The sequence below is a fragment of the Cyanistes caeruleus genome, chromosome 1 (genome assembly GCF_971803275.1).
Source record: "Cyanistes caeruleus chromosome 1, bCyaCae1.hap1.1, whole genome shotgun sequence".
In the NCBI taxonomy this organism is placed as follows: Eukaryota; Metazoa; Chordata; class Aves; order Passeriformes; family Paridae; genus Cyanistes; species Cyanistes caeruleus.
In genome coordinates, this window is record NC_141701.1 from 49,065,127 (window position 1) to 49,287,776 (window position 222,650).

The 222,650-nt window shown below is 39.5% G+C and overlaps 5 protein-coding genes across 20 annotated transcripts; 3 read left to right on the plus strand and 2 right to left on the minus strand.

Annotated features, from left to right (window-relative positions):
• The first annotated feature begins 17,050 nt into the window (after nt 1-17,050).
• On the plus strand, nt 17,051-54,092 carry EMILIN2 (elastin microfibril interfacer 2). The gene is made up of 8 exons (XM_086891212.1): nt 17,051-17,316; nt 17,398-17,520; nt 31,039-31,214; nt 33,768-35,687; nt 41,267-41,599; nt 42,147-42,185; nt 48,374-48,511; nt 48,978-54,092. The coding sequence occupies exons 1-8, from the start codon at nt 17,189-17,191 to the stop codon at nt 49,313-49,315; spliced, it is 3,195 nt and encodes a 1,064-aa protein (XP_086747338.1). The 5' UTR covers nt 17,051-17,188; the 3' UTR covers nt 49,316-54,092.
• A 2,977-nt stretch (nt 54,093-57,069) lies between these two features.
• LPIN2 (lipin 2) lies at nt 57,070-100,482 on the minus strand. Of its 6 annotated transcripts, none has more exons than XM_023919932.2 (21): nt 91,419-91,672; nt 89,376-89,419; nt 86,305-86,505; nt 83,857-83,952; nt 80,265-80,563; nt 76,201-76,308; nt 72,222-72,345; nt 71,259-71,580; nt 70,917-71,016; nt 69,924-70,111; nt 68,973-69,066; nt 68,556-68,625; nt 68,367-68,456; nt 67,559-67,641; nt 66,310-66,454; nt 65,445-65,593; nt 64,892-64,978; nt 63,430-63,582; nt 62,303-62,417; nt 61,511-61,614; nt 57,070-61,200 (listed from the first exon to the last, which is right to left on the minus strand). In XM_023919932.2, exons 3-21 carry the CDS (start codon nt 86,494-86,496, stop codon nt 61,056-61,058), a joined length of 2,664 nt encoding a protein of 887 aa, XP_023775700.1. In that variant the 5' UTR covers nt 86,497-86,505; nt 89,376-89,419; nt 91,419-91,672; the 3' UTR covers nt 57,070-61,055. The 6 variants fall into 6 exon arrangements, with proteins under 6 accessions (XP_023775700.1, XP_023775701.1, XP_086747356.1 ...); XM_023919933.2 differs by lacking the exons at nt 89,376-89,419; nt 91,419-91,672 and adding exons at nt 86,959-87,055; nt 88,171-88,244; XM_086891230.1 differs by lacking the exons at nt 89,376-89,419; nt 91,419-91,672 and adding an exon at nt 100,246-100,482.
• A 594-nt stretch (nt 100,483-101,076) lies between these two features.
• On the minus strand, nt 101,077-180,847 carry MYOM1 (myomesin 1). 8 transcript variants are annotated; one of them, XM_086891302.1, is made up of 41 exons: nt 180,690-180,847; nt 176,693-177,181; nt 168,572-168,709; nt 164,242-164,452; nt 162,042-162,199; nt 158,282-158,374; nt 157,301-157,389; nt 157,096-157,155; nt 155,573-155,737; nt 154,830-154,991; nt 151,713-151,854; nt 149,506-149,705; nt 147,800-147,856; nt 147,304-147,428; nt 145,519-145,702; nt 144,315-144,489; nt 141,940-142,061; nt 140,699-141,025; nt 138,924-139,120; nt 138,034-138,160; nt 137,130-137,314; nt 136,274-136,388; nt 131,620-131,776; nt 130,591-130,697; nt 130,423-130,467; nt 126,727-126,863; nt 125,737-125,881; nt 125,061-125,120; nt 124,742-124,809; nt 124,074-124,187; nt 123,419-123,506; nt 122,679-122,717; nt 122,480-122,585; nt 120,501-120,664; nt 118,923-118,959; nt 118,585-118,607; nt 116,993-117,048; nt 112,099-112,314; nt 109,107-109,230; nt 103,135-103,231; nt 101,077-101,154 (listed from the first exon to the last, which is right to left on the minus strand). In XM_086891302.1, the coding sequence occupies exons 2-40, from the start codon at nt 177,118-177,120 to the stop codon at nt 103,182-103,184; spliced, it is 5,196 nt and encodes a 1,731-aa protein (XP_086747428.1). In that variant the 5' UTR covers nt 177,121-177,181; nt 180,690-180,847; the 3' UTR covers nt 101,077-101,154; nt 103,135-103,181. The 8 variants fall into 8 exon arrangements, with proteins under 8 accessions (XP_086747428.1, XP_023775690.2, XP_023775695.2 ...); XM_023919922.2 differs by lacking the exon at nt 101,077-101,154 and having other exon boundaries at nt 103,088-103,231; XM_023919927.2 differs by lacking the exons at nt 101,077-101,154; nt 103,135-103,231 and adding an exon at nt 107,296-107,921 and having other exon boundaries at nt 141,008-141,025.
• Nucleotides 180,848-198,246: 17,399 nt separating this feature from the next.
• On the plus strand, nt 198,247-208,465 carry LOC111923992 (myosin regulatory light chain 2, smooth muscle minor isoform). Of its 4 annotated transcripts, XM_086891590.1 has the most exons (5): nt 199,974-200,349; nt 201,242-201,277; nt 205,232-205,429; nt 205,624-205,785; nt 206,881-208,465. In XM_086891590.1, exons 3-5 carry the CDS (start codon nt 205,246-205,248, stop codon nt 207,051-207,053), a joined length of 519 nt encoding a protein of 172 aa, XP_086747716.1. In that variant the 5' UTR covers nt 199,974-200,349; nt 201,242-201,277; nt 205,232-205,245; the 3' UTR covers nt 207,054-208,465. The 4 variants fall into 4 exon arrangements, with proteins under 4 accessions (XP_086747698.1, XP_086747716.1, XP_086747707.1 ...); XM_086891572.1 differs by lacking the exon at nt 201,242-201,277 and having other exon boundaries at nt 198,247-200,349; XM_086891581.1 differs by lacking the exons at nt 199,974-200,349; nt 201,242-201,277 and adding an exon at nt 203,612-203,797.
• Nucleotides 208,466-216,589: 8,124 nt separating this feature from the next.
• Nucleotides 216,590-222,396, plus strand: MYL12B (myosin light chain 12B). Its single transcript, XM_086891605.1, has 4 exons — nt 216,590-217,040; nt 217,305-217,503; nt 217,698-217,859; nt 221,582-222,396. The coding sequence occupies exons 2-4, from the start codon at nt 217,320-217,322 to the stop codon at nt 221,752-221,754; spliced, it is 519 nt and encodes a 172-aa protein (XP_086747731.1). The 5' UTR covers nt 216,590-217,040; nt 217,305-217,319; the 3' UTR covers nt 221,755-222,396.
• Nucleotides 222,397-222,650: the final 254 nt, after the last annotated feature.

Genomic DNA, 222,650 nt, shown 5'->3' on the forward strand with positions numbered 1-222,650 from the left:
TTTAAACTTAAAAAGACATGGTAGCCTTCTGCTAGAAGTTTTAAAATGCAGATCACTGGTGCACATCTCTTTAACAGTTCTAATAAAATTAAATTTCTCCAAGTTAAGGAGAAATAAAGCAGTGCAACTTGTGCTTGAAAGTTTTCCAGAGCTTCTTGTTTTAAAGATGGGTTAAACATGAAATAGTCCTACTCTTAAAGAAAATTAATATATATTTAAGTATAACATGTTAAACACCAGCAAGAAACTATGCTAGTCCTACCTCAGCCCTTTTTCCTGTTCTTTCTCTCTAAATTTAGACACCAAGACTTGAATCAGGCAGCCATCAAGGGTTTGCTGTGTAATAGTTTGTCCCACCAAACCAAATTACTTGATAGTACTTCTTTTAAATGCATTTATTTTAATTCTGATATCTGGCTAACGTCAGCCTCCACCCTCTGGATAACCTTGAATCTTACTGGATTAAATATATATTTGAGCAGAAATGTTTCCTTTTGGAATTCATCTCTTGCCTTTGGTAGTCAGTGTAGGCACTACTAGCATCATGTGATGTATCTCCCTGGTGGAAGAGGCAAACAGAAAATTAAGGATGGTTTCCAATGTTGTGCAATAGCTATCAGAGATTTCAGGAAGTTTCACCAGGGAGCTTTCAGGATTTTCCAGCAGAGTGATGGCAAGTTATTACAGTGCAAGTTACTGCTTTGCAAAGCTGTTGAGGGCAGCTGATTTGGTCATGACAACAAATTGGAGCTCTGAAGGTAAGTGTCAATTTTTTTCCTTTATCCACTCTTTACTCTCTAACAGAGCAGGGACCTCAGCCATGCTGGGCAGTATGTGTTGTCCTCACTGATTTAGTGAGGGGCTGGTGGAAATCCAAGCAGAAAACTGGGGGAAGGTGGTTGTGGTTTTGGTCCGGGCCTTCTTTTTGACTAGCACTCAGGGATGCACAGACTGCCTGTCAGGTGAGTGGGAATGGATACCCCATGGAACCCAGTGAGGTGGGTTGGATGACAAGTCCTTTCTGCTAAACCACACTTGCAGTGTTACAGCCCCGCCATCAGTATCGTGGCCCTGACTCTACATCTCTGCAATCCCAGCATCACCGGTACTTCTCTAGCCATGTATCTCATCTGGGACTTCCTTGGCCTCCTCCAGGGCCAAAGCCCCTTGTCAGCCAGAGCTGCAGTTCAGGGAAAGAGAAGTGAGAGAGAAGGAGGAAAGGATGATGCCATGGGGAGCAAAAGGGAGGCAGGAAACCACTGCAGGATACTGCTGTGTTATTGCTACAGCAGTAGCCTGGATGAAAAACACACGCGTTCCAAATATCCATTGAGACATTGTGAGACTGTTGCAGCGTAATTACTGGAAGTTTTCTGCTGAAGCCTCCAGAGTAGGTGCATATTTAAGTTAGCTTTATATTGCTATCCTGAACTCCATTTCTTCTAAGCCTTTGAAGAGATATGCAGTCACAATTGGTGAATGGTTCATACTTCAGTTGGTCACAATGGGAAAAGAGAGAGGTGAGTTGCTTGCTTTTTAACAGCAAGGGTCTCAGCTGTTCTGTTGGATGATGATCGTACATTGCTGGGGTTGCAGTAGTGTCATTTTGTGGATATTTAGTAAAGCATTATTAAGGAACTGTCATTAAAACATTATCTGCCTTTATGCACCAACATTTTCTCCCAATAAATTCTACTCCCAAATTGTTCAGTTTAGGTTTTGTTTTTTTAATATTTAGGAAACAAAGCCCATTAAAGTTGCATTTCATGATCACACAGCAAGGATAGGCAACCATCACAGCAAATGATCTGCAGCAAATTCCTTTTCATTTGCCAGAATGCAGTACACCGTAGGAGAAGCCCAAATCACTTTTAATATTTTCTTTTTTAAAAGTCAATTTGCTTATTATCTAGGAACTAGAACATATCTTACTGATGGTAGCAGTACCAGTATCAGTAAAAAGCAGCTGTTTCTCCTTTCTGCCTGGGACTGGACAGTGTGTATCCAGGGATTTTGGCATTCCTGCCACACCAGATCATCTCCCCACAGGAACACGCATCATTTCAGGTTCGTAAACAATATGGACATGTGTATGTGCATGCACACTCCAAGTTATATATGTACCTGTGTACATATAGTTCCTCTAGTCTGTATTTCCATAGACAAGCTCTTCCACACCCACTGTGACTGGGAAAATTCTGAGAGCTACTGTGTTGACTGGATATGCTTTAGCTGCTCCTATCCCCTATCTCTGCCTCTGTGGCATGTCTTCTCCACTGTGAAATGGTTCTAAGAGCAGAGCAGCCCTAGATTTAGCAAAGAATACTGCCTTTAAAAAGGTGTGCATGTAAATTAATTGAATTCAATTTCATTTTAAGCCAGCCTATATATAAAACTAAGGAAAAATTTCAGTTATTAGAGGCAAAAAAAAATGAAATAGCACTTTCAATTTGTAAGTACATAAATTGCACAAATTTTACAATATATGTTAATGGATTCTTAAAACTCTCACTAGCTTTGATAGGACTCAGAATTTATGAGGGCTTTCAAAAAATCCCCACTCATTATTTTGAGGAGTGGGCATTAGTAGTTAAATAATATAGTTGCTCTTTATGACTACACTATTTAGGCCTTGTTTCAAAAAACTGAAAATATTTTATACAATAGCAGAACTATGTGTTTCACAATCTTACCTATTAACAAATTATGAAAGATTTTTTTTTTCATCTTACAACACAGCCCAAGAATCTTTGCCTAAATCATATAGTATTCACTCTTCTTAGAAAATGAGTGTTACTTTCTAGTTACTCAAAAGATATTTAGTGGGCTCTCATTTCTTATTATTCATTCCCTCTTTATCCTTCATCCTGTAACTGTGGTAAATCAATTAAACCATATCATTTCAGTCAAGGCTAATTTCAATAACAGAAAAATTACTTTGTTTTCCCCCAGTGTAGTTAAGAGCCATATTTGAAAAATACAGCTTACTGCAGCAACTTCTGATTCATCATATTTCAACAACAAAAAAAAATGTAGATTAAAAAGTTACTGAGTAAAAACTGAGCTATTGAATTGAAAGTTGCTGCTGCTTTGTTAAATGGAAAATGGGAAAGATCCCAAAAAATGAAAAGTTAACTTTCCCCAGTAAACTGCTAGTGAAAACAAATGTTTCATATTAAGTACAGCTCCTGCTTTTAGCATGTTCTTCTAAACAAAATATAGTAGAAAAATGAAACGGCAATGTCATAAGTAGCTAATGGGAGATAAAGTAAGTTATAAAGTAAGAAAAGGGAAAGATGGACTGTCATGTTTCTGCCCTGTCTTACTTCCAAGAGCCTGTATTTGTAACTAAGGGTCTCGTAGCATGTGCATGCTCCTGTGTGGAGGTATGCTATTAACCTAAACTGATTCTGAAGATACAGATCAAAGGTTCAGCTCAAACTGGAAGAGCTGGTTGAGCAAGAGGAAGATTCATGACAGCCTGAGGAATGCAGTGAAAATAATTCTTCTGAAACAATGGAGGAGGCCATTCTACAAGTTGCTCAAGAGTTTCTTTTCTTTAGCTGAGTGCCAGGGCAATTCTAGGACAGAGACTGTCCTATGAAAAGTAAGAAGGGATGGTTATAAGTCCTCTTAATACTAAGGACCTCTGGCAGAAGCAGTCATGAGAGTAGATGCATCCCAGAGCTAACTCAGCAGTGATGGGAAGTCAAAGCAGAACTGCTGAGGTGGAAGCACACTGAGGGCTGGGTCACACATGAGAGGCCTCACATGCTGAAATTGAGCCTGCTTCTGTTGCCAGTGGTAATTTTGGCAAATAAATAGCTTACAGAGAGCTGCCTTCAGCATAACAACTTTATTTTGCATCATTCTTACCTGAACTGACCTGAGGCATACAACACAGCTGGTGGAGTCAAACTGCTGCAGCAGCACAGTAAAAATGGGACCAATGAGATCAGCTAGTGAGTTATGGTGTGTTGCAATGTGGTGTTACATAGACATGTGCAAGCTTGCAACTAATCATGTCCTTCACTGGCATTTTAACCACTGTTTCAAAGTTTGTAAGTACATTCTAAGTGGAGAGCCTTTGGATGCCAAAGGCAGTTTGTTGCCATGCAGAGCTTGAAAGGAAAAAGTCCTTCTGAAAGTGGGCGGTTAGACCAAGACTGACTTATCCAGTTGGTCCCTGGGTGATTATATCTACCTTCAGAACTGAGCCCCTTTAGGAGTCCATGTCAGAGCATCTGAACTGCACAAGATCTGATCATTCTTGTCCTCCTTTCTCTGGAAACAAACATTGGGAGGTCAGCCACAGTGCTGACAGAGCATTGTACACCGCTCAAATCCAAAACGGTCTTTACTTCTTCCTCTTAACCATTCCTGGAATAAGCTTGTGATGCTCCTAGAGTCACTCTACCCTACTACTCTTTGATAACCTCCTGCCAAGATAAACAAGATTCAAAGATAATCAAGAGTCCCCAGAAAAGTCCAAATGGAGGAGTGTGGGGCAGGGAAGGGGGAAGTGTGGAAGCAATAAGAGCACAAGGAATCGGACATCTTTTGCTTTGAAATTTGGGTCTGAAGTTTCACATCTTCCAAAAGGACACCTGATAGTTTCCTTGGCCTCTGTTTTTGGATGCTTCCAAGACTGAAGCAGCTTGGGATTAGACATGAACGAGCCATGGAGGCTACTGGTGCATGACTTGAGAGCCCCCAAAAGACTCAGAAGTGTGGTAAGAGTTCCCTACAGTTGGATGCTGATGACACAGGGAAGATGAGCAGAAAAATGGAAACTTAAAATAGAATACCAGGTAAGTATGCAAGGAGTAGCAGGAGTGCTGACCCATCTATCAGGAGAGATGGACACATCTATCAACATAAGAGGGAGAGATTTATGGCAGATTTATGAATGGTCTCACCAGAGTGACTCCTAAAGCCTATTTGTTTTCACACTGATAGGTAGGCATGGATTCAGGATTCTGGTGAATATGCATTACAAAACATCTTAGCAGTGGACTTGAAACTTATGCCAAATACCCTGTTCCAAGAGATTTTATGGGTCACTTTTTCTCACCATTGTGATCAGGTAACTTCCCTGGGTTGGTGAAAGGTCACAAAAACAAAATAAACTTTTTAAAAAAGGTTTGGTGGTAAAAGAAACTTTTTCTTGTGGGAAAGAAAGCACTCTGAATGTTTTAGATTTTGTATCATCCTTGTGAGGTATTCTGTGGTTCCCAGAGCCCTCTAATTCCCAATTACTCAACCACCCACCAAATCACAGCATGGGAACATGTGTTCTAGGCTATGTAGGCCTGAGTCATTTTTTATGTTAATATTTCTAAAGTATTAATGTTTTCTAGAAAAATAAGGGGGCTTGGATATACACAGATATACTTCATAAGTTTTACATATAAAATGCCAAAACTCTGGAGAATAGTTGCTCCTTGTGTACACTGATTCTTAAATGCCATAAATGCATTTTAAATGTTTTTGTTGATTTTTTTTCCCTGAACTGCTCTAGTTTCTCTTATCTTAGAATTGTAACATATACCACTTCTGGTGTTAAGAAAGATTGGAAACATTATTTTAACCAAATGTGTTGAAGTGCAAATAACACGTGAACTTTTGAACTCTCCTGCATTCTCAGAGGATCTGGAGGGGTCTCTGCCAGGCTTGGAGAAAGAGCTGAACATGGATGCTTTTGTTTGAATTTTGGCAAATAGAATTATCTGGAATTAGCATTGTTTATTCAGATTCCAGCTTATCACTTCAAATTAGACTTCTCTTTAATAAGAGTTAGTAATTTTCTCTTATGAAGGTTTCCTGTATGTAAGAAGGTAACAGTGACCCTGTGTCAAATGCATGATAGCATTATCAAAATAGAGGAATTTGGGGTCAAAGAGTTTGCTGGTTAGCTCTGTTGCCAAGACTGACTGTTCCAGATCCTTATAAAGACATGCTGACACATCTGTGTGATGTGTCAAGGACCTGATGATATGGAACTTTTTCCATAACACCACTTCAAATGTGAGCCTTTCCTTTGCTGAAAAACTCTACTGCGTGTGCAGAGATTGTATGCAAAAAATAATGTCAAATATGCCACCTTGGGGGGGGGGGGGGATGGTGTGGTGGAAAGGAGAGGGGACAAGAACTGGAAAGGAATTCAGGCTCTTTTTCCTGAGTTGGAGAAGCACAAAGCATTCAGTGTTCTCCATAAAAATGTAAATTTTTGCACTACATTTACAATACAGTTAGAACTACGGGAATCAGAAAGTATAATAATTGTTATCTGATTCTCTTGTTCTCAGTTTTCAGATGTTTCAAAATCAGCTTTTAAGTCTGCTCTGTCTTTGTAATGTATTTGCCACAGTTTTTATGGACACTAACTGTATATCTGCCTCCGGTCTTTCCAGCTCTTCTGATTCCTGGGAAAGAGGGAAATTTTTGAGAACATTCCTCAGGTTTTAGGCAATGCCAGTTATTGCTCTTGGAATACTTAGACAAAGTGACTACACAGAGACATACAGAAGTAGTCAAATCCTGTTCAAATTTTCACTTAGGTGAAAAATAAATAATGCCATCTCAGAATCCATAACATATAGAACTTTCATCTGTATTATTTCCCATCAGCTTACCTTTTCAAAAACAACTGTCTTCTCTATATATTACATATGTTTAGTAAAGATTAAGAAAGATTTGTGAGTAGTAAATGTAGGCTTCTTCTCGAAAGAAAAACAGACTCTCTAGTATGAAAAAAAGAGCTATCAGATTATCTTTGCTAAAGGATCTGAAACTCTTTGAAGATGAAATGCTGGATGTCACTTCATAAGATTTTTTTTTCCTTCCTAACATTCAGGTTAAGTCAGCTGGTATAAATTTCTCTAGGATGTAAAATGAAGATGATTAAATCGGATTCATTGCTGTAGGCAGAGAAGCAGTAGACTTCTGTGTGAGCTGCTGGCTATTTCATACTGCTGGAAATGAAGCCACTGGATTTCCACCTTCCTAACACAACATTGTGGCTCTTTCAGTATCCATTTGTGTACATGATGGTGATGGCAAGTAAATTTGATCTGCTTATGACTGACTGTTAGAGCAGTAAAATCTAACTGCTTTGGATGGTATAACTCTCATTTAATAACCCACACTGAAAGTTAAGTTTTGATAACCAAATGCTTTCCCCCTTTGTTTAATATACCAGAAAATGATCCAAGGTTCCAATAATGACTAGAGAGCAGCTGCATATGGGTCTTATCTTTTTTAACAGTCTGATCCTCTACTACACTGGATGAAAGTCTTACTCATAGGCAGAAGCCATCATTCATTTAAATGTGTATGATTCTGGCTGCTTGAAACATCTGTGTTTGTAGCAGCAGTGGGAACCAGCAGAGGTTCCCACTTCAAAAGGCCCAAGCCAACCTTGTCCTTAACAGCAGTGAGGTTTTGCTTTTGCTGTCACAGTATAAAATGTTTTGTAACCACTTTTTGCCAATTGAAAAACAGGATCAGACCCTAGAGACAGTCTGTAGAAAAGGATTGTCTTGTTCCCACCCCTGGATGTGTGTCCAGCCTATGTTGCAATGTTTGGCTGTGGATTTCTGCTTTTTTTTCCCTTTTTTTTTTTTTTTTTTTTTTTTGTTTACCATCTGAGAACAAAAGAGTATATCCATGCAAAGGATCTAGGCTTGACTTTTAAGCTAGCTCCTCACATTTAATCACTAAAGCATGGAAAAAAATTATCAACACTTACATGTTTCAGAAGAGTTTTGCAAGTCACCAAGAAATGAGTCAGGCATGAAGTGCTGTCTGTAGGTTCAGGGGGTGACTGAAATACAAATACCCAGTTACCACAGACAGAACTGAGGGGAAAGAGGGAGTCTCACACCAGTAACTCAGTCCAGATACATGACCCTTACCAGAGAAAGCTTGCATGGAAAATGAAATAAAGTAACTGTAAAGCAAGGTTGATGAAAAAGTGAGGAACTCTGATTCCATAACTGGATAAAGAATCTAAAAAATAAAGAAAGTAATTTTTGCCTTCTGATATGCCACATAGCAAATAGTGCTTTAAGGTAATCAGTGCTACCAATTCCAGAAGACTGCTGAAAATCAGAAGCAGTTGGACAAAGACAGTGAATTACTGCAAAGCTCTAACAATAAAAAAAAATAAATCAGGAGACTGGCTTAAAAGTCAGATTTGAAAAAGATACCATTATATGTGCTTTCCTTTCTGTTTCTGAGTCTGTAGGATGTGTTTGAGTCATATTTTCAAATTGCTCTCTGCAAAGGAATGCCAGAACTAACTTTCTCTTGCAATACAATCTGAAGTGCTCAAATCACTCTGGAATTCCAGGAACTGGAACTTAAATGAAAAAGCAAAATGTAGATACTGCAATACTAAAAAAAATGTAAGGACAAATGAAGCAGAGTAGGTAGAGAAATTATTTTTTCTGCCTCAGTTTTTAAAGAGAACACTGATGTAACAAAATATATCCCGTAATCTAACAATGATAAGTCATTCCTTCTCCATCGAGATTTCACTGTTGTAACTTGTAAAGTCCATTGAACTGAGCAGACCTCTCCAGGAATAAAGGTCTTGGGAGCATTCCCATTTTTTCAAGGGAAAAAGGACAACTCATGCATGAGGCAGTGAAGTTTTGGCTGTCTCAGGATACACTCAGTGAAGTGGCTCTTTGTGAGTTTTCTAAATCTCTCCAGTTATGCACAGCTGATATTTCTAGGCATTTGGCTTAATGTTTCTGCTCTGGGTATGGATGTCTTCTCTGTGAAGGAGAACTGTCCTCATAATTTGTGTTAATCCTCAACAGTACACTATTTGCAGTGAAATTATAGAATAATTTGCTGTAGCTTCCCTGATCTCCAATTAGGAAATGTCCTACTGTGCTTCAGGCAATTTATTTTCCCCTAACACAGTTTAAAAATATGTCACAGTCACAGCTTCTGTGATATTATTTCTCTATCAATGACAAACTTCAGGGAACAGTAGGAATGAACTGGTGAGATTTACTAATTGAATGTTTGCCTTGAAGTGGCCTGTTGCTGGTAACGCTGGAAAACTGTTCAAACTGAATGTGTAGACTGACAAGAAGCAAGGCAGCTTCTTAATGATTGTCCTATTTCTCCAAAATCAAAACTAAAAGGAGCAAAATAGTAGCCAATGTATTTCTAAACAACAATGACAAATATAAGCTCTTCATTTCTTTCAGAAAGAGAAACACAAAGCAAAAGAAAAGGCCAAAAACCCCCTTGCTCCTTTTCTGCTTTCTTCCCACTCCCTCCCCCTCCATCCTAACCTCAGTTTACTGTGGGTACTGTTATTACTGGAATACAGGGATTTTCATGTGTCACAGTTTAACCACTTCCCATATTAAAATAGGCTATCTCAGCACATGCATAATAACCTGTATCTACAGAACTTTTTCTGGCTTTAACACTGTTGGTGTAACTGGAGTGGCAAAATTCCCTGTAGAGATGAGGCCTCAGCACAAAGCTTGAGACTGTAACACTGAAGACAAAGGAGCTGATTTTGTTCATGTTCTCTAGCATCACTGACAGGTATCTATAAAACAACAGGATTCCTTCCTTAGTAATTTCTCATCCCTGAGCAGTAATGACTCCACTATGTTCTTCTGTAAATGGCTAAAGGGAAGAAAGAGAAAAGCCCAACACCAACAGGAGCAGAGAGTATCAACAATTCCTGACAGTTCATCCTAAAGTTTAGATTTAATTTTAACTCATAAAAAAATATTTTAAATAACATTCTACAAACCTGAAATTCTGTGCTTGTTAAAGCCAATGCTGTAAATAATGCCAGATGCCCTGAACTGAGTCCATGACTGAGTTCATTCTTGAACATATGTTCCTATATAAATTCTTCATATCTTATGTTCAAAACCATGAGTTCATTTTACCACTACTGCATACAGACTTGTCCAGTGGAAGCATTACTGTCATTTGATCCACCAGTTCTGAGTCCCCCACACAGGGAGCACACCAGCAATGTTCATCTTTTAACTTCTCCCTCAGCCATCATCCCTGTAGCCACTGCTCTTCCAAGACAATATAAAACCACACCCTCTTTTGGCAACAGATACTTCCTTTTAGCAATAAAAGACAAATGAAAGAGGATACAAGTCCATGGTTGATCAAGAACACTCGTCTGTACAGCCTGCAGCAGGAAGGATGCTGAAGTGTAAGATGTGTCTAAAAGAATCAGAGGAAATGGTGTCACCATCCTCACTAGGAGGTTTTGATCTCAGGTGGGAAAAAGGAAATTCAAGACTAATCTGGACTCATTTCATAGACAACTTAAGGATACTGCTGAAACCTCTGAGATGTTCTAAATCCTAAATATTTACCAATTTACATGAACACTCAGTTAACTGAAGGATATTATGACACAGAATGGAAATATTACAGTGAGTGAATTTAAATACATATTTAAATACTCCTCACTGTGTACCAATTGTAACTAATTACATGGCTACTGCTCATTTGGAGGCAGGTATTTAAACCTACCCAGTTTCTCCCAGTACTGGAAAGAAAAAATTAACAAGACTGTGGAAAACATTTCTGTACTTTCCTGTACTCCAAGGACTTTGCTGCCCAAGTAATAGAATTACTTTAAACCACATCTGAAAACAGAATATTTGATGGTTTTAAATAAACTATTGATTCTTGCCTGAGATTTTCCAGATGAGGTGACAGAATGAGGCAGAAAATGCACAGGGATGGTATCCAGTGATATTATCCAGACTGAAACTAATCTTGGGTGCTTAATTCCTAGAGATGAGGGCTGTTGATTCCCATAGACATTGGTGGGAGTGAAGTACTTAGAGTATGTTGCCCTATTTAGATTTCTTAACTGATCAGACCAGAGCACTGCTATCACCAGTTTATTTATTTGCAGCCTTGAGAAATCCAACACACATGGTTTGCAGTCTGATTAATACACAGTTGGACACACAATTAGGATACAATGCAAAACATTTATCAAGAATAATTTCTTGGAAAATCTGTAGAATAAACAAAGGTAATTATTAAGCAAATTTTTGGAATGTAAAATAGATAAGAATCAGAAGAAATGTAGAGAAGGTTTCCTTCATTTTTTTCATTGGGAAATAATTAAGCAAGGAGTTATTTTTTCCAAGGAAGCAAGATTGATGTTGTGAATCACAGTATTAGGTCTTACCGACAAATAATTTCCGCCTCTTGTTTTCAGGAAGACCTTCTTATTTTAATTTTAAGTGCACTGGCTGCATTTTTAATCAACTCCTTTAGATAAACCAACATCTATTATGCCTAAAATGAGATTATATTGTCTGCATTGAAACTTGCCCCTGTTGTAGTTAGACTCACATAACTTTCTTGCTTGGTTCAAACTCCAGGAACTTCAGTAAGAGACTGAATGGATTAACTGATGAACAAGGAATTCAAGCTTCAGAATCATGTGAATTTCTACCAAGAGCAATGTAAGTGTTTAAAAATCTGCTGACAACTTTGTCCCAAACACTGCAAAGCCATGTGCCACTCCCTTGCTCTCCATTCCAGCTCGTCTTTTAAAGTATCATGAAAGATGAAATCTGTCACTTTCAATCAGAAAGCAGCATGTTGAGAAGGGCAGTGCATGCTGTGAAACTCTGGAAGCTGCTCTGTATTGCACAGTAATTAATGCCCTCAGTTTTATTCTTTATTCTGAAAAGTTGCACTACCATCAAAAGTGAAATATCAAAATAAGTATGACAACTCTTCATTTAATAAGAGGCAAGATTCAAATAAACTCTACAGTGGTAGTAAACAGTGCATAGTTTAAGGCTCAGCCTTTTAAATACATTTCAGCAATTTGCCTGCAGGTTTTTGAAAGGCCTGTGCACAGGTAGCAAGTGTGGTTTTGTACAAACCAGCTTTGTCCTACTGTATGTGCTGGTTAGAGAAGCAGTAGCTGTGGAAAGAAAAAAAGATCATTGTTCATCATCTCCCTTGAAGTCACATGTCAATTTCACCAAATCAAAGATAAGCTGGCACAAGAGTCTCTTCCCCCTAACTCTACCCTCCCACCAAGCAGGTTTCTCCCATCTGCCAAGAAATGCCAATCTCCTCTGATTTTATTCCAGTACTCGTTAACTTCTTCACCCCTTACACATGTGTCAGCAAGCCTCTGGCTCTTCATTGAAATATCTTGTGGAGCAATGAAATGTTTTCTTCTGTTTGTTATCCCATACTGGATGTCCAGAATTGCTGTGCTCAGAAAACCATGGTAACAGTGCATGATATGTCAGTCGGTCCTCTCATGTTATATAATAAGTAATATAACACAGCACTTATCTTTTGTATGGGAGGAGTGTAGACCTTAATCCCACTCTTTAGGTGTCACAACCATTCATTATAAAGTAGATTGGCTGTTCCACAAGTGTGGCTTACTTGGTAAACCAAACTCCAGTACTCAGATCATTCTTCCAGGTGAATAATGTAGCTTGATCTCTTCTGTCCCACACTGAGGCCTTGAACTGATGCGATGCTGTGCTGAGAGCTGCTCTCAGGGAATAGCCTTTGTTTCTTCTGTTCTCCAGCCAAAACCATAGCTGTGGCAATAAAGAGCATCAGTTTCAACACAAAACATCAAATTCAACACTTGATGCATGCTGTAATCAGGCAATGTTTAGGCTCTTTGCAATACGCCGATTTGTTTTTTCTGTTTCAATAAATAAAATTAGCACAAATGTTTTTCCCCAAAAAGGAAATAACACTAGGGAAGAAAGGCTGGGGTTTCCAGGTTGCCCACCCTGAAACATCCCAAACAGCACAGTGCCAGTGCCTAGATATGCCACTTCAGTAATGAGATGTGGCCGAGCACTGGTTGGACCACATGAGCTATTTCTCTGCGTGCTCCAGAGCTCCCACAATGGTCTCTGCTACAGATCTTTTGTTGTGGAATGAACAAAATCCTTGTGGTTCTGTAACTGTTATGGCTCTCCAAAGTAGCTCTCCAGTTAAGAGAAAACCAAAATACTCTGCTCTCCCTTCTCTCATTTATTCGTTGATTTATCCCTGACTAGTGCTGCTTGGATTTTAACCTAAGATAAGTGTTTATAAAGAGTAATTTTATTAACATCTGTTATTTACTTTTCATTCAGTCATTAATTTTCATTAAACATTCATAGCTAAATATATGTCTGGTAGACTTTAGTGAGATGATTACACATACAAATTTAAAAATTGAAACCAGTTGCTTCTTATGATAGGGAACAATTTTTTTAAAGAAATTGCAAACAAAGCTTATGCTCTGATCTGAGAGTGGAAAAGCTGCAAAACACCCATCCTATGTTCAAGTTAGAATTTTTATGTTCATGTTAAGATTACTATGTAATGACATATAGGCCAAGTGAATGGGACAGGGCTGTACCATGTCTCTGCAAAACAGTATTCAAACCCCTCTTTCCCCATAGAGTACTTGAACTGGTATATCCAGGTCAGCATGTGTCATACACCTCCATCCAAGCTTTCCTCTTTTAGCCTGGAGTTTCTTATGGCTTCCTTTCAAATTTTCTTTGTTCCTAATACCAGTTTCCTCTTTTCAGAGGGACACTGTGACCTGCTTTGACTCATGGACCAAGTTAACACAGCATCAAAGGTAAACCCAGACTACTCACAGCTGTAGGCTGGCTCCTCACGTCTGATGGCTGGTGAGAAGTACCTGGAAGACCTTCTGCACCACAGACAATATTCTTTTTTATTAAATAGAAGCATCAAGGCAGTACCAACAGCTCTCTGAAAACCATTCGCCTCAGGTTATTTTGGCAATGTTTTGAGGCAGTGAACCTGAAGAAAAGGGACTCAGAATTCACAAAGCAATTTGTTGTTAAAATCTACAGGAAACAAAAGCTGATGGATAGGGAGAACATTTCCACCCCATGTACCGCACCACTACAGACACATTTCTCTCTTGAAGTTCTGCAGTAAATACTCTGGAAATGTTTTTGGAAATTATTCTGCCCACTTGCTCTGTGCACTTTTCTCTCTCTGCCCTTGCACATGGCCCTTGTTGTTTCCCCATCATTATCCTGTTATGAAGTATGAAAGTACGGTTGATCTTGGTACTAGAAGCACAGCCAGACTGCTTAGTAAAGAAACAAGAACTTTAAAACATTTCAAAGGATTTATGGACTCACGCTGCTGAGCTCTGTCTCCCAAGGATGTGTGTACTGAGCTCACCAGTCACTGAAGCTCTGCTCAGTGCACTCACAGACTGCATGCTCCATTTGTAGGGAGGGGCAGAGGGATGCTTTCCATGTACTGTAAGAATCATCTGTCTTGGGATTACTGTGAATTTTAGAGATGAGAGGACATAGCACAGGAATACAAAATGTGAACATTTCTGTCTCCTTGAGAACACTATTAACCCTCATACTTACACTGTGAAATAAAACTAGTTACACCCACAGAAAAAATGCGGCCATGCGCAGAGCTTGGACCACATCTTCAGCATGCACCTGAGCTGAAGATTCTCCAGGCAAAGCCCAGTTTCTGTCCTGGTTACTGTTGAATCAGCTGATATCACACTGATGGGCCCAGTGTGAATATCAGAGGAGCTGAGGTCAGCTCCATGCACCCACCCAAGTTCATCCCTTCCTATTCAGCTCAAGATTTCTAGCACAAGTCATCCTCTGCTGATGCTCCTTACTGAGCCATCATGCAGCCACACTAAAGCTTCACTCTCTGCAGCAGCACTTGTGTTCAAGAGATGTATTCAAACACTGTATTCACAGAGCTCTAGTTTCAGGGAGAAGATGGGACTGGTCCTGCAGGATTTTATTTTTCATCGTTATAGTTTATTTTAAATTAAACAATCTCCAAAATACACTGTGCTTTGCAGTGGAAGAAATCTTACATAGCCTTTTAAAGAAATGGTAGCAAATGCTGTCAAAGCCTTGTTTCATAATATTTACAAAGTAGTTGATCCAGACAGTAAAGGGATAACTATATATCAGAAATCAGGAGAGATTTTCTTGCATAGATCTTGAACGAACAAACATTGACAGAGTCCTGAAGTTGTAGGAATCTCCTGACTTATTATCTGTCATATCCATGGGGTACGCAGGGGCTCTAACAATTCCCCTTCTAAAAGTGTCCCCATGTTGTGTTTGGTCAGGCAATTGACTCTGGGGTTCACAGGTAAACTGGGTGCCCTCATGGCAAATCAGGTAACATCTGCTTTGTCTTCCTGCACCAAAATATAAACTCAGTGTTTAGCATATGGAAATATACTGTTGCTTCATGCTCATTTTGTTTAAATCACTCTATTAATTTTTGTACTATGCAGTCATTCTCAAGACAGGCATGACCTCAGTCTTTCATTATTTAATGACTTTCCCTTTGTGGGATAATGTACAGCTCTTCCATGTTGCTCATCACTTTTGGAAAAGGACCAATTTCATGAGTTCCTTGGCTGAGTGAGGAGGAGGGAAAGAAAGAATAAGCCTTCCTCATTGCTTTTTAGGGACTGAACTCTAGTCTTGCTCTCTAGAGGCTTGGGAAACTCCAGATAATTTCTGCCAGCGCAAATAATGAAACCTGAATTACATGCTTCTGGGAATGCAATGGGGCACAGGAAATTGTTTAACTCTTGAGAAGATTAAAGCATCATTTCTTAAGACAGTGAAGTGTTATCCCCTTCAAAGCATCTACAGAGCATTGGAAGGGTTTCAAGTGAAATGGGACAGATTGAAGCAACATCTCATCTTTTTCCATTGCTACTTATCACCAGTGAAATGTTCCTATGCATCTGTAATGGCACACGTTTCTCTAGGGGACAGGAAGCTTTAGTGTCTATTTCCAATGAAACAGTTTCTAAAAACCAGTCTGAATGCATCATTTTGACCTCAGCATTTAAAGCTTATTTCCCTGCAGACTCGGAGGAAGAGTGAAGCTGTTGGTTGAGACTCGCAGTGAGACTGGCAGATGAAATTTGCCTGTTTTAGCAGGTCGGGGCAAACGATGAGGTCAGCAGGCTGCTGCCTAGAGCAGAAGGAAAAGCCCTGCCCTGCTGCTGGCTCTGCCTGCATGTGAGAAGAAGGAAAGCCTGAGCAGGGCAGCTGCTGCTGGCCATGGAAGGCCTCGGAGCGCGTGAGCAGGGCTGGGGCTGGTCAGGCTCAGCAGGAGCAGCCTGCGCTGTTCCCAAATCTCCCACCCAAAGTATTCTCCACCCAAACATCGCTCCCTCACTTCCCCTCCTTCCCACTGGTGGCAGCAGCCTGCCCTGGCCCAGACTCGATGCTTTGTTCAGTGTCGCTTCAACCCCAAAATCCAACTCACAAAAGAGCTGGAGCTGAGGAGGATAAAGGACCACATCTCTGTGGTCCTGCCTCGGTGGGATGGCCTCACATGGGCAGGCCACTCAGTCAAGGTGCTTGAGTTGGATTTTAACAGCCAGGTGAAGCTGAATGCCCATTTCTTTCTCTGCCCAGTGAACATCTCTCCTTACAAATAAAGGCTTATTGTACATCCCTCGCTGAAAGAGCCGCCAGCACCCTTCCCATGACAGTGGGAGAAATGAGCCGTCATGGGGCCACAAAGGGAACACCGACCGCCTCATGGCACTGGTGTCGGCAGGACCACAGGGCTGCCACACAGCAGCAGAGCAGCCTCAGCTTTCCCCGCAGACACCGGGACATCACCACGTCGGCAGCGGCCCCACCTGAAGAACGCAGTGCCCCCTTCCCCGCGGTTCTGCCCTCTGCCCCAGCGACCCGGGTCCCTGGCAGCGAGGGGCTCTTCCCCAGCGGCCCGGCCCTCTCCTCCCATCAGCTTTCCAGGGGGGAAAAACTGGTTCGGGGGCTGTGGCAGGCCAGCTGGGGCAGGGGCCGGGGAGCGGGGGCTGCCCCGAGGGGGCCCCGTGGGGCCGGGGGCTGGCGCGGCGCTCCTGCCGGGCCGGGGGGCTGGAGCGGGGCGGGGGCCGGGGCCGGGACCGGCCGGGCGGGTGGAGGGGAGAGGCGGCTCGGCCGGAGGGGGGTGCCGAGCCGCCGTGGAGGGCGGAAACGGGGTGGGGGATTTGCGTCAGTGAGGGAGCTGAGAGCGGGCGGGCGGACGGACGGAGGGACAGACGGACGGAGGGAGCCTGCGGAGAGGCACCGGCCCGCTGCGCTAGCCCGCCGCCGCTGCCCGTCGCCCCATGGAGCTGTGCCCGGGGCCCTCGCCACCCTCGGGGTGGGCGCTGCCGCTGCTCCTCGCCCTGGGCGCCGCCGGGCTCAGCCACGGCACCCCGCACCTGCCGTACTCCCGGCCGGGCTCCCGCAGCAAGTGAGTACCGCCCGCCGCGCCGCGGGACCGGCCGGGCCGGCAGGGCTGCGGAGCCTCACCGACACTGTCCTTCTCCCCCAGGAACTGGTGCGCCTACATCGTGAACAAGAACGTGAGCTGCTCGGTGCTGGACGGGACGGAGAGCTACGTCCAGGCCCAGTACAAGTGCGCCTGGAACCAGTTCCCCTGCGAGCCCACCCTGGTGTAAGTAGCGCAGGGGAGGGCTCAGCAGGGAGAGCGCTTGGGCAGCCATCGCCGAGCCCAGGCGGGGAAGCGGCCGCGGCGCCCGGGTGGTTCCCGGCACCCCGAAAGGCGCAGGGCCGGGGCAGGGGGGTGCGGAGCTCCCCTGGTCCCCAGCCCGCCCCGGACAAAGCGCTCGCTCATTGCGGACATCAGGCTGCCGCGGCTAATTGGAGCCAGATTGAGTCGCTGCTCCGCGCCTCTGAGAGGGAGCTGCGCTGGCACACACACCTCGTCGGCTTGGAGAGGCGTGCAGGCGGGCGCAGAGCACGCGGGCCGCTCTGCATGGGCGCCGGCAGCAGGACCGCGCCTATGCGCTGCTGGGAGCGCACCTGGGCCGGAGCTCAGACCGGTTTTGTCAGTGCTCCTGTTGCTGGATCGGCGCGAAAAGGGAGAGCCAGGAGCGTGTGCCAGCACCTTTACGGTCTGTGTATCCCTGTCTGTTATCCGTCAAGTGCCAGTGCAGATTTTACAGGGGGTAATGTAAAGTTGCTTGTTTGATTTTGATCTTCGTGCGTGTGACCGCGTGGTAATCTGTGGTGTGGCCACCTGCGGCAAGGTGTGCTGCGGCAGGTACAGCTGGCATCAGGGAACAGATGTATCTTGCTCACCTGCTGGCTAATCGTAGGCAAATCTTTCCTCATTTTTCCACTTGTCAAGCAGTAGTATTTACACATTGCTGTTTGAAAGCTCTAGGCAATGCGCACTCTGTGAAACTGTTTCAGCATCCCCAGAAAGCCTCTGGAAAGACACTCGCAGATTTTTGTAGGCTCAGACTTGGGGTGAGGTGACGATGAAGTGTATTTTACAATAAAGCTACAGTAACTAACTTTTATTTTGACATGAAACAGTGATGATGAGACAGACACTACTAGATCTTGGGCATTACTGAAATGGAACTTTAGATGCTGATGACGCTGCCACCCTGGGGCTCGTGACAATAGGTGTTGGGTGTTCGGCATTCAAATGTGCTGCTTTCTGTTTGTTTGGGTTGTCATTTTCGTTAAAAACCTATTTTTTCTCTATATAAACACTAGAATTTGAGGGGAAAAAACAAAGACAGCAGACAGCTGAGTAACACCATCTTGTGTAACTTCCCTTGTTTCTCTTTGGCGTCTTGAACTGGCCATTTTGGACTTCTGACTGAGTTTATGGATGTGTAATGGGGTGTGCCCTCTATCCTGAGAAGTCTCTGTAGTGGAGCTATAGAGGAGGGGTTGAAACTGAGCTCTTTAAACACATAAATCACCAAGCATTAAGATAAGGAATTTCAGAGGCAATAAATTAGGACTTTCGTGGACTATCTGCTAGTAGATAGTGAAGAAAGTGTAAAGGCATTGCTTCTAGCTCAGGAAATTCCTGCCCTGAGAGTGTGAGATTGTTGGCAGGAGAAACAGGGGGAAGCCCATCTTGAGCAGGGGGCTGGACTGCACGACCTTCTGAAGTCCCATCCCTTCCAGATTTCTCTGTGGTTCTCTGAAATGGCATTGTCTGTCCTTGTGCTTCTAAACATCTGGAGTTGGCTGCTGTCAGAGAGAGAATATGAGAGAATCTCACCAGCTGTGTCCAGTCTCACGGGGTTCTTTTGTTCTTTTGAGAATGGAATTAGATGCTTATCATAAGACTTTGTTTCCTCTGTTTGACTTTCTTTGGTGAACATCACTCTTGTTTTCTTTATTACTGTAATGGCAACTGCAAAAGAATTCCTTGTTCTTAACCTAAAATATTCTATACTCTTACCATTCTTACCTGTCACAGCACCAGCTGATTAACACCAAGAGAAGCTGGAACATCAAAATCTTGAAATTTTATTGTGTTCAAAAGTGTTTATAGATTGTCATTTTATTTTTGTGTTTGTTGCATATACAGTCTCTTGGTGGCAGAGTAAGAAAGGTGTTAATCCAAAAAGTTTGAAATACATGCCTCAAATCCTGCAAACCCCTAACTTGATTCATATGAAAAATATTGTTTAATTCAGAAGGAGTAGAGGTCTGAATAACAGAATGTGTTTATATATGTTTGCTAGCTAATGTTCAAAAAAATAGGACAGGAAAGAGCTATAAAACAACAAAGAAATGACTGTGAGGACTTTGTGGAAATTATTCTCTTTTTTCCTCCTTTATACACTTGAACAGAGAACTTAAAATGAACTAAATAGCAGATATTCATGGGAATAAAGTACAGTCCCTGTGTAGTCTCCTCTTGATACCCATGGTTTATCTGAGAGCTCATTCAGCTGCAGACAGTGGGGACAGTGAGATCCAAACCAAACAAAGAGTTCCTTAACTGTATCATGGATGTGTATGTTTTATTAGTACTTAAGTACTATTAGGTCTGTTTTTTAATCAGTCAGTGGATTTACTGTTGGTTTATATTAGTTTAAGACTAGATTTAAAGAGCCCTTCTAGTGTTTAGGTACAGTCTAGGTTATGCATTACAATTACTTAGATTGCAGTGTATAGGGGAGTGTTTCACTGCCTTAAACTTGCAGTGTACTCCTGAATTCCATGTGTTCTTTACAGACAAGAGAGTGTGTGTTGCAGAAATGGATTATAGTCAGCCCTGATTTGCCTTTTAATTATCTGTTTAATTATGAAATATCTTTTTTTTAGAAATAGAAAGATTAAGCCTAAAATCATATGCATGCATAAACACTTTCCATCTACCCTTTAAGCCCGTTAAAATGTAATTTGTCTGAAGACAAAAACCCAAAAGCCCCCTGTTGGAATTACTGCACTTTCATGATTGTTAACTGTAAATTCACTTTGGCTGCTGGTTGTCTTTCCTGAAAGGTTAAGTTGAAATTCAGGAAATTATTACACTTCATTGTTTAACTGTTTTATAGGTACTTGGGCTTGATAGTGCATTTCCTTGCTGAGAAGTTGGTGAATACTTTGGCTGATTAAGGTGTCAGGGATGAATGAGATGAAGTGTGGCTGCTTAGGAGATAGGAGGGGAGAGAGTAGAAAGAAAGAACAGAAATGCCCTTTGAAGTATGTTCCCTTTGAAGTGTGGGGGGCTCCTGATTTATTTTTCTTAAAACTGTGACCAGCAAAGAAAGGAGAAACTTTGTTATTAATGGGTCATTGGGCTGAATGGTACAAAAATATTAGTGTGTTTATACTCACTAAAAAGAACTTGAATGTTTTGAAATTTAATATTACTTCAGAAATAACTGACCCCTCACCGCTTATTTTGTCATGAATTTCCATTCCTAGCTTTCTTATGAATGGTTTGGTAACTTAATTAGCAATAATAGCCATTTGTAACTAGTAGCATTATCCATTTCTAAAAGAAAAAATATATTGCCTTTCTGATTAGGTCCTACACATTCCTTTGGGCTGTGGCTTGGTTGGGACATCCTCTGGTCACTACAGCTGGTTCAGGGTAGGATGTTGTTGTAGCAGCTGTTTGTTTTACCTCTCGTGTAGAGTGTGTGGGTACACCTGGCTATACCAGAGGTGCACCAGTTCATGGCCCAGCGCTTTTGGGAAAAGCTACTTTCACTAGTAAGGTTTTGATTTTAAAGTCTGAAGTGAACTGAAGTGGCTGAATGTTTTCTGGGTTTCTGTCTTTGCTATAGAGCTGCAAAGAGGACTTCCCACTATGAGGTAGTAAATTGAGTAGAAAATAATTTAGCTTGGTAAAAACCTCTGGAGGAGCTGCAATCCCCTCATAGCCCCCAGTTAACAGCAGAACCAGCTTCAAACTTAGATAAGGTTGCTCAGGGACTTGAAGAATGGATGTTTTATCTGATCTTCTAATTCATGTACCAGCCCCCATTAATTATGCTTGTGTGAGTAAAGGTATTTGTGTGCTCAGGTCAGGTCATCTCTCTTTAGCTTTTGAGGAGTGAATTTCATGATTTAATGTAAGCTTCTCATTTTAAAACTAATGATACGTGTATATGAAGCAAGCCCATTATTTCATTTAGAAAAATTACCAAGAAAATGATGAATGAATCAATAGCTAAGTTCAAGCCTCTCCAAATCTCTCATTGAGCAATATTTTCCAACTTTTTGTCATTTAATATTTTCAAATGATCATAAATAAGCCCAGTGCCAAACTAATCATGATTTTATTCATGGCCCAGAAGAAGATTCAGAGCACAAGATTGATAGGACCTTAGAGAATGTTTCTAAGAGATTTCTGCATTCATAAACATCAGAAGAGATTACTACTTGTCATTAAAACACTGCTTTTAATAAGCAGTATTCTGCATTTATTAACATTATATTACTGGGTAAAAGTGGAAATTTTATAGCTGAAAACCCTCACATGAGACATCCAGTTCAAGCTGAATGGCTTCATCCATCTGGCAACCCCAGAACGACCTGGGTGGAGCACATCAGCCCCAGTCTAGGAAACCCCCATGTAGCTTTCAACCTTCTAACAATGTCATCTTCTCTGAGACTGTTCTGTTGCTAGAAATCAAGCCTGCAGATCAGTGTCAGAGTGCTCAGCACCAGGCAGGATCAAACCTCAGATATGCAAGTCAGCACAGATCGAGCCTGTGTTTGCCGCTGGCCTCCAGCAATACATATCTCATAAGAAAAACTTTCAGGATGAACAAAAACTTGAAGGGAAAGCGAGAGCTGTTTCATGTTTCCCCTCCAAGTATCTATAAAGGTCTTCAGGACTTTCTTTCCAATTTTGTGTATTTTGTATGGAGCAGAATTTCTTTGTACAGGCTCCAGCTAGCTGACTACATAGGGAGGTTAGCCTAGGGGCTTGTGCATTGAAAACAGTAAGGAAACTTAAAAAACTTCAGTCTCCTGGAGTGCTTGTTTGAAAATCTTTGAGATCCTGCTGGGTGTGGTAAGTTTTCCTGGCTGTCTCCCCAAGCCTGAAATTGTGCATCTCTGTCTTCATGCGCTGAATGCAGCAGAGTCTTTCTTCTCTGTGAACTGGACAGGGAATTTTCATTTCACACATCATTTGAGTTTGTTGCAATAATCTAAAAAAAAAAAAAAAAAGAAAAAAACCCTCACACTGCTCCTCACTTCACATTCATGTAAATACTTAAAGTTTCATGCTTTTTTGGTTTGAGAAATATGTGACCTGAAGGTCTGGGGCCTCTTCTGTTAAGCACCAAAGAGTTGCCAAAGCCATAATTTTTTATTTTCAGGGAGCTGCTGACCCATTTAGGTGTATTTCATCATAAATCACCCAAATAGTCAAGGGACATTTTGTACCATTAGGCACTGAGCAATGCCAGTTTAACACATTGGGGATATGATGACTCCCATCTGACTTCATTTTTGCGTTCGTGTCTCATCTTTCCTTTCCAGTTCACTTTTCACTTGGTGTCTTGAAAAGTAACAGCTCTCAAAACAGTGCTCCATTTGATTGGGGCTCTCAAAAAGTTGGGGTCCCACTTAATCCCACAGGTTAGCTCTTCTCTTTCTGAAAGTATTGGTTATTTGTTTAATCTGGGTATATTTTCAAATAATATCTCTGCAACAGCTCTTTCTAGAGCATTCTAGAAAACAGTTTATTTCATGGGCAGAGAAGCAGAAGTGATACTATTTGAGCTCAGTTTTTCAGGCAGCTTTATCAGCAGCAGTGCTCTGCATCCTTGCTTCATCTTTCCACTTGTGTAAGGTGAGAGACTAGGTCCCTGCTGCTGGGAGAGGCAGGTGGTGATGTTGTAAACATATAACCTGTGGCAAAGTTGCTCCTGTTCCATCACTGAGTACATCACGCTGCCACTCTACAAAACCTTCCTGAAATCCTTTTGAAGGGACTGTGTTTCCAGGGTTCTCCTATCCCATTCTATTTAAGTGGGATCTTAGTAGCTTACTGTTGGTCTGTTACCATGTGTTTGACTGGCATTTCAACATTGTAAATCCCAAGACTGAAACTCTGCTTGGAGCTTTTCCAAAGGCTGCCTGTGGCTCTGAGTTATTTAGCTGCATCCTATGTCCATGTTTTGCTGCTCATAAGAAGAAGATGCCTACCTAGTGGTAATTTATGAACATTAAGAGTATTAACATGTTAAACTTCTGGGCATTTCCTACTGGACTTTAGTGGTCAGTTTTTTGAAAATAAAATCCTTGGCAGACTAGAGAGAGTTAGATGGGTAGGTATTTGTGTACATGTGTGTGAAGATATATATACAAGAAGAGGGCATCACTAGTATGAGACGTGAGGTCATATTTCAGAGTGTGCAGTCCCTTGGTTCTTTCTTCCCACAAAGAAACATTTCTCTCCCAAGAGAGAAAATTGCAGTTTGAGTCTCATCTTTTTTTGATAGAAGAATCCCAGCCAAGTGGCATAAAATCCATTATATAAGTAATGAACAATGGCACTTTTGGAGACTTTGAAATGAAACCATGTGGTGTTGACTGAGAATAGTTGAATGTTTTTGTCTTCTACCAGTTCCTGTAATCTTCTGTACTTCTTACTGAAGAAAACACGAACTCTGCAATAAAATTCAGATTCAGATGCATTGAAGTAGTGTCCAGTATTGAAGACAACAAAGTACCAGAGACCAGGCTGTAGTGAGCTGACTGGGGCATCATGGTTCTCCGCTTCTTCCCTGGTACCACTAGATGAGATGAAGGTTTTATTTAGGGATAGACAAAAACAAGTTTTTCTTTCCTTGTATGAAGAAGTAATACAATCACCTGTGCCAGGTCTCTGCCCATTTAGCAATTTCTTCCAGCTGGAAGGCCATCTTCTCCCATCATGCTTTCCAGGTAACGTGAAGAGACCAAGTAAAAATAACCAATGGAAAAAAGTACTGAGTCTCCAAATGCTCGTTCCTATTTTATGAAACATTCAGTAAAATTACAGTGCTTTCATAGTCAGCTACTAAAGCACTCTTTGCAGTGACCTGGATGGGTGGTTTCTTGGGTGCATACACAGCAGGCAATTGTGTTCCTGTGGATGCAGAGTGCTTTGACTCATTCCCTTGCTTTACTTCAGTTTCTTCCCTGTTAATCCTCTCAGCCAGTGGCAGTTTTTTGTTCAGGATTTAGCTCAGAATAGATCTGGTACAAATGTTGGCCATGCTATACATGAGTGCAAACTTCATTAAGAACTCCCCTCTGTGCCTGTGCAAGCCTGGAGAAGCTGAGTCTCCTTGGTCATATGCACTACTGATGCTTGTCATAACTTAATATTTTCCACAGGAGTGCCTCAATACTTTGTTTCTCCCAGCACAAAAAGAACTGAAACACTCTCTTCTTGCTTTTCATTATATATATATTTTGTTTTGATTATTGTGTTATCCAAAAGTCTTTGAGGAACTTCACTCTAGATGACTGTGAGTGGGCCAGGCACTGGACTAGTGTCTAAGGCATTTTTCTCAAGAAAATCTAATTGCCCAAGCCCCAGTGCTTGTAAAGACACTTACTGACCTACTTCATATAAATTTGGGGAAGAAAAAATTCCAGGTAAAGGAGGAACAGCAATGTAAAAATAAGACTTGCTTAAGTCTATCTGTAAGAAGCAGCTTAGTGTCTCTAATGCCAGATAGAAATGGAAGATTATTTTGGGGTGCGATAGGATTCTTTTAAAATAGACTTTTGCTGCATTGATTACTTGGGATTTATTCTGGTCTAGGTGGCTTGCTTTCACTAGCACCTAGACTTCTGTAGGCTCATCTCTTCCTGTCAAAACATCTTTTCACTGCTTGCTATAAATGCCTTAGTATAAATTCTTAATAAAGACACATTTTTCTCAGCTTAAGCTCATCTGTGGGCTGGAGTACAAGCTAACTCCTGGTGCTGCTGCATAGTGGCAAGGTAATAGAAGAAAAAAGCAAGGGTGGGATTTTATTCACCCTGACCTAAATTGTCTGCCCTGTATGCAGAGGGATGAATCTGAGCATGGGAGCTTAGATGTGCAGTGATGGTGACACAGATGCAAGTCAGCAGTGTCCAGCACACTCTGTAGGTTATAGGATGTAAATAATGACTTTAGAGTGAGATGCAGCCCTGTTTTGACTCTGCTGGCGGTGTGCACTAATCCTGTTAGCCTTCATGGAAATACAGGCAGCTAAAACCTACACACAAGTCACCTGAAATCAAGGCATGCTGGAACTCACCATGACAGACAACTGCTAAAATCTCCAAGATTTCAGTTGAACTAGGATTTCTGCCACCATTTGTAGGGCATACAATTAGGCCTGCATGCTTGGGGAGCAGAAAACAGAGGATCAACTGGGTCTAGTTCAGTGTTTGTGTAGTATGAGCAACCAATAAGGTATATTTTCAGCAGAAGTATTTTCAGCCTACAAAATAAAAAACGTTTGGTCAAAATATGATTGCATTTAATTGCATCTTCTAGGCAGTGTTTTTGGGTGGTGTCTATATGCCTGTGCTCCCCTTGCAATGTATTGGAGATTTGGATGACTGGGACTATGTTAACTATAGTATAACTGTATAAATATAACTGCCAGACGATGCAATTTACAAAGAATGTGTCTACATGCAATAAAAATGTTAAATAGTGTAGATTTGATATCTTCTGTTTTACAGAGACAGAAATTTGCAGGCTTCTGAAGTAATGGGACTTGTTCCAATCACTACAGAATTTTGGACCAACCTTGAAGCTTTGTGCTCAGAGTAAACATTTTATACTCTGCTTATGTAGAAACATGCTGATTCTGTGGTCCCTTCCTCGCCGTGAGGATGTGGTGGCACTTATCTCATTGCATTTCCCAAAAGATTGAATGTTAATATCCAGTTACAGAGCTAAGCCATATGTTTTCCCACCAATTTCATCCAAATGTTTCTGATTTGTTTTATCGCTATTAGGTGACATTCCAAATATCAGTGTTAACTGTTTCCTTCTGTGGTTTAGCACCATGAGAATATTATAGCTCGTTCCCTGGTCAAAATGTTCAGCATTTGCAGCAAGCATGAATTTTTAATTGTTTTTCCTGTGGAAGTACTTCTCTCGCAAAGAAGAAGAATATTTGAGTTCTATTGTTACCCTGTATGACTTCAGCTGTGAAACACTCAAGATATTAAAAGTGAAGGCTTGTATTAGTGCTCTGGGTATGTTTTCTCATTTGATCACCATGTTATGGTGAAGGTAGTAGGCGTGGTTAGTTACAAGCCTGTTGTGGAAAAACTCCTAAAAACCAGCTGTTCCTATGTTCCCTCTTGCAATGAAAGATTACAGACAGTTGATATTAACCTTTATTCATGCTTTATAAAAGAATGATTTCAGCATTTAGCTCGGTTCATCAAGAGATTATGACCATCATCTTGGACTTGAAGTTCACAGAAGAATGGAGTGACTAGGCACAGTAAATGCTGGTGTGTTATATACAACTTCTAACCACATAAGAAATTACTATTTTTAAAAATAATTTTGAAGTATGCTTGTCAAAATAATTGTGTTTATTAACACTTATTTGGATAGCAAAAGTCCAAGTCAGCCAGAGGAAGAATTGGTGTTTCACTGCTTCAAAATTGCATTGCAGCATATACAGGTAGGAGCCTCGATTTTTAAGAGACCTGGGAAACTTTTGTGGACCCTTTTGACAAAATTGCCTCACTAGATAACTCTGTAAAGATTCACACCTGCCAGATAAACAGTATGAAACTTGATGTTCCATTTGAACCATGTATCTTTATCCAGCTTCATAAAGAAGGAACATTTTGTCTCTCTGGCTACCCTGAGTGTATTCTGTGTGTTTTGTATGTTTGTGATTGCATGTTTTAAGTTTGCTGTGACTCTGAGCGAGTAATTTAATTCAGAATACTGCACATTTAAATAAAGACATGTATAACTTGTATAGTTTGGTAATTCACAGTCCTATGTCTTTCACATACATAGAATCACAAATTATTCTCAGGATGCAATCCCCAGCAGAAATTTATGGTTTGTTTTGTTAGAACTGTAACCAGCAACATAATTGTGTTCAGTGCTGTTAGATTGCTATTTCCTAGCAAAATCCTGGAAGCCTCCAGCTCCTCCACTGAAGTTCAACAAGTGGGCAAAATTCTGACTTTCAAAAGCATCTTGTATGATTGAGAATCTCCCTGGGGCTGGGTGCATGACTCATTTGTCAGTGCAGCTGGATGGTGCTGTCACAGTGGCACCGTTCCTCGCATGGGCAACTGGTACAGCAGTTGTGCTCAAAGAATGCCATTGGTAGAGAAGCTGTAGCAATGAAGCTGTGATTTTAAAGAAATTTTTATGTGACTGATTCAAATTAGAGAAGTGCTAGTGTAAGTTCCTGTTTCCCAGCCTTACATGACTAGCCTTCCTGGAGAAAATGGGAGTAGCTGCATGATTCATTCAGCTGGACTGGCAGCATAGAAAAGTAGTTCTTGGTAAGTAAATCCCAGCTGAATTTTTCAGCCATCCGTGAGTATAGCTGTCACCACAGTTCGAAGTGTGAATATGAAAGCTGTTCTAGAGCCAGATTTTGAAATGTTCTAATTCTGGCTTATTTTACAAATAGGAGAATTGTGATTTAGGATTCAGGTTAATCTGTATTTGATGTACCATATCTGAAAACAAAGCAGTTCAAATTTGTGTTGTTTCAAACTTGAAAGAATTTTTAAGAAGTAGACCGCTTTTCAAATATTTTTTTAAATTAAATTGTATTTAAGCATTTTATGCCTATTAGGTCAGGAAACTGTCAAACAGTGAGAATGTCAAACATGCTTGATTTTTATTTTTAAGATGGAGTTTGGAAAATTTTTAAATTTTTGACATTGGAAAAATATTAAGGTTGATAGCTTTTTTTTTTTTGTTTCTGTTCTTCTTTTGTCTTTGGTTGTGTCTTATGAACTGTTGAAGTCATCTGGAAGTGTCTGTGTTGATGAATACGACTACAGACAAGGTGTTCAAAGAGAAAATTGTCAGAAATATGATGGAAAATCCTCGTTTGAGGATTTGAACAAAGAAACACACAATTTGCATATAAGTAGTTCTTACTCATTTTATAAAATTAGTTTCAGCTATATTCTTAAAACTGTTGGGAAAGAAGAGAGATTTGGCATTTGAAAATAACTGAAATACTGTATTTTTCAGGAAAGGGTTTGGCCCTGAAAGTAAAAAGAGGAACACACACAAAGTTAGGAGCAGTTAAGTGTTTTATGGAAATCATACAGAAGTATGTACAACCATTTCCGGCATGGGAAAACTGATCTGGAAGTTCAAAGTTTGCACTGCAGTAATGTGGTGATAGTGAGAGAGGTTCTAGTGACTCTCAAAACCACTTCAAAACACTAAAGCATCTAGCTAATCCTGTTGCTCCTGACTCTGGCAGCTAGCTGGAAGGAAAGGATTCAAACCCAGATTATCTACACAAGATGTGGTTTAATACTTTAGATAAGGGAGAAAGAAAAGGAAGTTCCTGGGTGGCCGGGATATTGTTCTTCCCAGCGGTGCCCTTCACATTGCACTCCTCTATTTAATTTTTAAAGCACTTGACCATGGGGATTTCTGTACTTTGTAAACAGGATTCAGCAGATGTTTAAGTGAAAACTATAGAAGACATGATGAGCTGGAGTGCAGTCTACAGCTGTTTCATATATGGTGTTCAGAAGGTATAAAAGAATTGGAAACCCTCTCTGAGTTTACGTGATTCAAGTCAGAGTCTGAAAAGCTGACAGCCACAGCAAACCACTGCAGTTAGGAGCAGCTCACAGACAGAGATACAGCACAGCCTGACCCTGCCTTCCCATGCAGATCCACAGAAGAACAGAATCCAGAGAGGCTTATTAATATAAACTACTCTTGGCCCAGAAATAGTTGGAAAAACTATGATTGTCTCTAGTGAAAGTAGGTTTTTCCCCTTAAATGAGAAGTCGTAGACCAAGTAATAATGCAAAACAACACTGAGTATTTCCCAAGTGCACAAATTAGACTATATTGTGGCAGAATTGGAAAAGATACATTTGGAAGATAAGCAAATTCATAATTAGTAGTTAATATTTTAAACCCACCACTGCAAGTTTGTTGACCAGTTTACCAAAAAAGTGGCTGTCAGATGGAGGACCTTATATTAAAATTATGTATCTGAAATGTGCTGAATAAAATTGTTAAGGTTCTTTCAGCAGCTATTTGCACGTATGGCAGGAGAAGCTTTGAAAGATAACAGTAAGCTAACTCCCGCTCTGTGGCTTTCAGTAGGAAATGTTTCAGAGTTGGTAAGATTTACTTCTTTCCATTTGGTAGCTGATAACTGATTTTTTATTTTTTTTGACCAGTGAGGAATTTTGCATGTTAGTAGTAGACTATATTCAGTGAAATAGATGCCTTTTGTGTGATAGCTTGGCTGCTTCTGGTGCTGTTGTGTACTGTGTTCTCTCTGTCCCAGGATACACTCCCGGTGAGCCCAGCCAGGCTACAGAGCTCCTGTAGATTCCTTTGCTGCTGTCCTGCATTTGTTCTGCTGGTATTGCTGTTTAGGGACATCTCAGCAGGGAAATGAGCCTGAAATTGTTCTAATCTGAAATAATCTTAAGGAAAAAAAATTTGAAAAAGCCTTAGGGAAATTAGTAGAAGATGCTGGTTTAACTGAGAGAAAGGAATTAATGTGAGAAATTGGGATGACTTTTTTGTTTCTGTGTGTTCCAGGAATACAATTCTGTAGAGCTCAGGTATCAAATCTCTGTTTTACTCATTTTCCTCATCTCTCAATCCAAAATGAACTGTACCTTAAATTGATTTAGTTTTTATCCAGTAGTGTAGGCTCTGCTCTGGTGGGATACCACAGTGTCTGACCACAGCTGAACATGTGGGACGTGTTTGAAGGGGAGCTATGGAAGAAGTCTATGGTTAAACAAAATTGCACAACCAGAATCAGTTTGTCATTTATTAACTTCTGAGTGATTAATCAGAGAAGTTCAAGGTTGTATGTACATAATGTGTGCATAGGTTTTTCTGCCAGACCCTCTTCAACCTAACTGATGAAGCAGGAAAGAGCTGATTTCTTCATTGGTTGTAGTGTTTCATCTAATTCCTTCTTTCATGTCCTTGTCTGACTCACACTTCCAGCATTTTGTCCTTCTCTGGAATATCCCTCCCGGCTTTGACTGTGCCATACATATGGGTTCTGAGGAATGCTTTAAATGGAGGCTGTGGAAAGACAAGTGGGACAAAATAGGCAGAAGCATTTTTTGATGTTCAGAAGAGCCCTGGGGGGAGGGTTGCAAAGAAAAGTTAGAGGAAAAAGATTGTGAATTTACAGAGTAAGACACTGGTGGTCCCTGTTAGTCTCAGTGGTGTCTGATGAGTTGTACCTTCACTTGCCACAACATTTTATCTCTCTGCTCACAGATGAAAGCCCCTATTCCACAGCTCCCTGTCAAGATTCTGTTGAGTGGTGGCAGCTTTCAAACCTAGACAGGAATTTTTTTTCGTTTGATGTTTAAAGCAGAAAATTAATAGTAGCTGCAAGTATTTGATTTTAATTATAAAAACCCCCAAAACCTATTTTAATTTTAACTTTAATCTGAATAGCAACTTAGGTTATGGAATTGTTTAAAATGCTTTCTGTTTTGGCAGATACCGAACGAGTTTCAGACCTCGGTACACGGTTGCATATAAGACAGTGACAGAGCTGGAATGGAGATGTTGTCCTGGCTACAAAGGGGAGGACTGCAGGGAAGGACCTGCAGAAAAGCCAAACACTGCTCGTCGTCCCACAACACCAGCCAAAGCTGTCATGAAGAAAGGCACAGGTAACTTCCTGTTGGAATTTTGGTGTGCACCATCATGTCTGGTTCCTTGTTTTGTCTTCTAAAGATAAAAATCATTATGGTTTCTATTGAACTCAGCTGCTGGCAGGTACAAAATGTAATATCTCTCTCTTTGTCTCTTTTGGGCTGAATTCTCTGTGGATACAACTTTTCTCTAGTCTCTCAGCTTCTTTTGGGCTGAATTCTTCTGGGATCCTCCCTCATGGGGAGTCCCACTTATCTCAGTTTTTATGATTCGAAGAAAACTCCTGGGCTCGTTAGAATCTTGTTTCTCGTGTTTATTGAAGGATCTTTACAAAACTTGACAGGTCTCCCCAGGCTGGTTACAAGGTTAATCTTTGCAATTTGGTACATTTCTTTCTTCTGATGGTACAAACAAGGCCTTGTGGCACACTTCGTGTCTGATGCACAAAATGGCCCCGAACTACGCAGTTCTTTTATCTTTATACCTATTTTTACCCAATTAACAATAGACACATATATTATTTTTCTTAATGACCCAATGACCCATCACTTCTGTGATGCACTGTGGCATTTTCTATCCAATCACTTACTATTACCCAAAAACCTCTAGGAAAAGAACATGAAGAAGAAAGAAGAAGGGACAAGGGACAACACTCTAAATCTTCCATCTTGTCTCTTGTTCTCTAAACTAACTTTTTCGCCCAGTGATTTAAAAAACTTTCTAATCTATACACTTGCACTTTTAGCTTTTTCTATCTATCTTTAACATTTGTTTTCATGTATCACCATGAAAACATGTTCATGAATTTCATACCATGTGAAATTCAATGTTTTTCTAGATCTCACAACTAAGTATCAGAAACAAGGGCACACACTCTGTATTCCAGACTCCAACACAAAAGACATGTGAAAAACTCTGTGTGGTGGGAAAATAATAGCCAGGTAGTAGCAGTCCTGATACAGAGAATTTCCTGAAGAAGAACAGAGGAATGGGCTGTAGAGCATTGGCTGTAAATGCCAGCTGTCTACTCATGGTTTCAGAAAATCTTTGGGTAAAGACTGTGGATTTTGTAAGAATTTGCAGGGTGTTTTTTTGGTGATTTTTAAAATGTTCAGGAATAAAAGAACATTACTAAAAAAAAACAAAAACAACAAAAAAACCCCAACAAACCCCAGATACTAACTTTAATGATATTATAAGGTTTCCTAGCAGTTTCACAATGTTTTGTTTGAGATTATGAAGATTTTACAGATTCATGTTAGACTACGTGCCTTAATAATAGGGAGTAAGGGAATGAGTACAGATAGGCCTCAACTTCTGAAAAAATATCTTAAAGAATGAATGATGTTTGTTTGTGTAAGATACTGTACTCTGAAAGGGCAAGAAGGAATGCTGTTACTGCCATATTATGCCTTTTCTCCATTAAGAAAAAAATGATAAACAGATGTTTCCTTCAGAAGGACTTTTCCAACATAATTGGAGATTAGTGTCACATATAGCACTTAGTCAGATTTCCACATGTGTTTTCTGTGTGGTGGAACATATTGAATGACTGAATAGATGGTTTCAAGCTAGTCCCATAGGTTATATACCTGCTTTATAAACAAGCTTTTTAAGTATTTTGTCAGCTGATCTAAAATATTAATTCCAAAAGATGATAACAAAACATGGTGATACCTGTGTCCTTCTCCTCTCTACTAGACAAAATTAAAAATTACTTTTGACTTTTCCTGCAGTTTATCCTTTCTTCACCTCTGATAATATTTGCTTTCTGGGTTTTGTTCTGATTTTCTGAAATTGTTACATGTTTTGTGTGAAACTGAACACCCAGATTTGTACATGGCTTTTGTACATGAGGTCCTACAAATGACAGGATTCAGATTTTATTCAGTTGATTTACGATAGGCAAAAAGTGGATTGCAGATAAAAGTCTTTCCAATTTTCATTCAGTGAGGGTAAATTATTTTACTCTAACTGTTTTGAATGTGTAAATTTTATGTTTTTATACATGTTTTTATTGCCTATTTTAATATATGCCAAATAATTAGGTATTTGTGAAGCAAGTGTTATAACTGGAGTATCTTGCAGAACCTCATGTCATAATATGGGATGCATATTTGGACCCCAATTCAGTAAAACATGAAAGCACAAACTCACTTCAGGCACATAAATGAACTGCCACTGAAGTTTTCAGTGGGAATTCAGGGTCAAATTGTTGTTAAAGGAGATGCAGTGGTTCTAAGGTGATTGTGCTGTGATGTGTATGGGTCTGTATTGGTCTGTTGTGTATGCTGTAGCTTAGATCATTACTGAACAGGAGAGGTGATTGCCAGTTTCTTTATGGCCACTGCATCTTGTCAGGAATTGGTCACTGTCCTAAAACTTTTAGTCTGAGGGTTTTGATAACGTATTAATTGTAAGTGACTGAAAATAAGAACAGAAAAGGCTACAAGCATTGTTCAGTTTAAGTCATTATTTCATTTCAAAGAAAAGTGAAGTTAGCTGTAGCTGGTTAAAACAGATACCACTGGGAGTATTTACATCCACATTTTGTTATTTCTGGGAAACAGATGCAGAACCAACAGAAGCACCGGAGCCTCCACCATATGAGAAGAGAATGCAGTTTCTTGAGGACGAATTGTTCAGACTCACACGGTCTGTGATTGAACTTCAGTCCTCTGTGGCAGGTGTGAATGAAAACCTGAAGCTGACTGTACAGGAAGATGCTAGCAAGATGTTGGTCACGTGGCTGAACAACCTTTACGACCGCCCGGAGCCTGACAGTGCAGTTGGTGCTGAAACAGACACTATTCAGCTGCCAGGACTCCTCAGCAATAAAGATCAAAAAGACCCTTTTATTGATTTTGAAATGGAAGATATAAAAGCTGAGCTAGCTGAGGTCAAAGAAGCCTTGAAGATGAGGAATGATGAGCTGGAGGAACTGAATGGAAAAGTAAAAGGCTATGAAGGACAGTTAAAGCAACTGCAGGAGGCAGCACGAGGACCTACAATAACAATGCCCCGTGACAATATATATCAGGACTATATAGACTCAAAATTTGAGTCCCTCAGGCAAGAAATAATGGAAGGATTTGAAAAGAAAATGGAAGATCTGAAGAAGTCCTGTGAATATCAGCAGCAGTATGATGACAGTGAAAATAACTGTGTAGGGATAATGGATGTTATAAGAGGAAAAGAGAATGACTTGAGGAAAGAAATAAATACTCTCCGCACTCAGATTCCATCAAACGACTCCAGTTGTTGCAAGAAGGGTGAGGGAAATTACTTTGACCAACAGATGAAAGATTTAGATACGAAGATTGACAGAATTGTGGAAGCACAGAGGATCTTGAATGTCAGAATAGATAACGAAATCATTCGATTGTCGACTCCAGATCTAGAAGACGTGTTTGGTGAGAGGCTGGAGGAGCTAGATGCAAGGATGAATATTACAGAACGAAATGCTGAAGAACATTGTTTTTATGTTGAGGAGACTCTCCGCAGTGCTATCGCTGCTGAGGTGGATGAACTGAGAGACTTATTCGACCAAAAGCTGCGGGCACTGGAGGTGCGGCTAGGCGGGACTATTTTGGAGATTGCCAACACCACGGACCCGGATGGAATGTTTGTTAATCCTGGGCCTGTCTTGCCCAGCGATGCAGGATTTGCAAATGAGCAGATTACGGCAGAGATGAATTTTGTGAAGGACAAACTGCTGTCGCTTGAACAGCTCTGTGGGCAGAAATGTCAGTCTGCACCGCGAGGTACGGAGGACATTCAGAAACAGCTAGAAAGCTGCAACGACAGGTACAATCACTTGCTTTTGAAAGCAGAGAATAATTCTGGTCTCCTGCAGTCTCTAAATAGCTCTCTTAATGAGAAACTCAACTTAATTAAGGGTAACCAACGTGACATCCAGAGAATGCAGAGAGACATACGTGTATTCCGATACAATCTAAATGCCGTTGATAAAGATATGAAAAATCTTCAAGACGGCCTGAGTAGCTGCAGGGAGCAGCTTCTGGGTGTCAATTCCACGTGCAGAAAAACGCAACGAGGTGTCTTCCGAAAAATTGATCAAATGCAGAGGACATTTGCAAATCAAACTGCTCATTCCAGTGAGAATTGTTGTGGTGAAATGAAAGAGAGACTAGAACAATTGAATGACCATATCCTGAATGATCTTAGCAAGTGCAAAGAAAAGACCCAAGATGTCCAGGAGGGTGTTTCAGATGTTGAGAGCAGAGTCTCACATGTTGAAAAAGTCTGTGGCAAGTTGGACTCTGTTTCAGATAGCTTGCAGAATATAAAAGAAGGTCTGAATAAGCACGTGAGCAGCTTATGGAACTGCATCCGTGAAATGAATGGAACTATAGCATCTCATTCCACTGATATTTCTGGCCTCAAAAACTCTGTCCAACAGTTTCATAGTCAGGTTTCCAAAATCACCACAGACATTGAAGGCGTGCTGAAATCTCAGCCTGACACAAGTAAGTTTTTTGCTTATTTGTTTTTTTACTTTTTGTTTATCTGTGTGTTTCTTCAACTGGCTTTCCTTTCTGAACTCTTAGAAAAGAACTAAACAAGGGAGGAAAAACTTAATATTACACAATTCCTGCTTTGTTTTTGCAGTGACTCTAATTTTGGCTCTTTGCTCCAGAACACCACAGAGTACTTTGAGTGCTTTTAAAAGTATCCTCCAAAAAAATAAAAAAGAAGCCTTGCATGTTTTTCGTGTTTACTTTGAGCTAGAATAGAGTGGGAAAAGTAGTGTTTTTTGAATAGTGATTTTAAAGTGAATTTTAAGTAATGATTGTCTGTATCATTCCAGGTCGTTTGATTTGATTTTTTGTTTTATTTTGTTGTTGGAGATTATTCTGTATTCCTCAGGGAAAACTGAGAAGCAAATAGAGAAAACTGAAGTCAAATGAATTCAAATTTATGATAAGAAAGATTTCCTCTAAACTGTGATCTTAGCATGAGTTAATGATTATAATTCAGCACCAGCTCTTTGATACAGAAGTTTCACAAATGAGATCTGGCATATCTTGGCAGGGCAATATAAGACTTCTGCTTCATAGCTCTCCCAGAAGCTTGCATTCCCACAAGATCATTGGCACTACTTGGCACATTCATGTGGCAGTGTTTTAACACCTCAGCCTGTTCTGTTAATAGTCCAACATGTTGGTGCAAATCTACCTCCACTTTGTATAAAGTTTGCATTAGAGCAGCTGAGAAGCTGGGGCACATTCCCTTTGGCTCAGAATGCTGGGAAGTGGTAACCTCAGCATGTTGGTGAGCCTTGCCCTGAACGTTTAGAGGCCTTGCCAAGTGCCACTCAGTTCTCTCTGCAGTTCTTGCTCCAAGTTTCAGCAATGGGTTGTTTTTCTGAGAGCTGAAGTTTACAGAAGGAAGCTGAGTTCCTGTTTTCCTGTTTCTGTTAGCATGACAAAAACTCACAGGAATTGGAGACTGTTTTGAAACTTCAGTCTTCAGCTGGTTGATGCTTCTGGTTTTAATTCTGTGCATGTGTGAGATAAATAAGAGGCCAATTTCTCTGAACTGGCCTAAAATTAGAAGAGGTGCTGAGGGAAGAGCCTGTGCACTGTTGCAGCTAATGGTGGTTGGGAGATCAGATGTGAGACCCTTGAGTGATCTTTCTTGAATGGACAAGCTGTGCCCCATGAAGGGCAGAATATCCATCTCACACCAAGGCAGAGACTTCAACACATCTATTACAGGTTTTTATTTTGTTCAGTTGTTTAAAACCAAATGTTTTTAATTTTTTTTTTATTTTTTTTTTTTAAAAGCAGTACTTGACATAAAACTCCTCAGGTGAGAAGCTTTTGTGTGAGATAAAAAAAAAATGTTTCTCTTAACTTTAAAGGAGAAAATGGAGTGAAGAGGGACTGTAAATTTCAGATAATTCTTTTGCTGCAATTTTGACTTAAATTCAACAGGGTTAGGACCTTTATCCCTCGATCTTGCAGAAGCATCCCAGTCTCCATTAAAATGGAACGTGATGTATCTGTGTCATCCTGTTTCTCATCCGTCTTGACCCAGATGAACTAGCACTAGGGACCAATATTGGAGGAAGGTCCAAGATACACACAAGCAGTAATCTCACTTCGGATATTTGAAGCAGGTGTTCAAGTGACCTCATGGGTTACATTTATCAGCCCCCATTACAATGTATTAAAGCATTGAAAAGCCTCTGCACACCTGGGTTTCCAAAAACTTTCAGGGCAGACCCCTCCATCCACCACTGATGTGAAACGCCTGTGGAAGGACGCTGCTGCTGTGTCTGGGGTGCAGGCGCTCTGAGCATCCCTTGCTGCTCTGGGGTGCCTCTGGCCTCTGAAGGATTCGTGAAGCACACACTACAGCCCCCAAATGTTTCCAATTACAGTAACACTGTCTGGCACAGCAGCCTAAGTGAGTTTTGATGGCAGGAGTTGCAGAGAGATTTTGGCAGAAGAGCCTTTTTTGGAAGTGATTTTGGGAACCCTGCTACGTGAGTTGGGGTATGTCTTTAACTATTTTTACATCTGTGATCTGCAGCATTGTCTCCCGTACCAATGTTATTTGACAGGAAGACCTGGACTTGGATCAGTAGAGAGTTTCTTATGCACAGTCTGCCAGCATATTGTAGCATTCAAATGATGTCATTTGACTTCAGAGGGGCCGAAACAGAAACAAGTTGTTACTAATGAAGTTGTTGAGGGCAGTAAGGCAAGGATGCATTGCAAGAAATAAAATGTATAATCTTACCAAGCAGTGTAAGCCCAGCAAATTCAAATGACCCTCATCTTAAAAATATGGCTGTATTTTCTTCCATATTTTTTATTCAGGGGTTTCAAAAGTCTCAGTCCAATCTAACAAGCCAACTTAGCAAATGACTGTGCATCAGATATGAACCCAGAGACCAGAAATGTATTTAATTTGTTGTAATTTCTGGGGAAGGTAGTAAAATGTCCTGCAGTACACAAGGCAGTGGTGACAGCAGGAAGTGGTCTGTTCTAAGCATTTAGGGAACCATGCATGATGTGCTCTCCAAGGTAAAATGATCCAGCATCTTTCCATCTGCATGAAATGCTGCCTTCCCTCAGTTCCATCTCTCGTAGTGTAAGATGTTCTCATTGCACTCTTCCTCTCTGCGAGTATGTTTGCTTTTCACATGGCATGAAACTGAAAGCCATGTTAAAGCTGGAGGTCTCTTTTAATGTACTGCCCTTCTGTATATATATCCACAAAGTTTTCCAGGAGTCAAAAGTGTGGTTTTGCAGCCAGATACTGTGCTGGGAGTGCAATTTGCTTTGGTTACGGTTATTTGACCTGACCTGCAATTCCTATGGTAGTTGTCTGTGTAGCAGGGTTTTGAAACCAACAGCAAAATGTTGTCTGATGAAGTTGTGGCCTAAGAAACCAAATGTGTGCTCTGCATTGCGGTATGGGTAAAATGCAACATAAAATTTTTAATGCTGTAGTGTGAATAGTCATATAGTCAATTCCTCTGGGCTCCCTGTGAGCTTGTGCACAATGCTGCTTTCTAACATAATTGTAAAATCCCCTTGGTGTCTATAACAGAACTCAAGTGAGGTCTTTTTGGCTTCTTGTGAGACCAGTCACAGGTTTCTTTACTCTCTACTTAGCTTTAAGCATTTTGTTTCTGTGTGTTTTGGGGGCTGAGGAGAGCACGAGAAGATGCTGGTATATGATGTGGTGACCACATTGTCACTCACAACAGTGATGACAAGCAGAGCAGCAAGGATGCTGCTGCTGAGGAGTGTTACTGCTCCTAGCTGTGTAATGATCTCAGCTCTATTCTCTGCCTTCCCAGCTAGGTGGGAAGATTGTGTTCATGGCCTGCTCAGCAAAGTTAAAGCAGATCTCTACTCACACATATCTGATTACTTCCACTTGAAGTTGAGCTTCAGGCGAGTGATTCTAGATTTAGTATTATGGATATGGGTCAGTTCTGAATATTGCAGTATTGATGTTGCATGCAAGGAAGCAGTTCACTCAGGATATGGGATTTCAGCAGTTGATAGCTGTTTAAAGGTCTAGAAAAGCAAGCAGAGAAATGCATTCATTTTCATTTATGCTTAGCATAATTGACTCAATAAATGACAAGTACATGCATCCCAAGGTAAAGTACTTTGTTAATTTGTTTTTTCAGTGAGGTTAATCTGAAGATTTTAGTTGAAGGTCTGAATCAATGCCTTTGTGGAAAGAAGTTGTCTTACAAAGTCAGTAATTCTGTTAAAAAATTCACAGATACATCGTATTCCATTTTGTTACTTTCAGGGGTTTTTTGAAAATTTTTATAAGATTTTTTTAATTTTAAGGTTTTTATGAAAATAGTTTAAGTCTGTATAAAGCAAACATTTCACTGTTTAGGCCTCTGCCTTTTGGACAAAGTTACTGAGTGAGCTTCAGCTCAGCTTTGTGATAGGTCACTTTGTATGAGTTTCAATTGTCCTGGTGGTTAAAAGTCAGCCAGCAAGGCTCAGGGAGGATTTTTTCCTAGCAGCCATATCTAGCAAACGAATGCAGGTGGTGTGACATATGACTTCAGACAGCATCCCAGTATTCCTGAAGGCTTATGTGGGCTTTTTAAGGCTTTTACGAGACTGAAAACAAGAAATGCACCAGGGTAAAGTGCAGGTGTTGAGTAGTCACAAATCAGTACGTAGGTTGCTGGTGATGCTGTCTGGACCTCAGCCATGTGTTAAGGACAATAGCTGCACAACCTTGTTGTAAGCTTTTCCCCAAAGGTGCAGAGTAAGAGGGTCCCCAGACCCACAGCAGAGCCAGGGGAGGCCTCACACCATATCTGCCTCTTGGCACAGCCAGATGGCTTAGCCCTAGCCACTGGTGAATTTGCTAGGCTGAATTTGGACTGTACTGAATTGAAGTGCTTCATTGTGAGAATGACCACTCAGAGAGGTGGTCTCCGCTGGGGACCTTGGCAAGCATCTCTGGTGTGTGACAAGCTATATCAGATAAATTTGCAACAGGATGTGTGCCCATTTCCACAGAAACTCACGTACATCCCTGCACCTAAAGACATGTTTTGTTCTCAAAATGCAACCAAAGTAACCTATGCTGAACCTATGTTGAATTAACATGAAATGCTGCTGATTCTGTGTAAAAGCTGTCATTGCATCTGCTAAAATCTACACACTTGTAAATTTCTGCTCTTAGTGTAAACGTAATTCAGCTTTACCCTTGGGACGACATTGCATCCTTAAGTGTCATCTAGGACTTCATTTTTATGAATAAACCAGAATTCCTATAAAAGGCTTAGAACTTGACCAATACACAAATGGAACCATGTCAGCGCTGCTCAACCCTGATGTCATAATGGTTGGCTGCCCCAATGGAGAAGTTTTTTAATGGTATCTCTTCTATTTAAACAATAAAGAATTTAGTGGTAGATTATATCCTTGAGTTCTGCCTTCATCAGAAAATATTAGTAATGGATACTTTAGTACTTGGTACATTTAAGTCTGCTCTTTTTTAAAGAAAGGGAAGAAACCTCTGAAGTCGTGTACATTTACTGATTTTTTTTCTGTGGATTATTTTCTTTGTGATCGTGCTAAAGGGACAGCCTTGTGCTAAGAGTTGTGTGAGTGCAGAGTCGAAAGCAAGTGCAGTGGGTGTGGGGGGTTGAGGAGAACTGAATTGAAAGAGGGGAGAGAGATGGCACACTCTGGAATGAAGATACCAGTGGGAATAAGTGTGATACTCAGCCTGCTTGGTGCAGAAAGGCCAAGCTGGTGTAGCAATTGAATGAATGTTCATGGGTTATTTGATTGCTGCTTGTCCTGTCTCCAGGCTGACTTCATTCCTTTCCCTGTGTCACACAGGCTGTAAAGAGTGGAGTCTGTAGTACTTCAGGAGTGGAACAGTGTTTAGCCAGTGCAGTCTTGGGTCTGAGGGAACAGGTGGCCTCCAACAGAGTCCTGTTTTATTTTGAAGTATTTATTGTGCAAAACTATGCGATCTTGTGTTCTATTTTAGGCAAATAATTTTGTGTTTTTCTTCCTCTTTCATCATGCCAAAGGGGGACCAGGAGTACCACAGCAGCCGTTGCCACCGAGGCCACCCGTGCAGCCCCAGCCTGGCATATCCCTGCTGCCCTCGAGGCCCAGGACACAACCCCCACGACAGAGGGTCCCCCTCCTGCCACCACAGCTGAGACCTCCTCCGCGCCCAGCTCTGCCAGGCTCAGCAGTTGTGCCACTTCTGCCTGGAACAACCGGCATCATCTTGGAGACTGGGGAGGCAGGGCCTCCTGGCACAGTTTTGATGTCTGGGAGAGGGCGTCTTAGGAGTGTGGATGGCCAGGCTGGCCAGAGTACCATGCCCATTGCTGAAGGGTATGCTGGAGCACCAGGTGAGAGAACCAACTCCTGACTGAGTGCAATGGACATGTCAGGCATTGCTGGAGAGGTGACGCTGAGATCTGCTGTGCTTTACCAGCCCCTTTTTGTCCTTTCATGGGCACTGAGGCTGTTGGGAATGGGTTTACAGCAGATTTGTGAATGGGCCTCTGCAGCCTCCAGCTGGCTGCAGAAGTAGGGGAAGCACATTCAGTGCCAGTTTTGCTGCCTTTCCAAGGATGCAGAAAGCATGAGGTCAGCAGAGATGATGTAAAATCCTTGGTAACCACAGCAGTCTTTGCCACTAGGGAAACTTTTTTTTTTTTTTTTTTCCATTATGCTTGCAGTGGATTTAGTACATTTGAGTAATAACTTGGTTCTCTTTGCCATGACCACCCCAGTTTAACAATAGTTGAGCATTTCATAGGAGACACTGTTTAACAGCTGTTTTGGTAGGTTGCTGTTCAGAAACCAGAGGTGCTTTTTTAAGGACTGCAGTGATAATTGGTCATAATGTACTCTGCTGTGTACTGAGTCACACATATTACTTTTCCTTTGTAGGATATCCAAAGTCATCTCATTCTACCACGGATTCACAAGGTAAGGCAGTTTTTTCCTAGAAATTTTTCACATGGGTTTCTAACATTTATTTCAGTCCCTGGAAGGTCATGGTTGAGAGATAAGAAAGTGTTAATTTTTATTATTTTAGTATTAATTTATTATTAATATTTTAGTATTTAGAATTGTTTAGCATTGAGGAAAATCTGACTTATTTTTGCTGTACCTAAGCATTAAAACATACATAATCTGTATCTTTTGAAAATATGGAGGTGGGGAGAGGAGTTAGGTTTCAAAAAATCATTTTGGTTTCTTGCTACTTACTTCCCTGTGGTTTTTTTAAATACAGAGAGTTTGTATTTTCTAGCTAATGTCAGTAGGGACCTTTCTGTTTGCCTTCTTAATGAGTAAATAAATAGATATTTATGATGTTTTTATTATTTCTTTAATAAAACATGTATAATGCCAAGACTAAGATCTTGAATAACTGCTGTGTCCTAGTGTAGTGCATGAAGTAGTTCTCTTCTTGGGAGAGTTTCTGGCTTTGTCATAGTCACCAGGGCTTGAGTTCCTGACTTCAGTGAAAGCAGAAGTGCTACCACTGACAGCTAATTATTAAAATGATTCAAAATGAAGTTTTCTTGGTTTGCTGGGGTGCTTTTTTTAATAACTGTTAATATCACAATTTATTTATGAATTTGTATGATGAACAGGTATAAAATGTATGTGGGACATGCAGGTTGGCCTGGATATGTATGTTGATAGGGTGCTGCCAGCCCTGCAGCCTCATACTCAGGATATTATCAAACCATGGGGAATGTTATCCTTGATCAAAGTATTTCCACATCCTCCTCAAAAAAAGCTATTTCATCTAAATTTGTTTGAGGAAATATGGGAGATAGATGGAAGTAAAATATTAGGGCTTTATGGAATCCAAAAACCTACCGCCCCAGGACTTAGTTTGATGGCCATAGCAAAATCACAAGTACATTTCATGAAGAATGGTCTGGGGACTGACAAAAAAAGAATTGCAAAGAGTTCATGCTCTCATTGTGATATTTATACCTGCTAATTAAAATTCCATCATAGCCTTAAAGCAATCCTTTTGCATTTTGAGGGTTGTGGTAGTAAGAACAGGCAGCAATAGATGAGGTTTCTGGAAGAGGATAAGAAGTAAAGAAACATTCATTTATCTTGATGCCAGCAAAGCCAATATAGGTGTCTAGATTTCTGTGATAAATGGATTTCCTGGGGGTTTTTCTTCCCATTGCAATTTATAGATGGTAGTATTTAAATAAGTTTATGCTAAAACTGTGTGAAACAGTAGGTGGATGTTAGAAGTGTTGAAAAGGCAGGGTGAGGCAGGAGTGTGCCCATCTGCTGCTTGGTGGAACACGCTGGTGGAATAGTTACCAGCCTGAGATCCACAGGGAGCTAGGCTTGACCAAGGAGTTAATTTTCCTGATTCATGTCACTGGGATACCTATCTAAATACAAGATATTCCTGCTGATCTGTCCTTAAAATTCCCACAGTGTGCCTTACAGACTTCAATGGCAGATAGTCAGAAAACAGAGAGATAAAGGTGGTACCAAAAGCTGTTAAGACATCTGTGGAGTTGGAGCCTTTACATCCACTGTCCCTAATCTGGACTGGCTGGATTGATGGGCTGAGGACAACTGTATGAGTTTCAACATGACCAAGTACCAGGTCCTGCACTTTGGCCTCAATAAGCTCCTGCAGTGCTACAGGCTTGGGGCAGAGTGGCTAAAAAGCTTCACAGAGGAAAAGGACCTTGGGGTGCTGGTCAACAGTGGCTGAATATGAGCCAGGGTGTGCCCAGGTGGCCAAGAAGGCAAATGGCATCCCACCCTCTATCACGAATAGTGTGGCCAGCAGGAGTAGGGAAGCAATTTTTCCCCTGTATTTGCCATTGGTGAGGCCACACCTCAGTGCTGTGTCCAGTTCTGGGCCCCTCAGTTCAGGAAGGACACTGAGGGGCTGGAGCATGTCCAGAGAAGGGCAGCAACGAGGCTGGTGAAGGGTCTGGAGGACATGTCCCACGAGGAGCGGCTGAGGGAGCTGGGGGTGTTTAGCCTGGAGAAAAGGAGGCTCAGGGGTGACTTTTTTGCTCTCTACAAACACCTGAAAGGAGGCTGTAGGCAGTTGGGGGTCGGCCTCTTCTCCCGGGCAACAAGCAACAGGACCAGAGGACATAGTCTTAAACTGTCCCGGGGGAGATTAGGCTGGATATGAGGAAGAGTTTATTCACAGAAAGGGTGATTAGGCTGCCCAGGGAGGTGGTAGAGTCACAGTCTCTGGAAGTGTTTAAGGAATGACTCTTCGTGGGACTGAGTGCATTGGCCCAGTTGACACAGTGGTGTTTGCTCCTAGGATGGACTCGATGATCTCAGATGTCTTTTCCAGTCAAACTGAATCTGTGATTCTGTGATTTGAATTGTCAGTGTCTGAAGAAGAGAGAACATTCTGGGACAGAATTCAGCAGTTAACAGTGCTGTGGAAATTAACAGCTGGGGAAGAGAAGATTTTTTTTGGCTTATTGGAGGAAGAACTTGCTGTATAAATAAGGCATCAAGGAATCCTTACTGTCTAATTAGTTCAGGACAACCATTTATGATGTCTTTAGCAGTCTTCACCCAGTACATTTTGTGATGCTCAAATTCAAATCTGAAAGATGACCAGACCTTCTTGTACTATAATTCCTAATATAAGAAGCTTGTACTATTAAAATGGCCTTCTGAGTACTCTTTCATTTCTGTTTCTGAATAGCTTCTGTTACATAAAAGCACTGCTCAGGAGGAAGTTGAGGGCTTGAATTCTGTCTCCTGGGACTGAAGTAGCCCACTTTCATGCTTTTCTTGAATGCTGAGGCACGATTTGCATATTTTCAGTACCAGAGAATTTCTTGGTTTTTTTTCAGATTCCTTAGCTATGTATAAGGAGCAGTAGGTAAGTGCTGGAGCAACTTTCTTGCTGCAGTGTGAAAGGATGGTGTTGTAAGAGCAGACAGATGTTACTAGCAGACTCAGGAGGAAATTATGTGTGTCTTCATAACACACTGAGATATCATCCACATCAGAATCACTGTGACGTAGCAGAGCAGCTTCATTGAGCACTGGCTCATGGAAGTCACATCAGTGATCACATAGTGCTGCATAGGCAGGAGGAATGTTTCTGAAAATGAGATGTTAAGGTCAAATTGGAGAGTTTAAAAAAAAAAATAGGCAGGGAGGTGATAAATTACTTGTATTTTTGTCCTGTTTCTCTAACTGAAATTACACACTTTTCCTTTATTTAGATTTAGGGGTATTGACCATTCGTGAGAGAAAATCTCACAAATCCTCCTTAATCCTGCTGAAAAATGAATTACATCCTTACAGTCTCTTTCCTGTGTCAGTTCTTGAAGAATCCTCATTCCAGTTGCTGAGCAGTTGTCAGCAGCACAATCACACTTACTTTTTTTCTCCTTTCATCTTAATAGCAAATGTCTAGGCTGTGTGCTCTTTTGTTTTGCTTAATGATTTTATTTTTTTTTAATTTTATTTTCTTCTGGCCCTTGAGCTCTGTGGGAGGCATGAACTCTGCTTGGAAGTCTAAAGAGAGGTGGAGAACCAGAAACACAGCTAGCAGATGAGTTGAAGTAGATGTAGCCTAACAAGGGCCACCCATGCGTCTTCTGTGGTTTTTGACTCTCCAGAATGCATTACAGTAGCTTAGATTGCCAAGAACAGACTTACCTGCTCCTGCTTGCATGTATGTGCAATATCTCAAGTGAAACCTTCTTGAATGCATCTGAAGCCAAAAGAGCGTTTTCCTCCCCTAAAAGGGGGAGTTAAACTGTCAGAAGTTGAATCTTTTGTGAAACTTTTTGCCTGCCTAGCATTTTCTTCATCAGAGCTGTGCCTGTGGTTCACAACTTTTAAATGCTTTAAATTTTTTTTCTGATGTTTATACTTCAACAATACTGACTGCTTAAATGAAAGTAGCATCCAAGCCTCGACTTCTTTTGAGAAGCTGAACTTCAATCTTTGCATGAGGAAAAGCATTTGCAAGAGAGGACATGTAAGAGAGGGTGGTGCAGCTCTCTGTGAAGTTCTGCAAAAGCACTGCTGTTGGTAGGAATTGTGAAAACTTCAAACAGGCACAACTCCAGCTGGAAGAGGGGAAGAGAGCAAAGACACACTGCATCTTTACTGTGTCTCCTTACACTGACCCCTGAACTGATTTGCAGGGTATTTAGTCAGGTTTAAGATTTCTCCTTTGAACAGATACCTATGGTGTGCTAAACTGCCCTGCAGATCTGAAGAAATTTCATCAGCATAGCAACAAGTAACTATTTCTAGTAACTATCCTAGCAATTAGTGAAGGAAAATCTTGAAGGAAGCCCTGGAGAGCCAGGGTAGGAGTGACTCCCTTACTCAGATGACATTAACCTAAACAGGACTGTAGCTGCTCCAAAGCTGGCAGTGTTTCTGGGCAGGCAACAGGTAGTTTGTTCCATTTGTGCAGTGTAACTGCAGGGGATAGAAACCTTCTGAGTGAGCCAAAAATCTGAGGTGTGTTTTCAGTTAATTTCAGTCAGAGAGTATCTTTCTGTAGTGTTGTGTTAAGGTGGTGGAGCTTTACAGAAGCTGTTTAAGTAGACTTCCTGCAATTAATTTTGGTCCTTTCAAATAACCTCATCTTAGCTTGCAGGAGCACCTGCAAGCACACTAGCAGGTAGGAGTAATGAAAAAGGGCTTCTGTCTATCTTCTGAGCTTGAGACAAAATGCTGAATAAGAAGATTTCTAAAGATAGTGAGGCAGCTGGTTACCAGCCCCTGGGGGAAATCAACATAGTTATCTGCCAGTTCTGAAGTTGCAGGCATGTCTTCCCCTTTGCCTTCTCCTTCCCACCCCCCCAGGGCTGAGTTATTCAGGAAAACAGTGGATAGCAGAACATTTGTATATCCACATTTTAGACTGTTATGTGTCTTTTTAAACTTCAAATTTTAAGCAATATCATCTGAATTAGACTGGATTTTAGGAAAAGTGTTTTTACCCAGAGGGTGATCAGGCACTGCAGTGGGCTCCCCAGGGAAGCGGTCACAGCATCAGCCTGACGGAGTTCAAGAAGTGTTTGGTCAGTGCTGGACTTAGAAGGGACCCACAAGGACCATTTAATTCAGGATTTGATGAATTTAGCATTTGTTGCTGATGGGCATCTCTGAAAGGGAGAGGCCAAACATTAATTTTAAGGAAGGCAGAAGGAGCAGGGTGAAACAGCAGCTGTGGACATCTTTAGCTACTTGCCCAGACAAAGCAGCAGGAATTGACTACTTCTAGGAGTGTGTACTGCCTTAAGGAAAATGTTTGAAGGGAAGGTAACTGGAATGGGACTAATACGTGGCTGAGCACTGAACACTTGCTATTAAATCAGTCTGTTAAAAGTAAAAATTCATCTTAATTGTCCAAATTATATTTCATCCAACTCAATATAACAGCAGTGTTCTTCTAGTAGCCAGATAGCCACTATAAAATACCCAAGTATTAGTTTAGGTATCTTTAAAATACCTGTCTGTTTGATCTGCTGAGAAAAGAAGAAAAAATTGCAAAGTGAAAGGTCCTCCAAAACAGCAGGAGTGCTGGAGAGAGACAAAAGGTTATCTTTGCATTACTATGGAAGTGTTATACATTCTTATAGCCATTTACACTATGCCTAGGCAGAGAGAAAGTGGGAGATCTAAGCTGTGCACAGCTTCTCAGCATGACAAGGAAAGCTGGCACAAGCTATAGTCTTCAGCATTCCTATGGCCATTGTGAGAGTGATGGAGAGTGGAGATGTTGAAAGGCAGCCTCTGTCCTGAAGAAGGCAGGAAGCATTGTTGAATTCAAAGGTGGTAGGACTTCCACTGCCAGCATTTACAAGCTGTGTACTGTTTCCTTAGAAGACAAAAGAAAAGAAAAGAAAAGAAAGAAGAAAAAGAAAAAAACCAAACCAAAAAAATCTGTGGCCAAGGCAGGAACTTTATGGTGCTCAGTAAATTCTATGGTGAGACGCCTGGGACATGGGCCAGCAATATGTACTCTGCTAATTCTGGCATCCTGCAATTGGCAGGATTAGTCCAAGTGGAGTATGTGCAGGGGCAGAGACAGTGGATTATAAAGCATCACAGGGAAAAGGCTGTGTTAACATCCCAATGTGACTGACTCATGTTGTTACCCATTTCAGGACCTGCCACTGCTGCTGTGCCCTCTCTGGTGTCATTTTCTGCTGGGCTCACACAGAAGCCTTTCTCCAGTGATGTCGGTGTGGTTCACTTCAACAAAGTGCTTGTGAACGATGGGGACTATTATAACCCCAACACAGGTAACAGCCAAAGAATGCAGCCACAGACATGCTGGACAGGCAGGAGCATGGGTTATCAGTGTTCCATGTTACCAGCTCAACTCTACTGGTTGTGCTCCTCAGCCCACCTGAGGCCAGGTAGCAGAGGTGTGGTTCCTTACTAATCCACTTCATCATGGCTGGGTGAAGTCACGGTGAAGATTTTCCTCCACTCACCTGGAGGGAGGGAGAGGGAGAGGGAGAGTGGGTTCTCATAGCACCTCCCCAAGGGGAGCTGGGGGCTGCCTCCTTCTCAAGCACTGAGGTGTTAGGTGTGCCTGTGTCTTCATGACTTCAATCAGTTGGACGCCTGCCCAGTCTGACCTTGTTGCAGTTGTATGAAGCTGTGGGTGACCCATGTGGTGACCACATTTGTCACTGTGCTTATTGCAGTCAGGTGTCCCATTTTGAGTGGCTGTGGTCAGCCCAGTCTGCCTCTCTTCCGCAGGCATTTTCACATCGCCGTACGAAGGGCGCTACCTGATCACCGCCGTGCTGGCCCCGGAGAGGGATGAGTACGTAGAAGCCGTGCTGTCCGTCTCCAACGCGAGCGTGGCTCAGCTCCACACTGCTGGGTACAGAAGGGAACTGCTGGAGTATCACAAACCCTACTCAGGGAAACAGACCTGTGGTGGTCCTGGGACGTTCCACCTTGTTCTTCACCTCAAAGCAGGAGATGAAGTAAACGTTGTTGTGACAGGAGGCAAACTGGCCTACACAGACTCTGATGAAATGTACTCCACGTTTAGTGGAGTTCTCCTTTATCCTTCCATTTCTCATGTTTAGGTTTGCCTTGAACAGGGGAGAAGGGTAAGATATTCAGAAGAAATTAAGTGTAATAAAATTCAAAGCTTTAATATATTCAGTTTATATATTTGATTTCAGTGATGGGTTTATAGTCTATATGGAAACATTTTCCTTGTCCCTTGTTTCCAGAGGTAGCTACAAAAGGCACTTTTCTGTAGCTAAAGGAGCTCCTTCCCAAGCCCTTGTTTACCTGTACAAGCAGAGCAACTGTTTAAACAGCAAGTATGTTCTCAATAGATACTTCTCCACTGTGCTATTCCCTATTCAATTGCCTTTGCAATTTTTTCCCTAGTTTTTCAAATTGTGCTTAGTGTATCAAAGTTTACATCTTCGCTCAAGTTTACAGTTGTGGTCAGCTGTTTTCATGTTTTCAGTAAAGCAGAGCCAAGAAAGTGAAATTGTAGTGGATATGGTTGATGATGTTTTATTCCTTGTATTATTTAATAATGTGCATTAGCATAATCAGTTTGTTCAGTGCAATTGCAAACCATGTTTGTGCAAAGCAAAATGATATTCAGCTGCATCCGTTTTCTTTTTTGCCTTTAAGGGCCAAACACAGTGCTAGGAGACAAGGTGAGTGACTCAGTCAGGTGGAAACAGCAGCACGGGGAGAAACTTGTCTCGGTGTTCCACTGGGCAGATGTAAATGCAAGGTGCTGTTGCTACTGCTGAAAATTTAGAACAGTTACTGTCTATTTATGGAGTAAAAAAGATGATTCGTTGTTCATGATGCTCATGAGATTAATGCTTGCTGCTGGAAATTTGTAAGACGGGTCAGAAAAATCAGAATCAGCTTTGCTTAGCTAGAAAAATGGTGATTTTGAAAAGTTTAAGAAATTTTACAGGGTATGTTTCTGGCAGTCCAGCAGTACTTGCATTAGAAGGGAAGTTTTTGTGTTTGGTGAATTGTAGAAGACATATCAGAGAAAAAATGGTTGATGAAAGAAAATAGTGTTATTAATCAATATTGTCAAATGCACAAACCAGCCCTCTGTCAGAGTCGTGACAACCTCCTGCATTGGTACTTTTGAGTGAGGTTTGTCTTAACACTCAGCATCTGTTCATACAGATAAAGCACCTTTCTTAGCTTAAACAGATAAACACATTAGATGCAGCAGTATTTTATTTTGCACACTGGCCGCCTCTCAGTGGAGGTAATAAAAATGATGCTTTGGCTCTTAGGAGTTAGCATTTTGACCACTTTTGTGGCTGAAAAGAAATCCAGCCACATTTAACTGAGAGCAGGACTGTATATTCATTTTTCACATGTACATACATTTGTCACCTGTACATTTTTTATATCAACTAATAGTTTTAGTAATCTGTTCATACTGCATAGAGTTGTATTTATCACAGTGGTCTGTGTAGTGTGTTTTCCTTATTACAGATGCAGAACAGCTGTTTGTAGCCTCAGAATAAACAACTTTTTTAGGTGAGGGAAGAACTCCCTGCACTGTAAAGCAGCACATTGTATTTTGCTGCAGCCCTTCCCATCTGAGGAGATCAGATGAAGACTTGTGCTTTTGTTACTTAGTTTTGGAACAGATACTCCCTAATAACTGTGTTTCCAGGCAATAAGATGGGGCCTCCCCACAACAAACTATCACATCCTGGAAGCTGATCTGCCTTGAGAAAACAAGGCAAAACACTTTTCTGTCCACAGAGGGCCTCTGAGTCAGTCCTAGTGCAGTTAAGGTTGCACTGGGGGAGTTGTGAGCACAGGAAGGAAACTCTGAGTGGAGTTTTAAAGCACCTGATTTGGGAAGATCTCTTGGCACCTGATTTCCAGAAATGACGGTGTTAGAGATAAGCAGAAGCTAGGGCTGGCTGTGTTCGTAGGAGGAAGGCTGTTTCTGACAGAGCAGCTGTTAGTCAGTAGCCAAAGACGTACAGTGAACTTGCCCTTCACAGCCTGATCGAAGGAGCCGCCTCCGACTCATTTCCCCGCACGCGTTTCTGGACCTGTGCGTTATCACGCAGTCAGCAACCGCACGCTTGTTCAAGGGGGGCTGAGCTTGCTTTTGTCCTTTCTGTCCCATTCCTTTCTAGGTCTCAGAATTGTAGGGACAGACAGGAAGGGTTGTTTTATGTGTTTCCAAAAACCAAGCATATCGTACGCTTCTTTTTCATTTTAAAAGCATAATTTCTTGTTATGTACAAAAGCCAGAGAAGCACTTTTCCTTTCAGGATATTTTTCACTCTCCTCAAGAAAGCTGTGTTCTCTAAGAAGCTGGCTCCAGACTATGTGTGACTCAAGATTATTGTTGCCTGTTCTAAAAATGACTCATGGAAACAAACAAAATGAGCTGAGTGCTTAGGGAGACCTAGCTGGCAAACGCAACATTTTTGTTCCACCTACCTCCAACTGAGAAATTTTTAAGAGTCAGCAGTGCAAGTTTAGTGCTAAGAGTTGTAAAAGTTGTATTAATCATTTAGTTATTACCTAATTGCTCCAGGAGATTTCTAAATCCAACCCACAAATCTTCACAAGTGCAGTTCTGCTGATGGGACAGGGCCATCTTCCACCAGAAAGTTTCCCTTTAGACCCAGAATCTGCTGCTGCCTGTGCTGGGACGGTTTAAGCCCTCATAATGTAGCATAACTGGTATCTGTACACTGCTGTAGACCTAAACTGTGTCACAGCAGGGTGCAATCCCAGCACCTTGAGGACACCTTTAGACATTTCAGGGACAGCTTCCCATTCATCTCCAGCTGTGTGAGTGGGTAAAGCTATGACTTTTTACAAGGAACCCGTGTCTAAGATTCGTGCCTTTGTTGAGGGGGACTTGACCCTTAATTGGCACTTCCTTGGTAACTGCTGTAATCAGGGTAGGTGGCTCGGTTCCTCCTAATGAGGTTATTTTCCTGGAGCTTACAGGAGTATTCATCCACCTGGGAAGACCACAGGGATGTAGCCCATCAATAGGGCAAATGAGGAAGGAACCTGAGTTTGTCTCTGCTCCAGTCAGTGCTTGGATTAAATATTAATAATGCAACAGCTGGAAGAGACTCAGGCACAAATGCATTCATATGCCTGACAAGGGTTGGCTCCACACAGAGCATCCCAGCCTCAAGAGTCCTGCTCCGGAGTACCCTGAGCCTGCTGACAGAGCTTTTACATCTTTGGTGAGAATCAGCAGCAGCACACAAAAACCTGCACTGAAAGGAGCATTTCTCACTGTGGGTTTATGATTTGACTGACACATCCAGGAGAATCAATAAGCTCAAACAGGAAGCATCTGTTAACTGAGAAAGTTAAAAAAAACCCAGTAGGTGAGAGCTCTAAGACAGGGCTGGTGCCTGTTTCACAGATCACATTGCTACCTTTTAGACCTACTTTGTAGGTAGTTTAGTAATGCAGTATATGAGAATTGCAAGACTCTTACATGATACAGAATCTGTTGGGCCAAGTGCTGTAATTTGACATCAAAACAGAAAGAAACACAGACCCTACCAGGTGAAGCTGTGCAGGCAGATGTGTGTCTAAGAGTCCCTCAGGCAGGCACAAGGCTCTGTGGTTCTTCATGGACTGTAAATATCCAAACTAGATGAGTCCCCAGGGCAGCATCACTTGTGAGACAGGTGAGTTCCCAGAGGCAAGGCTTTAGCAGCAGAACAGCTGAAGCCAAGCCAACATGCTGACAGCCAGAGAGACTTGGCTCTGGCCAAACATGGCAAGTGTATCCTAAAGCCCCAGTGTGACATATAAATCAGTCATATCCCCAGGAAAGACTGCAGCAAAGCAGGAATAGAGATTTCCACTGCAAAAAGTGTAAAAAAACTCAACCTCATTATTTTAATTTGCTACTAAGACCTCTGGAGATAGACATTTTTCTACTGTCCACTTTGAGAACACTCAGAGCAGTAAGGACTTCCTGTGGTATTCTATCACATTTCCTTTCAGCACCTTTCTGCAGTGTCACTGAGACTTTGGTTTGGTGAAGTCAGCTGGCCCAACAAGGAAAATTACAAATAGTCAAGCAAGTTGTAGGTAGAAAGCATAAGAAAGCAACTCGAAACAATATGCCCATCACCACCCCATGAAGCTTTAAAATGCGCTGGGAACGCAAGGTAAAGGGTTCCCCACCTGCAATTGGGAGATTCAAATTAGGATTGAATTCTTTCCTGAGAATACAGCATGCATTTGGAAGTGATTGTTTGCTGATTAGCTAAGTCCTTGTATTACAGCTCAGTAGTGGTTATGGGTATTTCACTGAAACTAGAAGAAATTAATTTACGGTCTCAGCTTGGAGATGGGAGGAATATGCACTCCACTGAGACTTGCTCAGCAGGTAGAGGTTGGCTGCTGTTTGCTTCTGGGTAATAGCACAGAGTTCAAATAATCCAGCTACCAGGAATACCTGGGGGCAGTCTCCTGTCATCACAAGACAGACTTGTGCTCCAGCCAACACAACCTTTTTGCAATGTACCCTGCAGACTTGGGGTGCAGAACAGCAGCTCTGCCAATTTTTTGTATATGGGAGACTTCAAACAACACCTTGTAACATGTTACTGCATAAGCAGGTTTTGGCATTTATTTCAGTATCTTGATTGTGAAATAAGGATCATTACTAGCATTTCTCAGTAAAAAGAACAGTGCATTTCGAAGTATGCTTTAGGTGTGCATGTCTATACATATATTCATGCATATATAAAAATAATCTCAAAGGGGGAGAGAAATATCCAGGAACATGAAAAAACTGTGTGATAGAAAACAACTGCAGATATGTCCAAATAAAGCCTACCTCTTGTGTAATGCCTCAATGCTCTTTTGCTTTCCAGGGAATACAGCAGCACTCTATGCCAAAATGTTTGCTCTCTTCTCCACAGCCTTTGGAACTGCACTTTCTGGCTTCCTAGTTAAGCTTGCATGTGTATTTGAAATGACTGTTCAGTGTCAAGCACTGTTACATAGGCTTTGTAGTACACACAAGTTCTGCCAACGGCGCTCTTGCCCATCTTAGTTGCTCAGTCACTGCCCTGATTCCTGGCAAAGCTAGTGCAATTGCAAGGGACCTACAACAATCACCTATTCCAAATGCCTGGCTAATTCAGGGCTGGACAAAAGCTGAAGCATGTTGTCAACGGCACTGTCCAAATGCCTCTTCAACACCGACAGGCTTGGGCATCCTGAGATGGCCCCTCCACTCCCCCAGCAGGAGGCAGGGGCAGAGCCCACAGGGTCATCCCTGGCATCTGCAGGGCTGAGCCTGCCACTGCTGCGAGCGAGCCTGTGCCTGCTCCACAAGCAGACAGCAAGGGCTGTCCATGCCCAGGAGTGCAGAGCAGCTGCACAGACCTCTCCAGGGCTGCATTCCCCTCCACCCATCCTGCTGGCATGGGCTATGATTCCCAGGGACTCGGAGAGTGGGCAGCCAGCCATTCCCATGGCCCTGCCAGGACACCCTTCTTTGTGGGGTATCACAGCAGCCTGAAGTTCAAGACCATGGGGAATCCAGGGTGGCTTCCAGGGCAAAAGAAGTGTCCAATGCCACATGGGGAATGCACTTGGCTGCCTTACACACAAGAGATTCCATAAACACTGTGGTTCGGGGATTTTGGGGGTTGTTAGTTGTTTGGATTTTTTGTTTGTTTGTTATTTTTTACCAACCACTGATCTTTTTGCATTTGTCCTGGTTTTGGCTGGGACAGGGTTAAGTTTTGCAGCAGTGGTGAGTAGTTGGATGTGAATTGTACATTCTGCTGTTCCTACTGCTGTTGTTACTGTTCCTTATTTCATTGCTGTTTCTAGTAAATTGTTCTTATCTCAACCTGTGATCTTTAGCTCTGTGCTCCTCCTGCTCTCATTTCCAGCCCTCCATAGCGGGGAAGAGAGGGAGCAGGAGGAGGGGTGAGAAAGCTTGGTGATCTGGGGTATTTCAGTGGGAATATCACTCTTAAACCACAACAACATTGCACAGCAGAGCTGCCCAGAGATCCTATACATCTAGATCTCTCTGCAAGGCCTTGTGAGAGTGAATAGCACCTCCCAGTTTGGCACTGTCAGCAAACTTGCAAAATGGTGCCTTCAGCTCCTGCATCCAGACCACTGATAAATATATTGAACAGAACTGGCCCTCGAACTGAGCCTTGAGGAACACCCCTGGTCACCCACCAGGTGGAAGCAGCCCCTTTCACCACAACCCTTTGAGCCATGCCCTTCAGCCAGTTCTAGGCTGAGCTGCTCAGGCTGTTGCTTGTCACTAGAGCATGTACACAGCAAGTACCATCAGAGGTGGGGAACGCAAGATTAGAGACCAGCAAGGTAGGAAAGATGAATTAAAAAGGGAGGGCAGGGAAGGGCTGGCTAAAAGACATGACCAGGAAGAACACAAAGTGCACCAGCGCTCGAGTGGGACAGAAGCACCAGTGAGGGTTTGATTAATTGAAGGCAAGGAGGAAAAGCAGCAAGGGACTGCTTAGGAAATCCATTGAACAGGAGTGGCCACTCCTGCCAGGCACAAGACCCTGACCAACCCTTGCTGTGCCCAACAGGGAAACCTCTGAAGCTCTGAGTGCACACAGAACATGGGATGTCTGCCCAGAACCCTGCTGAGCCAACTCCCTGCTGAGCTCACCACTGGTAGTAGAGCTCAGCTGGCAACAAGAGGGAATGCACACATACTTCCCACCACAACAGTGCAGGGCTGCAGGTCCTCAGTGCACCAACTGCATAACTCCAGGCACAATGTCCTGCACAGAGAAAGTGCAGGAATCACTGGAAATGGTGATTCTGTTCTTTACACATTGAAACCAGTTACTCCAAGACAGAAAAATTCATCCACCAAGAAAAAGACCACCCTAGTAGGAATGCATTAGGGTAAGATTGACACAGGAGAAACAATGCCAGCTCAGAAAAGTTTTTCCAACAGTTTCAAATATTTGGCAGACATAAGACACACAATCCTTCTGTTGCTTGCACTGGCAGAGTCACTCACTGCCACACCAAGGTTGCAGTGGGACCCAGGTGTGAAAGATGGGCAGTGAGCAGACTGTGGTGTGAGGAATGAGTGCAGTGTGTCAGCAGAGTCATGGGGGAAACCTGGCAGGAACACAGGAGGTGATAAAATGCCAGCAGCACCAATGACACCACAGAAGGACCAAAAGGCACAGCATCACTGACCTTTTCATGCAGACACATCACAATGTGATCGAACAGCTGGGTTTTCTATGTAGGCTGCCAGTTGGTTGCATTTACCAAGAGCAGCAAGAGACCAGGAAAATCAATTTGTACTGAAAGCCTGAGGCTGCTTTTCCAAGACGGCCCCACAATATCTGCTTCAAACTATTTAACAACTGCCATGAAGACAATACTCTTTGCCTTGAAAGGGAAAAGTTAGCTTTGATGGAAATAGGATAAAACTCCAAATTAGGGCAGATTTACAAGAGCTCAAACTACAGTTACAACATTTTCTTCAAGGCAGCTTGTACATTCCCAAGTCGTGCCTCTGTTACCTGATATTTTATATTACCAAGTGCATATTTGCTTTTTATTACAGCTGTAACCCAGTATTGGTAGTGGCACAGAAGTTAAGCTTGATAACAGCAATTTTTTATCAGCTGTATAAATATTCTGAAAAACAGTAAATCAAGCATGAAAGAAAGCAAATGTACTGTAGTCCTGTGAAAATCAACTTGAATTCTATGTTAAACATAAATAAAATTTTAATAACCCCACATCTAGTAATTCAGCAGTACAACAAAGGAATTACCAAACACAAAGTAAAGAGAAATTTCATTTTAAGTCTGTTTTTATTGTGATAACATTGTTCCGAACACCAATAAACATTGCACTGAAGTGTGGGTTGCTGTACCCAAGACAGTCCAGTCTTAACAAAAACCACTGTATTGGTATGATTACAGATTTGACATTTTAAACACACTACCTTATTAGTGATTGGGTTGCTTAACAATCAAGTATTCCACATCTTCAAGATAAAAATGAAACAAATGACTGAAGAGTTTTCCCACCCTCAAAATAAACCAACATTTTAACTTTCATCTGGAAGCAATTAACACTGTAAAAAAGTCCCAAACAATTCCTTTCTATTTAGTAAATTTTAACTCTGGAAACTAAAATTTCCTCAGGTGAAAGTGACACTTTAAAGGCATCTCAAATTCTCTGTGATGTTTCATTAGGAATTTGCATTACAGTCATTTAAACAACTCATTCACATGACAGTTTTTCTAGAAGACTTGCATGAAATATTAACATTAAATCTCATCTCTTTTGCATTTACCATAAACAGATTCAGAGTTTGCTTCAGAAATTCCATAATGAGTTGAGACAAGTGTTAAAACTTTTCCAGTTGAAAAGAAAAAAAAGGGTTTTGGAAGGCATATACTGATAACAGAAAGTTAAGAAGACATGAGCTAGGATTGCACATGCACTTGTACACTGTTGGGAATGAAAAGCCCAATCTTTTGAAGTTACAAACATGCTTGGTACAGTAAATAAAAAAAACCTTAAATCCAGAAATGCATACCCTTTAAACTGCTGATCTTTAAGTCATTATAGAAATGGGTAATGTCCAAGTCACTAACAAGTTTTGAACTGCAATGTTCCTTATTTACTCCCAGACAGGTGTCATTGACTCAGCCTTTGCGGGGTTTCAACGCTAAGAGGATCTGCATCTTCAACAACACAGTCTTAACAGGGGTGTGCGTGTGCCCCTAGCCAGGCACACTTAGAAGTTCCTCTTTCACAGAAAGAAAGACGTAGCTTGCGCTAATTTTACATCAGTACAGCACAACTTGTTCTCAAACATTAGTTTCAGGCCACTTCACTAAGGTAACGAAGGACAGGCTAATGCATAATTCTTATTTACCCCCCTCCACAATAATATTGTGGCACAAGCCCACAGTTTGATAGCAACGAGATGTCTGCTCTAGAGTCAGTAAAGTGCCCAGCAGCCCCAAGAACACAGGTATGCAACAACAGGCCCCATATTCTGTCCCTAAATGGGGTTAACAAACAACCTGAAAAGCTTCAAATACAAGCCAGAGCTAGAAAAACCAAACCCCCTGCCCTACTCATATCAGAAAGACTCAACATTTACATTTTATCAAAAAACAAATACCAAACTGTAGCTGTTGCAGAGAAAAAAACCCAATTTTTTTTAATTAAGCAACCTTTTGGACACTCCTACAATGTAAAGTGATATGTTAGCAGAATGAGGAGCTCTCAACTCACACAACCCCCATTTTCATACCAGCTGTAAGTACATGTATTTAGAGATATACCTGATACTATTTTTCCATGCTTCTCTTTTACTCAAGTCCCCACCTTGAAATCCACAGCTTATCTTTATGACAGTCTGAAAAGTTGAAGGGAATTGAAGAAAAAAAAAAAAAAGGCGAAGAAAGAGAATTAACCAAAAAAGACACAGCCAAACCATGGTAAGAATCTGTCCCACTGGGGAACTCATCATGGTTTCATGAGGTGCTTTTAGTTTTAGAAAAGCTGTGTAATACCAGGGCTACCAAGAGTAGACTTAAGCATGGTAAAGCAAATTTTGACATCCACAAAAAGACTGTTTTAGGAAAGGTTGCTGCACTCCCTTTATGCAAAATAGAATCTTTAGATAGAATATTTAATTTTGTAATTAAAATACTTTATTACGTTGGATTCTTATTAATTTTAAAGTATTTAAGTGACTTAAAAGCTCAAATCACATTGATATTCAAAGCACTTGGTGATCATGAAAATTTTAGATTCTAATGAAATCTATTTCATGGGATAAAAGGTAAGGTAAGGGAATAAAAATCATGGAATTATGTTTGCAAGCTTTTGACATTGAAAAAAATACAAGAAAAAAGCAGTAAAATATCCTTTGAGTTGGATCCTGTGAAATCCACTTAAACACTGAGTAGACTGGTGACCAAGAACCACAGAAATTATTGTTCTCACAGTCCAAAAGTGAGAATGCCTTTCAATTCACTGACATGCATGACACACCGTGACAGGTAAGTATCTTTTTTTATCTCACTCTCCTCCTCCTGCTCTGAAAGAGATTCCAGGTGATTTTGCTTGCCTCCACTCTTTATCCAGTGTTTTATAAATATAAGAATACACTAGAATTTTATAATGGGGGAAAAAAAGTAATTTCATTTATACAGTGATTTAAAAATGCTGCTCCCCGAGCAGTTCACCACTTGTCCAGAGTTAGCTGGCTTTACATCAGAACTGTGGGTTAAGAAGCCTGACAATGGAGAAAAAAATACTCCTGGAGGGGCGTAAAAATCCTCTAAATGTAAGCTTTTGCAGGTAGTAAAACTGAGTGATCTGCTGTTTACATGATGTTTAAATGACTGTAGTCCTTAAGCCCTTTGGGCTGGTGGAATGATACATTCTCACCACAGTTTTGTCCAAAAGAAGTTAAATGCACTAATTCAACTTAAAAAGCAGCCACCTTTGCCTTCAAGTACTTTTGGAAAAAGAACAATTAGCTGCTTTTATAGCTGATAAACACCAGAACTGGAATGTAATTTGTTCACAGGCTCTGACCAGGAACTTCAGGAATGACCAACATGATGTTTTCGAGTAACCCAGAACTTTTTTAAAAAAAAAAAGAAAAAAAAGAAAAAAAAAAAAAAAAAAAGAGAAAAGAAAAAAGGTTTTATTCTGCTCTGTAGCATTTAACCATTGTCACAGCTGGAATCTTACTACTGAGTTGCATTTTCTTCCAGCTACTGAAAACCTGCAATACAGAACTCTGGAAAGACCTGCAGTAGACAATTAAAAAATTAAATACATAATTTTTTTTTTAGTATTACAATTCCCTGAATATAATCTATACATACATTTTACTGGCCTACACAGCATACACACACATACACATTATCTCTGTGCTGAAAAAGGAAATAAAAATGCCAGTTCCCCAACTCTTACAGAAATGTTCCAAGATTTTTCTTGATGAAAATTTAACATGACACAGCACAGCCTGAAAACAACAAAAGCCATACGAGTGTCTGAAGACAACTTTCATTTTAATACGCTCGTGAAATAGTTTAAACATTGTGTGTAAAAAAAAAAAATAATAAGCAGAGTTAGTTTGAGCGCCATTTGTACAAGCCCAGTCTTGTACATACAACAAAAGGCATATTTACATTTAAAGAGGAATTTTATGTCTTCAGAATCTGTCAGGCTAGTAAGGTCTGTACATTTTCTGTATTCTAGCTGATAAAGCGCACAGTGGTCTTAGGCTCTGGCTCCTTTCAAAAATGGCCTAAATGCCCATCTGAACATTAAACCATCTTTTTCATAAATAGGTCTGACATTCTATTTGGCAGTTTCCATACACTTTTTGGCTTCATTTTAGAAAATATGCTTAAGACAACTTAAAAAGAATAATCTGTGTTTACAATAAAGTCTGTATTGATGAAAATGCAAAGTCATATTTCACCTCAGCATTTAGCTGCCCTGAAGCACTTGGGTACCACGACCATCAATGACAGGCCAATCTCAAGTGCCTTAGAACAGGTATGTAGTAACAAGCAATAAACAAACAAACACAAAAATCCACACACCCTCTCCCACAAAAAATAGACAGCAGCTTTGCATTTTCTTTCTTTTAAACCAATGAAATTAAAGTGATTTCTTTAGTAAGACTTACGGTACCAATACATAAATTAGCCTCCTCATTAAGAAAGGTCTTCACATTTAAATTGAAGTTGAGTAGCTCAATATGAAATTCCATCTCCTGGTGAGAAGTGCTTTTCAGGCCAGGTCATCCATGTTAAGGTCAGGAAGAGGCTCTCTCCAGTAGCAAAAAGAGCTGAATTCTGGGCATGGAAATGCAGAACTCTGTTCTTTATTTATCAGTGGGAACACATATTCCACAAGCTCACTTAGTCTGTAATACCTGCATTAAAGAAGAAGGACCATTATTTAACAGTCTAGTTGCTGTTCAGCTGTAGCCAAAAGCAGCTTTAGAAGCCTAGACCAGAAAGTTCTAGTCAAATAAGGCCCCACTACCACAGAAGGTATTTTAAACTTTGTTTTGCCAATTTTAATTTCAAAAAGTTTCAGTCAAGTATCAAAAGCTCTAAGTCCCTGACAAATAAGATTTTGCACATGTCTTATGTAAAAGGAGATCACAGTCATAAATGCAATTATTTTATAATCCCATTTCTAAACACTTTCTTTAGCTAAAGTAACAAAAATGATCTTACGAAGATTTGTTTCCCTTAGTCTGTTCTTGGATCAGTTCACCCTTTGGATTCACAGTAAATATTCTGCAGTCTGGAACTCCCACTTGCATGTAGGCATATACATCCTGCAAAAGCACCAACACAAGCACATGCTTCAACATTTCCTTACTGAATGTGTTAACAAGTAACTCATCAAAGGAATGAAGAAAGCTGATCCAAAAAATCTACAGTAAAACTGCCCCTTAAAAAAGTCCCCAAACACCAGTATAAAACCCCCTACCCCCAAAACATACACACGCACACTAAAGTAAAGTATTTCCCCTGCCCCCAAATGCTTAATTTCTATGTCCAAGCCTAGGACCACAAACATGCACAAAGCCTACACCACACAACACCACTCCCAGTGACAATTTTGTTCTTACAATACCCCTCTTTCACTCAATTACAGAAGCACTGAGCTGCAGAGAAAATACAGGAACTGTACAACCAGAAAAGGGATTCAAGACTGTAAAGCACTGAATTAATGCCCTTAGGTCACAAAGCAGTCAAAAATACTTTAAAATAATTTGGAGAGGTGGCACATATTTAATCAAATTCTGAGAATACTAATGCATCTTTGCAACCTTTCTCATATAAGCAGTTGTAGCAACTTTTATTTAAGGCATCTGCGTGTGGCTTTTCCTGATCAAACCCATAAAAGCAGCACTGTCCCATTTCCATATTCAAATTTTCATAAACACAGAAAGAAAAGCCTGCTTGTTTTGCTTCTCAAGTACATGTGTTTTAACCCTTCAGTTAGAAAGGGGCACTTACATTTGGCCTGTTTCCAAAAGCAGCATAGAAAGGCTGTTTACTGGGAGCAAACAAATTCTTGATATCATTCAAACATTCGATTTTGAACTTTTCAGGCTTCTTTTCTATGACTTCCCTAAAATAAAATTTCAACAGTCAAATTCTAAATTATGATTTGCTAGAAGGTATCCTCCTTTCCCCATTTATCTGGTATTTATATTCTCACTGCTTCCTGTTGCTAGCACCGGTAGTTATATAGACAGTGCTAAGAACAATACAAGAAACAATCAAACATTCCCTCTTTTCCAACACCTACAGTAAAAAAAACAGGTGAATACTGTGCATAGGCTAAGTATAAATGGGAATGGAATTCCCAGCTGTGAATGGAGCTGTAAAGCGTTTTTTTGCAGCTGATTATCTGAATCAGCAGATCTAGTCAAGTACATGTAAGTGTACTTGCTACAACTCCTGTCTCTGACAAAAGTGTGTAAGGCCCAAGACAATAATGGAAGTTGCTGTCATTGCTGTCTGTGACAAAATAAAAAACAAATAAACAAAAAACCCAACAAAACTCACTCCACAACAAACCAACCGATCCCAAACACTTGTCCATTTTTAGCTCCTCTCATCAAAAACAGGTAGACTATGGCTGCTCCAAAAGACCAACTGAGCTGAACCACATCTAAACTCCATACTTTTTTTTCAAGTAGCTGTATATTGAGCAATCCCAATGCAACAAGATCATTTCACATAACAGTCTATACTCCCCAGATTCTTTTTCTTTTCTCTCTACCTTGTGTACTGCAAACCTTGGAGATATGCTTGAAAAAGATAAAAATCTACTGATATAAACAGAACCTAAGAGTCATCAGTCATGGACTAGGATGAATGAAGAGAATGGAAAATGAGCTCCTCTTGGACTGATACGTTGTGTTTGTAGCCACTTCTAACATGCCCACAAGAATAGAAGTATACAAGTAGAATTCAGATAAAACAGTTTTTAAATTATTACTAGAGGGATATCAAATCTCAGTAGCAAATATATTCCAGAGTGGAATGTTTTGCTACAGCTGTAACACCAAATATTTTTCATCTACTCTTTCTCTGAAATGGGGAGGGAACAGATACGTGAAATCCTACATGCTTACCTATGAAAGGCAGAAAATAAACTGCTGGGGGACAACATGAGAGGGCCCCTGGGGAGAATTGTTCCTTTGTCATTCACCCAGTGCAGGTATCCTCTGGTGATATCTGCCATCCCAATGGCACGGGCAGAACAGTACAGGAACTTGTAGCCATTTCTAGAAAATAAATTACCAACTTAGTTCATATTCCTGCTGAAGTTTTTTTGCAAAGGTAAGTACACAATTACAGCAAAGTCCAGAGGCACCAGTTTAGGTACTGAATTGCTGCAGAGCTCTGCACATACACAAGGAAAAGACTTTTCTATTGTTAAAAGAATCTGCAAGGCATGTAGTAGTTTAAATATAGGACTTAATCAAAACTGAGAAACAGGAAGTACAAACAGAATAGGGATGGTAAAACTCAAGAGGCCACAATTAGATGGACTAGATTCTGTTTAAGTAAGTGCCACATTGGTTTTATTCAGCTTCTTTCAGCCCAGCTGTAGGATGACACCAATTATTTAAATTATCTGCATCACAAAATAATGGGTGCCAGATCTCCTGTCTTTTTCAGGTTGCTGGCAGAATTCAAAGTGCAGAGTAAACGATGGATAACAACAAGCATTCATTAAGCGCCTAAATTCCTCCTGCAGACATTGTATGTTCATCTGCTACACAGATTTGTATACAGTAACTGCATACACAAAAGGCTTGAGTGTTTATGTGCATTTTCAAAGACTTGATTCAATTTGGCAAATAATTCCAAAACTGCTCTTGTGTTATGCACTGAATAAACCAAAAAACACATCCCAAGCCACCCAAACAAAACCAAACAAAACCGTAACATTCATGTTAGCTCCCATGAATCACAAGGGGCCACATGGAGGCCAACAATAGATTCTATTTATGGAAAGAAAGACTGCTAAAATACAAAGATAAAAGTTGATTAATTTAATTCTTAAGTTAGCAAGTATTACTTCTGGCATCACTGTGCTTTTGAAAAAGGTTGTCCCATAACAAAATCAAACCTATGGAGACACCTGGCTTTGGTACAAACCCATTAAACCAGAAAACACTTGTGCACTGTAAGGACACTATTTTGTTTTAAATTTATGCCTTATGATATTTCTGAAAGGCTTAGTGACCAACCTGAGTTGGTGGAAAACAGACATGCATGTTTGAGAAATGGTTTCTGTTATGGTTCTGTCTTGTATTCATGAAAATATTACACACAGTTTTTAAAAGCTAAAATGCAGAACAAAGTCTGAGAAGGGGGGCAGTAAAAGTGGTGGTTTGCATTATTATCAAAGTATATATCTGCAGAAAGAACTCTGTTTCATTTCCATATGACAAAAGTTGCCCACCTCCCAGCATTTCAACTAGTACACTTTAATAAATTGCATAATTTTTAACAACTATCCAATTGCCTATACATAAACTCCCATATCCCAGAAAATCTCAATTGTTTCCTAGATTGCATACTCACTCGTTTATGGAATGATAGAGTTTTGCAATGCCCTGATGAGTCCAGTCCTTGCCAAACTGAGGGAGGATATGTCCCAAAGCATCAGACCTAGAAGGACAATCAGATTTACCCGACATGTGGTATATGAGTTTTGTTAAAGACAACCACTAATGAACATACAATTAAGAAAGAACATTTACAGAAATATTTCTGCAGAAGGTCCTAACTATTTAAAAAGAGAATTAATAAATAGTCCAGACAGAGCAGTTGGTGAGGTCATATAATACAAGCCAGCTTCCAAGTTAACCTGTGGCTGCTAAACCTAGAGAAGTCTAATACAGGGAACAACCACATGGTAAATGTTATCATCTTGGTATTATTCTTTTAAAATACATTTTCTGGTTTACTTTAAAGGTAAGTATAAATTAAAACCAAATCAACCTTTTTAATGAACATCCTCTAATAGTTGTCTTAAATAATGTTTCTTTACCTTGTTATGAAACGCAGGACAGGATCAATAAAGATTAAAAAAACCCCAAAAAAACAGAGAAAGAAAAACCCCTAAGATACTTACTTGGTTATTGTTCCATCAATGTCTGATATTATGATTTTATCATTCCAGTTCCAGAGGTATATTGTTCCTGCACAACGGCAAGTCCCTTGATACTGAGTTGTGATACTAAATACAACATCATTAGGGCCGTCTCTGAGCTTCAACTTTGCCTGTAGAATAAAAATAATTGAAACTGTAAGTTTCAATTCCCTCTAAAATTTTTATGATTCTAGAATCATAAACGTGCTGCACAAAATGGCTCATACACTCTTCCTTGTCTATTTTGATTAACCCATCAAAAAGTGAACCATGGTTTAACACTGGCACAATGGTTTTGCTGTCCAAGTCTGTTGCAGCCTGGGTACGTGTGTATGTCCACAGTTCTTGTACTGCCTACAGCAACTGATATTTCACTCTCTGCCATTTTAATTCTTACTACTATAGCAGACTTGCAGCACTATCAAACTGAACTCCCAGTTTGCCATAGGATACAACAGTATTTTCTACATGGATGCTTACCTAAAAATCCTTCCCTGATGAAAATCATATATTTAGAACTAACTTGTAAATTAGACCATGGTGAATAAACTGCACACCAATTTAAATGCATGCTATTACAAAGATGTGCAGATCTCAGGATATCCCAACTGCAGAAGCAAACAACGCTACTTTTCTGGCAACATCTTTATATAGAAGTTTGGTTATGGAACTTCATAAAAAATTACTATTTTTTAATCCAAACAGATTCTTAAAAAAACACAACAGAAAAAAAAAAATATCAGAAATTCCCTGCAGCTGCCTACCCTTGCACAGGAATTTCTTTTTAAAAATTTTTTTTTTTAAGGATTGTGAAGCATCCTATACACAAGACAAGCACGTCACTTACTATTTGGTCCGAAGACAGTCTAAGTGACTTCTTGTAAGATGTAACATTCCCATGGGGTGGATGCTCTGCTGGGGCAGAATCCATTTTCAGGGATTCCTTTAACTCCTGGGATGCTTCATCACTAGAAGAATCATCCTCTGGAGGCCTAACACGACATCAACCAGAATAAATGTAAGCTACATAAAATCCTTCTTTAACAGAGTAAGATGCTTATGCCAGAGTAATTTCTGCTTATGCTGAGGATTTGCTGCTGCCTGATAGCACCGATTAAGGAAGTCCACGGTCTAGTGAAAGCCCAGACAAAGCCAGTACATGCCAGTAAGCAAGTAAGACTGGGAATGCCAGTACTAGTAGAGCTCTAAACATGACTATTCCCAGCTGGCTCCACACACAATGGGTTTAGTAAAGACACAGGGTCAGGCGGTCACTAATACTGCGTTGATGAATTAGTTAAACTACAGATGAAAAAGGACACTGAATGGGTGGCAGTGCTTTGTTTTTTAAAAAAGCTGCCTCAACTGCTATGGCATTTAAACTGTGGGTGTTAGTGGAGTAGCTCACCTTTTAAGGTTATTCACAGACTTATTTTCCTGCTCATTAGAGATTTCAAGATTAAAAGCAGCATTTAGTTTCTCTGAAGTATTAAATCACAATATATTTAGTTCTTTAAATCTTTAAGACACCAATATTTACAAGTACTTTTGCAAAATCATGCAAGAATATGCATAATAAATACCCTAGAATGGGACAGTTTTGTGCTAAGCACTGACAGGCATCTACCACAACTTGGGCAACATGTGCACTGTGATTAATACTATTTTATTGTTCCAATTATTTAATGTTACAAAAAAATCCACATGGTTTAAATTATTAATACAATATTAGGCCTTCACAAAAGAAAAAAAGTATTACAAAGTGTATCAGAAACAATATCACTGTATTTACAGAGTAGTGCCCTACTGGTAAAGGTTACCATGTATATATTTTTTTCTGTCAGTTCTGTTATGATTTAAGAAATAAACACAATAGCATTTAGGAAATAATTGTAGTGTATCTGTAGTTCCTGCAGTGTTTGCTGCCACATTATCTTGCTGAATTGTTTGCTATACTCATCTGGTTCCTCTTCAATAGCTTACAGGAAAATGTTTCTTCCCACAGTACATTACTACTGAATTCTTTATTCGAAAAAAGGAAAAAAAAAAAGGAAAAAAGGCACTATTCACAGATAAGTCTTCAGACAGGAACACACCTACTATTAACTTGCTCTTTTATAGTTGCTGGCAGTTCATTTGCTCTTTGTGTCTCAGTTTTTCCCTCTTTTGCCTCTGGTATCTAAAACAACATGATAATAAAGAACATATTGACATTTTAAGCATTTTAAACCAATCCAAATAAAAACAGTTACCAAAACAGTCCATAAACTATATTAAGTCTCAGAATCACCCATTCTACATAATATTTTCTAGAAGTTATTTAACAAAATGATGTTCATGAAGAAATTATCTATTAAAGCTTTTTATCATTTCAGGAAAAAAAATTCTGTGTGCCAGGAATTGAGATTTGCTACTTTAACATGATGAATTTATTATCATCAAAGGAGCTGTCAAGCTTGAAGCTTATAAATAGCTTTTTGGTGGGGAAGGCACCAAACTCAAAATTTAGAAAGCTTAATTTAGTCTAAAATGGGGTGTCTCAGCTTAACAATTATGCAGCACAGCACCTACTTATTTATTTGTGTGTACATTCCTAAAACAGACTGCAGTGACTGAAGAGTAGCTCTGATAACTGCTTATGGCTTAGAAGAAAGGAGGTTAAGAATAATGTGCTACAGGTGGATACAATAAATTTTGTTGAAGCAACTAACACCAGACAAGGATGGAGTATTTGGGGCTAAATTAACAGATGCAGCTAACAGCTACTGCAACATCAGCTGGCCATCATTGACACTGAGCTATATGACCTTGTGTTTTGAGGTACTTCTGACAAATAACAATTTTTTCATCTTTTAACAGCTAAGAGGGAGGGAAAAAAAAAAAATCACAATAGGTCTCAGTCACCTGCTTAGTCATGCTTTCTTTCTTGCGCCAGAACCACCACCTTCCAGACTTCTTTGGCATCTTTTCTTTGACCCAAGACTCAACAGTAGCCTGAAAAATCAGATATGTTTTTACTTAGTATAGAAAAAGAGATAATCAGGTGTTACTACAGACAAAATTTTCAAATAAAGTATGCATTTATCTATTTACCTTAGGCAAACTCTTCTGAAACACCTGCAAACTCAGAATCATTGGAGCAGCCAATGCCCAGTTATAATACCTGTTTTAAAACACATTATTGGTAAGTTATTACAAAATTTGTCTACTGATCAATAAATATCAGCATGAAAAACTTGCCTTTGTGTTGATGAAAATATGCATTTGCTGCCAACCACTAACACTAACATTTTCTGCAAGCAGAGTCATTTTAATATATATAATTCAACATCAGAGGCAATTACAGAAAAAAAAAAATCTCACTTAAGCTAAAGCTAAATTTAATGCAAATCTTTGGTTAAAACAGATTCACACACAAACTGCAGTGGAAGCTGAGAAACGTGTTCACTTCAGAGACCAGATCTGAAATGGGATTTTCTATGACCTAATTACATGACATAGAGAACTTACCTGTTATAAATCCGTATTACCAAATTTGGATTGTCTATGAGTCCAGGGTTTTCAGCAAATTCATGATAAGTAATAATATGTTCCATGAATTTTTCTGCAATAGAAAGAGATTTTAATTAGGAAGTAGTAATATAAAATCCCAAGATGTCTGATGAGTGTATCTAGGAAAACCCTTTCTGTCATTTCAGAGTCTGCTGATCTTGCAGCATCATTGAAGATGTGCTAATTGAGGCCTACCTGTCAAGGGTCCTGTGACTGCCTCCTCCCTACAGAAAAAGCCTTGCACTACTTCAACATCACAGTAAAGAGCATTAAGAAATTAGAAGAGGAAGGACAGATAAGGAGGAACTAGTTCAGTTCAAAAGCTGGAAAAAAGAAATCCATACCTGTCAAGGCAAGTTTTCTTCAAAAATTATGATGGTGGGTTAGGGGCCTACAAACTACGCTAGAAGAAGAGGCAGAAGGGTGATGTCAGCTCTTCAGGTTTGAAAAACTACTACTATCACTAACTAGCATTTTCACAATTATTATCTATACATGTTTGCAGAAATCCATGATCTAGTGTAAGACCCCTGCAATCAAAGCATCCTTTTTTCCCATCAAATGCAGTATTACTAAGATGTTACCACAAGAACAGTCCTGAGTCTTTATATAAGACTAAGCAAGGACTGGCAACCAGAAATTGATGTAGTTGGTTTGATAAATAATATATAGTACAAAAAAGGAGACAGAAAGCTTCTCAATATGATCAATATGAAGTTCAATTCAGCTATCTCTGCTTGGCAAAGACTTGACAATTTTAGAAAAATGAAAGATTTTCTATCCCCTTTTCTCAGTGGGAACACAGTAATAAGGCGAGGTTTTTTAAGGAGGAAATTAGAGCATCCAAACTACTTCATTTGTTTAGGTACCTGAACTCTATTCCTCTTTATGCTTTAGTCTTTCACATACCTTTAGAAATCTCTCCATTTTCATTGAGACCTCCACAAAGTGAAAGTGTAACATCAGGCAAGTCCATAGCAGAATCAGACATGCACTCTGTACCACTATCAGCAGCAGCACTTCCCACTGACTGAGGCGACTGGGAACCAGAAAGGGTATCTGACTCTGTCCACTGCCTGAAGCCAGGATCAGAATCACTAAAAGAAAGTGAAAAGTACTTTACTTGCAAAAAAATAAACACATCTTAGGTTACAGAACACACTATATGATTACTCCCCCCCAAAAAATTTTGCTTTTGCATTTTTACAACAGCATTTCACAACCTAAATTTAAAACCAACCTAACAAAAAACCCAAACACACCCACACCAACCCTTCATAATATTGGCAGACTGTTTCCAGTTCTCCTAACATTCCCCTAAATTGGACAATAATTACATTACTTGCCTAAACTGGATTTAAATGAAGAAAACATCCTCTACATTCTACTTCTGCAGAATAATACTGTGCCTGAGGACATGCTTTACCAGAAAGTTGTAAATTAAGAAAAAGGAAAAAAAGGGCACTGCTTTTAGTGTTTTTAGAACACTGTCTGTTGCAAAAGGTCCAATAGAAAAGAAAAATGCCATTAAAAAAAAAAAAAAATCACACTGCCATTTAAGGCTAGAGCCACTAGCTTGATCCACTGAAAAGCTTACAATAAGGCTGAACAAGAGTACTGGTACAAAAGCTGCTTAAATTTACTCCCATCTATGTCTGCAGAGCATACAGGTTCCACAAAGAGGAAAACTCTCAGTAGTCACCTCCCATGTGATCTTTCAATGTGTTTCTTGTCAAAGTAGAATTTTCACAATGAAGTAAGTACTGAATACTCCACAAAAGCCTAAAAACTTTTAGTCCAATTCTTTTTATCAGAATGACCACATAAATAACACATGCAATGACTCAAGTAATACAACTGCAGAATTACCCCAGATTTTACAGCATTTTACTTCAAAATTACCTTTTGGGAAAGTAGAGTGCTGCAACTTCAGGTTCCAAAGCCTTTAGGTCATCCAAGTAAATATCATCAGGGCCTTGATGATGACTTCGCTTGTGCACCCCTGTTAATTTTAACAATTAAGATTACTACAATGAAGTGACCCAGACATGTTAAACACAAACAAAATCATGGAAGATTCAGACTTATTTGCATGATTTTTAAGCTCCAGAGCTTCATTATAATTTTAGTCATATAAAATTTTCAATAGGAAAAAATGAAAAACGCACATTTATATTTTTTCCACTATGACCTCAAGTTTGGTAGATCACATTGAGGGCAAGAATCAAGAGCTTTATTACAAACCTTTCTTTTTTGAAGGAGAGTCAGTTTTTGCTGTTGGTTTTGCTTCTGGCAAAGGATCCATCAATATTCTGGAATGATGATCACCATCCAATGGCAATGGAACTTGTGGTTCTACAATTGCAGAAGCGAGAGAGTCTTTAACATCCATCTGCTTAAGGAGAGGATGAGTTCTTGGCTCAGGTTTCAGTACTGTACAGACAGAATCTTTCACATCATCATCGTCTTCAACTTCATCAGAGCTGAGGATGACCCTAAAATGAGTCTTCTCTGATGGAGTAATGGTAGCTGTTCTGCAATGTTCCAGCTTTTCTTTCTTACTTATCTGAAAAACAAAAGTCTAGTCAATCCTTTCACATCACCAGTTTGTTTTACTCTGTTCTAAGCATTAAATTTGTACTCACAGTACCAGTTCTCATCACACAAGGAAAACTGAAAATAACTTAAGCAAGTATAGTAGCATCATAAAACACATTAGCAACATAAAACATATTAGCAAAGTACCCCGCAAAAGAATTTTCATAGGAGCTTATTTACAAGTTCAGCAAAGAAACAGGTACAGAGGAAGTGCTGCCTTGACCAAACCACATAAAGTTAAAAACCTAAGTGTGGATTTATCAGGGCCTCTGTTAGATAACAAATTTACTCTTATCAAGGCTACAGTTCCTCTGGAATGAAACAGAACTTACTCTACAATAAAGAAAATTAATTTCTCAAGTTGTTTCCTTCACGTTCTAACTAAAAATTCAAAACTTTCAGACTTTCACTGCTAGGTTTTCTGAGATTACTCTTCTGAGCAGCTTTTGAACTCAACAAAGCTGATTCTCTCTGCCTGCCACAAGGGGCTGCTACTTCCCCACTTCAGCTGTATCTGAACAATAGCAGCAGATTTCCAATCCTCTCCTAGGACAGTCTTAAATATCCCAAAACTTCAGTTACAAAGTTAGAGACAATAAAGACATTTACCTTGGTTGACTCTGGGAATCCTCCCCACGTCCATTCCATGTGAGATTCAGATCTGAGCAAGCTCTCAGCAGGCTTAACTTCTAGCTCTGAATCACTTTTAGGGCAGACTTGCTCAGAGAAAGGGCTACCAAATCAATAAGAATAAAAAAAAAGAAAAAGAAAAAAGAAAGCCAGTGTTTAAAATGCATTAATGCATTTGTTGTGCAGCTACTGTTGGTAGAGTTTTCAACAGCTTAACAGAGCTCCAATTATTTGGCAACATGGCAAGAAGCCCAGCAGGGTTTTCAAACGGTGAGAAATTAGGTTAAAACGAAAATCACATTAAAGACACTGAAGGACTTACACAGTGATCACACTAAACAGATTTCTCCACTGCATTTACAGTGTAGAAATAACTTTCTCCTCAGCCCATGTTCCATTTTTCAAACAAGACAAGAACAAAACAAAAAAGTTTATCAAAAAGACAGAAAATATTTTTTAACTCCTTATCTCTGTAAAAATATAGCATTTCTGCTTGCTATGTAGAGACTTGAGTAACACAAGTCTTGCAAACATAACTCACAAGTGCACAAAACAACATCAATTCCCAGTGCAGGGAAAAAGCCATTCAGAAGATAACTTAGGAGAGGGAAAGGAGATTACTTGAAAACTTCCTTCAGATGTGTTTGTACTACATGACCTTTAAAATCCATCCTATTTTTCCTACAGTGGTTATTATCCATAAATCAGAAACAGAGTTCTGAAATTAACTTCAGTTAAGATTACTTTTAAGCCAGAAGAATGTCCTACAAAATGTTAGAAAGAAGTGCTTTCAAAATAATTTTGCACGTAAGATCTTAAGAGATGAAACACAAGGTTTTGTTTACCTTTCCTTCAGTAGGGCAATTATATTGCATATTATAGAAATGCTGCCCTTTTTACACTTTGACATTCATTACATATTTGGGTTTATATAAACAAACCTCAGTATTTGAATTTAAACTGTAGGGATCAGAACTGGACCCAGTCCTCCATATGTGGCCTGACTAGTACTAAGAGAGGGATAATCACATCTCTCTCTCTCTCTGTCACTAATTCCCAGTTTGCCTTTGTTGCTGCAGCCATGCTCTGCTGCCTCAAGTCCAGCTTGCTGTCCACTAGGTCAGCAAGGCTGCTCCCAACCACACAGATCCCAGTCTGTACTGGGCTCTTTGGCTGTGTCCATCCCAGTACATGACTGCACACTTGTCTTTGCACTTGTTATTTGTGACCAGTCCAGGTGCTAGACAAACTCTTTGAGGCTCTCTCTATCCCATGAAAGGCTGGGCCACATGAACTTTTGAGGTCACTTCCAATTTGGCTTGTTCAATGATTCAAACACAAAATTTTAAAGTAGCTCCCTACAGGTATTTAATTTATGGATTTTTATTTTAATACAAAATTCCTGCAAGGATTAGTTACCTAATTCAGTACCATACATCCAACTTTCTGAAGGTTTGAGGAACTCAGGTTTTGTAGTATCATACAGGACTAAACTGTGATCACAATTCAAACTGCCAAAGTAGACATTACACAGATCACAGTCCAGACAGTAAGAATCCCTCACACTGCTCTGAGAGGATACCTCAAAAATCCAAGATATCAGGACCTTTAAACATCTCTATAATGGTGAGTTGTCATCACAGTTGACTTCCAGCCTTCATCACCCATGGACACAAAAAGAAAACTGGTATTTTACCCCGTAGTTCTCCATTAACAATGGCAATACATTTTCTGTATTTTTAGAAGGGCTTGTTTAAAGTGACACACTGATGAAAATAAACTTACACCTTTGTTTTCAGGAAGAATATTAACTAACTTTCCCTACATGTCAAATAATTTATTCTGCCTACACCACAAGTCAACTGGAAGCCATACACAATATTAACCTGTATCTAAGTCTAATTCTTAATATTCAGCAGTTCCTGCAAAATATCAAATATTTCAAGGCTTTGGGACCATAAGTCTGTCCTACTTCCCCCAAGGTATGTTTTTCACTGTCACTCTCAGGCAGAAGTGTTTAGCCAAAAGGCCCATGCTTATAACAGAGACCTAGTCATGCCAACATTGCCTGTTAAAACAGGAAGGAAACTGACGGCATCAGGTATCAAATAGTTAATGGTTATGCTTTCCCTCTTATAATACTGGGTAGGACATACTGAAGTGTCCTCATGGACAGGACTTGTGCTATTTTCTTCCTTGAGCTCCCTGCAAGGGTTCTGAAGAGCAAGACTACCAACTGAACTGCAAGTTATTCAGATCTCCAAAAAGGAGGTTATTAAAACCTCCCATTTCTCTTCCTCTGTATGACAGCTACATGATAAAATCTTTATTTGATGGCTTAGGAGAACTAATTTAAAGCAAAATTTCTCCTACCTAGACGGTTTGTGTCAGAGAATCCCTGACCCAAAGTCCTCCCCAAAGGCAAAAAGGAAAATTGCCAATTTATCTGTTGAACTGCAATCTGGACTGGGTAGTTTTTGTTAAAAAAACAACCCCAGAACAGTGAAAAGCCTACATACCTCACAAGGCACAAACAAGTTATTACAGCAGACTTGCTCCATAACACATAAATGAGAAGAGATGCAGATATAACCTGTTAGTCTATGCTAACTCAGAGTTTTATAAACTGAAAATGAGTATCAGCCTCCATGCTACAGTCATCTAGGTGATAAAATCCATACAGCAATGTGTCAGGCCTTAGGGTCAAACACTGTGACTGCTTTTCAGTCACAAACCACAAACCTTTGGGGAACATTTGAAGACTAGATCTCATTAAGTGTAATTGAGGATGTGGTTGTGAGCCCAAAACATAAAAAGGAATGATAATGGGATTTCCTGTCCAACTGCTTCTGTTCATTAACAAGCCACGCACTGGGGAAATTAGCAGGCACCAAGCATGGTGTGGTACATTCTGACTCCACTGAGGCCACAGCCCTGCAAACACCTGAAGCAGAAGAGATCATACACAGTTCAAAAAATACTAGCTGAAGGTTGAACTGTTCCATTCTGCACCACCTATTGATGCAGAAGAATAGGTAACTGTGCACTGAGAAGGTACAAGCAACAATGGCCATCACGGAAGGCTGACCAGTAATCCTCACTGACCTTGTTGAATGCACCTGCTATGAGGCAGGTTCCTCCATCAAACTGAAAAACAGTGGAACTAAACACTTGCCAAAGAGTTCAGATGGATCAAGATATTACCTGACATATGAGACATATATGCCCTCTCCTGTATGTCCAAGGTTCAGGTAAAGTACAAAATTTACCTCAAATTTACCACATACGCACAAAATGATTTCTTATGCATATAGGGATTGAGTTTAGAGTGGTGAAATCCAAGTGTGAGCCTTGAAAAATCTACAAACTGAATGCAAGAAGAACAGCATGAACACAGAAGCCAAAGAATGTACTTGAATGTACGAACAGAAATGCCCTGGTCACTGAAAACTGACTGACAAGCTGTATTATGCCATTTTTGAGAATCCAGTCAACTGATGATGATCTTGGTATCTCTGGACAACAAAAGGTATCAGAACTCCAGAATCCCCCATTCTGAAGTGATTTGTGATTCAACTTTAGGAACTAGCTTTACCTGGGGCAATTTGGATTACTTCACACAGTAAAATGTACCTTAACATACTCATTACTTTTGCGTTCTGGCAGATCAAGTAGTGCTTACGCTAGGGTGAATCATAGGGAACATACACAGGGTTTTTCACACCCTTCTCAGCTTGAGAGAATCTTATTAACTCTATTTCCTCTCTTTAACAGTGAAATAATATATTTTGTAAAGTTCCCAGAGTTTCAAAATAGTTTCAAGTGTTGCATTTGACATCACAGAAGCTGGGCAAGTTTGATAGTTTTACAGATCAGCAGGAAAATGAATAAAAAGGCATAGTAATTTTTTTTTATAATTACTCATCATTATACAAGATGATATTACAAAGTGACTTACTTCTCTAGAGGGGACCAGTCTCCATCAGATAAGGGGTAATGGTCCTTCGAATGATAAATCAAAGATTCTTTTTGTTCTTCACCCTTTGGTGATGAATTTGAGGATCCTCTGTGGAGACACATGAAATTAAGACAGCTATAAGAAATTTGTGTTACTAATCCAGTAAAAGAAACTACAGAGATGTTATTAAAAAAAAATCTAAGAGTAAAAGTAAGGCATGTATAGCTTAAAGGATTTGTTGTTTGCAAGACATCTTTATGTAACTTTAATAAAAGTATTTAAAAACTATTATTAATACTTGAAAATACTGCAAAATTAAAAACCTACTACTGGAAGTTAGTACTGAAGAAATCACAATAGTATAAATGTTACTACTCTACATGAGTAACAGTGATTTTACTCTACACAGGCAGACAATATTAACAAAACACATGAACATGTATTTTTACATAGTAAACTTTACTATGTGAATTTTACAGTCACTGGAAAAGTTCAACTAGTAAGGTTAGTTTTGACAATGTACATTTGACAAATTAAAACAGTAAGAAACTGGGGTAGGTACTGGCATCACAATTTACCCAAGAGCTTAACAGATTACCATCAACTACAAAAAGAAGATAAAAAAATGCACTTTTCTAAACAGTGGGATTTGTTTTGGACTGGGAAGTCTACTCAATATCTACATCAAAGACCCAAATCCAACATACAGTAAGACCCACTAAAGAGGCATAGACCCCACCTTACACAGAAGTTCCCTTGAAATATTACCATCGTAAAGTACTTCAGGTCTTTTTACAGCTTTCTGAATTTAACTGAATAAACACCTATGCTCAGGATACAACTAACTTGTCTGAGGTTAGATCAAGGGCATCATGGCTATACAGCAGATAAGAATACAAGGAAGACATGTCTGGAATTTGAGTGCAAAATGCAATAGAAATTATTTTAAGCCATTATTATGAAAGAAGAAACAATTTTTATTCCAGTACACAGTTGCACTAGATTTGTTTTGGAATGCTAATGCTCATTTCTCTTATGGATGGAGGAAAGAAAAGATTTTGCTATTATCAAATGTGTAAATATTTAGAATTTGCATGCCTAGTCAATTAGACACTAAGCAGTTACAGTGATCTACCTCATTTGCAAGTCTTTCATTTGGAAGACAGTCTAGGTTATGGTAAATGCTGAACTCTAAAAATGTCTTTTTAGCTCTACTTATTCTCCAGTATCTTAGGAAACCTGATGATGCTGAATGACTTAAAATGAGAACTGCAGAGACTGTACATCCTTTGTATTCATAAACTAAGTGTGACAAAAATATGTTCCACACTATTGTTGTCAGCAGTACTAAGTATCACCAAAAGAGGGAAAAAAGTATGATTGTACAACTAAGTAAACACAAAAAATATATTAAAGAGGTCCTCAGTATCTTTACTTCAGTGGGGAAGGAGGCAAGATGACATATGGGTGGTACTGAACAGATTTTATTCACTGGAAATTAGCAACTAAAAGGGTTCATATAAAGGATGCAAAAAACCACATTTGACTGATAAGTGGATAACACTAAACATCTAAATTCAGTCGAAGATTATTGAAAATACAAGGGGAAAATCAGCATGCATCAGCTTGTAACTTCAAGTTGCACTGTCAACTCTAAGCTATTTATTTTGCAATGTTTACAAACAGTACTGTCACTTCTCACTGTTGTCCACTTTACCTACAGTCTAAATAAATATATAAGATTTCAGAGACAGAGAATCACTTCAACCCTTTAACACTCTTAACACTGGAGAAATAATGCCCTCTATTTCTGAGTTGTACACACTGTAATCTCAGTCTTTCTGTTATTATCTTACATAAGTCTAGCACTACTAATATATCTATATCATAGATATGGAAATGACAAAGGACATATTTTGAAAAAAGCTGATAAACACTTGGTAATAGATTTTTCCCAAGAAACATGAAACATCTTGTTTTCTGCTGTATAAAAAAACCAAAGAGATAAGACATTACATACTGGCACCTGTGACTGAATTTTTGACCTTCCTGTTAAAACATCAGCCCCCCTTTTCCTTTCCTAGTTTCACTTTGAAATCTGAATCTATGCCTAAGAACAGTTAAGTTTCTAATTTCTTATCTTTCTTCTTCCTTTTCAGAGCCTTGCATTTATAGCCAAAAATAACAACCAAAAAAACAACCAACCAAAACACCACAATCTCAAATCTACTGATTCCACCTCACATCCCCAGAGGGTTTGAAAAGAAAACTTATGAACATTTTTTCACAACCGTATCTTTAGCTGCAAACCGCATGCCTATTTGCAAGGCATTTTATTTCCTGTCCTGGTAGCCCACTGAAATGAGTGTATATAAACTTGACTAACTGACATAGAGCCACAAACCTAATGTATCTGGGTCTTCCCCATTACAGTGTTTCTTGGTTTCAATCCTGCATTTACTTGCTGTTCACAAGAAAACACCATTCTTTTACAAAATCATCTTTTCACTTTATTACACCCCGTCTGATACTGTATTTCTACTGCTGTTTCTGCTTATGCACATTAAAAAAAAGTTTAGAAATAAGATGCCTTGTGAAACTTTCATTCTAAAGGGTAGAAAAAATAAAACCAAGAGTAAATTTGATGAAATCTCCATGGTCTGATTTAACTATGACTAAGCATTCAACATTCTAATCCTACACACCATTTTTTTGTACACCTCTAGTCAAAATAAGATTATTGCTAGAATAACAATCTGAATCCTAAATACTGGATGAAAGCAGCCATTGTTAACATGACATTCCTAAATACTTCATACATTGGTAATGATATGTTAGATAAAGAATAAACAATTATTGTGCTATATTTTCTCTCCTCCTGTACTTGACAGTTATTTTTATTCTGGACGGTTTTACTATGACCAAAGTTTATTGTTGCCTTAACTGCATGCTAAAGACTGAGCAAAGGTCTTCCTTTTTTTTGAACTGAAAAAAAGATAAAAATTTCAAACCAAACCAAATGCCAAGACTTAAACAGAGCAGTGAATACCTAAATGACAATTCAATAAATAGGATACTAATAAAATAAGGCAAATTAACTAAGAAAGCCACAGACACTCTAAAAAGCACTTTGAAATCCAGATTTTGTTTTCTGTGTTTTACTGGTCAAAGGTATGAGAACAGATTCATGTTTTTTGTTGCACTAACGTTTTTGTCTGGTACTTACTAAATTTGAGACTCCTTTTAAGATCCATACTGAAGGAGATCTTTCAGTTATATTTTATTCTCTTACACCAAAACCTTCTTGCAATTCCCAGGCCTGATCTTGAACTTTTTCCGCCAGTATTACATTTAACAACAACACTGTCCAGTGAAGCACTCAGCTTTCTTTGAAAACCAAGTCCCAATGAGTAGGCTTTTCCTGGATTTGAAGCATTTATATGCTTGATAACTTTCATCTATAATCTTTCCTGTTATCCTATAGACCTCTTCAGCTTATTAGTACATGCTACCACTTTAGCACAAGTTTCACTTTACTAAAGAATTTATCCACTTCGTAACACAGGATTGACTTTTTTGCCTTTCTTTTTCCCCCCTCCTCTTTACACACGTACAAATACTCTTTACTAACATGAAGGCACATTCATTTATATACTTTTCAGTTGCCAAAAGTAAACTTCAGGTTACAGAGAAGCCAAATTCAGATGTGGTGTGCTACAGGCATTCCACACTGCATTCTAGAGGCTACCAAACACAGCAAAAGATCACTCTGCCTCATCAGAGAAATTAGACTGAAACTTTCTCAGTCACACAGTAGATCATAGCAACACTTCTTCACCATAATGGGCTTAACTGCATTCATGCTCATAAAAAAATGGGCCCAGCTTCAAGGCAAATCTGTGAAGATTTAGAAGATACCTGCTTGGAGTTTTGTTTGTTTGCTTGAGGAAAGGCCTAGGCAGAGCCTACCAAAACCTGTGCAATACTTTCATGGAGGAAATGAACAAGTCGCCTTTTAAATGTTTAGTGATAACAATGAAAACAGCAACAATCTAAGACCTTACCTTAGGGGCTGTACACTTTTCTCATCATCTGAGCTTATTTCCATTTCAAAAATCTCTTCAGTCCCAGCAGAAGAGATCTGATCTTCCTTCCTACTATCTTGTTTGTATTTCTTTCTTCTTCTTTTTTTCTTTTTCACAGAACCTGGGGTGAATACAGTCTCTGTTTCTCCAGAGTGTGGAACTTCTGTGTTTGCACATGTCCTCTCATTTTCACCTGATTTCAAATGATTGTCAGTGTCTTTAAAAAACTGATCTTCAGTGGGTATTGGAGATGTTGCCAAATAAGCAGGAACCTTTTCCTAGAGGGAAAAAATAAAAAAAAGAGAAGTAGTTAATATTTTCCTCTCTGTTTTGTGCACACAGGGTAGCTGTCAGCTACAGATTAACCCTTGTACCTATATTTAGACACCTAACCATGCAGATGCCCAATGGTATGGAGCTGATATATCAAGAAAGGAACCAAGTTCATCAAGAGTGATTACAAGAAATTCAGAAAAATGCATGTTAGTATTCTTACAGTTTTCAGACACAAACAATTGATTTTAACAGCAAAGCAAATACCCAGTCAGTGGAATGTTTTTGAAGTTATCTGCCCTGATCATGCCTGTTCCATGCTTATTAAATGTGCTAATAAAAAAAGGCCAATTAAATCCACTGCTGTTTATTTTGAAACAGGTTCATGGGAAGGTACAGGTTGAAAGGGACATCTGGACACCATCTGGTCCAATCTTGTGTTGAAAGCAGGGCCTCAGGTTAGGTTATGCAGGGGCTTGTCAAGCCAAAGGTTGAGCTGAGTATTTCTGGTCAGGGAGTCTAACACTTCTCCAGGCAACCTGTTCCTGTGTTACATTGCTTTTTTATGGAAAGATTTTCCTTGCATCTAGCTGATATTTTCCCCATGCCGTTTGCCCCATCTTATGACTAGACAGCCTTGTGAAGTGTCTCTGTCTGTTCTGTAACTACCTAGTAGCTACTGCAAGACTGTGGTTAGATTCCCCTGAAATCTTCTCTAGGCTTAATAGAACAAGTTCCAGTAACTGTTTTTTCTGTTTGAATTTCTCCAGGCCTCCACCAGGCTCTCTCCAATTTTCCATGTCTCTCCTGAATGGGAAGGCCAGATTTGATCTAACATACACCAGGCTGAGCAGGACAACCCCACATCCCTTCACCTGCTGGTTGTGCTACTGCTGATGCTACCTGGGATGCGCTTGCCTTCACTGCAGCTAGGGCACGCTGCTGGCCAGGTGATGCAGAGCTGCACTTCATCCAGTCAGATGCCAGCCTGCCCTTCCAACGCTTATGTGAGACTGCATGTGCATCTTGGTTAAACCTTGGCGTGAATCTTGTTGGTCCAGTCTCCCAGCCTGCAAAGCCGGCTCTCTGTGGTGGCTCTTCTTCTGACCTGTCTACCTCTCCTCTCAGTTCAGTGTTACCCACAAAATTGGTGAAGATGCCTTCAGTCATGACATACATAATGTCAGACATTATTTATGTAAAGTATCTTCCAAAAAGAAAAAGCCAATTATAATTTACTCACCTTGAAACCAACATACAAACAACCAACCCTCAAATAATTACAACCCACTGGCCTTTGAAGGAAAAGCTTTAGCTATGGACTGAGGTTTATTTACATTGCACCAAGAAAATACACTGACACCTAGTCTGAAAGAAACACACTGTGAAGGGACAAACACATGGTGGAAAAAAAGCACAAGACAATAGAATTTGCATAGTGTAGAGAAAGTTATGGAGCTCAATTTCATGGTAGCAAATAGAAGTAATTACAAGATGTTTGTTATTTTACTGGACTCTTGTGCAGAAAGTTAGCCAGAAACATGGATGAGACACAGGCAAAGCACTGATACTACTTTTGATGTGCTCCAAGTCTTATTTGCTACTTAATATTAAATTCAAATTTTCATTGTGTTAAGAGTTAGAGAACAAATTTTGTTCCACTGGCTGTAGAGTGGAGAACAGAAACAGAAAGGAGAACAAAATACAGCCTTATACAACATTGATGATACACAGATTTTGCATTGTGAAAAACGTTGAAAACAAACGCTAGCACCTGAACTGAAGTTAATATTCTGCACAATTAATGATAAGAAACCAAGAATAATAAAATAAATAAATAAAAACATTCAGTAAAAGTGAAAACTGGCTGAAAAAGATGTGAAAAATGCCAACACTAATCCCTTAAAGGACCTTTCTGAATCCCCCCAAAAGGAAAAATTAAAAAAAAAGAAATCAATAAGAGATTTAGGATTGATCCCTTAAGCATAGCTTCAAGAGGCAAAGATGTTGATCAGTTGCAGGGAAAAAAATGCCTACAAACAGTAAAATCCCCAGTTTTGCTTTGTAGCAAACTTCATCTATATATTCAGCATGAATTACCAGCTCTCAAGAACACATTATACTCAGATAAGGCACTCTTGTTATAAATCAAAATGTATTATGCAAGTGCAATAGCTCTCTTTAAACACTGTACTTGGGACAAAGGCACTGGTTATCACCATTGCTTTCCAAAAGTCATGAGACTGATCAGTTCCCATCAACATCTGACACAGCCTAGATCTGTAAAAAATTGCTTCCAGTTTTCATTTTAGTCATGGTGTATGCTGACAAAGAACCCAACCTTCCTTTTGCTTAGGTGTTATGGGTCCCTACCCCAAGTTTATTTGAGGTCTTAATGCTTATATTTTCCTTCCACTTTAAACTGTATTTAAATCAATATTCAATTTCAATATGAGAGCTTCCTCTGATCCCCCAGAATAAACAAGTAGCACCCTAAACTAAAAACTGGATCAATCTAATTTTTGAAAGACTGATTCCTAATAACAAGAAATTAGCACTTTATCTTTTACTTCTCTGCGACAAATTTTTTTCTTCTCTTTTCTGACTAGTTTTCACTAAATCTTTTGGAACCTTGTATTTAGAACTTTTTTCCTTTAGACTTGCTGAAAAGTGCCAGCAGACTCAAAAGCAATCAAAAGCAATGCTCAGGACTGACCAATACCATGATTACACAGCTCCCATATCCTAAGGAAATCAGAGTAAAAATGAACCATTATTCCCGTTTTCCAGAGGCTCATTAGCTTCCAGCTGCAAAAGAATCTTGGGAAATAAATTCTCAAGTCAAAGAAGTTACTGCTACCTGGTGAAAGTTTCATAAATAAAATTGTGAATGACTGGGCTAAAATTTGTAAGGCAAATTAGAAATATGTCCAAAAAATAGACTATCCTTATTAGTAGAGGCACAAGCTGTAATAACTTAAAGCAGAAATTATTGTAAGGCACTGCAATCAGTATAACGGCAGTCAACAAGAATGAGTTAATTAAACAAAAATACTTAAGCACATCTTCCAAATAATGCTCTAATTAATGAAAATAATTAGTTACTTTATTATTATTGGCAGCAAAATGGTACAAAGCATCAAGCATCTTGGCAGTATATGAAAGAGACATTAAGATTGAGTTACAGAAAATTTCGCTTTCACAGAAGTGAGGATATTGACAACACTGTATGTAGCACTTTTAACCCATGACTGTGTTATTACTACATTGTAGCCATCAAGAAGCACAAAGTCCTTACATTTTCCTCCTCGGTTTCTTGCACAAAGAAAGCCTCTCCATTGTCGCCCAATTTCATATGAAGATCAACAGCATCACCATTAATTTCTATGTCAATCTGTGGAAGGAGACAATTTATTGTAAATAATTCATCACCGGGAAAGTGCTGACCTCATGGTCTACTTAGCTCTGAGAGTAAACTTTGTTTCACTGCATAATGGTGTCCCTTTCTCCTTTCTCTTTCTGACACGAGTCTGTCATAATGGTCTTTAGTTTGTTCACCTGCAAAATACATTGTGGTCCTGGCAGAGGAGCATAATACCCACAAGAAAAATAAGAAAAACATAAACTTTATATAAAGACTGAATCTTGCTCAAGCAGCTATTGATATTTCTTTATTTCATAGAAGAATGACTGAGACTGTTCAGATGTTTAAATCTCAATCTGAATTGGGGCCTGGTACGAATCTGAATCCTGAACACCAGAAGTTCCACCTGGAAGCCTCCTGGAGGCAGGCTTTGTCTGAAAGTGGTAAGAGACTTACTACAATTATTTCTGCAACTCAAGTTAGCATTTCAGATTTTCCTGCTCATGAGTTTATGGGGGTATGAAAAAGGACCACAACCCTTCTGCAGCTATAGTGTTTTTGTCAGAGAATAATGTTTTTATCGTGCTAAAAATAGGAAACATAAATTAGGTAAATAACCAAACATGCATGGGGACTATACCCAAATCCTTAAGATAACCACTTTTCTTCTTCCCCACAATAACTGATTTTGATCTGAAAATCATATATTTCACCGTTTTTAATTTTTAAAATATTTTGTTGTACTCAGCAACATGAGTTTAAAAAACCTCACCTTTTCTTTTTTCTCCTTTAGACATACAAACATCTCTAAGTTTAGTACCTATAGTACTAAGTTTAGTATCTATAGTAGCTGTGGTTAGAAACCACACTGGTTTCTGGAGACTTTAGTATATATTTGAAGTTGAAGCATAGATACACATACTTTGTGTTTCCACGCATCTTGGGACTATAAATTGATCTTGGCCTCATAATGCGCCAGAGAAAGATGCATCCTCAATGCAGTAACAAACACTCAACTGACTATTGAGAGAACTGTGTGAACAGTAACTCCCAGGATGGAGGAAACAAGGAGCAGCAGTCATCTACACAAGCAAAAGCTGAGAATTACACTGACAGTCTAGTACAGCAGGTACCAAGAGTAGATGTTTCTACTATTCAACAACCTCTTAGAGGCACCCAGAAGCTGAAAACCTCTCATATTTTTCAGCTATTCAGAAGTGTATGAAGACATCCAACAAACTCGAATTTCAGACCATTCCTGTAGTAAGTGCTTGCCTAGATGTCAGAAAAAGTACAGCTATACCACCTCTTTTGTATGCTGTTGAAAACTGTAATGTAATCTGTTAAAAAGCTGTTATGGTAAATAAATTCTTTGCCATCAGCAAGCCTGATAACATAAAAACTAACAAGCTACTCACCTGTGTTAATATAACAAACATTTAACTTTAATGCATGTAACTCTTAGTATTGACCTTTAACAAAAAATGCCCCAAGTGCTCTTTCAGTTTCACTTTACTCTCCTTTTACAATCAAAATATAAAGACGGGGGTAGCTTCCTGCAATAATAATTTACTCCTTTAAAAAGCAGACTATAATCCTGAGGGTGTATGTCCTGTTTAAATCAATTCATCTTTTGGTAGCACACCCACATGCAATACAGGGTATTCCTTACTGACAGTAAAGTCCTCCTACAACAGCTTCATTTTCAAACCAACCCCATCCAGCCAGCTCACTCTCTTGGCATGCTTAACAAAGGCTATGGGAAGGGGATGGAAGGACAATCTGCTTGGGTAGCACCATCATCCCAGAATGGCTGGACAGGAAATTGTAACAGGTTCTCTTTCAAACATGCCCACACAGGAATGAAGCCTCAGTCTCAGTTTTCACTTGCTTGTGGATGTTAATAACTGCATTTTCTACTGCAAATCAGCCTTGAACACAGCTAACAAGGAGCAATATTTAAAATAGGTCAGCAACACTTAACATATGCTCTGTTTGTCCTTCAGACATTCCAAAAAGAATTGCTTACATCAGGGATCAGTTAAAAAGCATTAAGCATTTTTTCCCAGCATACTTGGATAAGTAAATAAATAGCCCCATGTAAACATTTTGAAACTGTGAAGTCTATATATTGGTTATTTGTCCTTCTGAATAGGCCCAGAGCTGTCACAGTTTTTCTTTCATAGCATTTTTGCAGAGTCCTTAGATTACCACAAGAAGTTCTGTTTTGCATCCTGTACAGCATTTATGTGCAAATGTTCTGCACCAAACCAGTCTGCTAACGGGGAATGTGGGGAGCTGGGGAAGAAAGGAAGGAAGAGGGGAAAAAAAAGGAATGCACCTGTACTCAAAACTTGGATCTGACCCACTTTCTGAACTTACCACTTTTTCTTTAGAGCGCAGTACACCAAGCTTCCCAAATCGGACATGGAAAGGAGAACATTGGTATGTCCCATCCTGCTGCCGGACCACAATGACATCGATGCATCCCGAAAGGGTTGCCTGATTAATGCCTTTGTACAGCTCCTTCACAGTAACCAGGACTTGTCCTGCAAGTTGCCCCACGTAGTTCATAGTCTGAGACTAAAGGAGAGAAAGAAAGACAAAAAAAAAAAAAGTAAGTAAATTTAAGTAAGTAAAAATGACAGGTTTTTTGAAATGATTTTTTATAAAACATTTAAATAGATGTGCAATGTCATTTATGAATTACTCTATTGTAACAAGCTTTACACAAATGTTTCCAAGAATCAACAGAACTTTGAGGCAATCTTTATATTAATAAAAGTCTCCAGAGTTATAAAACCTACTCCTAATGCTTTATCAACTTGAATCTATGATTAATTAAATACTTCAAAGAAAATTTTGAAGCATGTCATTTTTAGACCTCAAAGCTTAGAGTTAAGTGATGCTTAATAACTCAGATAAGCCAAAATGAAAAACTAATTCTCCGGAGGACTGCCTGTTTAATACAACTGATCCTATATTGAAAATGAAGATAACTGTACATAAGGATGCAAAGAAAAAAAAAAATCTTACAAGTCAGGAAAAGGTATGTAGAACATACTGCACATAACTCTTCCTTTACAGCTCTTTATTTCAAAAATGGCTGAGTCATCTTAGAGAAATTATCAAACTATGTAGTGGGAGAAAAGAGATACATTAAGAAGATTATGCTATAGTCAAACAGGATAAAGACCATAGAATCACTTATTGAAAATTCTGCCTAATTCATTAAAAATACTTAAGTAAATGAATGAATTCTGAATGACTGCAAGTTTTTCAGATGAAGAACACAATTTGAACTATGACTGCCAATAAGAAAGTCCAAAGATTTCTCAGAACACCTGAGCTTTAACAGAAAGAGGAGCAAAAACTGTGAAAACGTTATGACAGAAACCTAAGTGCAACCCTTCTACATTCTACCATCTCCTGCCTCCCACCCAGAAGTCTGCTACAAGCTCATTTCAAAACATCCAAGTAACTGCAGCCTCTGAAGTTAAGGATATTTAGGAGAACAAAGAACCACTGCCAACAAGCAAAACCCACAACACTGAACACATAAAATAGCCTAAATTATGAAAAAAAAATACATATATTTTGGGATATTATTTATTATTTCTAAAAAAAAAATCTACAATGATTTTTTTTTTTCCTATTTGCATTTCTATTTTTATCACTCATTGAACAAGGTTTAGGATTTTTCTTAGTATCTCTAAACAAAACTGTACTGCATTACAACAGTTCTTCCTACTGATACTGCTTTATTGTCTACATAATTTATCAGTTATTTCTCTTTTGAGCCTCCAAAGTCTTCCTTACAGTAACACAGGGTATCTCATACTCACCCAAAAGCAACCACTTTTGTGGCATCTATACACTGATATAACTGTAAACAGGCAAGTAATCTAAAACTACTTTTACACTTAACAGCAGCTATGGAAACATTTTTCTCCATCTCAGGCTTCTCATACATTACCGAATCACATTCATATTTTTTCTAAATAACTCCTTCCTCTTCACAAGACTTACAAAGGAAGGTGGAGGGTTTACAATACAGATTTAAAACTGTCTTGAAATTATCCACAGAATTACTATACTAGGTAATGTGCTAGAGAATTTTTTTCCTGTAGCCTGTTGATGAAAACAAAAAGAATAGACTGTCACTGAGTGAGTAATGAGATTAGGAGGATGGACTCCCTATCAACATTAGTCATTAATTCAATTTGATCTGTAAGTAGCTTCACATACAACTATAAAACTGATTGCTTGATAGTGAAGTAATAGCTCACTAAGAGGGAAGGTCCCACTTCAACCATTCCTCCTCTGAACCCTCGTAATGAGCTGGTTTAGCTCCCTGACACAGCTGGCAAAAGTCTATCATTTTTTGTTGCTGTTTGTTTCAGTGGGTTGTTAGTAAGCTAGATTAGCTCATTAAGAAGAACATGACAAACACCTGAGTCATGAGGTGCTGAGCAGCACCAGAGAGCTAGGGGGAAAAAAAAATTAAAAAGAGACAGGGAACTGAACATCAAGGAACTGTAACTCAAGACAGAGAGGTTAAAGTATCCGCTTTCCTATTGAAGCAATTGGTCTTCACCTAGCATGACAGTCATGTTTAAACTCAATCTCTTAAAAAAAAAAAATCTTTAATGCATAATCATTATCATTCATGGTTCTGACTTGGCCACTTCCAAGAACTGTCTATGGTATCAGCTTAGAAAGAAAAGTTGGTTTTGTGTCAGAAGGAGACTGCATTTGTTAAAATAAACGTTTGACACAATCAGGAATAAAAGTCTTTAATAGGCTCTCCATTCCATATATTTCTCAGGACTTGAGAAGCAGGCAGTAATAAGAAATTCTCTGTGACTTAAGCAATGACTTCTTAAAAGATAAAAATTTCACACCTTCTGCTAAAAACTGAGTTCAGATGATAAATAATATGTGAGTTTTTCCTCACATACATGCTGACTTGACCATAGAATTTCACCACACAACCCACACAAGACCAAAGCATTCACCCATTTTTTATATATTCTTGCTTTTCTGTAGCAAGAATATCCTGTAGCAATGTTATCTCTTCTATGGGTATCGGTTTCATTTTTGTAGGTCACAGCACAAACACTTTTATGAACATACATACTCTGAATAACCTCTTAAATTTGAAAGTTCATAGCTCGTTCACTCTTACATGTGGAAAAGTTATACTCCTGAGTATGAAAGACATTGCTTACAAGGAAAGTAGCTTTTTATGATCCAAGTCTTCAAGCAAACGTTTTGTACATTGCAAATAAACCAAACTAGATAAAGGTAATAAACTAATGCACATTATTACTTACCAGGCTACAGTTCAGCTTTTAACATAATGGTTCACTTTGCAAGATAAACATATTATATAAGAAAGTTCAAACTGTAGCAAGAAAATGATCAAGCAGAAATGAACTGTCACTACATACCTGAGAAACATGTCATTTTATCTCAAATGTCAGTAGAAGCCCAGCTGGGAGATTTTAAAATTCAGGGATTAGGACTTGGTTTGAGATTTCCTTGTATTTGTTTGTATTCCTTAAATGTTATTACATATTGTTGGAAAACTTGTGGTGAACAGTACAGAATCAGAAAACAGCGAGAAAGGAACAGTGTAAAATGTTATTGTGCTAATTTTTGCAAATGCAAGAGAAATATCCTGATCACGGCATAACCAGTAAGTCAAAGTAATTCCTCGATAATACTCTTTACTTCATGCTTAGTAAACATTTCTTAAATGTCATTGCCTTGAAAGCAGAGAGCAATGTGCCTTCCTAACCTCCTATAAGAACCTAAAAATCATGCTAATTGCCAGTTTTGAAATTCAGGACAAAAGCCTGATGGAAAAGACAAACTAAGAAAGGCAAGGCAGTAATACGTCACAATACTGTTTAGCTTTTAAGTTTTATTTCTTTTGATATCCAGAATCTGTACATTGCCTGATGCAGTGTAATTTCAGAACTCTGCACAAAAACTAAGGTTAATGCAGCTCAGTACTACTTACTCTTCTCAGACAGCAAATTAAAAGGCTATGAATATCTGAGGTATCAAAGCAGAAACATTCTTTGTGACTTCTGAGGCTCCAGAGAGACTGATTTTTGAATATTCATGCAATACTACCTAGTTTGCAAAAATTCTTACAGCTGAATATATTAATACCACTAAACTAAATGCAACTGTAATTGGAATGGGGGAAAGAATTTCCATGTCATACCATAAAAATATTCTTCTTCTAGCAAGAAGCCATTGCACTGCCAAAAGCAGAAACTGAAACTGCTTTGGTTTTTTAACTTTCTTTTTCTGAGAGAGCACAAAAGTAAATACAAAATAAGAAAAAATATCTACTTCAGAATTTCAATACTAAAATGCTGTGCCTCCACTTATAAAATACTCAAATCAATGCAACTAAAATTAACCCTGAATATGCTGTTTGACTTTCTCATGTCACAGCAATGGCTCTCAGAAATAATAATTGAACAGTACTCCACCTCAGAATATCTGATACACTTGATACGACAGACAAGGCAAATTTTCGAAACTCATTACCAGGAAATGCTTACATTAGCATAACCTGAGCAGGAGGTTTTGTGGGTAGGAATTCTATCTCTTTACCATTAACAAAGATGTTATTTTAGCTGCCACTAGATCAACATATTTTCTTTAACATTTTTTTTTCAGTCTTATTCAGTAATATCCATATAGAGGTGCAAGATATAATCAAAAGTCTGTCCACTATAGGTGTTTTCTGTGCATATGGAGAACTGCTTTACTAATGGTAAACTGCATTTTTTTGGTTCTTAAAGCCAACAACACCTTTTATGAAGTGCACCCATATGAACACGCCTACTACAAACAAGTGCCTAGTTCAACAAGAAAAGAGTGCAAATTACTCCAAGGCAAGGTATCTGATTGCTCCAGAGAGCTACAACTTTAGAGGGCATGAATTTTAACTATCACTGCAAAAAAAAAAAGTTACTTAGAAGCAGATCTTAGCTCCCCAATGCAAAGCAAAGATGTTTTATTTCTTTCAAGAGATTTGGTAGAACAAAATAAAAAATATGCAGAGCAGTGGTTTACCTCAATCTATTTTATTTTGCCTATATTATAAATTTATGAGGCAGAAGCTTTCCTTAAGCAGAGAAAATCCTTAGCAAGTGTTTTACTAGTTCCTATTATGTACCCTGAAAATACTGGGGGGAAAAAATGACCCTGACAAACAAGACCACTGTAGCATCAGATCTACTGAACAAAAATGTCTTTGTTTCTAAGTAAAGATTTTAATTGGAGTTTAGGATTGCTCCTAGTATTGCACAGAGCAGTTATGGAACAAAAACGGGAAACAAAGTAAGTCTGCTGAATGCCTAATTAAAGTCTTCCACATACCATTAAATATAGGCAGTCAATTTTTATATATTTTAACAGCACTATAGGAAATTATTACATATATTTAGCAATAAATCTGTTAAACTCACCAAGATTCCAGCAGGAACCTTTTCATGGGCAGCAACCTCACTTCTATTTGAGTCATCTTCAAGAACATCCTTTTCTGAGTTATGCATCTCAGAAAACAGAAAACTAACTTTCCACAACACAGGTAAATGCAAAAATTACAGCCATAACAAAACGTTGTAGCAGCATTTCTTCTCTTCTCATAGAAGCAAAAGAACTATGTAAACCTTCTGGTCTCTTAGAGGAAACTGCTTGGTATACATTCCCACGCAGAATTACTGGTGAAAAGGAAGTGCTTCTTTAAGAAAGCTCACACAGAAACTCCCTCACCAATAGGCTTTGGTTGAAATGTCCCAGCCCCCTTGCGCTCTGGGAGATAAGTAACAACATGGGCTGACTTTGCCATATGTTTGCACTGATAGGTGATGATCTTGGTTTGCATCATGTCACGTGACTACAGCTGAAGCTCCCATGAAAACAGGGATTTAGTTAATGATTCTCAGGCAAAGTCTACATTAGCTCACTTGGAGACTTTTCATCTGCTGTTGCAACTCCACCACTGGCAGCAGCACTCAAAGTCCTGGTTCAGCCCAAGTCAAGACTGCCTGCTGACACTCCATGTGCTGCTGTTTCTGCTGATGGCGTCACTGGGGCAGCCAGTCATGTTTGATACAGCAAATTTCACAACATTTCAGGGTCTGGTATTTGTGGACTTCTCTCCCTCCTTTTTGAAATTACATAATAATAGTGAAGAGTCAACTGACCTGGTGTCAAGTTTATACTAAACCATACAAAACCAATGCACACCAAGATGAACATTTGAGTTTTCCTGGGAAATTTTCTTGCTTTCTTCAAACAGTATTGTAAAGCAGCAGAATTTGAGTGTGTGGACAAAACATACAAACTTTTTAAGTAACTAGTTCCATGACTCAGAATTAGAATTGATTTTTCATCTGAGGAATTCTGAAATGTCATTACATATCCAAGTAAAATAACGGATACGTGAAATAATTTGAGGAAGAGAAGTAGTGTAAGGAACCAATTCTGTCCCAGAATGAGAGAGACATTCTCTGAGTACCATCAATATTCCCTCAACACAGAAAAATTCTCACTACCCTAAACCCACGCACCTCCTTCCCACCCTCATGGGGTTATTGTGTGTCTACTAAGAAGACTGGAGGATTGCTTCTTCAATTACAAGCTTAAAATAAAATTTATCCAAGACCCTACTACTATTCCTCCTCTAAGTTTTGTAAATTCACGTAAAAGACTTTGATGCAAGGACAGGGAACAACATTATAGGATGCAGCCAAATAGCTTGTAGGTTTCCAAATTAATTAATGAACTACACTCAAGTCCAAAACTGTACCACTGTCAATGACAAAATCCTAAATTGAATGTTGGGATTGCTATGTGTGCAGTATGGTTGTAATAAACTGCTACTATCTCTGAGTCCTTTTCTATACATTGTTTAAGTTCATATTTCATCCAGCTGTTACTGGAAAAATGAATGGGTTTTTCAGCAAACATGACAAGAATTTTTATAGAATATTAAGAATTACTAGACACACTCAATTTCTCCTTCCTGTTCATCATTCCTTCATCCTGTTCCATTAAAATACAGCATAAAACATAGTTACGAGCAAAATGGAAACAAAAGTTATAAACTAGTGCTTCTTTCCAAACACTATTGACTTCATTTCATGTTGGCCTTTTTTTCTATGATACCTGTACTATTTCAGTATCATTCAGTATTTCAGATGGACATTATTTTCTTCAAAGCTTATAAAAGTGTTTAAGACAACAGCTTTCCTGGAACACAGATAAAATTGTGTCACTGCAGGTAAGGTAAGATTTAGGCAGGTAACAAGCTTTGCACATTTTGTTAGCACTCTTATTTCTCAGTATTAATAAGGTAACTAAAATAAGGTAACTTACTCAGTTCCTGCTGAGTAAGTTTAAGCACTATGTTATGTACTTATATGTTGCACAGGAAAATTAGCTTTCATTTTGAAAAGCAAATACATCAAATTTGGAAGTCGTAGAAGCAATGTTTTCCATGCAACCTTAATGAAGCTCTTTGGTGTAGGTACGTTTTCCTGTGGTGTAGCCTCAGAAAGCACTTAGGAGTTTTTTCACTAGACTCATACAGGTTAATAATGCTGACAAAGATCATTCACTATTCTATGTTCTTTCTTTGATCTGCTCTTTGTAGGTCTACACATTTTATCCTGTTGCTCATTAGTCAAAATCGCTTATGGGAAGTAAGATTCCATTTTTAAAACTTAATTTTCTGCAGCAATCGCCATAACACATTCAGCTGCATTTCATTTAGTTTTACACCATCTCAGAGATGCAATTTTTTTTACTTATGCAATGAAAAACTCAGGCCAGATTAGGAACTAAACATGCAAAGGGGTTTAGCACATTTAGAACTCAATTTTTCAGACTTTCCATCTTTCTTTTCCCTCTTTGTGCATTGCCTTAACAAGCTACATTTGCAGTTGCAAATCAGATTTCTTTTTAATGACCATCTGGGATATGTAAAAGTCTGTCTGCCTGTGAAAATGACATTTATGTGATTACTGGATTGTACTGGATAGGAATTGTAAAACAAATGCCACCAGAAAACAGCTACAGGACATTTCCCCAACTTCCATCAGTTCATACCATTCTGAGCTCTGGAAAGAAGGAAGCACAAATCCTATAGACATAGCTTCTATCAGCACACTATCCCAATTCACTCAGAGACCACAGTAAGCCAAGACAAATGAATGGACCAAATCTTTCTCTTATTAAGATACCCTAATAAGATACGGCAAGTACAGGACCACCTTTGTTCATGTTCCAATTGTCTCCTTCACCCCACCTTGTCACACATAATTTTACTTACTATCAACCAAGAATGAAACACCACAGTTCTCAATGTCAGGATGGTCCATGACAACTCAGTCTCACACGGGAAAAGGTCCTTTCTCCACAAGGCTCGACTCCAAAAGTTCCAAAATTCCAACACTTCTCTATTTTCACACACTATTACACTTTGCTTATTAAACACAAAAAAAGTGGAGGAGTTGTCAGTTCTCCTACACAGATTACAAAAGTCAGACTGGGGCTGAAAACACTCTTCTGTGCCCAAGTTCTTGGTCCAGCCCTGCTCTGAAGCATCTGCTTACTGAGACTGGAAATAAAGCTTTGCTCATTCCAGATTGTGCAAAAAACAAATTCAGCACATCTCTGATACTTTTAAGTGCAAAAGTCTATCCATTCTCTATATGAAAGTTTAAACCTAATTCAAAGGTTATTAACTTTGTAAAACAAAATAAACTTTGACAAGACAAACAAAAAATATACTGAATGAAGATTATCTGCCTCAGATGCCTCTTGTAAGGGGCACACAAATTTTTCTAAAAGAAAAGTTTTCCCTCTAGCAGAGTGGAAAAATACCATCAAGAGCCCCTTCTTATTAAAAAAAAATAATATACTTGCTAAGATTTTCCATACAAAAGCTGAAGGTACCAAAAATATAACATGGAATTAAATTTTCCATTTTAGCAAATTACATGCAACTAAAAAAGAAATTCTGTTTAACAATGTTGAAAAAACACTATTATGCAGCCCTACCTGCTTTTACCTGCAATTCCCAGCTGTCCAAAAGGAAAAAAAAAAAGCAAAAAAAAAAAGCTCTATCACAAGTAATAACAGCAGGTACAAGAAGTCAAGAAGTTAATAGATGTTAGAGAAACACTAGTGATATAAAAGTAATGTATTGTTCACTAAACTGGTGGTTAAAAAATAAAATCAATTTAGTTTTGCACCTATGATGCAACATGGTAAATTTGATGCCTTCAAGATCTCTTCTCAAGTGGAATCAAGAGTCATTCAAATCAAAACAATTTGCAGTGCAACTTAGCTACTTTAAAAAATAGTAAGAAAGGAAATCCAGTTTATTTGGAGTTAGCGCTTTTGTAATTGTGTCAACAGTTTTATCTGTATGATCTGCTATAAATCATCTGATTTCAGTATTACAGCATCTGTCCTTGTATTAATTTGAGCATTTTCTTTTCTTTTTATTTTTAAAGTTTTCTTTTTTTCTGTTTACAAAGGAACATCAGTGAGGACAAAGAATACTTTAAGAGTTCATAAATGGAGTTTTACTGGAAAAACGATCACTTCAATCAAAAACTTAGGTTACACCTACACAAAATATTCTTATGTACTTAGAGACCTTAACTTCTTTCAAGGGACTGGTAAAACTAACTGGCTAATCCAAGAGTGCAGCCCTCTACACGGGCATATGCCACACTCAACATATTTCCAGCAACACAGATTCTAGTAAGGCCACATCATCCTTGGCTGAACTTATTTCCAGAAACGTAACGCAGAAACCAATGTTTCTGAAGAGAAATTCTATCAATCTCATTTTTGGATGAGATGAGAGAAAGCGGATGAAGCTTTTCCTCTGTGTTTCTAGAAAGCACTAAGCATTTCCTTAATAAGCAATCCAGCAATCCCTTATCTTTGTTTTCTCCTTGTAACAGTGTTTCTCTCCAGGTGCTGATCTGCCGCAATTGTATTTAAATTTTCTTGCAACCTCCCAGGGTTTACAAGTCAAAGCAAAAAAAAAAAAAAAAAAAAACAAAAAAACCAAGGTCATGTGTGCATGCATAAAATCTATCTATGTCTAATCTGTTAGTGGTAAATAATTTGGTTACATTTAGAATGGATATACAAATACAAGATTTGCGACTAGTACAAATGTTCAGGTTGACAAGAACAGAAGTAATACTTATTCTGAGAAACACATTTATAGAATACTCAGAGAGCTCTAAATATTCCATATATAAAAAGATGCTTTCTTTTCCACTTGATAAGATTCTCCATATTGTTGAACTCATGAACATATACCAAAACAAAACAGTATCCCTAAATTCAATCTGCATATAAGGCTTAGCTATATTACTAACAAGTTGGGTAAAAATGCTAGTCTTATAAGATTCCCATACAGAGAAATTTATATGAGATGTTGGTAGGAAAAAAACAAATACAGCTGAGCAAAGTGGCATATGCTTACTCTTCCAGCAAAGCCAATGCACTGCATTATTGAGCTGTAATGACCACAGAGGTCACACCTGGCTGAGGGATCTGCTCGCCCCTAGCACACAGCCTGTCAGCACTGTCTATACAGGACACAACAGACCTGTGAAGTGGCCTCACAAATTTCTTGTCCGTGTTAACAGGCACATTTTTTCCTTGAGGAAATGAATGGCTTTAAGTCATCACTAAGTATTTTTCTTCCTTAAATCACTGTAGTTCTGTTCACATCACAAATTAAATTCTATTTAGCCAAGGGAGAGTCAATTATATCTAATGGAATCACAACTACAGTTCACTATCCAAAGCACTTATTTGAAAGAATTTTGAAAAGAATCCTTTACACGTTTCCTCTAAAAAGCTTTTCATAACCATCAATTCAGAAGTGTATTTCCTGAGGAGACAGTTACGCAGTCTAAAAAAAGACAAGTAAACCTAGAGACACAGCCTAAGACCAGCTTAGCTGGCTTCAGCCACATACACCAACAGAAATATGTCACCTAGTACAGTGCAGACTCTTCTATTATTACTTTGCGTATTTACATTTCTGGTATTGAACTTCAACACTTTGGATAAAGAAATGGGCTGATTCATCAGCTAAAAATCTCATCTGTTCTCTCAGTGCATACAGAAGCAATGAGGAAGTGTCCCTTAGTCTTGAGAAAATGAGTGACTCAGTGAAGTGACAGAAGTGACAACTTCTGACAACAAATGTCAAATTACATTAGTACAAAGGTGAAATAAACTGATTAAAATATCTAGCTAGGAAGGAAAAGCTAGCATCCTTCCTTTGATAATTCCCTTGAAATATAAATATAAGCAAAAAAATCTCAAAAAAGTGTGCTTAAGCTTTGTCCTCGAGCAGAAAGATAATGTGACTTGACTGAGCATGACAGTTTCATATTAAATCAGTCTGCCTGCCCAAACTGAAATGCAACCACTAATTTAACAACCAAGACGAGAGAGCAGCTAGGGAGATTAAATTCATTTCTACATGTCACACTCTTTACAAAAGCAGCAACATTCTTCACTATGTTTAAAATAGATAATTCTATTTATAAATTTTTAAAAATCGTTCTGCTTACCTACAGTAACAGTAAGATATATCCAGAGATGACATCTTTGTATTACTGTAGAACCTTGAACTGTAACAAGATCATAAAGAATGTTCTCCAGATACAAAAATCACTGGGATACAGTACGTTACTATGCTATGTTCTCAGAATGTGCCCAGTATGGGGTGAATACATCTAATATATACACTTTAGACTTGTATTTGATCACGAAAATGTCACACACTGCTGTGTATAAGCCTGAAAGCTTTTTCACTGTGGATATCTGTAACATACAGAACTGTAACACACCAGAAAGTGTCCTTTCATCCCTTTTCAGACAGTTACATAAAACTTACTGCTAAATCATGATCTAACCAATGATTGAAAATTACTTCATATATAATCCAAAGCTATTTTTTAAAAAAATCCAATTTGTTGGAAATTCCAACTTGAGTACAGATCTTATGTTCACAGAGAGACCGTGAGAAACTGTTTTCCTGTTTGCTGTGATCTTGCACTTAAGATGCAAGACTGGAAAACAAGAAAATCATGATCTAGACTATTAACCCAGTGACCATTTTCCAGGAAGAGAAGCAACGACTGCAACTAATTTAACTTCTGGCTTTGACAAAGGTTCCCAAAGTGGCTTTGAATGAAATCCTTTCACCTCTATCCTATCTAGGTTGCAAATTCTCTGAGGCAGAGACCAAGTCATAAAGCATGCAATGCAAAAAAGGGCTGCTAGGGGCCTCAAGGTACATAAGGAGGTGTCAAGTGCCCGAAGTGCAGTTTGGATTTCCCCTTAACTGATCAAGACTTTACACCAGTGGAAGGAAACACTAGAGGAAAAGACATAAAATCCACTGCACTGCAAACATGAAGCCTTTTATGTGGAGGCCTTCCAAATAAACAAAGAATTACACTTACTTTTGCAACAACCCAAAATATTAAGTACCAAGAAGAAGATGAAGCATTAAGTACCAAGAATAAGTTCAAACACCATCTCTATTACGGGCCACTAAAAAATTCAAACTTTCTGATACGCTTACCTGAAAAGTTATGATACATGCTTAAAAATCAACACTGTAATTGCTGATGAGGGCCATTCACGACTATCCTAGTTATTCCTATTGCAACCAAGAATAATACCACATACTACAGCATTTCAGTCAAAGTTCCTGAGATCACCTAGAAACCTTTTAACTTTAGCATATTAGTTTAATAGTGTATTATATAACAGCAATTTATTTTTATGGAGCACCTCACTTTATACCACTCAAGCAAAGAGATCTTCCTTGATTTTTATAAGGGACGGCAAAACTCTTCACATTCCTGTATGCTCTGGAATACAAAGGAACAACTGCAGGGGCTAGGAGAGAAGGCACAACTTTTGGCCCTGTCTGGAGCTAGCTGCCGAGTATGTATACAAAAAAAAACCCTGGTTATGTATCCTAAAGTGATAGACATTCCCACACTTTAAAAAAAAAAAAAAAGAAGGCTTTTCGTGACTTAAGACTTTTCACTACAACTAATAAATACCTGTACATTCTTAAAATGTAAGCAACACTACAATCTTTTTTCTATTTTGCAAACATTAAGTGCTCAATACGCAGAAATTGTCCCATGAAATGCTTGTGAAGTACAAAAAAAACCCCAACCAACCAAAGAAAACCAGAATAGACCCCAAGGAGTTGTATTTCAGTGATGCTTGTGGGTTCCTTACAATCTGGGACATTCTATGACTGTAAGGATGAAATTTTATAAGGCTGTCTGTCATTTTCTCTTGACAGTATCCTGAATAATACCACATACCAATATGTGGTATGCTAACAAATATTTTCTTGTAACAACAATGGAATTTTGTTTGGGGGGGGGGGGGGAGGTAACCAGATGATGGGCACGTACGAAGTGCAGCCACAACACAGGTATACTTATGACATCATTTTTATGGATGGAAATGCACAGGTTTAGACAGAATACTACCCTGCTGTATCGAAAATCATTGATGCCTCCTACATATACTCAGTAACCACTTCAGGAGAAGAAAAACGTAGCTCAAGCACATTAAACCAGACACACACGACCCCAGAGAGAAGCACACAAAAAAACGCGGGCAGTGTAGTTCCACTTCTGACTCCCCACACCGGAGGGACAAACACGGGAGGCAGAGGCGGAGCGCCCCGCCGGAGCGAGAGTTCCCTGCCCGAGTTGGAGGGGAAGGCTTTGCTGGGCAGCGCGGCGGGGCGAGGCACGGCACGTATCCCGGGGTGCCACAGCGGCACCGCCAAGCGCGCCGGCAACACCGGCGCTCCCGCCACCCCCGTGTCGCGCCACCCCCGCCGCCGCTCTGCCCAGCCGCACACCGGGCAGCCGGGGCACGGCAGGCGATGCTTCCCCCCGGCTCCGCCGGCCCGCGCTGCGGGGAGCTGCGGGCAGCGTCCGGAGCGCTGGCAGTGCCGGCCGGCCGGCCCCGCTTCGCAGCGGCGGTTCCGGGGAGGTTCTCATGGTTCTCTGCGGGGAGCGAGCCCGGGCTGGCAGCCGGGGCAGGGCCTGCGCCGCCCTCCCTTCCTCCCGCTCTCCCTCCTTCCCTCCCTGCCCGGTGGCCGCCCGGGCTCGCCCCGCGCCGCCGCTTGTCCCCCGCACGCAGGCAGGGAAACCTCGCGCCGAGCCCACCGGGCGACAGCGGCCCCTTCCCGCTTACCTCGAGCGAGGCCCCGGCGGGAGCCGGCGCCAGCCGAGGAGGGACGGACGGCGGCTGGATGGATGGATAGAGGGAGGGAGGGAGGGAGGGAGGGACGGACGGGAGCGGGAGCCGGGGGAGCCGCGCCCGGGCGGCTGCGAACTGCGCCAAGCGGCGGCCGTTGGTGCAGCGCGTGCACGCCCGCGCGCGCTCCCGCTGGCGGCGGGGGCGCGCCTGGCCCGGGGCGCCACGTGACCTTGGAGCGGCGCCGGGAGGAGGGGGAAGGAGGTGCGCGTGCGCGCGGCGGCGGCGCGGGAGCGGCGGGCGCGGCCCCGGCTGCACGTACCGCATCCCGGAGCCTCCCGCCGGGAACCCGGCCGGCCCCTCGGGAGCGGGGAGCGGGGATCGGCAGCGGAGCCCTCTCGGGAGCGGCTGTGTATAGCCGGGGCTCCGGATTAGCGCCTCGTGGATTAGCACCGCGCTGCCTTCACGGTGTTCGCCACTTCGTACATCTGTCACTGCATCCTCCTTCTGAAAGTTACCGGCCCACACACACAGGAGGAGGGAAAATGTTTTTTATTTATGCACATCTGTGTACATACATACAAATATACAGACAGACAGACATGCATGTATACATACATATAAGTATTATGCAGTAGTCTTTCTATAGCTGTATGCCACAGTCTCAAAATGCTCCAGAGGAGGTTTTAGATGGACATCTGGGCGATTTTTTACATGGGAAGGGTGGTTAGACATTGGAATGGGACGCCCAGGGAGGTGGTGGAGTCACCACCCCTGGAGGTGCTTAAAGAAAGACTGGACAGTGGCACTCGGTGCCATCCATGGTCTGGTTGACATGATGATGTTGGCCGTAGGTTGTATTCGATGGTCTCAGAGGTCTTTTCCAACATAATTAATCCAGTGATTCTGTTATAAATATATATATTTTGTAATGAAAGTGCAGAATTGCAAAATCAGAACATGTCCAGCAGGCTGTGTATGCATTTCAGGACAGCAGCTTCATTTGCCAATGCTTTCATGATTCACACCACTGTTTGCTGAAGTTGGTTTGGTGGTGTGTTATTATTTACCTGAGTCACACTATTGCCCAGAGGCCCCAAATGATACTGTGACATAATAGGTACTAAACCACTGTAATATTTTCATTTCAAACAGCTTGCACCATAAAAAAGGGTAAAGAAGAGGAGAAGCAGCATAATTGGAAATACAATTTGGGTTTCACAAGTGGGAATTAAGTCTTTATCGCTACTCATATTGCTTCTTTATTATATTATATTTCATTTGCCTACCAACTACTTTTTCATCCACCAATTGTTGACAAAAGTTTTGTTAAAAGCTGGCTTTGCCCCACTTGGTGTTAGAGCCATTTTTAGGTTTTCACATAGGTTTCATGTAGTTGCCGCATAATGAGAAATCAAGCTGGTTGTCAGAGTATTCAGGGAAACTGACAAAAAGACATGCTAGCATGCAAAGTAATATATAGACAAAATTTATTGTGATAGTCCATGTATCTCTTAAAAGACGCCTGACAATCTTTTTTTACCAGTTCTACAAAGAGATAAGGTCTGTTTATTCATCTGTACCTCCTGGGACAAGCTGCCTAAAAGATTATAGCCAGTGAGTTTGCTTATTTGCAGATAATATATTTAAATCCCTTTGAGCATACAACTAAAACAAATCTATCCCTGCATAACATGCATGCTGGGTTTTCAAGGAAAGTGTTTCATGGAAGAAGGCACAAACACAGAATTACATGGATGGGGGTGACTATATTATGGGTATGTAAAAAGGAAGGTCAGATTTCACGCCTGCCCATTTTGATGATATTATTGTCATGTCAGGAATTCTGAGTCAACTGGAACACTTTCCGGGACTCCGGATACGTGGAAGCAACAAAGAGTAATGGAGCAATTTGCCACCCGTCAGCTCAACCATTTTTCAGCTGCAGCAGTTTTCTGAAGAGGCCTCCTGTTTGAGTATAGCATTGCAATAATAATTACCTAGCCACATTAGCATAACATCTGTCACAAACACACAGTCTGCAGATCATTTCCCTGCTTTGCCGAGTTCCTTATTTGGCATCTTAGTCTCACAGTCTGTGAGGGTAACCTATTCAGCAATTGCTCTAACAGAGTATTTTCATTTGTGTTTCTGTGATCTTATCTTTGCTGGTTGGAACAAGAAGTTATTTTTTTAGTGGAGGGGATTCTCTTTTTCAACACCAGACAGCCCTGTTCACAGGGAGATAAGAGGTAGGGGCTAAATCTGTCATGTGTTCTCAAATATTGACATTAAGCTAAATCCTATTATAAAAATAAGCCAGAAAAATCTTTACTTGAAAAGGGGTAACAAATGGGTAGATCATACTTTGCTGTTTCAAACCTGGAAGAGGTGTTTCTGAGTAAAGAGCATTTATTTGAAAACACAGTGTCTTCCCTTTAGGAAACATTTACCATTCCAAAATTATCACCTCTACGCAATCAGGACTACTGAAGCAAACATCCCTCATTATTCTCCTTTTGTATTCTTTCCTCTTTTGCACTTACACATTGAAGATTACAATCAAGCTGTAAAATGGCTTGCATTTTCCACAGCTCTGTCTATCAAGTGGGATTGGTTTCTGTTGTGAGTGTGTAGAGTGGTGTAGACAGGAGCTCTCTACATCCATGCACCATTTGTGGTCCTTGTTGAACCACAACTCACTGTTGGTTAATCCAGGGCCTTCAGGGCACAGCTAACCTGCGACCTCATTTATGTTCATTTTGCCTTTTCACCACAAATGTCACTGTTGTTTCCCCCACCAGGGAGAGGGGAGGGTGTGATGAGAGCAGCTGCTTACTGGTGTGGTTATTTTGGAGGAGAGGAAGTAATTTGAAAGTATGTTACCCAGTGCCATATGTAAATCAGTGTCTCTCTGGCTCTTCAGCTGAGGATCATGTCTGGAAGCAGCAGTGTGTGAAAGAGGCAGCCTGCTTCAGGCTACCTGCACATAAGGCAGAAAAAGAGCTGACATTAGTGATGAGATACTGTTTTGTCATTTTGTCTGTTTGTACACGTACAACACTCAGAAAGAAACCACTCTATGCAGCAGTCATGTATTCTATACCCACCATCACCCCTGCTCATACCACAGCAGACAGGATTGTATCTTAAACCTGTGAGACTCCTTACCTCTGCCTCTTAGTCATGACCTGCACATGTCTCTCAGAAGCGTTTTCCATAACATGTCTCAGATCAGAATGACTTTATGACTGGATGTTATGATTTAATTAAGTTTAGTTTATGTTTATATTTTTATTTCCATTTAAGAGAAAAAAAAAAAAAAAAAAAAGGAAAGAAGTTAATAGCAAGGATGATTCAGGGCTGTAAGGAACTATACCTTGATCCACCAAAATTTTTAAGCATACCAATAGTCCCAAAAATTGATGGACTTGTGTATAAACTTAATATATTTTGCTAAGCCAGCACACTCAGATCAAGTCTCTTATGAGTAATATTTCTTCATTCCTTGTCAACCATTAGCAGGTGTTTCACAAACGATTTTCTGATAGTAGATATGATAGGATTTCAGGCCTCTGTTAAGAAGCTCCTTATCCTTGCCTAAAGCACAGCCTAATTAAGCAGGAGGTTTTATTCTGGTTCTGGTAGGGCAAGTGATGAAATGGTAAATGGAAATAACTGTTTCAAATTGGATGGTAGAAGATGCAAGATTGGGAAAGAAGGAAGAAAAGGTGTTTCATTTGGAAGTTTGCAGAAGAAAATTACAGGAAAGAGCTCTCACATAATGAAATGGAAAGTGAGACAAGGGCAAAAGTCAGGAGAAGATTGCACCCAAATCTGGGGCCTTCCTTCCTCTCCATCAGCCCCTTATTGTCTCTCTCACAGTACCTTTATTTCTAGAAGCCCTTGTGAAACGGAGTTTTTTCTAACATTTTTCTCTTTACAGCTTTTGTGGCTCTTTGCCCTGGACAGCATTTTGCTTCAATTCTTAAAATTTAACGTCCTTTTAGCAAAGACAAAAACACACAAACAAACAAACAAAAAACTGTGGGGAACTGTGTTGCAGGTATCTGTCCCGTAGAAGTGCAGATTAAATGGGATGTCATTTATGTATTTGCCTTATAGTTGTTGTTCAAGGGCAAAGAGCAGAAGTACATTCTATGCTAGTTTAAGGATGATTTCAGTTTGCAACTAGCTGCTTCAAAGATTACGGCTTAATGTATTACCAAATTATGTCTGTCAGTCTCCGAGCACAGACAGATCTTCCTCAATAACTGGCTAACAAATCCAGAAGAATTCAAGGACAGCTGGAATCACGGTGTGTCTACTGCAGTGGAAGTCAAAGCCTATTTTTCTCATCCTTTCTCATCTTCAAAAATCATCCTTTGTGGTTTTAGAAGGTGACTGGATAATATAGTTTATTGCAACACTTTTCCTTGTCGTTAAATACAGTTCTTATAACACGAGAACATGAATTTCTGTAAGAGTTATAAATTTAAAGAGTAATATGTGCTGAAAGGGAACATGTAGGTGAGAAATAAGAAAGTAAAGAGAAGTGCACTTCAGATAAATATTGCATCCAGTGACTGAGTTTAAATGTAGTCAAATGATTCTGTATGTTTGATAGGAGATTGTGTTGCTACAGAAATAATTTGCATTCTATCATTATGTAATGCACAGAGACTGAAACAATTTTTCATACTTATAATGGAGAATAGAGTATAAATAATACATTTAAAATGCAAGGAAGAAATTATTCAACCACACTAACATAATGAGCTTTAGTATACTCAACAATTTTGTTAATATTGATTTTGAACATTTTGTTATATATTTGTGAACCACTACAGCTTAAATAATTAAAATAAAAAAAAGAGGGTAATCTTTCATATGTTTACCTCATTACTGTGCATAACTACACTGTTCTTCTGGATAGCAGATGTATTCCTGTGGAGCAATACTGATTTGACTCCATTTCCAGCTTTATGAGAAACCATCCAAATTTAAAAAAATAAAATCCCCAAACTCTAGTGCATTTTAGTTTAAAATTTTAAAGCTATTTCCAGTAGGTTTTAATTGAAATATCAGAAAAACAGTGATTTTTCTTGCAGCAAAAAGCTGAGACCTGATTCTGCTACAATGACACAAAAGAGAGATCTGCTATTGGCTTCACGGTGAGAAAAATGGGCTTCGTAATCTGAGATTTGGGACATTTTTAGAACATTCTTCCGAGATCCAGCTTGATTTCTATTAAAGCTAATGAAAAGACCCCTGCGGCATTTTGCAGGAATTGGATCAGGCTCTCAGTGGTACAGTCTGTTCTATATATAACTTACTCACTGCCGTTGGTGTTTGTGGCAGACAGGCTCCCAAGCCGAAGGAGCTGTGAGAGGTGATGGATCTTTACAGATGTAAGGCAGCTTGAAATAATTGCCACAGCAAGGGAGAGTTGTGTGAAACAACCTGCAGCTTTGTACTGCTTTTGAAGGGCCACTCTCTGTAACTCTGACAGAGTGATAGAATTGCACATCTCTAGATATTTATCATTTTCTGTAATAATTGCATGAGAAATGACTTGTATTTGTGTGTCCTGCCATGGAAATGCTCCTTACTGTGTTTCTCTGGTGGACCTATGCTTATGTCCTTCACTGCTGGGCTGTAATACATAGATTTAGAGAAAAATGTGAAGAACTGAGCCAATCTCGATGTCGAACAGTACCTAAGTGTAGCTGCATGATTTTAGTTGTAGTTCAGTCTGCATTTAAGTTTCTCCCAACACCATTTTGTGTAGAAGTCAGTATTTTGATTTCTACAATTTTTTCTCTGTTGCATCCTACATCCCTCTGTCACTCGCTATGGACCATCCAAGTTATTTAAACCCTTTACGTTGTTTACAGAAACATTATTACTCTACCTGCCTACATATAAGTGTTCTATCCAGTATTTCATCCAGCCACAAAATTTCTGTTGGTTTTAAAAAGAGTTGAATAGAATCCTATTGGAATTCTACTAGAAGGAAATTAATTTCTTCTCATCCGGGATATCAGCATCTTGACTTATATGCATGTATATGCCATTGAGACTCTTTGGGGTTTTTTGCTAAAAGTTCTATAAGGATGGATTAGAAACTTTCTTGTGTTTTCAGTATTTCTACACTAGTCATAGCTCTAGCACCTAGAAATACCAGTGGAATTCAGTGACCTTTCATCAATAACCCATCTGGAAAAAGACAATACAATATGGTTGAGCCTTCTTAGAGTTGAAAACAATATAAATATTTTCCTAGTAATAAAAGTATTTTCATTTCCTACCTGGTCACTTTAAGCTTGCATAGCAACAAAATAAATTATGACCTTTATTTTTATTGGTTTGTTTTTCAGCATGAACTCTGCTTCTTCCATGGTATCTAAGCATTTGCAAATGAGTCATATTTTCCTATATCCTCAGTACATAAACATGCGAATGAACACAGTAGTGAATGTGAATGAGCACAGCAATGATTTAATGCAGAGATTCTTGCCTTGAATGTATTCCTTACTTACATGACCAGGAAGCTACACTCTCTTATAAGAAACCAGTGGATATGATGACAGTGAGTGGAAGAAGGGATAGTCTTGGGCTGAACCACTGAGGAAGAAGAGCAGGGAGTTTATCAGAAAGCTGAGTGCTGTGGCAAAAATTGTGGAGGAAAATGAGCATGTGGGGCAGCTGATACTTCATGGGTTAATGCTATTATCCACAGTAACTCATGAAGGATTTAAGGGAATTAATGAAGTGGAGAGGACGGGAAAGTAGTCATGTGAGCTTTGGTGATAAGAAATGGCCAGATGTGGTCCTGATCCACCTGATGAAACAGGTTTGCATGAAAGAAACTTGGATCAAAAGAAAACTACTACTTATGCCCCCCCCGCACCCACAGGAGATGGTTCTGTTTCTGGAGATCTTCTACTGTGGCCAAACTGGTCATGGGAAAAGTAGAGCCCACATGGCATGAAGAGGACTGTATATATCATTTCCTTGAAAAAGTAAGCAGCATCTGCCTCAAGCTGTGGTGGCTTATAAATATTGATTATTTAATAATCAAGATATAAATATTGATTAACACAGCCAACATTCTTTTACACCATAGTAAGTATGTCAGTTCTGGACAGTATTTGCTTCAATAAACTGTACCTCTAATGGACATTTTTTAGTAATTAAAATCACATTGACAGTACATTTATGATTATTCAGATACTTAGAAATTCTTGCAGTGCAGTCATCTGGTACTAAGACGTAAATGCCCATCTACTATGCATTTAAATTTAAAGTTAGGAAATACTACAAACTACAAAAAAAACTCTATTAATAAACTGTATTAAAATATTGTGGTTAAGATACCACTCATGAAATCTCAGGCTGAACTTATTATCCTGTTCATGACAGGATCACATTCTTCATTGAAGTTCAGTGGGTTTTACCCAAGGCTGCTTTTTCTGGTGGTTTCTTTCCCTGCCTATCCAAGCTTTCTGTGGGTTGAGGAACCTTTTCTGCTACTCCTGCCTTTCCAGCAGTCTTCTTTGCTGCTCGCTGGTTGCTTTTTGTATCCTTTTCTGTTTCCACAGGGGGCATTTCATTTGGATCAGGTATCTCTTCTGTAGCAGTAATTTCTTCTATGTGTGGCTTAATAAAATCTGATTTAGGAGAAGTAATAAAATTTCTGAGTAATCCTAAGTAACAATATTTACTGTGCTCAGCAACATTTCTTTCACATTGGTTATGACCTTATCATGTTCTTTTCCTCTTTCCCTACCCATATAAAGACATGCAGTATCACACATAACATTACTACTTCTTATGGAACCAAAACCAAGGCCAAGTATTTATGGTCGCTAATTAAAATGATTAAGAGGTAGGTACTGGAAAACATTTACAGAAATAATTTTTTCCCACTTAAGTCACCTAATTTACAGGATTGCTCAGAAAAGTCTACCATACCAGTAAGGCAAGAGAGGAAGGAAATGCTGTAAAATATTTGTTCTTGCCTTAGGAACAAAAAGGAATAGAAGTATAAAATGTTCTGTCAGAAATTATGTAACATGTATACACCCTGTATACAAAGAAAAAATACTTGGGCAAAAATATGTAAAACAGGTGTTCTGATATTGTCAGAATTTAAGACTGATTTATAACTAAAATGCTCTGTATGAGAGATGTAATTGTGAAGAATAAATCATTGTCCTAATAGCAATTCTATAGTAAGAGTCTAAAAAAAACAGTGAAACAATATACAAGTGATATATGAGAATGCTGAATCACCAGAGAGCTTTTAATTTTCTACCCTTCCTCTAAATGAGACAAAAAATGGTCACTTATAACTCCAACTTTACCATTCAATATGGACATAAAACTAGGAGAGAATAATTGATTAATCTCAATTAGTGGCTAAACAGTCAAGGTTTTCTAAAAGACTTAGGCATTTAGGGCCCCTGAGCAAGGCCTTATTTTTTGTGAAATATCAAACATCTAGCTGCTGAAATAAGCCTCAGTTTGGAAAATAACACCCATCTGTGTGTGTATACATGCTTAGAAAGGCTTTCCTCTGCACTCAGAAATTTAGAAGTATTTATTATGACTTAAAAAACTTCTGTCAGCCAGTTTAGGCAAGGTGACAACTTCCAGTGGAAGAAGAAAAGGTGGTTTAAAAATATTTAAGTCTCTTTCACTTAGATCTAACCTGGTAATTCATACTCTGCATCTGTTGTTGATTAAGAGCGTATGATTGATTGGGAGCTATGAAATATTGATTGGCACGGACAACTCCATAATAATTTAACAAATTTTTCATTGGAAGACTCCAACAGTGAAAGCACTCTTACCTTTCTTTCCCACTTCCTTCTGTTTGTTTGCTGTCGTTGCTTTTTTCTTTTTAGATACAGTTTTATTATTTTGACTGTGTCCTTGGGCTGTGTCAGTCTGCCCTGACACAGGCATCACAATCACCTGAAGCAAAGCAAGAACAAAACATGCACAAGCAAGACATGTGGATGCATCACAAATTCAGCCTGATATCACTATAACTGCATCCCTGGAAGTAACACCTTTTGAAGCAACTTAATACTCTACCTTTCAGGGACTCACACATCTGCCAAATCAAAGCAAAGTAGAATCCAGCCTGTTACCTGGGAGGTGACCCACTTGTATTCCCTGGCTGTTCTGCCAAAATGAGGGAGGCAGGAGGACAGATTTTTGAAAATAAAGTGGTAGAAAAAAAACTTAAAACATGGTTAAAAATAATACTGAGTAATAAGCATCCGTTATTGCAAAGAGCTGGTCATATTCTTGTTTGCACTCTGGAGGATGGAAGAGCAGTGGCTCTGTTATTTGTATGTTGTATGTCATGGGACAAAGATGGAGCGACCTGCATATCATTCTCGGATTGGCTTCATGTTATAAAATAATTTTGCATTAGTTCTTTTAAATTGGGAAGTTTGCTCTGTCTCAAATTACAGATCTTCTCATGATTATATTTTGAAATTTAAGCCTTATTACTTTTTGAAATTAAGCCTTATTACTTTTTCTGTTTTACTCAGCTGCTGTGACTAGATAATCTGAAAATTACCATTTTTTTGGTAACAGATATTGATTCATTAAAGGATATAGTTACACACACCTTAAAAATGTAATAATGTTACCAATTTTGATGCTTGAGTGTTAATTTTAGGAGATAAGGCTATGTGAACACATACACTGTTTATGTGAAACACCAAAACCACATTGTTTTTGCATAATTTCATGTTAAAAATCCCTGTGATGTGAAATCTGTTCTGGAAGAAAAAGAAACTTATACCAGATAAACTTGACGTGTTCCTTGAAACTAGTGATACTATTAATGCAAGCACATGCACTAAAGTCAGGCACATGCTAACGTTTCAGTAGTTCATAAAACTGATCTAAATATGGATTATTTTTACAAGATTACGATAATAATCATTGTCTCTTTATAGAAATTGATTTTTAAAAAAATAAATTGCTAAAATTGGCATTTTCATCATTGGTAACTGTGTTGAATCTATTTTTACTTGAACCATTAAGAATTCCTTTGAGCTTCCACTTCTCCTTTAACATTAGCTGACATAAAACTCACATGGCAAGGGTTTAAGTGAGTGTGAACTGTACAATATTCAGTAGTGGCATCCTCACAGAAATGCCAGTACTGCACCAAAGTGAGTGCTTGGGACTGCAGCACTATTTCTGCAGTCACAGTAGCTAGAAAAGACAAGAGAGAGTACATGAAAGGTGCACAGAGATCATGCTTAGACTGAAAATATATTTCTTAGTTCTTCAGATTTTGATGTGAACAATTGTGCTTTTGTTTGACTAGTAATGAAAACATTTATTGGCATGGGACATTGCTCTCCTAAATAGCAATTGGGCTGACTACTGCTTCTACTCCTATCCTATACATATAGTATCACATGTATATATCATATATATGTCCAGCAGGTTCTGTTGCTTTTCCTCAGCTGATATAATCAGTGGCATTGGAAAATAGCAGACATGGAGTTTTTAATCTATGTTAAGTGCATTCAAAGGTCTGGACAAATGTTTTTTTCTCATTTTTGTGTAACAGAAAAAAAAATAAAAAAAAAAAAAACAGAAAAAAAACCACCACCAAAAAAACCCCAGCTTTTTTTTTTTTTTTTTGCAGTGAAGATTTTTTTTTGTAGCTTTAAAAGATCTTTATAAAATATATTATTTCTGAATCTCCAGTGTTAAACTTCAATGAAATTAACTGACTTTTCTATCTAACAAAATACTTAGGTATCGCCCTTAAATCACAATTCATGCCCAGGTGCATTGAAAAGCATAGGACCACTCCTGTGACAGAAATTGCAGAAAATACCTTGTTGACTTAAGATGTGAAGCATGCAGGTCTGGACAGAGAGGTGTGAAGAGATGCCATTGTGGTTTTGTTGCAAACAGCAAAGTGAAGATTACCAGGGATCTAAAGGGAAGCTGGAGGTAATTACAGTGATGAAAGCATTAAGACACTAAGATACTGTGCACAACTACACGAGCTGTGACTAATAAAACAAGACGCAGTGAAACAAGCTTGTGATGGAAGGAAAGAAGTGAATTCAGTTTATTTGTGAACACAGAGCAGAGTTCATACACTTTTACAGACACACACACAAACATATTATTATCCTGGCCTCCTAAGCCTTATTTTCATTTATGTTACAGTACTGTTACCCTGTTTGGGAAGATTAAACAATATTTAGGGCTGTAAATGACACTCATATTAAGGCCTCACTAAATTAACACAGCAATACAACAGGGCCTTAACACAGACAAAACCAGCAATCATTTATCCATGATCTAGCACATTCAATTTATGCTGCTATACCAAAGCTAGAACAAATCCTAACTACTGCTCAAATACGCCCTGATCATTTTTGATCTTTCCATCTACCTCATTAGTTGCTTCCACTAAAACAATTCTTGACCTTCAAGATGCTCCAGGAAGAGGGTCAAATGGTACGCATGTGTTTACAGACAGCATGCATTTGGCCTTGCTTAAAATGCTACAATTAGTTTCTGTGAAGTTAGCAGTAAGAAAACATTTAGGAAAGGCACGGTTTTCCCTGGCATAAATAAGTGTATTAGAAGCAAATGTGAAGTGAATGGAAAAATCCAAGGCTGCCTGCTAAAGCAGAAAGCCATTTACACACATAGATTATATCAGCCTAACGTCCAAAATCTCTCCTGTACTTCTGTCTTCTAGACTTAAATTCACACTTTCATTTTATCCTACTGCTTTTTCTCTTGCTCAGACTCTCTCTCTTCCTCAGGTATGTACACACTTACAGTGACATCGCTGGTCTCTGTACCGTACTTGTTCTTCACCACAATGCTGTATTTCCCAGAGTCTTGTGTCGACACAGTAGAAATGGAAAAGCTGACATTTTTTCCAGATTCAAACTTCAGGATGCAATTGGCATCTGATACAAATGACTTTTCATTCTTCAGCCATGAGACCTCGGGGGTGGGATCCCCCCAGACAGTGCAAGAAAGATTAAGTGCCTATAGAAAAAGTACAAAGGAATTATGAGTCAGTAAATATTTGTTGTGTTTTTTGATGCCTGACTCTCCAAATATTCTGACTTCCCATTTAGCTTCCTGCTTTTAGTAAAGGGATGCATACCATCATCAGTAATCAATAATTTATTTCACTCTTCTCTATCATAAAGGAAAAGATGGAACTCAGTTAATTCAAAAATGCCATTAAAACCTTTCAATATTTTATAGACCTTCTTCTCTACTCTCATAATCCTTGGTAGAGGTTTCTCCATGCATATTTTTTAATACAAAATTAGATTTTATCTGCATTTGTGTGTTAGACCTGAAATGAGATTTTAATGAACTGTCAGATGGTTTTGTTCACATTAAGCTCACTATATATATAAAGAAAATGTGCCTGCTTTTTCAAATAACTAAGAGCAAAGTGGCCCTAGAATATTTTGTTTAATTTGGGATCCTTTTAAACTATGCCCTGACAGCTCTTCTAACACTTGAAGTGTTTTATGCACTTCTGTAAAACTATTTTTAACTGAAATCAATACAGGCTTAACTCGTTCTTTGGTGTTCATGTAAGTATTTCCCTTTGATGTTAGTACTGTTCCAAAGGACTGAATACAGTCCCATCAGCCTGTAGGAAGTATCTTCACTGTTAGAGAATCATATTGTTAGGTCATTGGCAGTTTCTTCTACCTTCAGCAGGCTGGTGAGTCTCTTGGGCACACTTTGCACAGGCCTTCTTTTTTTTCTTGTCAGCTAAGAAATTAATTTTTGGGAGATATTGACACATGCAAATGATTGCCTGTCACAGTGCTATGGCAGTCTTCTCAAAAAGAGATATTTGCAAAAATAAGTATCACACAGAGAGTGAAATGTGAAAAAAGTTCACATGACAATTCAGTGGTACATAGTCCTTTCTCTGGAACTTTATTTAGGAAGGGATTTATTTATGTGAAGTATTAGATAGTACACTGGTCTTAATTTAAAATGCCATTTAAATAAGAGTCTAACTGGACTGGAAATTGAAGGACTTTTACTGCAAAGAAAATGATCTTCAGTGCTTCATTAGGAATGGATTAAGTGATAAATAAAAAGTAGACAAGATTTCACTTGACTGGAATCAAGTATCTCTTCCAGCCTTCCCTCCAACTCACTGCTTCTTATCCAGTAATGTGATAGTAGAAGATGGGACAGAACAGAGATATCTGAAAGGCTGTTGAAATGAGTGGACAGAAAAACTGATGCCTCTATAAAAGTGAAAGGTGTTGCTATCTCTGAGAACAAAATAAAAATCCCCAAGTGCCCAAACTAAGGACCAAAATGAGAGCAAAAGGGAAGGGAAAGTCTTTCCTCTATCAGCAATATGTAATTCTTGGCACTGAAGGAGGGCAGATTCCAAGTGAGAGGTGGTTATGGCATAGTGGAAGTGGCCTCTATCTGATTTCCTGCAGCACCTACAGCTGGTGACCATGTGGAGCTCTTGAGTCCCTTCTCTCACAGCCTGCAGGTGTGAATGTGGTTTTGATAGACATATGAATCTGTCTTTTTGAAAAACAAGTGGAAAACGAGAGGTTTTATGTTTCCCCCTCTTCCTTGTTACTCTGAATACCAACATGCCCTCAGCCTTAGCTGGGCAATGCATATGGACCCCTTCAGGTGCTCAGTATTTCATTATTGTCTTCTGATTCTCAAGCAAGCAAGAGCTCAGCACCAAGTAGCTCCCGCTGTGACTCCAGCACAGCGCTAATAAGCTGATGCCCATGTCCACACAGCTCCATTAGTGGCATCATTCAAAGCTGGGGTGTTTGAAGTGGTGTCATACTCCTTAATTCAAAGAGATTCAAGCAGCAGTGATGATTCTTTTCTTCTTCTAAATCATTCCTTAAAATAGCTACATTTTCCTTAACCTTGCATCACTAGCTCCTGTTTGGTATGAGTGATTCTCTTGATGTTCCCAGCTCTTTTTATTTATTTTCCATCTACTAATGTGTAGAGATGTGTCTTATAATTCACTCACTGTAGATGGAGAGATCTTCAGTTTTCTGGAAGGTAATTCCATAGCCAAGCAGAAATTATTGTTCACTGTGACTGCACTTATATGTCTTGGATTTCTGTTCTTTGGGTAAGAGATTGTCTTTGCTCATGTATAAATTTATTACTCATTGAAACCCTTGATTATAATACTGTGTTCAACCTGATATCATTATGGCAAAAGAAGTGTGCCCTATACTCCTGAGCCCAGGGCATTGAGTCATGTCCACTTGAAGCAACCAGCAGGTGCAAGTCCAGACCCTTTGTGCCTCTCGCTACCTCTTCTGCCTTTTACTGCAGATTATCATGAGTAGGGTAGTACATGTGGCAGAGAGAAGTGTGTCATTGTATTTCAATTGCCATTCTTCTTTTATATTAGCACACAGTCACAGTCATGGGTGGTTTGGTGAGTGGACTGAAACCTTCAAGGAAATCTACTCTGTTCTTCCAGCCTATCTGTGAGGATCTATACCCCTGGCAGAAGGGTAGAATAGTGAGTTGGTGGGAAGAAGGATGTTACATATTGCTTCTGTATCTGAAAGTGCCTCACAGAATTCTAAGCCTCTTCACCCATTTATAGGCCTTCATTAAAACAGGCACTTAGGTTAAGTTGTCTGGCTGGACACAAAACTTATGCTAGCATTCTCTGTCAGGTCAGATTCCTCCTTAATGTGAACTGACACTTAGCCTTTTCCAATTATACCACACTGCTGAGGAGCATTTATGTCTATCAGTGGAAGCCTCTTAGGCCATCTGGAATGCAATTTGATTAACACTCAGTAAACACTGGTTCATTCGTTCTCACCCATACCCTTCAGCTCACATGTAGAAAGCTAACAAATAGCATCACAGTCACAATGTGAAGTTTAAATTTGAGATATGCATATCTAAGTTCAATCTCGGAATACCAATCAGTTCATATTAGTCTGTGGTTATGGTGGTACTAGAATTCACAATCAAAGCTTGCCAGACCTCTGCTACCTCATTTGCTGTTTTACAAAATCCTCAGTGATTGTGCAGTTTGCATGATTACACAACAGAGAATTGCATTCTCCTCTCTCCAGCATATATGCAAACACCAGACAGATGAGCCAACACCACCCAGACCAGCTCTGTTTTTCCTGATCACTCTCTGTCCTACTCAAAACAGTCCTCTACTGAATCAAGAAATGTAAGGTCAAGGATATTTGTCTCGAGTTCTGGGAGTATTTCAGCCATGTATTCAAACGTTACTAATGTCCTTGCTGTCAAGGACAACATGTGTCTGGGTAAGACTTTGCAACTCATTTTTTACAAACTCATTTTATAAACACTACTTTTTTTTGCTTCAGTGAACTCATACACAAGTTCATATCAACTGTCCTTTGGCTGAAAGCTTAAAACTGGTAATCGTTTACAGCCCAAGTTTACACCCTGCCAAAGCATTATGAGAATCACGCCTCCAAGCACTGATTAGCTTTCTGAATCTGCTAATTCATTCTGTTCCTTTGTATCTTCTGTCTACAGTTACAATGCTCACACGAGTGCTTCTTACTTGACAGCATTTCTCAAACTGCTAAATCTGTTAAAGAATTTTATTTTGTAATGTCAACATACTTGATTTTCCCAGAACTTCTGCACTCTACTATCTTGTTGGCTGTATCTCACGCTGTTAAGCGTTTCAGAATAAGATTTTAGATTCTTAACACTTCTGCTGAGCTTATAATCAAATTCTTTTAACCCAGCTGACCTACTGACTGATAAAGCCAGAAATACCAGGAAGCTGCCTTACTGCAGTTGTCACATTACAGGTTTTCAGTGACATTCACATGCCCTATTTCACTGTTTGCACACACTGTGGAGAGGAACTGGCTTGTGGCAGAGCAGCAGGAAGTGAAGAGCAGGCACTTCTTTGTCTCAGTCCTATTAAACTATGTCTCAGTCCTATTAAAAACCAAGTTGTAGAAACAGTGTGCTGGGAAAAGGTTGTGAGATTGAGAACTCACTTTCTGGGTCACCTGTTCTGCGCTCAAGCATCCTCTGCGAGTGCCTTACCATCATCTTTCAGCTAAACTCTCCTAATATAATCCAGTATAGCACCAGTGACTTATTTTGACTTTCTTCTCCTTTCCCTGATGAAATAGAGAATTTTTTATCCTATTGGCTGGATGAGAATTGAGTTATTGAGTTACACCATTTAAAAGCCAGCCTCTACAGGTGTGATTACCATGCCACATTGCAGAGAAGTTAACTGCAGAAGGCATAGAATGACTGGCTCCCAGGTGAAAAAAAGAGTAAACTTTCCTGATGCCCTGTTACAAAAAAATAAAAAAAAAATAAAAAAAAAATCTAACTGTGAAACCTGTGCATCAATTTTTAAAGAGCTGGTTATATAAAGAGTTTTAGTCCCAACTCACATTGTCATCTCACTTTTATCTAATTCTTAAGAAAAGACACTGCCCTGAATACATAAACCCATCTGTGCAAGTCCATTGAATTATGTGCAGAAGGCAGGGGATGAATAAATAATGTAGCAGATTTTAAAGATGGCATCTTAAAAAAAAAAAAAAAAAAAGGTGAACGTGTTCCCATCATTGAAAGGCATTCAGGCTGTTGGGATTCAGTTAATTCACTGTATTAATTCAATTAATTCACTTCAGTTAATTTACTATACCTTGCCCTCCTGGATGGTGACAACATCGGGCAAACCTCCAAGTACCCGTGCACGATCTGGAAATAAAGAAGGGTAATTTTCTTTAGTGTCTCAAAATCAACTATGTGCCGGATTCTGTTTCTCTTCTAGTGCTTTCCTTTTGTCTTATTTATGTACAACTTGTCTTTGTGCTAGCAGAGAGCTATCCAGCATTTTTAGCACACCATTTGGACTTCCAAAAATGTTGAATTCACAGCAAAAGATGTGTTAATATTTGGTGTCAATCACTTACAGAGAGGAATTAAAGTACACATGCAGTGTCCTGCAGACTTTGATATTAATTCAGTTTTAATTCTGAGTGCATGAAAAATACATTTTTGGGACCTGGTGCTCAAAATTTTTACTGTAGTAAACTAAAAACGTTGTGTGTTCAAAGGGAAATGAATGACACCTTGAGAAGTGCTGGAAATTGTTCTTTAATCTAGATTCAAAGACAGACTTCAGTCTCAGTAGCAACAGTGAAGTTCCACCACTTGTCTGTGTCTAAGTGAGACTGATAGCTGATTGATCTGGTTTTAAACTCGAGAGTCCCATAGAAATCTTAGACAAATACAAATAAGCCAATCACAGGCAGGCTTTAGTACACTTATTCTGGAATGTGGATTTTGTTCGTTACATGTCTGGGTGGAGCCTGTCAGGGGAAGGAAATGACTGTACAGAATGTTCCCCTCAAGTGTGTTCTGTAAAAGATGTGCTCTGGAGCACAGAGATAACAGCCTTAGGAGACCAGGAAAGGAGCTGTGTTATGACAGTTAACATGCCTTATGGATAGTCCAGGGTCAGAAATTAAAGGTCAGCACAATCACTGACCCCTTTGCCCTGTCTCAGTCGGGACTTTTGGGGGTTACTGTTCAGATCCAAGCCCTGCTCTATCTCTCTACTCATTTTTCTCAAATAAATTTTAAAATGCCAGTTCTGCCCTCATTCTTATACAGGTCTGAAAGTCATTTGCAGTGGAACAATTCCTTTTTTCATGACTTCTTCTGTAAGTAGGGAGGATAATGAGTTTAATAATTCAAGTTGAAGTCTAATAACTTACTCCTTAAGTAGTTAATACATACTTCTGTTTTAGTTGCTCTGTTGGAATTGACATACAGGCAAAAATGTGAGAAGATTCTAAGCAATTGAAAATTGAAATTGTTGCTTTCTTACCAGTTTCTGTAAGTTATACAGAGCTATTTGACATTTTGGAGCGCTCAAAACTAGCCAAATTATTCTCTCCATTTTTGAAAACAAAGAGACTTTTGTGCAGAGAACATGCATGAGAGATCCCAGCAACAAAGTTAGCTTTTAGAGAAGGCTAACTGATACTGAGAACAGAAGCTTAGATGAGAAAAATCAACCTAACCCATAAGTATGATTAGTTGCAAAGTGCACCAATGTTAAATCAACAAAGTGTCACTTATTTCTCCTTGGTGTAAGGACAAACTTATTTTAGGATGAGCACGTGCATATACACATGCCCTCTCTTTCTCAACACACAACCTTCCTGGAGAGGAAGAAAAGCTTCATAAACAGTTTATTGCAACCATTGTCAAAGAAGGCCTACTTACTTTTCTCTGCAATTGCAGCTTGCCTGGAGTTGAAAGAAAAAAGGGGAAAGTCCAGTTTCAGTTAAGGTTTACTCAGAGTGATTGAAAAATAGATTATCTTTCTAACTGCCTTTAATCCATTAAGGAAAATCCCTCTCATTGCTTGGCAATACAGCTTTTTCTTGGCTACCTGACTGTTATATAAGAGTTACACCAAAGAAATCACATGCAAAACTCCTACGGGCTTCTGAATGACTAGGACTTGTTTCATAAGATAAAGTTATCTCCAGCACAAAACAAACAAATACTGTTATTATTTTATGGCTGCCATTACTGTATTTAGATGGCATAATACTTACTTTAGTCTCTGGAACTCAGCAAAGGCTTCATCAAACGCTTTGTAAAGAGGAAAAAAGTAGGTTTAGAGATAAATAATCACACAAGTTTAAATTTCAAATAAATAAATTGATTTAAAATGTAGATTTAATCAATTTAAAATGTAAAACTTAAAATGCATGGATGTGTGCTGTACAAAGTCTAAAATGCTGAATGGTTCAACTAATAAAGGCCATCTGGTATATGACAGCTATTATATATACATATGAATGCATAAACACACTTTTTTTTCTAGAAGTCAGGCTTTAAGACAGAGGGCAAGAAAGTGATAGGCTGAAGTAATTTCACAAAAGAGAGGAAGATATGCACAATACATTATGACATTATGACAGTGACCTTCCAAACTTTTTATATTATACATCCCTATCTAATATCATTTTGAGAATGCGCTCCCTTTATGTATATTTATTTATAGATTACGTAGATGTACACAAGTGAAGTTCTCGTATATTCTTCCTGCCATCCCAGTGAAGCACACTGAGTCATCTTGCACACACCCATTTCAGAGACCACTGGTTTATGAAATACAAGAGGTATGATTTTCCAAGGATTTTTCACATCTGCTTGAAGCATCACACTGATAGCCATACAAATTGTTGGCTCCTTTGTAAATTCAGACTCAGCTGCCATCATGGGGGAGGTCAACCTCTCCTGCTTTAAAGGAAAGAAGAAATGTCCTTTCCTAGAAAGTGGAGATAGAGTACAGAAGGAGCAGCGTGGAGGTGATTAAAATGTTATCACCCTTACACAGAGCTTGCAAGCAAAAAGTGAAGCTTTAGGGATGGGAACAGCTGGGAATGGAAAGAGTAGTTTGGAAAGAATTAATCTGTTCTCTAGGATCTGAGAGTTCTCTCAGAGTAAAAGCTTCCAACCAACAGTCAATCCAAATTGTTCCCCTAACTGTCCTTCCCCATGCTGAGAGGTCTTGGCATCTCTGAAGGATAAGGAGCTTTATTACACCCATCAAAGAAATATGGTAGGAAAGTATCAGAACAAACTCGTCCCTCACTTCCTCCTTCAAATATTCCTTGGAAGAGAGACACACTGAAGGCATTCAGTGCTACAATTCATATTTAAAACTGCCAATCATGTCAGCAACACAAGGGGTTTTGTAAAATAGCTCAGAAACTGGGCTGGCATCTCAGTATGCAGACTGTAAGTGGGTATTTGGAGTAGGAAAAAGTGGTTTGTATTTTATTATTTGAGAGCACAGGTTGGGGAAAACAAATGGCATGGGTTGGGGACAACAGATCCCAGAACCACAGAGTAAGCTGAGTTGGAAAGAGCCCACAAGGATTATCAAGTCCAGCTCCTGATCCTGCACTGCACCGTCCCCAAGAGTTACATTGTGTGCCTGAGAGTGTTGTCCAAAAATGCTTAACTCTGTCAGGCCTGGTTGACACAGTACCTACTAAAAATGCCAGACTGGTGGGGGCAGACACAGACCCCAAAGGGTGACACGTCTGTAGCAAGGTCCTGCTGTAGATGCTACCACAGCATACTGCCCACATAGCAGTGATGTTAGCAGAGGAATGGCCTACCTTGTCCAGAAAGATCCACCGTCTTTTTGTGCGTTGTGCTGCCATCAAAGAGTTCCATTATGTATCTGCCTTTGTCCTGTGGCGTTGGCTCATTTATCTGCAACCAGATCTGCTCCCCAGTGACACCAGTCCTCATTCGGTCTGTGAACTTAATCTGAGTGTCACTGAAAAGTACAAAACAGCATTACCTTTTCATTTTACTGCAGTATAATGAGGATTTGCTCATGTTGAGTCACAGAGCACATCTGGAGTTACTGCTTCTAAATGATTTCCAAGATGCTATGGTATGCCATCATATTCTGAAACCTCTGAAGTCAAATCCTTGCTAGAGTTGTGAGCCAGCTGGGCAGAATTGGTGTGACAGGTTTCCCTGTTCAAGGTCCAGCTATCCTCAGAGCTTGCAGAAAAATTATGCATCTCAGTCTATGACCTGAGCCATAGAAAAGCTGTACAAGTCCAAAAGCCATATCTCTAAAGGGTAGCCCAGGCATCCACAAATGTTGCTGTTCTCTTTTTAGCATAGGTTTATTGCTGCTTGGGCAAACCAAAAGTATACAGGGCTGTACCTATAAAAAAACCCACTTTTGTCAGAAATGGTGTTTGCCCAGCTGGAATGATTTGTGACGCTCTGCTGTGTTTGGAATTTAAACACAATTCGACATAAGCATATCTTCTTCCATTAGAAAAACAGAAAACAAAACAAAAAACCCAAAAACTCAACACCTCCCTCCCCCATCCCCCAAAATCAATTTCTTAGCTTCCTGGCTAAGCAGCTAATTTCCCTGGATGAGTCAAATAAGCTACTCATTTCCTTGTTATCTTTAAACTGATAACTTTGAATGCACTGGAGGGAAAAAAGTAATTTTTTTTCCTCGATTAATTTGACATGCTTCAAGATGAAACAAGTTTCTAAAAATGAAATGGACAAAAGAGAGAAAGAGAGAGGGAGGGAAAAAAAACCTCCTTGAATACTTTATACTCTCTTGCACTTACTTGAAATACTTAGGACTTTTGTTGCTACCAGGTCAAAATGGGTGTCAAGAAACAAGAAGGCCTCAAATCACTTTCATTTCTCTGGCAAGGTGCTGGTTAACACCAGTGTCAATAATTACAGCAAGCCTGGTACAGCACATCCTGGATCTTCTGTGCCTCATTTACATGAGTTTTATTGAGAGATCAGTAATTCAGATTCCCTCATACAGACTAACTACTATCATGTCCACAGGAAGTGAAACAGCAAAAACAGGAATAATGGTTTTGAAATTATCTAAGTTGTTTACTTCTCTTGTTTACTTCTCTGGGTTTTCCAGTGCAAGCTGTTAGTGCTGGCTGAGAACTCAAAGCTGTCTCATAGATTTGGATGTGCAACTCCCATTAATTTTATGGGGAGCTGGGCATTCAAATTCTTTTTTAAAATCTCAGTTCTTCTGTCTGTCTTGGTTAGGTTTGTAGCACTTGCAGCAACTGTTGTCTGGATTTTACTGCTCCTGGCACATGCTGGAATTTGCCTCCTAAAAATGAAGCCATGCATTAAGAGGATATGTCTGCTTGTTCCAGTTCCAGTGAATTGTGGTTTCTAGACAAGCAGACCTCCAGGGCAGGTATCTCTGAACCCATGGCGCTGGCCTCTTTTGAAGCCTGACGGTCTCTCCAGTTATGTTTGCATCATACCTTAAAACTGAGTCAGGGAAAGATGCAGCTCCCACTGGGGAGGTGGGAAGTGCTCTGAAGCAGCACAATCCTGCTGGCATCCTGTGACATGGGACTGTCTTTCATGAGAGAAGCAACAGGAGGGCCTGGAACCACCCCACTTGTCTCTCTTACTGATTCCCCATGAGTGTAATTGACTGACACAAACTCATATGAAATAAGGACTCATGAGAGAGGAGAGGAAACCTGGCCCTCATCTCTCTCTCATATCCAGGTTCTTTCTGAATCTATGAAACCAAAACTGCACTGCAAAGGTCTTGTGTACTTACTTGTGCACCCAGCCTACTCTCAAATCTTCCACATAATAAGTAACATAGGAGTACAGTCTGATACCCTCAGCTGTGCTCTGGATTTTCAGGTCTGTTGCAGATAAAGCTGAAAGAAGAGCACATGGTTTTATGCAGCCATACAGCCATTCATTGAGTGCCACAATGAGTCATTCATTCGAAAAAAGAATTAAGTGCTTACCAATCCTTCTGCATACTTCATTCATCAGATCTGCAAAAGCTGTGGAAATAAAATCCAGAGACTAAGACTCTGTGTCTGCAGTTCAAACACAGTCAACAGTAGGACAAGTACTGTCTCTGAAGTATTCTCCCCAGAAACTCTGAAAAACCAGTCTTTGAAAAATCTACCTTTTCAAGCATATTAGAAATCTGAGTAATTCAGAAATGTGGCCTGATATTTTACAGTTTCAAGGTTTTATTTAAGTGCAGTCTTGATGAATGCTGCTGCAGCTGAACAAGATGATGTTATTTTTGTTTTTGTAAATGACACTATTCAGCTGGAATGCTAACCTATCTATATACATTCTAATGGATAGGAGTGAAATGTTAAGAATATAGTAATCACAGTATGTGAAAAGGCCTCTGAATAATTGGCAAAATATAATAAAAATATTTTAAAATTATCTAGTTCTGTAATTTTTTTCTATACTTGTAGGCTTTTTGATGGTCTCCCCAGGAAATCTGTTATCATTATGCTTAGCATTAATCACTCTATGCTCCCAAAATTATACAGAATACAGATGCAATGAGCTGTATTTAAATGTAATTTGAACAGAAAAATCTTAGGTTTTTTAATCAGATGATTTTGTATGCATGAGGAAGAAAGCCACAGGAAGACAACATGTGCAGATGCCGGTATTACTCTGAACCCACTTCAGTCAGGGTATTTGCTGGTGTGGCTGACCACAGCCAGACTCTTACCTGTGTCCTTGAGCTTTAGCTCACTGGAGTCCTTTCCTCTGTCGTCCTTCAGTATGACTTCATAAGTGCCAGCATCTTTCTTAGAAAACTGCAATGTTATAACAATAAAACCAGTTTTCAGAACAGGTATTGTAGAAAAATCTAGATTTTACTTGTGAGCCCAGCTGATATCCCGTTCCTGTCCCCAGGCAGGTACCCAATGGCTGGGGCTGCCCCCGTGCCCCCCAGCTGCCCTTGTTCTGGCTGGGTTGGTGGAATGGGCTTTGGTGGGAGGTCCTGGTATGCCAGGACCATGTCCTACCCCAAATCTGCTGCAAAGCTGGGTATGAGCAAGACCCCTCTGGTGACTCTGAAAGCCTGAGTGACAAGCACTTTCCAAATGCTATTCAGAATGGAAATGTGGTCTCAATCTGTTGCTAAATTGACATGTAAAGGAAGTGAAAAGCATATTATCTCTTCTGTCATCATTTCCTGAAAATCTGAACAAGCAGTTACAGACAGACATTTGCTTTAGTGAAAACACAGACGCCTTGTGAGCTTTTCCATTTTTAAAACCCACTTCCTTTTTCAATTGTTCTGCTGGAGTACAAGATCAGATCATATAATTTATCTGAGCACTAGTTTCAGCTGAGGGCTAATGAAGACAGTCACTCACCTCTGATATAAGCAGAGTACACACGCCATCCTTGAAGTCATGTTCTTCATCTACCATTATCTCCCTGTCATCTTTGTACCACACAATGTGTGTTTCCTTCTTAATATTAGCCACCTAAAATGGATGAAAACCACATGGCAATTATTCACTTCATCTGAGCAGGAGAGCTCAGTGTTGTAATTTGAGTTAGCTTGTTCCATGGGTTAGCGTGCTCAGGTCTCTCACAGAAGAACAGCAAGCTTTACAAACTGATTGCAGTGAGTTACTGCAGGCCTCCATTTTAAAAGGAGGAAGGCAAGAGGGAAAACAACAGGGATGCAGAGAGAGAGGAAAGTTGAACCTGCTCAGAGAATTTCTACATGCATAAATGGGCCAAAAATGAGTAAACCCCTGGATTTACAAAGACTTGTCATTCTGTTTCAGGTGCTTTTCTGAGTGGGCGGCTGATACACCAGAAGAAAGAAGTTCAAGCTGTTTTCCAACACACTTTGTTACATGCAGTGAGCTGTCACCTCAGCAGGATTAAGCCTCAGAGGCTCTGTCACTATCCAACATGCAGCTGGGAGTATGAAAGCAAAGGTCTTCAGTCCCTTCCCATCCTCACCATCTAGGTAGTGGTAGGCCAATGTACTCTGAACATTTTACTCGGGGTTTTCCTTGCCCCTTACCTTACATTTCAACATGACATTACACTCATCGGTAACTTCCCATCCCAGTTTATCCACAAAATGAGGACCTGTTTGAAATTACAGGTATATTTTTAAAAGTCAAGTCAATGGTATTCATGATGCAAAATGAAAGTCAGATGTGTTTTACTTGACAAGAATACTGTTATATTTTAATGTGGCTTTATTTTTCCTATTTCTGCTTCAGAAGTAACCACATAACACAATAAGCCCCATGCACTTCAAATTAATATAGATAAATATAAAAAAGCTCTTAACAGACTAACACATATGTGATTCTTATAAGAATTCATATTATCACCTTGTTTCCTGTGCCACTCTTTTTTCTGGAAATCTGCTTCATCCCGTAGCTTCTTGAATACTAGCAATGAAAACCAGTAAGAAATACAAGGTCAAAACTTCATGTACCATTTGTACGATGCTAAATGTCACTGCAAGAGTTTGGTCTAACTCTGTCCCTTGGATGTCAGTGAGAATCTGGCCATTGGATCAGGTTTTCACTTAACATTGCAGAGTGTCAGAAACTCATTATGGCTAACTCAACTTTCCTGGCTGCTTGCAGTCATCAGGAATTTAATGTGTCCTGTCTGATGATGTGCAGTCCCCAGCCATACAGCTCCTGGCTGGAAGGCAAATGAGAGGCAGCAGAGTCAGCAGCTGCTTGAGCTCTAACAGGTGCAGCTACTTGTTCCCAGCTGAATGGACTTTTTATATGGGAAATTTTCATTCCACCCACAGGAAAGCAAACCATGACATGCTGCAGTATTTTACATTTCTGTAACAATTCCCCTTCCTCCCATCACTTTAAGAGTTTCAGTTCACACATATGCCCTGTCCTGTAGGAGACAGGCAAAACTCTGACATAAAAACCCTGGAACTTCTATTGGTGTCAAAAACACCAGTGAAAAGCGAAGATGACAACTGACATAGCCTTGATATAATTTTTCCAGCCCACTGCATAAAACAGATTAGCCTACCATCACCAATGAGGACAAGACTAGATTGATTGGTTGCTTTTCCATCCTGCAGCTGGAACGTGTAAGTTCCTTCATCCTTTTCCTCAAGTTTATCCATAATCATTTCAACAAGGCCTGTATTCCGGTCCACCTTCATTTTGTATTTCTTCAGGAGTGGAAAGTAAAGCAACAATTAATACATGTCAGAGACAGAAAATATTTGTGAAGTGTTTTAATCTTCACTTTAAGAGAAATTATGTTTTCTTTATTAGGATTCCCACTTACTCTGGTTCCCCTTTGTTCATATCCCTATCCTATTCTAGATTCACTAGCCCTAGCTCCAGCTCCAAATGTAGAAACAAATAGATCAATCTGTTTATTTACTGATGCTGTACAAGCACGTGACATGCCTGTTGCACAGTGAGTACTATGTTCCTTTTCATTAGAAAGGTTTAGATTTGCATCTCTTCAGAATAATGCTTTCTTTGAGGGTGATTATATTTTACAAAGTTGTGTCTAGAGTTCTCACCTCTGCCTTCTATCTGCTATCAGTGTTCCAACAAAGTCATACCATGTCTTACCCTCATGTCATTGGGGGTAAGAAATTCTGCAGCTGGAAACAACCATTTGGGAATTTTTCTGTGATTTAAGAAATTCCTTCAAACCACAAAGAGAGGTGAGAACAAGGGTATTCTAGGGCTATAGGTGAAGGAGGTAGGAGGAGTCTGGGAAATTGCAGTGATTCCTTGAAGACCACAGTTAGTAGAACACATGGTATTCACAAAAGTGGCAGGAAGGCATATAACTTCACTTTATGAAATGCATCTAGAATTCATCTGGAGCTCAGAACAATGGATAAAATCTTTCTAATCATGCTTTCCATGACATATGCTATTCCTCATGAAAATGCATCAGAGTGGAACACTACTTGGAAGTATACTGAAGATAGAGACACTAATCCTCATTGATACTCATGAAAATGCAAACACATGTAAGCAGTAAAAGCCTTACCTCTCCATTGAAAATCTCCTTATCATTAAATACAAAGTTGGCCTTTGCATTGCCAGACAGTTTTTCAGCTTGCAGCCAGAATCTCACTTCTCCTTTTTCCAAGATTTCCACTGCCAGCTCAGAGATAAGTGGGACAGCTACAAAGAAGAAAGAAAGGAGTAATGCAAATATTTTGCCTGTGCCCAAACAACTATTGTCTGCTACAACCAGAAAGCCACTTAATCCTTCCATACTCAAATACAATATGCAAGGTAACTAGTTCATATCAGCTCTTCATATAGACAGAATGCTTCTCCACCCACATATACATAGAGTGACAGATGAGATTTAGTCTTTTGATCCTTCAATCACAAGGCCTGTCACAACTAAAAGTGTTCAAGATTTGAGCTATGCTCCATTCTAAAACAAGGCTATTTCAAATGCAAACTGCAAGTATCTGTGCAGCATTACATGAGTCTGTAGGGTGCAGACCCATGTTTAATGAGTTGTCTGATAATATTACTGTATGACAGTGAACTGACTCAGAGGGGAAAAAGACAAAACAAAACACAAAAAAACTCCAAGCACAAAGACAGATCAGAAAGTCAGCTGCTGAGTTGTAGGTTGGGAGATTTTTGGAAACACTCTGATCCTCTGCTGAGTGGAACCTCCATCTCCAGAATTCACCAAATATCCAAACACATCCTCAGTCTCCCCAGTACATTTTGTTTTCCTATAAATAACCTAAACTCCAACATAGAAACCAATTCAGTGTTTCAACGGGGAAAAAAAAAAAGCAAAAATTGTGCACTATACCATAGGTAACTCTTTTTTAGCTAGTTAGTTCCTGATGTAACAGCATTCAGCTTGCTTTCACTTTAAGACACCATAGTCAGTAACACTAATCATGAGTAGCTAGACTCTGATATTGGGGCAGATTGCTCATCTCATTGACTTTGTCATGTTATCTGTCTTAGCGGATGTGCAGTAAAAATCATACTCTCAGGATTACGTGTGCTGCGGTGTGTGAGCTCTCCCTCAGGCTCTACTTTCTCAGCAGTGTAAAGTCTGCATTGCTAGGGTGGAACAGCTGAGGATAGTGCACAAACACGTTGCAAAACAGATGATGATATAGGCTGGTGGAAGTGTAAAGACACACCTCCCAGGGCAGGATGGTTTCTTTAGCTAGGTGTAGGCAGGCTCAGCTGCACCAGGAGACCAAAGCAGTGTCTGATTTCTTTCATCCTGCTGTTTGCACTGTTCTAAATGACAGGGGTGCCTTCTGGAGCACAGCTGCCATCCCACACCACTGCCAAACAGATTTAGGGAATGAGGTCCCCTCAGCTCTTCCTTTGCCATAGTCACTCCTTCTCCCTCCCACACCCCACACCCACATCTGTGCTTTTAGTGCCCGAATGGCACAGCGTCTGCCTCTGATGAAAACAAAGCTCCTTGGAGGTGAGGCAACAGTCACAGGGACAAAGAGAGTTATGGAAAAAGCACATGCTTAACCAGAGCGGGAAAAGCCTGGAGCCTGGAAGAGCAGCATTGCCATGGAGTGGGGCAAGGACAGCCCCATGGAAGTGTGTCCCTGCTGTGCGAATGGTCTGTGTGAGCCTTCCTCACCCAGCACATCACTTCGTGTGTAAGAAACTGAAGGAATCTCAGGGCTTGCATAATTTCTTAAAACAAAGCAACTGAAATGCTACAGGAAGCAAGTGGGAGTGTGAATAGACATCAGGCTGCACTGCTTTTGTCTCACTGTCATCACTACAGCAATTTTAAACCCCCACTTGGCTTGCCTGTTATTAACTAAGAATATCTTAGTCTAACATGGAAGGGAGAAAAGTATCTCAGCAGCTGTTAAATAAATGGCTGTAAGGATGCAAAAGGATTCTTTTTTGGAGAAAAGTCTGATCACTTCTCAGCCTAAAGGAACTGAACGAATTTGCCTTACAGTCTGCCATGAGCAAATGTCCTATTTAAAATATTTCCATAAGCATTGATAGCTATTTTAGGCACTTTCCAGTGGTTTTACATCCTATTCGTATAGCATCACAAATTACTGGCAGCACTTGACAGGCAGTCCTTGGGCAGTTGCTAAATTGAGGAATTGGAAGAGTTTCTTTTTACCTCATACCGACACACTGTCGTCCCCATACATAGCTGTGCTCTGCAAGGTTGTTATCCAAGCAATCCATTTCCCAGTGGAGTTACTGGCTGCATGTGTTTCTAAGCAGAAGTTCCATTAATTGCTGCTCAGAAGTACAGACAGCTGAATCTCAGCCCCTAGTTATAATATATATTTTTCTTGAAGTGTAAACAAGGGCCCAGAGTGGCCAAAGCATATAAGACAGTTTCCTCCTTAAGGATACTTTCTGCAGTGATCTCCCTTTTCTGCCTGTGCCTCCTGGAAGCTCATGTACAACTACGTAATTGCTGTTACCTAATACAGTGGAAAAAAGATGCTATGATCTGTGTCCTGAGGAGCTTATTTTGTGATGTTGGTAGTGAACAAATAGCATGGAAGAGTCCTCAGGAGGAAAGGGTCAGGGCAAGTTAGGTCATGCGACAGCAGCAAGGTTTTTTGATGACCGACTCTTAGTGTGAAAATATAATTAGGAGAAGATAATTGGGAGGAGCAGGAGTAAACAAGGGTTTGTTTGGGCTGTCATTAAACTTTCAAAAGCTGATACAGTATGTTGAGAAGAGTAGAGCTGATGAGAAAAAGACAAAGAAGGAAATGAGAGAGATGATGTAGGCAAAAGGACAGGCAATATCTGTAGCCAAGGGCTGGCTGGGTTGAGAAGTGTGATGTGGGCTGACTTGGAAGAGGTACCACCAGTGCATGCACTAAGCTGAAGATTTTAAAAGGCAGGCAAAATTTTCAGTGCTTGGAATGAAAAAGAAGAGAATATAGTAGGAGAAGATGAGACCAGGTTTAGGTCTCATCTTGTTGTGTGCATTAACATTCATTATGTATTCCAATATTATTTCCCCCCTATTTATTCAAGTAATATTCCAATAAAAATAACCAAATTGTGCTTCTACCAGGGTATCATAAATGTCTGTGGAGTTAACAAAAATACCATCCCAAGAGTAGAAAGCATGTTCAAATTTTGTCAAATGTTCCAGGAAAGAAGGAGAGAATGAATTTCAGCAGGAAAATTCTGTACATATGGATCATTACAGCTGAATTTACTACACTTGCTAAATTTGTTAACCTTAAATTTAACTTATGTTAACTTCTGTTGGAGTAAAATTGGAGAATCTTTCAAATTCTGGTTTTCAAATCAGGTCAAGCATGCTGAGTAAGTATTGAAACCTCTTCTGCAGAATAAGAAAAGCCAATATGTTATTTATTTTCCAGCTGTTATACAGACATACTGGTCTATATATAAACCAGTAGCCTGCAATAGTTTGGGAAGAACATCAGTAATATACAAATGCACTGAAAGAGGGAAGGTAAAAAAAGAATCTTAATTTTTATCAATCCAAACCCACTTTCACTTGAAATTACTATAGTGACCTCCTTACCTCCACAAAGCAGGAGCTTTGTGACCATAGATTTATAGAATGGTTTGGGTTGGAAGGGACCTTCAAAGTCATCTAGTCCCAAGCCCCCTGCTAGGAGCAGGGACATCTTCAACTAAATCAGGCTTGTGATAGCCCACTGCATGCAAAGCTCTCCCCTGTAGACAGGATTGATTCACTTACTTGGGAATTGGCGTTCGTGGCTCAGAGCAAGCAGGCGTTTCATTTCTGCAAAAGACATAAAAGAAGTAATCTGAGGTGTGTGTGTGCCTTTTGGATCTGAGAGACACAGCAGCAGGGAAAAACAGATGTGAAAGCAAACTGGGAAAGCTTAGTAGGCATTGCGTCTACCTTCCTCATTAATTGTGTAGCTTGATGAAACTCCATCAGTGTCTGTAACAATACAGGAGTAAATTCCCAAATCATCTTCTCCAAGATCCTTAAAGGAAAGTTTTGACCTATAAAGGGGAAAAAAAGTGTTGTGATGAAAAGGTGAAATCCACCTGAAACAAACCCCTCCTTTCTGTCTATAATACCAGATATAAATAGCTTTTTGTTAGCTTTTTCTCTGACTGAACAGACAAATGTTCAGCTCTGGCAACGATAAATCAGAGTAAGTCCTACCATGTGTGGTAGAAATGGTGATGACACCAAAAGAAAAAAGGTGTTTTGTCAAGTCTTTGACGACCCTGGAAGGATACTGTAGGTAAAGGCCGCCTCAGTTTCCATATGGCAGCACCATGACTGTGGTGGGCCACTGTTTCTTTCAGTATGGTTTCTGTCACTAGGAGAGCACATAGGCCCCTCATGGGCTGAACCTGTGCATTCACTTTGTCTTCCCCTGGGAAAAGCCTGGAGAAACAGAGTAGGCTTGGAGAGGTTATATAAGTTACTAAATCAGGCCATGGTGATGCCATCACAAGCAGGCCTTGCTTACTGCAGCAGTTCCAAAGACTACAGCTGCATTACAGGGCAAATGTATTTTGCAAGGAGAAAGATAATTTTATTATTTGGAGATTTAAAAGAATAGGAATAGGAATAGGAATAGGAATAGGAATAGGAATAGGGATAGGAATACTGCTACTACTGCTACTACTACGGCTTGGCTGACAGGTTATAAGGTGACAGGGCACAGATTTTCTCTCCCTGTGCCTAAACATGACTAAAGTGCCTACAGAAGAGGTCTGACTCATTCTGGGCGAGCTACAATCTCCAAATGGTCTGGGTATGGATTTACTAGAGAACAGCATTCTCAGGAAGTAACCATCAAGTAACAGAGGCAGTTTTAGCTCTTCCTGAGGTCATATATTAAGAGGAGGGATTTCTGTGACAGTCTAAATCTCTCAAACATGAGACTATTTCTACCCCTGAGGGTCTTACTTTCCGCCTTTGGTATCGATGTTCAGTCGAGGGTCATCCTCAATTGGTTCATAATTCTTGGACCAAATAAATTTCGAGTCTGGAGACATCTGATCACATTCAAAGTTCAAGGAAATTACTCCATTGTCATCTACATCAACCACCACTTCCTTGGTTCCTTAAAGAGCAGAAAAAGACAATTCCAGTTTCTCAGAGAAGTCAGCAAACAAATTTCTATAGATATCATTCAGAGAGTGGATTAAACAGATCCTTGCCATTTTCTCATCTGGAACATAAATTGCTGCACTCATTCTTGGTCTTTGATTCACAAAAACAGTTCTTTTTCTAATCCACAGGTTAAACACATCATAAATCAACTAATTTATTTGCTTGAATCTAAGCATCTAAGCATACACAAGAGTTGCAGTATTTGCTATGAAAAAGCCTGAAGCGGGGAAAAAAAGTAAAATTCTAAATCCACTAAATGTCTGAGCCATCAAATATTTTCCATGGTAAGGGGTCATTAGAGCTTTCATTATACAGCATGGATTTCCTATTCTCTGAAAAGGTAAGTGCTATACAGGGAATAATATGCAAATGTGAGCATTTGAGGAGGTGAAGAAGAGGAAGCAGTCGAGTTGCCCCAGCAGCACACATTTGTGTCTGAGGCACATTTTTGGTGACACTGGCTTTGCTCAGGGAGGTTGGTTTAATTGCTGTGCTTGGCATCCAGCCCTGCTGCCGTCTGCACCATTAATCCTGGGCCCACAAAGGGAGTGAATATTTGCAATTAGCTGCTTATGTCACCCACCCAGTCTTGCCAGTACCTTCAGTCGTTGAGCTGGATAGGGTGACCCAGTTTGTCCCTTAAAAGGCCTTGGGGGTGAATTTTGGGTCAGCAACCTGAAGGCACCTCTATTCTGCTGCTTCACACCCCAGTGGAGCTGAGGGAATTTCATCCGGGATTTGGGCAACCCAGTGAGCTTGTCATCTGTGGCATTAATGTTCATTTCAACAACTTGTCTGAGAATGTCAGGGAGAGCATGTGCACTGAGAGGTGCTGGAGAACATCCAGCCTTCTTTTCTGAACAGCTCTGAGCTGGATCTCACATCTGAATAGGGCACTCATGTCCTATTACTTGAGCTAAGACAATTCTGGGCTGCCCAGAATACTAATGACACACTTTCACCACAAAGTATTGTATTTCAAGGACAGGAGCCTTATTCCTGACACTGAGATGAAATGCTTTATTTTCAGCATAATTCTTAGTGACCCTCAAGCATAGTAGGAGATTTCTGTGTTTCGTCATCCTAATACTATACATGTCTTTTCCAGCACTGTGAGCAGCTCCTGTCATGACAATCTGTGTATGCACAGCTTTCTTAGTCTTCACACTTTGCCATAAGCATTTAATGAAAGATGAGATTAATATTCCCATTTTGGTACTGTTATGTACCAGCCCTTGCAGTAGTGAAGCACATTAAGTACCAATGTGTGATAAATGAAATCTGAGACCTGCAAATATTTTACTAGGCAATAGTATATTTGCAATTTTGTGGTTATAATTTAATTTATTATATGCAAAATTCATCACTTGAAATTTCATTAGTGTTTAGTTTCCTCTAGGTCATTAGACCATGAATCTTTTGATGGCACTTTATATGACATGGAAAGAATTACAGCCGTTAGGTTAATTTGAAAAAGAGAATCTTTTACATTTGTTTTAAAGCATTCTCATTATGGTAACAATGTATAGCATTTATTTCCAGAACTGATGATGGAATTTACCTCTAATATTTATATAAGTGAAAAAAAAATTATCTAAATTACTGACCACATTTGAAGACCTCACTCCACATATCCTGCCAAGTGGAGCCAAAGAAGCTGCCATAGTACTAGCAGTCTTAGTTTCCCTCTAGATAGCTTGGTGGTTTCAACATATCATGCAGAGCTTCTCTTAGAGTCATAGTAAGAAATAAAATACTTAGATGTCATATCACATCTCCATTTATCTGAGAATTTTATTGCATTGAAAGGAAAGAAACAACAGAACGTAAAGCAGGCATCTTCCGCACACTAGAGGTAATGGCATTATTTTGAATACAGCCAATCAGGAAAGTTGAATGGCACAGAGTTTCCTCAATTTCTGAGGTTCAGGCCTTTCTGAGGTGGCTGATGCAAGTTCATAATCTAATTTTTCTTTGTATCAAGATAAACAAGGACTAAAGGCAGCAATGCAGAAGAGTTGCAGTCTGCTCTTAGATTTCTCTCATTTCCTGCAAGATCCACATACACTGAAGTGCTTTTGTCAAAAGCCAAAGTAACAGATCAAAACTAGCCTGGATTAGTATTTGTTTTCATGGTTGGGATTTTTCATTTAATTTTAGAACATAACTGTACAAATTAAACGTGGTTTTCAAAGAAAAGAAAGCAGATGCAAAGTATTGAATCATTATAGTTACACATTCCTTTGGATAAAGACACCTGGCACCCTTTGTATGAAAGCAGGTATTTTCATTCATGGTATTATTTGGTTACATTCTTTGGTTACAAGTCTTAGTTTTCTTGTGATTTTACACATTTGCCAAACGTAGCATTCCAGCAGGAACTGTCTAGAGAGACCTTACAATATTTTTTCCAAGACATAGAGGCATGATTCATTGGGCAGCACCAAAATATTTTTGGTAATTTTTTAAAAGTGGTGTGATTGTTCTTGACATTTTTGTGGTGAGAGTGAGAAAGGTGGAAGCCTGCTCAAGAGGCTGTTTTATGAAATAATTGCTTTTAATAAGTTTTTGTCTTTTTTTAATACCTTTAAGAAGCTTAGTTTGATGGATTTTGTATCAGCAGATCTCAGCTCAAAATATGGGTCAAGTAGATTTGTACACATAAGTAATTTCCAGTATCCCTGAGTGCTCGCTGGGATAAATCCTCACTTTCTGGTGATCCCTCAGACGTCATACCTATGAAGCCTCCTTTAACGGTGAGGTCTGTAAACCAAATATTCTGCTGAAGTTCACCTTGTTTGAGTGAACACTGAAAACACTGTACAATTTTTTAGGTGATGTTGGTCATCTTCACAAGTTTATTTTTTTTTTTTTTCGTTTGTGGTAACATGGTCAATTCTTTATTTAGGACACTTGAGTGTTATCATCACAATGTTTTATCAGAAGTATGATGTACAGATATTAACCCTCAATGAAAACAAATTATCAAAGCCAAATTTAGTATTAATAGTAGCTTAATTCTCTTTTTAGAAGTGGCTGCTGTGTACAGCTGTTTTCAAGAATTTTCAGAAAATGTTTTCAGGAAATAAATTTTTAAGGTTTGCCTTACTCCACTTGCAGGTAGTAGAAATAGCCCAGGTGCTTCAGCAGCTTATAGATCTGAAATTATGTTTCCTATATTTTTCAAAGATCCTGTTTCAAACCCTTCTTATTCACACAATTATCCTCATTTTTTTTTGTCCCTGTATCTCAGTCTCACATGCTTTCAACTGACCATCTACTCCTTGCAGTCCCTTTTTCCCATCCCAGCTCAATAGCAGTCACCCCAGTCTCCCTACTCTGAGTTTTCCAGTTCTTTTACACCCCTAGCTTCAGACCTCCTTTTTCAGGCTTTCTTGACTTACAGCCTTACTGATGAGGTCTAACTCAATACTTGTTAGGATTTTTGTTGTCCTGATCATAAGGATTGGGCATATATGAGAGCTGAGCAGGAGGATGTAAAAATTAACCTGGGGTCAGCAGCTGGGAAAGGATCCCAGGGAAATGAGGTCTGCAGGTGTACAAAGGAAACTGTCAGAGGAGAAGGGGGTGTATGATGGATCCAGGTTGAGTTCTACCCCTGTACCTTCTTACATCATACTAACCTTATACTAGATTTGTCTAAAATATCTGTGATTTCATTTTTGCACCTTGTAGGACCCTGTACTTCTGAAATACTCAATAGACAAGTAAGTCACAAGTCCATGCTTGTCTTTTCTATTAGGGGCTTGGTGACAAAAAGGTGTTGTCTCTGACCAGTCACCTATTTTATTTGTATAGCTAAATAAATTCCAGGGGCTTTGTGAGGTTCCAAAATTCCAGGTATGGAGATGCTACCTCTGCACTCATTCCTGTGTTTCTTGCTGGTCTTACACATGCACTGGAGCCAGCCTTCAAGGATGACTCCAACAAAGAGTTGCACTTGAATTCCTACTAAAAGTGGTCTCCAAAATTACTTCACTGTGCTTTTAAAGCCTTTCTTTTAAAGAACAAGAGAAAAAATGTAGTTTCTTTTATTCTTTCCTGAGGCACATTACATAAGAAAAGGAGAATGATAAAGCATAAACTGGTTTAATACAGGAAAGACAAAATTTACATCTGTAATATTATTTCATTGAGCTGATCTTGCTCAGTCCTCTACTTATGCACCTACCTGTAGAGACATGCAAATCTTACAACTTTATTGTATTTTTATATTCCTGAACCTACAGTTGCGATAAAACCTGTTCTGACCTTAAAATATGCCAGACAATGAACTTAAGATATGGCCCTCAGCTCATATCTTGTTTCATAAAAAAGCTTGACTTGAGAAGGATCAGATTCTTGGCATGTAGCCTGCAGGTAAACACATTGCACAAAGAGGAACCTGTGTAAATATGATGACAAAGAGGAAGTCTTTCTAGCGAACCTGGTCGTGTTTCAGCTATGACAGCATCTGTGACATCTGACGGTTTCCCAACGCCAGCCTGGTTTGTTGCCCGCACACGAAACACGTAGCTCACACCTTGTGTCAGGCCACCAATCTGCAAGAACCAAATATATATAGTGGTGTGTTGCAAAAAACTGATTTTAATTTCACACCTATTAGGATCAGTCTGGGTATTTGACAATTCTGTTTCCTTTCCTGTTTTGTTTCTTTTCCAGTTCTCCTTTTTCTTATTCAATTACAGAGTGACGTGACTAATCTGTGTGACTTGCTCCTTCCTTGTGTGCATGGTTAATGTTCAGGCAGCATCATGGCTGTCATTGATTTTTTAGCAAAAGGAACACTGGTTTTGGAACAGGATGTTTTTAACCTTCAGAGGTACATCGACCTCTGAAACATCATAGTCTTTTACTGCAGATAAGTGCTGGCTTTAAAAAATTAAATTATCAGGGTAATAAGTACCAGCCACACCTACTTAGAAACAAGAGGGAACTTAATAGTACAGATTTAATTGGAGTGACTTGAAGAATTATACTGACATTATGTCACCTGGGGATATTCTATAAAACATATATGAAAGGATCACACTTTAAAATTACTTTTCTTTCAACTATTCTGAAAAGCATAAAAATAGCAAGCCTACTTCAGACTTGTCTCTAGAACTGATACTGCTGATGACTTATTCAGAAGTCATTCCACAAAATTATGTATCATATGGTCTACTGAGAATTCCTTTAAGTGGAGCCATGATCAGCGCAGGATGATGCTGTCCAAACTGAGGTTTATATATCCCCAAGGTTATGCTGCTATGCCAGTATTCGAGTCTTCAGCTATTTACCTTCAAGAATTTCTTTTGAAGTGGCTTCTCATTGACACTCCTCCAGTGCTCCTCCTTTGCTTCAGTTTCCTTCATATCAACGTAATAACCAACTATGGGACTACGACCAGAATAAACTGGTTCCTTCCACAGTAAAACCAGAGAGTCCTTCCTAACTTCTGTGCATTTGACATCATGGGGTGGCCCTGAAATGTAAAAGTTGGAGTTGCGGTACCAAAATAAATCCCAAAGAGACCAATGCATAAGACTCCAGAACCAAAACCAGACAGAACCTAGAATGGTACTCAGAATTTATATAACATTTAGCTCCTCTGTATCATACTTTGACCCAATGTACATACAATCCATCCCAATTAAAAAGACTAACCCAAAACACAATCTAATTGGTTGAGATTGGTATATTGATCAAATATTCATAAGCTTACAAAATGGACAAATAATCCCCAAACTCAGGGAAATAAGTTAATAATTAAGCTAATGTACTGCTTCAAGGACTGGTCTAAAGTCCACTGAAGTCAGTGGAGGTTGTTTTCATTCATTTCAATGAATGTTAAAAGGTCAGGGATCTGGCCTTGTACATTTAGACAACGGTTACAAGACCCCATTCTTCTCTGCCTTGTATCCTAGACAGGTATCAATGTCTAGTACTTGAACTAGCAAGCAAAGTGCCAAACACAGTAGAGGAACAACGGAGGAGAGATAAAGAAAACTAAAGAAGCTGCTTGTAAAATGCTGCTACTTAAATAGGGATTATGTAAGGCATCACTGTAATGGTACTAAATCAAAGTGCTGATGATTCAAGCCTGGCTGTGAACTTCAGTGTCCCTTTGACTCCCCTGCAAAATGCTTGCATTAGATAATCAGTCCCAGAGCACCCCTGGGCTGTGTCACACCAGGATCCTACCAGGCACAGCAATGGTCCACTCTTCACATTTGAAGGGCTTGCTGGGTTTGGAGGGTGTCCCAACCCCCGCCAGGTTAGCAGCAGCCACCTGGAACTGGTACACCATGTTTTCCTTCAGGTCTTGGATCTGCAGGATCAATAAGATGGTACTTATTAACTTCAGATTAGGACTTCAGAAGAAAGTCACAATGACAATTGTTGAAAACATGAGCATGCTTTTAAGTGTGACTGAAGATGGAAGCATTATTAACATCTTAACATGACAATTATCTTGGCTTTTCCTCTGACCAGTGATGGAGCACACATGAGTGATCTCAGCACACTCAAATTGCAACCCTCTTTTCCTATTGATACACTTTGGTAGCCAGGGAGGAAACAGGGTATTACTCAACAATCATCTTAGTCTGTCTCGTGGCATGGAGCAAGTTCACTTAAGCCAAGAGTTGTCCTCACAGCGGGGTGAAACTCAGTCCTGGCATTGCTTTTTCATTTCTAAAGCAGCTCAATGAGGTTGTAGGTAGCACTGTCTCTAAACTGGGTCAAGAACTGATCACAAAAAGCAGCTGGCACAGAGCTGGTTTCAGCACCAGCAAGCACTGGGATATGTCCATCAAACCAGTAGGAGCTACATTTATTGTGAGGGCCTAACTTACAAGATATCAGATGATCTCAGTGAATTTGCAGATGACAGTTGATGCCAGATGAACAAATAAGCGTACAAACAATTTTGCAGAGAAGTTTAACAGGGCTTAATAAACTTACCATCATGGAATTAAAACCCTCTGAATATCTATCTGTACACTGAATCATAATTCATCCCAACCCATCTTTGAGATTTGATTTGAAAATACTGGCAGCTCCCCCAGCAATAACTGGAGTTAATCTCTTACCCTGTATGCCCTCTCAGTAACAGCCTTAATGTTGGCCTCCTTCCATTTCCCAGGAACTCCATCAACCACTTCCCTATAGTTCACGTAGTAGCCGGTAATTTCAGTTCCACCAATGGCTTCAGGTTGTTTCCATCCCAGGACCATGGAGTCACGAACACTCTCGAGCACCACGATGTCGTAAGGTGGAGATGGAGCAGCTGTTCCAATGTGAATAACACGTAAGTAGGAGGCAATATTTCAGGCTTGCTTTCACTTACCGTATGCAAGTGGCTCCTATCCCGTGTTTCCTAATTAGGACAGCATTTATGTGCTCAAGGGACGTTTCTGGAACTGGACTAAGAAATGCAGAATAAATGCTTCCACAAACCAAATGCAAAGTCCAAACTGCATAGGAATTAGTTTTCAGGATTCCCTGTTGTTGTAAAGAAGGCTGATACATAGCAAAAGAATGTGTTGCAATTGCAGCTCTGATGCAAGTGATCAGGACTCACTTTACTCTGTGAAAAAATGAGAAACTAAAACTGACATTGCAGGAAAAGCAAAAAAATTAGAGATGCAATGATTGTTTTCTTTTGCAGAAAGCAAACCCCATTTTGCAATACAATATTCATTGTCCTTTCCTTTTTTTAAGAGAAATAGTCTCACATTCTTTCGTCCCAAGAATTGCCTTTATCTTTTCCTTTTTTTCTTTTAAATTTATACATTGTGCAAATTTTATCATTGCACCCATCATGTGATCTTACCTTAATGGAAGGCAGAGTGATCATAGGCACTGCAGTATGACCAGAAATGGAACATGTCTGTTACTGGAACTTACATTAAAAAACACGTGGCATAATCTTCCTTCTTAGATTGTTTCTTTTAAATAATACAGAAATCATTCACTTCATACCAACCCACTTTCTTATATTTCTTCTGTATCTAGTAAGAAAATGCTTGCCCACATCCAATATGTAACATACCAGTGGAAAGCCTTACTTGTGCCCTGAAGTCATACTTTGGATGGAAATCCCACATCATATATGTTTCCTTTTGTGTGTAATGTTTTATATTTGTGTCAGCTAGGCCCAGGTGCCCCTAATTTGTTTTCTGTTCAACATTTTGTGTCTCACTTCAGAGGCCTAGGGAGGAGTTTAGTTCCCTGGCCGGGTACCAGGACTTAAATGAAATTCAAGCCCCGCATATCTTGGGCAAAATGGATGCTCAGGCACTGAAATTTTAAACATGATTTTGTGCATGTGCCTGTAACTTGTTAGGTTTTCCTCCATACATATCACTATTAGTCAGGGGTAGAACAAAACATTCATTAGCACAGCGTGTCAGCAGATAAGACGGAGGTTAGGCTAAAATCCACAAAGGATCTTCAAATTACCTAACAGAACACAAATTTTCATGCTTACCATCATAATCAGATTTTGTTTCCTTCCTATATATATAACCCAGAGAACTAGGTAATCAGATTCCTCACAAAGTACATAAGTGATTTAGAAATCTTATACCACTTTGGATACATTAATATGCAGTCAAACAAGCCATTAAATTACTAACCATATTGATATGTTTCACTTTCATTAACCACTAAGTTTGTAAAGTGACCTCCAGTACCATTACATGCATAATGATCTTAATGCAGAGTTGAGCACATAATTAAAGGCTTTGATAGAAGACGCATCACTGTAGAGCACGCTCACTTGTGACACAGTTGAACAGAAGTTACAGCAGTCTGAAGTGGACCTACCAAAGCTGAAAAATCTATTTATTTCATTAATTCTCACCTGTATCTTTCTTCTTTGTAACTTTTTCCACTGTCAAAAGATCCCCGGGTCGGGACTTACTTGCCTGCTTAGCAGCAACTTTTTGTGGTGCAGATGTGACAGCGTCCTTAACCATTTCTCTCGTGTTACTGTCTCCTGTACTCTCCAGCTTGCCACAGCTACTGGGCAGTGTCTCTCTATTAAATTTAGCATTGCATTTTAGCAAAGCATCTGTGTCAAAGATAGGCTGGGAAGCCCCATGCATGCCTTCCCAGCTGGTAGTGCAGTCTGTTAGTCCAGAAGCTTTACCACTCAGTTCAGGACACACACCATGAAGCAATCCTCCCCCTATAATTGCCAGAAAACAGCAAAGACATTTGGATTTAGAACACATTCTTTTTTCTTCATTTAGGCAAAAAAGTGAAGAAATGCATGCAGTGAACAATACAACCGACATATGACAAGTCACTGTGTTTACAAAATGTTAAGCCTGAATTAAAAAAAAATTGAAATGCATAGAATACCTCTCAGCCTGATCACAAATGTTTTTTTTTAATAATGTCTAGTATTCAGAGCAGAAAAAATATATAAAGTTAATAGTATTCTTACTTTTCTACAACTATTTTAGTATTAGATCTTCCAGGTCACATTTCTGATGCTATCAAGATGATCTCACAAAATTGCCCTAAGCCACATGTCTGCTCTAAGGTTGAGAGGTATGCAGCTTCAATACAAATGAGAGTGAGGGTGTTGCAGACACACAATTTATTCTAGTGCAATGATCTCATTAATCTTTATGGATTAGTTCAGGCAGTGACAAACAGAAGCAACCCATCAGCAAAGGGAGAGCACACAGGGTTATAGCAGGTTTACAGGCGACACATTGCACTACTAGGTTTAGCCATGGAAACAAATTTCTTAGGAACTGACTGTATTTAGGATGGTGTGCATTAGAGGTGATATACCAGATTACAGAATCAGAATGACATTCCCATTTTCCAGGATACCTATTAAGTGAACTTGGCAGTGCTCTCATACAGTGGCTCACAAGAAACACCTGAAGAAAACTGGATGGTGAAGGTGAACAGTCTACAAGAGTGCAGTGAATGTGAAACTATGTCTGTGAGACTATAGGATCTATGGATAAATTATTATTTGTGGACAACACTGTGAAACAAAACAATTAATTAGTTACTAATAATAACTGAGAATGTATTTACTTAATTAATTACAGCTGAAAGAGGCAATGAAGAATAGCTTACCAATGGCTGCTTTCACTTCTATAGGTTCTGATTCTTGTGAAAATTCACTGAGACCTGCTGCATTAACAGCTCTGACTCTGAAAATGTACTTCTCACCATTGCTGAGCCCATGGCAAATGAATCTAAAACAAACCAGACAAGGAATACTTAGAAAGTATTATAAAGAAAAGGTTTAAGGGGGGAAAGAAAGAAAGAATTTCTTCCATGATATTTATTCTGGTTTCTATAAACCAAGGACAAACCATGACCCCAGTCACTTATATGAAGTTCTGAGAATGCAGAATCTGGGCACCTCATTCACACAACAGTATCTAAACCCACCTCTTTTAAGACATACTATTTCAACAATCTTTCCCTCTTGAGACTACACAAGTTCCTGTGCTACCACAGGGTCTACCTTACTTCAGCCAGCATATAAAATCCATACTTCCTAACAGAAAAATGTGAAAATCTGAACAGGTAAGGTCTGTATTTGCTTCTTGTGGGATATTTTCATGACACAAGTAAAGGACACATGTAACACAGGTTCCCATAAATCCCTTCCAATCATAAATGAAAAAATGCAGCATTCAAAAAAATTACAAGGCATTGTACAGGAGCTACATTATTTTTGTACTTCACTTTCTTGCTTCAATACGTGACAATAATCCAAGTCAGATGATTTTTTTTTATTTGAAGACATTTACTTGATAATCTAATTGTCACATAATAAAAACCCTCATAAATTTTCTCTGGAGTCCACCCTGAAAACACAAAATTTCCAAAGGCAGGAATAATTTATTTAGGAATAGATTGTGATATGGAAATTTAACTTTTTTGTTTGTTTGTTTAAAACCCCATTTATTTTTCAATAGGTATTTTAAGTGTATTTTATTCAATGTTACTTTGATTTTTTTCTACTTCATAATGTAGTAATAATTGAACTACCAATTCTGATGTCATGCTATGGCATATGAAGCAGCTACAATGTGAAAAACAAAATCTGTTTTATTTTGGGGTAAGGAAAAAAGCCTGTATCAAAATTTTCAAAGTGGAATTTTCCCTACACATTCTATCAGACTTTTCCAGGTCATTTGCTTGCACTAGGACATGTGCAGAATTTCAAAAGATCAAAATACACTGCATAGTTCATCAAAATGAACTACAGCTAATGCTTTAAGATTGACTCAACCAGAAAAAACAAGAGTTAACAGACAGCCTGTGCCTGACTGCATCATACATTATATCACACTGACTAAAAATGCAGCACTAGAAACCTATGCAGTGCACTTGTATCACAACATATAGTAACTCAGAACAATATTTTTATTTCTATGGTGATTAAAGGTCACATTTCATATTTTAAAACAAGCAAAGAGCATGAAACTTCAGCCACTTTTGATATAACTACAGTATAACTCATAGAAATATTATGAAAGGATGTAATAATGACACGCATAAATATAAATGCAATATAAATTCACTAAAGAACACATAAAGGAAATTGTTGTGTCTGTGTTCAGTGAAGTGAGATTTTAGGTACTTCTGATATACTAAGCATTTACAATGGCCTTCTAAACAGCAAAATTGGTCCAGAAGTATTTAGCAGAGTCTTACTTATTGTAATAAGCATTGTCACAGATAACAAGTACAAATAAGCAGAATCAGTCATAACAATCAGGGACTATTTCTGTATTGACATCAATCCACTTGAGTAAAAAGCTCTGCACTTACTCCTTCAGACTCTGAAGATTACATACTTACTCAAATGAAACCAAATCTGATTTATCTCAGGAAGTTTTAAATGTTGATTATTTTTTCTGACTGGAGACCAAGCTTCATATCGGTAAGAAATGTGGGTTTGTACCCAATATTTAAGAGTGTTCATTAATTTCTCGATGATTACAAGTGAAAGAGCAGTCAGAAAGTAATATTTTTAGTGGGATATCGTCCACATGGCCTCCTGACAGTCCAGATACACAGTCCAGAAATGTTTAAAGCAGTCTTCCAAAACAAAGCACTTTGCTTCCAAACATTATGCAGTTTATTTTTCCACATTTGTAAGTTCAGTCATTCCTCAATGTCCTGTTTTTCATCAAACTGATAGGCTGTACAATAGCTAGAAGTAGCAAACTGCTTCTCTTTTCTTCATTAACAATGTCCATGTTTCTTCCCCTTGATTAATTGTTTCTAATATAAGGCTGATTATAATTTCTCTTTGGACAAAACTCACAGTTTGAAATATGTTTTTATAACTTCTTATGAGCTTCACATGCAAGAGGGATTCCAGTCTGCTGGCTACCACAGAAAGATTAGCTCTACTACTTCTAATGGCTGGAAAGGACATATATCCATAAATCAGACATTGGTGACCATCATTTCCATAGTTTAATTACCTTGTGCCTTTCACTGGATTGTTGTTGCATGGTTCCCAACGACCAGATCCTTCCACACTTGACTCAATGTAGTACCCAACCAGCTCTTTGGCATCTGGGGGCTCTGTCCAAGTGACAACAACTGAAGTATCTGTATTCCTAGTTGGCATGATACGGCCAGGAGCTTTGGGAATATCTGTGGGAGAGAAGCAGAAATAAATTAGCCTGCCAGTTAAAACTCACAAATAAAATATGCATGAAATTCTATTCTTGATTATATTATTATGACTACTACAGATTTAACCTTATAAAAACTACTCTGATTTAAATTAACTAATCTCTCAGGACAGGACAGGATTGATAGGCTCAAGACTTTGGTGGTGAGGTTCTTCCCTTCTGTATTCCTAGGATTCAGTGTATTTCCTTAAAATCATGTCTAGCTTACCCCCTTGTGCTGAATATCTGCACCAGAGATGTGATTTGGAGCTTTCTGAAAGAGAAAATGTGCTAGGTGCATGTTGAAGATCTTGTGCAACCCACAGGATAAGCCAGAAACCAAGGCTCCTGTTAGGTGGCAAAGGGTATTAAACCCATTACAGGTATGTACAGGGTTTTCCAAGAAGAGATGTTTTACTCTTCTTAAGAAATGTATTTCATGTGCATCCAGATGCTCTGAGAAGTCAATATGAAGTGGACAGAGATCGTTTGGGAATTGGATTGAAAGCTGCATTTCTGTTTGGAAACAAATTGGTAATGTAGGTGTAGCTACTGATGACTTACTATATTGAACATTTTGGCTCCTCTTCCAGTGAAAACAGTCTCTGCTTTCATGTAAGTATTAAATTCTTCATTTTTGTTTAATTTGGCAAACAAGGAAGGTTAGAGTCTGCTGATGTCTAGGCTTACTTTCAATAAAGAATCTAAGTAAAACAAAACATTTTCATACTTCCTTGAGTTTTCATTTTCTTTTGCTATTTGCAGTCTTTGCAGTTCTTGGCATCGTTATTTGCAGCTTAATTTCCTTGGTTTGCATCTGTCATTTGACTGTACATTAAAGGCTGAACAACCCAAACAAAAATTACTTTAGCTAAAGGGAATAAATCTCTGACTGCTTTTCATACTTGAATTATTTTCTGAGCAGCTACCTGCCTGCAGACAAAAAAACTACCTCACAACCTGAAAGGTTTCCATGGAGGTGATTTAATACACGTGATCACACGCTTACCGAGTTTGTCATCCACTACAGTGGCTTCAGTTGCTTCTGAGGGCTCTCCAATTCCAGCTGAATTGCAGCAGCGAACTCGGAAGCAGTAGGATTTGCCTTCAGACAAATCAAAAACTGCAAAGCGAGGGGACTTCACAGGGATCTCGGTGTTCACCCTTTGCCAGTCCTCTGTGCCAGCAACACACTGCAGTCAAACCCAGAAACCACCTTTAGAAGAGAAGTATCTGAAGGCTGAGCATCTCACACAACCACTGGACCACTGGAGTTCATGTCTGCCATGGAGAATCCCTTCTTTGGGCCTTTCCAAAGTATGAGCATGTTTCAAAGCTTATGAATCTGCCAGATGTTCACTCACTTCAGAAAACATACATAAAGTGTACTGGTTTTAATATACCAGAGCTAAACCCTCTCCAGTGCAAGGAAGTGATGTTATTAACTGCACCCAGTCTGGACCACTTTCAAAATGAGTTTTGTGGATATTCAGCATTATGCTAAGAGCAAAACTCTAGCATTACCACTTTGCTTCTAGATGCTCTTGTGGCACTCCTAGTGTCTTTGGGGTGGCTTTCAGAATTAATCATGATTTGGCCCTCATTTCCATAAAAAAATAACATTTGCCATTCATTTGTGAATTGTTTTTACTTCTGTGGCTAGAAATTCTGCATACAATGATCACTTACATCACTAATACTAGTGATTAATTTTTTGCTTTGATTTACATTAAGTATAATTTTAAGTAATGGTTCTGGTTTCTGAGGGATTCAAATTCTCATCTATGTGACATTAGTCCTGAGTACTCATCATGAAATCGGTTATTAAATAGCTTTCTTATACAGAAATTCAAAATTCATATATTCATCCTCTCTAAGGTTGTTGCTAAGTGAAACTCATTTATTTAGACCAGATTTTGTATGAGAGATGAAAACACATAATGGGAAGATATTTATGTCTCTCTTGATGACACCTCTAGACTGATAGGAAAAAACATTGATAAAAAAGTTTATGAGCCAAGAGATGCAAGTAGAAAGGGTGATGGTGTGAAGAATTTTCTAGGCTAGCAGCCATGAAAAAAGACCTTAGGAAAAATTAACCACTGAAATGAAAACTGATTCTGTTCTAGGAGATCAGAAAATAAATTTTGTGATCTTTGTTGAGTTGGTGGAGCAAATGGAAAGATAATGCAGAGGATAAACAGGAAAAGGCAGCTGGAATAGAGAGCGCTGATGACAAGAAACTCTTGCAAAATGCTTCCATCCAAAACGTTAACAATCTGTCCTTCCAGACAAACTTCATCTATACAAATTATCTATCTATCTATCTATCTATCTATCTATCTATCTATCTATCTATCCATCCATCCATCCATCCATCTAATATAATATATATAATATCATATATATATATGAGATGCATAGACATAAAAATAAACATATTTATTTATTTATTTATTTATTTGAATTTTTTTTTTTTTCAAGCATGTGATTTTACTCTGTGCTTTCACATTATAGAAAAAGTTTTGTTCTTTCTACTCCAGGTAGGTCAATGACACCATTTAAGAATATTACGGGGTGTGACACATTGTTCATCTACTTTCCTATTTCCCATCTTTCTTTTATTCCTAATTTAACTTAATCTACATTTTGGCAGTTACCTTGATGAACTTCCAATTCCTGCCCTAATTTACAAATCTCAGACAGAAATGAAAGTTAACCAGAGGTTCAGAAGAGATGACAAAACAAACATAAAATATTGGCACAGCATGATTCTGATTTTGTCCAATTTTACCTTTTCCACATAGTACATGATACCCTCATGGCCCCGCTGCCCAGGAGGTTTCCAGCTAAGTACAACATAGTTCTTGGTGGCCTCAATAACTTGGAGGTCTGTGGGGGCACCAGGAACAACACCCTCTGAAGGACAGGGAAGAATAAGAAAGAGAACTTGGATTATTTTCTGGTTTTGTATCAGAATTAGCATAATAATTAAAAAAAATAGGAGTATCAATATACCTCAGCACTTAATCTTTTTTTTTTTAAATGTAGAGTTAAAAGTCTTCTAAATATTTGGTTTAAATTTCTTTCTTTCAATTCTAAGCATGATTTTGTTATGTCCTGAATAATAAAACTTCACCTCAAAAACCAAGTTGTTGAGTTATTCAAGGTCAAGTGACTTTCAGAACAACAAACTTTGGGTCTGTGCCAAAGTCCACTGAACTCAGAGTTTTCCTAATTACTCAACCAGCTTCACATTAGACATTTGTAGGCAAAAGGGCTGTGTTTACCTGCAGGTTCTTCCTCAGTCACAATAATCTGTCCAGTCCAAGGAGCAGAAGGGTGACCTGAAACAAATGTCAGAGATAACAAGGAAATAGGACACCATGAAATTTTTGAACAATGAGAAAACTGATTCTTTTGTTGCTCAAAACTAACGATTGCAAGATCCCCATGAGCTTCATTTTTTGCTTAATGCTGTGGCTGTTGCTCATGTAGCAAGCTAGTTACCCAAGCTAGTTGTGGGCTTAACAGATTGAATACTGAGTGCAGCTCAGCATTTAATAAAGCTAGAGAACTCAATCCACTGAAACATCTATTCCTTCCTGAAATGTCACTGAAGTCTCCTAGGTGACAAGCAGAGGTATTTGGTTCACTCAGCTCATTGTTTTCAGAGAATTAGTTTCAGCTTTATATTCCATCCTCTATTCCTTTGGTTTAACAGCTCACTTATTAAAGGAACTGTCAAATTCCTGCAGGCTGCATTTTGTCTCTTTTTAACCACTTTCCTTCACATTACCAGTCTTTAAATTGAGGGTCACAGTCACAAACAGTAACAGCTCAGACTGACTCAACATGTCCACTTGATAAATTTGGGTGGCTCTCTGAGCAACCAATATGTTATCACACTATTGCAGTTATGCAGCTTTCAACCAGGTCAATGCACTTTCAGAGATAATTTTTGCAAACGCTGTTCTCCGCCTCCACATTGTTCACCTTACATTGGCTGATCCGTTTTGGAGATGAAAGAAGAGAGGAAGCAGGTGGGGAGAAAAATTATGAGACATGAGAAGAGGAGATATAACAGGAATAGGCCACCAAAACCAGACTTCACCTCCTGTGACAGATTCCATGCTGCCCATTGAGAAGAAGACTCCTCCCTCCTCCCCAGGCTTAGGGTTTCACATGTCTGACTGAGTGCAATGTTTCCTGGCAGTGCCAAATCTCTTTCCTCTGGCCTTTTGTTTTATCTTGAATGGAAACCTAGATTATCTGGCTGCAGCACTATACTCGTTAGCTTGTACAAGCTGGGACCATGGGAGCACTGTAGCTTTGTGTACAATAGCCCTTCACATTGGACCATTTTAAATTGTAAAACTTCAGAAACACATAGAAATAGATTTTGAATAAAACCAGAAATTTATTTTAGGCATGTGATTATGCCATATTTGTAGAGAGGTGGGTTTGGAAGCAAAATGTCTGATACATTGTGAGGCCACAGGACAAATATCTTTGACTTGTAAAATGCTAACCTTAAAGCGGAGAGCTTGGGATCTGTTTGGCTTTCCTGACGTTGCACTGATGTTATTGCAAGACTTGGATTGTCACATGAGAACAGAATCAGCCACCCTTGTCTGTGGCTCAGAGAGAGACTGTTCACAGGATCTGTTCCGCTATTCTGTTGGCTGAACAAAACCAAGTCTCTCTAGGCAATTAAATTATCCCGTGCCTTTTCCCCCCCTTCCTGCAAGTTTGGAACGTAGCACTGCAGTCAGCCAAAGCCATTTCAGCATAGAACACTTGGTGCAAAGAGCACTGAGATGATTTCTTCCTGGCAAAGCTGTCTCCAAAGAACATTTTGGCTTTGCATTGCACCCTCTAGTGGGAGTTTGAAGGCTTATGAGTTGAGAGTCATATAGTCATACATCTGTATTTTTTTTTTAATGAGTTGTGACTTCTCAAACCTCTCATGCAACCTGTAAAAAGCACATCTTACTTTTAAGCCTGGCTCTGTCTGCAGGATCCAGAGCAGCCACAGGCTCTGACACCCGGGATGGCAGGCTGACACCAGCTTTGTTCACAGCTCGGACTCGGAAAATGTAGGAACGGCCTTCAATCAGACCAGTGACAGGAAAGCGAGCAAACTTCACGGGATTCTCATTGCACTGGGTCCAGTGGGACGTGCCAACCTCACACCTGGAAAACACAAACAGCAAGAGCAGTGCTGGGAAGGGAAAAAGCATGAACACATGTCTTTGGAGCTTCACCATCTGTTGGCTGGTCCATACGAGTTTCCAGCAGAATTATATACTGGTGACATCAAAGCAGCTGCAGCAAGGCTTCAGGCTGAAGTACCAGCTGGGCATGCACTAAATCCCTCACAGCTGCACCCTTCTTTCCTGACTGAAAAAGGGATAAGAACAGACTTACTTCACTGCTTAAAGCCTCCAAAGTATGCTTAGGGAGTGTCAGCTTTAGCTTACTTGACAGGACAGGAAATATGCATCCCTTGCAGTTAGTTGTCAGAAGGACACTACTTCAGCCTTCCTGCACGATGCTGCACTGTACACCCCACAAGATGCTGGGCTTCATGGAGTGCAGAGACCTCCACTGTGAGCTCTGGGATCAGCCCAGCACAGAGAGAGCTGTGAATAGGTTAAAGGTGGGCACTCAGTCAGGCCCTGCTTCAGAGCCCAGACCTCTGGGGCTGCCAGGGAGCCTGTGGTGGGCTGGCTGTAGTCCCTACAATGACAGGACCCAGCGTGGTGCTGCTGATTCCACAAGTGTGAAGCCTCACACATATCAGGAGGCTGGTTTATGGCAGAAGGAAGATATGACCAGCTCAGGGAGGCAGGAGAAGCCTGTGGTGATGGTTTCCCTGTATCAAGCAACATGGTCAACAGGAACATGACCTTTCAGCTTGGAAGAGACTACCTGCTGAGCTACCTACCAAAGAGAAGGCTACAGCTCCTACCCAGATCTCTTGGTACATGCAAGAATCTATCCTGAGAATTGCTACCATCCCAATCAGGGTGGTTTTGTGGTTCTTGTGTCTGCTTGGGGTGAGAGACAGACCAGCACAGACCAGCACAGACCAGTCCTGCTAGTCACCCCCTCAACTCCACAAGGCAGTAAGGGTGAATATTTGGGTCCCTGAATACTTTGGTGGGATCCAGCACTGAAGAGCAGTAACTCATCTTTGAATTTGGGAGCAAATGCAGAATAAACAAGGTGAACACAACAGAGAAAGCAAAATTCCATTTCTCTTGCAGTTACTTCAGTCCTAACATCCTTCAGTAGCCTAGTTTTAAAATGAGATATTATTGCTCAGAGTCTAGTCCTGTCTTTTGTTTAGGATTTTTCAACTAATGTTAAAGAGCCAAAGCTTAGATCTAGCAGAACATAGTTACAGCAGTGACTGGCACTCAAAAGTTATCAAAACAGTAAAGTTATATTTGAGTGTTAGATTTATTTCACAAAGAAATACTCTCTTTTTACAGATATATATTTTATGTATATTCAAAGGCACAATATAATGGCATATTTCATATATATATGTTTGGGTTTTTTTTACATGGATTTGAATAAGCACAGAGGAACCTCATATGATGGACTCTGTTACTGAAATCCAAACAAATATTACCAGCACTGAAAATTAAAAAAAAAAAAGTACCAAAATACTGACTTAATTTCTTAAATCACAGGCTTCTAGGATCCTGAGGGTTCACATTTTTTAAAATAATTTCCAGGAAGCTTGTGAATCTAAGAACTGGAATAACAACAGCATTTGGGAAAGAAATCCAAGCCCCTTTGAGATAATATTTTGCTTTCTGGTACATTTTCAGAGAGAGGCAAGAGAGCCTAAGTACTGAAGGAGCCACAGCTGCCTGATGCAGAATTACCAAACACTATAAAATCCTGAGGCCTCTCAAGCCTCAGAGAAGCAGCAAGGGCTGAGCTCTCACAGAATCCTTTCTATGCAAATTAAATGAAAGAAGATGTAATTCTTTCCGTAGAAGTTAGATCAGGCCAAAACAAAACAAAACAAAAAACAAAACAAAACAAAACATCAATTTTTTTCTGGCCAGCAACAAGAATGAAAATAAAAATGACTGTTTTATCTCATGCTTTCTAATGTGTCTTTAGTTTTTTCTGTTGGAATGAGCAGCAATATGAATTCCCCAGTCCAGCACGCTCACTGACCTGTCAATGAAATACCCAAGGATGGGGTTTCCTCCATCAACAGCAGGTTGCTTCCAGGAGACAATGACATAATCTTTGTTGGCATCTAAGCACTGCACATCCAGTGGTGCACCAGGGGCTCCAGGAATTTCAGCATCAGCATCTATGAGGATGGAGAAATATGTTTGCAAATGTGAACCACAGTTCTTTAACAGTTACTAATGTTTAAGGACCAAATTGTGTTCCTACTGACTTCCAAAAAGTATTTTCTTTTATATTGCTAATGTTTTTCTAGGTTTTGGCTTTTCTTTGCAACATTTACAAATGTTTTATATGTTATAGCATACTGTAAATGTAGACATTTTAAATAGAATTAGTATCATGCATTTTGGTTAGGGAGCTGCAAGAGACATTGTTGAACTAAAAACTTGGCAGCCAGGCAACAGTTGAATAAAAAGTATTCACCCACTGGATATAACAATACTGAATTAAATATCTCCACTCATTGTTCTTCGTTGTTTGGTTTTGGTTGGCTGTGAACTGCAAAGGTATCAAAACCTTTTGAAGTTTAATTATATTACACATACATTATCACTGTGAAAATAAGGATAAGCATTTTTTTTTTCAAGTGTTTACCATAAATCTGGGACTGTTGGTGTCAAAGGGCCTTGACTCCTGCATCAGCTTCTGGACATGTCTTATCTAGAGCTTTGAAAAATTGTGCTGGGCACTGGGGAATTTTTACTGTTTACAAAGACTCTGATTTGTGAGATGGTGCGATTTTCATGTAGAGAAAAATAACCTTTGCAGGAAGATTCTGTGAAAGACTTTCAAGTAAGAGATATTGTTTCTCTGCAGAATAGCATCAATTTGTACAATTGTGAGCTACCTCAAAAGAAGACCTGAATATAATATAATATATATACCTGAATAAAAAAAATATTAATAAATACTATTCATACATTCTATACAAAACTGAATTTTCAGAAAGAACTAATGTTTCAAGGCATTACAGGTTTTTGCTTTATAATATACAGTATTCCTTATTTTTCATGATTTTGACTTTCATGAAAAAAATGACTTCTTAGAGTATTTAATATGCTTCATCAAGTAAAACATTATTCTTTCTAAAAAAAAAATAAATCCCAGCCACACTTGACACTCTTATAGGCAGAGTAACATCACACAGAGCTTTTGAAGCTGCCCCAAAGTTGCTGAGTCCAGGTTCTAATTACAGGTAACTTGATGCATTTTTAAAAATGGTAACATACAGAGTAAACCATCCAGTTAACATCACAGAATAGTAAGAACATTTATAATAATAACAATATGTTTTCAGTGATCTCTTTATGAAAGGTTTTAATTGCCCATATTTTCCACTTGACAGAACATGAGACAATGGTTTCTTTCCAAGACAGACTGGGAAACAGCTGGGAGAACCAGCATTGCTGATCAGCCTCTAGGAGGCTAGGATTTCATCCCTGATGGCTTGCTGGCAAATGATGATCTGTAGCCATGGCAGAGGCATCACACATGCTCTCAAAGCCAGTCTGAAGGATAACATTATGAGCCTCCCTTTCATTGATACACTGATTTCTGTGTGTGATACAAAAAAACCCACAACTGCTCCAGCTTAAATACCAGAGCTGACATTTAAAGCAAATTTGGCTACAGTTTAGGAGTGATGCGAATACAGCAGCCAACCAAGATTTTGGTGACCATTTAAATAGGAATGTAGAATAAAATTAATGTGATTAGAATTTAGTAAACACACACAGTGTGTTTGTGTGTGTAGGAAGATACTCTACTGAAAGGGGTGGTGGTTTCAGTCAGGTCATACCTGTGTTGCCAGAAGATGTAATAGGATTGAGGGTGGTAATTTATTTATATGGAAGCACAATATAAAACAAATAAAGGAAGACAAATCCTATTTCTTGACACAGAATCTCATTTCAATAGGCTCTTTCTTCAGGTGTTGAAAACGTCTGCTTCAGTTTTATTTTCTGGGCAGGTTGTTATCTCACACAGTTCTGCTGAACTTGGCAAGAAAGAGCTGTTCTGGGCATGGTCTCAGAGCCAAGAATCTCCAGAGCCTTTTGAATTAGCATTACACACTTCAGCTGCTTTTAGAAGCTGGGACAGATATAGAATCAGCACACAACTGGATAGCAATGGCTCCTTTTAAAGAAATAATTCTCAATGGATATTCAATAAGGTTTTTGGTGGCACAAGCAAAGAACATTCACAAAAATTACATTTTAATTCCACTCTTCACTGCATTACTTCAGAGAATCAAATGGTGCTTGAGATTGGCAGGCAGCTCCAAATGTTGCCTAGTTTAGTCCCTGGCTCAAAGCAGAGTCAGCCAGAGCCTTTCCTCATATGAAAGATGCTCCAAGCTGTAAATCACCTTCAGATCCCTTCTGTGGCCTCTCCTCAGTGAGCCCATGTCTCTTTTGTGTGGGGGATCCCTAGAATGGATCTAGCATTCTAGATGAGTCCCACCAGTGCTGAAGGCAAGGATCACCACCTCAGTCTTCTGGCAACGCTTTTCCTAAAGCAGCCTGGGGTGCCACTGTCTTTGTGACAAGGGCACGTGTTCACCTTGACCCACCAGGATCCTTCCTGCAAAGCAGCTCTCCAGACAAACACTAGCCTATTCTGATGCATGAGATTATGCTTTTCCAGGTGCAGATCTTCGCACTTTCCATCCCACTGTATTTTTTCCTGCAGTGTGCATTAAACAGAATCCCTCAAATTGTGCAGAAAATCTTGACAAAAATAGTGCAGTTTAGCAGTTTAGCAGTGGGATGGTTACAAAAAAGCATTTGTAACTTATTATGTGCATTTTTCCTCCTTATGACTGATGTTCAGCACTCTGAACATAATACCCTAAATTTCCTCCTCAGAATGTCAATGGAGTTTAGAGGTCTTCAGGCACAAGATGCCAAAGCCTGACACATGCACGTATTTTTTCCAGAGATAATGACTGGAGTGTGCATTGCTAGGCTCTATTAATAGAAAATTATTGTTCTATTGCTATGGGGGGCTGGGGGAAGTGGGGGGAGCACCTCAAATACCTGAGACTGATTATCCCTTAGCTCTGTAGTGAGTTTTGTGCACAAGACAGTACCCCACCTCGAACAAAGACATAACCGCTGTACTCCTCATAGTACTCTCCCATCGCCACTCGCAGCGTGTAAAGACCTTCATCTTCCTTGTTTGCATGAGTCAGCGTCAAAGAAGCTCGCTCCCCGCTCCACTGCATCTGGACCCATTTGGATGGTGTAATAAGAACACCTGGGAATTAGAGAATTTCATTGTAAGAACCAGCAGGAGCTACTGAGAAATAGATTCTGAATATGGAAAATATACTGGAGTAGATTGGAATTACAAAAGAGGCCACTCTTACTAGACAACATTCTGTCTTCAAAAAGAGTCATAAATAACATCTAATTCTGCTCTTATGACAGCTTTGATTTCAAAGCATTACTTCAGAAAGCAATATTTTTTTATCAGCTGTTACAGAACAATGGGCAACTACTTGAAAATATCTTGGCATATAAATAAATAAATAAATAATAAAAGCTATATGAGCTCTATAAATGCCACATAGATGTTGTCTCTGATAAAAATGCTTCTAGTTTAGAATATTTTTTATGAAATAAAAAATCTCTAGAAGACATTTTCACAGTGCTTTGTAAATTTCCTGTGGTTTCACATCAAAATACTCAATTATGAAACAATTTTAGTTGAAAAAGAGAATTTTATCATTAGAAACCCTGAGAAAGTGACGACCAAATCATAACGTTGACATCAGCTGAAATAAGTAAAGATTCACATGAAAGAAGTTTATATTTCTTCTTGTCAAACATTCTCACCATTCCTGTACCACTCAATGTCTGGTTTGAAGCGCTTGATATCAGGATTGATGACAACAGTGCAGCCAAGACTCATTGTTTCACCTTCTCTCCCAAAGGCTACATCAAACTTGTCAACAAAGGTGATTTCAAACCTGGAAGCATAGCCATGGGGGGTAACAGCAACTGTATAAGAGAAAAAAAAACTGGTTTTCTTTCCTTCTGTGACAAGGGTGGGAAGAAAAAGTACTCAGTGATTATGAACACAGTCCTAGGTAAAGTTCAGCTATAAATAAGAACAATGTGTATATGAGGTCATCATCTTCAGAGGTAATTGCAGTGCTGGATAATCCAAGTCCTTTCTATTGCAGAGAACTGACTATTTCTTCATTCATACAACTCTAGTTCTTACAGATAGTTCATTTTAGCAGGGAGAAGCTGCTGCAGAATTTAATTTCAGAATTTTCAAAATTTTTAATCTAGTGTTTTAACATAAGGTTTGTTTTATGACTTAAAAAGACTTCTATTTGTGATTAATTATTTGCTCAGGTCATGCTGATCTTTAGCTTATATGGTTCTTCTCTTTTCCCATTTTAACTCCTTGCTCTTTCTCAGAGCAATCATTTGTCCACGTTGCCTTTGTTTTTGTTAGCTAATAAGCCTTTGTGGGGGCTACTATTAATATAAAATGGTAGCCTGTTTTTATTTTTGTTCCTGAATTTATCTTTTCAAATGCTGTGTGTCCCAATTGGTGCAGTTTTCCAGACAGAATATCCTAAGTGCCTTTAACCTGTACTGTCGATCCATGGCAGAGGGGCTTCCACGTTTGTTTTGAAAACAGCTCAGCTGATAAAAACTAAGGTCACGCTTTACATTTACTCAACTAGCCTGTACTGATAACTTTCCCTCTTGCTGTGATCAACGAAGATATGCAAATCATGATCTTTCTTTCCTATAAAGAAGTGATAGATCACAAATTTTATCGGCAATATATGGAAGTCTCACCTGTCAAACACTTCATGGGGTGGACTGTTTTATCATCATGGAAGCATGGATACCGTATTGTTACAATGTGGGGTCCTCAGGTAAAACAGACTACAATTTTTACCTTGATAGATCCCAAAATAATGTCATTGTGTTCTGGATATTTAATATTTTCTATGCATTTTCTGTGCATTTTCACAGCTTATGGAACCACAAAAGCAGCGGACAACAATTCAATCACCTACTCTTTGTAGGCCCATACTTCCCCATGCCATGTTTTACATATTGCAAAAGAGGAAGTGTTTCTCTCTTTGGCAGATTCTATTTCAGTGTGAAGTGCAATATTAACAGGATGTTTCTTATATAAGCCAACAGACCTAGAAGGCAATGCCATTTCCCCCCGCTAGTGAGGCTAACACCATCCGAAATTGTAGAGCTCCACACCCTCGTAAATCAGACCTACTTCTTATTAAAATAATGTTACTAAATATTCTGCTTAGTCATGTGTCATGATGTCACAACTATAAATGGAATTGTCAAAGAAACATATTGTAACTTACATGGAGAGAGGGAAAGATTTCTAGCATGCAAAAGACTTGCGTCAATTTCTCCTTTGTACCCTACACAGAAAAGGACAAAATGTGTCACCATCACCAAAAGGTAAAGTCTCTGTGAGCCACAAAACCAAAATTGGTAATGTGCATCTTAAAAAAAAAAAAAAACAAACAGCAACAAAAACCTTGAAGGAAATATTTTGCAACCTACTCTTTACCACGAGGGAAGCATAAACCGAAACTTCTCCTTTAACATTCATAGCAGAGGCATGATACTGGGCAGTGTCGTCAAATTCACATCTGAAATCATAGAAATGATTAGGCAGAGCACCCATTTACTCCCTGGCATAGCTTCTCTGGTGTTTTAGATTAAGAAAACCCTCAGAAATCTGGGTAAAATCCATAAAGTAAAAAGCCTGGGAGACAGACATGCTGGACACTGGACAGATTGTAGCCATTAGATTTTTCTCAATGTTAAATCCCAGTGTTTGAAATGAATGCCTCTTTTCAAATATCATTTACAGATTTGAAATTAGGAATACAGAATAACTAGTAAAAACCATCACTAATTTACTGTCTCTATGAAGAGATGCCTAACATGGAACTTGTAGAAATGGTAGATTTCATAAAATATTTTCAAAGGGCATGTGTCAGTATATAAATTGTCAAATCCAGGTTGCTGTTGATTAGGTCTTATGTTTTCAATGCTTTTAATGCAAAGCCAATGTAGAAATTTCCCACTTGGAAGATGAGTACTGTTAAAGATCTTTCTTGTATATAAGTGAGAACATCTTGGTTCTGTTCCTGATTTCAGTAAGAATTGTGAACTTTGCTATATTTGAAAAACAGTTTGCTCACATATTTTTACATGTTTAATTGTACTCATCAAGCAAATAGATAGAAAAAGGAATCATAGATGTCCCACTTTTCTGACTCGGACATAAATGGAATATCAAGAGAAATAATCCAGATAAATAATTCAGGTAAATTGCATGTCCTCTACTGAGGTAAACCAGAACTGCTTCAATGTTTAGAAGACAGCATTCACCACAGTTGATACCTCTGATATTATCTGACTTGATATCTCCTGCAAGATAACATATCCCAAGAGATATGTTCACATTTTGCAGGTCTTATTATATACCTACAGTTCAGCTTAAGCTGTTTGTTAAATTATTTAATATTTCCTTACTCAGTTATCTCCAGGGAGTGCAGCCCATATCGACTTTGAATGATATACTTGCCAGGGTGAGCCTGTACATCAATGGGCACGTTGTTTTTGTACCTATGGAAAAGCAAAGAAGCAGTATGTCACAAAGAGAAATCATTCTATACTTTAAAAGGTCAAGTGCTTGATATTTGAAGTAGAATATCAGCTTCTGCATGTTTCTCCTAGATAAACTGTAGTCTAACTTCCTGGGAAGACATTACAGGTCTCTGAAAGTGTAACCTTTCTCTCTCTCTCTTTGGCCTGCCCCAGGTAGATTTTATTCTCAAATTAAAGAAGAAAATAGTCTTGAGTGGGATGAAAATCAGTTCGTATTACCACAAACTTCATGTTACTACTTGTAAAAGAAAGGAGGAGTCACATGAGCAACATCTCAGAGTTGTAAACAGCAAATAAAAATTTTGTAGACTCCTTACTTACTAGCTATCATAAACATATTGTTTGGTTTGCATATTTGACCTACTTTTAAAACCTTCATATGCACAAAAAATGCCAGGCAGAAGGTTAACTTTTTTGTTTACTTGCAACTTAACAGGATTAGACTGGCATACACTATGAGTGTTTTTCTGGCACAGGTAGGAAAGGTTTACTGTTCAAAATTCCAAAATATGTAAAAGTACATAAGTACATAATTTGAAGGAACGAATGAATCGGTGAGCTGTTACTGCTAATTTCAGAATTTATACAAACAGCTTGAGACTCTCATAGTGGAAGAACAGTGGTGCATGATAAATAATTACTCTTCAATTGTTGTGTAAAACGTTGCTCATTCTGGACAATACATGGTGTAATCAAGTAAATGTTTGAGTGAATCCTGTCTTAAGCAGGCATTGGAAATATGGATAAAACTGGCAATAGAAGTCTAATAAATAAATTGCACTCTGAATTGTATTCAGTACATTTGGCATTGATTTGAGGTCCATAAAAAGAAATGTTTTCTAAGAGAATGTCCTACTTTGCATAACTTTCCCTGTTCTTCATAAGATGTGTATATATATATATATATATATATATGTAAGTGTGTGTGTGTGTAAAGAACGTGAAATGATAAAGGATGACAGAAAAAAGTATCTTCTCTTTTACTCTGATGTAGCTGAAATAAATCTTTCTTTTCCCAACAGATAACCAAAGAAATTTGCTTCTTCATTTCAGATTTTATATTTTAAATCTTTTTCTGTCAGGAAAGAGAACTGGTCTGGTGTCAGAGGCTTGCCTCTCTTCACCAAACAAATCAGTAATTAACAATTTTATTTTCACCAAGAATATTATCTGTTGAATATATCTCAAGATGAAGCTATATCCACAATAAATCTGAAAACTGTCTTTCAGCACCATCAGCATTTTAAAGAATAATACATAAAAATAATAAAGAATATTTCCCTGACTACAAATATTTGGGCATAGTAATACACTGAGAGTTTTCCAAGGGCTTAAGTGAGTAAGGACTATAAACCCTAATGCTTTTTATCCTCATCTTCCTCTCAGCAAAATGTCCCTGAAAAGGGACTCAGTGCAAGAACAGTACTCTCTGTTCTGCACATCAATCATTTACAGAGATGCCTGACCTCATTACTCTATTATCCTGCCTTAGGCAAAGAATAATACATGAGTCCAGCAAGAGTAATATATTCACCACTCTTCACCCAGTCTGTGAGCTGGTGCCCCCAGACTGAACTGCCTGGGAACATCAGGGCATCTCTACATTACATCTAATGTCTCAAATATTTTAGAAAATAGAATAATCCTATCAGTTCTTAATATTTTCCAGGGACTATGAAATTGTGTAAACAGGACTTAACTGCACAGTATCTTTAAATTTTCTCCAAAGGGCTGGGAAATTCTTGGATCCTATGGCAGCAAAGTTGTTTGGTAGCATGTGCTGTGCAAAAAGAAGCTTTTACTGGGTCATGCCAGCAGCAAGCAGACCTCCACTTCTTTCGTCATCATTATCAGGTTAGTAAAAAATAATTGATTCAATTTTTTTCTTATTTATATTCATCTACAGGAAGAATAGGACTCATGTTGGAAGGACCACTTGTTATTTCTGGAAATACAAATTCCAGAGCAGCCAAGTCATTAGCTAATGTGGGACTGCAACCTCCCACTGTCATTAGCCACTGATAGTTTATGCTTTCTGCTACTGGTTTCAAATGTCCTGGGTTTTCCATATGCTTTTTTTTTTTCCCCAGGGGAGTTAGAACAGCTGCATCAGACAGGTTTTCTTTAAAGAAAGTTAATAAAACTTTATAGTTTTTCAGGCACAGCATGAAAAAGTCTTCATTGCTTATACAAAGAATGACTGTTTGCAATACTCTACTGACATTTTGTAAGAAAGGCTGAATGAAAGGTGACAGATCCAGGTCAGCACTGCTCTATATCTTAGAGCAAAGACACCTGCTGAAAAGGATGTGATCTCATTTTTTTTTTTTCCATTAGTAGCCTGTGGCAAACTGAAATCCCTTTGGAACTCAGATGTACAGTAAAATGATGTATTAATTTCCACTGTCCACATTTAGCACTTACATGAAAGGCTGGTTCACAGTGAGAGCAAAGACAGACAGCTGAAGGCTCAGTTTAACCATGTCAGGTTTTGGGGATAAGGTGAATCTCAACCAAAATGAAAATGACCCAGCTCCTGAATTCTTGGGTAGGATTCAGGTTACAGAGCTGGACTGCAGCCATGAGCGTAGCTGACCATTGCTTATATCCAGCTGAGACCAGATCTGAAGGGTTTGCCTGGAACCCTCTCCAAGTGGAATGTGAACATGGGCACTTACAACCCTTGGGGGATGAGAAAACTGTGTCCATGCAGACACATGTCAGACAGCCATGTCTGGCTGTCAGAGTCCCAGGAGAGAGATCAGTGATTTTGTGGACTCAACTCCATCCTATTAATATACCTCTTGATAGCAATTCTTGACAAGCCCTGGGATTAAGGTTTTTAAGACCTAAATAAATGCAGAGTCCCTTAAGCAATTTAAGCAGCAAACTGCAATATATGATCATTACATAACATTATGATATAGTAGATGTTTCCCTCCCAACTCAGCATATTCTGTAATTCTGTAAAATTTTCCAATATTTCCAAAGCTTTCATCTTATTTGGATGATTCCAGATCTACCTGAAGTCACTGACTTCGAACACTGACAATGTGTCTGCTATGAACACATCATCATTACTGAGATTTCACAGCACCATCAAGGGACTTCTATTTCATGGGGATGCAGCTCTATAGCTGCTCAGCTGCCAAAAAGTTTGCTCTTGAACAAACCCTGCTTTAATGCTTCAGGGACATTAGTGTCATTTGTAGAACTGAACTCAACTATTTGGAAAACATAATCAAAGATAGTATGATAAATTAAACTGCTATTTTTCCTTAATCATTGATGGGAGGAATATATTTGAAATCTCTACCAAATAAAAAAAAAAGTCCATGTATTCCTAGTGCTGTTACACAAATATTTTAAATATAATTTTATTAATTAAATTACTATAAGAATTATATAATTATTTGTGGTGTTATTCTTATTACTTCATTTTAATTGCTCTTTTTCTGTACAATGTGACTTGAAAGGTGTTTGACAGGCCTGCCATCAGTACCTAATTTTTTTTATTTTTTTTTTTAATTTAACTTCAGTCTTTCCCGAAAAATGACCATATTTACTAAGATGACTTCAGATTCTGGTTAAGTGGTGACTTTTAGTGCCAGGGATACAAACTTACCATGTAACACGAGGTTCAGGCCAGCCAGCCACAGAACAATTAAATCTAACATTTTCCTTTTCCCAGATAGTGTGAGAACGGGGCTCAATGATAAACTCAGGAGCATGTAAGAGTTTATCTTGATTCAACTTTTTATGGAATGCCTGAGTCTCTTCTAGCTGGAAAAGAAACAATTTATTATACACCTGAAGTGCAAATTATTAATACCAAACCAAAAAACAAACAAGGAAAAAAAAAAAAAAGGGAAAAAAAAAGAAGAGAAGAGGGAATCCCCCCCTGAAATTTTTATTTAAACATCCAGACAGATATGGACATCACCTGGACACAGAAAACAAAGTTTTCATTTTCCATAAATTCTCCTTCTAAAGTAACTAGATTTGATTTTACAGGGCTTTTTCCCTCAAAACTATTATAAGTAAAATAATATTCCACATTTAATTACTTATTTATTACTTTAAATAGAGAGTGGAAGGTGAAATAGGCCAGAAACTCAGATGCCTTCTGTACTTGTGCTGTAAGGCAAGGCTCTCTATGCTGAGATCATCTCTGACAGAACTGCTTTCAAATCTTTCCTCCTGATAGGATGAAAACCCTCCCAAGGTAAGTGGTTCAACTCCTTGACTATCCACAGAGCTGGAAAAAAAACTCCTAGTATGGTATCAATCTTGCTTTCTGCAAACTAAATAATTTATTTTCTGCCCTAACTTTCAAATATATTTAGAATTACAAGTCTTTGTATTCAGATTATTAAAAGATGACTTTTATAGCCTGGGCAATACTAATTTTCCTTACAATGGTTTCTCAGTCCTGGACAGGTTCTATTTGTCTTCAACATTCATGAAACAGTGTCTGCTCATTATCATAGGCCAAACAGATTCCAACACAATTAAATAACTGCCCCTTATGTGTCACTGATAATACTCTAGATTGGTACTTGTATTTCTACAACTATCATTAAATTGACTGATGTTAAATTTGTGACCTTTTATAACTCTCAGATCCTGAAGTACTTCTACTTAGCCAGGTATTCCTCATTTACTTGATCTTTTCCTTCTGTGTGTAGTAATTTCCATTGGTTGTTATCAAATTTCACCCTCACTGTTTCTCAAGTGTTGAGACGAATTTGACTTTCTTTACCTGGTCTTTGAAAGTGTTTACACCCTTTCCTTACAACCTTATGTCATAAGGATATTCTATAAGCATACTGCCAATTCTTCTGCTCAAAAAAATAAATAATAAAATATAGTAATAGTATAGTATAGGATAGTATAGTAATATACATATTATATTAATAGAAAGAAAGTAATATATTTGCTAAATCAAACATATTTGCACCTACATGTCCTGCTGACCTGGTGACAACATATTTGTAACTATGCTCTGAGTGTTATTTTTTAGGACGTTGGACAATAATGCACACAATTAGCGATTCAGTTCCAGATTTTTGTAATTTACACCTAATTTACCCTAATTCTGTCCTAATTTATACCCAATGATTAAAACTCTGGGGTGAACACTTTGGACAAGCTTGTTTTCAGGCCATAAAAGTGCAGAAATTACCCATTCACCTACTTATGAGCAAGATATATACATGTACATCTATATCTATATCTATATCTATATCTATATCTATATCTATATCTATATCTATATCTATATCTATATCTATATCTAATCTATATCTAATCTATATCTATATCTATATCTATATCATCTATATATCTATATCTATATCTATGTACATATACATATACACATACATACACACACACACACACACATATATATATATATGTATTTATATATATAGACACCTTTATTCTTTGCCCAGCATCTGCCTCATCCACCAGGTGAAGGAAAGATGCTGCGCCATTTAAATAGGTGTGGCCATGACCAAAGAGACTTCCCTGGTCCCCTACTCTGTCCTTTTCTCTCAGCACAACAGAAGTGTTCCTGGTGCCTGCCTCGGGTGCAGTGCCTCTCTCCTTATCCATTTGATACCTAGATAATAAGACTTCTAAGTATTTCAAGAGATTTCCATTGAAAATACTTGGCTTTGTTACTACCATTCCTGTCATTGCCCATGGAGTAAATCAGGGCACTGGTGTGCTAGGCAGTTTAAAAACACCAAACAAAACAAACAAAAAAAAAAAAGACTAATTTTCTTTCCCAGCTTAAGTATTAATTTCTAATCTTTTACCGTTTTCTTCATGGCTACACGTTCAGCAGACTCCCGGATCGCAACTTTCCTTGATTTTTTTTCATGATGTTGCTCTTCAGAAGTTGTCTTGGCCACCTTGCTGACACTAACTCCTTCCCCTGTGGCAAAAAGGTTCCTCTTGGCAACATATGCAGCGCTTTCTTTAATCCTCTCTTCTTCGGTGTCTGTGATACCACTGATATTCACTGCTCTGAAAGAATTTTTTAAAAGCAGAATGCCATTGGAAAATGCTGAGAATATGTTCCATTTCTACTTGCTACTAAATTAGCCACTCCAGTGGCCAGCACTGTTCCGCTGCTACACTCTCATATGTATTCATAGCAGAAACATGGGAGGGATTCTGCAGAAAGAATGAGCATTTCACTGTCAAAAGTCATGGGCATTTTCAGGCCCTCTGCCTCTAAATATGCCATACACATGTTCAGAACATTATCCTTCTCTGTTTTTTTATCTCTGTCACAATAAAGATGAGTGCAAGGCATAACCACAGATCTTCAGGTATTAACTTACAGCTGCAGCGTTCGTAGCAACACTGCCAAAGGGGGAGTAGATGATTGTAGCTGTGAAACAATGTCCTCATTCATGATTTATAAACACCCCCCCACATAATTGTAGATAATAAAAAGATCTCTTCATTCATGGAAAATTCCATCCCATTGCTTCCAGGAAGATAACTACGGATTTTCTTGAAGCTTGCTCCCCAGGCTTTATTGAGAAGTGAGACACAAAGGGCTCTCAGTGGGTGCAATCCTGTTTCCACTCTCACATGTGGATGTACCTCTAAAGCCAAACTGTTCTGGCACTGTCAGGACATTACAGCTGCTGTAGTATTGCATATGCAATGAGAGTTCCTTGACTTGAGAAGAAGCATTAATATTGTCCTGCTGAATTTAGTCACTTTAAGGGAACATTAGCACACAGAGAACAAATTCTCTTTAAGTTCTCACTAAGTGCCATCTTGCAAGCACTATAGAAACGTCATCCCTGTTTCTAGAGTGCCTCTCTTTTATCATAAAACACTGCTACTTCTACAAAGCAAAAAAAAAATAAGGAAGATTTTTTTCTGTTTTCTTTAATATTGTCAATATTATGCATTCAATAGCACATCTCAATACTCAAAATTTATGAATTTAAGCTCGGAATTAAGTGTCCAGCCCCTTATCTATGAAGTCAATTCAGTGAGACACAAGACAGCCAAGCAGTGGAATGCACTGTAAACTTAATTACATTTAACAGCTGCTGAAAAGACTAAAAATCTTACTTAACAGCATAGAGCTTTGACCACCCTCAAACTCAACTTGTGTTTCAGCCTGCTTTAAGAGGATGATTCTTAAGAAATCAGTGGAATGATAGATTCCTTCCACTTAGGCACATCAGCTGTACCCACAAATATCACCTGAAGCTGCAGATATATGGAAGAGATTTTTAAAAACAATTTTGAAAAATCACTATAATTAATATGAATATAGCTATCTACAGTTCTGTTTTAAATGAATACATGGCATTTTTCCTCAAGGGGAAACTAATACTCTTTCCTCCTTAATTACAGCAGTTAAGATCTCAGCAACTTCACAGTATGGACTTGTTTCTCCAGGCATTAAGCATCTTTTGGGAGCTGATGAATACCCTCTGACTAAAATAGAACCCATCCTAGTCATCTTTAGCTGTAATCCCCAGATGCTTTTGATAAACAGTATTAAATATTTAGATTTTCTAATAATTTCTCCCTGTTATAATCTTCCCAGATCAAAGAGAAACATGTTCCCTGAAATGCTAAATGCACTAAACCAGCAAACCATACCATTTAAGAGTTGATTTTACAGTCAAGTCTCAAGGGTCTCAGTAGAGAATTGTTTTCAAACAGATACAACCAGATCCAACCCCAAATGGCAAAGGCAAAATATAGTTTTAAGGATATCTGCTAGCTACAGTCCTTTGGCATAGGCTTACTAGTGATTGTAAATAATTCCATGAGCTACATTCAGAAACTTCAGCAGTTATGGCATTACATCAAGCTCTGGGTGTTTTACTGTCTAAAATACTGTCTGGCTGTGCACAATCTTCTCTTGCAAGGATTAGCTCAGGTGTTTAAAAGGATCAGTTGCAAAGTGAATACTCTGAGCAAAATATTTTTTCTACAGCAGAACCTGAGGGTTCTGAAGTAGAACTAAAAAATGGAAATGGTGACACATTGCTGAAGGTCACCCAACAAACCCACAGAGATATGACCTTTATAAATAACTATTCCTTTTAACAGCTCTCTGCCCATGGGAAACAACACATCAATTTCACTGGGGAATTTGGGAATGACATATAGCATGCACATGGTTCAATGGGCTTCAGCTGTTATCTTTCAAACAAAAATAAATATCTGATGGGAATGTGGCATGCAACTTCCACAGTCTTGGCATGTGGTCATGAGCATGATGCCAACAGTGAAAAGCCTAAACCAGATACCATTTCATGCCATGTTGAGTTGAGCATTCAACAGTCATCGTATGTCCTTTTTAATTAATTTTTAAAAAATTATAAAAATAAATCATAAACAAAATGAAAACTTTTTGGATCATTTCAGTGGCAGAAAAGCACACACAACTTTCTGAATTGCCATAAGCAAAAAGTATGGTTAACACCAAAAATAGGGAAAAAAAAGAAAAGAAAAAAATAAAACCAGACCAAACCAAAAAAAAAACCCAACGATGTAAGAATCTGGCAGTACCTTTTAATGTAGGACCCCAAATAGAGGCCCAAAATACTTTACAGACACAAATAAATGAAGCTCCATATCATCACATTGAGTTAGATATTACTGTATGCATTAAAAAATAAAATAATTTAAATTATTTCTTAATATTTGTTAAGATGTTAACATGATGTGCTAAGATCACAGAGGCCTGTAAAAAGGCTAAGTACTAATCAGCACTTGTGTTTTTCAACTATTGCCCAATACTATAAATTTTACTTGTGTAGACTCAAGATACAATAAAAAGGGAGGATATTTGTGCTTGAGGGCATGGGAGACAGATGACGGTGAGCTGCAAATCTGCTACACAAATATAAACACTGGCTGAGATGCAAAAGTAGTGAGAAGCCTTGAGAATATGTTGTCTCAAGTTCTGCATGAGACTGTCACATTTTTATGTGTTTCTATCACAGAAGATACAGATGAAACTCCAAAGCAATTTTTAAAAGAGGCAGCAGTATGTTTCTTGATGTTGGTTGGATCAAAGAGCAGTGAAACCAACACAGGAATGTTGGCGTGAGAAAAAATTACTCTGAGATAGTGGGAGGGAGTTAATAAAAACCAAAACTACTGCTCTCATTACAAAAGCATCACAAATGCTCAGAAGGCCAGAGCAAAAACACCTCCACTGACAAGCTGGAACTAAGTTCACGTGAAACCACAAGTTTGGATATAAAGCAGAAGTGCATTGGGTGTTGATTAAGCAGTAGACAGAAAAGAACTGGCTTCCAGAAAAAACTTGGAAATGTCCCTTGAAAAATGACCTGCTGCAGAGGAAAGACAAGTTGAAGGGAGGTTTCTGTTCAACTGCAGGTGGGCAAGAAGTTTTTTCCTGGCCTCTAACCAGTGACCAGTTTTTTCCACTCCACCCCAGTCTGTATTAATCTGAGCAAGTGACTGTGCTGGAACTGCTGGAGACTCCTACTGAAATCACCATGCCATACCCCAGAAAGGGCAGGGGAGCCTCTTTGCTGATGTTGGCTCTGGCTTTCACATAAAGTTCACATTCAGCTTTACTGAGAACACTGCTGCAGTAAGATGTATTACATCAGTAGTAACCATGCAATAAATACCACCAACATGTGAGATCAGTACGAATCATTACAATGGATTTGAGAAAGCATTTGGTTTTATTCCAGGTTTTCCCTGTGCCAGGACAAGACATTAGCACTTTGTTTCACTGTTTCTATGTTTAATGCTTGGTAAGAGATATTTGATTACAGAACAAGTCTCCAAACCAAAAGAATAAGCTAAATAATTTGGACAACGTGCTTGTCAGGTTCCCAGTGGGGTTCTAATTATATTTTCATTTCATAGAAAGTGGCCCTGACAATGTGTTCAAAACAAAGTCCTGACACATAGGTTCATTTATCCTGGCTCTGGATGAACAATGTCCAATTTTCTGCCAGTCAGTTGGTTTCTCTTTGTCTTTTTATCACTCGTGTGAAGTGCAAACTATCACCATAAGATCCATAAGTGTAAAGACAGATTAATGGCTTTGTTATTTTATAATTTGCTAATAAAATGTCAGAAATAAGATACCAAACAAAATGAAAGTGAACATACCGTCCTGTGAATATGGGCACTGAGTAGTCTAAGGCTTCATTCTCTTTGTCTTCTGATATCAAACTCTGTTTTGCTCTCTTTGCTTTGGGACTCATCTTATAGGACTGATCTTCTATCATTAGGTTGGAATTTTTCAGTCTGAAATAAAAATTACATTGTTAAAATCAGGAAAAAAGCTGTTAAGAAGCACTCAAAAATACAATTAAAGTAATAAAAATTTTTGCTGCATTGTTTTGTAGTCAAGAATTTGAAATTTTTAATAGTCATAGTTTTGGAGATACTAAACACATAATTAGGTGTACTTTTAACAACCTCATCATTACAAACATACTGCTTATGCCCCTTGATATTAAATCTAAATAGAGTAAACAATATACCTGGCAGCAATGTACTTTTAATAGCTTTTGGTTTGGGACTTGGGAAGATCATTTAAGTTTCTCTACAGAAATTGTAGGGCACTGCATTGCTCAGAAACCAGTGTTGCCATTCCCACTGCTGTCCCACACTGCTCCAATGCATTGGAAGAGAAGAGTTGAGTGAAGTAGCACCATCTAAGATAGCACAGATAAATGGAGGATGACTGAAAAGGAGGAACAGCTTCCTCTCATCCTCACCAGCCTGGGGGGGGGGATTCTGAAGAACATGAATCATATTTAAGGAAATCATTTTAGGTTAATTTTTTTAATAGTTACAAATTGTGTAAACAAAGCTCAAAACACCTGGTCCTCCTTTGCTAAAGCAACACATCTCTAATTCCCATACCTATGGAATATGCTAATTATTTTTCAGCCTTTTATAAATCCCCAAAGTGTCTATTCACCTGTCTTGCAGCATCACCATAGAAAATCACACATGAGTCTGCTTCTGGTCTGGGGATTTGTCTACACAGTATGAGCTCCCTGCTTACATGTGCAGATACAGGAGCAGAATGATGGTTTCTCAGCAAGGCTTGTTAGCCCTGACATGTGCCTTTGTCAGGGATAACCTGCTTCCCACACCCTGGATTGCTTACACTGGTGTCTCTACACAGCACGCTGTACACATATATCAAAACCCATGCTAAGGCTGGGCCCCTGGGAATGTTACACATGCATAATGTAATATAATATTATATCCTTGGGCTAATGTTTTCCTTAGGCTGTATCCCTGCAAAAGTACCACCACCAACACACTTAGTTTCCAAAATACGTGCTAGTAATCTACCCACTGAGACTGTGTGTGAGATGACACAGGTCCACTTTCATTCTCCCATCTTTCCTTCTTTCATTTCTTTGTGTCCATCCCTTTTCCCAGGCTGCATTCTCTCCCTACCCAGTTCCTGTTAAATCAGTCTCCCAATCTCTGTCTCTCTTGCTGTTTTTCTTAATGTAATTCCTCTGTGCTCCCCAGGTGCCACCATCACCGAGCCTACAGCACTGCTGCCAAGAAATGCTCAGTGCAGGAGGTAAAAGCAACCACGCACTGCTTCTCCTTCCTTCCTCCTCTCCCTGTAACCTGGTTTCCATGCAAAAGAAGGCACAGCTGGTGATGGACTGTGGCACACACTGCAGGACTGGGGCCAAGGGTTTCCCACGTCAGGCAGCACTGGGTCAGCCAAGGCACAGACCACATCTACAGGAGAGAGATGCTGTGGGCTCTGGGGTTTGACACCAGGCACTGCCCAGGACAGCCAGGGACAGAGTACAAGAGAGGCAGATCCAGCTTTAGGGACAGAGATCCAAGCAGAAAACACTTGGGAACAGTCCAGGTGGAGTAAAATAAAAAGGAAGAGACACATTGAAACTGGGTGTGCAATGGCCTTACTCCTGGGTTGGACAATGATGTGGTGCAATCACTATGGCAAACCACAAATGCACTGGCAGAACTCATCAAATAAGTGATAAGAAACATCAAAGGCAAGCTATTTTCATTATTTTTCTTAATTGAAATAGAGTCTGTAAGGAGCTTCAGATCTTTACTTAGCAGGTGACTTTTATTCCTGTCCTATTTAAAAATGGGTCAAAGCTGGAGTTTTGACTCTGACAGACATTAGATTTCCTCAGAGCTTTAGGCTAAGCCTGTTAGGAGGCCACTAGATTCCTGGTTGTTTCTAGATCAAGAAGGATCACACTACCAATTGAACTTAAGTTAATATGTCTAGAAGTTTCTATTTTCGTAAATGTAGTTGAAATGTGTTGAAAATTTCAGCTGAGGCATTTACAGCACTGTTAAATCCAGACCAACACATTATTGCTAAAAGAGAGTTTGACTTTGAAGTCAGTTTAGTTGTTATTTAGGGTCCAGATTACACACTCATGCAGGGAATTAATGGGAAGCATATACAGCAGTCCCCATCACTCCTTGCTAGGCATTTTGTTGAGATCTTTCCTGTATAGTACTGGGGATTTACTATCTTCCATTTCTATCTCTCTAAAGTTATTTGAAAATACAAGAATAAATTGCTATAGGTTCTGTTTGTTTGGAGGCTGTTTTTATACTCAAACTCTCCAAGTTTTTGAAGTTGAATATCTCAGCTTCATGACCATACCAGAGCACCCAGCTGGTGTTTTCAGAGGGATACCTAGAGTCACTCAAAAATGCTCTTTAGAATAGCACTTCATAAACCAAGAGATTAGATTAATAAATTTAAAGCACCAGAAAATTTTTCTCCTCTCTGAATTCTATAATTTGCTTCTGTTCTGGCAGAGCTAGGTGCAGGCTAGTAGAAACACATATTCAAATGGAGGTCTTTGCTTGAGAAAATAGGTTAAACACTATTCTATCATGAGGTTTATTCCCCTGTTTTACTGTGTTTTTACTATTTCTTCCTGTGCAACACAAAAATAAAATCCTGCCTGAAACCATTATTGAGGTGGCCCAAAGGAGGACTCTGTTTCTTGAACCAGATTCTAAAATCTTGCCCTTTATTTTAAAACACTCCAACCTTTTACCTGATATGTGGAACAGAATCTCCCCAGAGGAGCAAGAGCAGGGTATCAGTGCTCTCTAGTTTCATAGGGAGGAACAGTACCATGACCTTTTAACATCTTTCAGCCTCATTTGATATGCCCAGCTAGCATATGTATATTTTTTTCCAGGTCAGATATTATCTGACTTATCTGTACTGTCTTATCAAGGTTGCTGACCTAAGCCTACTGTCCTTACTTCAGGGTGGTTTTCAGCATGTTAAAATATCAATGGCAGCATTTTTCTAGTTTTTCATTAGAGCCACTGAGCTGAAAAAGGCACAGGTATTGTTCTGTAGAGATGTAAAAAACAGATGCTATTAACTTTTCCCTCTAGCCTAACAGAGGAACTAAAGAAAACACTGTGCAGGGCATCTGCAGCTCACAAACAGATTCTTTGGTTTGTTTTGATGTCTTACTCTCAGACAGAGAATATGTTGGCACTGCCCTTGTTTCTGTGCCTGAAGGGACAGGTTTCCCACACTGCCCAAAGAATGTCTGCACCCAGTGGATGTAGAAATGTGTTCTGGAAGCAGACCACAACACCCTATTCTTCAGTTATTTCACTCCTGCTTGAAAAGGCATATATAAGATATTTTACACCTCTTCAAAATCATGTATCTCATCCTATGCAGAAAGAGATGATGTTATACACAATGGTTGCAACAGCTGTACCTGCTGGAGAAGCTCCATTAGCCACGAGGCCTTGTCCAGGCTCTTTTTAGCAGCTGTTTCTTTCCCAATATGCAGTATTTTAACTTACTGTAAACAGGAGATCGTGGATTGGCAAGCCCAGTTACAGGAAAGGAAAGGGAGAAAAAATATGTTCAGAAAAGAACTCTTTAAATTCAGCCTCTGAAAATGAGAAATGCTCTCTGGTGACTATATTAATTTTAAATTGCTGACAGGTTTGTCACAAGCCCAGGCAATATTGCTGGCAATATTCCCTAACACAGCTTCCACAAACATTTTATTTGAAGGGGAATTGCCTCCACAGAGCAGGTCTCATTAAAACAATTTTCATGCTTGAGTATGACATCTGGAAGCCAGCTTCTTAACCCTCACCTATAATAAACTAAAAGATAAGCAGTGCCAAGATCATGGTCTTCTCATGTTTCTGGTAGTGCATTATTTACTCAGATCCTGGCTACAAAGAAGAGCATTGGTACTTACAGCCAGCATAATTAATTGCAAGTTAGAAAGGCATCTCTCCTCTCTTTGTTTGGTACACCTGAACTACACCACGTCTTCTGTGCTGTTTCACCTCACCTGCAAAATACACACCAAGGCCTGAACCACATCAGTAACTTCTGCTTCCCCTTTAAGCAGGTGAATGACCCTATTGGTGGCAGATTATCTGTCTGTGACACAATGGGATTATCTGATACTGCTAGACAGGAGAATAACACATGGAAAACAGTGAAAGTTTGATCAAAGGCAAATCACTGAGCTTCCACAAAAAAAGAGCTAAATGAGTTTATTCCAGCAGTCCTGTTTGACAGCCCTGGAGTGCTATAAGCAGCTTTGGCAGATCTGACTCAAAGCTTCTCAGAAGCACATGGAGGATGGAGCACTGCTGTGGAAGAAGGTTTTCCCACAGGAGCCAGCCTGCCCATGCTGGCAGCCCCCAAGGATTGGATGGGGAACAGGATGGGCTGGCCACACCACCAGCTTGTGGGAGACACACATCCCTCACCTGTACAGAGCCTCAAGAGAAGCAGCACGTGCCACTTTTCCTGCCTCTGCTGAAGCCAGAGAAGAAGTGCTTGGCTAGACACAGCCCCACGAGCTGGTGGGGAGGGCTGGGTGTGAAGAAGCAGCATCTGCATGGCGAGATACCCTTTCTTTTTGGAGCCCAGAGGTTTGCACCTTTAGCCAACTGCAGCCAGCAGAGTTGCAAACTTCCATACTTGCTCTTGATTTTACCATTTTCATTTCTCTCCTTGTACTTCCTCAGGCTGTTGTGATGTAAGGAAGACTTGAAATGTGGGACACAGGCCACTTGCACATAAAAAATTTTTCATCCTCCTCCTGAAAAATCAAGCTATGGCTCCTTCAAACTGCCTGTGTTCACACTCTGGGAATGTTTTCCACTCAAGCAAGGCTTCTAGGGAACTGGGTCCGGGTCAAGGTCTTGCAGGTTACCTAGTTCCTAGTCCTTCTCCACTGCTTTCCCCATGATAAATTCCTCACATAGCATTCTGTAGCATGTCAACACTGTTGCTTCATGAACAGTTTTCTGTACTGTGACTACAGAAAAAAATGAGACTTAAATTTTGCAAGAACAATAAATTTAACAGAAGCTACTTTAGATTAAAAATAAGTTACCTGAATAAAAACAGTATTTGAGTTTTCCTGCTGGGCTTAATGGTGTTTTTCTGCAAAACTCTATCCATTATGCATAAATGTATATTTGATGATGATATTCACTGATATGAAATCATCAATTGTTAGCTGAAAAATTTTGTCTGGATTTGGATTTCTGTGTCCATTCTGGTTTCAAGCAAACACTACTGTTGAGGTCATTTATATACAGCATTGCAATTCAAGGCCTTTTCTACTTCTAGAAAATTGGAAGATTTGGAAGACTCTTTTTATTTTTTCCTACACATTTTTTTCATATAGATGAAAACAGAAAGTCTCTGATTTTCCTAATTTATTTGACTAACACTTGTTGTTTCCACATTACCCCTGGAAGTATTTTGGGTTATCTGGGAAAGACAGGGAAATTTGGCAAGAATTCCTTCAAATTTGAATTACATTTAACTGTAGAATTTGCCTCTGGCAAATTGCAGAAATATGGGCTGAACAAAAGAAAGAAATACCAACATAGAGGCTATATTAAACATAAATCCAAGTTAAATACTGAGATTTTAATTCAGAAATATTGTCTCCTGTGCCAATTAAGTTTTGTGTAAGAGAGCTTGGAATCACGTGTATCTAATCTCCAGAGTCCTTGTCTTAGCTAGCAACAATGAATTTCTCAAACCTTCAATACCATGACAGGATCAGAGAAATTAAGACATTGAAGCTGAGATATTCTTATCTCTGAACAATCTATGGCAAGTCGTGTACTACAGAGTGTTATATATGCAAATATACAACTTTAAGCCAAAAACTTTAATCTCAAGCAAGAGAAAAGCAAGGAAACCTGGGAATTTTTTAAGTTCTCTCTCAACTAAGCAATTTAATTTCCTTCAATGTTACGATGTTGACATTAGACTTCTTAATGAGAACACACAAGTTTCAGAAGAAACTCATGTAGCAGTTGAAGTGCTTGCAAGCAGGACTCAGAAACAGGTTTTTTTAGCAATCATTTTTTACAACTTGAAGTTCTTTTTTTATAGAAACCTTTCCTTCAAGAAAAAGGAAGCTTTGGGTTAGGGTCAGCAACAGAGTGCAGGCACAGCTGCATTGCTGCAGAAACTTGGCTTATCTTCCCCCACCCAGCTCCATTTGGAATCATAACCCTCAGTCCCACCACCTCCAGTTTTCTTTCCTTCACCAGCAGATTACAAATGAAATTATCACTGCTTTACTCAGTGCTTAATTATCTACACAAATGAAATAGTTTCAACAGCAAAGCCTGGATATAGTCCAGCCTAAGACACTCAGCTATAGAATCACAGAATCACTAAGACCTGTAAGACCATCAGGTTCAACCAGTAACCCAGCACTGCCAAGCCCATCCTTAAACCATTGTCCTTAAGTGTGTCATCCACACATTTTTTGAACACTTCCAAGAATGATGATTCCACCATTTCCCTGCTCAGCCTATTCCAATACCTGACCACCTTCTCAGTGAAGAAATGCTTCCTAATATCCAATCTAAACCTCCCCTAGCGCAACTTGAGGACAGTTCCTCTCATCCTGTCTCGTTACCTGTGAGAAGAGACCAACCCCTGCCTGGTTACACTCTCAGATAGTTGTAGAGAGTGATAAGGCCTCCACCAAGCATCCTTTTCTCCAGGCTAAACAGCCATAATTCCTTCAGCTGCTCCTGGTAAGACTTGTGCTCCAGAACCTTCATCAGCTTTGTTGCCCCTCTTTGGACACATTCCAGCAACTTAGTTGTAGTGAGGAGTTAAGTAAAGCCACTCACCTGGGCTGTAACAGCCTGAGGTTCAAATTATTGAACAAACTCTGGCAAATAGAGATTGGACCCTGAGCTTCTTGAAAGCCAAGTGAAGGCTGAAATCACAAGGTATTGTTTACTGTGGTACATGTAGTCTTTCTCTCACTGGTTTTGGTCAAGATTTCACCATTATCCACAATCCTGGGAGGATATTTAGTTTACAAAATTTAAAATTTTTGGTGGACAAATTTTGATCAGTTCTGCTGATGGTACTCTTAATTTTACATTAATATAACAGAGAGCAGATGTTTTGAGCTATAATTTGTTGATTGTTTCCTCTATTGCTAACAGCTGCTCTAATCTTACTTTAATACTTCCCTAATTTCTGTAAATCTCTGAGACATATACATACAAATAATATGAGGCTATTATAGCAAAAATATTCTGCTAATGTTATTGCTTGAGCAATATTTATTATCTTAAATTTAAAAAAAACCCATGAGAGCTAAGCATAACTACTCTTCTCATGTAAGGCGGACACTTCAGGTTATTTTTACTTTGGAAATAGTATGCCTCAAGCAATATACAGTGTGAAATTTTCAGTTTCTTGAATCACTCAGCACGAAAGTGAAACTATTAGGCCAAAGAAGAATTAATCATGTATGCACACATCAACTTAAACTTCCATGAAGAACTCTGACTTCTTTTACTACTCCAACCTTGCCAGATAAGAGACAGCCTCAATCCAAAGCTATCTCAACTCCTCATATTAAATTCAGCTGTATTAATGTGGCTAAACAACTTGGAAGGAGGGGTAGCTCATGCCTAACCAGTTTGGAGTGTGAATATGTGACCATTCAGCCACATCAGCATTGACACTGCTATTCTTATGACAGTCCAACTTTCACACATGGATTAGCCCAACAAACTAAGCTGACCACAGTCCTTCCCATAGCCAATGCCAAGGGAAAACACCAGACCAGGAAAATACATTAATGTCAAGTTATAGAGGAACTTTATAAGGACGAGGAAGAGAGTTTTGCCACTGTTTCCAATGGAAAGTGGTTGGGAATTTTTCTACCAGAATGCGGATTTACTTACCCAAGGCTGTAGGCTTCAGATCCCAGCCTGTAGGCTGCAGCCAGCTTGTTGATGGATTCAGATGCATGGCTGTGGGCAGCTGAGCTGGTGCTGAGGGACTCAGAGTCAAGGCTGTAGGCAGCAGATCTCTTACTCTGCGCGGCAGAGTGGTCGTAGGCTGCGGATCCATAGCTGTAGGCTGCCGACTCCAGGTCATAGGCTGAAGAGCCATGGCTGTAAGCTGCTGAGGAGTCAAGGCTGAAGCCTGCTGCAGACGAGTGGCGGTAGGCTGCGGAGCCCCTGGCATAAGCTGCAGATCCTTGAGCATAGACGGCAGATTTGCTCTTTGTCTCCTTTTGGTACTGGCTCACGGTGGACGACAGCGCCTTGTGGCGGTACGCACGGTCATAGTGCTCGTGGTGTCTTTGGTAGAATGGTAATGACATCATGGGTGCCTTCAATTTTTGGGTTTCACTGCACTTTTCTGAGGGTAAATAAACAGGATAAAGTCTGAAAAAGAACAGGGCAAACATAAGGACTATTGTCAAGGAAACTCCTGAGTTAGCATACAAATAATGCCCAACTTCACACAAACTAACACTGAACTTGAAAAATCAACTGCAACGAATTTAGAGTTATCTTTTTATGTTGTGATTTAGATTTTCAGACAGGTTCATATTCAGGTTTCAAGATGCTCACATGTCACTTGTCATGGCCAGAAACCTTTGCACTGTTGTGTCTGCTCATTTGTAGCTGGCTCCCTGCTACTGCAAACTATTCAAGTTTTATGTGCTCACTTATTACTGCAAACTAATGAAACTCTGTGTGCATGACTTCTTCAGAGATAGTATAAATAATTTTGTTCAATTACAATAGAGATAATGAAGTAATAAATTATTTTTAAAGGTATAAGCAAATCCAACAAGGCTGTAAAAGATGAAACAAAAATATATGAACATTTAATTTATTTTAGTAATCCAGTTTTCAGATTGAATTTAATGTTCCATTTAGTATTACAACAGTGAATTAAAACACTAAGATTGAGAAGGATGTCAGTTTTTCTCAAATGTGCATTACAGTGATTGTTTTGTATGTGGTACCAGGGTTCAATTCAAAAGGGCTTATTGTGCATTATACTTTTACAGTTTAATCAGGGATCCAGTCTATATGCAATGGGTAAAGAAATATCATGCTCCTCAATCCAAATTCTTTTCTTTTAACCTAGAATATCACATTCAAGATTGCCAAGACCCTTCCTCCAGATGATAGACCCATTTAAGTTTTAGTTTGAACATCATCAGTTGATTGTCTTGTAGTCACTTACAGTGTAAATTTTGATTGGGTGAGAGGTAGTTCCCCTCTCAAAATTGGATGAAAGTTGAGTACAGAAAGAATTTCCCTTGTTTGTTTGTTTTAAAACCAGCAGTTCAGTCATTATTTTGCTTTTTTATTTCGCTATTTTTATAACTGACTTTTTCTACTTTGACATGCAAGCTTACCTCAAGTAATCCATACAATAACCTTTCTGTCTCTTTCTTTTACACTCACATGGCTACTAGAATTGTCCCTGAAAAGGTCCCTGCTTAGTAACAGAAATGAGCTACAATGAGGAAATATTAAGAAGGATTTAAAACAGATTCAAAATCAGTGCTGAGAGGTATTTGCTATTGTTTTTTAATATCAATCACAACAATAGGAAAATAGTTCACCTTTTTTTGTGAATATTAATGAAAAATTATTTAATGTTTTGATATAAAATACACTTGCAGAACTGGAGAGCAATCTTCATGAAAATCTAGTTATTTGATTTGTGCTGTTCTGTGCAGGGCCAGGAGCTGGTCTTTGATGATCTTTATGGGTCCCTTCCGTCTCAGAATATTCTGTGATTCTGTGATTTTTTCCCTGGTCTTTATGCTCCCTAGTTTTCAGTCCTTGGCTTTTCCTTTAGTATTTGGCTCTGATAGCAAGTCAACAAGTTTCAAATTATTCTCCTTGATAACTGCTGAGGTATTCACCCTAACCAAGACAAATTATGAATTTCTTCCCCCCTCCCCCTAAAAAAATCCCAACAAACCAAACCCAAACCCAACAAAAACCAAAAATAAAGAGGACAACTTCCTTATATTTCAGGGATCTCACAACAGAGATGCTCGTTGTAGGATAACTGAATTGACCATTTAGTTTCAGGAAGTCAACAAGGAAGAAACTAATTCAGAAACATTTTATGTAAAAGAAATTGCTGGTATCCTGACCCCAGTGGAACTGTGACTTCAAGCAGTTGAGATTATGCATTTACTTCATTTTTATCTGAGGAAAAAGGAGAAATGGGAGTGTTAGCCCACTGGTCTCTGTGGCAAAAACTGATGTTCCTTTTTAACTCACTCTTAATGCTGGCTGGTTTTTTCACATCAGTCTAAAAGAATGCAATTATTCTGTCTAGCATCCTTGTTTCTAATGCCTGTCAGCATTTTGTGTTGTTCCTTATTTCACTTTGTTAGCTACTGGTAGTATGCAGTTCCTCTTCATTTCCTTGGTTTCAGAAGATTTTTTTCTTAATTTTTCTTCATTGCCTTCCTCTTGCAGCTCTGCAGAGCTGGGTTTAGGACTTGCAAGTCATTGTGATCACTGACTGGGAAGGTTAAGGCATACAGAAGAATATTGTCTTGTACGCTGAAAGGGAAGGAACATGAGAACATCCTGTTTTCCTTCTGCAGAGTACTATGGTTTGTCTTCACCAGCTTTACTTGAAGTGTTGGCTGGCTTCATCATTCATACAACAGCCACAGTGCTAACAGGCATTCAGCTCAGGCATTCCCACAGCCTTCCAGGCTTCAAAGTACGGAAGGTGATCCACAAGTATGAAGCACTGCATGTGCTGCCCATTAAGAAGTTAAATAAGGCATTTCATTTACATTTTGTCAGACCAAAAGAACAAGTTCAAATGTACAAAGGAAACATTTTTCTTCTGGAGAGGAAAGGTCTGTATCTCACCGTCCTCAGGAGTTAAGCCTGTGATAGGAGTAAGACTCTGATAGCAGGGACAGTCAGCTCTTCTGGTCCAAATCAAAGACCCACACTGACTCACAGCACATAAAAGGAAACTTTCATAGATATTTTTTCACACTGTGAGTTTTATTTATTATGTTTTATATATCCTCTGAAACATCACGGATTGCTCACAGGCCAGGATAAGTTAGTTACATTAGTCTGATCAGATACAGCAGTGTGATGCTATCGGAGATGACAGGTAACTCAGAAACTTCCAAGGACTTTGCTCGTATCTGGAGCACTGCCTGATTATCAGATTGACTCCCATCTCTTAAATTTTATCTATGCTACCTGCACCCATTTAGTCTGTGTGCACTAACCAGCCCCCTTCAGTGTGAGGGCAACACTCCCTCTCAAGATCAGTCTAGTGCTTCAGAGCTTGGCCTGAAAATATTAGTGGCCATAGTTGGATGAATTTGCAGGTTTTGGAGTTATATTTTAGCAACTGTTGAACTGACTATTTAAAATTACTACTAAGCAGACAGACAGTTCTGTACTTGTCCATAGTTCATAGCTACATGTTAAAGGAAATTCTTGTGCTGTTTAGCAGTCTGTATTCTTTAAAGATCTACTCCATGAATCAATGGAAGCAGTGAAATAGATTTAAAAAAATAACTGCTGTAAGCAGAGAAAAGATAACATCCTATGCAACAAGAAAATATTTATGTTATTTAAACATTCTCTAAGACCACAGACTACGTGAGAAACTCCTCTTGTACCTCAGTAGCCCATGCTTTATTTAAGAGTACTGTGACAATATGCAAAGATGGCTGAGTGAAAATAAAAGAGCCCCTGCACTACTTCCCTTTAATTTCACAGCTGAGCCTTCAGATGTCTTCAACTGATATCCACAAATCCCTCAGCTGCTGAGCTAAGAAGAATAAAGGGAGCTACTATCAACTTGGCATTACAGATTCAGATTAAAAATAATAGAACACATAAAACCTTCTGGCATTAAAAACCCACTTACCAGGATCCAAATGAATGGCAGCAAATGGAAGAGCTCCCAACTGGATGAATAGCACAAAAAATATAGCAACAATGAAGCTAGCAAAGACAGAGGTAGTTAGGACGAGGGGTAAGGACTGGACTTCAAGGTCCAGAACAAAAATAATGCCTGCAGTCAGTGGAATGTCAGAGCCTCAGTCCAGACCTTTTATGGCCAGGGGGATGCTATAAATATAGCATCGAAGAGGGAGAGAGACAGAGACAGATACCGATACCCTGTACTATCTCTGTGCAAAGACATGGTGACGGCAGCTTCAAACTAAAGCAGATACAGGGTTCTCCCTTTAAAATATCCTTACTCACTACATTTTGCATAAAATCAGCATTCAACTTCAAAATTATTTCTAGGATTTTTCTTCCTTAGTTAGATTTAAGAGGAGAGAAAAAAAAATTATGTCATGAACCAGAAACCAGGAAAAACCAATTCCTATATTGACCTTTGCTATGGTACAAAAATATGAACACTTTATTGGTTCCTTTTTTTTAATGCCAACCCACAGAACAAGTAATAGAAATATTTCAGCTTAATGACAGACAATCTATCAAGACTCTATGAAGTCATATGAGTTACATTTCAATAGAAATGTATTTTCTTCGTTCTGTTGACAGTGTTACATTTTTATCATCTTTAAGATAAAAGACTAAATTAAGAACGTGACTTCATGAGGCATTTAAATAGACATAAACAATGCAGCTCTAAAATCCAACTTTTTTTTTTCTAAATGAAACAGTATTACCTATAGGAATAATTAAATGGGCTTGTCTTCTTTCATTTTTGTCACAGCATTCTGGTACAAAAATGAGTAATCAGTGTGGCTGAATTACATCAGAAAAAGTTTTGTTATCCAAGATCCAAAAGATGGAATGCAGTGTGACTTCATTGTAAATACAATTTTCCTCTGCACTGTAAATTTAGCTTTCAGTAAAATTGATTAGTGCATTTTATTTTGTGCATTTGCACTGACAGAAATATTAACCCTCTCTGCTCTGCTATAGCTTCTTTTCACACTTGCCACACAACACAACCGAGAACTTTCCAGATCCTCCTGCTCTGCTAATGCTGCCCCCTTCATAGGTGCAACCACCAGAAGAAGGTATGGACCAGGCTAGAGGATCCTAGGCTTTTCTCTTCAATAGTTCATCAGTATCTTCTTCTTCACCTCACTGCCTTGATTTTACATGAAATCCCTTCATTGTCCCCACTAGCTACTTGTTCCCTGGGGAGCCACTACCTCCTGCCTGATGCTCCACCATGCAGGAAGTTCAGAAGTCTCTTCACCAGGAGCCACTCAGCTGCACCAAACAAGGTATGGTATGGGCTTTTGGGTTTTGCTCATGAGAAACTACAGCCAGAAAAATATTGGGCAGTCATGGAAACTGTATTGTGGCTCAGGAAACTGGCCAAATCTGCAACAGGCAGAATGAAAAATGGGAGCCCTAATATAAGCTTTTCTTCCCCCAGAATACTGTGCCAGTGACAGAGCCACTGAACTATAAGTTCTGGGCTATTATGTAGGGAGCTGGGGTTGTTTAGCCTGGAGAAAAAGAGACTCAGAGGTGACCTTATCACTCCCTACAACTCCCTGAAAGGTGGCTGTAGTCAGGTGGGGTTTGGTCTCTTTCTGCAGGCAGCAACTGACGGAACGAGAGGACACAGTCGCAAGCTGTGCCAAGGGAAATAGAGGTTGGATATTAGGAAAAAGTTTTTCACAGAAAGAGTGATAAAATACTGGAATGATTTGCCCAGGGAGGTAGTGGAGTCACCATCCTTGGATGTGTTTTAAAAAAGACTAGATATGACACTATGATCTAGTTGAGGAGCTAGGGCATGGGTTGGACTCAATGATCTTGAAGGTCTCTTCCAACCCAGTCATTCTGTGAATTCTGTGAATTCTGAGAATTCTGAGAATGTATATTTTTAGCTAGAGTAGATGGAGCCTCTGTGGACAGACTCCTGGATTTCATCACAAACTCCTGATCCACTCCTTAACCATGGATCATTTGCAATAACATTGTAAAAGTCTTAATGACATGCAAATTGCTTTTTTCTGCATCAGGAAGATGTAGAGAAATGAAAACAATTAAACATCATATTTCTCTACTTTAATTGAAAGACAATCTGTACAGCTCACATGTGGGGGATAAAATTCTCAATATTTTCAGTGTTTTTCCATGCATAATGGCACTATGAAGTTCATTATAGTTTTCAAATTCTGTGCTACCTCTGTTCATTCTGTAAATAAAATGGAGATGCAGTGTAACAGCAATAGTAACTGTTATCTTGTATTATTTTTCCCCTTAAATTTACACACTTTCAGATCCAGCTTTATTATGACATAATATCCACAGCTAATTTCAAATCACTTAACTCCTATTTGAATATCAAAGTACATATTTTAAATCACTTGGAGCTCTGCAAGCCTCAGGATCCCTGCTGCACTCTGTATTCACGTGTATTTAGCCACACTTGTCTTGGGAGAGACACCCTTAGGAAACATTAATTATGTCTTCTCCTAATTAGAACCACATATTGCTGGAGACCAGTTTGTTTTCCTGAATGGGAAAGCTGGAATATTAATTTAGAACCTGACATGACAGAACAAAAGCTCTCCAGACTGTCCATTGGAGTTTTGAGAGCTACAGCATCCCAGCTGGGGGGCTTAAGTCAAATTCCACAGCATCCCAGTCTATGTCTTTCATTTGAGTATAATCTTAAATAAATAAATCTAACAAAACAATTTTTGGACAACAGAGGCTTTGAACATGAACACGTGTGTTGTCTTCTGTAGTTGCTTTCAGGCTTGTGTCCAGTTTTCTGAATTGATTTTTATCAAGAAAAAAATCACTTTAGGAAGATGTGCTACTGTACATTATACTCCAACTAGCCATCCTCATAACCCACTGAAGGGAAGGGAGTTCTGTGCTCCTCGCCTGCACCCACAGGATGGTACTAATGTCCAGGTTTCTGTTGATTCTCTGCATCACTCTCAGCTCATATATTTAACAAGGAATCAACCATTTAACAGAATGGTCTGGGTGCAGCCTACAACAGCTTGAGTGTCTGGCCTCACACCTGAAAAACCAAGTACAAGTCCACTGTCTCCTTGACACAGATAGAAATTTTTTCCAAAAGTTTGTTGGTGCCTGTTGGTGCCTAGATCAATTTTTCATTATACAAAAATGTTTGCCTTACCGTTATTAGCAACGTTTATTCTTCAGCGTCTCTCTGGAACTGGAAATGATGCATAAAAATGTTGTTGACAGCATTTATTTTCCTTTGTAACATTATAAAGGTTTCTGTCCATAAAAAAACCTTACCCCAAGAACATATAGCAGATTCCTGGAGCTATTCCAAAAGAAAATTCTTATAATTTCTTTAAGTAAGTGCTTTTGGCACTTAGATGATTTTTCAATCCATGGTATCTCCTGTCATTTTAAATGCTGTACCAAAACGGATGGTTGTTAAATTTTGTCCCATGTTTTATCATTCTTTCCTGAACACACAAAACCCCAAAGATTTTTCAATAGCCTCATTCCAGTAATAATGAATAGTTTCTAATACCACCACTGTGTTTAGCTTTGTACCTTGGAAAGACTGGCCAAAACACCTTGACACATGATTGCTGAAGGACCAGAGTTGTACCAACTGCAGATAACCCAAACCCAGAAAACTTGACTGAGGTATAATATCTGAGCTCCTGCCATTTGGATATGCAGCTTTTAGAAGCAGGTAATGTGCTTCAAAATATGAGTTAAATAGTTTAGGTATGAAACTGGCCAGAGGTGCCCAATGTCTGCGATGGGGGCAGTGGGATGAGCACCAGCTGGTCCTGACAGAGCCTGTGTGGAACTCCCATGGCCCCTGGGGAGCACTAAAAACAGTGACTTTGCAGTGACTGTGACCCTCTTTTCTGTTATCCATAGCCTGTGTAACTGAACTATTTCATTACAAAAAATCCCCAATCTGTAGATATTGTCTGACTGAAGTGCAAGTTACTATTGCAATAATACAAAGCAATTGCCTCAGATATTACAATAATCATTTCCACGACCATTGAGGCACAGCTAAGACACATGTACCCAGTACACAGGAATTTCTTTAATTTTCTTTGTCTTCACATTAATTGATTAAATACTTTTGAATCAATCAAATGTTTTTTTCAAAACAAAGGATAGTGGCAATCTCTTAATAGAAGAAACAAAAAATGTTTTTAGCTCTTTAGCCATCACACTTAGAAATTATGTTTAATATAACATTTAGGCTCAAACAATTAGAGCAAAGTTTTGAGGAAAATTTGCATCAGAAATTCATAGATTGCTTTATTCAACACTCCCTGCAGGACAGACCCTCAAATTCCAAACATCAGTTATGAGTAAGAAAGTCTTCCAGAAATCGGGGGTGAATGCAAAAAGAACTGATGAAGGCAAAGAGGTGAACATTAGACCAGAATTTAAAGAAGAGGAGATATGCTGAAGAACAGAAGGAACTGAGATTAGGCTCTGATGGGTGAACATGCAAGTCAGAAATAATTTTGGTGATTATTTCCCAGGTGTGATTTATGATTTAAATGAAGTAGCTCAAACACCAACAGCATAAGCTGCAGCACCAAATGACTATGAGACAATTGCTAAACCCACCAGGACATTTCATAAATATCCAGTGATTTAACAAAATTACTTGAATAGTTCTTTTCAGTAACTTAAAATATCTGCTATAGCTGGTGACTTCAGGCTCCAATGCAGTTATATTCCACAAAGGTTAAACAACAGCAACAAAATCTGAATCCTAAACCAGCAAATCCATCTCCTCCAGGTCATTTAGCCACTATAAATTTTAGAAGTGATCTTCCAAAATATCGTGCCTGTGTATTCCACCAGTGAAAAGCAAAGACTTCTGGGTGAGTGATTCACACATCTTTTCAGTGATTCCACTAAGCAAACTGCAGTGATGTTGAGAGGAACACAAATACCAAATGGGCACCAGGTGTGCCCAAAACCCCACTGGCTGCTGGGGCTCCCAAGGAAAAGCAAGAGTGGGTTCACTGCCCGAGTGAGAAATCCCTGTGACTGCAGGTAGTGGAACTAGAAAGAGATACCAAGAGCAACTTACAGGGCAGGGAAGGGTCAGGTGAGGGGGTGACTGTCAGCTATTAAAATATCCTCCTCTGCCTACTCAAGCAACCTTAGAAAGCAGAGCACCTTTTTTTCTGTGATAACAGGTATAACAGACTTATCCATGAGAGATTTAATTAACTAAATCCAGCTCTGGTGTAGCTCTGGCAATACAAAGCTCAGCACAGCATTTTTCCGCCTGCGATTTACTGAGCTAATCAGCTTGGGGTGAGATTTTCAGCCAGCTCTGATCTTGGCACTATATAGCTAGTCCAAATGAGCAAGTTAATTTAAATTTCCACCAGATACAACTCTAGACAATGTCTGTGTTGGCATAATATTAATTGTTTTTCAGCACAAGAGCTTGATGTCATCGAGGCTCTGTTAAAACCCAGATGATGCTACAAAATGAGGCATAATGGGCATAATGAGAAAGCCAAGCCTCCTAATGAAAACACTTACGAAGCACATAGGGCACTATTAAGTCAAGGCTGTGCTTACACAGCCTCAACTCTGTCCTTGTATCTAATTATTTATTTTGGTTTTGTTTGTATTTCTAGTACTTCTCACAATAAAGAGCATGACCACATAATTTGATGTGGAGGCACATTGATCACCTGCTCCCTCACTCCTGTGCTATTTTTAAAAACTCTCCTCTCCTTGCTTACTTTCCATCTACAACTTTTCAATTCAAAACACCGCACTTCATCTGCTGTTGCTCACTAGTATTTGAGAAAAAAAGGCACAGAAAAAATAACCATGATATTTGGCATGTCTTATGTGGTTACATATATATATATGTGTGTGTGTGTGTGTGTGTATAGTTAATATTCTCTGCTCTGCTGAGACTTGCTGCATCCAGCTCTGAGGCCTCAAATATAAGAATGACATGGACACAATGGATCAAGTACAGAGCAGGGCCACAAAGATGATGAGAGGGCAGGAGCACCTTTCCTATGAAGACAGTCTGAGAAAGCTGGGGTTGTTCAGCCTGGAGGAGGTGCTGGGGAGACCTTAGAGCAGCCTTCTAGTACCTATAGGGGGTCTACAACTTAGCTTAGGAACTTTTTACCAGGGCTTATACTGACAGGACAAGGGGAAATGGCTTTATAGTGAAAGATGGCAGGTTTAATTTGGGAATTATGGAGAAATTCTTCACTACGAGGGTGGTGAGGCACCAGAACAGTTTGCTCAGAGAAGCAAGCACAGCTTGAACAGAGAAGTTGTGGCTGCCCCATCCCTGGGAGTGCTCAAGACCAGGTTGGATGGGACTTTGAGTAACCTGGTCTAGTGGAAAGCTGTCCCTGCCCATGGCAAGGCTGTTGGAATGCGATGATCTCTAAGACCTCTTCCAGCCCAAGCCATTCCATGATTCTATCGCAGCAACTTAGTTTCTGAGACCTTACATAAGAACTTAAAAGGCTGAGATATTACATAATATGGCAGAAACAAGTGATACAAGGACCATTTTGGTGTGCAAAGCAGAGGCTGTAGCACTGCTGAGTGTACAGCCTGGCCTGTTCTACATACTCAGCTTCTCATCTACAGTACTTTTCATTTGACACTTGATTTAGTCTTTTGAAATGGATGTTGAAAACAAATCGCTGCCCAGTTGACCTAAAAATCATTCTATTAAAAGTCTTTGCACTGTTTCACACCAGCTACTTTGAATCTCTTCCACACTTTGTCACTACTTGATCTCTGCTAAAACTGCGCAAAGATTTTCACATGCACTTGTAATCTTGACAGGCATATGTAACAGAAATTTATTCAGAATATGCAAATCAAGAGGGGAAAACATTCTCTCACTCTCTTTTTTCCCTGACTGGTGATGATTACTGTTGCTTTGCATAAATCATAGCAGAGCTGTGGGAGCTGCAGAGATACAAGATTCAAGCTTCCTGTCTGAAGTAATTTGTCAAAAACATCCTGGTGTGCTTTCAAAGGAATTAAGATATTGTATCTCATATCTTCCAATTGTTTTATATTTTAAACATTAGTGTATTTAACTTTTACTTATAACCTTGCATTTTTCATCAGGTCTCATTTTCTTGTGTCACAACTTTTCTATGCAGTACCTGTCATGGCCTTCTCAGCTGAATGTCTTTCTTTACACATTTTAAATTGGATCCCTTCCCATTTGACAGAAAAATTGTTTGTTTAGTTGGGTTTTTTAGCCATGTTATAAATATTTAAAGAAAATTTTTTTTGATTTTTCCCCGTAATAAATTATTTTCTTACTGTATTGAGAGAAAGACAGGGAGACTGCAAATAAAAGTTAAATTTATTTTAAACAAATAGTCCTTTCTTCAAAGCCATCAAAGAATCAGTCTAACAGACAAAGAATTTCATGTGGAATTTTAACAGAAACACATCTGCAATATAATGGTTTGCAAAAGGAAAAACGACTTTTCTTCATGCCTGTGGGTCCTGTTCTTGCAGCCACTGTCTCTTCTAAAGTATTAAGTAAATGTGAACTGGAAAAACCCTGCTGGAGGGTCTCAAAGATCATAGAATAAATGTCAAGCACTGAAAGTAGGCTGAGACAAAAACATCCTCCACATTAAAAAAATGAACCTTGAGAATGTGATTAACTTCCTGTTCTTTTCTGGTTTCCAAGGAAAACCTTCACTAAATGTTTGTGGCAAAACATCCCCACTTTGCTGGCCAGCTAGGTAATTTGGTACTGCTCCCTTTACAAACCATAGGAGTCTGGGAGATTTCCCAGTCTGTAACTACCACAGCTGCATGGTACCCATGGCATAAGTATCAGGTTTTGGTTCATCTTTCTTCTCTTCTATGTAATGTTTGATCTTGTATTCCATATTCTTCTATTCATTTTTTCTCTTTTTGGTCTCCTTTTCTTTTCTGAGAGTGTTTTGCTCTTCAAATGATCTTGCTTGACTGTACAAAGCACGGATTCCTAAATTTTCTTTACGCCACAGGGAATTATATTTCAAACAATGCAAGACCAGCAGAATTTCCAAATCTAACTGTACTTCAGCTGTGGTTTATAGTCACACTTCTCTCCAATGAGTGTGCATTGTGTGCAGCAGTATAAGACCAATCCTTTAAGCTACTCTTGTTAGAATGTCTGAAGTAAAATAAAAGGGTGGTTATTAATTTTATTTGATTTCATTTATGCACTTGGAACAATTTTCAGTTGCCCAGAAAGTCATTACTGATCTTCAGCAGAAAAAATCCCTTTGAGAAAATGATTAAGCAATTAAGCCTCTGTGTAAGTGAAATACTTCAGAAATTTGCTATATATTTTCACAGACAGGATTGCTGGTGACAGAGAACAAGTGTCCCATCATTATACTGTCATCACTCTATTTGCCATTATTTCTGTTTAAATAGCCTTTCATTTGTAGAAATTTGCATACTGTTTTACATCTTCATTTTCATACTGCTAGGCCAGCTAACAATTTCTAGTAATTACTATCAACAGACAGTACAGCACATCTAAAAGGCAACCTGGATCTACAATGAGAATCACAAGAATCACAAAATAATTCAGGTTTGAAGGGAACTAGGTGGTCTCTTGTTGACCCTTCAGTTGAAAGCAGGGTCAACTGTGAGACTGTTCACAGATTTGTTGAGTTGGGGCTTGGGAACTTCTATCAATGGAGAGTGCACAACCTCCCTGAGCAATCACCTGTGCTAGCCCTTGCCTTGTGTAACTGAGAGACAGGAGTATCATCCTCATCCTCACATGTTTGGGGGCTCTCCTCCAGAATCCTACTTTGATTTTTCATTTGTCTTTTTAAAAAAATGTGACATGTTTGTGGCTGTACAATCTGGTGTTTAAGCTCCTCCTGATACTCCAGTGTCCACAGGTTACCTGTCAGCACTCTGAAAGTTGTGGAAGAGTAACAACAGATCATTTGGAGGTCTGATGACAGATTGGTTTTAAAAATATCTGAAGTTTAAGCAGTGCAGTTTCAGCTGTATTTTACTATTCTCTTTACTGTTTCAGAACTGTTAAATCAAACCCAGCTCTGGAGCCAGTAGTTTATCAATGACACAAAGCAAAACTATTTTGCTCCGTTGCACAAGTGTCCAGTGTCTAACTGTGGTTTGCAAAGCTTTCCTTCAATTCAAGGGCTGATTCTTGGCAGTGACAGGCTCTAAAGATTTAAAGGGTATTTTGACATTGCAATCAACTTGCTTAATTTTCCATCTCCCATTCTTATGTCCCTACATCCTGCTTTTCAAACTTTGCCTTGCCCTGGAAAATTGGGACAGAGCTGAAGTCAATGGGCTGGCAGCATTGAAGGAATGCAGCTGGTGAAAGCTGCTGAGGAGAACAGGTTTCCTCACAGTCACCAAGTGTGCTGTCACCAAGGGGGAGGCTTTTCCTAAGAAGGCATATCTTGACATCTGTATGATCTCTGGACATACCTCATGGAAGGGTTTGAGCTACATCACTGCTAGATTGACATGAGGGCTCACAGAGTTACAATCATTTGATATGATCACAAATATGATGTCCAGAACCACGGTTAAGTCTTTAGCTACATATCCAGATAAAGGTTGTGGGTCTGAGAAGAAGGAATTTATCTTTCCAAAGGTTCTGAAAGAGCTTCATATGACGCTGAAGTGGTTTGAGAAGTTTAATGCTCCACAAGAAAGAAGATGAGCTTCTTCACACTGGGCAGTGACAAGGAAAAGTCACTGATAACACTCATCAATATTAGAGACAGGCAAGCTGTATTTGCCTTATTCAACACTGAAAGCACTGAGCTGGACAGATATTGCACACTGTGAAAATGTGGAGCTGTTGCAAAAGCAGGCTTTTTAAAAATTCTATCTGTTCACTCAAATTCCTGAAGAACATTAATTTTCAGAGCACTGCATCTCTGAATTATATGTACAACTAATGGATCATAGTTCAGTATTCTGATTGCAAGCTCAGACTACCTAATCAACCACATGGTTATTTGCATAGATCAGTGAAAACTGCTGAAAGCAATATTGATATTCACAATCTCTAGCAAACATGCTAATGTTTTATTTGTTTTTAGCTTTTCTTTCTAGGTGTCATATACAAGCATAATATTATTTCACTGAAAATAATTTTAAAGTAATGAGCTGAAACCAGCTGTACAATTCACAAAGCTCTCTCGTTTCAATCCCTTCTCAGCACAACTTCTTAACACAAGCTTGTAATAACAAATAGATTTTGCAATTCAAATAATTTTACTTAGGAAAAGCAATTGCCTAGGAAAAACGTATCTTGAAAATCCCAAAATAATTCAAGGAACAAAGACCTGCATATCAGGGTGTTACTGCTCCAGATGTAGTACTCAGGGTGTTTAGGAACTGCACTCACTGGGTGAGCTACACATACACTTAATTAACAGATACCTTTTAATTATTGTGGACTTAAAGTCCACGGGAAGCTAAAGGTTCATTCACCATTGTTCCAACTTGGGCAAGCAGATGGAGGGCTGAGAAATCTGAATAGTCTCAAGGAATGGTCTGGCACTGGCACCAGTCTGGGCACAGAAGGGGTTATACTCTGTGATCCCTGGCTTTTCAGTTTGCCCATGGAGGTGCAGCAACAAGGGCATACAATGTAAGAACCAAATATGTGCAAGACTGAGCAGAGAATATAGTTCTGGAAATGTGTTTCAGACTCTAGTCATCTGAGTCAAATTTCCTAATATTAAAATCCTGCTGCATAATTGCTTTTGTATTTTCTTTTGTAATTGGCTTCTACTTTCCCTGTAGTACAATGAATACAGATCTGTTTCCAAAGCACATTGCCAAATTATTTGGTGTTTAAGGTTTTTTAGTCCTGATAATTTTGCTGCAGCATGCCTATGTCTAATTTTGAAAATGTTTTCTCTCAGAGTTTGCTCAGTAGAGCAGGTACCACCCCTATGAAGTGCCAGTATTGACTTTGCTGGCTAAGGAAGATGTTGCACCCTAATTCTCTGCAATAACTGGAGAACTAGTGCTCTCAACCTTTGCTCGGGTTTCTTCTGCTCAGCTTGTAAAGGTGGCAGCCACTTGAAACCTGCCTGGGGTCCAGCATTAATAATTCCATGCTTTTGTCACAAAATGTCTTTGGTTCTAGTGTCCTAAAACACAAACAATCCTGTGATTAACATTAGCTGTTCCAGTTCAAGAAGACACAGTGATACCGATGTCTTGAGCTTTACCTTTCCATGACTCTAAATTGTTCTGAAAAATGTATTATAAAAACCCTTGCCAACATGTGTTCTTACTAGGTGATCTCACAGTTGCTAGTAGCAAGCTGACAGTGGAGCAGAAAAGTCTCCTTTGCAGAGGAATTTTCTGTTTCTGAGCTGCTTGTAGCCATGGTTCCTCCAGCATCCATTCTCTGTGTGTTGAACTGGGTTAGATGAGTTATTCAATCTTCAAAAAGCTTCACACAGAGGTCTGCATTCCTTAGGGGTAGGCACACACAGCACATGATCTTAAAATGCCTGCTAGCATAATGGCAGTGCAATCTCTTTATCACAAGAGGTGCTGCTCTGCACAGCCCATGACACTGCTAAACCCAAAGGATATGATTCCTAACCTTCACCAAGAGAAAAGCAGTGCCAGGGAGATAGCCTCTAGAATTATCATCTCTACAGATACACACACTTTGGATTAAAAATATTCCTATAGATAACAGCATAATCTTCGTAGGAATAATTAGAACAGAGATATGGACCCACAACATTCAGAGTTATTAGATAAAGTTAAAAGCATGTGGAGCCTGGAGTTCATGTGATTCACTGTCTCAAAAAGCTGATACCAACCCAAGGACTAAGTGTGCATAGCAAAATATATGAGGCATATCTTTGTTTACTATTTATAGCCACATGCAAAAACATAGGGGAAGCATTTGTTTACTAGATGGGTCTTATTTTCTATGAGGTGGTCCAAATGGAGATCATCTGATGTCCGTTTATCACCTCCTGGCAGTTTTTTGAAGTTTAGCCTCACTTCTGTTGCAAAAAATCCATTTATTTAAACATCACTTTTCCTCATCACTTTTCCTCTGGCCAAAGCCCAAAGAAAATTAAAGTTAGCTACCTGGGAGAGATCAAATTGGATAGTTGAAGCATATTTTCAGATTCTGTCATTTTATGTATTAAAGTTTTAGGATACTTTGCTTGAGGAGGCTGAACTTCTTGAGAGCTCCAGATTCCAATGGGATTTTGTGAAAAAGGCTTGTGATTTCCACATCAGGGAGAAGTGGCAATAAACTGGGACCAGAAACATATATTTTTAAAGATTTTACTAGTATTTTATTGTACTTTTTTACATACATGGAGAAACAATTTTCATCAAACCAGCCAAAGACACCTTGAAACTTTTAACACATGTATTTCTCATTACTTCTGCAAGTCTGAAGTGTCATAAATAAATAAAATACACTACGGAATTTTTTTTCAGCTGATATCTGAATTCTCTCATTTTGCTTGTACAAAATAATGTTACCTTTTTAAGTGCACCACAGTACTTGACATTTCCTATGAATGAAAAAGTCCAGTGTTTCAGGTTTTGGAGGGGAAGGGTGTGTGCTGCTCTGACACCCATGGTGCAGAGATAGTTGAATCCTTGGCCAGCATCTGGGAGCATGTTTGAGTACAATCCTGAAAAATGTATTACTGGTTTCCTGAAGAAGGGCTGATTTCCTGCTTACTCATCTGTAAATTCGTACTGTTTCATTAGAGTTCTCCAGAGGCTGTTACACTAGCTGGCAGGGTAAATAGAGGGAATCTGTCCCTTCCTTCTGCTCATGCCAGCAGGGACTCATGACCAAGTGCAGCTGCATAATGACTGCTAGAGGCTTAAAAACAGCTGCTGATCAGCTCCAGAAATTCCTGGTGGAGCAGTTAGGGTTTTCTTTTGCTGTCAGGTTGCTCATGAAGAGAGGAAGAAGCCTGGCTGCTGGAAAAGCTCGAGTGAGCAGCATCTGGCCCTGTTCATGGGCTTTCTGTCCTAGCAAAGGGGGCAACCTTCCAGGAGGTGCAGGAGCATGGGAAACCAAACCTGCAGCAAGGATGCCAGGGTCCCGTGTTCTCCCCTACAGCAATTCCAGAGAAAGCAGGGAGGGCTGGACAAGCAGGATCTGGTGGGAGGAGGCTGGACAAGGGCTTCAGAAATTCCAGTCAGAAAAGTGAGAGCTTGCCCTTTTCCTTCCTTGATACTGTTACAAGGGGAGGAAAATGGGAAAAAAGGGATTTTATTACATCTATCAGATATCCCAAGGAAGCCTTTCTGGGGTGCAGCCACAGGGGAGCACGATCTGTCAGCAGCTATTCTGATATAAGACACAAGGAGCCTACCTTTAAAATGGGAGTATCTAGAGAGACTGAAAAATGCTTTTTTTTTTTTTTTAATTTCCCCTATCATTTGCAATCAGCTACTTTTCATTATTATCACAAAGCTGTGGGTCAGATTACAGTTTTGTATGGAGCATTTGGAAAATTATTTTGCTCCCCCTATCCCCAGATAAGAAGTTGAGTCAAGTTACACATGCCATTTCACATTACCATCTGGTTTCTGGTCTCAAGGCTGCTTCAATGTGTAAAATGCCCAGAGTGTTAATACTTTTCTTTTAAAACTGAGATTTCATTTTAAAAAGCACAAAATCTTTCTCTCTAAACCAAGATTTTTGAGATGTCTTCCCAGCTCATCAACAGAATAAAATCATAAATCCTTCCATAGATGGCAAAAGGGAGTCAGAGGAGTATTAGGTGCATGCAAAGCAGTTAGGTAATATTCATATAATGGGAGAGATATATAGATAAGAAGAATTCCAAATACTTGATTTTAAAAGAATTTATGCCTTTCACTGATGTTTGCAGTCCTCAATTACTTTTCCTTTGCTACACAAAGGAGCAAAGGAGCAATGTTCTAAACATTAACATAAAAATGAACATGTTCCTAAGGGATATCCAGGCATACTTGAACCAGGAAGCATGGCTAGAGAAGGAAGGTGTATCAGAACTTTGTGAAGCTCAGTTTAATTTCCTGTGTTAATTAGCTCATTTTTCCATTGTGATTCATTTGTTTTTTCACTGCTGTCCTGAGCTCATTTCATCAATTCTCCCCAAAAAAGCTCATAAACTATGAGTTCTCCACTGCCTTCCAGGTCTGAAAGAAACACATTCCAAAGCTGATTTTCTTTTTTAGCTCTTGACCTACTTTAGAATATTTGTTTTCATATACCTTCTAAGCACTTGTATATTTGATTTAATTCATATTTATTCAAAAATTCCTTCTAAATTCAGTCTAGATCCAGCGGAAGATTTTCAAACCTCACTCAAGTAGTAGCTTAGCTCTGGCTCATCACACACAGAATGTTTCTCTGCTGCAAATAAGGAGATTAATTTTGTTGTACAAATGGAAAACATATTTGCTATAGGTGTTGTTGATCACTATTATTGCATTTGTAGCTGTGACTGGAACAAAATGCTTTCCAGACTAGAAAAATAATATGTGAGCTTTCCATAAAATGAACACACTGATTCCCAGCCTGTACCGAAACCAGAGAGACTGCTCAGGGTTTCATCACATGTGAAACTGCAAAGTCAGGTTTCATAAAGTTTTAACGTCTGTGATACACCCAGCTCACAGGAAAGCTTCTGAAGCAACCAGAGCTTGGGGGTACTTCTCTAAAGTTTCCAGTGACTGGGAAAAAGCAATTAACAGCAGTGAAGCAGAACAAAGAGGGGCAGCTATAACAAGGCAGGCCCTCACTTCGTAAAATATCAAGCAATTTCCCTTGGTAGAGGCAGGCATTGCTTGCTACTGGCAATGCTCTATGATATCAGGAAGGCCAAGGACAGGCTGGGGCAGATCCAGAGGTCCTCAAAAGTGATCTGAGGACTGCAGACCTCCCCTTTGTTCAGCCTGGAGAAGGCTCTGAGGACAACTTATAGCAGCCTTCCAGTTCCTAGAGGGGGAAGAGAGAGCTGGAGAGGACGTTTTTGCATGGCCATGTGGTGATAGGAAAAGGGGAGATGTCTTCAAACTGAAAGAGGGCAGATAAGGATAGGAAGGTAATAGGAAGATAAGAGATAATATTAGGAAGAAAAAAAACCCCAAAGATAATATCAGGAAGGAAAAAAAGATAATATTAGGAAGAAATTCTTTCCTGTAGGGGTGGTGAGGCACCAGAACAGGCTGCCCAGAGAATTTGTGGATGCCCCATCCCTGCAAGTGTTCAAGGCCAGGCTGGACACGGGTTTGAGCAGCCTGATCTAGTAGGAGGTGTCCCTGCACATGGCAGGAGCCAAGAACTAGACTATTAACTTTAAAGGTGCCTTCCAACCCATATCATCCTATAATTCAGTAATTCTATTCTACTATTTGCGGAGCTCAGAAATGCCCCAAGCGTCACCCCAGAGCACGCAGCCCTTGTGGGGTCTTTCCCCTTCCTTTCGCAGCCCAGAGCAGGACTCAGCCCCGCAGCGATCTGATGCCATTCCACAGCGTGGCCCCTCTCCTGCTGTCTCCCGGCTCCCACCCAAATGCGGAGCTCCCCTTGCTGGTGACAGGCGGTACGGGACCGGCTCCCGGCTCCCGAAGCCCGAACCCCGGCTCCCAGCGCTGTGCAGCGACACAGGCGTGTCCAGGTCACGGTGGGAATCCGAAATCGAGGTGAGGGAATCATGCTCAGTCTCCCCAGAATCTGTAAGCAGGCGGCTTGCGGTGCAAGTAACAGCACCCCTGGCTTCTTACGGGCACATGGGTACATCACTGAGGTACAGGGACAAATTCCCACCCTAGGAATGAATGCCTTAAGAACGGCACCACCAGGCCCATGATGTGGCTCCTACTTTCCCCAGCCAGAATGAGCTGGAGTTGCTCTGTTTAATTATTTTGGTAATAATTTCACTTCTTGCAAAAACAAATCATTTGGAAAGCATTCAACGAATTGCTAAATATGACTTATGGTTAGAGTAGGTAAATCATTTATTTGAATATGGTGCTTTGCTTTTTTGTTCTTTGAATACCCTAGGTCCCACTGTGTTGTCTGGGGATTTGTACAAGTATGCAGTTCACTAAAGGATCCTTCTCCCAGTAAAGTGCATCCTCACAGAGGAGACACACTGAAGAAGAGATGTGATATCATGGCTCTTTATACCCACATAGCCAGGATTTTGGCGGCTGCAGACTCTGCTTGATAAATTGATCTATTTACTTTAGGCTTCTCCTGCCAGCCTGAATTACTTTATTGTCATTTCCATGGAGGGAAATGGTATTTGATGTATGTGGGAAATAACAACCCACATGCAGAGTAAGGTGTTGAGTTCCTAAGCAGTGTATAGAACACAGCAGTGGAGAGCCTAGTAATGACAGAGCATGAAAAGACATGGAAGGTGCAAAATGCAGAGATGGCAGAGGCCAGGAGCACCTGGGACAGCTGATCCTTCTCCAGACACACCACCACAGAGCTGGGCAGAATGCCTGCCAGGCAAGAGAGGAGCCTGGTGGCTCCATTAATACTTTATTTATTGCAGTGAGACTACCCACAAAAACAAAGGAGTCACCAACCCAAAACGATTAGCCTAAGTCTGGATATAGTCAAGACTGAGTTTAAAAGCAGCCTTGAAATACTTCTTTCTTTAGGGACCTCTGGCCTCTGAGGAAGAAGCAGGTAAGCCACTTTAAGGCAGATTCTAAAATTACTTAGGTGTGCAAATAATGGAAACTCACAGTACAAAACTTCCAAGTCCTGTTGGAAGCAGACTCCAAAACGACCTAACTTATTGACAGTACCTTTACATTCCCAAACCTCATCTTTAGCATTTATGGTGGTCTACCTCACTTGTGTTTCAGTTTCACTATCTGTAAAGTAAACTCATGGAACTTTTATACAGTAGAAGGAGGTTTAATGAGAAGAATGCAACAAATGACTCCTGTAATTTTTTGGAACTGGGTAATTATCTTTTTGTGGAAACAGGATTGCTCTTCACAAGCCAATATTACTTCTGTATTTCTTAAAGATTCCTGAAATCTACTGAGTCAGTTTCTCCCTACTTCTCAAAATAAAAGCTTGCTCACCCTTTCCCACTAAGAAATTATTCAGAAAAAAAAATTGTAAAAGGTTAATCAACTATGGTGATTTAGAGTGCAGGCCAAAGTCCTCTGTGGTTAGTCAATATTTTAAGTATTACTCATTATGTTAAATATTAAACCCGACAGCTGCTCATATCCAGGACTCTCCAGACACAGATCCCAAGTATGAAGGATTATTCTGACAGGTCTTCCTAAATATTCTTTACTGACATTTTAGGCTTTGCTTGTTATTTCCATTTTTCCAATTTCACATAAGCCAAAATATTATTTTAGTATAGGTCATAAAAAAGAACATTGAGTCAGTGCTGTACTGATTTTTGAAGGAAAACATTAGAAAATCATTGTCATTGTATTATTTATTTAATTGTTGGATAGAAAATACTTCTAAATAAATAAATATTATGATTTCTGCTCGTATCAAGGCTAACTTGGATAAATAATGTATCAATTTCACCACTGACTCCAGCTGTGGAAGCCATGGACTCGTAAGAAACGTAAGAAACAAAGATGGAAAAAGAGATGCAGAGCATGCATGGGTTTTGTACGCAGCTGGAGGAGTGACCCATTTCTGGATCATGAGAGGAAAGCCTGTCTCAGCATCCATGTTGGAGCTACTCTGCAACAGAAACTCACGTGTTCAGGGTCAGGAACTGCCTGTTATCACACAACAGGCTCATCCCAATTAGGCAGCCTGCAGCATCCTACCAGTGCCCAGGGAAAGGTGGGAGATGTGACAGCAACCACCACAATTCCCTATAGGTAAAAAATACTGCCAGCAGTAGCAGGGATGGGGAAAACCGCAAGGGGCTTCTTTTACTCTTTACTCTTACTTCTTTTATAGCACTTAATGAGCAGAGTCAGTGTTCCCCCAGAGGTGTGCTCTCTGCCAGGGGATCCCATGGCAGGGTGCACACCTCCTGGACAATCAGTTATTTCCCTCAAAAAAATCAGAAATATGTGTAATCTCTTACTGCTTTCACAGACTATGTGACTTTATATATACAGTTGCAAACTCTGTAAAAATCAAGTAAGTAGAACTACATGCAAAGTTATAAATTAGGCCACATAGGCAGTGGCTGTGATACCTATTTATTAAATGATGCTGTTTGTTTCTTTGAGCTGTGGTCACCATTTTTTGGATGATGTTTTTTGGATGAAGAGGATACTCCTCTTCATCTCAGCTTAAAACCAGTATTATTTACTAGGAAAAGGCTCTTCTTCCAGAGGATGGTTGGGAACTGGAACAGGTTCCCCCCGGGAAGCGGTCACAGCACCAGCCTGACAGAGTTCAAGGAGTGTTTGGATAATGCTTTCAGGCACAAGGTGCGATCCTTGGGGTATCCTGTGCAGCGCCAGGAGCTGGACTTTCATGACTTCTGCAGGTCCCTTCCAAGTCAGGATATCCTGTGATCATCTGTCAATCTTCCAGACACACTAGCACCTGCTGAGCATGCAGGACAGTGCCATACCACGTGTTGGGCTGTTCAGAGCTGCAGAGTCGATCAAACGACTAGAGCATCTCTCTTAGAGGAAAGGCTGAGGCAGCTGGGCCTGTTCAGCCTCGAGGAGAGATGATTGAGAGGGGGCCTTTTAAATTAAGTATTTGAAGGGAAGGTTAAGAGGATGGAGCCAGGCTCTTCTCGGTGGTGCCAAGCAGTAAGATGTACAGAAGTGTCACTGAATATGAGGAAGAACTTCTTCACTGTGTGGATGACCACAGCCAGAGAGGGTCCGGAGTCTCCCTCACTGGATGATGAGGACATCACCGTCTGGATGCAATCGTGTGCTATGTGCTTGAGCGGAGAGGCTGCACCAGATGACCCACTGCGGTCCCTCCCAACCTGACCCATCCTGCTGCTCCGTGTTACCGGCTCCCCCCCGGCAGTCACAAGCAGCCGAGAAGGGGCCGCGTTGTTCCGGCGGAGCCCCTGGGGCCGGCGGAGCAGGAGGCCGGAGCAGCGCTGGCAGGCGGCAGGGCCGCGCAGCCCCCGCCCCGGGCCGGAGAGGGAGGGGCGGGGCGAGAGGGAGAGGCCCCGCCCACCGGCGCGAGCAGGAAACTCCCGCCGTTGCCTTACAAGGGCAGGCGCGCGACTCCCTCCGCCCCTCGCCCTTGGAATGCGGTGACCACACCGCGCTGCACCAACGCGTCGCCGGGGGAGGGGGGAGGACACGCACACAGGGTGGAGGGGCTGAGCTCGTAGTTCTGACCTTCTCCTTCAAGGAAGGCAGAGACTCCAGGAAAAGAACGTGAAACACGCGGGGCGCTCCCGGTCCTGTCCCCGACACGGTTCGTGTCATCTGACCGCCGAAGCGATGGGCCAAGCCGCCACCTCCCCTTCCTGCGCGGATGGTCTCGCCCACAGCTTCCTTCCTGCCCGGCGGGGCGGCGGCCGCTCCGCTCTCCGGAAGTGTCGCTCCAGCCGCTCCCCGCCGGTGCTGTCCCCCGCCGCCAGGTGAGTCGGGGGGCTTCGCCCGCTGCCCGCGGGGCAGGCGGCCGGTCAGGGTGGGGCGGTGCCGGGCCGGGGGTCGCTTGCGGAGCCGGGGTCGCTTGCAGCGTCGCCCGCCGCGGGCGCAGCTCCCCTCGGGCCTCGGCTCGATGCTGCTGTTCTTGATGAGGATCCGCTCTAGGGCTGGAGCTGGGGGAGACCCCGGCTCCGGGCCCCGCGACCCCGCCCTGTGAGCCTGGCAGGGCGGGACGCCACGGGGACGATGCCCGCGGGGACGAGCTCCCTGAGCATCATTTCAGGAAACCGGTGTTAAAAGGTGCTGTTTGTCTCCGTGTCGGAAGGGCTCGGCAGCCTCCCGGCTACATCGAGCCCCTGCGGGTGTTTCATGGTCTTTGTCAGAGCATGGGAGGGGCAGGGCTGGGAGCTGCTGCGGCCGAAGAGGTGAGGTAGTGGGACTGGGTCTGTCGCTTCCTGCTCACCATTTGGAGTAACCATAGCCGCACAGGGGACTGCGTGCAGTTCCCCGGCTTTCAGAACCCCAGAATCAATTAGGTTAGAAAAGACCTCCGAGATGATCGAGTCCAGCCTGTCACCCTGTGACCGACCACCATGGGAGCTAGACCATGGCACTGAGTGCCACACCCGGTCTTCACTTAAACACCTCCAGGGACGGTGACTCCACCACCTCCCTGGGCAGCCCATTCCATTGTCTAACCACCCATTCTGTGAAGAAGTTCTTCCTAATGGCCAGCCTAAACTTGGCACAGTTTCAGACTGTCGTCTCATCCTGTTGCTTGTTGATTGGGAGAAGAGTCCGATCCCCATTTGGCTACACCCTATTTTCAGGTGGTTTGAGACAGCATAAGATGACTTCTGAGCCTTATTTTCTCTTTTGCAGACAAACTGTGTTGACTCACTGGCGCTGGATTTTGAGGCAAGTGTGACTCCTGTACAAGGGTTTTAGGAAACTTACTAGGGATGAGTGTGTTAAAGTGGCTTTTAAGACTGGGTGGGACAGTGTAGGGTTTGGTTTTTGCTAGCTTGCTTTTATAAAGTGTAATCTGTTCTTTATTGAGCCTTGACGCAGATCTGCTGGAGAGCACATTGCTCTTATCTCTTCCTGTTGCCACCCAGATTGTGATGGATGTGTGACTGTATGTGATGCTATAATTGAGTACGTGGACAGAATTTGGGATTTAGCTTTAAGGTTGACTTTTGAGTTTGATGTTCTATCTAAGTTCATGTAGAGACTTTCTTGGCTATGCGTTTGGGGATTTCTTGTGTGGTAGTTTGGTTTCTTCAGTAATAGATTTTTCAATTATTACAATATAAATAGTTTTGAAACATGGGAGTGTTTTCTAAAGCATAACTTTTGATCACTGCCTCTGAACAGGTCCAACCTGCGCCACAGTTAGTGGGCTGTAAATTTTCACAGCTTATTGCTTGGCTCAGAATTTTTAGTTGCTTGGGTTTTTTTTCTCCAAGGGTTTATCACTTTCCCAGAGGAAGGGACCACAAGATGACTGTATTTTTGTGGTTTGATACCCACTGTGACTTAACAAATGACAGTACGGGCAGCACAGAGCAGCAGAGTGCTGCTACTATCTATTTATTATTTTTTTAATATGTGAAAATCTTCCTGAAGGAAGGTGACATTTTCAGAAATACCTTATGATGTGTCTCACAGGTAGATAAAGTTTTACATTTGAAGTTTCTTGGACAGCTTCCAAAACAGGACCCAGACCATTCAGTGCAGCATAGTATTAAACAACAGGGACTAAACCTGCATGTCATGACTTGCACTATCTAATGTGAAGTATTCCCACTTTTTATCTACTGAAATTCTACTTGCAGCCTATACTAACCCTATTTCAGTTACAAAAGCATTTGATTAGGTGTGGGTGTTTTTGTTGGATAACACAAAGTGCAAACAGTTTTGGAACTTTTAAATCATAAATTGATCTCTTTGGCTAACTGGATTGATGACTTTGGTTTTCTGAACATATTCCAAATTGTACCACCCTCTTTCTCACAGAGATTCCTGGAGCTGAGTCCAGTGTTTCAGGCACAGCTACACCAAACCTGTGCTGAAGGGCACTGCAGTACTGTGAGATCTGATGTTTCTCTGTAGCTAGGTTGACAGCTCTTTTGGACTGGATGAGTTCTCAAGCCTGGTTCAGAGAAACTTAGAAAATAGTAATGCAAGCATTGGCACTTCTTAAATTTTTTCTAGCAAAATGTACTCTGATAGATCATCTTCTCAACAGAATTAAAAAGAATGTGCTGACTGTCTGCTTTTGTTAGCTCCTCTTGCTTAGGATTGAATTGTAGGTGAGGGAATTACAGGTAGTAACTTGCTGAGAACACTGTCTTTGCAGCACTTTTCACTGATCCTAAAATTACAAGCCAGACACAGGTGATAAAAAGGGATTACCTTTATAAGGATCCTTATGGTGCACAACATGCTGGATTAAAAAAAGCACTGAAGATGCGTACTGTAACAAATGCATACAATTTTATATGTTCAGCAAATTAGCATAACTGACAAGAATCTCCAATTAGAGACATAGGTGATGAGGTAATTCCCCCTCTGGCTCTACCCTTTTCTGAACCCCTTCACCTTTAGATAGGAACTAAACTTTGTTTATGAAAAAGTTGGGAAGCTGTTTTGATCTGGGTTCCCAAAGAATCTAAGCTTGGATCCCCAGGCCTAGGAGCTTCTAGGGAATGTATTTTGTCTTTCTAATTGAGTAGGTAAAATGCTAGCTATGAATACAATAATAGAATACAGAGCTGCAAATATATATGTAAAGAATATGGAGATATATAGAAGTAAAAAGGCAAAAATCAATTTGGTCAGTATCAGCATGTGCAGAGTAAACTTTTTTGTTTATATTGAATGAGCCATATCCTGAAAATTGCATTATTTCAGAGAGTAGTTATTAGAAGATAGTGTTTGGTTCTATTCTGAGTAGTTTTGGAACTTCTAATCAATAATCCAGAGTTAAATGAGAGCTTGCCTGAGGGTTTTTACAGCAGTAAGAAAACCACCAAAGTTATGCACAACCCTTGGCTGCAGCTTGAAAGCAAACTACCTTTGTTGTCAGCTGTCTACATAAATATCTCTAAGTCAGGAGTTCACATTTATTTGTTGCAGTGTTGTGGAGGCCAGACATCTCAGTTAGCTCGTGGTTAGTGAGTGCAATGAAGAGAACGTCTGCGTTGTTGAGCGATGCGCAGTTGCATTTCACAGGCTATTTTTAGTTCGGGACATAATGGTTTGTTTTGTACGTCAGAAGAACGTTGTAGATGCACGTAGGATTTAAAAGTGTGGAATGAGCAGGGGAAATCAGTAGCTGTCTGTGTGGACAGACTGAGAAGGACGTAACCATGGAATTTCCTTTTATGATCCAGATGCTTGGTACACCCTGTCAGGTATCTAATACAAAGCAAGGTAAAATGTCTTTCCTTTTAGTTTAAAAAACCCCAAAAAATAACTGCTTTTTGCCTGCATAGTGGGTTGCTTGTATAAGGGAGTTACTTTGTGTAATTTTACTCCCTTTTTTTTTTTAAGGATGAATCCCAGTTAGTGACTTCAGTCTTGTTTTTCAGGAGTCTAACAGAAAATATTCCGTCTTTGAGCAAACTATCTCAGAAAGAGTTAACACTGTGCTATGACTCTGATTAGCATTGCATTTCTGACCAGATAATTTGTTTCTAAGTTATAAAATTAATACTTAATATAAATTTCAGAATATAAGCTTAAATCTTTCTTCTTTGAGCAAACACTTGCTATAGGTGCTTTCTGTAAAATTCAGAGTCAAGGATGGAAGGAATCTTATTTGCATAGCACTTCATTTGAGTATTATGAAGGATTATGGCAGTATGAATTACACTTTAGTTTTAGCTAATGCAAGCAGAGATTATGAGACTTTTGGAAACAGCATTAAAAAGGGTCTAACTTCTGATCCAAAAGCAGTCTTGGCGGCTTTGTGTTTGCCTTTCAGTGAATGACTCAGCTTTTTGAGTTTGTGCTGTCATACATTTAATTGGAACACTACATGTATTTTCCCAGATAAAGAGATATAGTTAATTTAAAAGTTTCATTTCTACCCTGAATCTATTAGTGTTATAATATATAATAATCTACCATTTATTTCTTCATTTGACAGCTTCAAGGGAAACAATGACATTGGTATACCTGTGATACTTGAAAATTTATAAAAATATATAAATATTTCTAAGGATTGGTAGTTTAAAAGAAATGGTCTCCACATTTTTGTAGCTATTATGCCTTTAATTAATTTTAAAAAGAGTATGCTGACATTTGCATGTGTTGTGTAGTAGTTGCACTGTGTAAGGGAATAGCACTGTAGAGCTTTTGAACTAACTCGGTGCTCTCTCTCTCTTAACAGCAGGTAGTCTAACAAAATGCTATTCAGAGCCTAAAATACATTTTTTCCCCTCCAAAATGTTAGTTTAGCATACTGTCTGATCTATTTAACTACTGTGATAGTTTAGCAGCACATATCCTTCAATGTCAACAGTGCCTCCCAAGTCCCAAATATGTAGTCATCTTAATTTGTGGAAGATGCAGGTGGAGTATTGAATCAGCAATACAAGCACTGTGTGAGTTTAATTTCAAGAGCTATGATTTGATTTGGGTTTTTTAATGTAGCCTGCTATTGGCCTGCAGTGCTGGTCTCTGAATCCTCCAAGGCTTTATGCTTGAATAGGAAGTGAAGTCTGAAAGAAAATGGAGCAGGAGATATGGAAATAAATGCGTACTTTGGGGTATATGCCAATAACATGAAACTACCCATACTACCCATACACTTGCAGTGTGATTTGATAAGGCTAAATCTTGGATGTGTTTCTGTCTCCTTAGAACCAACAGCCACCATGTCTAGCAAAAGGGCAAAGACAAAGACCACCAAGAAGCGCCCTCAGCGCGCCACTTCCAATGTATTTGCGATGTTTGATCAGTCGCAGATCCAGGAATTCAAGGAGGCCTTTAACATGATCGACCAGAACAGGGATGGCTTCATTGACAAAGAGGACTTGCACGACATGCTCGCCTCCCTTGGTAATGTGCCTTTGCTGTTCGTGCTTGCCAGGCAAATTTGTGCTGCAAAATTCAAAATGCTGAGAGTTTGGGATATGGGAGGTGTGGTGTCTCACTGTCACACTCCGTTTGTTTTAACACCCAGTTTGTATTGACCTTACTATTTCAGTAATTTAGTTTTCAGCTAAACCAAGTATGAATCCCTTTGTTTGTAGGAAAGAATCCAACAGATGAATACCTGGATGCCATGATGAATGAGGCTCCGGGCCCCATCAACTTCACGATGTTTCTCACCATGTTTGGTGAGAAGTTAAATGGCACCGACCCGGAGGATGTAATCAGGAATGCTTTTGCTTGCTTTGATGAAGAAGCAACAGGTACGTGGGTGAAGCAACAGTGTACATGTATTACTTCTTCTTCTATTTTATTTATAATATTTTAAAAATATATTTATTTTTGAAATTTTTTATTGTTACTTCTGTAACAATAAATACTTGTGTTCCCAGAAGCAGTAAGAGTTCATGGTTTTAACTTTGAAAATTTTAATTTCTGCAAACTGAAAATCATGCCTGTATCCTCATGTGCTAAATTTGCCTTTTTAGTCTCTGTAGAAATCTAAAATTTCTGGCAGTTTGTTCTGTTGTTCAAGACAGAAGAAAGTATAAAAGATGTTGATCAGAAACCAGGGTCTTAATTTATTCCTTACTTAAAATTCACCTTTGGGGCCGCTTTTATGGGGGGGAATCATTGTATTCAAAGCTGCTGTGCTTTTATGAAGAACTTGTTTTCTGTCAGCAATTTTTATCCACCTTCCTTCTGTTAAGCTGCACTAAAAGGAGAAGAAAATGAATGCAAGCAAATTCTTGTGTAACTCACAGGAGTGATGATGGAGGCAATCATAAATTATACAAGCCTACTTTTTTAATAAATCATTCCAAAAATTTATTCTTTGCAACCAGTCTGGTAAATCTGAGTTTTACCACCAATTTAAGGTCAATATGAGATGTTGTAAACTTTCCCATGTTTCATGCACTTGTTGAATGTTAATAGGCAAGTTCCATGCCTTTTTTTTTTGTGATTTTTCAATAGCAATGCTCAAGGTAAACTGATCTGCTTTGTGATTTTTAAAATACTGAGTTGTTAGAAGGTTCTTGGTGCTATTGGGAGTGTAGCCCTGCTGTTGAGAAGGATGTCCAATATGAATACTGATAATTTTTTGTATTCTTTGGACCACCACTGGCAAAGCATATAATGGTCTTTATTTGAAGTAGTCAGACTTTTCAAGCTAAATGCCCAATTTGATTTAATCCTTGTAATTATTTGGCAATTTTATTTGGCTTTAATGACATTGTTTTAATTTGGCAGACAAAGACTGTAGGTATCTTTAATTTAGGGAAAGAACTCAAAGAGATGATCAGCCATGTATTAGCAGATAAATGGAAAAACTCCTGTCCTCCTACACTGTACTCCAGGGTTCATCCAAGAAGACTACCTGCGGGAGCTGCTGACCACCATGGGAGACAGGTTCACGGATGAAGAGGTGGATGAGCTTTACAGAGAGGCCCCCATCGACAAGAAGGGCAATTTCAACTACATCGAATTCACGCGCATCCTGAAACATGGAGCAAAAGACAAGGATGACTGAGCAAATCCCTGGATACCTGCCAATTATCTCTACATTTATGTTTATTTTTAACCGTTTCTTCCTGATAGAACTTGTTGCATGCATTTACCTTCAAAGCTTTTTGTCTTTTTTCAATATATTTATCTATTCCAGGCCATTTAGGCACATTTGCACCTGTAATCAGACTGGAAGCGGGGAAAATATTTTGAGGAAAAGGCTACAGGACAAACATTCCCTGGAGTTGATAGTCCAGGAAAATAATCTCAATGTTTCTGGTTTAGCTGGATTTTTACATTTTTGTAATAATTGCCATTTTGAAATAAAGATTGCTATATAGATAAATTACCTCAAAATCTTTTGTGAAGAATGACATTTCTATTATGCATTTACAAATGCAGGTGTGTTCATTGTATTTTTCTTGCAGTTGCAAGTCAAGCTAGAAAACTCATTTTCGTAGTGTTTTGTTCAGTGGCACAGGGTTCTGAAATGCTCCTAGCAGCATCTGCTGGCATCTTTGAAAATGTAGCTGCAGAAGTCTTTGATCTCAGGTTTTTGAAGTGGGATCTGACTACTGTGGAAGTAGTTTACCAAAGAAATGGTTAAGGAGGACTGTTACAATTGCCTCATGGCCAGCAGAGAACATCTAATTCTTAAGCAGTTACTATACCCAGCTTTTGCTTCCTTTTAATACTGATGGGTTTTCTAGCAGTACTTTCATGTCAAAGTGTGTATTCTTCTTTGCTAAGTACGATGGTATTAGGCATATTTTTTCCCTCCTGCTGAAGGAAGCTTGTTCAAAGGAATCTGTGTTGGTACTAATTAACAGCAGTACATGGCCAGAAAACTTACATGAAGCTTTATTTTTCTACAGCTAATTCATTTGAGAATGTGAGCCAAGTCATTCTAACAATTAACCTGGTAAAACCCTATAGGTGCTGAAGTTGCTCTCACTTTTTAAGATATCATACATATTCCTCAGTTATATTGGTAAGATGGCTTTTAACCAAGCACAGTCAGTCATTCAGAACTGTGCCTCCTTCTCTTGGCTACTCCAAGTTAGAAAGCAGGAGGAGAATTTATTTTGCCTATGTATTTATCTGTTAAAATAATGACCTCTTATCCAGAAAGCTTGCCCTCAGCTATATCACACAAATTAAGACCCCAAGGAGTAGGAATATAGCACAGAGGACTGTAAAGGCTCTGACAGCTTATCCTGTAAGGGTTTGTCTTCTTTCATGTGTGATACCATGAAGGCTTGGTTATTTAATCTTGCTTGTGGTCCTATATGGCAACTCCAGAAGATATTCTGGCTTCAGCTTTGTAAATAACTTGACAAAGTATACTCACTTGGCATACTTGGACTATTTTTTTATTTTTTATTCCAGGGTGTTTTTTTCCAGTTACGGGCTTAATTAAAATTGAGTTTTCAACCATTCTTCTTCCAGTTTTGTTTTATCTGCTAACAAACTTAGCCTCAGTTTTTCTACTACCCACATTATGTTCTACACTTCTTCAGGTTGCCACAGCTGCTCCTTTTTTTTAAAGTTTGCTTTTTACCTATCTTGGTGCTCTTCAGTACTGGCTGCTGAGTTATTTCTCCATGTGACACCTGCAAGGTTCTAGGAAGTAGTTTACAAGTATGCATGGAAGTTTTCACCAGCAGCACCCATGTGACAAAGACAAGTGTGGATGGAGATTTAGGAAACTCTTGTTGAAATGTTGCTATGTAACATTAGGCTGGAGAACACATTATGCTGTCACTTCTTTAGGCTGATTTTGTCACCTCTGTGCAATTCAGTACTGTGTGCATACATGCAAGCTTGAAGGACAGATGTAAGATACTGATTATTTTTTCCTTTTGATTCAGCTTTTGAACTTTTGTTAGGATCTGGATCCCTAAACCCCTCTTTTCCTGATCCTCTTTTCTCTGTAAATGTTATATATGTTACACTAAGTGGCAGGTGTGCCAGCTGGATTTTTGTTGCTGGAAGTAGTGATTTTTAAAATCTTAAATATGAGCTACATAAAAGAGAACCACGTATCCATCCTCCTTGAGAGGAAATTGTCCACTTCAAAAACATTCTATACTGCTGCTCTTGCTTTCTGAACAGCCAGCTGAAATGCAGGGTGTAAATGTTTTGTTCCTTGTCAGTCTTGGATGCTCCCTCTGCATAAAGGGTGAGACAGAATTGTACTGATGTAAAAATACCTACTCAGGAAGATGTGTTACTGAGAAAGAATATCCAAGGATGTGTGAGTGCAATGACAACCTTCCAAATTCCGATTTCCCTGTTTTGTTTTTTTTTATTGTAGGAGACCAGTTAACCTGCAAGTGGGCACAAACCTCTGAACTGCTGAGAGGCTACAAGGCCAACAGCCCCAGCCAAGAGACCATATAAGAGCATCAGATGCGTTTTGTAGCTAGGCAGGGAGGAATGTGACAGCTGAGGTTGCGTGCAAAGGGCTGTGGGGATGTGTCATCAATAATTCACTTCCAAAAATAACTTTGGTCACTGAACAGCTTAAAATTCTGATGACTTAGCCTTAGCATTTTGCAGCCAAAATCTTGGAACCTAATCTTTTCTCCCTCGGGGTTCATATAATAACAGTCTCCAAGCTCCACACCAGATTAAGGCTTATGATGAAAAACTGTTTTCATAGGCTCATGCACACATTAAATAGTCTTACATCTACAGTGATCTATAATGCCCAATGAAGCACTACTGAAAAGCAGTGATTTATTTTACATGACCTACTTACCCTGTTCTAAGGCTATAAATGCAGAGGTCAAATGAAGCCAAAAGACCTGAGGCTGCACAAGAAACCTCCAAAGAGGACAATGCGTCAAGTGCTGCCAGGGGATGTTTGCCTGCTACCTTTTCTTCCCCACTCTGATGCTGGAGATAAAGGTAATGCACATTTTACACTTGTTTCTGCTCTTTATTTAAGCAAATAAACCCATCCTTACGGCACAGTGATCAGATGACTGAAGCATTCGACAACATGAAGGCAGCTTGTTGCACTAGCTCAGCAACTATGGGATGTCAGAGAGGTGCTGTCCCTACCCTCCAGAGCGAGGATCCGTTTCAGCGCTGACCTAAGGACTATCTTTGGATCGCTTGTTTCTAGGATCGCTGTCGTATCTGGAGAAATGCATGCAGCACAGCAGCCCCATCCTGGCACAGGTCATCAGTGACAGCATGCCTTTGTGTCCTGACACCTGCGTTCCATCCAAAAGCTGGAAAGTATCTGGAATCTCGTCATCACGTCTTTCTCATGCTCTTTGCTAGTCTGGAGTGTTACTAACCTATTATTTGGGATGTTCCTGGGGAAGTTCAAACAACAACAAATGCAGAAATATTCCAACAATGTAAATCCAAATAACGGGTGAGTAACAATCAAAGTATAGTCAGGAACATTTTAGATATCAGCAGTTAATCCTCCCTTGGAATTGCTTATGCACCCATGCTCCTATTTTGGCTTCTTACTTAATTTTTCAAAACCCTACTGTCATTTTTAGATAACTGTCTCCTTTGGAAAAATGATTCATGACTACATTAACTCAGAAGCAGTATTGCAGAAACTAGGAACAATACAAAAGAAAAAAACCAACTCAGTAAATGCCCCTTAAAATGCAGCTTGAAATTAAGTCATCATGAAATACTGAAAAGTAATACTGGGGGGAGGGGGGAACCCCTCCACACAGTTTGTTTTTGTTTTGTGCTCTGAGCAGCAACTGCACAGAGATCAGTGTTTTCCCAAACTTTTGATATACTAGATAGAAAACTTCCCATCTTAAAAAAAAAAAAAGAAAAAGATGGCAGCACATGGCTGCTTTTCCTACTTTTCTCTGCAGCCCATGGATAAAAGCACTGCCAAGGAATATTTTCAGACCAGAAGTGTGATATTCCCTAGAGACCATACATAATAGGCCCTGCCTGCCTAATCACAAGGATTTAAGGGGTGAGGCAGTTTGCATCAATGTAATAAATCTGAGGGAAGATGTTTATGTGTTTCTCAGCAGCACTCAACAGGAGAGCAAGGAAATCAAACTGGTCTCCTCGAAAATCCCAACTGCTTGCTGCATACAGACTCTTCTGCCATGCAGCTGTGATTCAGTCCCTTGGTAAAGCAGCCTTGCACTTTGATAAAGCTTGAAAGTCAGTTACAAATACTACAGGATTAGGCAGGTCGAGACTGACTTTGCTGCTGCCATCATCTGCTCCTTTAGGCACCCGTATTAGTCATTTTACTGTTCTTGTAAATTGCTTAGTTTTGCGAGGCTTATTTAATCCTTAATCCTCACTTTGACTATTTTAGGGTATCACTGAGTACAACCTCAATAAATATTGAACTTGGCTTTGGGCTGTTTTTTAATTATGAATAGTCCTTGCGAGTTAAAAGACAGCATTTCACAATAATTTCCAGCCTGTGCCAAGCATATTCAAGTGAGTGGGTGTAAACTGAGGCTTGTAAGACCTGTCTTGTATGTGCTAAAATAGAGCTGGCATCAGACACGAGTTACTTGAATCTTGACTTAGCCTTGTATCTAACAGGCACTGGGATTTTTCCCTCTTTTCAGTTCTTCCTTAATTGTGAGCTAACCATCTCTAACCAAAAGGTAGTGGCAAGATATTCCCACCCCATAAGAAGTATATTGGTTTGGAAATTGCTCCACCAGCCAACAAAACTTGCAGAGGCATCAGCTGATAAGAAAACTGATAACAGCTTACTTCTCAAGTGACACACCTGACTAAATATGCTGCTGCTTGTTTTCTGGGTATGTCTTAGAACACTTTTAGACCTATGGCCAAGCATTGAGCATATTTCATTTTCTTCCATATTTGTACATACACATTGTCAGACAGACACAAACTCTAACACACAAGGAGAGAGCACACATGTACATCCTTAGGTTTAGCAGAATTAATTACATTTGTTTGAAAGATTGGGGGCCTTCAGCTCTCCTTGCAAAGAATACATATTAATGTTTATTTTTGCATTTCAGTTCTCCATTTCATGGAATCACAGTGTCTGGCAATGCTTCTGATTAAAACTAGTGCAAGAAGAGCTGAAAACCCCACATAGACTTGGCTAGAATTGTTGCAACTTACCAGCTAGGATAAAAAACAAGGGATGTACATACAGCACAAGAGGCAGAACAGTGACTTTGATCATAGAGAGCAGGGAACAAAAACTCAGCAGAAATCAACAGCCCAAAGATGTACTTTTCAATGTTCAGTTGGGGTTTTTAATTTGTGTTCTTTACGTATAAAGGACTTTGGATCTGGGAATGCAAGGAGTACCATGTCTGCTGAGTAATGTCCCTTCATGCTCTGTCAAACACATCAGTGCCCATTCATATAGTCACTGAGATGCAGTTTTATATAAATATATTGAAGTTTGTTTTCTCCTGTTTATATTTCATAGACTGACTGCATTTTATTTACATTCCGTTAAATAGTTCTGCTCTGTCCTTCGACCTGCTATATCATTGTCATACAATGCTCTAGAGAACTCATGTTCTTGCCTCTTCCTCAGCCATGTCCACTGGAAGTTACTAGAAAGTCAAAACTGTGCTATTTTTAATTTTCAGTATAGAGAAAGAATATGTGTTTCTTCTATAGGCTCCACTACATTCTCTGAGAGCCTTTATTTTTCATGCTTCAGCATTTACTGTGTGGCAGGGATCACCTGGGAAAGCAGCAGCCATTTTTATACCTGAGGTCATTGAATGAAAACAGGGAATAACCTGCAGTCTGTGGCCCTCAAGTGAAGACACATGTTCAGAATCCCTTCAGGACTCCTTAAATATTTTCCCCTTGGATCACAGCACTGGAGTTATTTTTGGAGAAATTCCAGAAAACTTTGTGGTGCTCTCAGCATCTCAAAAAGAGTGACTGTCACCCTGAGTGATACTGCACTGCACTTGGTACAGCTAGACAGAGACAACAGTTGCCAGCTAGAATCAGGGACGAAGGGATAGAAAGGCAGAGGGATGAGCCAAAATACCAGGTGAAGTAACTGACAGACAAAATGCTTTTGTTAAATGATAGTTTAGACCTAGAACTTAGATGGGTATGCTTAATTTTGACTCTGCTGTCAATACTTAACCTCCATAATTAACAGTTATTGAACAGTGATAATATGGTCAGAAAAAAATCTCCTAACTGCAGAACCTTACACTCAACTTTGATGCCGTTTTAATTCTCAATGTGGAAATCACATCTGCTTTTTCAACTAGTCTCTCTCTTCAGACCCTTTTGTTTCTAGTGCACATCCTCAGTCTCACTTCTACAATGACCAAGGATATGGAAAGGCTTCTGTACAAGAAAAACTACCTAAGTGTGACTCTCTGCTACAGCTGATAGAAGAGCATACAAGAGCTTTCTAGAAGCAAAAGTAACACAAAGGAAGTGGACACACATTTCAGTCGTAGTATTTCTCCCAGTACAAATTCTAGAGCATAGAATAAACATTGGAATAGGTACAGTCAAGGTTAGAAAGGTGCAGTTTTTCGTGTAACAAACAGCAACCTTGCAAAGGGTTCCATAAACACTGGCAAAGCATATTGTGGATGCTAAATTTATATCAAGTCAAGGATTACATATCAGGAAAGTTCGTGAAAGAAGCTCATTGTGGGTTACTAAATATCACATCTGGCTCTGGGTAGCTTATCCCTCCATGAACTAAACATAGTAGATATTGGGAGAGCATTCTGGGAAGATATCATTCTTATGATATCCCTGATTCTTATTCTTCCCTGAGTACCTGCATAAGGCCACTGCTGCTGCCCTCCCCTAAAGAACAGGCTAAAAACACCCTGTATGCTCTCTCTCCTTCAAAAAGAACAGGAATTACAGAGAAAGAGGTTTTTGGATTGTTTGTTTTTTTGGTTTTTTTTCCAAAAAAAGGTATGATTACAAGTTTTGGGTAAAAAAATCCAAAACAATAAAACTCTCCAGTGACCTGGTAGGGAAAATCTCATAGCATCTATTATTTCTTGAGGGCATCCAAGAAATCAGTAGATCCATGTGGTGCTCCAACCTAGAAAAATGCAACTGCTGGGCTTCCTGTCCCCAGTCTAAAGACTTTTTTTGCCAAGACTTTGCTCCCTGTCTTGCACATCCAGTACCCACATTTCTTTCAGCTGAGGCACACTGGTCTAGGCAGATTTTTACAGCAAGACAGCACAGCCATTCCTGTAAGATTCATTAAAATCATAAAGAAACATCATATGACACAGACTGATTCTGCTTCATTAAGCAACCAAGTTAATCACAAATATTTGCACTGTCACTTTAACTCTGCAAAGGCGAGGAAATAGACTCATAGAACTGTTAAAAGTTGGAAAATACCCCTAAGACCGTTGAGTGCAACTGTTAATGGAAAGAATTAAATGAAAGGAGGGAAAAGGTTTACTGTAAATTGCTCACTGTCTGTAGCAGCCATAAAGCTTAAGTATGAAATAGATAATTTTGAAGGTTTTTTGACAATTCAAAGAATTGAGTATTTTAGACAGAACGGATAGGAGCAATTAATTCATTTTACTTAAAAAAGTTTTTCTTAAACAAGACTGACATAAATTAGAAAGAAGGGAGTAATGAAGGAAAGATGTAGAAGAAAAATTAAAGAATTAAGAGCATACTTTTTTAAAAAAATCATCTTTTCAGAAAGGTTCATTTCTGTTCTGAATGTTTGATGACATCTCTCAGGAAGCACCACACTCACAAAAAAGACCCTGACTTTTTTCCCTTTTCAACGTCTGTGTCAACGAGATTTTAAAAAATATCCTCTGAATATTAAAAAAGGCAAAACAAATCTTTCTTTTCCCTTTAAATTTCTTTATTGCTATGATGAGTGCTGTAATCAAGTAAAATTGAACCATTTCTAGAAGCATTACTTAGATTTACATCAAACAGAAAATAGTCTGCTTGTAGGAACTGCTTCCCATTCCACCATGATGCAACAAATTGAAGATAAAAGCTTTAAGAGAAAGACACACACTGACATGCAATTTTGTCATTAAGAACTGATCTCATACTGGGCAAGTAATATTATTGTACCTCTCCCCACATCTGCAGAAGTTAAACACTGAGAACAACATACACGGTGACAGGTATCATGTAACACCCTTTTAACAGCATGAAAAACAATACAAGACAGAATGGCATGTTTGCAGTAGTAGTTCAATTTAAAGTAACTGATGAAAGAAGTTTAAATTAAGAGATCAGACAGCTTTTCATAATTAGATTTCAACACACAGTTTGGTTGTTCAACATTATCATGGAGTATTTTATTAACTCCCTTAACATCTTGATATTTCTACCGCTTTTCTGCCCACTCATACTTTGCATGTAATTATCTTGAAAGTACATGCCTCATCTAGTAAGCAGAGAATTTTTTATCCAAAACTTGTTTCCATTAATAGGCTTTCAATTTAGAAAAGTTTAGTCTTTATTTCTATTGCACTTTGAGGCAAACTTTAGAAGAGTGATATTAAAATTAACTGGGGAAATATTATAAGCTAATTAGGCCAAATTCTCAGCCCCTCATGAAATAACTTCTGATTTGAGAGGAGAGCAAGGAAAGAAAGTTTGGTCTCTTGGCAATTAAACTATCTCCCTCCAAATCTGAGACTGCAACTTCTAGATTACATGTGAAATTGCATGTTAATTTCAGTAGGTGCAGCGGCTAAATGTAGTTCACTTACATTTATAAATATAATTGATAATTTCAGCAAAAGCTCGTATGTCTATTTTTTCCTTCCACATAATGATCAAGGTTGGAAGAGACCTTTACAATCATCTAGTCCAACCATCAACCCAGCGCCACCGTAATCCCCAAGTGCCACATCCAGACACTTGCTGAACACTTCCAGAGATGGCAGCTCCACCACCCTCCCTGGGCAACTAACTCCAGTGCCTGGCCAGTGCCTTTCCTCCTTAAGAGTTCTTGTTTTCCAAGACACAGACTGAACACCAACAAAGCCCACAGCAGGTAGGAGGGCCATTCAAGAAATGATGATCTGGTAGGGCAGCTTTCCCATCTGACTACTTCAGGACCTTTTTTTGTGCAACTAAACAACAGTTTTCTTGAAGCCCAAACTATTTATGTGGGACTTCAACAAGCAACATGGCAATAAGCATTCCCTTCGGAAAATGTAAAAAATGTCCAAGTGGGCTAAAACCGAACGGCCTCTGAAGCAATTTCAGACACCATCCCCCTACACTAAAAAGAAGCTTGTACCTCCATTTATTTGAGATCCTCCATCAAATGACGAATGGAAAAATAAGTGTCATCCTTTTTCACTACGAAAATATATGCAAAAATAAATCCTCCAAGCGGCCTTACAGTCTACAGCTGTGAGAGACATTAAGCCTCGCTCCCGAGGGAGCACTCACTTAGAAGACTCTGGGATGCAATCTGGAATTCTTCGGATCCCTGAAGCGAAAGACGAGGCGGACTGCAGGTAAGGGTAACACCTGACACCTGCTAACCCGGGCAGCACATCCCCGCGGGATCAGGAGGCTCCCTTCACCTCCCCGATGCGGCACCACCCTGCGAACCTGGGCACGCCGCCGGCCCCAGGAGCACGGAGCCACGCTCCACCCTCAGCGCACACCAAAGAAAACCCCCGGGGAAGCTCTGGCAGGCCGCAGAACGCTCCTGAGCTCTGTCCCCACAGGCTGTCCCCGTCGCTCCCCTGCAGGCGGCGCCCGGGACCCAGCGCTTCCCCCGGGATGCTCCAACGCGGCCGAGGCGGGGGGCGCGGGGAAGAGGCCGCGGGGCCGTGCCCAGCCGGCCGCGGCCCAGGGAAGCCGGGAAGGGCTGCGATCCCTAAGGGAACCCCCCGGCTGCCTTGTCGGTGCCCTCCCGCCGCCTGTCCCGGCGCTGCTCCCCATCCCCGGCCCGGCAGGGCGATGGTTTCTCCGGGAAGCGCTGGAGCCGGCGCCGCTTCCTCCCTTCCGCCTCCGCCGCGTACCGGGTCCCCGCAGCCGCCGCTGGGTAAGGGGCCTTCCAAGACTAAAATTTAAAATACTTTACGTCTTCTAGTAATGACTCTTTTTCTGGTTTGTTAGTCTGTCTTTCCTTTATCCATATTTTCTGTTTCTCTTTTTCCCCTCTTGAAAATACTAAGGAAATACGTTCTGATGAGAGGAAATGAGAGCCCGTCAGAGGCGCGCTGTAACATTAAACCGTAGTACTTTTTTCTTTTTTGAATCCTAACTCTGATCTAACTGCGTTTACTGTATTTCCTTCTCTCCCTAGTGTCCAAAAATCAACATGTCTAGCAAGAAGGCAAAGACAAAGACCACCAAGAAGCGCCCTCAGCGCGCCACTTCCAATGTATTTGCGATGTTTGATCAGTCGCAGATCCAGGAATTCAAGGAGGCCTTCAACATGATCGACCAGAACAGGGATGGCTTCATTGACAAAGAGGATTTGCACGACATGCTCGCCTCCCTTGGTAATGTGCCTTTGCTGTTCGTGCTTGCCAGGCAAATTTGTGCTGCAAAATTCAAAATGCTGAGAGTTTGGGATATGGGAGGTGTGGTGTCTCACTGTCACACTCTGTTTGTTTTAACACCCAGTTTGTATTGACCTTACTATTTCAGTAGTTTAGTTTTCAGCTAAACCAAGTATGAATCCCTTTGTTTGTAGGAAAGAATCCAACAGATGAATACCTGGATGCCATGATGAATGAGGCTCCGGGCCCCATCAACTTCACGATGTTTCTCACCATGTTTGGTGAGAAGTTAAATGGCACCGACCCGGAGGATGTAATCAGGAATGCTTTTGCTTGCTTTGATGAAGAAGCAACAGGTACGTGGGTGCAAGTCGGCTGCTTGGCAGGGGTATGGCTGGGTTTCTATGTGCTTTATTTGGGTTTCTAAACAGGATGCTGATTTTGGCGTCTTCATAAATTAAATTTGAGATGATAAATCCTAGATGGCATATTCTGCTGAATTACTGAGTGACAGTAAAATCTGTCTGGCTGTTCTGTGTCTGTACTGAGGACTAGTAGGACTGTTCTTCTGTGAGGCTTTGAAGAAGAGTGCTTTAACTGGGCAGTGGGTATGTTCCTCAAAGTTCCTCAAAAGTGTATTTGCTCTAAGATGAGGAGCTCAAATCAGTAATGATTTTTTATGGCATTAAAAGCTAATGATGGGAAATCTATCATACAACTGAGTTTGTCCCCCCTCTGCAGTAGGTCTAATATCTGTTTAAATTCTTCAGGTGTTTAATATTTCAAGACACACTGTCCAGACTTCATAAAGTCTTACAGATCCTCATCTGGCTAAGCGTTCTTTATGGCTCTGAGGACAAATGTCATGCCCTCACCTGCAGCTCAGTTGCTTCCAGATTGCAGGAAGGGCTGCAATCTTAGGTCTAAAGATAAAAACCAGTTGCTGTGTAGAAGGCAGAAATGGCAGATTGGACTGACTTGAAAAGCTAGATGAAGGGAAAGAGTAAAACACAGAGTTCAGTTTTACTATATGAGACTTCGATCTTGAGGTTAGAGTTTATACTTTTATGTATTTATTCACCTAGGCTAACATTCTTGAGAAGTGTATTGTAATTGGGGACGAATGAGGCCATTCTATGGAATTACAGAGTATCAGTGCTTTGATATGCTGTGAACTTGTCTTACTAGCTCACATTGAAATTATGTAGCCTTCTATAGTAGAGGTGACACTGCACCTCTACAACATCCTCACAACTGTCCACCACAACATTTTAATCTAGCCAGTCGATAGATGCTCTGCACCTTTTGAAGGATATCCTTCCGTTCTGTTTCAACAGCTGTTTTCAGTCTGTGTATTTTTAGCACCTTTTGCCTTTTCAAAGAGCATCCCCTTCCTGCTGAGATGTAGGTAAACAGGCTTTCTGTTGATAAGGCCTTTTCAAATGTTAATCGACTTCCTCCCTCTCAAGGGAAATCTCTTTACCATCTCCTAGAGAAGGAAGTTTTATTAGTAGGTTAATTATTTTTTCTTCACAGGTCATCTGACTCACTGTGCTACAAGGGTTTTTTTTGTGTGCACCAAAATAAGAGCCTGTGAATTACAATATAAAGAAAATGTTTGTGTTACCAATTATTTAGAACGGAAACTTCTGTGTCTATGTAAACAATAAATTACTACTTTGGGCACCCATACACTGATAAGATTGATTTTAATATCTCCCAGCTCTGTGTGGTAAATGTTGTAGTCTAGCCCTACAATGATTTGAGGATACTAGTTTGTTCTACAATCTGTTTTGTGTCTTATGCCACCCTCAAATTTTAACCAGGAAACATGTGAGATAATTACGCTGTTTTATTGAGTTTTGATTCATAATAGTAAAAAGGAAATCTTCAAAATGGCATGTGACATATTTGTAGAACCCATGTTATGTTAATCCTTCATTAGTTTTATCCTCTTATTTGGCTTGTAATCAGTTTGCTCCTTTTAAAAATGTACAAGAACATTTCCAGCTATATCAAACTCTTTTACTTTTTTTTTTTTTTCATTTCATGGTCTCCACTCATGTGTTTGTCATGGGCTTGATTTTCTAGCTCTACATCAGTGTAGGTCTTCTGGAAGAGAGTAATACAAATCAGATCCTATAGTTGAGGATAAGGTAGTCCTACTTGTCAGGTTTTACTTACATTTCCTATATTGCCAACCTAGTTGGATATGTTGCTTCAGCATTACTATCAAGTGCAGTGCTGTGGAATTGGTATAAAAGTTGGATCTGTCTGCATTTGGAGTATTTTTAATCTGGTCTTTGATCTTGCATTGTCATCTGCTTTGTGCTGCCTGCAAAAGGCTGAACCTTAAGTTTTGCTTCATTTATTTGTTACTCCCCATCTACGCTGAAGGTGCGTGGGAGGGAGAGGAGCCCTGTTTGCTTTAGTTTGTTGCTGATAAAACTTGTGGCGGATTCCTGGTCTGGCAGCCCAGTTCAGTGTTTAAACAACTACCTATTCAGACAGGAGCAATTAAGTCCTTGAGGCAAAACTTGCAGCACCAAAGGCTTTGCATTCTTTGAATACTAATCGTTATGTCATCTCTCATCACTGCTCACTCTCTATAGGACATCAGAAAGAGAGTCTAATCTTTCTGGCTGCCTTTTCCCTCTTCTTTACACCCATCTTCCAAGAGAGAACTCCAAGGTCAGACCCGATTAGGATGGGCCTGGCTTACTGAACATTCTCCCCATTTCTGAAGATTGCTGCTAGCCTTCTTCATTTGCATTCAGTAGCCAATGGCCGGTCTACACTGAGATATGGTGCTGTTTCCATTAGCATATGTTGAAACACATTTTTTTCTTCCCTTCCCCCAGCATACACCACCCCCATGCTAATTTGTCATGCTCATTGACTGCTTTTTGGTTCCCCAATTCCCTGTTTGTCTCTCGAATGAACTCTGTTAGCTTAACTTACACAGCTCTCTTTCCAAAGTGGTGCTTTTTTTTATCACATTCTGATTGAATCTACATCAGTTGATGTGGGTGTCTACATATGATTTCCAGCTGTTCCACAAAGTTTACTTTCTTACTCTTTTTTTGGAACCTGCTTCTGTCTCATCTGTTCTGTTACTAACATTTCTGTTCTGTTACTAACATTTCTCCAACTAAAGTTCAATAACCAATTTCTTTCTCAAATGAAACAACTGTTGTGCTGCTAAAGGTATGGCTGGTCGTATTTCAGCCTGTATCAGTTTCTGCATTCTACTGTCTACCTTTTGTTATGAATGTTTCCTTTTTAATCTCTAAATTTTCCTGGAATTATTTGGCAACTGGTGGTTCTGCCCATTACTTGAAACACAATTAGCAGAAGCTACCTAGAAACTGATCCTTTTTATATCTTTGTTAACTTCCTCAAAAATCTTCTGCTCTTTCAGCATAAAATAAATAATACGTCCTACTCTTTTTTTTTTTTTTTTTTTACCTTTTAAATGTTATCCACCTTTACCTCTCCACCATAAACATTCTTCCTGCCTCCTGAGTTAGCTTGCTCAGTCCTGTCTGAAAGTCTCTTCTGTTATAAACTCCATCCCTGGACACTTGCCAGGAGTTCACTGTATCCACATAAACTGCCTTCAGCAACGGTGTTGTGCAGCACTAAACAGTGGTTATTTAGTCCCCAGGGGAAACTAGTTTATAGAGGATGTGCAAATATATCTAATTAAAGCAAGAAAAATATAGTTAATTTAAGAGAACTGCTTGTATAATGAAGACTAGCAGTGACAGGAACTTGTTTTTCCACGTTGAGCCGTTGAAGATCAGTAGATGTAAGTGTTATTATACCACAGCAGGTCAGGCCCTGTCTTCAAAAATCTGTATGAAATGCATTTAACTTCCTTTCCCTTTGCACTCAAGGAATTTCTTTACAATTCAGTTAAGGAAATTTTTCGGGCTCTGTGCAAATGCATTAGTAACATATCACTGCTGCCCTGGTTAATTGCCTGTGTGTTGGCATGTCTGTGCTGCTGCTTTTGGAGACCCAGCTAAGAGGCTCGGCCTCCCTTTTGCCTTTCTCTCTGCATGTCTCATTCCAGGGTTCATCCAAGAAGACTACCTGCGGGAGCTGCTGACCACCATGGGAGACAGGTTCACGGATGAAGAGGTGGATGAGCTTTACAGAGAGGCCCCCATCGACAAGAAGGGCAATTTCAACTACATCGAATTCACGCGCATCCTGAAACATGGAGCAAAAGACAAGGATGACTGAGCAAATCCCTGGATACCTGCAGATAGCACCTTTAGTTTTTTGGGTTTTTTTTCTTCCCACTAATTTTATTTCTCAGGATCTATTTTTTTTTTTTTTTTTCCTTTTTTTCTTGTTGGGACCTTTTGCATACATTTTTAGTGCTGCACCTTCTTCCTCTGTGGATCTTCCTCTGTGCCTCTCAGACACACCTGCACCTTTGTAATAAGACTGGGAAGTGGCAAGGAGAGAGAGGACAGCTTGTAGTGATAGAGGTTGAGGGGCAAAGATCAGAGTGTGGAGGCCTGGGTAAAAATGTCAGTGATACTCATCCTAGCTAGGTTAATTTTACATTTTTAATGATAATTTTTCAAATAAATCACTGTCTACTAAGTGCATAATTAAAATATTCATGCTAGAAGTATAATGTTTCTCTAATGATATCTGTAAATATTTTTGCAACTGTATGCAGTCATGTTGTTACCTATTTTTGCCTTAAAAATGATGCATAAGTCACTTAAGCATACTGATGTTTGTACTTCAGCAGCTATTTCACCTGCTACTGTGAGCATACACATGAAGAAGAAATTCCTATCCTTCAAATTTTAGTGTATTGTAAATGAATAATTTCTGTCCAAGACTTGCACATTAAACATTTTAAATCTTCTGGTTGTAGTTGAGCACGTATTTTACCACCTCAGTGCCTGCATTTCTTGCCACTGAGTACTATATTAATAACACTCTAAAAAAACTTACAATGTAAATACCAGTGTTTTTTTTAAAACAAGGTATTATATATAGGTAGAGTTGCTTGAGTGATGCTTCTTACCAGATCTGTGAGGCTGCCAATATTAAATTTTTATCTTCCTGTTTTTTTTCAAAGCACAGTAAGAACAGGGCTGGATGAAGAAGGGAAGGTG

Coding starts and splice junctions, on each gene's coding strand:
- EMILIN2 (XM_086891212.1), top strand. CDS start 17,189: ATGGAGCTGTGCCCGGGGCCCTCGCCACCCTCGGGGTGGGCGCTGCCG. Junction 35,688..41,266: donor GAAATCTCAGCCTGACACAA/GTAAGTTTTTTG, acceptor ATCATGCCAAAG/GGGGACCAGGAGTACCACAG. Junction 41,600..42,146: donor AGGGTATGCTGGAGCACCAG/GTGAGAGAACCA, acceptor TTTCCTTTGTAG/GATATCCAAAGTCATCTCAT.
- LOC111923992 (XM_086891572.1), top strand. CDS start 200,244: ATGGTCTCGCCCACAGCTTCCTTCCTGCCCGGCGGGGCGGCGGCCGCT. Junction 205,430..205,623: donor CGACATGCTCGCCTCCCTTG/GTAATGTGCCTT, acceptor CTTTGTTTGTAG/GAAAGAATCCAACAGATGAA. Junction 205,786..206,880: donor CTTTGATGAAGAAGCAACAG/GTACGTGGGTGA, acceptor ACTGTACTCCAG/GGTTCATCCAAGAAGACTAC.
- MYOM1 (XM_023919921.2), bottom strand. CDS start 177,120: ATGATGTCATTACCATTCTACCAAAGACACCACGAGCACTATGACCGT. Junction 158,375..162,041: donor CCTGAACCTCGTGTTACATG/GTAAGTTTGTAT, acceptor GCTTTTCCATAG/GTACAAAAACAACGTGCCCA. Junction 118,608..118,922: donor GCTGAGTTCCAGAGACTAAA/GTAAGTATTATG, acceptor TTTCAACTCCAG/GCAAGCTGCAATTGCAGAGA.
- MYL12B (XM_086891605.1), top strand. CDS start 217,320: ATGTCTAGCAAGAAGGCAAAGACAAAGACCACCAAGAAGCGCCCTCAG. Junction 217,504..217,697: donor CGACATGCTCGCCTCCCTTG/GTAATGTGCCTT, acceptor CTTTGTTTGTAG/GAAAGAATCCAACAGATGAA. Junction 217,860..221,581: donor CTTTGATGAAGAAGCAACAG/GTACGTGGGTGC, acceptor GTCTCATTCCAG/GGTTCATCCAAGAAGACTAC.
- LPIN2 (XM_023919931.2), bottom strand. CDS start 91,505: ATGCATAACTCAGAAAAGGATGTTCTTGAAGATGACTCAAATAGAAGT. Junction 71,581..72,221: donor GATTCCCAGAGTCAACCAAG/GTAAATGTCTTT, acceptor TTTGTTTTTCAG/ATAAGTAAGAAAGAAAAGCT. Junction 61,615..62,302: donor CTTTTGGAAACAGGCCAAAT/GTAAGTGCCCCT, acceptor GTGCTTTTGCAG/GATGTATATGCCTACATGCA.